Source organism: Excalfactoria chinensis, chromosome 6, assembly GCF_039878825.1.
Source record: "Excalfactoria chinensis isolate bCotChi1 chromosome 6, bCotChi1.hap2, whole genome shotgun sequence".
NCBI lineage: Eukaryota > Metazoa > Chordata > Aves > Galliformes > Phasianidae > Excalfactoria > Excalfactoria chinensis.
In genome coordinates, this window is record NC_092830.1 from 37,351,946 (window position 1) to 37,635,114 (window position 283,169).

General features: G+C 47.1%; 5 protein-coding genes and 1 long non-coding RNA gene across 13 annotated transcripts in view; 5 read left to right on the forward strand and 1 right to left on the reverse strand.

Moving 5' to 3' along the window:
* The first annotated feature begins 6,548 nt into the window (after positions 1–6,548).
* Positions 6,549–189,037, forward strand: INPP5A (inositol polyphosphate-5-phosphatase A). 2 transcript variants are annotated; one of them, XM_072340693.1, is made up of 16 exons: positions 6,549–6,680; positions 44,172–44,213; positions 58,404–58,504; positions 59,386–59,473; positions 99,885–99,948; positions 103,464–103,567; positions 111,228–111,280; positions 115,404–115,523; positions 130,709–130,793; positions 154,994–155,089; positions 155,401–155,475; positions 166,885–166,958; positions 181,626–181,737; positions 186,016–186,084; positions 187,289–187,376; positions 187,473–189,037. In XM_072340693.1, exons 1-15 carry the CDS (start codon positions 6,606–6,608, stop codon positions 187,367–187,369), a joined length of 1,239 nt encoding a protein of 412 aa, XP_072196794.1. In that variant the 5' UTR covers positions 6,549–6,605; the 3' UTR covers positions 187,370–187,376; positions 187,473–189,037. The 2 variants fall into 2 exon arrangements, with proteins under 2 accessions (XP_072196794.1, XP_072196793.1); XM_072340692.1 differs by having other exon boundaries at positions 187,289–187,325.
* Positions 189,038–190,887: 1,850 nt separating this feature from the next.
* Positions 190,888–193,146, reverse strand: NKX6-2 (NK6 homeobox 2). 2 transcript variants are annotated; one of them, XM_072340272.1, is made up of 4 exons: positions 192,603–193,146; positions 192,165–192,337; positions 191,385–191,678; positions 190,898–191,266 (listed from the first exon to the last, which is right to left on the reverse strand). In XM_072340272.1, exons 1-3 carry the CDS (start codon positions 193,015–193,017, stop codon positions 191,430–191,432), a joined length of 837 nt encoding a protein of 278 aa, XP_072196373.1. In that variant the 5' UTR covers positions 193,018–193,146; the 3' UTR covers positions 190,898–191,266; positions 191,385–191,429. The 2 variants fall into 2 exon arrangements, with proteins under 2 accessions (XP_072196372.1, XP_072196373.1); XM_072340271.1 differs by having other exon boundaries at positions 190,888–191,678.
* Positions 193,147–209,544: 16,398 nt separating this feature from the next.
* Positions 209,545–222,851, forward strand: LOC140254344 (opsin-VA-like). Its single transcript, XM_072340760.1, has 5 exons — positions 209,545–209,905; positions 211,439–211,649; positions 212,228–212,345; positions 213,800–214,039; positions 217,387–222,851. Exons 1-5 carry the CDS (start codon positions 209,545–209,547, stop codon positions 217,519–217,521), a joined length of 1,065 nt encoding a protein of 354 aa, XP_072196861.1. The 3' UTR covers positions 217,522–222,851.
* A 519-nt stretch (positions 222,852–223,370) lies between these two features.
* TCTN3 (tectonic family member 3) lies at positions 223,371–236,119 on the forward strand. 2 transcript variants are annotated; one of them, XM_072339469.1, is made up of 14 exons: positions 223,371–225,528; positions 226,162–226,280; positions 229,223–229,353; positions 229,674–229,782; positions 229,858–229,976; positions 231,272–231,310; positions 231,696–231,770; positions 231,863–231,988; positions 233,007–233,102; positions 233,363–233,460; positions 234,030–234,192; positions 234,933–235,070; positions 235,554–235,812; positions 235,967–236,118. In XM_072339469.1, exons 1-13 carry the CDS (start codon positions 225,176–225,178, stop codon positions 235,773–235,775), a joined length of 1,788 nt encoding a protein of 595 aa, XP_072195570.1. In that variant the 5' UTR covers positions 223,371–225,175; the 3' UTR covers positions 235,776–235,812; positions 235,967–236,118. The 2 variants fall into 2 exon arrangements, with proteins under 2 accessions (XP_072195570.1, XP_072195569.1); XM_072339468.1 differs by lacking the exon at positions 223,371–225,528 and adding an exon at positions 225,582–225,992 and having other exon boundaries at positions 235,967–236,119.
* A 716-nt stretch (positions 236,120–236,835) lies between these two features.
* ALDH18A1 (aldehyde dehydrogenase 18 family member A1) lies at positions 236,836–274,523 on the forward strand. Of its 5 annotated transcripts, none has more exons than XM_072339464.1 (18): positions 236,836–237,064; positions 245,552–245,675; positions 248,660–248,883; positions 250,420–250,569; positions 250,658–250,762; positions 252,415–252,573; positions 253,103–253,193; positions 254,492–254,616; positions 259,297–259,441; positions 263,112–263,185; positions 263,820–263,919; positions 265,171–265,391; positions 266,514–266,651; positions 266,748–266,943; positions 267,094–267,215; positions 269,954–270,140; positions 271,494–271,589; positions 273,624–274,523. In XM_072339464.1, exons 2-18 carry the CDS (start codon positions 245,582–245,584, stop codon positions 273,803–273,805), a joined length of 2,409 nt encoding a protein of 802 aa, XP_072195565.1. In that variant the 5' UTR covers positions 236,836–237,064; positions 245,552–245,581; the 3' UTR covers positions 273,806–274,523. The 5 variants fall into 5 exon arrangements, with proteins under 5 accessions (XP_072195565.1, XP_072195563.1, XP_072195564.1 ...); XM_072339462.1 differs by lacking the exon at positions 236,836–237,064 and adding an exon at positions 241,317–241,485; XM_072339463.1 differs by lacking the exon at positions 236,836–237,064 and adding an exon at positions 241,317–241,485 and having other exon boundaries at positions 252,415–252,567.
* A 1,762-nt stretch (positions 274,524–276,285) lies between these two features.
* The window catches only part of LOC140254439 (uncharacterized), a 9,047-nt gene continuing 2,163 nt past the window's right edge, over positions 276,286–283,169 (forward strand). Inside the window, exons 1-2 of the long non-coding RNA XR_011904206.1 lie at positions 276,286–276,401; positions 279,318–279,558. This is a non-coding gene — a long non-coding RNA (uncharacterized lncRNA). The remainder of the gene's footprint in view (positions 276,402–279,317; positions 279,559–283,169) is intronic.

Genomic DNA, 283,169 nt, shown 5'->3' on the forward strand with positions numbered 1-283,169 from the left:
CCAGGTTGGATGGGGCCCTGAGCAGCCTGGGCTGGTATTCAATGTGGAGGTTGGTGGCCCTGCCTGTGGTGGGGGGATGGAGCTTCACGATCCTTGAGGTCCCTTCCAACCCAGGCCATTCTGTGATGTGTGATTCTGTGAGTCATGCACACACCCAGATTGCATCACAGTCCTTGCCTGAAAGTTCTGGGGAACACTGTGGCACAAATGACACAGCAGTTGTTTCCTTGTGTAGCCCTGCTGGGATGCTCTCCCCAGGTAATGCAGCAAGCTGTGCCTGCCCAGTGCACAGCAGCACACAACAGCAGCACAGCACAGGTGTGTGCAGCACAGGGCACAGAGGAGCTGAGACACGGAGCAGAAGGGCATGGTGGTACACGGGGACCAGAGGATGGGGAATCCCTCTCAGGCTCAGGATGGCCAGCCTTCTGGGTCAAGGGTGAAACTATTCGTCCCAGTAGGTATAAACTGGCAATAGAACAAACACAGCTTTTCAAAAAGTCTGTGTGATTGCATTCCCTACTTTATGGGTGCTTGCATGCTCAACAAGCCACTCTTATTGCTTTTCTCCATATTAATGCCGTGATGCTGTGGGTTATTTTCCTTTTACTTTGTTACCATCTTATATGGAGTGAAGGATTGATCCCGGAGCCCAGAGCCAGGTGTTTCTTACTGTCCTTTAGGTCACTCATTTTCTCCTGTACAGACTTTCCTCTGTAGAGAGTGAGGTACTGAAGAAATGAGGCAGACATGTCTATGTGTGAAGTGAATTTGTACATATATATTGTGTGTGTTAAAAAAGGAGCAGGAGGAAGCAGCCATTCACAGCTGTCTCCCGTTGTCACTGTGCTGGGAGGTACACCAGAGAGCCACCAGTTGGGGGCTGTTTATATCCTGCTCTGGCCTGTTCCATGTATTTCTAAAAGCTTCCACATCACATCTTCCTGTGCATCTCTAAAGCCATTTAACAACAGAGACCAGCCTTTAGCAATGAGAAAACAAGCCCAGAGGATCACCAGCAGAACAAGAGACACAAATCAAACTGCAGTCATTAACTCTGAGTGATCTCAGCAGACTGAAAATGCAGGAAATGAATGCTGAGCTGCCCTCAGTGTGCGCGGGGTGAGAGCCCGGCACAGCTCCCAGCAGCAGCAGCAGCCATGGCTGCCCTGTGCCCATCTGCTCCAGCACTGTGTGCGCTCTGGCACAGTACGTGTGTGTGCCTCGGCAGAGCCAGGTGTGCTTGCACTTTCCTTACAACGGCCCTTAACTAACTCCTCACTTCACATGTCAGTGGAAAGTCTTAGGGATGGGGACGCTGTTTTCACGCTCTGCCTCACAGCAGAGGCTCCTTTCTGTGTCACAAGGACGGAGTCGGACACGCGGGCACCGCGTGCAGCCGCTCTCAGGTCGTTTCCCTCCGGTGAGCATCCAGCAGTGGATGAGCGCAGTGCTCAGCCTGTGGGAAGCGCGCAGCACAGCTCTGCCTGCAGCCCCAGCCTGCAGCCCCACTGCGTTTCTGCCAACCCGGGCTGCATGGCAGCTGCTGCATTTATTGAAGCAGGGGGAAAAGTTCCACCCGAGTCGCATTCTGGCAGAATAAACAGACGGTGCTGCAGCTCCCAGTGCTCCAGGATAACCTTTCCCAGTTCCTGCCCTTCGGAATGCCGCTTCCTGCCGGAGTGCTGAACAATACTGGGAATGCCCCTCATGATTTCCTGGGGCACTGTCATCCCATCCCACACAGCCTGGAAGGGTTGAGGCCACTCAGCAGGCGGCTGCTCCGTTCATCTCCAGGGGCAGCAGTAGGTGGCTGTCGGGGCGTTTCACCCGGAGACAGAGCACGGAGACACGGAGTTCATACGATGCTTCAGGGCAGGCACGTCCAACCCGCGGCCCAGCACGGCTGGCAATGCGGCCCACCCCCTCCCCATGCCTTAAAGCAGCGGCTCTTCCCTGCGGAGCGGCCCCGGGCTCCGCAGCGCCCAGCCGGCAGTGCGTGATTCAGATTCACGCCGCGTGGGCTGACAGCGGCGTGGGGAGGGCGGTGCTGGGCGGCGCCGGGCTTTCCGTGCTGGGACAGTCCGGAGTTTGAGAGGAGGCTTCAGGATTGCAGATTAAGAAAGGAATCACCCGTTTATGTTTGTGACACCGTTTTCAGCTGATATAAATACATGACCTGCATGTTTTCAGATGGGATGCACAGGGTTGCAGTCAGATCTTCAAGTCAGAAATCTGATCACATCCCTTCACGGGCCTGCTGTAAGACCCCTCTGAGCAGAGAGAAATACCCTTTGCTTCACAATCACACCTTATTCACATCAGTGCTTTTTGGCTCTACGTGCATTTGGAACAATTATTGCCGAGGATGAGGTCCAGGAAGAGCAGAATTCCATCACGACTCTCTGATGAGCATCTTGAGAGTTCTGAGGGGGGAGCATCTGTTATATCTGTGTTACGTTTACCAAGAAAAAGGGAAGCAGGGCGTCACTCCGTCACCCCACCCCTTAGCAGCTCCTGCTTGCTGCCAGCATCACAGAATGGTGCTGGGGGTGCCTCAACACCAGTCATGGCAGTAGCAGCACTGACGGACACTGGGAAGCATTCCTTTAAGCACAGCTTCCTGCCAAGCAGTGCACAGCAGTGAGTGCTGCCCTACTGCATCGGAGTGCAGTCAGACTCAGACACGGATCATGTGGCACAATGGGTGAATAAAATAATTGCAGGTATCAAATGCCAGAGTGTTACTGACAGCTTTTCTGCAGTGCTGTAGGCCGAATGCTCGTGCTGCTCATTGGGCACACATCCCCAACGCCTCGGTGCAGCAGGACAATGAACGGCAGTAACTGCATCATCTCGGGCACCTTCAGACAGGGAAAGAGACGATGCAGACTCTGTTGCGTATCACGTGAAGCTCTGGGAGCTGAAGGTGTTCGTACACGTGGGGTCATGGACTGTCCAAGCTGGAAGGGACCAGAACATGACCTGGAAGCTGAGCAGCCTTGTGGGGGAGTGGAGGAAGGCGCCGCTGCGCCGTGTTGTGCTGCCTCTGCCGAGCCGAGCCGAGCCGAGCCGAGCCGAGCCGCGCGTCCAGCACCGAGCCCCGGGATAGCGGCGGGCAGCTGCTGCGGGAAATGTCATTTTGGTGGAGGGAAGAATTGATCCCAGCGACAAAGCGCTGGAACCCGCTGGGTCAGCCTCGGGTCAGCCGATGGTCTGCAGACACCGCACAGCCTGGCGCTCGGCAAGGGACAGCCGTGCCGTAACCTGCAGCGACTTTCACCTGTGTGTTGCTTTAACAGCGCTCCGTCGCTGCTGAGGAGCAGCCGACCCTGCAGGAGGTGTCAGCCCGGCTGAATGGGGACCAAAGCAACATCACATCACAGCCATCGTGTGCGGCAGCTGCCCCAGGCGCCATACAAACTCCAGATGTAACACCTGCATCCCCGCAGGTGATTTAATGTCGGCACTGCACCCCCAGCCAGTCCTGGCCCAGGGGCATTGCAGTGCATGTAATCCTGGTTCCCACGGCCCCGAGTGGGCACTTCTCCCTGTGCCACCCAGGGACAGGACAGGGAACATCCTTGCTGAACCATGAACAGCCTCAGTGTCTGTCAGCTGCAATTTCAGTACTAAAACTTTGCAGCTGTGCAGAGTCACAGCCCAGTGCTTTAAATACAAATTATGGCCTAGCTGTGGGAATGTTACAGCCGAGATCTCGCCTCACCCAGAGGCAGCATCAAGGCAACTCCCAGGGCTAGGCCTGGGAAGTGCTGGGACATGTTTCAGCCCTGCCACTGCCCAGAAGCCTCTGAGGAGTCACTGCCCCCTGCGAGGTGAAAACCAAACAGCTACAAAGGGCACTTGGAGATGTGTGGGGACCTGAGCGCTGCTGGAACGCAGGTACTGAGGAACACCCTGATGTGCTGACATCATTGATGCCCTGCGGGAAGGCACTGCACCCTTAACAGCAATGGTGGCCTCAGCACCAATGCGATTTTTTGCAAGTAAAATGTGAAGAATGTTTCCATACCTGCACTTTCCTCCTCATTTCTGCTAAGGGACTCAGAGTGTTTTCCTCTGTTTCATTGCACTTTTCAAACTTAGCAATGCAATTGTTCTCTGCTTCCTCAGCTGGGAATACTTATGGATTGCACCACTGTGCCTCGGTAGGGCAGTGTGTGTGCAGTGAGGTGCTGTGTCTGAGGAGTGCACAGTGTGCTCAGGAGCCATGGAGGTGCCTTACTGAGGGACACGGTACAGAGGACGTGGTGGGGACGGGTTGAGCTTGATTATCCTAGAGGTCTTTTCCAACCTTAATTGTTCTACGAGTCCCTGCAGTGGATGGGGTCTGTCAGGAGCTCACAGGCACTATGATTAGTGTGCAGTTACTTGTTGTTTTGTTTTCTTTTGTTTTCCTTGTAGAGCTCCTTGCATTTCAAAACTGTCTTCCCACAGACGTGGCCATATAATGGATCTAGGTATGCACGTAAAGCCACAACGTATTTTAAGAACATTTATGAAGTTTGGATTTTGAGGCTTCTTTCCTTAGAGTCCAAGCTCACATAGTGTAAAGCAATATAAAATGGAGTGATAAGAGTAAGAATGGTAAGAAACTGGCCCTCGTATTTGGAGAGCTTATTGTGTGCTCCATAACCTTGGTAGCAGTGCTGCTCAGCCACATGACTCACCTGCACTGATTTCGAACACTGCAGCTCTTGTGCTTCGTGCAGAACTGCTCCAGGCAGTGACTGCAGCAGCAGATGCTACGGATCTCTAAGTCATGCACCAAACATCCCACCATGGATACCAGTCCATTTCATTTGTGAGATGTAACCGGGCCTGCACTCTGCTTCAGAAGTATGGCAGAACAACTTCAGGTGAGTTAAAAGCAGAGTCTGTGTGCTGGGCACGGCGCTCCGAAACCTGCACGCTGCAGACTGATGCCCTTTCACTGGAGATCTGCAGTGTGTGGCCTGAAGTGGGTCAGATCCCCGCGCACCAGGTGTGTGTTTCCAGCCTTGTTTCCAAGTGTGAGCTAAGGGTAGCAGTGACCATTCGGAGTCAGTTCCGTTTAAGCCGTGCTTTGTGCAGTCTAGCAATTACAAAGTGCGCCATTTAAAACCACTGAGATCAATCTGCGAACCCAGCCGGTCCCTCGGGGCTACAAGGGAGCTTTCAGGCAGCAAAACATTAGTTACATTTAAGGATTTTAATGTGATGGAGGGGTTTTGTGCTTTGTTTTTGTTTTGTTTCTCCTTTGCTAAAAGCTCTTCACGAGGATCTTCCTAATAGAAGCGAAAGCCCATTAGCAGAGCCGTAAAGCAGCGGTGAACGTGGGCGAGCTGTGATCACAGCGGAGCCGCATGTCGGCCCCCTTCCTCTCCCATCGCACACGCCGGGCGCTGCTGGGGCCGAGGGAGCAGCAGAAGCGGCTCTGCTCGCAGCTGGGGGCCGTGCAGCAGCGCGGCGTGCCGGTACCAACATCTGGCAACGTCCGCTTTAAAAGACAAACGAGCTGCGCTGCTTTCCATGGATTCTTTTATTCAAGGCTGAGCTGCGTTGCTGAGCGCCTTGTAGCCTTTTGTTCACCAAGGACGTCGCTGTTAATATCCCGCACAGCGCTTCGAGGGGCGAGCTTAGCAAAGTTTAAGGAGTTCGTGATTATCAGCTCAGTTCAATGCGCTGTTCCGACCGCCGCGTCCCCAGCGCTGGAGCTGCCGGAGCGCATTGCTAATGGGAGGCAAGACACAGCCGGTGTCAGCTGCGCGCTGCCCCGCACGGCTCCGCGCTAAGCCGAACCCTCGTTTCTCGGGCAGCTGCAGAGCAGTTCCTCGCCCAGAGATCCCCGTGAGGTCACACGGCCGGGCCGCCCGCACCCCGCTCCTCCCGGCCTCAACTCAGCGGCCGTACGACGCCCCGCGGGGCCCCGCGCTGCTGCTACGCGGCTCTGCGCGGCCGCCGATGTAACGCGGCTCGGCTCGGCCCGATCGGACGTTGTGTTGCGGTCACTATCACGGTCACTATTACTGTCACTGTCACGGACGTTGTGTCACGGTCACGACCCCGCACCCCGCTCCGGGCCCAGCCGCGCCCCACGCAGGTGATCGCCGTCCGGTCCCGCAGGGCGGCTCTCCCGGGGCCGCCGTTGCCCTTTTAAGAGCCACGCGGGTCCGCCGTGACGTCGCGGCGCGCAGCCCCGGCCCCGCCCTTCCCCGTCCGCCCCCCCCTCCCTCCGCCCGCTCTCCTCCCGTCCCAGCCCGGCTCGGCCCGTCCCGCCGCGGCCGCCCCGCCCCTCCCGCCCCGCCCCGCCGACCTGCCATGCGCCGCGGCCCGGCGCCAGCCTCCGCCGGCGGGAGCGGTCCCGGCAGCAGCGCGGCGGCGGCGGCGGGCGAGCGCTGAGCGCGGAGCTTTGCGGCCCGCTCGGCTCGCACAGCCCGCACAGCCCGCACAGCCCGCAGGGCGCTCCGGCCCGGCCCCGCCGCGGCGCGGATGTCCGCGAGCTGCCCGCGGCTCCCCCCGCCGCCCGCGCCCCGCAGCGCCCCGCGCCCGCCCCCGGGCTCCCCGCAGCGCCGCTCCGCGCTTCCGCCCGCCCGCCCGGCGCCATGGCGGTGAAGGGGGCCGCGGCCGGCGCCGGGGTGCTGCTGGTGACGGCCAACGTCGGGTCCCTCTTTGACGACGTAAGTACCGGGGGGGGGTCGGGCTGTTCCGCTCCTCGCACCGCCGGCGGCCCGGCACGGGCGTGCGGGCGGAGCGAAGCTCGCGGCGGGCGGGGGCGGTGCGGGATCGGTGCGAGATCGGTGCGAGATCGGCGCCGCTCCGGGGCCGGGACGCGGCCGCTCCTGGCCGGGCGCCGTTTGCGGCGCTGCGGAGCGATCCCTGGAGCCGCCAGTGAGATGGTTGCGGCGGGGAGCGCCGTGCTGCGGGATGAGGCGGCGTGCGGGGCTCTCGGAGCGCTGTGCGGGCTGCCCGGCCTGCCGGTGCCGCGGGGCGCATTGGGGCGCAGCGGGGCGCAGTGGGGCGCATTGGAGCGCCGGCTGCCCGCCGTGTCCCGCCGTGTCCGGCCGCGAGGGCGGCCCGCAGCGCTCCGAGCTGTGTCAGCCCGTCCCCGTGGAGCCGTTGTCGCTCCGCCACGCGCCGGTTCCCGGAGAACGAGCGCCCAAACGTTTCCTCGTGCTCGCGGTGGCCGCAAGGCCGCATCCCGGCCGCACGGCGCTGCTGCCCCGCCGGGTACCGACATGGGCCCGACCCGCAGCGCTGTCATTAAAGCTCACGGTGCGGCACGGCGGGTTCCGGGCTGCCCTTCGTTAGAAGCACAAGAGGCCGTGCTGCTGCCTGAGGGGAAGTGCAGCAGATATGGCCATAGGGGGCCGCTTCTGCTCTGGGGGTCTACTGCTGGTGCCCTACAGTGTGTCTGTGTGCTCGGTGCAGCCTGGGCTGTGGCTCCGAGGGCCCTGGGCAGTCCTGCCCCCATTCTCCCATCTCCCTTTCTCCTGACGGTCCCTTCCCATCGCAGAGCCCTGTTTGGTCTGCAGCAGGCTGCGTGCTGCTGCGTGCTTCATGCTCGGGATGTGTGCTGTGCAGGTGCCCCTCAGCTGGGACTGGCGTTTATAGCAGAACAAAGTACTCCTGGCAGACTGGCTGCCTGGGGTGGATGCTGCCTTGCACGCCTGGCCTGGCCATGCACTTACAGAGCCTGGGGGTTTCTGGCTCACGATGTGTGCATGGTGGAGCGGTGCAGCCCTAGGACAGCTTCAAGCAGCGGGAGGCACCACTACTCCCCTACTGTGAAAGCATTAGTGGCATTTCTTGGTTCTGTAGAGCTCTTCAGAGCAGTGTGTGTCACTGCTAACAGGACCTGGAGTGTCAGCTGTGCTGGAGCAGTCGCTGCTTGTCCTGTCGCAGGATGCTTCCTGCTTGTTAGCAGAAATGCTGTGCTGGGAGCAGGTGATTAGTTCAGGTTACCTGTGGGTTGCTGCTGCTGCCTTCCTCCCTTCTCCTCCCCTCCCCTTTTATATTTTTCCTTTATGTTTTTCCTTCTCTCCTTGTTCTCTTTGCTTCCTCCATCTGTGCTGCCCAGATGTCACATTAACCCTTACGTGTGGCTGGTGGCCACAGAACAGACCTGTCTGGCACCTTCCTGTATGGGCTGTTCCTTGGTGTGCCATTATTAGCTCCTTTATCCTCTGTCTCTGCTCTCCCCAGCTGAGGCAGGAGGAGCCCTGGGCTGAGTGCAGGTGGATCCATGCCCTGCCTGCTGCGCCGTGCGGGTGCACCCAGCCATCTATGGGGCTGCACGTGCTGGAGCAGCTCTCCTTACTGCTTGTTTAGTGATCACGTTTAGTTATTGGCGCGCTTGTGACTGTATGTTCTGATGTAATAAAGGCCTGGTTGTTGCTGTTGGTTGGAGGCAGGTGGTGATCCTCAGAGTTGAGTTTCTCTTGTCTCAGAAGCACGGTTTGCTCCGCTGAGCACAGCGAGGGCACCAAACAGGCAGGAGCACCTGGCAGCAGGGGCTGCTCAAATAGATGCACCTTGGTAGCGTGGTAGTTCAGGTTTACGTGACTTCATTAATCCAAGTCATTTTAAAGCTTTGGGTGTAGCTTTCTATGGTAAAGGTTTCAAATAATCCAGCAGGCTTAGCTTTATAAGCGCCACAGTTTCTGCTTGGGCTGGAAAGCATTGCATTCAGACTGGAGTCTATGAGCCCGTGTCAGTCAGGCTTCTAAACAAGTGCCATTGCTTCTTCATACCTTCAGTATGTGCAGGTCTCCTCCTGGGTGCAGTTATGGGGTTCCCAGGACGATCTTAGGCAAGAAGTGCCACGATGACAAGGAAGGGTGAAAGCTCCAGCCCAGCTGTTGGTGTGGTTTTATTCATTGGATTAAAGGAGAGGGGGAAGCAGCTTGGGGAACTGCTGTTTGCTGGCAGCGGGCTGACTGAAGTCTCCATCTGATGCCCTGGATTAACCCAGGTTGCCTTGACTGGAGCGAGACCAAGTGGTTGTGCTGAGCCCCTCGTCTCTAATGCAGGGCACTGGGTGACCCACACAGCTGGGAGTGCTGCGATCCCTGCTGCTCCATGGCTGTGCACAGGCTGCCCTGTCCTTCCTGCGGCTCCTGCAGCGCTCTGAGCTCAGGCTGTGCTGTGGGGGGTCCCGCCTGGCTTCCCACCCCAGCCCTGTGGAGTGTGGTTGTTGTTAGGAGTGCAACTCCTGCTCTGATCCTGAGTGTGAACCCAGAGCATCCTTTGCTGCTGGTAGGACCAGAACTCTGGTTGAATTTGACGTAGAAATACTTCCTCTAATCACTTCTGAAAGCAGCCTGCTCTTCCAATGGGCAGTGACCCCAGCACGGAGATCTGTCCTTATTGCATCTGGACTCAGCTTGCTGATTGTGAAATGGGGGTGCAGTTCTGTTATGCTGTTAGGTACCTGTGGATGTAACTGGTACTAAGTGATAAAGGTGGTGGTTCTGTTGTTTTCTTGTTGTATTTTATCTGTTGTTTGCTGTGCTTGTCCCTCCAGGAAGACTTTTCTGAGTTTTGTGGAATATTTCAGATGCGTTCGGATGGAAAATGCATGATTCAGGTTTGGATTTCCAAGCAGGGATCAGTACTAGAGCGCTGCAAGTTAAAGCGCCTTCTTCACTTCAAGTCTAAGCTCCTCTATTGAGCAGAAGACCACACGTGATTCACTGTGATTGTTGGTTTTATTGCTATCAGTTTTGTGTGCACACCACTGTTCCCTTCTTCAGTTTGTTTGCCTTTCTATGGCAGAATCTCAGATAAATGTTTTCCTTAGTTTCTGCTGCTCTTACGCTGGCAGTGTTTGGGGAGTCTTTGTTTTACTGAATCCCAAATGCCCTTTGCAGAAGGTGAAACTTCTCCCAGCTCACGGCTTCCAGCTGCCTGGCTGTGGGGCTGCCTGGCTGTGGGGCTGCCTGGCTGTGGGGCTGCCTGGCTGTGGGGCTGCCTGGCTGTGGGGCTGCCTGGCTGTGGGGCTGCCTGGCTGCCCCTCGCTGGCTGCGGGTGGGCCTATAGGTATCGCCCGGCAGCTGGAGTGTCTGAGGGCATGGTGTTAGAGCAGGGTAGTGTCCATGTGGAGAAGATTATTCCAGATGTGCGACAGTATCGTGAAACTGCTTCTGCCCCTGCTCTGGGAAAGCAGAAATAGAGCTGTGGCACCAGTTTGTAGCTTGCAGCTCACACGGTCTGTAGGTGGTAGTGACACACACAAGAGATGCATGCTCTGGTGCTGGTGTCCAGGCGTGCAGCACGTGGTGGCTCCGGCTCACGGTGCTGTGCAGGAGGTCGCTGCGCTGCTGCTCTGCAATGTGCCGCAGCCGGGGGCACAGCAGGCAGGTGAGGTGTGGAGCAGGACGGGTTCTACTTCAGGTGTAAGGGAGCTGCTGGAACCCATGCAGCAAAGTGATGTGTCAGTGTGCATTCACATATATCTGACACTTAAAAGTTGTTTGTAATTTGCTGAAGAAGGTTGGAGCAATGCAGGTCCAGCAGAGGGATTCTTTTTCTCTCCCCCACACAGCTGTATGTCCAAAGTAACATTTTTCTCGTCTGCTAAGAAGATGTTATTGCGTATTCTTTATACAGCCCTCCAAGCAAGAGGGTTTTCATTAGGACTCTGCAAAGTGTTCACCTCCCTTAAGCAGGAAATTCAGAGATTATCTTGCGGACCATCGTTCCTTTCATCACGATTGAGTGCTGATGAGCAGCAAGAACACTTGTTTGCAGGAGGCATTAATGTAACGTGCGTTATGTGACTGTAGCTTTCTGCTGCTGTGGCTTTGCAGCAGGTGCAGTGTGGTGGGCAGCCCGCTGCTCACTGGGTTTCCATGCTCTGCTGACATGTCGGGATGGTAGACGTAGCTTCCAGAGCACTTACCTGCAGAGCTACATGGCAGGAGTGGGATACCGCAGCAGGGCTGCTTTCTGTGTGCTGTTAGTGTATGGGTTTGTACTCTCATGCTCATGAAGGTGATATTCCAAGGGTTCTGTTGCTTTTTTCAAAGTCCTCATCGTTATTACCGCAGAATTTGACTTCAAAGGCGCTTTCACACAGAACACCAGCCAAGCCCTCAGATCTTGTGTTTTTCTAAAGGGCTGATTTGCCGTTTATTCACTTTTTTCTCCTTTTCTGTCATTTGTTTCATCATACTGCTCACATCTCCCACCTCCTGCAAATGTATTCTCTTGTCACCTCCGGTGGCTTTTCCCCCTGTGTACACTTGCCTCCCATATAGCTCTCACCTTGCTGCTCATTTAAGTGTGTCTCTGAGAAGCTGCCTGTTCTCCGCAGTGATTCCACCCGGCAAGCAAAGCTGCTTGCACTGGATGTGTCGGTTGTTACCCCTGAGGACAGGTGCCGTACCATGCAGCAGGGATGAACGTGGCCACAGCGACCTGAGTTACTGATGCGTGTTGCTGGCTCTGGAGACAGTGGATCTGTCCCCTTGCATGATCCCCATGCAGATCTCCTTTCTGTGATGTAGGAGTGTGTTGTGCTAACTGGTGCTGGATTTTGGCTGTTCAGGCATCTGTGTAGCATGGACTGTGAGGCATTGAACAAAGCACAAACTGGGAACCAGGAGAGCAGTGAATGGCAGAACCTGTTGCTGTGGATCATATGGGGACGCTGGTGATTGACAGAATTCAAAGAAGGACTCGTGTGTGTGCTCCAGAGGAGCAGTTCTGGAATTGCCCAGATCTCATTGGTTCTTCAGAAGCCCTTGAAGCAGGGCTTCCACTTTTTCTCCAGGCAGGAAGTGTTTTGCAGCTGCTGTTGGGCAGTGGGTCTGCAGGAGTCAGGGCTCTCTTTGCATTCAGCCACGAGCACCCGCATAGCGCCAGCTGCATGCGCAGCACCCAGCCCCTGGCTATGAGCTGGGGGGCTGTGATTTCCTCTCTGAAGGCTGGGCTCCAGTCTGGCTCCGTGGGAGCAGGGTAACACGTGGCTCCTGGACAAGACCCAGGGCGAAGATTCTTTCCCACTTATTTGAAGGAAGTCAGGGAAGCATCACATGTTGATTTCAACACAGCTTGTATGGGCATGCATCGCGTTGTATTGCTGCACAAGTTCTTGGCTAAACAAAGGATCAGTTAACACAAGCTGTATGAACCTCCTGTTTAGTAAGAGGTTTCTGTGGCTTATGCAAGCGCAAATGAAGTCAAAGTTAGCTCTTCAAATAGGCTTAAAAATAAATAAATCTGAAGAGCCACAGGAGTAAGTAAAAGCTGGGAAGGATGTTCTGCCTCAGTCTGAGGTTGCAGAGACTGCTGATCGAACAGTGAGTAATGTTGCCTTTTTCTTGAAGGTTCAGGCATTCTTAGGAGTCTTTGCTAACACCTCAGGGGAGGCTGGTCACGGGGAACATGCTGTATCCTAACATCGTCTGTACGGTGTGTGAGGTAGAGCTGTCTCTGCTTGTTCTCTGCTTGCTTTTTTCACTTTCCATTACATTCTTGAAAAGAAATTTGTATTGCCTTTGAATATTGGCAAGCCAGTGTTGAGTGCTGCCGAGCCGTGCTGTTAGCACTCTTAGAGCCGCAGGAGATGCAGTGGGCAGTGGGCAGGCTTTGGGAGCGCCAGCTATTCTGAATTCTTTCAGTCAAGTCTCCCAAGTGAGGCTGTGGGAGAGCGCTGTTGGGTTTTCTGCACCGGTGATGTGGCAGACTCTAATTTTAGAGGCTTTACCAGTCCCAGTGGGAAAAGCAAAACTCCTTTTCCCATAGGAACATCTCAGCAATGCACGATGAACTTCTTCTGGCAGCGTTTATTTATGTGTTGACCAAACATTAAGAGAAATAGTTCAAAAGTGACCTGGGGGAATTCTGTATTCATGGAGTATCACCACCCAGCATCAGACTATACTTTAATTACTTCAGTGTTGTTTGTTTAGGGAAAGAATTGCAACTTTTCATAGTGCTGATAGGGCAGCGGAGGCCTCTGTGTGTAATGCTGGGAATGCGGCTCTCATTGTACGTGGCTGCGGGGATTTGCACAAGCAGGGTTCTTTCTGATGAGCACATGGGCTGTTTGTGTCCATCCCTTCACCATTCAAAGTCTTTTTTGAAGAGATGTCCATAGGAAAAGCTGTCTGTCTAGAATTACTGTCACTTCTTTTAACTGGAGGAAGAAATGGAAGAACTTGTTTGTTTGTTTTGTTTTAAACTTCAAATGTTGCCAGACACGCGGACTAGTGAAGAGCTGCGTGAGGCTGTATATGACAAACCCGCTTGCTTGGGAGGATTGGATGTGACCCAAAATCTACTGGACACCTACAGCAAGCCTGTTTGCACAGACTGGCAGTGTTGTTTTTCTGGGCTGAAACAACAGACTTTATCCAGGCTTGGCTGACTGCGAGGCTCTGGAGCCGATTCTCATTTGTTTCGTGAGATAACAGTTTTTAGGAAGAAAAATGCAGCAGAGCCATTCTGTGGCTTTCCCTACTAAGTACTACATTATTTGCAGTTTGTGACTGCTGCACCGTTCCCTTGATTTCAACAAAGATCTTGCATGTAATTTGGGAAAAAATAGGAACCAGTGCTGTGAAGGTCCGTTTGTTCCTATGGGCTGCCAACACCGCTGTCATCTTCAGTTCTGCAGTTCTTGTATGGAAACTAGGCTCAGTGTGTCACACAACGGCAGGGCCTGGTAAGCCAGGGGAAGGGATGTCCTTGACTGAATACTGAGTTCTGGTGCAAGACTCACTTGTGTGGGTTGCTCCCAGGGCGGATCTTTTGCCAAGCAAATTACATATATGTACTTTTAACTTGTGTTTGAAAACCATTACGGAGGTTAAAAAAAACCAACAACCCCATAAACCTTTTTTTTATTGTTTTGTTTTTGAATATTTGGAGCAGTAAGGAAATGTCTTCCTGCTATGCAAATTGTCTTCCTCCTTGGAGGTCTTCAAAAGCCATCTGAACATGGTGGAACAAGAACCTGCCCTGGAAGGGCCTTGGGCAGTGGGTCCCTGCGGGTCCCTCCCAAATCAACCAGACTGAACCAGTCTGTGACTCCACGCCATGGGAGCTCACTTTTTTTAATTCCCTTTTTCCCCTCTTGTTTTTCTGCTGTCAGAGCCGCCCGCTGTTGCTTTCCATCACTTGTGGAAGACCTCCTGCTTCTTAGTTCATCTTCTTGTGGCAAATCGTCATTGCCTTTTTATCTGCTTGTCTGTGATGGCTGTACCAGTTTCCTGGTTCTCCATCTCCTTTCCTGCAGGGCTGTTCTTTTTTGTCACGCCTCCATGGCTTGGCTGGGCTTCACGTGTCTCCAGTTACGCTTTTCTAGAAAGCATGGATTCTCGTGCTTAGATCAGCTCCCGTCCCTCTCCTCAGTGAGCGAAACAGGTTCCTGTGCACAGGAGAACTTGTCTCTAGTGGGAGAGTAGTGCAAGTCATTAACTTTGGCTTGTTCTGTATTTCTGGTGCAGTCTGGGATGTGCTTCAGTCCTTGCTTGCCGGCTGTCTGGTTGGGTGCGTTGTTTTAGTGGCTGCTGAGCAGTGATGCAGCTTCATCTGTAATGGTTTCTTTGCAAACCTATCTTGTATTCCACCCACACAATTGGCAAGATGTGGCAACTGAAAAAATCCTTGTATATTTATGCTTGTTGTTAAGGCTCAACTGAAGTAACACGCATCCAGATTTAAATTTTTGCTCACTGTGTTCATTTGGTTTGCAGTGGGGAAAGCAAAGGGATGAAAAATGGGGTCACATTCCTCCTGGAGTTTTCCTTGATAGATTTGTTTTTTCTTTCCCTCTCTATAATTTCCAAAATCCCTACACAGAATGTTTCTATCCCGTTTTCTCCCTCCCATTCTGGGATGTGAGACTTGTATCCCTATAGAAGTGTGGAAGTCTTTTCTCTCCCAACTCTACCCAGCCTGCAGCCAGAGTAGGGGCCCGGCAGGGCTGCCTTCGCCTGAATGTTAATGGAGTTTGGCATTCCAAGCAGCCAAACGTCTGGGCTGTTTAAATCATGCTCTCCACAAACGTCTGGAGTCTAGTGATGGTGGTGTGCTTCCCTTGCTAAATGTCTGCCCAGCGTGGTTCTCAGAAGTGCAGCTGATGGAGCCCATAGACCATATCCAGATGCTTTGCAGGATGACGTTAGTCTGAAAGCTGGAATCCATGTACTTGAAAACAAAGGCTGCCCTACTTCCCTGGGAACTTCAGGAAGAACACACTGGTTGGTCAGCTTAGAATTTCTTTTAAGGCTTCGTATGCTTTGAGTGTGCTAAACCTGAACCCTCTGAGCCCAGCTTCCAGTTCTGATTTGGTTTTTGTTTGCTTGAAAAGGTGACAAAAGCACTGCGGCCAGAATGTAGTTATAGGTGACTGACAGGGTAAGAGCAGTGGATGTGCAGGGCTGACTGACAGCTGGTGAGCACGGATCTCTTCCCAAGAACAAGGTGTGTGATGGGAAGGGATCAGGTAGCAGAGTGGCTCTCACTGGTATGCTTCTCAGTGTAACTGTCACTTAAAGCACGACTGGATCAGAGTCGAACTAAGTTGAGAATCTGGAGATGTTGTCACAGTGTGAAAAAATACTTAAAAATGAATATTCGTCCTCTGTGTCTTCTCAGTTGTTTCATAATGCAAACTAGCCAGCTGTTATTTGTATTTACAGTCATTATGCAGTATAGTTGGAATGTACAGCCTGTGTGAGGACCGGCAGCTGGGTCTGCTCTGACCCGGGCCTTCCTGGGAAGGTGGGAGACGAGCTGAATGAATACGTGATGAAATCATATCTATGCTTTTTAACTCTGGTACCAGGCTAACTTTATCAGTCCAAAACAACTGTCTTCTAGATGTGCACAAACCAAGTGATCTGCAGGGAAACTGCTGAAATATATGGAACCAAGTAAGACCTGGGAAGTCATAAAGATGAGCTACAGAGCCTGTATGGTTTGTCTCCTCAGACAGTGGGATGGAGCTGTTGAAACAATGCTTGAAGCTACACCCTTGCTGCAGTTTAGAAAGCTTTCTCTGAGCTGCATCTTTCTGTTACTTTCCTGTCAGTGTGGGGGTGTTAATAGCGGGTGTATGATGGGATGGTCTGAAAGAGACCTGCAGAAATAGTTCTGAAGCTGGTGCTGCTCTGTGCACTTACATCCACCTTCAGTCTTGTATTGCATGTTGGTAGTGGAAGGTCTTGCATTGGCAGCGTTGCACGTGTGCTGAGCTTCACCAAAGGGCTGGGCAGCAGAATTTCGTGCTTCCTGTCGTGTCCATCAGCGACCAGGGCAGTGTTGGTTATTTCTGGAGTTCAGAAACATGGCTCTGTGTTCTGGTTGCTAAATGTTTTGGTAGGAGCTGACTGCTGGAAAGGTACTGCTGTACACTGCAGTGCGAGCAGGTGGTGATGGTGAACTAATCCTCGTGCACCTTGTCTCTTCTTTGAGATTGGCTCACGTGCAGCTGTGTTATGTGACTGCTTCTGAGGGTTGCTGTAAGACCTCTTGGCCATTTAGAAACCTAAGGTGGGAGCAGCACTTAGTGTTTGTGATTATTGAAGCTCACGGTGACCCCTGCAAGCTTGGTGGTAAGTCCAGTTTGCAGCACTACGTGGTGGTGTCTCCTGCGAGGACACAGTTTCACTGCGGGGAAAACAGTGTGCTGATAAAGTGGGCATAAAATTTGTTGCCTGATCCAGATCCTGGAGCACAGCTAACTGTTTGTTTCTGGAAAAATGCAAAGCAAATGCCAGCAAATGTGGCATTAACAAAGTTCATTTGGATTTCCTCTGCACCTGACAAGTGAGTAATTGCTGTGTGCTGAGTTAGCAGAGCCATGGCTGTCTTGTCCTTGGAATACTTGTTTTGTAGAATCTGTTCTACAATTTTGGCCGTGTTTGGTTTTTAGTAACCGGATGTTTTGCTTCCATAATAGAACTGAGAAGATACACGAAGTTTCTTCAGTGAATGGCTGCACGTCAGTGAGGTGCCCCCCAGCTGCACCAGCACCACAAACCCCGGTTACCTTCTGTGCTGCTTTGGTGGGCTTCTCCAACATGATGCCTCCCACCTCCTGTGCTGCAGCGTTAGGGATGTCCACGTTAAAGATGCCTAATGCTGGTTTGCAGGAAGCCAGTGCTGTATGTAGGAGCATGGAAATGGCCATGTGGGTGTTTGTAGTTAATAGCATTAAATACTGTAATACTTGTTAAGTAATTCCGCAGCTCAGCAGGCGCGCTCATACAGATGTAAACGCAGCTGTCTGAAATGGCCTCTGTCTTGACTGCCTTATTTGGGAGAGATCTGCTGATCACTGTGATAAATTGCAGGCACAAAAAAAGGCCAGCTTTCATTTTACAGTGCTTCAGACTTTCACTGGAATTTATTGCAGCATCTTGTTTGTTCCTCTGCGTGTTCTGCATACATGGCGCTAGCAGCAGATTTAGCCTTAGAAAGCAGCAAAAGATTATTTTTTTAACTATTTCTGCTCTACCTGGGCTTCGCTGTTTTGTTTAGCTGGAAGTTTTTTGGGAGGTGTTCTCCATCCTCCGGACGGTCCATCTGTCAGCAGCAGGTGCTGGTGTGGAGCACTGGAGGTGACGTGAAAATGAAAACAGGCTTGTGGAATCGAACCAAGTGACTGCCAACCTCACGAGTGACACAGTATTTCTGAGTAGCAGATCTGGGAATCGGTTCCCCCCCAGGCTTTTAAAACAGAATGGGATATTTTAAGACATTCTTTAAACTAGTGTTAACATTCTCCTACTTTTTGAACTTTGCAAATAGCTGAAGAGCACAAATTCCACATGTGATTGCTGTTGGTTTTCTTCCTTTCTTTTATCTGACTTGTATTATTTATGTTGGTGCAATACGAATAGCATCTATATTGAACTCAATCCTTCCTGCCAGGGCAGAAAGTGAACTTGATCACATCCTTTCATTTAGCGAGTAAAAAGCTTAAAGAGTGTTTGGTTCCTCCATTTGTACATCTTCATCGTGCCTCGACGCTATTCTTCAGTGTTCTAAAGGTACCAAATCTTACCATATTCGACATGGATCTATCCAAAGGTCAGGAAAGAGATGTGTACATTTGTCACAGTTCCTGCAGAGTTTCTGAAATGCAGGTGGAAGGATCCTTGGATGTAACGACTTGGGCAAATTCTGTGCGACTACGTGTGTGTTTGTGTAGTCTTTAGGTCTAGGTCATCCCTAAATCTTAACCGGCTCAGCCCAGCTCCGTGGCTTGCTGGTATGACATGACTATGCAGGGATACTTTTCTGTGGAACAGCTGCAAAGGATGAATGCAGTTGCTTCCATTTCTTACACGATTTACTGGGTATCTTTAAATACCACAGGTGCTGTGGGACAGTGTACAATGTAAGGCTGTCATAGCAGGGTATAAGCTTATGGTTTTGTAACCTGTCTGGTTACTGCGTAAGCCATTACCTGCAACAGTAGTTTGTCAATTAATTTGTTTGTTCTGATGGGAGATTTTGTAAGCTAAAGGCACGTAACTTCAGCAAACCCGCCGTGTTTTCTGCCTGAGTGAAACAAAAAGCATTTTCCACAAATCTAAATAGTGAACCAAAAATAGTTATTTTCAGAGACAGCTCAGAACTGGGATGAAGAATGAGAATGTATGTATTATTCTGGAAGGGAATGTCGGTGTTTGAGAGCATCTTTGTGTGAGCTTTTCCCCTCCTTAGTAGGGATAGCCCTCACAGGTGATGTGCTCCTATATCTGCAAATATTTATTGGATGACATGACTGCATATTTTAAACAAAGTGAAGCTCTTGATGCAACTCAGTGTAAGTTTCCATATGGAAACTATGTCAAACATAATCAAAGCAGACATGCAAAGTATTAACAGTTATGCTCAGTAAATCCTTTATAGTTTTGACTTTTATTTGTTAGCCATTAATATGCCTTTTGTCAGATACTCCCTGAAGGATGACTTCTTCATCTGGAAGCTTATTAGTCACTGGAAGGAGACCTGTGAAAAGAATCGTGATGTGATTTCTGGTTGTAAGGGACTTGCCATGCGTGTTCAGAACATTGCCGTTCCTTTCCTACACTCCATGTGAGCTTCTTTGAAGGTATAATGAAATTTGGATACCATTCATCATGCTTTTACAAATAAGATGGCTCTTCAGTCGGTCATACAGGTAAAGATGTGACTGGCTGGCAACCCTGCACGTAGCAGGGGGTTGGAACTGGGTAGTCACTGTGGTCCTTTTCAACCCAGGCCATTCTGTGATTCTATGACTTCAGCTTAATAGTGAACACAAGCTTTAGTGGACTTCTTTGTTTCCTGAGCCATCTTCTGGGACAGCTGGTGAAGAACTGCTGCACCAATGTAAAGTTAGTGGTGCCGTATCCTTATTGTATTTTGTTTGTCTTCATCAAGTGCTGTGGCGTGGCATGAGGAAATGGCCCGAGGTCACACCACAGGATTTTCAGATGTCTGAATATTGTCATGTACAGGTGGATGTGCACTGAGCTGTGCTGCCCAGGGCAGCAGCGGAGCCCACATTGAGCTGCATGGAAGTGGTGCTTGGAGACATGGTTTAGTTGATATAAATACGTGACCTGCATATTTTCAGATGGGGTGCATAGAGTTGCAGTCAGATCTTCAAGTCAGAAATCTGATCACATCCCTTCACGGGCCTGCTGTAAGACCCCTCTGAGCAGAGAGAAATACAGAATCACAGCGGTTGGAAGGGACCTCCAGAGAGCACTGAGTCCAACCTGCTGCAAAAGCAGGTTCCCTACAGCACGTCGCACAGCTCAGCGTCCAGGCGGGTCTTGAATATCTGCAGAGAAGGAGACTCCACAACAATAGGAGGCATTACTTTTGGATCGACCTGTGCAGCCCAGGACAACTCCTCTTTACTCACTGTGGGCTGGGCAAGCCATAAGGTTGGACACCCATGCAATTGATCCTTGCGTCTCTGAACTTGTATAATGTGACTGATGTATTTTCAGTGCAGGTGGGACACAATGTGGGAGAGCAACACAGCTGGGTGGCCTCTGCTGTCATGCTTTCTTCCTTTCTTGCTGAGAATGGGGAATAAGAGGCCTAAAGAGAGAGGGCATCAGTTTGTAGTCACCCCCATCCTCTCCTGCCCTGTGTTATGCGTTTTCCTGCTCGTAAAAAATATGGATTATGAGAGGAGATGTATTAACGTTACTGAAAATTAACATCTCTGCTAATTTTGAAGTCTTAGGGCTATTAGCTTAAAGGTGATGTGGTAAATGAAAGATGAGATTTCCTTACAAGCACTTCATGGGGATATAAACTTCTTGCAGTCCCCTGACAGGCACTCGTGCCATCTTCAGCCCGCACCTGTTGGAAGGTACCTTACAGCCCCCCAGCCGCCCTTGGCACTCTGCAAGGGATATAGGTGGGTATGTGGCATGTTTCTGAGGCCTGCTTGTACAATTCTTATGGGTAGGACACACCTTTTTCAGCCGAAGGTCATTTCCTCTTCCCAGCAATTTGGAAATGATGTCCCGTCTGTTCCTTTTATCATTCTTCTTTCCCACTTTCTGTCTTCCTTTCCAGGTATGAGGAAGCCTTAATTTGTAGAGACCTTTTTTTTCCTTCTTGGAATAGTCAAAATGGTGGATCAGAGCAGGTCTGGTGGGCTGCGCAGGGCTGTACTTCCAGTTCACCCTAAGACACAGCTCTCTGTGATAGGAAGTACCAGGGACTGCAGAGGAGGTGGGTCAGAGCATTCCCAAGAATACCCGAGAGGCCAATAGATCAGTAGCTCGATGGCTCTTTACAAGCTCACAGCACCAAGAAGCCTTCCTTCTTGCTGACAAAGAGTGGGTTGGACTTGTCCTACGAGACATTCCTGACACTGGAGACATACCGGTTTCTCAGATGCCTAGCCAGCATGTTTTATTCACAAGTTCTGGGTTAAACTCGTGTTCACATTTGGCAGCAGATAGCCTTTGTGAAGCTCTTCAGCGTTGTTTCCCCTTTTTCTGTAGCAAAGCACGTGGATTTCTTTGTTTGATCGTCTTAGTTCTTATCGCATGTGATTAATTTCCAGACATTGCAAGAGCCCAGGATGGTGGTGATACCTCCAGCTCCCTTAGTGTCTGTTTCTTCTCAGCAATCTAATCTGCTGTGAATAGAAATATTTAATTTATTAACACTTCTACAGCCAGTACGTAAGGATGTGGCTGAAATGTAGCATAGCCTGGCTGTTCCCTTTGAACCTGTGGAAGCTGTCGCAGAAGTTTTGTGTGTAGTGAGGAGAATGAGAATTGCTAAAAATAAGAGTTTAAATTATTGAAGATTGAGAATCTTAACTGAAACAGCTGCTGGGTTTTTAGAGTCTGCAGGAATATGGAACCTGTTAAACTCCGCACTGCATCATATTCTGACTATTCATAGATGAAACCAAATGATGGGTTAACTTGAAGATTTATGTTAAGAATGCATTTAAATGAATGGTTCTAGAGCTCAATTTAAGGAACCTTGGCTTTTGCCGGTCGGGATAAATGATGTTGTTGCTGTGGGTAGCATGCAAACCATTTGGAAACTCAGTAAAGAGAGAATACTTGATAAGGTGCCCTGTGTGATCATATTGGCTGTTCTTCCATGCAAAGCAGACGTGTTGCAATAAATGCACAAGCAGGTGTGACCTGCCTTGAAAATATCAGTTGTGCTTCCCACTCCTGTATTCAGTGTTTGTTACCATTAGCTTTTTACATGCAAGAGAAAAGCTCCTCTTTTTGCTATGCGCAGGATATGCAGTTATATTATCTGTACACCTATCAGGAATTCATAAAATTGTTTCTGTATTAATATTATTTTGCTTAGGCAAGAAAATGTAAACTGTGCTTTTCATGCTAGGGGAATTTATTAAAATGATGACCTCTGTTATTGATTGCCTCCTTAAAACTTTGCTAATTAAAAGTCTTTTGAATTTAGGGCTGTTGAAAACTAGGCCCGGTAAATGGAGATAATGTTTTTCTTTCTCTGAAGCTCAGAGCTCAGATGAAGGCTGTCATAGTGGAAATGCAAATCCATGGCCTGAAGCAGTGATGGAGCAGCTGGTGGAAGGCAGGGCCAGCCCAGGGGAGCTCAGGTGTAAGCAGCTGAGTGACAGGAAGGGCTGGAACCAGGGTCCTCCCCTTCCAGACCTCACTTAAGGGCTGGCAGTGGAGATGAGGGCATCTTATTGGAGGTCCCTGCGTACCTGCAGCCTTCCAGAGGTAAGCAGCTTCTTTCTTTCTGTGCCCACAGCTGCTGCATTTGAGTAAATCATCACTCACTGCAGCATAGACCCTTGCTGCTCTGCTGGTTTTGCTGTGCTTTCTGTCACATTGCACGTGCCTCTGAGGAGTGCAGAGAGGTGTGATGTTAGATCCACATGCTTAGCTGTCCGGGGTCCCAGAGTGGAGGAGAGGGCATTTGACTCTATATTCATCTGCTTGTTATACTGATCATGTGCTTTGAAAATCAGATTTTGTTATTTCAAAACCATTGTCACCTGCTTCTGATGTGGTGTTTTGATATCAGTTCTGAGAGCTGAACTGCAAGTCTTTCTGTTAAAGCTGTTCAGGAAATACGTTAATCACAAATGTTTTGTGGGGCTTTTTTTCAGTGATTTGTTTGTTTATTTTTGTTTTGCTTAAGTATCCTCTTATTTTGAATGTCCAAGTTGTTACACTGTTCCAGTTTTCTTAGTGTTCTCTGCTGTTTGCTTATCATTAGGGAATAGGACTGTAGTTTCCAAACCCTGTGCTGAAACAGGACAGCTCTTTCAGAAATGTACCAGTGATGTTTTCTGCTTTGAACTCTGGAGCAGTTCTGTACAGGTCATAGTGTTCAGGGAACAGAGCCTGTTGCATTGGTTCTGCATTTGTTGTTCCCATCTGTCAGCAGCAGTATTGCTGCCTTTTGGAAACGTGGACGTTGTGTTGAGGGACGTGGTTTAGTGAGAGCTATGAGTGATAGTGGGTGGTTGGTCTGGGTGATCCTATGGGTCTCTTCCAACCTTGGTGCTTCTATGAAACTGCTGTGCTTTAACAGTGGGGTGGGAAATCAAATGGGTTCTGTAATAGTGGGCTTGTCCCTCAGGATTAGCTGCTTGTAAGCAAGGTCAGGTATTAAAGCATTATTAGTGCTGGTATGTTATGAAGCATTATGAAGTAAACTGTGCTGAGGTTGGAGCAGGGAGGAAGGTGCTCCTGGAGGAGCTGTGGGGTAGGAGGGAAGGGCTGGGGGCTGTGAGCAGTGGGGTGGTCTCCACGTCCCTGCATGGATGAGCCCTGAGGCATCACCTGGCAGTGATGGGCATTGGTGCAGCTTCATGCAGCCCCAGAAGTACGAGGGGCAGGAGGTCTGTGGTGAAGGCCCCATCCTCATGATGCGATCCCTTCCAGCGCCTCTCTGCTCGTCCCAGTTACTCAGACCGGTTTCCCTCCCAGGGGAGCTGCGTGGTAATGTCTCTGTGGTAACCGCAGCTCTTCCGTAGATGGCAAAGTCATTTTTAGAAAATGAAGTATTATTAGCTTTCCCTAACTGAGTCTTAGCAGCTGGAAAAGCGGAGGAGCCAAAAGCAGATTCACTGGGAATCCTTCTGTGAGCTGTCTGCAGGTGTTCTGAGAAAGCTGATTCCCAGCCTGGCCACAGAGCTGCTCTGCAACCTCAGGGCACTGTGCTGATGTGGCCTTGGGACGCAGGGACAGGAGGGGCCAGCAGCCCCTTCCCTCCTTGGTGAGGCTGGTTTGGGTTCAGCCCCCTGTGGCCCGGCTCTGAGCACAGGGTCTGTGCGTCCCTTCTGGTGCTGGGCTGGTGCCACAGCCTGGCAAGACTCTGCAGGGGAACATGCTTACTGTAGGGTGATGATGGCATCAGCTGCTTTGCAGAAAGCTGGATCCTTTACCCCTGGCTTTGGGGTAAGAGGTGAAGGTACATGAGTGTATGGGAAGCTGTTACTCACCGCCTGAACCTCTGATTAACCACCTGAGGCAAGTGAGGTCAGCTGTGGGAGCACAGGTGAAGGTAATTCAGCTGTGCCCCCTGAAGGGGTGGAGCTTGACTCCAGCTCTCCTAGACCCCATTCAAGGGCTGACCACCGCTAAGGCAGCATCTCTTTATGGAGGTTGCTCCTTGGTGGAGTTTTTGTGGCGAGCCTCAACATTGGTGAGCATCCATCTCGACTGTGGGCCTCAGCACTGGCAAGTCTTTCCTTAGATACCTTCTGGCTATCTGTTTCCTCTATAATTACAACTATACCCTTGTGTTACTCCAACTATACGGCAAGTCATAGGTTGTCATAGAAGCATGTCTGGAAAGGGTCCGCAGACTTTGTGTTCGGATCAGTTCTCAGGGACTGAACACCCATTGAAGGCTGGAGAGCGTCTTGCTGTGGGAGTTTGTTCAGAGAAAACGGAGAAGCTCCTTCCAGTGTCGAGTGGAAACAATCAGCATCCTTTCATAAACAAAGAATGTGTAGGAAGGGATGTATTTTTTGTGTTTGAGAGCCTTTTGAAAGTGAAATATAGTGGCATGTTTCCCTAGCTCCAGCAGGCGCAGTCAGTGACTTCATTGCGCTTGTGTTGTTAGGTATTAGCCGGTATATTCACAGTATGGTTGAGATTTGGTCAGTGTAGGAACAATGCTGCTTTTCTTCTTTGGAGCTCCTTTCTGTGGACAGCTGTGTTTAACAGTACCCTTCTGTTCTGCAACTGCAGGACTTCCAGGATCACCTGGATCCCACTGCTGGGATCAGAGTCTGCCCTAACACAGCTGGCAGTGCTGGAGTTCATTGCTGTTACAGCCATGTGCTTCTGTCAGAGCTCAGTCAGGGCCTGCACTGAGCCTCAACAACTTCAGTTCTTTGTGGACTTTTTTCTATGTATACAGGCATGCCTCTCCTTTTGTGAGGGTGAATTTGCAGTTGATAATTGGAATTCAGGTTGGTTAGATCAGGTTGCTCCTTGAGGACCGTTTCTATCAGTCCTTAGCTAAGCACTCATGACTAATTCTATGTACGTGCTAGGAATCTGTCCATATTTAGGTTAGGAGAATCTGCTTGTGTGCACTCCTCCCATCATGTTGTAACAGATTGCTTGAGAAACAGAACTGAACTGTAGAATAAAGCTGAGGTTGTATGAGCTAGGCTGCACTGCTTATTCCTCTATGTCAGTCATCTCATCTGCACAGTAAATTAAGGGGAGTTGGACTAGATGGCCCTCAGAGATTCCTTCCAGCTCTTGAGGATTCTCTGAAAGCCAGCAAGAAAAACAAAGAATGAAGGTGAAATTTTTAGTTAAACATTAACAGCGAGATATAAGAAGCTGTTATACATTGTCTACATACTCAATTCCAAGGAATGCAAGCATTTAAAGGCTGTGCTTAGCACTGTTCTAGCACTGCAAGGCAGATAAGCTGCTCCTCCCTCTGTGAAAGCGAGATGACTGTGCTGAAACTCAGTGGAGCCGCAGCAGCTCTTCCTATGGGCCTTGGAGCATCCTGGTTTTGCAGCTTAGTGCCTTGACTGCTGAGGAAGGCGCTGCCATCTGGGAGCCAATTAGCTGCATCTTTGCCTTTTTGAGCAGGTCAGCACAAGGCAGAGCAGAGGGAAGGGATGGTGCTAATGGGAAGTCATCTCTGGGCAGTCAGGGAGCCTGGGCTGGGATTTGGCTCTGTGTTGGTCACTCGCATTCTTTTTCTGGCTGTAAAGCTGAGCTCAGAGGATGTGTGTGAAGGAAGCTATGGGAGTGGTGTTGTGTTGGCTCAGGGGGAGCCCTTGGAATAAACGAGCCCCAGGTGCAGGAGCTGCAGTGACCCAGAGCACGGTTCTGCACCCTGGCACAGCACCAATGGTCAGCAGGCAGCGAAGATGTGAGATGGATCCTGAAGGACTCCTTGAAGCCTGCTTTAATGAAGAAGCTAGAAATAACCAAGCTACTTCTCTAAGGGGAAATTAATTGCTTTATAATGATATCCTAATTTTCCTGAGCCTGCTGCGGCTTTCTTGTCATCACGTTCTGATTTCTAGTGTGGGGCTGCTGCTGTTGGCTCTGACGTTTTATTCTGCAGCTTTCCATGCTGATAATGACAGAGGGCTGATCAAGAAGGGCTGCAGTTCCCATAACCTTCAGCCTTCAGGAGTGGTCTCAGCTGCATCCTTTCCATTCTTTGCACTTTACTCAGTATAAATACAACCATTCCACAGAATAAAGTTCTTCTAGTAATTGAAGACTGGAGAATTGGATGAAAACTTGTGTGTTTCAGTATGATCCAACAGCCCGAGGTATCTTTTGAGGTTCTTTGGTAGGTTATAGTTAAAAATGAAGTTAGGTGTCCTCTGATCCATTGAAGCATGCCCTGCCATTGGCACTGCCTGCCTAAAGAGGGAAAGGAGATGTGCTGGGGCCAGCGCTGTCCTGGTGCGTGCGGTGGGACAGGGATCTCCTCAGCCCTAAAGAAAGCAGTTTAAGAAAACTGCTGTATTGCTATGGAGTCTGGGAGACAGCTCCAGATTTCTGCTTCAATGCCAAGGTGGTGATCTCTGAGATCAGAAGGCAGACCTGGATGGCATAGCCAGCCAGTCCTGGTGTGCCTGAGTGTTCATAAGTAACTGTTAGTTGGAAGTGGAGGCATCAAGTAGGTGTCTAATAGCCTGTGTACCCTGGATGCTAACTAGGAGTCCGGTTAGTTAATAAATAACTTATTCTACTTGGTTTTATTAACCCCTAGCTGTGTTGTGTAACTATGGGAAATACTTTGTATGAAAATCTAAAGGGGAAGGAGGACTGTTAAATATGTAACAGGACTGCAAAAACTGGGAAAATGAAATTCTTTTGGATGACTTTTGAGATACAGGCTCCTTGCGGTGCCTTCAGTTCAGCTCAGTAGGCTAGAGAAGAAAGATCTGGCAATCAAACGCAGAGGAGTTGCACGTCTCGTTAGGGTTTATGTTCCCACTTCATACCCAGCTCAGGGTTCCAGCCCACATCCTGGGGCTGTGCTGTGCTCACCACGCTGTGTCCCCTGGCTGCTGTGCTGCTGGAGTGTCAGCACCTGGCCTCATCCAGGACTGAGCTGGGGAGAGGCTGTGCTTGCTCTGCAAACTGGAATCTGTGTCAAAGACGGAACAGATTATAGTTGTTGTCCTCTAAACTCAATTAATAACACTTGTGAATTATTTGCTATAGGATTTGACTGCAAAAAAATATGTATTTTTCCCTGTGGAACAGTCTGCACGTTGGTACCTGGTATTTGAAGTGCTTTTTCTCCTGCTGCAGCAGGCCGGTTCTGTTCCTGACCGCAGGAAGCCGTGCAGGAGGAGCGCAGGCAGGGCTGTGCTGTGTCTGTGTGCCCACTCTGTGCCTGGGGGAGGCTGTGATGGTGCTGTGCCGTGGCTGTGCTGCCCTATGGGCTTGGCTGTCCCCAGCTGCCTCCTGTGCCATCTGTGTGTCTGTGGGGTGGTGATGCTTGGCCTGCTGGTGTGAGTGGGCAGAGCGGAGCTGTGGCGTGGCTGGGTGCTTTGCAGGTGCTGCAGCAGGTCGGGCCTGCCTGAGTGTGTTCTGTAGGGGAAGATGCGGCTTGCTCGCTGATATGTGACCTTTGTGTGTTCATTGAGCTCTCTGTGGCTTTACTTAGTCCCAGTGGTTAACTTGGTTTGTGCCGGCTGGTTAGGATTTGTCTTGCTTGAAAACGCCGTCTCAGCACTTCTCAGTGGTATCATGGAGCCTTCCCTCCCACTCAGTGCTGGCTTCTGCTTTTTTCTGCCTCCCAGTAAAGGAATCCCTGCTTGTTGGAGGCTCCCTGGGGAGCCCAGGAAGCTCCGTGCTGTCCCAGGAGTGTCCTGGGTGTGGGCCTGGGGCTGTGATGGGGCCATTCTGTTCTGATGGCAGTGCCATGCTGTGGTTGTGTGCATCCTTAGTGTAGCAGCTGGGATGGCAGGGGCTTTGCTGTGGCTGCCTGCTGCTGCTTGGGATGCAGTGAGGTTTTTTATTCTATGAGGCAGAAAAATCAAGCCAGTATCTGTCTGCTTGGTTCTAGCGAGGGGCTCGTCTTTCAGTCTGTAGCTGTTATGAGAGTTAGAAGAACATGCTTTAAATACTGAACATTATAGCGTGGTGGTAGTTTTCTTGCGTATCTGACTTCCAGCTCTTCTTTCATGATGGATATATAACTCTGAGTTGATCATGCTGGTTTGTACCTTTACTGAGGTTGCTGTGTTCTGCAGTGTTCCTTTGCTCTTCTGATAGCAGTTCACCTGTCACAGTGTAAGTGGGTGTTCCCAGGGCTGCTGAGAGGCGCATCAAAGCGTGCTTACAGCTCTCCTTTGAAGTGCATCCTTGTTCTTGCAGTGTCTCTTAAGGCGTATCTTCATGCACTGGTACCCAAAGGGCAGGGCTTGGAGTGGCTCTTCCACTGACACCTATGGCACATCCAGAGTGCTGAAAGATGTGAAAAGTGTCGGGAATGAGTCAATAGAAGCGATCTTTGCTTTTTGACGGTTCTCCTTGTGTTGGAAGCAGAGTTTCCTAAACAGGAAAAGAGCAATTCCAGCTCGGTTCAGAAATGTTGATACTAGGTGAAGTGCACTTCCTTGTGACAGAGAAAAACAGAAGTGTTACCTCATTGCAAACAGGATATCTCTTAATAGTTAGGTTTAAATATACAACATTTTCCATAGTGGCTTTGAATTTCTGGAGCCGCAAACACAGAATAGGGTTTTGGCTCTATCAGTGTTATTTCTGGCTGGCTGTCAGGACAGCTCTACTGATACCTCCTGATATCGCTGGTTCAGGTTTTAGTGTTGAATCAAGCCTACCGCTGTGTTAGATGTGTCTGCAAAATGTTTGTGGAAGTTGACCTTTGTGTTTGTTTTTGTTCCTTCATGCACACGGGGTAGGACTGTGCACTGCTGGCAGGCCCTGGCTGTGCCCGAGGATGAGCAGGGCTCTGGAGAGAGCTTTTACTTGCAGTGCTTAGTTCTCATTTTGTTTAATCGTCAAGTGTGCGCTTATTTGGGTCTGGTATGCTGAGTGCTGTATGTACTGTAAGGCAGGATACAGAACTCTGCTCTCTTAATAAAAGCCCCTGAGTTTTCATCGGGCTCAATTAGTTCTGTTTTATGAACAGAATTAGTTCTGTTTTATGAACAGAAGTGGTTCTGCTGCCCCTGTCCCCCAGCTTTAAGGTGAGGACCCAGAAGTTGAGCAGAGCTGTGCCTGCATTTTTGAGGGGCAGTGGGGAGGTGGGAGAGGGCCTGCGTATGCCCTGCAGTGCAGGGAGCAGCCTCAGGCTGGCTCAGAAGGTGCCGTCCTTACAGCGTTGTTCAGGGGTGAGCCCTTGGGCCTGGGAGCAGACAACAGGATTTTGCAGAAACGGGCAAGAAATGGTGGAGCTGGAAGTCGCTGAAGCTGGTGTCTCTTCTGACACCGACTCTCGTGACTGATGCGCTGTGCGGGAGGGTCTGGCAACGAACTGTACTGAAATGAGATGCTATTTTTGTGACTTGGAGAACATTTCTAATTACACATTTATGTTTTAAATCCATCTATCTGTGCCTTTATGATACAGCTAACTCCAGCCGTTTTTATTTTCCTTTGCATCTCTATGAAGCTTTCTACCAATAGCATTGTCGTCCCCCATGAGCTTATGAGTTGTTCCTGGAGCTCAGCACGAGAAGCATCTCTGCACTGATTCGGGCAGTGCTTTCTGGCTTCTGAGGTTCAGACCGTGCCATGATCTTGCTCACACTGGTGTGCAACTGTCATTGCAGTGGTCATTCCTGCTGGGAACTCCTGCTCAGACCGTTGTGCATCCTGGCAGCAGTAAAATGCTTTTTCCTGCTGGTGATGAATGAGGCCTTGTCTTGGATATCATCTGCTCAGACTACACTTGCACACAGTCTCTTCTCTTTGTGAGAATAGCTGCTTGACTTTGCTACTGAATTCCCCTGTTTTCTGCAGCCATCCTTGGATTTTTTTTGCCAAATAGCATTGGGAGGTTTTGTTGTTGTTTTCCCCTCATCTTGTGGCTGTTTCTAACTTTGGTTGCTCACTTGGTGGGCTTGTCAGGAGGAGTGTGTTTGATCGCAGGGTGCCTCTTTATGCTTGGGAATTTGTAAAAACACAGAAGGCTTTTGTAAAACCTTCCAGGGGTACAGTAAGAAAGGGAGTTGAATGGCTGATATATTGAAATCAGCAGGTGCTGGTGATGACTTACAGCTGACAGATCTCCCCGTGCTGTTAGGTCTTTAACTCTTGCTGTTTAAGCAAATATGTATTTAAATTTCCATGTCTGAGTTTGGTGTGCAGGCTGTCTCCCTCAGGTGTGTGTGCAGTGCTTGGCATGCTGGCACTAACAGCTGCAGCTCAGGGTTCTGGGCAGGGGGAGAGCTGGGAATGTTGCTGGGTGGAACAGAGGATGGGAGGTGAAAACAGGAGCTGTGTTTGCTGCTTGTTTGACTGGGAAGTGTGACACGAGAAAGTGCTCTGAGCCCAAGGTGGGGAATGCAGTCAGATGGGAAACGGATCACAGAAGCCATGAAGGGAAGTTGTATGGAACAGAAGTTGGGGAGCAAAACTTGCTCACCTTCTGCTTTGATAGCTGAGCTGTTTGTTGTCTCACCCCGCTGCTTCTTCACATCTCTGTCATTAGTCATGTAGCTTTATTCCATATCCTGATTACTGTCCTGTTCTACCCTTTATGATTTCATCTACATGAAATCAGTGCTATTTCATATGAAACATGCCAAAAACCGTTTCCATAAAATGTGGATGAGCTGTTCTTCACTTCTTCCAAAGTGTAATTTTGAAAAATGACTTTGCAGAAGTAACATTGCTGAGCAGCAAAGAGCTCATCACAGCTGTGCAGCCCGTCAGCTCCCTGCTCGTGCTGCTAGAGTAGTTCCATTGCCATGCCTGGCACTGGAGTTGGATCTGTCCTTGTTGTATAGTGAGGGAAGTGGTGCAGCATGGAGGGGTCAGCAGCCCTCAGCACAGCGCTGTAATGCTGCACCTTGCTGTCAGCCACCAGATTTGGAGGGTTTATTCATTTGCTTCCTGTGCTTTAGAGAACATTCACCAAGTGTTCTCAAGTTTCCTTCTGTATAAACAGTGAGAAATTACTTCTCTATCATAGGAATAATGTCTGAGGTACTCATCCGGCCTTTGGAGTTTGAAAGAAGAGGAATAGAATATGGAAGTGGCAAACCCAGAGCAGAACGTAGTGATGCTGTGTGGCATTTGGTCTGGCTGCAGGGGCTGAGACCATCCGTATGGTGGTGGGAGCTCCCAGCACGGGCTGTACCTGATGCCCACTTGATGCCTAGAAGCTTTGTGCCCATGCTGTGTGGTGTGGGCTGAATGTCAGTGACCTCAGCTCCTCGGATAAAGTGCTGCTTTGGGCAGTCAGTTAATTCAGTGGGTGCTCTGAAAGCTTGTTTGGCTTTCTGTGTGTTTTGCCTGCTGGTTACTGAGTTTCTTCACTTCAACTTTGCAAAAGCCCGCAGAAAGATCCTCTGGGGCTTAATTCTGTAAAGAAAAAGAGTAAGTTATTGCTCCTTATTGCTAGGGAAGAATTCAGTGGGAACTTGAGGCAGAAAGCCGTGGGGGATGTGATGGAGCTGGTGAGGTTTGCTTGCGTGGGATTCTGTTTGAAAGGCCAGTTTGTCCTCTGGCAGTTCTCTCCAAGCATGTCTTTCACTAGCAGAGCAGTGTTAATGCCTTTGACACCGCTACCCACTGGGTGTACTTGTTTGGGAACAGCTTAGTCCATTGGTTATTCTGTCACACCTGCAAGCACATAGTCAGCACGGTAGTTTGATTTTTAAGGTAGGTGGACAGTGTATTCATGTTAAACCTTTATTCGGGTTGTGCTGAGAATGTTGATTCTCCCGTGTGATGGAAGCTTTGATGCTTCCCTCTGCTGGTGGTCGCAATAACCTGATCTGTATCTATAGTGACATGGTGGGAAAAGGGCTATTAGTGGGATCTGACCTGTCCTGCAAAATTCTAATCTAATGTAGCAGCTGTTGAGGTTTTTGTGATGTGAAGGCAAACGGAAATGGGATAAATGTCTCAGCATTTTAATATTTAGAAAGGAGAGGAAAATGAAGTCTATGAAGACAAAGACTGGGTTGTGGGGTTCAGGGTCGCACCAGAGCTGAAGGATTGGCTGTGAGCTCTGACTGTACTTCAGTGTCATACTTGGGTGATTTCTGCTGGGCCTTTTTTGGGTGAAAGTAACGATTTCTGCACCGGATCTTCACTATGGATTTAAGCAGACCTTTAGGTCGTGCAAGAAAGGAGCTCTTCTCTCTGTGTTTTCCTGCTGGAAGTCTCAGAGCGTGTCCGAAAGCTGTGAGCTGGGGAAGGCAGCAGAGCAGCAGTGGGCTCAGGAGCTCCCATGGGGACGCGTTGCTGGGCTGGCAGGTAGCAAGCAGCTCTGGGGGAGCCGTGGTGATGTGGTGTGGAGCATCAGCTAGGCTGTCAGCATCAGTGGGGACCTGCAGGCGCTCAGCGCGGGCTGCACGGGGTGGAAGAACCATGAGAGTGAAAGCAGCTGCCTGTTTGGCTCCTTCTGCTTGTTTGTACTTTGTAACGTGAAAGACTGGCACAGGGCAAAGATGGCGTAAATTACCTGATGCAGTTTGTGTTGTGAGTTATCAGAACTTGCTTGGGTTGTGCAACAAAGCTAGACAGAAGGTTTCACTTTCACAAGTGAAACTGCCTGTGTGCACACATTTAGCTGAGGAGCCACGGAGCTGGGGCTGTGAGGAGGCTTGCAGAGCAGGGCACGCTGCTCATGTCGTGCTGGACGTTTGCTTTCTGCAGCGTGGGTGACTTCAGAGGTAAAACCCAGCCAGGTATGGGCAGGTGTGCGGCAGCTGCTGCAGGGCTCTGTCATGTGCTGGGTCAGCTGGAAGCAGTGAGACCTTGGCCATGGAAAAGTGGATACTTCACTGGATGTAGCACTGTACATGTAAATAGGGGGCTGACTGCAGGGAGTGATGTGCAGCTTATACAAGTTAATTTTCCATGCTTGGGGACAGAAACGGCCTAAGTCTGCTTAAGTAAAATAAAATGTAACAAGTTTGTGACCATTAACACAGGGGGACAGTCAGACTAATAGTGTGAGCCCAGGCGCTAATAAAGCATCTTTCTGACCTGTGAGTGGGATCTTGGTCTTATTTTAAGCAGCCATTAATTCTTAACCTGGAGGGGTGTTGATAATTGGCTGTTCAGTATCTGCAGCTTTTCGTTCGTCAGTTCATGTGTTGTGGAATCCACTGCTTTGGTTCAGAGCGAGCACCGTCTGACACAGCTCGCTAACGGTCCTGGCTTTTGTTGCCTGCTTAGTATTTCCTTCCTTGAGAATCTATATTTAGTGCTGAGAAGTATTTGCCGTGGCATAGGACTAAACACAGTTGCCTTTCAAACAAAAGGAAATGGTTCTCTTTAGGGATAAGCATTGAACGAAGGGCAGGATTTCCTGTGGAAACTCGTGTGCATGAGAGTGGACTTTTACTTTGCATGTAATGGCAAAAAGTGCTAAACAAGAAACCCGGGCAATTTACGCTAACAGAAGAGGTTCCCTCTCGCCTTAATTATTCCCCTGCTTTTTGATGTATGTTTTCTGTAGCTTGAATTTGGCCTTTTTATGGAGATGGTGAACAACACCACTGTAAAACGTGAAGGCCGCAGCTGTCCAGCACTGACAGACTGATGGTGCTGCGTGGCTTTTGCGATCAATTGTGGGCTTTTGGTACCAACATGGAGGGCAGCTGCTCTCTGTGCCCACATGACATCTCTGTAATGCAGCTTTGTGCCGCGTAAGATGGGGGAGATGCTGTGGAGTCCCACCTCTGAGGATGAGGAGTCAGCTTTTACAGTCCAGAATAGCAGTGGCAGGCTGGACAGGCTTTGAGAGAAGCGGGTTTGTTTGCTGGTAGGTACTGCTGTATGTGCCAGCAGACACTGAGTGTGGTGTTTCCTCATCCTTACTAGTAGCTCTAAAAATGGTCCTTCAGGGTAAAACTACCGAAATGTCAGCTCTGTCCCAGCGGTGAGAAGGGACAAAACCCGGAGCTGGGCAGTTTCAGCAGGGGATGAGAAGTTCTCATTTCTGTTTGTGTAGTTGCAGCAATGCCATGTGGTTGCAAGTCCCCCATTGCAATCTCTTTCAGTGTATGTGCTGGCTGATTTGCCTAAAGTGTAGGAACTTGGAAAGCTTTGCATACTGCTTTAGCCCATCCAATGGCTGTGTGCTTCCACCTGCAGTGGGGTGGCACAGGCAGCTCAGCTCTCCAGGCTGGGGCAGTCACACCCTGGGTCAGGATGACAGGACTTGGGCTAACAGTGACATCCCTGTGCCTGGGGCTGTGAAATGGAGCTGAGGAGATGGAGGTGGAGAAGCTGAAGGTTACTCTAGTCTCCTATAAAGCAGAGGTGTAGAATGGAGCTCCCTGCGCTGGTGGCTGATGTAAAGACCATCATCTCCATCAGCAGCCACAGGGTGGGCTCTCAAAGCCCCCAGCTCCACCCTCTGCCATGGGCAGGGACCCCTACATCGTTCCAGCCAGCTGGGGCCTCTCCAGCCTGGCCATGGGCAGCTCTGGCAGCCAGTTCCTCCTGGAAAGGTGCTGTGGAGCAGGACAGCAAGTAGGTCATGGCAGCCACTATTGACCACATGGAGGCAGTGAAGCAGCCAAGAATATGGGATAGCAAAGTTCTTCATAAATTCACATCCCCCCATTTCTTCTTTAAAGGATTTTTTAAAACCCTCATTGCAAGATTCCTGATGGTTCTTGTATTAGTTTGTTATGGAGGCTGTAGGATTGGAGAATCACAGACTGGTCTGAGTTGGAAGGGACCCTAAAGGTCACATAGTTCCAACCCCCTGCTGTAGGCAGGGACACCTCCCATAGCCCAGGGTGCTCACAGCCCCATCCAGCCTGGCCCTGAATGCTTCCAGGGAGGGGCATCCACAGCCTCACTGGGCAACCTGTGCCAGTGTCTCACCACCTCCCAGCACTGAATCTCTTCCTGATACCTGGTTTAATAAATCTACCCTCTTCCAGTTTAAAGCCATTTCCCCTTGTCCTGTCACTACCTGCCCTTATGAAAAGTCCATCCCCAGCTTTCCTGTAGGCCCCTTCAGGTACTGGAAAGCTGCTGTAAGGTCTGCCTGCTGCCTTCTCTTCTCCGGGCTGAAGATCCCCAGCTCTCTCAGCCTGTCCTTGTAGTGGAGGTGCTGCAGCCTTCTGATCCTCTTTGTAGGCCTCCTCTGGACCCGCTCCAACAGCTCCATCCCTTCTTGTGTTGGATGCTCCAAACCTGGTCGCAGTGCTCCAGGTGGGGTCTCACAAGAGCAGAGGGGCAGAATCAGCTCCGTCGCCCTGCTGGTCGCACTCCTGTGGATGCAGCCCAAGATACAGTTGGCCTTCTGGGCTGTGAGAGCACATTGCTGGCTCATGTTGCATCTTTTAGTTGACATTCCCAAGTCCTTCTCTGCAGGGCTTCTTTCAAGCCATTCTCCACCCAACCTTTATTTGTTCTTGGAGCTGCAAGGGTGCATCCCCTTTATCTGTCTGATTGAGCGCAATGTGGGTTGTCATTATTTTTGTTTTTCTTTTAGAGTGAATTGAAGCTTTCCTTTCTGAAGGAAGCCCAGTTTTTGCCAGCATTCCCCTGCTAAGCAGTGAATGAGCAGAAGCAAGATTGCTTGGTGGTGTCCAGCAAGAGGCAGTGGGCACAGAGTGAAACACAGCAAACTGCTTAGGGACGAAGGCTTGTTGTGTTCTGAGGCTGCCCAGCGAGGCTGTGCTGCTCAGTCCCTGGAGGCGCATTTAATGCATGTGGATGTGAGCTGCCTGCCACAGTGTCCTGCCAGCAGTGGGGTGGGACGGAGCCCTTTGCTCCTGCCAGCTCTATAGGCTCAGATCCAATGCCAGTGTAACAGACGTGAGCTACTGTATTACAGCTGCTGTGTTTGCGTTGCCCTTAGTCCTCATCCAAACCTGTGGTCAGCACAGCAGATCTTGTGAGTCGGTAGCCCTGAGCTCAGTGGGTGTGAGGGGCACAGGAACATGGCTGCATCAAATGCCTGTTGTGACAGCAGACTTTGAAAGCAGACAGGAAATGGGGAGCATTGATAAGTGTTAGGATATTTTGTTTAAGCAGTGGGTGGCTTTTTTCTCTATTCAGGCAGGAAGGCCAGGAAAAAAACAAAACAAAACAAAAAACCAACACTTGTGACAGCAGTAAATTTCACTTCTGCCTTTCCCCAACAACAGGAAGAGTGCTTGAATGGAAAAGCTATCTGTGAATACTGAACCATCCCCAGAATCCCCCAGGACCCTCCGAGGCCCTCAGCCTACCCCTGTGCCAGCAGGGCCACCCAGAGCCGTGCCCAGCCCCACATCCAGATGGGACAGGAGCTTCCCAAGGAGGACATCCCACATCCTCTGGGTCCCTGTGCCAGGCTTGGCCAGCCACCCAGCACAGCAGAGCTGCCTGTGGGCAGAGGAGCTTCTGGGCTGCAGCTTGTACTCATGGCCTCTGGGCCTGGGCATGTCTTCTTTGCACCTCCCCTTGGGTATCTGTACCATCCCTGTGGTGCTTCTGAACCACCTTTGCAAATCATAAGGCCACTGACTGAGGATGCGTGCAGTAAGGACCGCATCGGTTAGAAAAAATAAATAGAAAACTCACTACCTCAAATTGAAAGCAATTTCTAAGCATCTCCCTCGGTGCTTTGTTTCTGATGTAAGCAGCTTTCATGTTGTCTCCTGCTGTTGCATATTTCTGTTAGGTTACTCTGTGTATGTTGGTGTGATGAGCTGCGTTTTGGCACGTCCCCCTGCTTTGCTTTGCAGAGAATTGATGGCTGCCCTTAGGACTGTGCCTGTTTGATGTGAAAGTGCGTGGTGCTGCTGTGTTAGTCATGGAACTGGTGCCGTAACCACCCTGGGAAAGTCTTGGACTTTCATCTCTGATCAGAAAGCAGTTATCTTGTAAGTGTGGGTATCAAGAAGGGATCAGGTATCGCTCGGAGCAGTTGATAAGCACTGCTGTACCTCACTGTGTGGAGCTCATGAACTTTAAGCCTTTATCTCCTGGAATTTCCTTCCTAAAAACTGAGAACTGTGTAATACTGCATCCCCACCCCACGAACACATTCGAACTTCTTAATCAGCCAGAATATTCAGAAAGAAGGGTAATTTTTATAAGTGGATAAGTAGGAATTCATGTACAGAAATGTGATGGCTTGGCCCAGTCTTTCTTGTATGTATGACTATTTGGTCCATATTTAGGCTTTGGTCTGCTCCCAGTTTTGTAACATCAGACAGCAACAGTGCTTCTTTTTCTTCCATATGATCAAATAAGATCTGCCGCAGTTGGCAAACTCGTGTAATTGTGGCCTCAGTGCAGTATCTGCTTGCTTTGTTTGGCCCAGAGCAGAGGAGGCTGAGTGCAGCTCCCGTGTGTTGGCTCTACAGCTTCCCAAAGGGGAGAGCTGCACAGAACTGCAGAGCTCAGCAAGCGCTGCTGCACTGCTCTGCTGTGTGGGGCTGGGCTGGAAGGGACCCACAAGGATCATCACATATTCAGGGATTCCGTGTTTGATTCTGTTAGTTCAGCTTGAATCAAGATGACAGCAAGGACTTTGACATGCTTGTTGCTGGGGGCTGCGCAGTCTTGTTTTTTGTGTCTTTTTGTGTGTGTTTTTGTTTCCTTGCTTTGCTTCCAGTTTGCTGGGTTTCAGGTTTTAGTTTGCATTAATGAGGTGTTTGTGTCTTCTCAGACTGTGTACTTTCAAGTCACTAATAAAGTTGCTTTGAGTTGGAAGTGTCCTACAGCATGCATGGAGGAAACAAATTTGGGAACTGGCTTTAGTGTCTGTTGTGGTTCAGTATGGATGTTAGAGGCCAGTGTGCTAGTATAGGCTGCTGTAGGATGGCTTTTCTCTGCTGTTCCACCTGGGATGGCTTTTAGGCAGTATTTTGCACTCGCCTGCTATTCTGTGGTTACTGCTGGGGCAGTTTGGCCCAAGAGATCAGGGTTGAGCCATGTCGTACATACATAAAAACTTATTGAATTAGAGAGCCTGCAGTAATTGTCTCCAAAGCATTCGTTTTTTGCTTGAAAGGCTCTTGGAGTCCACGCGTTGCTTTGAGGCAGCACTGCACTGTGAGGAGGTGTCCTGCAGTCAGAGCCCGCAGGCTTGGCACAGCGCGGGGCATTTCCAGGCCTGCAGGAAGAGCCTTCCTGTCCCGGCTCCACTGCTGGACTCCCTGCCCGGCAGGAGCACTGGAGACAGCAATGTGCTGTGTGTTGAACTCTGTCCCTGTTACAACTTGCATGCATGAAATTTGAATGGCAGGCTGAGCGGCTGCAGGCTGGGTGCTTGGCTCTCAGTGCATCGCTGACCTGCTGGCCTTGATCAGGCTGTTTCCAGCTGCTGGCCACAATTCTCGTTTTCGTTATTGCTCGGGTTCCTTTTTAATGGGCTCCTTTCGAACTTGTGCCGTCTGTCTGGTTGGGATGGGTGGGCAGAGCCCTGCAGGAGGGCGGTAAGTGCTGGGTTTGTTGGTGTGCGTGGGGTTCTGTTTTGTTTTACTGCGCTTCTCAAAGTTCACAGGCTCAGCAGTTTTTCATGTGGGATTTGAAAGGGAGGGGAACTTAATTATGCAGCAGATTTAACTTCTGAAACTGGATCCTAAAAAAGACTGTTTTCTTACTGTGTGCGCTTTAAAAACAGTTGTTCTAGATAATGAGCAATTATCTCTGTTTAGCCTGGGGAAGTTTTTAAAGATCTAATTTAAAGAAAGTGAAACAGACCATCCTGTGTAGGCGAGATAGAGTCGTGGCAGTGACTGAATATTGCCAGACCTCGGTTTTATCTATCGATATGCAAGAGCAGATTAATGTTAGTTGCTGTTGTTTGCAGTATAGGGTCTGGTTTCTCCAGTCCATTCCAAAATCAGGATATGAGGTAATTGAACGCTTAGGTCTATTAATGCAGTTAATCCCTGCTCCCTGCAAACTGTTTGGGCTGATAAATACATGGCGTTGGATTAGCTGTTATTGTTAATACTCTTAATGTGCTGCTTATTGAAATATCCAGGAGCCTTTAATCTTTCTGTAAGAAGTTGGTAATAAAAGTTAAATTTAAACGTGTTAGGAGTTTACTAGGGTAAGGTTTTAGTTGAGATCCGTGCCTTCATTCAGATCCTGGCAGTTACAAAGCCCTGTATGTCAATAAGTACCGTGCCAGGACATGCATTTTCCTATGTGTGGGATGAAGGTGAGGGCAAGACAGCTGGGGCTGGGGTTGGGGCTTGGTTTGTGTCTCAGATGTGCTCGGGGAAGGTGTGCGTGCAGGAGCACGGTGCTGCTGTGGCCGTGGTATGAGTGTGCTCACAGGAGTGGCAGTGAATAAACACTGTCCTAAACGAGTTACTGAACTTCAGTTCTTTCAAGTGTGTATGCGTGTCCTAGAGCTGCATAAACCAGGTCAGCAGTGTCAGAGGCCTGCGTGCTCACGCTTGTTTCAAGGTGCTGCCACAAGCCCATGTATTCCAAGGCTTTGGCAGGAGAAGCCTCTGACTGCCTGGGGGTGCTGGGGGGCAGCATCAGCCCTGTAACCCATGGGGGAGGCTGTGCAGCTGGGCTGTGAGCTGCCTGCTCCGGGAATCAGAGCGGTGGTGTCAGGGATCCCTTAGTCCGCATAGGGAATGCTTAGTTCAAGCCCTGAAGTGTAGATTGTACCCTTTGTTCTACTCGTTATGCAGGGTCCAGTTGGCTGGTTCTCCTGTGTGTTCATGCTGAAGCTCAGGGAGTTTGCACAAAGTGAAAAAAATGGAGGCTATAATTGACTAAAAATAAGTTTTACCAAAGAAAAAGAGCGTGCTTTCTATAATTCATACCCTTCCATTTTCCACAGAGTGAATCCAGTATGATTCTGTAGGAAATGGGAACGCTGGGCAAAAGACTGACTGGCGGTATGTTTGTTTTGAAAAGCTGCTTGTTTTCGGGGCACTGGCAGCTCTCGAGGTGAGGGTGAGTGCTGGGAGATGAGCTCAGGTGTGTGGATGGGAGGATCTGGCACTGGGGGGACAAGGGAGGGATTGCTTTCATTTACGTTACAAAAAGAATGAGAGTTTAATGAAGGGCAAAAACTGTGGGGATGGGAAGAAGGCCAAAGAGTCTGGAAGACACAAAATGTGCTGTATCTACTTTTAGACAGAAAAATAAGAGGGAGATAAATGATCTTTCCACTTGACTGTTATCTCCAGTCTTCGAGAACTTAATTTACACAGAGGTGACTGGGAAGCAGCTGGAGCAGAGGGCTGGCTTACAGAGCTTCGCCACAAGAGTGGTAAGAGCAAAGCAAGGATGTTGCTGTGCCCGAGGCTGCAGGAGAAGCGTGGCGGTGGAGGCCAGGGCTGGGCTGGTGTTGGGCTGGGCCTTGCACAGCTGGAGGTGTCTGGGCCAGGAGCCATCCTGTCCTATCTCTGCTTTTTGTAAAGGAGTCCTCGTTAGCTACCCTGGTAGTCTAACTAGGTGTAACTGCAGGACGTGGGGCTAACAGACATCACTAGCGTGTTCCAGTGCTGCTCCTCCTGTGGAATGGCCGCAAGTTGTACCAGAGGAGATTGAGATCAGACATAAGCAAAAACTTCTTCTCTCAGTGAGCAGTCAGGCACTGGAATGGCTGCCCAGGGAGGTGCTGGAGCTGCTGTCCCTGGCAGTGTTCAAGAGGTATCTGGATGAGGAGCTATGCGATGAGGTTTAGTTGCTTGTGGTAGCAACCGTAATGAGAGGACGGTCTGGTTCCTGTCACAGGATGCTTGCAGCTGATTTCACCCTTGTGAGAAGTGCTGTAGTCAGAGCAGTGCCTCAGTCCCCCTCTGTCCCCTTTGGGCACCTGCAGATGCAGGCACACGTCTGTGCCTGTGTGTTGAAGTCTGGTTTTGCTCAAGTATTCTCATGACTGCAGCCCCTCCAGTAAGCTTTGGGATTAAGCCATAGAACTGAAGAGGGAAAAGCGGCTTCAAAAGGGAAAGCACAAATCAAGAGCAAATTTTAGATAGAGAGTAGAGATTGGATCAGCAGGATATGCAAATGTGTTGGGTTCTGCTGACGAGAGGTTGGATGTAGTTGGATGGATATGGTGCAATGGGGCTGTTTCTTCGTTGGGCGACCTGATCTCATGTAGCCCTGCACACAGCAGGGACATGGAAGGAGAGGATCCTTAAAGGTCCCTTCTGGCCTTAAACCATTCTTATTCCTGAGCTGAAGTCCTGGAGATGCACGGTGAAAGGTCATGGTGGCTTCGTAGGGCGTTCCTGTTGTGGCTTATGAGGCTTATAAGTAGTGTCTGCTGTAGCTAAAAATAAGAGGGAAAGAAAACCTTTTAAAAGAGGGTGGTAATAACCGTGCAGTTTTCTTCCGCGTGTCTGCAGGCTGCTCCTGCTGCTTCACTTGCAGCTGTCTGCTGCAGGCATCTCCAGCAGCCGCTCATCCACCTTTAGGATGTAGCTGCTGTAGGTTTGTTACACGTTGTTTTGAGGCCTTGAATTTGTTTGGAAACTGATTTTTCTGTATCTGTTGGCAGCTTGTCCAGTCAGACGTGGACAGAGGTGGTGATGCTCTCCGTCTGTAACACCTGTCCTTCATGTTAAATGGTGTTTGGTGGTATCTGATAGCTGGGGGTGTACACTGTGCTGCTGTGGCACCTGCTGCAGCAGTGTCCCTAAGCACTGCAGGGCTGGAAGCCTGGGAGGAAGCCAGGAACCCATCCTTTCTCAGGTAGGGCTCAGTGTATTCACTTACTGGGGGAGATTCAAGAACAACGTGGGCATACATAATTCAGCTGTGCTGTAGACAGCAGTCTTTTGGGGGCTGTCTTAGGACACCGTGCGTCACCTGCTTCCCCCCCCGTGAAATACTGGAGCAGTGCAAGCTGTGCATTGCCTTGCACTGTGATGAGCCTCTGCAGGAGAGATCGCGCTGACTGCCTGGGACCCAGTTTGCCGCACGGGGTTGTCAGTGCACACTCTGGTCTTGCTGTGTTGTCGTTGATGTGTGAGGGGAACTCCTACCACTTCCAGCTATGCTTAAAAGCAAAGTGATGTGCTTAGTTGTTCTCCTTTGGGATTCTTGTGGGATGAATGCTTCCAATACTCCTGATTGGGAGCAGTTCTTTTCCTCAAGTAAAAACAAGCACAGTTACTCTAAATTAACATGTATGGCCATGTGCCAGTACCTACAGATGTGCATGCTGATTTAGCTGGATTTCCAGATGTGCTAAATAAAATCTTAGCTGTATTCCTGATGTAGAAGGTCTGTGTCTGAATGCAGGGAGGGTCTTGGTGGGGACCATCACACTCTGTAGTGCATTGCCTTGAGTTTGGGCATGGAGCCTTGGGGTTGCTCTGACCCTGCCAGGCAGCTGCTTGCTGTAAGTTCAGGCTGTAGGTAAAAGTAGGGCTCTTTCATATGTGTATTTTCACAAATGGCTGATCTCTGTCCACTTGGGGTTATTTTTTCAGAATAAATCGGTCCCTGGGGCATCTGGGGGCTGATGTAAATTAGGTTTAAGAAAAGTAGGAGTGTGAGGCCTTTTGCTTTTAGGTGAAAGTTGTCTGTCACCCACTAATAACACTGTGCTTTCAGTTCTGAAAACAAACAGGGCATTGCTGAAGTCTGCCTGCAGTCCAGAGCAGGACTCGCTCATCTAGGCTTCTAACAGCCGGAAATGTTTCATCAGGAGTTTTGCAGTTCTGAGATCTTGCCTTCTGGTTGGATTAAATTTGGCCTTCTGCTTGAAATCCCACAGAAATCACATGCAACTTGTGTGAGCGTGTTCCCCATCTATGTCTGTTCTGATTACAACCAGTACATCCTGTGCTGCTGTCATAACTTATGGCTAAGAGCTGTCTTGAAATCACAGCAGCTCCTGGTTTGTTTGTTTTCTCATTATCGTTTTATGAAAGTTGGTTCTTTCTTATCATTACTCATGGAGTTGTTTCATTAAGTTCAAAAGGAGTGGAAAAGGGGTTAAGGTTCCAAGAACAAGTAGTTACAGAGACAGTGTTCGACTGAAGGGAGTATTTTATCCTTTGCTTCACTGCCTGCAGTTTTTGTGTCTTCAGCTTCCTTGCTGTGGCTCTGCAGTGTTGTTTGGTGGAGCAGGAGGGCATGAATGGGAGACGTGCATGTTTTGCTCTGTGTGTTTAGTGAAGACAGCCCTGAAGGCAGTCGATAACAGGGAGGGGACAGCAGGGGACAGAAGTGACAATGTTTTCCTCTTTCAGAAAATGCTGTTTTAAATTTTTGGGGCAATGTGGATGGAAGTTACAAGTTCCTTCCATAAAGAACTGAGTAAGTTTAGAGTTGTGTTCATGTGGTAGGAAATAAAGCTCTGCTCCGTTTTCCTATCAAAATGTGTTGATTTTGTGCTGGTGTCGGCCTCTGACCAACCACTGCCTGAACGGTTGCTGGTGGAGCATGGGGCACCTCTGCTTTCCAGTTCCATACGTTACGCTGTGCCCCAAAGATGCTGCATTCCTACTGCTCCTGTAGAAGAGTGATTTGGGTCTGTGTTTCCCCCTACAATGCAGGAGTTAGCAAACCTTGCTGACGATGCAAGTTGGTAAACGCTGTAGCTGTTCCCACATTTGAAGTGTGGAAACCATCCGTCTACCTCTAGTTGTATCTGCTGTGCTTCACAGAAGGCAGTTTTGTACTCGGCGTTTTTTGCTGCTTTGTTTTTCATAACTTCTGTAATGATTTTGAGCAGTTCTCCCGCTTTGTTCTTGACGAGCTCCAGCATCCTGCAGCAGCACAGCCGTCCCTCCGAGCCCATTTGTTAGAACCCACTCCATGTCATTTGAAACTGTGCTCAGGCTGCACAAACCGGGTGTCAGCACTTCATGTAAAGGCTTTGAATCCAGGCAGTGAGTGCGTACTTCAGGAGCAGGGTTTGATAGGTATCAGGTCTGTGGATTTAATTACTGGATCGTCTTGTAGGAACAGGGATGTAGAGAAGTTGTAGACGTAACGTGTCTCCTTTAATTGTAGATAAAACCGCCCGCTCAAAAGCCCCAAGAAAAGGGATGAATGTTGTGATATTGTTGTAAAAATGTATTGCTTTTAATCCTAACCTTCTTGTGTTTTGTTTTTCAGCCTGAAAACCTGCAGAAGAATTGGCTGCGGGAGTTTTATCAGGTGAGGTGAAACTTCCTTGCTTATTGATAAGAGACCTTTCGCTTCTGTGAAACTGAAGTTCCTGTATTATATCCCAAAGCAGTCTTTGCAACATGTGCCCTTGGGATTGGTAGGTGCTGATCAGTGTGCAGCCATCATTTCTTCTCACTGACAGATCTTCTGGGTGAGAAAGTTTGGGCACTTTGAACAAAAAAGAGTGTTCATGTTTTATTAAAATCTTCACAGCTTCTGATGGTGGCGTGCAGTGAATCAGCCCTCGAGTCTGAATCCCTTGAGGTTGTCCCTGTATTTCACAGCTACTGGAGAATATTCTTAAACATGCTATAAGCTAAACTGTGTGTTCTTTAAGTCCAAAAGCTGCTCTAAAACATTCTGGTTTTGCAGTGGAAGTTTAGAAACCTTTCATCCTTTGTGTGCAGCTTTAGTGCTGTTTTACTTTGATAGTTTGTATCACATCTACCAGAACTGATAGGTTCTGAAGTTCCTTTATTTCTAATTAAATCTCTTATGGGAAATGGTTACACAGCAACATTCTGCTGGAATTGTAACCTCAGGACTGGAAGGTCAAGGTTCCAGTGCCATCTGTGACCATCCTTGCATTGCATTACAATTACTGTTCAACACTGCAGTTTCTGGCAGGTTTAATGCAGTTGCAATGAAATGAATGTCCTGCTATTCCATGCTATCTGTCAGCTCTGCGAAGGATGAAAGTATTTTCTTTTCTTCTGTCTTGATTGAGCAGTGGTGTTTAAGTGGTGTTTAAACTGTGCAGGTTTCCTCAGCTAATTCAGGTTTATAAACCTTTTCGTGTTTTAAGAAAATGCTTCCTATGAAGAAAATCCATATTTCAGTAGATAGAAGCCTTTAGATCACTGAATATTTCATACCATCGTGTTACTTCTGCGTATTGATCAACAAGACTGCTCATGCTCAGTAGTTCCCGAGGTGGGGTGTGCAGTGTGGAAATGTCTCCAAATACTTTGTGGAAAGCAGGAAAAGGAGGGGAGAAAAGAGCTGCTAGTATCCTGTATCCTGGAGCAGGGACCACTGATGTGGAACTGCCTTTGGCCCACTGAATACTGAGCACACCAGGTCCAAATAGGGAGAAATGGTTCTTCAATGCTCCCACGTGGCAGGTCGAGTCCAGGTGCGGACCGGCTGAAGTGTAACTGCAGCAGCCCTGGCCCCATTCCTCAGCTGTAGCAGTTCTTCTGCCTCCTTCTTTCCCTCTCTTTCTGCCCTCCTTATCTGCTGTCCGAGGAAGCTGTGTTTAAAGAAACCAAACAAGGATGTTGCTGGTTTTGCTCATCACCAGCAGTGAATGACGGAAACAGCCCTCAGCCTGGGGAAGAAAGGAGGAGCCCTGACTCCTTCCTCCTCACGTCATTGCTTTGGGTAGGATTGCTGCTTGCACTGTTTGCTAGTGTGGTAGGAAGTGGAATAAAGCCTTAAGGAAGAGACTAGCGTGCTGCACTAAAAGAAGCACAGCGCAGTCCTGATGTCAGGCTGTGTAGCAACCTGGTACAGGTAGGACTTCACAAACTTTTTTATTCAAGTTCTGCATGCTTGGAGTCCTCTGCAAATTGAGATTCATCGGAAGTGCTGAAAGCTGGCTTTTAAGAAGGCTGCTCGTGCTTCTTAAACTCAAAACCCAGGTAAACCACAGACCACAACTTTTTTCCATTCTTCTGAGGAATTCAATTTGCATATGCGGTTGTGTCACTGCAGTTTGCATAACTTCTGAGAGCGGGGTCCTTGTGCAAGCTGTCAGAGTAATCTCCACAGAAATAAAACAAGTACTCGCTTTGAAATGCTTCCAGAAATGAAGCCCATAATGGAAAGATGTCTTCACATTTGAGTAATGGAGTTTAATCCAGCTGGCAACTGGACAGAGGTGATGTTCACTGGGCATCTGCATTGGGCCTGTCCTCTTCAGTGTCGTTATTGGTGACCTGGATGAGGGCACTGAGTGCACCCTCAGCAAGTTTGCAGGTGACACCAGGCTGGCCGGAAGTGTCCATCTGTGTGGGGGTAGCAAAGCCCTACAGAGAGATTTGGGATGAGGTTCAACAAGACCAAGCGTCGGGTCCTGCACTTTGGCCTCAGCAGCACAGCAGCCTTGGGGCTGGATGACTGCGTAGAGGAAGCAAACCTGGGGGTGTTGGTTGATGCTCGGCTGAACGTGAGCCAGCAGTGTGCCCAGGTGGCCGAGAAGGCCAACGGCATCCTGGACTGCATCAGAAATAGCAGCTAGCAGGAGCAGGGCAGTGATTGTCCCCCTGTACTCAGCTCTGGTGAGGCTGCACCGAGAGTGCTGTGTCCAGTTTTGGGCCCCTCACTGCAAGAAAAACATCGAGGTCCTGGAGCGTGTTCAGAGGAGGGCAAGAAAGCTGGTGAGGGGTCTGGAGCACAGGGTTATGAGGAGAGGCTGAAGGAGCTGGGATTGTTCAGCCTGGAGAAGAGGAGGCTCAGGGCAGACCTCATTGCTCTCTATAACTTCCTGAAGGGAGGTTGTGGTGAGCTGGGGGTCGGCCTCTTCTCTCATGTAACTGGTGATAGGACCAGGGGGAATGGCTTCAAGCTGTGCCAGGGGAGGCTCAGGCTGGATGTTGGGAAATATTACTGCTCTGAAGGAGTGGTCAGGCAGTGCAATGGGCTGCACAGGGAGGTGGTGGAGTCACCAACCCTGGGGGTGTTGAAGGAAGGTTTGGATGTTGTGTTGAGGGACATGGATTGGTGAGAACTATGGGTGATGGGTGGCTGGTTGGACTGGGTGATCCTGAGGGTCTTTCCTAACCTTGGTGATTCTATGAACGTCAAATAACACATTAAGGAACATTTCTGTGGCTTTTTGTTAAGTTCCAACAGCTTTAAATCAGGGGTTTTAGTTATTGCGATACAGCCGCACAGGTCACTTAATTCATGCTTTATCGTGGGTTACTGCTATATGCATTTCCCAGAATGCAGCCTGTGGAAGACTTCAGCACTTAAATGGCACGTGCTAACATTTTTGTGCCATCGCTCCATGGGCAGTCTGATCTGGTACTTGATTTAGCATCCTGTGTGTGGCGAGGGGCTGCTGAACACGGTGGTCCTTGATGTCCCTTCCAACCCCAGCCATTCTATGATTCTGTGATGCGATTCGACAAATAACATACAATCACAGAATCTTTTATGTTGGAAGGGACCTCTGAGGGCCACCCGGTGCCACCCCCTGCAATGCACAGGGACACCCACAGCTCTATCAGAGCCTAGAGCCCATCCCCTGCCCTGGGCTGCCTGCAGGGACCACCCCCACCTCCCTGGGCAGCCCACGCAGTGCCTCACTGTAACGCACTTCTTCCTTATGCCCAGTCTAAACCTTCCCTCTTAGTTTGAAACCATTTTCTCTTGTCCTACATTAAATCTTGTACACGTTTGTGTTAAATTACGCAATTTATCCAAGACATGCAGATGAAAAAACCATAAATTTCAGTGTGTAATGCCATCTTACAGCACAGCAGCCCCTGAAGTAGCTCGCTGCTTTATGACGTTGCTGAGCACTGTTGATAGAGCTGATAAATGCTTTGTCTGGTCTGTTTTACTTGGATGTATCAGTGCCTTGTAAATTTGCAGTCTGTGTTTTGGATGACAGCTGACTTTGTGTTTTAGAACTGGTCTGTCATCAAACGCAGGGTGGCTTTTTGCCAGTTCACAGCAGTTGCTGTTTTTCCCCTAAGGAGAAAAGTGAAGCCCAGTGACAGGGCAGCCCGGCAGAGCTCGGCCCCGCTGTTTATGGGCCCTGGCTCCTGGCACAGTCCCCATGGTGCAATGGAGCTGCTCCTATGAGAGCTGCCTGGGCACACAGCTGGGGCTGCCTGCTGGAGTGGCCCCGGCCTCAGCCTCACTGCTGCTCTGGTTTCCCATTGCTGGATTTGTAATCAGGTTTTTCCTTCTCATTGCTGTGTTCTTTCATTTGGTTCCATTGGTCAATACATGCTGATAACGTTGTTGTTTTGTAACACTTTTCCTTGTGATGTAAGCTGAAGGTATTTATTCTGATCTGTGTATACGTAAGAGGGCTTAAAGGTGGGGGCAAGGTCAGCGTCTCAAGTAGTGACATCTTAGGAACAAGAGGAGGGTTCTGGGAAGACTGCCTTTCCATTGATGCTTAACAGACGGGTTTAAAGGTTAAAGCACATCATGCAGGTAGAACACTGTGTCATCAGAATCGTTCCCTCAGTGCCTGGGGAACAGTGTTCCTTCTCTTCTGTGGATCAGAATATGAACCTTAAAGTTAGCATGTTTTATGTTACCTGTAAAGCAACTGTCGCCTCTCCTTCCTTCCTCCTTGTCTACCCGTAGAAGTGCATGAAGAACTGGATATGCTGGTGTGGTGGCAGCTTAGAGAGATGTGTTCTTCCCAGGCCTTCTGCCTGTCCGTACATTGGGTGGTAGATTTCTGGATACGTGGATTGCTCTGTATTCAAGTCGTGCTTTTCAGACAGCGTGGGGTGTCCAAGCTTGGGTTTTGCTGCTTCTGCCGCTGTGACCGAGCTTGTTTTTGGATTTCCTCTGCAGAGCCAGAGTAATACTTCTCCTTTAGGAAAACTTTTCTTTAGTTCACTTCCAGAGCCTTAATTTCAGAAAGTTGCTCTCTTGGAACGTGGAAATTTGAGAAACAGTCCAGCATTTTTCTTCTGCTGCAGCTGTCATCATGTTTTGTGTCTTACTGCATTCTGGCTTAGCACGACTGACTAATCTTAATCTGTCAGCAAGCGCTGCACAGCCAGGAGAACTTCCTCAGCCCCTGGCATTCTGGAGGCAGGCTCACTGCAGATGGCTGCAGGTTGGGGGGAGCTCCGTGCTGTGCCTGCTCAGTGTGTTGGGGCCCTGCTGGCCCTCGCTTGGTGTGACGCATGAGGCTGGAACCGGGAATTTGGCAGCAACTTTGTGACTTAATTTAGGCCTGGGAAGCGTATGTGGTCTGGCCTTGGAAATTCAAGGCCCTCCTCTAAGCAAAAATACCCCACCCTTCTTGGAGGAGAACGGAAAATGCTTTTAAGGAGCCTGTTGAAGCCCACACAGTGATTTTTATGTAGGTTTTTTGTTTGTGACTCCCTTGGTACTGAAGTGCAGGAGGTTCACGCCATGCTTTACTTCTTAGATTAAGAGAAGGAAAAAGTGCACAGAATAAGCTCCCAGCTGAGTTTGTTTTATTTTCACTTGTGAAGCTCAGGGTTGGAAAGGAATGTGAGTGTCTGTGCGTTGCTGCTATTTAAAACATGCTTTGAGTTAGGGCTGTGGACACGGGGTTCAGAGCTGCCTGGGTTACACTGCAGTACTTCTTTGTTCTTGGATGCATCCTCCTCCTCCTGCAGAGAAGCCGTTGGGATTAAGAAAGGGACAGAATGCACAGCAGTAGCCATAAACAGGACAGAAATGTGCATGATCTCAGTGTGTGTTGCTGCTGTCACAGATGGGCATAAAGCCATTCTTAGTATGTCTGTGTTTAAAACAGGCTATGCTTTTTCTGCAGAAACCAGAGCGTTGGCAAAGCTTGCATTTTGAGCTTTTTTTAGCTGAGGTGAGGACAGTGAAGATGGTTGCAGTTCCTGCAGTCCTTTCTTGTGGCTGCAGTAAGGAACAAACCTGAACCAAAATGAGAATGAAGTCAGTTTCTGAGAACTCGCTGTGCTTGCCTGGAGAGGTTCAGCTGATGCAGGGGCTGGGCAGTGGTCACAGCCAGGGCTGCCACCCAGCGCCCGGTGAATCACGTCAGACAGAGGTGTGTTGGCAGGGCCTGAAAGGACTGGGTGCAGCCTTGGCAAAGGAGACACGGGGTGTTGGTGTGTCAGCCAGCACCGTGCCCTCACAGCCCAGAAAGACAACTGTATTCTGGGCTGCATTTGAAGCAGCACGGCCAGCAGGGTGAGGGGGGCGATCCTGCCCCTCTGCCCTGCACTGATGAGGCCTCACCTGGAGCGCTGCATCCAGATGTGGAGCCCTCAGAACAGGAGAGACATGGAGCTGCTGGGCTGTGTCTGGAGGAGGGACACAGAAATGGACCAGGGATGGAACAGCTCTCCTGCAGGGCAGGCTGAGAGAGCTGTGCAGCCTGGGGAAGGCTGTGACGTGAGCTGAGTGTGGCCTGTCAGTATCTAGAGGAGAGCTACAGGAAAGCAGGGGATGGACTCTGGTGATAGAATGAGGGGAAATGGCTTCGAGCTTCAAGAGGGGAGATTTAGGTTAGATATGAAGAAAAAGCGTTGTACAGTGAGGGTGGTGAAGCACTGCAGCAGGTAGCACAGCCATGTGGTGGATGTGATGTCTCTGGAGACTTCAAGGCCAGGCTGGATCAACCTCTGAGCAGCCTGATCCAGCTGTGGTGTCCCTGTTCAGTGCAATGAAGTGGCTCTGGGTGGCCCTCAAGGCCCCTTCCAACTCAAAGGATTCTGTGACTGTGCACATGGGCGTCCATAAAGCATAGGGTTGGGCCGTGCCAGCTGTCTGACAGGTGGATTTCAGCTCTGTTTGTTCCAGGTTGCATGATTTTCTCAGAATCCCTTTCTTTCAGAATCCCTTTCTTTCAGTTTCTGGCCACAGCTAACTTTGTTAGAAGTGTCTTTGCCTGAACAAAGATGTGCTGGGTTGCAATGGGCAGGCTCACATGTCCTACCAGAACACTGGGCATTGTCAGACTAATTAGCAGCTCCAACACTTCGCTTTGAATGTAGTCATATGAAAAAAATGATTTAGAACAACTTTCAGTGTTTGTTATGGGTAGAACTGACACTAAAACAGGCAGTGTGCTTTTCTGAGGCTTACTGAACTCACAGACTTGTTTTTTCAGCATCCGTGCCCTTATGGCCGTTAATCTGAGAACTGCAGCCTGTACAAATGACTCTTGTGAATAGCATGCAAAGACAGTATGTGCTAAGCACATACATAGTCTGTATGCTGAAATTATGGTCAGTTTCATTGTTTTTCTTGGGTGTGGAAGCTGCAGTAACTTGCTCATTATGTACAGCCCAAGTTGACAGTTAGAACTGTTATCACTTGTATAACTGACTTTGTTTTTCTTTTCTGATCACTGAGTAATTCATTCTTTCCCTTCTCTAGTACTATTCCCATCACGGATGCTCGTGAAATCTTTGAATTTGCTCTGTTAAGAATCTAGACATTCTCACTGGCAGCGTAGCCGTTTATTTTAAATGCTAGGTTTGCATTGCAGATCTGCAGCCTGTGTTTTGTTGGGTTTAACTTTAGACTGTAATAATAAGAAATCGTGTTTTGCAGTTACGTAGTGTATGAAGCTGGCAGCACTTTTCTGCTGACCACTTCTGGTAGCTGTGTCACTGTCCGCCTGAAATAGGCTACCACAGGTGTTGGAAGGTAGGGATGTTACATCTAAGGGTGTAATATGGGTGGGGGAGGGAAAGCTGAACAGAAACTATACTTGGAAGGAAATCTCCTTTTAGGGAATAGCATAATGTGATAAAATCTGTGAAGAACGACTTCCAGCCTGTTGGGCATCGTGTTTGGTGAAGGGGGAGAACAAACGGGCTGTTGTTCTGCTGGCTGCCACCTGGATGTTGCGCAGAGCAGGTGAGGAGGTGAGGAGTGCTGTGTGCCTGTGCTGGGTGCAGTTCCTCCTGTTGCGCAGTGTGTGGCTCTGAAGGCAGCTGCTCAGGCTGGCTCACAGTGGCAGCTGCTGTGAGCTGGGCTCACACTCGTTGCACTGGAGCAGGCTGGGCAGCACAGGGTTGTTCATGTCTTCTGTGACAGCTTAGTGTGTAGCGCACACTGGTTTGTTTGTTTGAACTGGACTTTTGTGGGCATTTTGTAAAGGTGATGCTGCCAGGTGTGCTCTGAATGGATTTCAGAGGCAGCTGTGCCAGCCCACCACTGATAAGGCAGTGCTGGATGGCTGCTGTGTGCAGCAAAACCTGTCCATGGCTGGGAAACCCCTCTGCTCTGTATGGGGTAATAATCCCTGTTTGTCAGCCCTGGTCCTGCAGAAGGAAACAGACAGGTTTGCGATGTGCTTTGTGTAGTGTGTTGTGCTGCAGGGTGTTGTCCTCACACAGTGCTGTGCAAATTCAGTAGTGATCTGTTGACTTGTCAAAAAGAAGGGGAGGCAGGCAGGCACTATGGAGGAAAGGTGCTGCAGAATCTCAGGGTGCAGTTTGCTGTAATTTCTAATGTCTCGTGCAGAAAGTAATATTTACAGTTTAAAAGGTCCTACTTGAATCGAGACGGGTGAGAAAATCTTGGAAGTATGTCATAGAGTGCATGTCATAGTCGGAAATTACAGTGAAGGAGGAAGAAACCTCTCATGTAGAGACAGAGTTCGGTGAAGTCCCGATGCTGGTTATCACATTTCAGTTCTTAACATGAGCTGGTAACTTGGATCTTAGCTCCTGTGGCTTAGATTCCCATCTACTGTTCAGTAAGGCTGAGGTGTGGTCATTTTCAACCCAGGCCATTCTATGATTCTATGAAAAGCATCCCTTGGAAACAAGGGGGAAAAGGGGTTGTTTGGAGAGAAGTGAGATTTATGTGAAGTGTCTAATGTGCAGTTTTTATCATGGAATGGCTTGGGTTGGAAGGGACCTCAGAGATTTCACATGGTCCCACCTTCTGAGTTTGTCAGGGTCCCTCTGAGCATCATTCCTTCCTTCTCATGTGTCAACACAATGTAGCTTAGCTTGGTGTCATTAGCAGATTTGCTGAGGGTGCACTCGAGCCCATCATTAATGTCGCTGATGATGCTGAAAAGCACTGGTCCCAAGGCAGACCCCCTGGGGACACCGCTTGTCGCTGGCCTCCACCTGGACGCAGTACTATTCAACACAACCTGCTGTAAGGCCTAACCAATTCCTTACCTGCCCAATAGTCCACCCCTGAAATCCTTATCTCTCTGATTTAGTGATAAGGATGTGGTGGGGGACCACGTCTTGCCCAAGTCCAGGTAGATGACATTGGTCTCCTTCCCTTTGTCCACCGATGTTGTCCCTCCATCATAAAGGCCATCAGACTGGTCAGGCATGACCAGCCATGCTGGCTGTCTCTAATCACCTGCTCGTCACTTGTGTGCCTCAACATTTCATGTAGGAGAATCTGTTCCACAATCATCCCAGGCACAGAAGTGAGCCTTACCATCCTGTAGTTCCCTGGGCCTCCCTTCCTTCCTTCCTTCCTTCCTTGTAAATGAGAGGGACGTTTTCTTTTTTCCAGTCCACAGGGACTTTGCCTGACAGTCACTTCTCAAATACTATGGAGGCTGGCTCAACAACCACACCAGCCCAGCTCCTTTAGGTCCCTGAGATACATATCATTCAACCCCATAGACTTGCATGCATTCAGTTTCATGAGCTGGTCTCAGACTTGCCCTGCTCTTATAGTGGGGGGGTGGGAAAGAATTACTCCCCCAGTTCCCACCTAGAGGCCCAGGGATGTGAGCTTCAGGGATGTGAAAAATACAAGAATGCTGGCTGACAGCAAAGGCCAAGGCAGAGAACTCATTTAGTGCCTCAGCATTCTCCATATCTGTCATAGCCCGTTTTCCTCTCTTGTTTTCCAAAGGAGGTACGCTCTCTTTGGCCTGCCTTTTCTGGCCAGCATACCTATAGAAACCATTCCTGTTGCTTTTAACATCCCTTGCCAAGTTCAGTTTCATATGTGCCTTGCCTTTCCTAATCCCCACTCTGCAAGTCCTGACAGCACCCCTGTACTCTCCCCAGGTGACGCACCCTTATTTCTGCAGCCATACAGCCCCTTTTCCCTCAGCCTGACCAGCAGGTCCTTGCCGAGCCATGTCAGTTTCCTGCCTGTCCTGCGTATTTCCTTATTCTGAGGGGTGGGGAGCTCTTGCGCTCTCAGAAAGGCATCCTTGAAGAGCAGACAGCTCTTCATTTTCTTTTCCTCATGCAGTTTGTGTTGATTGAGAGCATTCAGAGGTGTAATGTGCAGCAATACAAGCACAAAAATTCACCTAAAAGTGAGGTATGATCTTGCTGTTGTTTAGAAATGTTTGTGCTGTGCTGCATGGTGTGTACGTTTCCCTTTTTTGTGGGGAAACAAAGGAGAGGCTCAGAGTTAGCTGCTTACTTATTTTAGGGAGTTAATCCTTTTCAACTAGACTGAATTGCTCTTGTGAGTTTAGCTCTTCTGCCTCATTCAGATGGGGCTGTGGATTTTGCTTCATTCTGTGCCATGAAATCCGTGCAGTAGCACTCATCCCAGCTGCACAGCACACATGGATTGCAGCGTGTTTCTCCTTGTTGAATCCTCGCCGTGGAGGTGTTGGTTCAGCGATTCCTTCTCAGCTGGAAAGCCGTGAGCACAGCCCGGCTGCCGGGCGGTCAGGAGCTGCGGTTGGTGCCAGGCAGCAGCGCCCTGCTGTGACATCACGGAAACTTGCTGCGCTGCGTCTCCTGGGGCCGCGCCGTGCTGCTGCTGCTGCAGCGCCTGCTGTGGCCGGCAGCGGGCAAAGGGAGCAGCCTTCTGCTGCCTCGGGGTGGGGATCCGTGCCCCTGCTTTGGCCACAGCTCTGAGGACCGTGGAGGCAGGGGCAGCAGTAGGAAGCAGGCTGCGGTGTGGGATGGGTGTGCAGGGTGTCCTGGGGCCAAGGGCGCCCACCTGTGGGGCACTGGGTGAGGAGCTGTCTGTGGGGACCCTCCTCTTGTGCTTGGGTTTCTGAGGCATAGTGGGAGGTGTGAAGCTGCTTGTCTGCTGGTGGCAGCGTGCTGCTGTGTTGTTTTGTAAAGTTTAATTAAAAATCCTTCAGGAATTACTTAAGAATGGCACTGAAGTATTGTTAAATGGAAATAGCTCCATGGATGGTAACTTGAGTCATGGCCTGAAGGCACTGATTGATTGCACACCTGGGGGAGAACAGGGTCAGCCCTGGCCACACAGGTGAAGGCAATTCAGTGGTGAGACTGGACGGGCTGGAGCCCAACTGCACCGTTCTCAGACCCCATTTAAGGGCTGGCTGCCACTGGGGAAGGGTCCTTTCTGCAGATCACTCCCTGCGGGAGCTTGGGATCTTCTGATATGGGTAAGCAGTCTTCTTCCATTCCCTTACTGCACTTTCTACTGTTGGGGTCCTTCCAGCGTTACACTTCTTGTTAAACACCTTTTCCCATCATATTGATCTGTCCAATCACTATGATCCACAACAGGATTTTTGAGTTTCCTGCTGTGTGTGTGTGTGTTGAGTAACTACTGTGAGTAGTTTTTTCTTCCTGTCCCTGTCTTACTGCATACTATTAAGTGGCATTAAAAATTCAGTAGTAATTGCTAGGTAGTGACTTCCTCTGCTGTGGTTGCAATGCAGTGTAATGATACACCAGGTCGTGCTCAGCCATGTGCATTCAGATGTGCACTGTGCTCGTGCAGCAGTAGCCCCTTCATACAGTGAGCTTTGCTCAGGGCTCACCTCTCTGAGTCAGGCCCAGGCATTACCTCCCATGGCAAATGAAGAGCATGGAGGTACAGATGAGGTGAATGGGATGAGGTTCAACAAGGCCAAGTACTGAGTGCTGTGCTTTGGCCACAGTAACCCCATGCAGTGCTGTAAGCCTGGGGCTGAGTGGCTGGATGGCTGTGAAGAGGCCTGCCCAGAGAGGTGGTGGAGTCACCATCCCTGGCGCTGTTCAAGAGATTTCTGGATGAGGAGCTACGAGAGATGGTTTAGTGGCTTGTGGTAGCAATGGTGATGGGAGGACGGCTGGACTGGGTGATGTCATAGGTCCTTTCCAACCTTCTGATTCTATGATTCTACTATCCCCAGCCTGCCTGCACCCAGCTGACCTGCTGCAGGAGAGACCCTGGCAGAGCTGGGCCCTGCACTGCTCCCCTCAGCTCCACTGCACCATGCTGAGCTTCTCAGCAGGTGACACAGAGCAGGTGCTGCCAGATCTCTCGCAGCCGAACCTTTGAGCACCTTGGGCACCACAACGTAGGCAGGACATTAAACCATTAGAGGTGGGCAGCAAAGACAGCAAGAAGTCAAGAGGTGTGAGGAGCAGCTGAGGTCCCTTGGTTTATTCTGCTCAGAGGATGAGGTGAGGCCTCCTGGTGGCCCTACAGATCCTTACAGGAGAGTGGAGGCACGGCTCTGAGCTCTGCTGACATCAGCAGGACTGCAGGGAGCTGTGCAGAGCTGCGCTGGGGGTCAGGAGGGGGCTGTGTCCCAGAGGGTGGTGGGCACAGCCTGTGCTGCTGGAGCTCGGCAGCACTGCACTCGGGATGTTGTGTGGTTGTGTTTTTGTGCATCCGGGAATCAAGAGTAATGCCCAGCTTTGAAAAATAATGAATGTGCGTCTACAACAGAACAACATTTACGTGACTTGGTATCTGATCCTTAACCTCCGGCAGACGTGAACTTAGAACTCTGAAGCATTCATTATTCACTATTATGTAATGGCTGTTCTTTTATTGTAGTTGAAAACTAGTAAAGGGTAATGCAGCAGGGCCAACTTGCTCATAGTTTGAAGGTATTCATGATATGAAGGATGTAACCAGTATTTGGGCATGTTTTTGTGCTTTAACCTCCAAGGAGTGCCACTGAAGCCTCTCGCTGCTGTAAAGCTCGTGCTATTTCCTCATTTCAAATACTGCTGTTCGGTTCTTTGTTGTTACACCGGCTGTGATTTCAGACTGTCAGATATTTGAATGCACACCAAAATATGTGTCCTGTGTACATCTAAGTTCAGCTTCCAGGAATGTCTTCTGTTGCTGCTGTAGCACAGCAAAGTATTTCTCCAGTGTTTTCTTTGCAGGATCCCACGTTCAGGGCTCCCTGTTACTCATCCCTAATGCATGTGATGAGGTAGCTGGTGCCTACACCCCCTAAACTACTCATTTTACTTTGAGCAATTAGTTACATTGGCTATGTAAGAAGAGATCCCAACTATTGTTGGATCAAAAAAGAGTAATGTCACATGCTGATACTTTTATTTTACATGATTTAAGTGTCTGGTAGATGTCATAGAATCACAAGGTTGGAAAGGACCCTCCAGATCGTCTGCTCCATCCGTCGTCCCATTACCATTGCTGCCACTGTTGCTTTGAAACAGAATGTGTTTGCTTTACAACATTAAATAGTTACAATTGTTTTCTAATTATGGTAATTTCAAAGAGCTATCCATATAGATAAGATCTGTAGTTGGAAGCCAAACCTGATTTGGAGCAATAAAGCCCATAGAACGTTGGGACTGTGCATTGTTTAGGGACCACAAATGAGCTCTGTCACGGAGCCCAGCTTCACAAGTTGGGTTTGGTTCATATTCGTCTCCAAGATGATAAAGAAAACCAGCCAACAACCGAACTTGATGAAGACTCTTGATGACTGCTCGGCTGTTGGGCTCCGTGGCAGTGGGCTGCTGGCTGGCACTTCCTGATGCAGCGCTGCTCTCGTGTGTTTTATGTCCTGCCTTCTGTTGTGAATGAGGACGTGTGGTTTTCTGGAGGGTGCTGTACTTTTTATAGTGACTGTAAATTGGACACGTAACTTTGCAAGGTAATTAGCACAGCAGAAGTATCCATCTTTGCAGGGAGTGAGGGTGCAGCAGCTGGAACAGGAGCCCCATGACCTTGCCTTGCAGCTGTGATGCAGCTTGCTGCCTGCCCTGTGGTTGGTGGTGCTGTGTTACCCGTATGGAGGGGTTAGATAAGTGTGTATGCACGACAGTGCACATATAATGATGTTGAAATAATTTTGAAGATGAGGTGTTCTGTAAATCAGCGCATCACATGAGATGACTAGTCAACATCTTGTCCTGCAATAGTTTGAGATGCTTGAGATGCTTTAGCATAAGTGAGAAAAATCAAGTGTTGGGATTCTTCCAGCTCCTGGGCAAGGAGACACTCTGACCCTGCTAGTGCTGCAAGTCCTTCTCAAGGTGAGCTGGAAGAGGTTATAATAATATTATTATTATGTATTTGCTTCAAGTGCTTGGTAACAAATTCTCGGCTCACGAACAAAAATACTGTTTTGAGATGATTAGTATGTATTAAAAGACGTTTGCATGCACCAACAAGTGGCGCTTCTCTGATTGCTGTTCTGTCGGTTACTTCTCTGGCTGATGGTTCTACTTTCAAAAGGGACATGTCTGCATTTACATCATTTACTGTGTATATCCTGTGTGTTGTTAGCTCTGGATACGATGTTTTACTTACTTGTTTTTCTGTTTGTTTCAGGTTGTTCATGCACACAAGCCCCACTTCATGGCTTTACACTGTCAAGAATTTGGAGGAAAAAACTATGAAGCTTCCATGTCTCATGTGGACAAATTTGTTAAGTAAGTAACTAGAAAGTACTGGTAGGGTGTTCTAGGCAGAAAGTCAAAAGGCTGCTTTCAGCCTGCAGACAATAGATTGCAAGAAAGTAAAGCTCTAAAGTTGAGGCCGTGGGGCCTTTGGCATTAATTGCCCAATTATATCTAATGTTCAGATGTTCAAAGTCATAAGTCCTTCACAACTGTATCCAATAGGCAATAAGAAGCATTGAGAATTAAGTTGGAAGTGATGCTGATGTTGTCAGCTCTGAGGCTTGTAGGTAGATGGCTTTGCCACAGGAAACTTTCTTCCCTGAAACTTGTTCCAAAATGAGGTAAAAGCCAATGGTTCCTCTGTATACAGAATCATAGAATGATAGACTGGTTTGAGCTGCAAAAGGGACCTTTAAGATCATCTACTTCCAACCCCCTGCTGTAGGCAGGGACGCCTCCCATAGCCCAGGGTGCTCACAGCCCCATCCAGCCTGGCCCTGAATGCTTCCATGGAGGGGCATCCACAGCCTCACTGGGCAACCTGTGCCAGTGTCTCACCACCTCCCAGCACTGAATCTCTTCCTGATACCTGGTTTAATAAATCTACCCTCTTCCAGTTTAAAGTCATTTCCCCTTGTCCTGTCGCTACCTGCCCTTATGAAAAGTCCATCCCCAGCTTTCCTTCTGGTACTGGAAGGCTGCTTTAAGGTCTGTGTGCTGCCTTCTCTTCTCCAGGCTGAAGAGCTCCAGCTTTCTCAGCCTGTCCTTGTAGTGGAGGTGCTGCAGCCTTCTGATCCTCTTTGTAGGCCTCCTCTGGTTAGTGATGACATTTCAGTACAGAGAATGAGGCAGTAGCAACTTGGAATGTTTGCATGCCCCTTCATATTTTCAATCTCTTTTTTGTCTTGTAGGGAGTTATTATCAAGTGATGCAATGAAAGACTACAACAGGGCTCGAGTTTACCTGGATGAGAACTATAAATCACAGGAACATTTTACGGTAAAGTTCTCAATTACGTAATTTCAGTTCAACAGAAGATTAATTTGTGTTAAACTGTTCAGGTTCTTTTGGTGTGTGTATGTGAGCTGTTCCCAACATGATGAGGATTAAATCTTTACGGAGTTGTTTTTGCTAAGACATTACTTTGTAAAATACAAAATGCTGGTTTCACAGAGGTGCATCCATTGAGAAGTAAGTCAGACACTGGAATTCACAAAGCCTTTTGTTTAAAGCGTTCTTGTTTTCTCTAACAGCCTTCTTGGTGAATCAGAATTACCTTCTATTTAAGACTCTGTTTGACTGTCTGACAGCCTGGGGTGGTGCCAGGTCTGACCAGCTGGGAGTGGGGCTGCCAGCAGTCAGGGTTTCTGTTAGGAGTCCTTAGTGCCTGTTGGCAGACAGTCCTGGTGGGGGTTTGTGAGAAGAGCTGTAGCAGGAGTTTCCACTGGTACATGAATGACGTCTACGTCACTCCTCTTATAAAGAGCAAACATGGTTGTAAAGGTCATTGCCAGGGCTGTCCAGCATGTGGATAGATCTACTGTTCTATTTAGGTAATTACTGATAGATAGTACAAGGATGAGCAGTCCTTTCGTGGCGATCTGGTGACATCTTCCTTCTGTCCAGGACTGCAGCTTCCTTTTCCTCAGAACATTTTCAGCCAACGTTTGTCAGGCTCAGCTCAACATCCTGAGCCACAGCAAGTGACAAAAGGGCGACAGACAAAAGCAGCAGCGTGGGCACAGAGCTCAGTCGAGCTGATGTCCCCCACATGCACACAAATCCCAGCACAGCAGCATGTGGCTTAGGTGAATAGGAGCCTGGGAAGGTTTATATGTATTCATTTTTGAGTGACTGTGGCCCAGGGAAGCTGGAACAGGAGGAGGAATGTTAAGGTTTTTTTTGTTTTCTTTATCAAAGAGGAGGAAAAACAGCACTACTGGCTTTAGTGAATCTTAAAGGGACAAATGCTGTGTCAGGAGCACTGACATTTAGTGCGGGAAGCGCTGGTGGGAGCAGAGCAGTCGGACAAAATTGTGCTGTAGTTGTAGCTGCTCAGAGCTGTGGCAGGAAAGCCCCCTGAAACTGCAGTCACTCCCAGCAGGGCACCACGGCCTTGTGGGGCTCCTTCTAACCTCAGCTGTTCTGTGGTTGTGAGGAAGGAGACCATCAGTATCCTGAGCTGGGAAGCAGTTCTTGCAAGTGTAACTAGTAGAGGTGGAGCATAATTTAGTTGGTGATTTTTGCCTCTCTTGACGGGCATGGTGAGGCAGTGTTGGGTATTTTGACTTCTGGTTCCTAAGCAGAGTTTTTTAAAGCATATTAAAAAAGACAGAGGTGATCCCTAGAAAGAGATTGCTGGCTTATTTTTTTTTCCAGGTCATCCTTTGTAACCTTTAAAGAAACTTTTAGAGCTGAATCAGCTCAGTGTGGAAGAAAGAAGAAAACAAGGGATTGAGAGATGATTTGTATTGTGTCAATACTGCCACCATTGAAAATACTTCATGATAGAGCAGTATTTTGTACTTTCCTTACTGGATTTCCAGTAGCAATGGCTTGGAGTCAAAGCCAGGAAAGACAGAAAAGAAGGGACAGGGATGTACCTTCATACCTCATAGCCTTTAGTCTTCTTGTTGGCACCTGATGTTGATGAATCCCACGCATAGTTCTCAAGTCTGCTGTCACAGCTCAGAAATGATTTTCACACACGTGACTGAACAGCAGTGCTGCCACTTGGCTGCACAGTAGCTGTGCATGGAACTCACTGTCTGGAGGACTGTATGAATGGGGATCTCACCATTGTGTTGTGTCTATGTAGGGTAAAGTTTCAGTCTTATCTCCAGTGCGGCTTGGCTCACTGTGTTGTGCATCTTCCTGCTTCCTCCTTAGTTCTGTTTGACTGCAGAGGTCCTTCACTTCTGTGGGCTCTTTTTCCATCCCTTCTATGGCACGGGATTGGCAGCATATGCTAACTTTTATAATTGATTATTATCCCTCTCCCTCTGAAATATAAGCACTTATTGCATACGTTGTTGTGTAATGCCGTTTTCTTTAGGAAGGGGAGAAGCCCGAGTTCCTGCAGTTTGGGTGACCTTCACCCCATGGCTCTAGTATTCCCTTTTTCTAGCAGTTTTGGCAGTGTTTCTTCCGTGAGGCTTTCCTTGGCTTGGCTCCTGCAAGGCTCCATCTGGTTTTGCTGCTTACAGTTCCGTAGCTTGGTTGCACTGGGACTGATGGTGAGAAAATGTTTTTCCACGGTCTGTCCCTCTGACAAGCAGCCTCTCCTGCAGCCGAGGGGAAGCAGGGTGTGTTATACAGAGCTCTGTGAAGTAAAGAATAGAATGTGCTCTCCAAGTGTCAATCGCTGAGTGATTTGATTTTAAAGGCTAATAACTGATTGTGTAGGGATCCAAACGATTCACCCAGATGCAGAAAGAACCTGGTAGCAGGCTCTTGTCACAGTGGTCCTGTACACTGAGTCCAGTGTAAAATAGACTGGGGGTGGGTGGCTGTTGTGATGGGGAGTGCACAGCTATGTGGTTGGGTTGGATTTCCCATGGTGATGGATTGAAGCTGCTGGGGAATTTTTTCTTCCCAGAGCTTGCTTAGTGCACATCAAAACACATAAAGCACCCAGGGATGTGCAGGGGTGATGCTGCCAGAGCCTGGCAGGAATAAGTGGGGCTGGCAGCAGGGCTGGTGGCAGCTGCCCTGCACTGGAGCTTTGGGGCCACGCTGAGCAAAGCTGTCTGTTGGGAGTGGGCAGCATGTGTGTGCAGAGCAGTGTGTCACACCGTGCTGCAGCAGCGTGTGGTTGTTTGAAATTCTAATGTGAGCCAAAGATTGATCTCCTGGCAGAAAGCTGCTGCATTAGAGCTAATGCGTCTGGGCTCTGGGAACACGGAGAGGCAGAGCTAAGAGCTCCCGACAGTTATGAATGAGCTCTGGGTGACAGCCGCTGCCTGTGTAAGGATCGCTTCCCAGAAGCTCCCACTTATCCATGTGTGCAGCTCCGGTGTCACTCCTGTTGTGACTGAAGTACTGAACACAAACCAGCATGGACGGAGCTGCCTCATGTACCAGCCAGAGACGTTCAGGTACCCAAACAACTTCACAGTGCAATTATGGCTTTTTGTGAACCTGTCACTCACAGCCCTGGTACTTCTCTGTCTGATTAATTACATGGATACTTTCTCTTGGCCCATGTAAGTACGTATGCGCGTATTTACAAATAGTGCCTAGAATGTGGCTGTGAATATTCCCGTGGTGTTTTTGACTCCATGCACTACCAGCTTGTTTAGGGATAAAATAACTTCAGCTACAATAAAGCGTTGGGTGTCCTCAGGCAGCATCTGAAGAGGGAGCTCTGCTGAAATCCTTCACCATAATGATAGTGATAACCTGATGTGGTGCAGCTCGGCTCTGTTGGCAAGCAGTGCTCCTAGAAATTAAGGTGGACAACGCCTTATTAAAATGCACGATTTTATCTTGAAATCATGTCACCTCATTACTAAGAGAATAGTAAAGTTAATTTTTGTTAGATTAATGATACTTGAGTAATATTTTTGGTTGAGCTGAGTTCGAATAATTGGCCATTAATTGAAAAAGGAAATTGAATTGAATTTATCTTGTACATAAATCCTGTCATAGTTATTAATGGGTCTTAGAAAATATCGGCCTGTTCCCAGAAATGAATAGTGTTCGCTGATTCTTCTGAGCTTATTAGCTGTGGCAGTTTCGAGTTTTGTTAAATAAAAAATGATGATTTAGGAAGAGAGACGTATTCAATTCAATTACGGGGGGAATTCACATGCCTCATTAGTTCTCAGGCCGTTTTTCCATTAACAGTTTTTGAGGAACTTGGTGTTTGCAGAGAGGCAGGTTCTCTCCAGGAGGTGGTGCTGGAGGTCTGCTCGGCCTTGTTAACCCCTGCCTTGCCGCTGCAGGAGCTGCGAGGAGGTTCAGTTTCTAAGCAGCAGCATTTGAAGGGCGGCGCTTTGCCTTGAGAGCGCGTTGAGAACGCATGGAGCACACGCTGTGTCCTCTGCAAGAAGAATGCAGCTTTCAGGGCTATGGGAGAGCAGGCAGTCCTGGGCTGCTGTGATGCTGTGGCGCTTCTGCCAGACGGAGGGGTTTAGAGAGCGCTTTCAACTGGTGTTTGCCTGTGATTGCAGTTACGGTTTGAATGTTCTTGTATTTACATCAGCCTCCTCCCGCCTTCTTTTTTTCTCCTTTCACCCTTTGAATGTTACTTGGGTTTTGAGTCTGGCTTTTATAATGCTATTTCTGAAAAGATGCCAGGCTAAAGAGGTGGGAGTTCATTCCAGATGTAACCAATAGCACCGTGATCCCCTTGGCCCTGGATGCACATCTCCGTGTTGTACAGTCAGCCTTGCGGGTACGCAGCCACGCTCCTTGCTCATCTCAGTGCTTTGAAGGGAGCTGGGACGCTCCTCTCAGCGTGCCAGGCCTTGCCATGCGGTTCTTCTGAAGGCCTGGGCTTGTTTGCTTTCACAGTTTGAATATTCCAGCAGAGGCTGCTTGTCCTGCAGTGCCTGCCTGCACCGTGTGCAGCACCAAGAGACAAGCAGCGCGGTGTAGCGGCTGTGCATGGAGGGAGAGGCTCACAAGTGGGGCTGTGAGGGGACGTGGTGCTGCATGAGGAGCTGGGTGGGCCGCTGGCAGCTGCTTGAGCTGCATCCCACAATTAACCTGATGAGGAGGTTAGTCCTGAAAACAACCTTCTGAATTGCAGAAAAATCCAGATTGCTTCTTAAAAAGCACATACAAAAAGCAGCGGGTGTTCTTGGCCCTGCCTCATTTTTAATCAGGTGTTTCTCTCTGCTGCCTCCTGTTGTTGCTCTGGTGCAGAGTCAGTATCCAGCTTTATTTTTCAAGGCCAGCTGTGTATAACAAGTGGCCTTCGGCAAGTTCTTCGGGGTGTTGTTCTGGGTAGTGCAGCTCATAAGGTGTGTACGGTGAGCTGATGCTGGGGATGCTGCAGGTGATCCAGGAGGTGCACGCAGTGCAGTGGGTGTCTGGGAATGAAAGTGCGATAGTCATCGTGGTGCTGTTGTGTGGCACGCAGCTATTTGTTACTCTCTACTCGTTCTGCTCTCAGGTGAGAATAAAAGGAATAAAACGGTCTAAAGATGTTAAAGATGTTAAAGATGTGAGCCGGCGGGGCGCCTTGTGCTGCGGGGCGCCTTGTGCTGCGGGGCGCCTTGTGCTGCGGGGCGCCTTGTGCTGCGGGGCGCCTTGTGCTGCAGTGCCCGGCTCGGCCGCGCGGTGGCGCTGTGTGAGCGCTCCGTTCCCGCTGCGCTCGTGGCGGTATCGCGGTGCGGCCTTTCGGGGCTGTGAGTGAGGGCTGGCGGTGACATACGGCGCCGGGAGGCTTTTAAACCCGCGTCACAAACGTTGGCCTTTTTATTTGCTTTTTCTTTTTTTTAATTGGGAAAAAAAAAAGGAGTTGGTGAATCGCTGCACGTAGAATCGATCTCGGCGCTTCTGACCAAGGGGCCGCGGGCCGGAGCTGCGCTCACAGCGCCGGGACTGCAGGCGGCCGCCCGGTGTCCGTGCCTCCCGGGGGGCTGCGGCACGAGGGGCGCTCCTGCTGCAGCGCCGCTTCCCCCCAGTGCTGCTTCCTTTTCCTGTGCTTTTTAAAAGACAATAATGGCATTTTTGGCAGCCGAGCTGCCGGTACCTACAGAGCGCTTGTGAGGAATGGCACGGGGTCCTTTTTATCCCCCTCTGTTTTCTGATGCTTCTGTGCTCTTGAAAGGGGTGAAATAGTGGCAAACAAAGGAAGACTTGACAGATCAGGAGCCGAATGATGCCGTCTGGGGTCAGTTTCAGTTGTTTGCACACGTGGTGGTGCTGAGAACACAGGTTACGGTGCTCTATATGCAGAACCATTAGTGCTGTTATGTGGCTGTGGTTCCGTAGTTGATGGAATCCCATTCCTGTGCCTTGAGGGGCTGCATGGTCAGTGTTGGCAGCGCAGCTGTGCCACAGCCTGTGTGTGTTTTAGAGAACGCGGGACTGCAGCTGTCTGCAAGTAATAAACCGAGGGTAGAAACCCCAACGTATAAAAAGAAACGCTGAAATGCTTACGGGCTGCAGGACCTGAGCGTGAGGGGAAACCGCCCACCTTTAGGGGTTCAATAGGAAAGGAATTGAGGAATTACTGCAGTTGAGAGGGGGAGGATAAAGGAACATTTCTAAGAACCATGTCTGCCGTGCAGGTGCCTCCCCAGTGCTGCGCTGCCAGGCTGTGCTCGCTGCTGCTGCTGTCCCGCTCTGTGGAGGGCTGCAGGCACGGGGAGCAGGGTGGGCACGGTGCCTGGCCCTGTGTGTAGCTCCGCGTGGCTCACTGGAAGCTGAGGCTTATCCGGAGTGCCTGCGTGCCACTGAGCGGCTACATGCTGCAACGCGCTGGGGCCCGGGCCCTGCCGGGGTCGGGGGGACGCCTATTGCCCAGAGGGGCTCCCGTCCATGGCCTGCTCCTGCCAATGGTGCCCTGTCCTCCTGCCAGTCTTGTTTCAGGTGTGCAGGGTGGGGTGGGGATTCCTGTCCTGCATCGGCAGTGCTCGTCCTCGCTGTTCTGCAGGAAAACAGGAACATCTGGGGACTGTGCAGGGGGAGCAGTGCGGGTGATGTGGGGTATAAAAAGCTGCGGCCCCTCGCTGCCCTCGTGCTCTGCAGGAGATCCGCAATGCACTCTGCTCATGCGGTCCCCTGCAGTGCTTCTGGGCCGGCAGAGCCGCCCTGCTTGGTGCAGGAGTGCTGTGCTGCTTTGTCTCTGGCTTGCTGCACGTTTACCTGTTGTGTTTCCTTGGAGTGATTCGTGTGGGCAGTTACAGAAGGAGCTGTTGATGGGCATAGGGCATGCATGAGAACAGTACCCCTCTGCACCTGCATTCCTTTCAGTTGCTGCCTGTGCTGTCGGCAGCGGTGCAGTTCTGTTGGTGTCTATTTCTTTCCGTTTGTTGTACTACATGTTGTGTGGGATTTACTCTCTTCAATATCGGGTCTCTGCGAGTGAATATAGTTGTCTGACGCACCGTTTTGTTGAATGCAAACGGTGAGGACTTGGGAAGAAAGCGCAGCTGCTGGGGCCGTTGGCGCGCTGCTGGGCGCTGCTGGGCGCTGCTGGGCGCTGCTGGGCGCTGCTGGGCGCTGCTGGGCGCTGCTGGGCGCTGCTGGGCGCTGCTGGGCGCTGCTGGGCGCTGCTGGGCGCTGCTGGGCGCTGCTGGGCGCTGCTGGGCGCTGCTGGGCGCTGCTGGGCGCCGGGGGAGGCCAGCTGAAACCGGGGCCGGCGGCGGCCGAGAGTTTCGGGGGGCGGTCGGAGCCGCGGCCGTACCCGTCGTTATCCGCCCGTCGTTATCCGCCCGTCCGCGGGCGCCGGGGCTGCGGAGTGCGGCCGGGGCTGCAGGCGGGGCCGGGCGGGGAAGTGCCGCGCTTCGGGCAGCGGCGGGGCGAGCGCGTCGGGAGCGGCCTGATTGTGGAGCGTGTGAGTCCCGGGACGAGCCCTTAGGGGTGTCAGGACGCGGCCGTTGGGTTCGTCGTCGTTGCCAGAGAGCGGAGCGTGTGCATCGGCGGGGGCCGGACAGCAGCGCGGCCGCCGCTCCGGTTCGGCGCTGCCGAGGGGAGCCAGCCGGTCTGTGCGGGGCCGGGAACGGCCCGAGCGGCAGGAAGGAGGGGAGGTCGGAAAACGCGAAAACGACGACACAAGGAATTATAAAATGCTGCTTAAGGATCTCGCTGATGCGTTTGTTTGAGTCATGGAATTAATTCTTAAATGAGATCAGCGAGACTCGAGAAAAATACTGTAAATGCGATCTACTGATAGAAGGAATGGGTTTATTAATGTTTGGAATGGCCTCATAATGCCGCATTCATTGCTGCAAAGAAAGCGCTCCGTGTGCCCGCTCACTGCTTTGGCGCGGCGGTTCGGTTTCAGTGCAGAGCTTCCCGATTTACACTTCAGAAACGCTTGGAAATGCGCCTTAGGTTTTGCAATTTAAAAACACGTGGGTAGAAGAAAAAGCTCCTCGTTGCATTATACTGTCATCGCCTTAAATTACTGCTGCTGACGTGGGAAGGCAGAAAGCAGCCCGACTAACAGGGGAAAACGCAAGCTAAATACAAGCGCGGCTCTCGAGTTGGGCTGGGCTGAACTCACGGCTGCTGCGGGCGGGGGCTGGGCTGGGCGGGGGGCGATGCTCCGGTGCGAGCAGCCGCCCTGCAGCCACCCGGCGCCCACGGCGGTGGCGTCTCCTGCCGTATCGATGGTGGCAGATGCAAACCCAACGCGGCACGGCTCTGTGAGGGGAGATTGACTTCCCGCTGGTGTTGACGCTGGTGTTAAAATGCCTCAGCCGCACGCTTACTGCTCTGTTAAACTTAACAATGTTTGCAGTGTACAAACCCAAACTAGAACCCTTTGACACTGAGGAAGCGTTTCCACTTAGTTTTAGAGGGCTTTCCAAGTGTCTATTGATCAGTGTTCTCTAACAGCACAGAAATAATGTGTCTAATTTAACTGGCCACATGGAGGAGTATAGAAAAAGCATTAGTTATTCCCTGAAAGGCTTGGAACATCGATAGAGGACATAACATTAATGACTTTTCTATACAGGAGCCTCAAAAATGGCTAAATGAGGAAGAAATTACAAACTTATTTTCCTATAATTTCAGCAGTTGTCTTGTTTGACCGCCCCAGTGAAGTGCTCAGCAGTGAAATGTCACACTCGGACTATTTCTGGTTAATCTGCCCCACATGCAAATCATACAAGAGGAAAAGATGGAAACGGGGGTTTGTTCGTTCTGACAGACGTGTGTTTTGCTCCTGCAGTTTGGCTGAGAGTCTGCTGCCTCCGGCCGGTTTCAGATCCTGCTGTTCTGAGTGACTCGCTGCATCAGCAGCGTCTGTTTGTTTCAGTTCTCCTTCCCTGAACGTGGGTCAGTAATTCGGTCCCAAGTTATTGATGAATAAATGAATGGTAAATACCTCGAACTGATGAATGCCGGATTTCCAGAGGCGAGCGGTGTCAGTCTGAGCTGGGAAGAGACCTATCGTTGTCAGCTCCTTTCTTGTTTATACAGTACTGAATTAAGAAGGAGTTTGGGGTTGGCTTCATTTTCTTCTTCCCACTCCCCCACCCCCTTTGGTTAAACGGGAGGTTTCTTAGGGTAGAAAAGTGCGTATTCTCTTTTGTGAATGAAGCTCAGCATAGCCCTGATCGTTGGAGCTGGAGCTGACTGGTTGACTCCCAGGTTGTCCACAAATCCTTTGTTAAACCAGAGATTCCCGTACAGGACTCTCTTCCTATTGCTGAGAGTAGATTTGCACGTGGCGTTCAGAAATGCACGTGGAACGGATGGTCGTTTTTGTTGTTCTTCCAGTTTGGCTCTTGTTGGTTTGCGTGTTTTTCGCATTTTAGGATGTTCTGAGCATTTTTGTATCAGTGTGTGTGTACAAACAGCCCTGCAAAGAGCCAGGTGTGGCCTTTGTGTGCTGAGGGCTGGCAGAGCAGTGCTGCACGTGCAGGGAGATGGGGAAGTGGGACTGCCCAGAGTCAGCCAGGAGGTTGGGTAGTATTCCTGTTAAAGCTTCATAGCTGGGGTTGGAGCACTTAGACTGGGACAGTCAGGGGATTGAGAGCACAAAGACTCCACAGGCTTCTTTTATGTAGATTTTTCTTTTAAATAAGTTAATTTAATGATAGATCCCTTTAAAGCTGCCTGTCTCCTTGATGCTTATTGCCAGGTTAGAAAGTGAAAACCAGTTGCTAGTAAGCGGTGAGTGAGCAAAGTGAAGTAAGCGGATGTGCCAGCTCCAGATCCTGCTCTGGGTGATGTGTCTCTGCCACAAAAGAGAAGAAACACCTCGGTTGCATCCTAACCTTTTCTATCTCTAACACGCAGTGCCTGGTGGTTTCACTTCTGTTCTTAATGTTGGCACTGAGTGGTATCAGTACCCCCAAATCCCCCACTGAGATGCACATGCACGGATACAAGTGCTATCAGGTTGTATTAATGTCTTCTTTTGACATGCCACTTCTCAACAAAGGCTGCAGTCTAATCCCATAGTTAATATGGCACGTGCAAACAGATAATACGTTGATAGTTTGTGTTTGGGGGGAGGATTTAAGGTGTGATGAAAGCAAGGCGCTGATTAACTTCTACAAGGTATTACGGTATTCTGGGTGGCTAATGGGTATTTCTTACATTATAATTTTACTTTTAGAACTGGAAAACTATTTCCTCCAAATACAGAACGGAAATGTTAACATCATGCAGAAATAAAAGCTAAAACTGGAGGGAAATGAAAAGTACTACAGTTATTGCCTTACCAGTAAGGGAATTTATAATATAGAAGCTTCTCTCGGTTGCTTTCCATAGTGACGGTGGAAAGCCCTTGCACTTGTGCTCTGCTTTGAGCTGCTGTATATCTGCTGAGTTTAGTTTAGGCCTGTGCCCAAGGTGTGCATTTGCCCTCGACTCACTGCTGGGCAGAGGAGCAAGGAGCACTTCCTGGTGGTACATCTGCTCACCTTCTGGTCGGTGAGAGGACACTGTGTGCATGCCTGATATCTGAGCTGTGCCTGGCAGGAAGAAAGATTCAGCTTACGAGTTCCGGCAGCTGTGGTCTGTCTGGGGTTGGTTCTGACACTGAGAGTGAGACCCTCACCCAGGAGAGAGATGTGACTGGGATTACAGCTGTCCGTAACTATGGGGTTCTAACTGTTCATTTCTCCTTCGAGTTTGAAGGCAAGAGAGGTGTTAAATAGCAACTTCTGTAAGCAGCTTTGAGAACCGTTGCTCACTCAGAGCAGTCATCTTCTATGACTGTGATATCCTTTAGGTCAGAGCCAGGCAGTAACTCTTCATGGGTAGACGTCATCTTTATTTCATCGAAGTTTTTCTGAGTCTGAGAAACTCCTGCGTATCACCTGGTGCACTTGTTGGCCTCTCATAATGTATCTTTGGCTGGATGTCCTGTTTGTTGGGTGTCTGGAAGAGTTTTTATTTGTTACTTTGGGCAGTCACAGCAGGCTTGAACCTGCAAAAGGGAATGACGTGATGCAGGTTTTCATCTGTGTGTTGGTTCCTCTGCTGGCTGATGTCCTCAGTCTGGAATGATTTCTGCCTACTTCCAGGTTACGTTTTAGGAAGTGCAGGAGGAGCCCAAGCCAGCAGAAGAACGTGTGCTGCACCTCAGTCTTTGCAGCAGTGATGGTTGTGGTTGGCATCGAGGAGGTTCAGACTTGCAGCAAGAAATCTGTGGCTGAGAATTCTCAGTCACTTACACAAAAGCAAACAGAGTGTCGAGGAAGAAACATGGGGTATCTACCTTGTAAACTGTACTTCAGGGCTCTGCATTGTTTCAGCCTGGAGTAAATCCAGTTCTCTAGGATTTTATAGTTATGCTACGAGTTCAAAGTTATGTTTAAATATCTTCAGGTTGTAGCATGCTCATGTTTGGACAGCTGGTGTGATCGGATCGGACAGTGAATCTAAGTCCTGAACCAGGTTGTTGATTCGCAGACAATATCACTTGGAGAATTTGCCTGTAGTTATGACTGCAGTAGGGGTTTACTTATTCCTTTTGGCCATTCATTGTGAACCAATGCAATATTGCTTATAAGGTGTCCATTAAATTACTTCAGTGCAGTGGGTGTTGAGGATTTCATTTTTACAGGCATACCATGGAGGCCCGTAAAGTGGGCATTATGATGTTCTAATGCAGCTTGGTGTAGGTAATGGAGTGGTGAACTACAGAGTTGCTGTCTCTCTTGAATCGGATCCAGAGCAATGGCCATTTTCAAGGAAGGGGACCTGGGACGTGTCCTCAGTCATTAGTCCTCAGGCAGGTGAGAAGTTTCAAGTTGTATACTGGTTATGTAATCCTTCTGCAGGACTTCCCAAAAAATCCGTGACGAAACTGGGATACTGTGGCTGGTCTCATCCAGGCCTTGAAGCATTTATTTTCTCATCTCTTTCTATTAATGTAGAAGTTGAAATTTTCGTTCTGTGACCTGGATCCAAAGCGGTTTTTTCATAATTGGTGCTTTGTTCTGTGATTGGCAGCCATCAGCAAACAGTGATGTGTGATGGAGTTGCAGGGATTTAATTGTGAATAGGGTGCTTTCCAGTGAAATGCAGGAGCAGGTGTGTTGGTGTGTTGAGGCCATTGGCTGTCAGCTGTGGCTCTGCTGTTGCTCCTGCAGGCCAGGTGTGCTGGGCAGGCTGCACACCCCATTGCTGTGCATGTCCCCCATGGGCACACTGAGTCTCCTTACCCTGACTTTGCTGCTGTCAGTAAGCCAGGAGCAGCTTGGCTTTCAGTTAACATCATTATATAATGCTGCTCCTTTCACGTGACCTTTGCCTCTGATACATGGTTTGGAGAAATAGTCCTGCATTCACTTCTCAGTATTCTGGAACGTACCCCTGGAGGATGACTATCATTTATTACTTCTCCAGGCATTGGACTCCCTGAAGGCTAGTTTTTGTTTGTTTGTTTGTTTGTTTTATAGCATGATGTATTAGTTATTCCCTTAAAAGAACATGTTACTTGGAGCAGCCCGTCCACAGAGTCTCTTCTCCTCGTCTTTTTCTTCAGTCAAGAAAAGCTCGTGGAATTTCTCAAGAAATGCTTTTCAGTTGTAGATAGTTTCCTCACCTTGACATCTACCTACTGCCACGTGGGCTTTCTTCTGTGAAGAACTAAATGGCCAACAGCACTTGTCTGTGGAATCACCAATGACCCCCTGGGGACAGATGCTGCCGTTTGTTGAGTGGTGGCTCAGAGGTGTGCCGTTCTGTTCTTGGTTTGGAAGCTGCTCTCTGGCTGTGCTCTGTCTGTCATTGCACCCAAAGCAGCTGCTGGGCCATGTCCACGTGCTGCAGGCCTCTGGTCTCAGCCTCTGGTGTTGCTGAATTGGGGACAGCAAAACCTGCAGCTTGTGTCCCTTTGGCTGTTTAGAAAGAGTCGCCTTTTTTCCTTGGTTTTAAGTTAGTATTTGCATAGGATCTCGCTTGTCCTTGCCTAGAAGGTTGCAGTTGTGAAAGGGGATTTTAAAGCTCTAAGATGGTTGGCAAGGGTGACTTTGAAGTCAGCACGTAGTAGCTGAGAAGGGAACTGAATTCAACCTGTGTCAAGGTGAGCAGAAAGCTCCATTCTGCATTGCCCTGGGCAGGTCACCCAGCCCTCAGCTGCCCACCTCCTTCACCCCATTGGTGGCAATCAGCGGAGCCCGGCACCTGCGGGCACTGCCAGAGATTCTGCTGCTCTGCCCCCTCAGCTGCCAGAACAACGTTTGGAAAGTTATGGGAGATTAATTATTGATTACAGATGTGCCTCTGTTCAAGGAAGGTAAAAATGAATGGATGCACTGACGTTGAGGGACGTAATCCACTCTACGAAACTGATTGTCTTTTGCTTTGCTCCTTCCCTCCTGCTGTTTCTGCTCTTCTCTTGCCCCCTCCCCCTTCCCGCGTGCCGGATAAAAGACAGGCCTGATAAAGTGGGAGAAACAAGATTGGTTTTCTAAGGGCACCAGGCCCTTCACGATCAGCTAAATCACGGGCTGTCTGGCTCTGGGGCTGGGTGATGACCTGCTCCCCGCGCCGTGGCACTCGCACCCCCCGGCGGGATGTTATGATGTGCACCCAGGCGGCTGCAGGGGGCTGCAGTGAAGGTGAAACTGTCATATCGATCTTTTTAGCACTAAAATATGAGCCACTTTACTCCACTCCCCGATGCTGTGATGTGAAAAATAATAACTCGGATCCAAATTAAAAATATTGATCTCTGGAAGGTGTTGAAAGTAAATAAACACCTTCCGAAGTTTTCAGGTCAGCCAAGAAATGGTATTCAGCAATAAATGTGTCGGCGTGTCAGAATCCAGGGTTCTTGATCTGTTTTTCCTTTTGAATTGATTTTTCATTACTTACTTCCTAAAAGTGTTGGAATTTGGTCCTCTACTGTTAAATCCCAGTGTTTGGGCAAATTATTTCGTTGGGGCTTATGAGGTGCTCCTAATCCACTCGCTCATTGATTGATTGATTTTTGACTCAATAAACTTGCATTACCCTTCCTTTATTTAAGGCTTTCATCATAATTTTTTGTACATTTAGGCTTGACTTTTTTATTTCCGTCTAACAGATGAGCTGACATTGGTCTATCAAACATGTGGGAAAACAATTGCCACAAGGTTAATTTTATTGCTAGCTCCATGCATTTTAAGTAGGTGCCAGGTATTTTCCACTACAGGCTGATAAATTGCCATCGAACCACTAAAGCATAAGAATGAAGAGAAGCGCTGTAACAACAACAGAAACCCCGATATAAATGCATCACATTGCATAAGCATTAAATGGATTATTTTTGCTTCATTGGTTTAACTCCATTTTATATCTAACCAGAAATGGGCACACAGTAATGTAATGAGCTCCTTCAGCGTTACCCTGCTCGCATGCTGATGCTGCGGTGTTACGAATTGGCTCTGGGGGTATTTCTGCATAGCAGGAGCAGTGAAGTACCGCCATGTACGTTCCCAAAAAGCAGTTTTCCTTTACGATCCCGTCTGTTGTATTTTTAGATGGCAAAACTTTCTCCGGGAGCAGAGATTTTGGTGTTGCTCTTCTCCGGCAACTTTTACAAAGCTGCTTTTCAGTGCTGTCCGAGGTGGCAGAGCGCCACGCTGCCATTGAGGAGTTCTGATGGGAATGAGAGCAGCTTCTTCCATCAATACAAAGAGAAGCTCAGTCAGTGCGAAGTGTGCCTTAAAAAACAAACAAACAAAAGCAACCAAACGATCCCTTGAGCAATTGTTCTCTTACGGTGAAGTCTTCAACCTGTTCTGTTTCTTGCTGGGCTGGTGCTTGTGCTTCTGCAACTTGAGGTGGGTAAATCCGCATCACGTTCTTCCTGTTCCAGAGTTACTAACACCTGCCTTACGGTTCGCATGCACTTTGGCTCTTGTGTTTGTGTTTAATTCATGGAGATGTGATCCGTTAAGAGGAAAAAAGCAAGAGCTCCATAAATTACTTTACAGGGCTGATGGCATTTTAGTCATTGTCTGCCTCTCTGCGTAACTGCATTTCATCAGCCGGTCTCTGCTTTTGTTCACGCGTGTCTTGGTGCCGTACAGGGGCTCCCTGGAAGCGGCCGGCGGATGCTCTCAGCTGTATCCAGGCACAGGGGCTGATTAAAATCCCCGGGATTCGTGCTGTTCTTGTAAAGCGTGAGTTGCTGTCGTGCTCGTGTAGAAAAGCTGCTGCTCAGCTCCCAGGTTTCAAACACGTCAACGTAAAGGCATGTGCGTATTTTCCTCTGTTCAGTGAATACTGATGTAAGGCAATTCCTGTAAGTTTTAAAGATTTAATGGTTTTGGTGTTTTTTTTTTTTCTGTAATAGTATCATAATTAAAATGTTAGTGGTGAATACTGTAACAGTTTGTTTGATTGGTGACTGCCAAAGCAGTTCTTGGGTTCCACTAGAAGCAAGCCTCAGATCCACGCTGCCCCAAAGCCGCCATGCCCACAGGCATCCCCATCTCTGGAAGCCGGTGTTGGGCCGTGGTTGCAGGCTGGGCTGGCAGCAGGCAGGGCCCCGGGCCTGCACTGTGCTGGGCTGAGCGCCTGGGGCTTGCAGCAGTGCCGGAGGCCCTCAGGGGTGGTGGGCTGTGGCAGTGGTCAGGCAGTAGCTTGCAGAGGTGACATCAGTGAAATAACCATGTGCAGTCCTGCTTTCTGAGTACCCTTCTGTGTTCCGTGCTCAGAGCTTCTGACTCTCCAGACTTAATTTCGTATTACAGAGATGAGTATTTTTAAGGAATTTTGGGCACAGTGCAACTTAATCTCATGCACCACAGCTCCATGGTGTGAGCAGTGCTCTTCTTCCTGAGGCAAGGAAGAGTAAGGATGAGGCAGGAAGCCTTCAGTACTGCTTTCCTGAGCTGTACTTTCTGTGAGCCTTTGGCGTTTGAAGGGTTGTGTATTTCACTTTGCATGCATGTGCCTCTGCAGCTGTAGCAGCTGACCTGGGGCTGGAGCTGTGTGGTCCCTGCTGACCCTGAGAGCGGAGCCGAGGTAAATGACGTATGGTGAAGTGCAGAGAAATGGTGTGTTTTTTGTGGTAGGTGAGTTCCTAACAGGAGCAGGATTTATCTGCTTTTCTTTATGTTTAGCTGCTGGCTTTGTGGATTGCACTCATCTGACAGCACCTCAAGGCAGCACTGAAGTGGTGCTTCTGGGCCTGTTGTTCCTGTGGGTTGTGTTGGACCAGCAGGGCCGTGATGGGTTAGAATTGAGAAGGACAGAGCACTGTATTCACCTCCCTATTCAAAAATCGTGTATTTTACTGGAGATCTTTGAGTTTGATCAATTCAGGCAGTTCTGAGACCCGATGCTACCAATGTGCTGCTTCAGAGAAGCTGTAGTATGAGAGCATAGCAGCTCTGTTGTTACCCTGATCACCTCGTGCTATCCCAGGCTCACAGCAAGCTAAAGTAGAGGTATCAATAGCAGTTCAGGTGTTACTAGCTATGGTCAGTTTGTCCTTTTAAGTTAAAATCACTTTTGGTCAGAAGGTCTTTTAATTCAGTCCCTGTCTCTAGGTTTCCTCAGAGTGGTTTTGTTTTGTTTTTAAAGTAAAAAAATAAAAAATAAGTTAACAAAAATATAAAGGTAACTGATAGTTGGCAGAGGTTAGAGCAGGGTGTGCTGCGGTTGAACCATTTATCAAGGGGAAAGAGATGCAACTGAATGCTGTGTGGTAACACCACGCGTGGGAACAAATACTCTGCAAAAGATCTGTTGGTGAGCAAACTGAAAACCTGTTGGGCTCCTGAAGAGCTGCGAGTCTTGTTAGCACTTCTTGGTGGGGAACCACTGAAGCAGCGAATGCAGAGCAAATAAGATTTAATGGCTGGTTTGGAATTTGGATTTGTGGTCTGTTCGTTCAGCTCATTTTCTCCATGAGGGTGCTGTCTCCTCCTGCTAGAATTGTTGACACCTGTGAGCCCTCTGACTCCTTACCGCTCCTGTGCTCAGTTTTCAGTTGCTACAAGAGATTTATCAAGTTATCTTTTGTCAGGGCTGTAGGACAGATCGTGAGGTGAGACACGGGGCTTCTTAGAAACTACCTTTTGGTTTGGCTCTTTGGTTGGGTTGACTTAAGGGGCAGAACCCAGAGCATTGAGTCCATGTAGGCCCTAACCCAAACGCATGGTTTGTCTGTCCCGGGGGGGCATCTGATATGAAAAGCATTTTGTGTGTCCAGCTTAGGATGAATCTCATGAGGAGGAAGCTCTCCTTACTGCATGTTGGCTATGAAGCAAGTGCACATAGCGGGTCCAAAGATTACTAAACTAGTAAATGCCCTTTGGTTTTGGGTTTATCCTCACAGCCTGATAAAGCCTGGTAGGAATAAAGACGTGATACTGAAGGAAGCGTAAGAAAGGAAACTGATTTTCAAATAGAACATTCTAACAAGTGTAAGCAAGTAGGAATCGACTGCCAACATTATCTCTTAAAAAGCTTTTGAAATGAAGTGTGAAAAGTAAAATGTTGATCACTTATCCTGCCTCCAACAGTAAAAATGTTTTAATTATTCTGAACGAGTTTGTCAGTTAGGTAAGTTTTACTGATGCTTTCTTTATTCTTGAAACACTTAAGATCACTGATAATTAACAGGCTTTGTTAAGCTAACGCAGGTCAACATGCATGATAAATGGAGCTATTACTGAACATAGGGAAACAATTAATTTGTTGCTCCATATGGCCTGATGTCCATTAACATGCCCTATTAATATTGCAAAACAGAAAGGCTGTAATTGAGTGTACACAGGTTTTAGATAATATGCAAAGGAAAGTGTTCTCGTCGTCTATTCAGACGCTAATTTGTGTGAAGCATTTTTCTTTCTTCCCAGCTGAGCAGTGATGACTTTGCCCTGCCGGGTTGGGCTGGGCGGCTGCTGACGTCCATACAGCCGCAGCATCGCCTCCTCAGCTCCGCCTGCACCAGGGGCACCTTTCTCTTTTGTTTATTGTGAATGCAGGAAAACTTGGGGGAAAACATCTTTGTCTTGTTAAATTCTCATACCGTATTGCTTTTAGTGCATCTACGTGCAATTACTTGTTGGTTGTGGAATACAGCATCGTTGTAGAATGTGGTGTTAAATGGTTGGCACCTGTGTCTGAGTTAGATTCTGGTGCTGCTGAGTAGAGAAGTATTTTAGGATGTTAGTGCACATACTGTACAAAGTTGTGCTAATTTTGCTGTGGTGTGAGATTGCATTCCTCATATTCCTCAACTTAATGTGACAATCCCATCCCAATGTCTGATTTCCTTCTTACAGTTTCGTTCAGCAAAGTGATCTCTGGTTAACACAGAGGTGCTTATTGCTCACAGTGACAGTAGCCAAGTCCTCGTGCTTGCCATTAAAACAGGCAGAGAAGGAGAATATCGTTTTATGTTTGGTGTTTTTATAGGTACTGCAATATTTGATTCTGTTTTCAGCACTTAAAAAGTCTCACCTTCATCTCCCGTGGTTTTCTGAGCTGGGGATCTGTTGGTGTCCTCTGGGGAGGAAGCGCTCTTTCGTTAACGATAGGGAGGATTCAGGACTGGAATTGGACTTCCGCAGTGCCATCAGCTTTCATGTGTGAGGAACTGGGGACGAAATGCTGGGCCTGTGGCGCATGGAAGGGTAGCTTTCCCTGCTTCCCGTTCAAAAATTGGGTTGGCGCCAAAGTTAGTTAATATGTTGTAAAAGTTAAACTTTACAAGGAAATAACTGAACTTGTATTTTTTTTTCCACTGTTGTGACATTTTTAACAGTCCTTGGCTACCTCTTTGGGTTTCTTATTTTGTCAGTTCATCTAAGGAAAGCTGTGATCTGACTGATTTAATGATGGAGCACGTGTGAGACGGTAGAGATTTTAATTGTCCTGAGATATATTTTTTCCTGAGTCTGTGGCCATCTGCAGCCTGCTTTTTAGAACCGCTGATTGATGAATTCTGCTGTAATTTAAACCAAAAGTTAATAGGACAGGCCTACTCGGATCTCATACAAGTTATTAGACCTGCAGGGCACTTTGAAATATGCCATTTATTACTCAAAGAAGTGCAAGCCAAAAATGTTTCATATGCGCTCATAAAAATTCCATATAATTATTTCAGGGAACTTCAGGAAATGCAGCCGCTCGGATGAGCTGAATTTATGAAAACAATGCCCCATGGCAGTGCTGAGTGACACTCGGTGCTGCGCTCTGAGCTGCTCGGCCCTCGTCCAGCAGCACTCTGTTACTCCTCCAGCTTCCTTGGCAGAAGTTTCTTTGCTGCCTTTTATCATTGAATTAGATCTGCGACATTCAGTGCTTTGGTTTTGCCGTATGCTCCGAAATGTCCAATATTGATTTGTTCCCTTGATGTTTTGCCTAAATTGTCGTGTATTTTTGTATCCCGGAGTCGTGCCGATGAGCTGGAATGAAGATAGCGTGGCTGCATTTCCAGCTAGTCAGACCAGAAATACAAACTGAATCCTTTGGCTGTCGCATAAAGTTTAAGGTTTTCTTTTATGAAAATCTTCCTCTGAAATAATAAATGACTGCAGGTTGTCATGGCAGGGTCTAGAAAGGCCAGCACATGGAGCGGGCTGAGATGTCATCTCAGCATAGTTGAGTTTTATAGATCTATTTATGAGATCCAATACTGTAATGATGTAATTTTGCTTGTCTAATAAATGTAACCGTACAAGGAAAGGATGGCAAATATTTCCATTGTGACCAAAATCCTTTAAACTGCAGCTACTTTGATCTTAGAGCTCATGCTATTTAATAAATGCTGGCTATTCTTCTAACAATCACAATTGTTTAAAGGGTTTTCAAAAGGGGTAGAGCAAATCAAATAAAACAATTACTGTTCTATCTCATTCTGAAGTTAAGTGTATTTTTAATGTGGGTCTTGTTTAGTGTCTCCTCCCAGTTTTCATCCATTATCACAATAATTGAGTTTGTAGCTGGAATTAAATTTATCAAATTGTGTTATCCTCTTTTGAAATTGGATAGGTATCCTGGCAGTGGGAGCTAGAAGTTAATCTGCTTTGCTAAAGCCTCCAGTGGCACAGCGGCAACAGGATTGAGAAGGCTCAAACATTTTCCTGTCACCCTGGACACGATGTAATTTCTCCTCAATCCCTTGTGCAAATAATGACATTTGAATCGAGCATTAACAGGCTTAATTACTTTAAAATTGTCATTTTAATTTACACTGATACAGTATTGATCATACAAGCAGAGATTAAGCTGTTCACTGGAGCAGATGATGGGGAATTAAACATTAAAGGGTCCTCGTGGGGCTGAGAGGCCGCCCAGAGAGTGCCAGAAGAGGAATGATATTTCTCCGTAATGAACTGGCGGCATGCAGGGACATGAATCTTTGGCCTACTGGAAAAAGGGAAATAATGGGGTTTGGGAAGCATTTGCAGGTTATTCATTCGCTGCCATGCACCAATTCTCCAGTGATTCATCCACCTCACCAACATTTATTTATCTAGCAAATTCAGGAGCGCTGACCTTTCTGCTAAGTACATTTAACATAAGGCAGAGCGAAATATTTTAGGTGCAACTTTTGTAAAAATTGGTTATTGTTTCTTATTTCTGACTATTATTAAACAGTTCTTCAATGTGCCGTGCGTACCTGCAGCCATTTCCTCTGCTCGTGGCAGTTGTGTGACTTCATGGAAGGATCCGAGCGTTGTGGGATTGGAGGTGGTCTTCCAGAGCCCTCCTTCTCCTTTAGTTACAGTATGATTTCCTTTTTTGGCAAACCTGAATTCAGGTTAATTAATTAAGGCAAGCTGACGCAAGTGTGCATGGCAGATGATTATTGCCTATGGAAGATTACACCCCATGTGACAATAAAAGTGACGGCTAGTCCTTGTGAAACCTCCGACCCAAAGCTGTTGCTGAAGGGGAAGGATGCCTCGAAAGGCCAAGGAGATACACTCAGTAGTTTAAGACCAACGTTTTTATTTAGGATTTTGCCGAACAATTTGTTTGAGATGTGGCAAGGAAACAGGACCACTATTGTGAGAATTAACTGCTTACAAATTCACAATGAAATATGGATGTTAAGTGATGAAAGAAAGTGTGTTCATACGCAGCAGCCAAGTGTTCTTTCTCTCCTGTACTGAGCTGGCAGGTTACTTTTCACTGTGTGCCTTTGTGGTTCTATCGGGGAAGGCCGAGCAGGATGCCAGAGCAGTCGCGTTACTCCCGGTCATCCAGTTTAAAATCTCCTCTCTGAAAATGGCCACTTTGCTACTGAAAGCCATTGGGGCCACATGGCAGCCTGCTGAGCTCAGGTGTGAAGTTCTGTTGTTTTGGTAAGTACGAGAATCCTTGAGGAAATCCATTGGAGCTGATATCATCTGTGGATTCCTTAGGACTTCCATAGAATGTTATTGCTCCTGCATATAACAAAGCAGTTCCTGAGCAGTGAGGAAATGGCCGAGGGTGGCCATGGTGGAAGTCGGTGGGAGAGTAGAAGGAAAAAAGGAGAGAGGGAGGTGCTTATTAATTTGACCACAGTGTCCTTGTGCTGGCATTGCGGGGTGAGGTCAGGGCTGACTGAGCCCGACCCTCTGCAGAGGAAACCACAGCGCGTTTCTGTTCTTTTTGGGATATTTTTACATTTGCAGTTTGAATTGTCTGGGCAGGGCAACAAAAATGGTACCTCTAGGAGAAAAATGAATCACATTGAGTCACGATTCCAGCTGTGGGTATTTAATTACAACTATCTCTATTCAATATAAAGATGGTCTGACTGATCTGTCTCATGAGCGTTAGCTTAGGCCATCGCATAGCTTCCAATAGCAGGCGAGGTTACAGCACGGCAAGGTTTGCTGCGTTGCAGAGCAGGTCTCATGCCTTCAGTCAGTGCACTCATGCCACTCATGCACCCGCTGGGAGCATCCTTGCTTCCCTTGGGAGTGCCCAGGAGGAGCAGTTCCCCACAGCTCTCCTGTCTTCTTTTCCCACTCGCTCTCTGTGTTTGCTCTGCATGTACGTTTCTGCCTGTTGCCCCCTGCTCAGTTGTGTGGAGTGCCTGTAAGCAGTTTGGGGAAGTAGCTCATGCTTTTTTTTTTTTTTTTTTCCTTTTTTTTCCTCCTATAATAATTCTATGTCTTCTTTTTGTCTGGAAAACTGACTGTTTGGGATTCTGTTGTATTCCTGCAGGGGGATGTTTCCCCTCTGAAGATGTGCTCAGAGCTGAGGTGCCCACTGGTCCAGCTGCAGCCGCTGTGAGGCTGTCTGTCATTGATAACCCCAGTTACATCTAGGGGGGAATGTAGGTTCCTGTGTAACGAGGTAACAGTCTATATCCAGTTCTTCGTCTGCTAATGTATCATTGTAGACACTGATACTGACATCTGAAATATAATTAAATGGCAGGAATGCTCTATTCGTCTCAGCAAGACAAAGCATGGAATAGGTTCATTTGACTTGGAACATGTAATTAGCATAACCCTTCTGGATGCTTGTTTTATCATTTGCAATATAGTAAAAGATTGATTATAGTACTGTACCTTTTGAATTTCATTAATAGAATTGTTTTGTCCACTTGATTAATATGTTGCCTCGACCCCAGACTAATCAGATTAAGCGAGGTTACCCTGCTCCTTCTGACTCGCAGCTCTTATTTCTGCACAGTAACTTTTCACTGAGCCCCACTGTAAATTGGTCATCAGTGCAAGGCGGGGTCCTAAATGCACTGCAGCGTACTGGACTCCTCCAGTGCTTGAGGGTGGATGCTTCACTGTACACACGTGCTTTGCAAGCTGATGAACCCTGTTTTAATTTCAAGTGGAGGCTGGAGGCTGGGTGTCCTCACAGCACTTTCTTTGATGAACTGAGTGCCTGGTTCTCATGTATATACAAGTCCTTCAAGTGTGTTAGGTATTATTTCAGGTCTTCCCGTTGTGGATGGACCCCCCATTTTGACTTTAAGCAATTCATAAGACATTAAGAGCTTTGTTGTTTAATTTGTGTTTTTTTTCTTGTGTAGTTTTATTAAATAAGGCCTAGATCTTCAAGTGTTGTTGAGGTTAGAGCTTATGGGTTCTGTAATGTTTACTGTTCACCACTGTGGGATGGTGCTGCTTTATTTCCTGAGCTGTCCAGGGAGGAACACAAGCAGTTCCTTTGAGGAGAGCCTTGTGGACATCGCTTGCAGGAATCCTTTTGTTGAAAATCGCATTTCGGTTCTGAGGAGCATATGTGCAGGTTTCACTTGCAGCTGCCGTCATCCCCCTGATGTAATAAAGCGCCCTTCAAATTTGAAAGCTATTTTCTTACCTTACTTTACTTGCATTAATTTCCTTTTGCTTGAGAGGAGCATTTTCTGCTTGATTAGGTAGAAGGTAGATTTAGTAACAAACCACTACGACAGTGGAAATGAGTAAGAGACCCACGTACGTTGTCTGTTCCTGTGACTTTTGCAAAGCATTTGCAATTAAATGCTGCAAATTCTGTTGAAATCTACAGGTTTCATGATGACAGGAAAAGCAAATGCTGCCTGAATGAAAACCGGTTCAGTAGTGCATTTTACAGACTTCAGAAAAGACAAGAAGGCTCAGTGCTTTGGTTCTGCTCGGTACCTGGTGGCTTTGCTTCAGTCCTGCGAACATGGGTTTTGCCATTTTCTCTGTCCTTCAGAATCCTGCAGCTTTGCTCTCTGATGCAATATCAAGACATTAACGTTTCATTTTCTGTCCTCTCTTTGGACTTAGCATGCATTACAGCCAGCTCCCGGCCAGGAGCTGCAGCCCAGCCCATTTTCTTGCACCTCTTTTAATCACAGAACTCTTCACTCAGGTTCTGCTCATGTGCAGGTGCTGTTGCTCTATCAGCTTTAGTGAAAGCGTCCCCTCCACATTTGGCAGCATCAGTATTTCCTTCCCAGACCTCTTCCTTGCTCCCAGTGCTCTGTAACCACAGCTGTATTTCCTGGGGGATCTGCTCCATGGTCTTCCCAGGCACAGAGGTTCCCCAGATCTTCCTTTCTCTCTTTCTTCAGAATCGCTGGGGACTTCACGTGTCAGCCGTGACTGTTCTAATATGATGGAGAGATTACCATCTTAGAATCTTCCTGTTGTTTGGGTGTGAATACAGGGGAATTATTTGCCAAAAGAAGGGAAGTTCCTTCTGTATTGGCAAAGGTGAGGGATACTTAGGGGATATGGAAGCAGAGTGCAGGAGTGGGAACATTTACAGAGCCCGACTGGGATTCTGTGGCAAAGAATTTAAGTTTCAGCGCATTCTTGAATTTCTTATTGCCAAGAAATCTGAAGATGGGAAAAGAAACACGCGTTAGGTGTGGTTTAGCATCTCCATTTCTGATCATGAGCTCTGAGAGGCATGGCACTTTGTGGTGTAAGTTGTTCACTTTGCATCTTCCCCCAGGGGCATTCTGCTACACGCAAAGTGTACTATGCATAGGGATTGTATATATGAATATATATGGTTTTTTTTAAAAAAAAATTAAATATATATATATAAATAAGTATATATATATATATATGAAAATTCAAAGTATCTTAATAACAAAATGTGAATGAAGCTTAACCTTTATTCTGAGATGAAGATTTAAGTTTCTGTGTACCTGGGTCAATGTTTGAGGTCACTGCAGCGTTTGAGTCACTGAACTTTAAGACTGCATTCATCACAGCTTCCTTGACTAATACAAATTCCTTCACATTAAGTCAATAAGCGTGGTTACATCAGACAGCAGTTCTGTCTGGAAAATAAGATTAATGTCTGTCATAAAAGTGACATGAAGAGACAGCTTGTTTGATTTACACAGACTATTTTAAAACTGAGAAGAACAAAAAATCAGGTTACTACTTTTACCAATAGAGAATGTTTGGTTTTTTTTCCTCTCATTCCTACTGTGGTTAAAGAATTATTTTCAAGTGGTGGTTCCTCTGATTCAAGTATGAGGTTACAGGAAGAGCAGCTCTGCTCTGTGGGCAGACTAGCAGTTCAGGGTTGCTTTCTTCATTTCTTTGAAAAATAACATTTTCTGGGTTTTCTGATTCATCTTGTGTGGCTTTCTGTGAGAAAATGTATTCCTGTTTAGAAATGGAAATGGTTTTTGAGTTCTTAGGAATCAGAAGTTGAATATCATATGTTGAATATGAATTGAACGTCATAGAATATGAGATAAGAATTATGGCATTTATGAACATTTTCAAATACAGACATTTAAAATACAGTTTGCGGTACTGGAGCAGCAAAGCATGACTTGTGAGCCTTTCTGTAACTTAGTTATAGGAGGGCCGCAATGTCACCTGACTTAAAAACATGTTACAGAGCCATGCTCTTGGTCTCTGTGTTGGTAATTTTCTTATTAAAGGATCAGCTTTGCAAAGTGTCACACGATGCTGTATGTATTGTGTCACACGGTGCTGTATGTATTGTGTCACACGATGCTGTATGTATTGTGTCACACGGTGCTGTATGTATTGTGTCACGCGATGCTGTATGTATTGTGTCACACGGTGCTGTATGTATTGTGTCACACGGTGCTGTATGTATTGTGTCACACGGTGCTGTATGTATTGTGTCACGCGATGCTGTATGTATTGTGTCACACGGTGCTGTATGTATTGTGTCACACGATGCTGTATGTATTGTGTCACACGGTGCTGTATGTATTGTGTCACACGATGCTGTATGTATTTCTGGCAGTTTCTACCCAAACTCCTTCTGTTGTTTTTCTTTGTGAGTTGAACTTTTTCAGCAGTGAGAATGGCATCCCTCCAAGTTCCTTCCTTTGTGAAGCTGGAGTCCAGCTTCACGATAAATCAAGACCTGGCGTGCATAGGTTGCGGCTGGGAGAAGGCACATCCAAATGTCCTGTTCATCGCAGTGCTCTCCCCAGTATGTTGGAAGGTGTGAGCAAGCGTTTACTTTTTTCTGACTGCATATGTGCTGTCTATCTGAGTTGACAGTAGTCTCATGAAATGCATTACCCGGTGAGGGATGAAACACCAGCAGTCATAGAATCACCACGGTTGGCAAAGGCCTCCAAGATCATCTAGTCCAACCGTCCACGTACCTCCAGTGTTTTCCCACTAAGCCGTGTCCTGTAGTACCGTATCTGAATGTTTCTTGGACAGCTGCATCAGGGACTCCACCGTTCCGTGGGCTGCCCGTTCCAGTGCCTCACCGTTCTTTCAGAGAAGTTGTTCCTAATATCCTGAACCTCCCCTGGCACAACGTGAGGCCGTTCCCTCTCATCCTATCACTTGTTACGCATCGTCTTACCTAGTCAAGCAGCTTTGTTTTTTGTTTTTTTGTTATAATTCCATCTTTAAAAGCCAGAAATCAGCTGGACAGGCCATACTAAAACCCTTCATACTCTGACTTTTTAGGATGTTGAGTGAGGAGCACTGCAGTAATTTCCCTCATTTGTTGTCTGTGTCACCTGCAGATCAGAGGGTGCCTGTTTTCTCTTAAGTAATTCAGTTTCCCTTGTGGCTTGCTGGAACATGAGAAGAAAAACGTTCTTGTCTGTTATCAGTATCATAGATACCACAGTGGTCCATACAGATATCATAGTACCATAGTGGTCAGGCACTGGAATGGCTGCCCAGGGAGGTTGTGGAGTCGCCATCACTGGCAGTGTTCAAGAGGAGTCTGGATAGGGAGCTAGGAGAGATGGCTTAGGGGTTGTCTGTAGGTATGGTAGAGGGAGGATGGCTGGACTAGATGATCTTATAGGTCCTTTCCAACCTTGTGATTCTATGATTCTGTAGGACAGCTGCACCCAGACATTGCGCGTCATTCTTGGGAATTCAGGCTCACACCCACGTTACTGGTCTGTAAAACAGTTACATCCCATCTCTTTCAACTGCAGTCCTCATTGTGGCTCACAAACAAGTGTGAGGAGATTCCGTGTTTCTCTCGACTTCAAGAATAAGCTCTGTACCGTGTCTGCATTGATGCTCTCAACAGCTACTTCAGCTCTGAAACTCTGAGTGGCTGAGCGCAGGTTGGGCACAGAGTACAAAGTATATCACTGAAATTTTAAAAATCAATTAAAGCTTTTCAGTAATTGTCCGCAGGCACTGAATGCCGCAGATGAGTGACATGGGGTAATTTGTAAACTGCTTAGGTTCATTGTTGGCCATCTCCTAGAATTGATTGTACTTTAATTAACTTATATCTATCATGCATGTAATGTGATTCCAGATAAAAATTACGGAATTTTAATTGAAATTGAAAAGTTCTGAAAGGAGAAATATAAATAGAACGTATTATATATGCATATACTTCAGCTTATATAGATGTCCTGGAGGGATTTTAATAACAAGGCAGGTTTTCTACGTGATTAATTTTCAAGAGACCATGCGGAGTATTTAGATTAGAAGAATATAATTCCTTCTGTTCCATAAATAAAAGCTTTGCGTCTTTCTGCCCTTATTGATTTGCCAATGCCGTTTAATTAATTTCAATTCACAAAAGCTACATTCGTCAAACTATATCTTTTAAGTTGATAAATGTAGCTGTATTTTGTTAATAAGGCCACTTGGGGGGAATTCTGAACATATTTTATAATGAATAATCACAAAGTATTGCTCCTAAACGTATGCAGTGAGATTTAAACAGTGCAGCAGGCTTTTTGATATTTTTACATTCAATCATTGTAGATAATTCCAAGAAAACAATTTTCTTTCTGGTGGTTCTGACATTTTCTTATGTCTGCTGAACCGAATGTACTAGAAATGTCTTTTTGTTATTTCAGTTTGTGTACACCGTTATTTCTGTAGGATTCTTCCTAGCTCAATTTTTATTATTTTTAATGAATTTACAGAGGTAACCTTAAATGAGTGCATTATTGCTGCTCTGTTTGGTGTTATTACATCTTTATGGGATTGGTGCAGCAACATGTACAGCGGGTACAAGGACGTATGGCATCGAATCACGTAAATTATACTGCGCCTCTTGACTTCAAGGAAATGAATCCTCTTAGGTAGGAAGGCCCAGGTTTGGCCCCTTGTTAGCAGTAATGATTTACAAACTTATCATACGCTGCTTTGTCTCTTGCAGAAGTGGCGGTGCACGAGCAAAGACAGCGAGCAGGCATTGCACTGAATCATATTTGTCTGCTCATTGTGTCAGTGAAGTAACACTTCTGTTTTCTTAGCAACTCTCTGTATTAACAGCGTTGGATGAAAGATAAAAGATGAGGGAGAACCTTTTATTTTTAAGTAGAATGTGTTGTGTAAAGTCAGGTAAAAGTCAGAATTGTTTTTCAAATGTGGGAACATTTGGTTACGTTTGTTGCTCAGTACATAATACATCAGTATAAGTAAGCAATGTAGATCTTCTTTGGGTAGTAGTTTCAGAGATTTCTGACCTTCTCTACACAGTGCAGTGAAGCCTGAGATTACAGGCTGAGGTAGGAAGACATTTATGAGCACATGCTACTCGGTGTGAGTACCAATGTTATCATGATGCGTGTTTCAAAGTGCTACTTTGCATCCCATGCTTGAGTTTCTGATACTGCATTGAATGTAGAGCACAGTGGTACACACCTTGTAATAGCAGAAATGTCTGTGGTGCCATTTGGACAGTGGTGGAAGCAGTTTGCAGAGGCACTGGCTGAGTCTGTGTCCATCTATGAGGAGTCCTTTGTGTGCTGTGTGCACGCTGGAGCACTTTAACAGCGCGTGGATGCAGCGCCATGCTGCCTGCACACATCTGCCAGCACAGCAGGGCTGTGCAGGGGCTGCTGCTGTGCCGCATGTGCCCAGCTGCCCCGGTAGCCGAGAGGTGAGTTCAGCTGGACCACGAGTCCCACAGCCTCAGCAAGTCACAACTTTGTAGCGTGCATTAGTGCTCAGGACTGTGACTCCAGTGGGTTAAGGCCTGGGAGGTGGCTACTGGCCCTTGCTTTGCAACTGCAGTACTCATCTGCCTCAAACAATGCAGCTCAGGTACAGCATCTTTGTATCTGGGCCAGAAGCACAAAAGTATCATTCAAATTGCCAGCCATTGCTCCTCATCCGGCTCTGACAAATTGCTCTCTCATTACGTTTTCCTTCTTCATCTCATGCAAGAAGGAGAATCTGGTGCCTTCGATGTCCTCAAGGTTGATGCGCTTGCAGGGAGCGCATCTCCTCCTCAAACCTTTTTTAGGGCTGTCTTGTTACGCTGCAGTTCATCTTTGTTATGGTAATTTTAAAACTTAACAGGTTTATTAATCCTGCAGAATTTATTATAGTCAAACATGAGATATTATTAAGTTGCTGTAGCACATAGCATTTACCCTCGCTGTTGGAATGACTTGTCCTCTGCATTGGCAGACGCAGAAACATTCATTTTGTTTCCTAATTAGGAGAGCTGCAATCAGGAGCCATGACAGAGTTCAGCTCCTCAGTGTACAGCATGCCAGGTTCCATAGTGCAGGCTTTATAAAATTCTCTTTAATTCAGGAACAGAATATCATTAACTTTGTAAGTGGATGAATACAATGGACAAGCAATTTAATTAACTTCTAACATTGGATGTTGGACAGGAGACAAAATGAAATTATGCACATATTTCTTATGCAGGCAGTCAACCTTGAAAGGGGCTTGATTGTGATGGGTCAGACAGGGGGACAGCTTTGTCCAATTATTTGATGTTTAGTCCTGGAATATGAAATTTGAAATTTGGTACTTTGTAAATCAATCATCTCTTATTTTGAGGCAGTTACAAAGGTTCTTTGAGATAGAAAACAACCACTGGAGGCTGTGACATGCTAAATACAACCTTTTACCACATCTACCTCTCCTGTTCGGAGGTGACCTGTGTAATGCTAAATGAAATGGGCACTATTGCCTTCTCATCAAATTGAATTTGCCATCCTGAGCGTGTTGTGTAAGAATATATCTACAAGATATTAAACTGATTTAAACTTTTTAAATACAGCTATCTAGAGGCAGGTAAATGTGGTAAGAGTCATCCAGCTTACCAGCTTCATACAGAATGACCGATCTTTTAGAGGCAGAAGAAAAATACAGCAAAATCTTAAATGTCCAGCAGTCTCTTCCCATCTCACCAGGAGCCATCTGGGTTGCATCCCAGTTTTAGGGGTACTGCCAAAGCCAAGGCTTATCTCAGGTGAGAAAGTCGGGAGAGATGGAGTGCTGGTTATGAAGGCACCTCCCCAGCTGCATGAGCAGCGACAGACAGCTGCAGAGCAATTGTTTTTCTGCCTCCTGGCCTGGAAGAACACTGGTCTCCCTGAGCTCTGTGGGGAGCTCTCCTGTGTGTGCCGGCATTTGTTGACCTGAGGGCCGTGCAGGGACTGGCTGCTTGCAGAGGAGCTGCTGGTTGGTAGGAGCAGAACAGCTGAAGAGTCAGAGGGTTTCTTGCTGGGCTCAAATAAACCTGCTAGGGTTTTTGTTCTCGTGGCTTAAAAGGTTCTTTCCTTTCCCCAGTGCCATCATTTGTGGCTTGTTTGCAACTTTCTTTTGCTGAGAGTGAAACTCTTTCCATCTCTCCTTGTGTGATGGGACCTTGTTCTCTCACCATAAGGCTTCTTTTCAATATGGTCAGACTTTCTACATGGGAGATGGAATTGTTCCTGTGGCTCCAGGTGAAGCGTCATCATCACAGTAATAGCTGCATTGTTTTCCTGTATGGCTGCATCTCATCTGCTGCATGCTGCACTGCTGCCTTCTGCATGGCCTTTGGTCAGTTGTGCAGTGGTCGTTCACGTAGTCTAGGACAAAAGTACTCACATATGGGAATAAAGAAGGAATTTCTGGAAGAGGAGGAGTGCTGCTTTGGTCTCTGTTGTTATTAGTTGCATACCTGAAATGATGATGAAAATAGAATATGGAATGCAGCTTGCATTCTGAAAAATAATGCTTATGCATGTGCATTCTCTTCTGCATTCTGAGGCTCAAACTGAGTTTCTCTCAGTTCATGAACTGTCACCAATAAATCTGCTGTTCAGGCTTATTGTACGTTATTTTGAGCTGTGTTTATTGAGAGCTTAAAACCACCTGGGGAATACCTTTGGCTCTGTGTGGGCTTTAACTGTGAAATAAGTTTAGTATTTTAAGTACGTAAGTGTGTGCCCCTACACTTGGGTTTATTGTGCTTACAGGTAGAAATCACTTCATTTTTCTGTTTCTCTCATGTTGAGGAGCCAGTTCATGTTCAGAGCAGTGCAGTGTACTTCACTATGGATTTGAATCCGTCAGCAGAGTCCTTAGCAGAAATTGTCACTACTTGATCACATGCACTTGTTCAAATGACACCCATTAGGAAGCTGTAGGGCAGAATTCAGCGTGGTCCTGAATGAGTTTTGAATCCAGTATTCAGACAGCCTTCTTTGTGTTGATGTGGAGCCAAGCTGGGTGCCTCTTATCCTGATTGGGGGCTGCTAAAGTGCTCGAGTAGTAGAAACATTAAATAACAGCGTGATTAATGACTTTGTGAAGGTTCTGCTTTGAGTTCAGGAATATTGATAGTTGGCTTTTTGGGTTGTTTTTTTTAGCTGTTCAGCATATACTTCTTAACTCATGAAAATGTTTGTTTTTTTTGTGGTTGGTTTCTTTCTGTTGGCTCCTTGTTCTATTTTAAGGAAAAGAAACTCTGCAAAGTTGCTTAATTGAATTAATTTGTAATTAAAATGTTAGATCTCTTTGTGAAAGGCATCAGTATCAGAAGCAGTGCTAAATGTTCTTTGTCAGCGTTGCGAGTCAGGTAAAGGTTTTTCAATTACTTACACATACATTTTTACAGCACCAATTTTCTATTTGTTAATTATTTCTATTGTTTACCCTTAAACTTTGTAATTCCAAAGAATCTTTTAAAATTGGGGTTTTTGATTTCCTCTCTTGATGCATTAAGCAAAAAGAGCTGGTAATAAATGTGAGTCATGTTAGCGTAACGTTGCTCACTTCTTAAGTCTTCAAAGCCAGAAACTGAGAGCTCCTGGAGGTTCTTTTTGTCCAGAGATGGTGCTGTGAATGATTGCTGTTAGCAGAGAGATACTATGAAGTATATGAAAAAATGTCTTTTCAAACAAGTTATTTTTTGTCATCTGGCCTCTTGATAAAGCATCTGAATGACCAGAGTTAGGCATCTTGGAATGGGAAATGAGCCGGTGCGTCACATGGGCATATTGTGTAGTCTTTTTAGAAACCTGTACGTTAAAGCCAAACTGAAAACATCTGAATCTTGGCAGTCAGTCTAGAAATAAGCAGTAGAAGCCGTAAAACTGTACACAAACGCTCAGCTCAGTAATTGTTTCCTGGGCTACCTACCTTTAAGTTGAGCATTATAAAAAAAACAACCCACAGAACTCGGTATCCAGGTCTGAATGGTTAAGGTTTCTTTCACAGTGAATCTGTAGTGACTGTCCACCTTCATGGCTCAGTGTTGGTTTCACACCTTGCTGAAGAAATACACCAAAGGAAGTGAGGAGGCGCTGCAGCAATGTCGGTGTGGGGAGGGAAGGCCTGCGTGTGGTTGGTGTGTCCTGCCGCAGGTCCCCCTGCAGCCCTGTGTTGGGATGGGGGCTGCTCCCCTCAGCCAGCTTCGGCGTGCAGAGTCCTGAGCGCCCCGGGGCAGAGACCTGTGGGCAGCAGGGCCCGGCTGTGCTGCACTGCTGCTCATGGGCTGCTCCCACCACGGGCACCAGGAGCCTGCTGCGTTCTGTGCTTGGTGAAGGGGTGAGTTGCTCCAAGGCTGCTGGGTTAAGCTGGCACCTGACTTTGAGATACCGAGCTGCAAAAGCACTGCGTGAGCGCTGAGAGCAGCCCGGCACAGTGGGAGCAGTTGTGTGCGCCTGGGCAGGACGGATGAGGCCTGCAGGGGAAGCTCGGCTGCCGCTTAGTTCTGTGTGCTCCAGCTGATAAGTCTCATTCAAGAAATGATAAATTGCCGGGCATCTAATTTGTTTGCAAATAAAAAGTGATAGATGATTTTGTAATGAGTTGATTTGTGTACCCAGCCGGGGTTGTTTTTTTTTAAACCCTGGATGAATAATAGACATTTAGCGCTAATTTGCTGTAGTGGATCGAGCAGGCTCTGAGCAGAGTTGACGAGCGCGTGCTTTCACCTCGCTCATGGCTTCCGGTGACTTTGCCACCCATGTGCACCAGCTGCATCCTGTCCTTGTGCTGTGCTGCTTCTTCGTTTCTGGGCAGGTGAACGTGGTTAGAAATCTGCAGAGTTCCTGCAGGTTCAGGCCTGCTGCAGGGCGCACAACCCGTTGGCTCCGGGCCTGCTGGCCGGCTTTCCAGCTGAGTCTCTTGGAGCTCAGCGCAGTGTAAGTGAACCGAGATACTGTGGCTCCGTCCAGCACCCGATAACAGCGCCTTATGTTCGAATCATTGTCTTCCTGTCTGGAGCTGCTGCGACTTCCCCTTTGCTGTGTTTCCCCCGACTGAAATGTGACAGCTAATAGACTCCATTTTACTAATGGAAAATTAATACATGCTCTTGATGTTCAGGTTTATAAATATGTAAAATATTTTTTAATTGTTGTTAGCAAAACAGGCAGGTAATCAATAATATCAGGCATGACAAACACACTGTTGACATGCAGCGTAACCAAAAGCACTGATAGGAGATAAGGGCTTCCTGTCAGCAGAGCCCTGCACCAATTAATATTCAGACGTTGTCATGTTCGATGATAAATGAATTCCTTGAACTGTATTGATAGAGTAGGTTAAACATTGAAAAAGTTGGGTTGAACTTTGACTTTAAATATTCATTAAAGCTAATTATGGATTTTATGACTACATGAATTACAGTTTCTGTGTCATCATTGGCAATTTATTTTAAATTTATTTAAAGCAATCTTTATATATTAGCTTTATCACATTTAGTGAGGTAATGCAGTAAATGTTTACTCCGTATAGTAATTAAACTTTTATTCAGGTATTTCCTTTGTGCATTAAATTTCCAGTTGAGATGACGCACTTTAAAGAAGAAATTATGCCGATTAGCTGTTCAAACAGTGCTGGTTATTTAAGTCTGAAGACTTCTGTGGAAAGATTTCTGTATAATAATAGGAATAGTGTTGTTAATGCCAGATGCGTAACGTGGTCCAGCCATAAAGTTTACGTTGCTGTCACTAGTAGTTTTGGCGATGAATCTTTTGGCATGGAATAATGAAAGAAACTTCCTATAGAGTACCAAATCATTAACTTCAATTCACTAACGGATGGGAGATGCCTAGTGTTTTCTCAGCAATATTATTTTGGGAGTCATAAAGCTTTTCTGACTAATGCACGCTACCTGTGAGTTAAATTCTGCTCTGTTTCTATAGTTGGTACGGCATGGCGTGGTCAACATGCCTGAGGGGATGGGGTTCTATTCAGAAAAACTTGGACACGCTTAAGCAATGGGCCCAGGGGAACCAAGGAGGTTCAGAAAATCCAAGGGCCAGGCCTTGCACCTGGATGGAGGCAACCTGCACTACCCATACAGCCTGGGGGTGTAAAGATAGAGCACAGAGCTGCCAAAAAGGACCTGGGGGTACTGGTGGATGGCAAGCCGGACACGAGCCAGAAATGTGCCCTCGCAGCCATAAAGCCAACCGTATCCTGGGCTGCATCCACAGCAGTGCAGCCAGCAGGGTGAGGAGGGTGATCCTGCCCCTCTGCTCTGTACTGGGGAGGCCACACCTGGAGCACAGTGTCCAGATGTGGAGCCCTCAGTACAGGAGAGAGGTAGACCCGGAGGAGTGTGTCCAGAGGAGGGCTGCAAATATGATGCCAGGGATGGAACACCTCTCATGTGAGGGCAGGCTGTGGGCTCAGGCTGTGCCCTTTCCAACTAAAATGGTTCTGTGCTTCAGTGATACTGTAGGAACAAGCAGTAAGAACAGTCAGGTACTTCTGTCATTCCTTATGAGGGCGTTCTATTAGCAGCACTGCTACCACTAGCTAATCACCTGGCCTTTTCGCTGCGTGCTTCTGTAAGTGCCATTCTCACAAAAGCTTTCAAAAGCTATAACATATTTGTCTGTGTTCAGTATAATTAATGGCTGCAGTATTCAAAGAGTTTCTAGGAGTCCACAAAGGAAATGTTTTTGTGCTAGGAACATGATACAGCAAGCACTGCTTGCTGAGAGCAGAGCACAAGCCCAGCGTGTGGGGGAGGCTGCATTTCCAGCACTGTGCTCCTGCCCGTGTCCCCACAGTGCTGGGGGCTCCAGCAGCCAGACCCTGCAGTGCAGCTCTGCCAGACGGGGGCTGTCCTGTAGGTGATGCTTGCTGGAGCCCAGTGCTCTCCTTTCTGTTCCTTTCACTTGGTTTCTCTCAATTGCTTTATAACAACTTGTGTTCTGTTTACCCTCGCCTGCCTACGGGATTTTTCTGTGCAGATCAGAGTATTTAATTGTAGAGTGCTACAACAGCTTAGATATAAAGGGGAAGGAGGTAGAAGAAAAATCAGTGATCAGTTTTAAATTACTTTGCATTTCTAAGTACTCGTCTCTCCTAAAAACTACCATCATTCGTGACTGTCCTGACTTTTCACTTTTATTCCTGCTTTTACATTTATTAGTGCATGTGTGCTTGTATTCATGCCTATGTGGGATACTAAAACTTCTTTCTAAAGCAAAGTGTGAGTATATTTTACATGTAAAACCACCTATTATAACTCTGTAGCATTTCCTCAGGGCCATGGCTATTGCCTTGAACTGTGTATATGTTTATGGAAGTGACTGGCTGACTCCAAGTCCGACAGAGCCCTCTCCTTCTGTTCTCAGCTCCTGTCCATACTAGTAGGGGTAGAAAACCACCCAGTAATCAACCCAGACAACTACACAGACTGTCTCTGTGGCCATGTGAGGTCAGCAGACTGTGCTGATCTTCCTGAGCATTTGGGAACTTCTGTTACTATCAAATGATTATGGTTTTGGATGCCCCGTCCCTGCAGGCATTCAAGGCCAGGCTGGATGTGGCTCTGGGCAGCCTGGTCTGGTGGTTGGCGACCCTGCACACAGCAGGGGGTTGGAACTGGATGAGCACTGTGGGCCTTTGCAACCCAGGCTGTTCTATGGTTCTATGATTTTGATAGCTTTGAATTCAAGGGCTAGCAAGTTGGCATAACCAACTAAGAGCTCCGTGATCTGAACACACTTGTGAGCTTCCCGTTTGCTTGTCACTGCATTCATGAAGTGCGGTTTCTGAGTCTGCTCAGTGTTGGAAGAGGCAGGGTATGTACCAGCTCCCAGATCAGGTCTTTCCTGGCACAGCACTAGAATCTGGGTCCGTAGTGGCTGGCAGTGTCTGCAGTGTCTGAGCCTTACTTGCAGAAATGAGGTTCCCCTGAATGCTTGAAGCAGAAGCTGAGAGATCTGTCTGGTCAGAGACTGCTGCAGGGCAGTTGGGGGGAGCTGGGTTCTATAATGTACATCACCTTCCGCTCAGCAAAAGTCACCTTCAGGGCATATTATTCTTTGGGCTTCTTCTCTAGAAAGACATTTAGAAAGGGGAGTTACATCTCTGAAGTTCAGGGTTAGGGTCGGGGATTCGTTGTCCTGCAGCAGCCACCATAGGTAAGGCAGAAGCTGGGAGAGCTGCAATATGTAAAGCATTTCTGGGATTGTGTTGTGGTAAAAATCCGTGCTTACAAACTGTATGCAATTAGTGCTTACAGCAGAAATAATACACCTAAGCTGTCCCTGAGATGGAACAAATAAGGGGCTTTCTTCCTTGAGCTAAAAATTGTCATCATTTGGGGCATTTCATCATTTGTAAAGCGTTTCTGTGTATTACTTAGATACCGCACGCACCAGTGCTATTATAGGTACTAATATTGCTTTTTACAAGTAGCATTAAAAATATGAGTAACAAAGTAAAGCCAAGTTGTGGACTTTGAATTAATGTCATTTAACTTCACTGTTGATATGCCCGCTGGTTATATGTGAAATAAATAGAGTTGACATAATCTTCTCAAGAAAAGGGCCCGGGCTTCGGCCCCATCAGAACATTTCTCTTTACTTTTGTTTCATGGCGTTACAGCAGCGGGTTATATCTGCACTCCATCGTGTTCCGAGTTAACATTTATTTACAGAAACCTGATTAAGTCTGTAACAATGCGGAAGATAGTGATAGCTGTAATTTCCATTCCATTAGGGCTTTACTTCTTTTCAATTGCATGTTTCCAGTTATGCTGTCAAAGTCTATCTTTAATGTTAATACTAACCGTTCCTGAAGCCGTACAGGCACTAATTTCAAAATCAGTTAAAAAAAAAAAAAGAGTTTGAAACTGTAGAAAGTCAAGCAGTGAGAAATCAGGGTGCCCGGAAATAGATCTGTAGCTTGAGTACAAGTAGCAGTACTATTTTTAATAGAATTATGCGTCTATAGAAAGTTTTTAGAGCATCTTGAGCCTTGTTGTTTTAGTGACTGACACATTACATACAAAAGCTTCAGGATTCTTAGCTAAAGAATCGTGGAATCACACAATGGTTTGAGTTGGAAGGGGCCTGTAAGGGCCGCCCGGTGCCACCCCCTGCAATGCACAGGGACAACAGCAGCTCCATCAGTGCTCAGAGCCCAGCCCCAGCCCTGGGCTGCCTGCAGGGACCACCCCCACCTCCCTGGGCAGCCCACGCAGTGCCTCACTGCCCCCACTGGGACGCACTTCTTCCTCTTCTAGTTCAAAGCAGTTTCTCCTTGTCCTATCATGACACCCTGCTCCAGAGCCTGTCCCCTTCTTTCTTACAACCCCTCTTAGATATTGAAACTGTGCCAGACTTTGTAACTGACAGCTCATGTAGCCATCATATACCTACCATATACCTCATATACCTCTATCAACCCGTATAGCTGCTTATATTTTCCTGTTTTGGTAGTATGTATATCCAATTAAATAATTAAAATTTGATGTAATAATTGTGCTGTAAGCTTTTGTTTAAGGCCAGCTCTCCATGCAGGTAATAGGAATCTTCTCTTTGTGGCATGTTAATATTTCAAAGTATTTTAAAGTGCTCTCTTAAGTTTTTTAATAGCCAAAGGACTTAGTTTGATTCGGCATTGTATTAGTCACTAATAATTCTGTAGTTGGTTAGGAATTAATTGGCAGGTTGTAATGTTTCTGTCTAGTGTCAGGATTGTTGTTTTCTGGTGGTGTGTCCTTGTTGCAGGGCAGTTAACCTTGAGTCCTTGGCAGGAGTGACCGCTGCCTTCTCTTCTTTTCCTCCTCCATGCTAAAAGAAAGCAAACCAAGAACCAAAAGCAAGCTGCCTGGGTCACGGGGAGGTGTACCCATCAATTAAACGTGTGACAGTGTTTTCTGTTGGATGGACTAATGTGTCAAGGAGATGGGCAGGACCTCATGTTTGTGCTTTTGACAAATCAGCAAATGTTTAATCTCTGGATGTGCAGAATCTCATAAATAATGCAGCAGTCACTGAACCGGAGCAGAACTGTGCCAGGAGGGTCTCTGCTGTTAGAGAAGCAGAAAGACAAAATGAAATGGCGTTATCCTTTCTCACTTCTTAAGACTGTGTGTAGTCACGGGCGGTGGCTGCTGGGCAGCTTGGGGCATCTCATGGCCTGTCCAAGAGCCAGCTCTGCTCTCCTGCACTTTGGGCCTGGGTTTCGAGACACTGCATTAAGGATTGTTGGCACTCGCTGTCAGTTTGGAGCACGGTGCCACTGGTGCCAATTGCAGCAGATTTAGTAAGCTGTTCTGTAATCAGACTGCAGCTGTCTGAGGAACATGGCATGGGAGGCACTGAGCGTCTCCCAGGAGCTCTGTGGCAGGGAAAAGTGTCCTGAAATCAGTGTGTACAAATACTGGAAGAATGGATGCAGTGCAGCTGGAGCCATGCTCTTCTCAGGGGTGCCCCTGCCCTGCAGGCTCCTGGCTGAGTCCTGGCAGAGACCTGGGCACTGTGGGGTGTCCTCCTTGGGGATCTTCAGCCCCACCTGGATGTGGGGCTGGACGCAGCTCTGGGTCGCCCTGCTGAGGCAGGAGGGACCAGAGGGACGCAGAGGGCTCTGCCAGCCTCGGCCCTTCCAGGATTGTGGAATTCTGTGCATGCGCAGGAAGCTGCCTTTTTCACAGGCTGAACAACACTCTGCGTTGCCATCATTCTCAAGGTATCGTTTCAGCTCTTGTCTGTGTTGGGACACAAGTGCTTGTGCCTGTGAAGTCAGGGGTAAGCTTAAGTGGCACCCTGCACAAAGATGCTTTCTTTAATGATGAACTTAATAATAGTCCTTGAATAAAGGCTTACGATCTCAGAAATCCTCAGACCCATGGAAAATAACTCATTGTTTGTAAGGAAGGATACTAATATTTTGCTAAATATGGATGGCTTTATTATGCATTTAAAATAAATTTGCTGAGATGAGAGTTTATATATATGGTAGAGACTATTCCTTTGTCTGCATGCTTTAATTGATTGTAGATGAATCATTAAAGCCATGACATAATTCCTTATTAGAATTGAGTCAACGTTTGAGAGGCAGGTTCTCAGGACTCAATCAGCAGAAGGAGTTACGATTATGCATCCTATCCAAATCATGAATGTGTAATATTTTATTTTCTATGCTAACTCGTTTTTCATGTTTGTTTTTTTGTGGGCAATAAACTCTGTTTCTGCATATACTTACAGCAGTCACGCCAGCATCAAGAAACTTCACGTGTATTCAAGCATCTTAACCCTCTGCTAAATACTTCTGTTTTTTTCTGCTAAGATCCGTTTGCTGTGTGACAGCACTGGTTCCTGTGTGCTTTGCACCAATGCTGGTAGTAGCACTTGCACTCCAGGTGTGCGTTGCAGAGGTGGTCGTACTGTGCTGTTCAGTCATTATCGTTATAGTCACATCACTTACCAGCAGGAAAGCTGTACACGCACGTACAAATATTCCCAGCACTTTGTCACATGTTTAGTTTTATGCCTGCTCTGCAGCTGGCAGTCATTTGCTATGCACCCATCATTCTGAAGATGGAGATCCTGGGCTGTTGAATATCTCAACTCTTCTCTTGTTCTGCAGCATGCAGTCTCCAAAAGCATTTGTTTTGTGCAATGGGAATTATCAGACTGTTGTGAAAGAGCCGTGGGACTGTGTTCTGTGTTCAGAAAGGCCATGTTGCAAACTGCTTCCATCAGTTTGGTGTTTCTGAAAGTATGCCTGATTATTGTCCTTACCGCGCTTAGCTGTTAGCGACCTTCTTTATAGTTGTGTATTAAGCATCAGAGAATTAGCTAAGAAAGTATTTTTATAGGCATTATGAAATGCAAAAAGATAAATATTTATTATTTGATTATTTTTGTTGTTGGAAAGCACGTTGCTTTGGTTTCAGTAAGCTGGAGCAGATGCTTTATACTTTCCTGTGTTGTGTTTTGCAGGCTCTGGGAAGTTTTTACTTTCTTCATGAATCTTTGAAAAACATCTACCAGTTTGATTTTAAAGGTAAGCAAAGGAATTATGTGCTATTAATTGTCGGCTGGCTTTACGTACGGATGCAGTGCTGTCATCTGCTCCTAAAAGCGGCGTCCAGCAGTTTTTCTATGATATGCAAATTTCTGTATAATTCGTACAAGTCCATTGATGATAGGCGTCCCTTTTTTTACCTTTTATAGAAGAAGTCAATGGACTGGCTGCAGGTTGAAAACTGGTGCATTAATCATTCCTGTGCAAAAGGGACCTTTGGATCCATAGAGATCCCTGATGATTTCAGAAGAATTCTGAATGACCACAGGGTTCTTCCACGTAGAGCAGATATAGGACTGAGACCTTAAGTGTCCAGCGGTGATGGCCATTTTGCAATGCAGCTGAGGTAGATTTATGGCTCAAATTACTTCAGAGCAGTGCAGGTCGGTAGGAAGGTTGTCACTGTTTCTAACCCACATTGATCCATCAGGTTAGAAGTCTTGCTAAATCTCAGAAGTTTAAAAGTAATGTTAGGCAAGTTACATTATGTATTAGAAATATTGCAGGCAATTATTGAATGCTTCCCAAAGGCGTATATAGCAAAGATTATGTAAAATTTATGTTATTTCAGTTGAGAACAGAAATGTTGTGAGCTTCATTTAGCCTCTTGAGCTGAATCACATTAATACTACATCTAGCCTCCCATTAATTTGAGACACTGCTTAAAATCTTGATAGCTATGGAGTGAACTAGTTTTCTTGAATATATGGATACATTATTTTTGTTCTCAGTGGAGACAAATGGTCTCTGCTCGTATAATGGTGGCAGCAGAATCTTTCTTTCTTGAAATATTTTAGTGGTAGTCTCACATATATAACAATTAAAGATTTAGCCGGCAGAAGTCCATCCGTCATTGCTGATGTCAATGCTTAAGGAAAATTTTAGATCTAATATTACAGTCAGTTCAAAGCATCTCGAGAGCGTGTTGGAGAATTCAGCAGTGATGCAGGGACTTCTAACGAGAGGTCAGCCTCAGTGTCTAGAGCAGTTTAGCAGACACTGGGTAATGATAGAGGTGCTCTTTAGTGGGTGAACTGCGTGCAGGGTTGGAAAACTGGAGGGAATTGGCGTTTCATGTGAAGCTGGGTGTCTAAGAAGTTGCTTCCGTCCCAGAACTGAACAGTCTGTTGGCCCACTGTGCTGACAGGTGCCGCTACAGTTGTGTCACACCAGTGCTGGAGAACCAGCAGTTTCTCTCTGAATTCCACCTGAAGCTCCCTCCTTCTGGCCATGGATAGCTGCGTCACAGGTGGCTGTGTCACTCATGACAGTTGTGTAAGGAGAGGAAAGGCTTTCTGGCTCTATTCATCATTATTCAACAGCTTATTTGCCACTGTAGAGTGTTGGAAAGTATAAGAATTAAAAAAATGAGAAACATGAAGGCAAAGCTGCAGGGAAAAGTAATCAGTATATGAGAAATAAGCAAAAAAGCAAGTACTTGTTTCAGAATATAAGCATTTTTAATGTTTCATTCTTCTCATCAGAATGTATAATTACTCTTTAGCAAAGCCTGGTGAGGTGTGAACCATGCACAGAAAGATATGCTTGGGCCAGTTATACCTTGGAAAGAAAAAGCCCTAAGAAAAATCTAAGGAATGCCGTGTGGCACTGAAATGGTGTTGGAAGTCACCTGCTGATCCTTGATGTGGAACAGGATCAGTCTCCCAGTGTGGTGTTGGTAAATGTCACCCTGAAGGATTCCATTGGAATGTGTCTCCCATGACCACTGAGATTTTCGTGGTGCAATAAGGGCTTAAATCAGAGATAAAATCCAAATGGATTCATTCTCTGGGCCCAAATCATTCTGTAATTCCAGTTCTACTCAAAAGCCGGCAGAAAATCTGTGTTTATGTACAGTTTATATCTGTGATTCTGTGGTTTATATACAGTTCGATATTCCCATAACAGGACTCTGTTTTTTCAGAATTCTCTTCATAGCTGAACATGGCTGAATGCAGCCTTTGGAAGAGAAGATTGTTTCTTGTTTTGAGTTCTTAAGAGGAGATACTTGAGTTCTAAAGGGAGAATTTTCTCGTGCATGATGGCTACAGCAATAGGAGGTGTTGGACCGTTTCTGCAGTTGTCAGACACCTCGGAGGTTACTTACAGTTTGACTGCTGCAAAGATGCTTGCTCTGAAGGGCCATTGTCCAGCAGAGAGTTTTGCTGACTGTGGTGATCAGCCGATTATGGTCTGCCTCTTATCCGTGGAGCAGTGCTGCAACTTTGACTAACAGAACAGATCTAGTTTTCCCTGGAGCTGTTTTACTTGGAGGTACTCGGGAGGCATGCTGCTGTTCTGCTGGATTGGTGTGTCAGCAGTCGTGTAGATGAATCACTGGTTCATAGTTAGCATTGATGGTAACGTAAGTTGATGGTAAAATGCCTCCTTCCTGCCAAGTGCTACCTTTTACTTAGGTACTCACAGCACAAATCTTCAGTCCTTACAGCTCTGCCTCATGTGTTCTGTATCCTGAGTGACACCAGGATCTTTTTGCTGGTAATGGTGAACTTAGTGAAAGCGGTACCTCTATCTGTGATCTACTTAGAGTGATGTTGTGTTAGTTGATCAGGATGTTTGTTTAGGCTTCCTAATGGAGCCAGATCTCAATTTGATTGCCACATAAGGAACGGTGCTTAATTTTCTTTCCCCTGAAGATAAACTCATGCATTACAATTAATGTTTCCTCTGATTATATCAGCTACTTTATTTAGACAGCTTAAAGTGACAAGTTTTGGTGTTGATCTGTGTTTTCACCAGATACCCAGTAGAACCAGTATCTTTTATTTTACCTTTTCTAACAAATTCATCTCAGATCAGTTCTACAGGAGGAATAGGCTGATCACCCCATGGGCAGCTTGTATCCTGTTAGGAGCCCACAGGCACTGCTGGGTCTGTTCCCACTGCCACAGCCAGCCAGCAGAAGGTTTAGGTGCAGCCACAGAATACATGGAGGGCATCTGTCAGTGTGGTTAATTCAAAGCAAAGGTGTTCCGAATGACTGCATAGTGATTTGCTGTGTAAAAGTTGTGATTACTAAAGTGTTAGAGTCATCAGGTGATGTTCAGCTAGGTCAGCTTCAAATCTGAGGAGAGCTGCGAGATAAACCAAGCAAATAGTCATTACTCATAACAGAATTTGTGTTTTCCACCTTTATGTGTGTTGTATTGTTTTTCCTGTTAATTACGCAGTGTGAATGGCTGGATGCTAGCTCAGGGTGTAAAAATGCATCTCTTGGAACAGCCGTGTGAGGAATTGACAGTGCTAGAGGATATGGAGACTGATCTCCAACACTGCACAGTGCTGTGAGTGGTAAAAATAGTTGTGCCACTAACTGTATAGCTGGAGAGTGCCAGGTGTAAACAGCTGGGTGTGAGTGCTTCGCTGCTCTGTTTTTTTCCTAAGGGAAACTCAGTGTTTGTGTTTGTTTGCTAAGACCCTGCATGTTCCATAGATGCCACTGCTCTTCAAGTTTGCTTTATGTCTTCTCCTAGCTAAGAAGTATAAGAAGGTTACTGGGAAGGAAATCTACTCAGACACTTTAGAAAGCACACCCATGCTGGAAAAGGAGAAGTTTCCACAGGATTATTTCCCTGAGGTATGTACAATCCCATGGTGATTTGTTCTGATCACTGTAGCAGCTGTTCTCAGGAATGTAAATATTAAAGTCAGAATTGAATTAAGTCTTGATTTTTTTTCTATTCTGGTTTTTTCTTTTGTTGTTTTTTTTTGTCAGTAACCTATAACATATTTGCAGTCATTGTGTGAATTTAGAGTTCAAATGGAGTTCTTTGTGTAGTAGGAAATGCTTGTGAAGGATGGAGACAGTGATGAAAAGTCTTGTTTGTACATTTAAAACCAAAGGAACATCAAACCATGCCAAATGCAGATCTGTTTCAGGGAGACTTGCTCCCTGACAGGGTGAGACATGACTCTGAATGGATCCCATTTGTATTCAGCTCTGTAATGGTGGCTGCAGTGCTGCTGGTTTCTCTTCAGCCCTGCTAGATACTCTGTAGTCACTGCAAGTCTGTGGGGATAGTTTCTGACCAGCACGAGAGTATGTGAAACTTTCAGACGTATTTGTGTGTTCCTCTCACACTGCCCGGGCATTCCCTTCTCTTGCTGTTCTCCTAACGGCTGGGGAGTGCTGCGTGTCTGAAGTGGAAGACAGAGGTTTTTCCCAACTCAGAAACACAAGATAAGCTCTCAGCTTTCTCCCATTGCACCTGCAAGTGCAGTTCTAAGTGCAACTGTTGTCCTTGCCTGCAGCTCTTTTCTTTGAGGTTGACTTCAATTTGTTCGTTCTCAGATTTGTGCCGTGGCTGTGCATCACGGTTGTTGTTGACTGCAAACTGGGCGAACATGTTTGTTGAATTCCTCTAACAGCTGTGGATTCCTCTAAAGCTGCCACTTTAGTATCGGAAAGAGCTGAATAGACTTTAAGAATTAATTTAGGATTTATACATGTCCACCCTTAGAGGCACTGAAGTAGTACAAGTGTGCTTGGAATGAGACTGCAGAAAGTTTCAACCTGGTGGGATGTTGGTTATTCTTTTTTTTTCTCAACTTTGATATTAACTTCATTTATTTTCCTCTCTTCTGGAAGGGAAAGTGTCTTTAGTGTAGTTGAATACGCTTTTCCTTCCTCTGATAAACACCTCAAGTACTCTTTTGAAGTTAGGATTGTGTCATTTTGGGGGAGCTTCAGGTGGTTACTGAGATATTTCTTCTGCTCCTCCATCAGCAATAAGCAGTACAGGTGATTGAGAGTGTAAGCAGGATGCAGGCAGTGCTGCAGAGTGATTGCCTTGTAGTGCTGGGAGCACCAAAAAGCGGCACGAGTGCTTTCACCGCACTTAACAGCAAGAGGCCAAATTATGGGTTGTTCTTCAATACCTGGGAAGAGTTATTCTGACCGTTACTTCATGGCTGTTCTTCCACCCAAGACTGACATATATGTAACTAACCCAGCAGTTCTTATCGCTGCCTTTTATATGAACTGAAGGGCAACAAAGCTGGTGAGGGGTCTGGAGCACAGGGCTCATGAGGAGCAGCTGAGGGAACTGGGAATGTTCAGCCTGGAGAAGAGGAGGCTCAGGGGAGACCTCATTGCTCTCTATAACTTCCTGAAGGGAGGTTGTAGTGAGCTGGGGGTCGGCCTCTTCTCTTGTGTAACTGGTGATAGGACCAGGGGGAATGGATTCAAGCTGTGCCAGGGTAGGTTAAGGTAGAGGGACATGGCTTGGTGAGAATTATGGGTGATGGGTGGCTGGTTGGACTGGGTGATCCTGAGGGTCTTTTCCAACCTTGGGGATTCTGCAGTTCTGTCATAATGTTCCTAATTGCTGCATTGCCATCCCATTTTGCACCATGCTCAGCAGCAAAAGCTGTAGGGAGAGGGACAGGCTCTTTGAGACAGCTTCTGCCTGCCCCAAAAGTGCTCTGCATAGCAAGGTGCTGCTTCTCCCAGTATGGCTAAACATCACTGTTTATGGGAAGGGGTGTCACTGTCTTCAAGAGTTTCCTCACAGCCTTTGCCTTTAGTTTGCATTGCGCTGGCTGTACCTCAAACCCTTCTTCCACCACCTCATTTTCTTCCCCATCCTGCTGAGTAGTGGGGGAGCAGCTGCACGGTGCCTGGCTGCCATCATTGTCCAGCCGCAGTTGCTCCCCACCGATACATCAGCACATCCCTGAAGCCCCTGAGCTCTGCTCCTGCACTGCAGTGCTGTCGGGCTCGTGGAGCAGCACAGGACCTTCATCTCCTTTATTGCAGAACTTCACACAGTGGGAAAGTGCCACGGGCTCCCCAGGGCCGCAGGCATGTGGGCAGGAGCAGCACTGATATTTGCACTTCTGTGGCTTTCTGTGCTTGTTGAAGCCAGCACAGTTTTTGTTTGATTTGAAAGATTAGAAAACAACTGTGCTAGTTTTTACATGAGGCTGTTTTTCTTTTTTGGATGGACGAGCAGGGAGTGTCTCAAGCAAACGTAGCACAGCAACAGCGAACAAACAGCTGACATGGTTTTGCTTCTCTGACACACGTTGCATAGTATTTCTAAAAGCAAAATTGGACCCCTCTGATTGCCTGTTACTGGCAGCCAAATGCCGCTAGGAATGGAAATACTACTAGTGCTACTAATTAAAAGACCAGAAAACAATGTGTGCTTTGAAAACAGGAGCTGACACAGCAGAATGCACGCGCGGGTATCACATCTACATGCTCTTGTATGTTCTTAGCCAGGTTGCTCATATTGCATTTACAATGTTTTTGTATGAGAAATGGTTTAAGACCGATTTCTTTTCTCTTTATTACTGCCGCTTAAGGATGATCTAAAAGTAATTACAATGATTGAGGCATAATGCAATTCAAAATAATTACAGCCCACTGCCTATAAAACTAACAAAACTTTCTGTCCTGATTTATGGGTCCTCTTGGCTACGCATGAGACTCAAATGATGCCTTTGGGAGCAACACTCCAGATAATGTTAGGCCATTTAAAAAAAAAGCAGATTTGTGTAGTCTATCAGGCCTGAGTAATTTTTTTTTTCCCATAGTGAGAAATTGGTTGTTATCATAGATCACAGATACTGCTCAAAGCTCTTATGAAAGATGAATTAATTTCACTAATGCTTTAATGCAAACCTTTCATGGGGAAGGCTGTATGGTGATAACCTTACTGCAAGCTCTCCTTTCTCAGTGATGATTTATGTTGTCTTTTAGTAGATGAAACTGCCTGTATTCACAATCCATCTGCTGGCTAAAGGAATCCTATTAACAGAGGATCTGGGAAGAGACTTAATATTGTGAGGTGAAAGATGTGGTATCCCCTGTCTGGGACATGAAGTTGGAGGGCTTTTTTCTGTTTTAAAATGTTGATACATCTCTGAGGAAGCGCAGATGATCTATGTCATCTCTGCCTGTTTTTGTACTGGTTTACAGATGGTGGGTCTGCTAGTGAGTATTTGTTAAAGTCAGTGTAAAGAGCCTTTCTTTAAAATCTGTAGTGCGAAGCAATTTTCCCTTTCCTGCTTCCTGGGATATAGTTCTTCTATAGACTGTTTCCAAGATTTCCTTTCCAAACAGTCTACTTGAGAATATTAAAGCACATCAATGACCCAGAATGTCTGAGGCTGTTGTTCAGATGCAGTATGTATATGAGGCGAAGGACCACATCTTTATACTTAAGAAGCTAAACTATGTCAGCTTCTGGGTTGTGTTAGGTTCAGTGCTTACTAACTTTACCTTTCTTAATGTTAAATAAATGAATTATTAACGTTAAGAAAGTGAATAATTCATTGAAGCTAAAGTAATTAATTGTTTTCAAGCTATTAACATCTAACGGTAGTTTACAGATTAGAATGGGGAATATATGAATTACACATTAACACAAGTGCTGAGATCCAGTGCTGAGCTAGCCCTATCCTGACAATAACAGCAAATACAGTGCGGGATCAGAGCTCTGATCTTGTTGTTTGGGACAAGTCATGTAGCACTGCTGTGCCTGTTAGTTCCATGTGCGGCTGTCATGTTATCACCTTGCTGCTCTTGCCTTAATGATATGGAGTTTATTGCTACCCCCAACGACTGTGGCACTTTCAGAAAGCTTTAGTTAAAATGAGCTACAAAACTATTGTATTATGGTTTGGGAGTCTTATAATTTAATGCCATTGAATATGCTCCTCTTGACCCCATATTTTCTGCTTGAAAGAAAAGAACTCTTATACATTTAAATGTGTTTTGGATAGCTTAGAAAAGAACTCTCACACAGGAAAAAAAAAAGACCTTGAGGATCCTCTAGTTCCAATCCCCAGCCATAGGAGGGTTGTCAGCCACTGCACCAGGCTGCCCAGGCTCCCATGCAACATGCAATCATTAGATTCTCACGTGTCCAGGTTCCTCTGGATGGGTGTTTCCCTTCTACTGCGACAACTGCACCACTCAGTGTGGTGTGGTCAGCAGAACTGCTGGGAGTACACCCAGTCCCATTGCCTGTGTCACTGATAAAGATGGTCCCAAGACATACCCTTGGGGGACACCACATGTTACTGGCCGCCACCTGCCTCATTTCTTATAGTGGGGGATGGAGAGCTCTTGTACTCTCAGTGAGGCCATCCTTAAAGTGCTGCCAACTCAGTTCTGTTCCTTTGTTCTTGTCAAGGAGTTTCCCAGGGGATTTCATCCAACAGTTCCTTAGTGCAGGACGTTGTACGTTGGGTGTTCTTGCTGTTTGCTATTCAGCCATGTCAGATACAAGATTTGCCATCTTCTCTGTGAACTACAGCATTCCTTTAAGAAGCTGCAGTTACACCACAGTCACTGCCGCTTTAGTATGTCTTTCCCTCATGCCCCTGCTTTGTATGGTTGAATAAACTCTTGCTGGGTCACTCTTTAATTTGATATGGTCCCTCTCAGTAAAATGATGGAGAAAAGATGAATTAAGGCTCTGTGCTGGTTGTTATCAATCATGGTTTGTGTGCATTACTTATTGCTAACAGTGCTTTTTGACGTTAGCCCTCCATAACCTCTCTCTTCATGTTAATGTTGTCTGGAGGTCCTTTTACCCAATGTAGCAGAGGTTATTTATGTAGGTGGTGCTTCTGGGGGGTTTCAAAAGGTCAGTGCGATCTCCTGAGAGACTCTGCTCACAAAGAGAAGACTGACGGAATGTAACTGCAACTTTCTACTTGTCATTTTTTTTTGAGAGCTTCTAATAGGGAGGTGTCAGAATTTCAGTGAGGGTTACTAAAGCAGCAGAGTCGAGAAGTAGCATCTAAGATATGCTGCTGTTCTTAGAGCCACTGTTGGCAGCATGTGCACGAGGAAATGCCAATCAAAAGTAAGAAATTCCTTTTTTATTGTGTCAGAAAACAAACTGTGTTGCACATAGCTTTTAATTGGCTCGTATGAATGAAAACTTGCCTGAAACAGAGTAAGGCAGCAGAGCCTAAGGCTGGGCACACCTTAATCTGAAATGCCTTGTGTTGAAGCAGTAGCCGGTGACAGTCGTAGCAAAGGCCTGCAGCAGGCCTGCCAAAGAAGGGGGAGATGATTGATGGCTGGACTCTTGGTCTCATATGCTTTATGTGAGTGTATGGCGGCAGGCAGGGCACATCTAAGTGAGAAAGAGATCTGACTGATGTCATGGTGAGGCCTCCGCTGTCATCTGAAAAGGGGGAGGTTCTGGAGGGCTGTGGAACCTGAATATCGCAGCTCTTTTCAAGGAAGGCTGCAGGGAGGGTCCCAGGTAGCCATCCCTGTCCTTGTCTGTGGGAAGGGGACAGAGAAGGGCTTCCTAGATGGGAGCTGGTGATGGCTTGCAGGGTGGTGTTCTGGGGTGCAAAGTGTAGCTGGTGGTGGTCCTCCAGACCATGCTGGGGTCATTAGTGTTCAGCATCTGTTTAACAGCTTAGACAACAGAATGGAGCACATGCTCAGCTTTGCAGATGATGTCAAGTCACAGTAGCAGAAAATATGGTATAGGACAGGGCTGCTGTTGAGAGGAACCTCAACAGGCTGTAGAAGCAGCTTGGTAGAAATGATTGGTGAAGGTTAGTGCTAAGTATTCCCGTACTGGGATGGGACAACTTGTAAAGGACGGGCTCACACGTCTGCAGAAAGGCCATTCTGAAATGAGCACCAGAAGCAACTAAGACTAACATCAGCATCTGTAGTGCATAAATGTGCATGGAGTTATGCTGTCAGATTCTGTAGACAGCTTTTACTTCTTGGTTTTGTAGCACGCAGGGAGCACGCTCTACAAGGTGACAAGCACTGTAGTTGTGTGGCCTGTGAAATAAGCTGTCGCCAGTCATTTTGCACTTGTTTCTGGGTTTGGGCAGAAGAACTGCATGTAAGTAGGTAGTTCTCATATTCAGGGTTTCAAGAATAAAACATTATGAGTTCAGCAAAGTAAATATTCTTAAATGTTCTAAAGCATATTTAGAATGCGATGGTAATCCTGGTGTGGATGGAGTGCTGGTGAAGGGAGCAGGTTTGTCTTAAGCCCATCCCAAGCACTGCTGTAGAAACAAAGGTGGTTTTTTGTTGTTACTGTGTTTGTGCATAAGGAGATGAAGAGATGGGAGGTGAGTAACTGTTGTTATGTGATGGTGGTTGTGGAACGAACCGTTTGGGTTCTGTGATGGAGCTGGCTGTCTCAGCAGGATTTTGGACCTGAAAATTCCATAAAGACTGTCTGTTCACATGAGTTGGCTGGATAGAACTGGGCTGTCTTTTCTGAATGCTATCGGCAGTGCCTTAGGAGAAGTCTTTTTGCCCAAGGAGGCTGTGGATGCCCCATCCCTGCAGGCGTTCAAGGTCAGGCTGGATGTGGCTCTGGGCAGCCTGGGCTGCTGGGGGGTTGGAACTGGATGAGTGTTGTGGGCCTTTTCAACTCAGGCCATTCTATGAAGGCAAAGTGAGTGGTACCCTGTCTCTGAGGAGTGCTGTGCTACGGTTATGCCTTGTAGGTTGTAAGTACTTGTGGTCTCTTGCTACAGAATCATTGGCATCGTTACTTAGGCCTGTCTGGTGCAATATTCATTACTGGAGAACATTCACCTGGGCCCACATCCATTGTTAGCGGTGAATAAATAGGATGCAGAATCATGTCTTTCTGTGGGAGGCTGTAATTTATGGTCGTGGCTCAGGAGTGGTGCTGAGGAAATCCTTTTACTGTTCCAGAAGTACACTGGCAGGTGCCCTGGCAGGAGCTGATTTGTGGCTTTCTTGCGGATGTTTCAGTGTTGATAAATGTAATATTTTACCATTATTTAATCTCCCTTTAACTTTTATAGAAATATTAGGTGGGTTGGCTAAGCAGGAGAAATAACTTTCTAGCACATCTCATTCATTCCAATTTGATGTAGATCTGTGATTTTATAGTTCAAGTAAAATTACAAAGAAGCAAAAGCATTTGTGTTTCTTTGTGTAAGAATTCATTTGTTTAGGGTGAATGTCAGCATAGTTGTAAAGCTTTATTACTGGGTTATCTTTCATCTGTAAACAACTACCTAGGTCTGTGTTCATTTTGCACATACATTTGTAACTGCAGAACCAGAAATATAAATAATTCCAGGATGTGTGAGAAACCAGATATGTTTTCAAGCTTCCTTGGTCAGCGTGTAGTGCTTTTTGGATTCATTGTGGGGATTAATTTTGTTTTTATTTGCTTCTCTGTGTAAATACATTTTGCTTTCATCACAGTAATCCTTTGCTTAAGGTAACCGATTCTTATTTGCTTATTTTTCAGTGCAAGTGGTCCAGAAAGGGTTTCATTCGAACGAGGTGGTGTATTACTGATTGGTACGTTGCCTCTTTAACTTATTTCTGACTGTATGTATTGTATGCATTTGTATCAGCAGCTTTCTCAAATAAGATATTCATATACATGAAGAATAAGATATTCATATACTTGAAGAATAAATTAGTTTCAAAGCAGTTACTTGAATTCATTATTTACTGAGCACATAACGCTCTGTAAGTTGTGGTGAGACACGTCAAAATGTGATGTTAATATTGACACATATGTGCAGTTAGCATGGGATAATTCACTTCATAAACAGCCTTTTGACTAGGCATGATCAAGACCTTTCAGAGTCTGTGACCAAGTCCAGGGTGTGCAGTCACAGTGCAGAGCTGAAGGCATCCCCAGCCCTCCCCATAAGGCCCAATGTTTCCCACAGTCTGCAGTGTCCTGCCCAGTTCTGACACTGGTTGTAGGCAGGCACAGCTCTACCCTCTGGGGTTTGTCAGGGAAACTGCTGTTCTTCATGAGCTCTTTAAGCCAGCCATTTAAGGCCCCATCCAGTTTCCACTGAAGCCAGCGGAAGGACTCTATTTTTACTGAATGTAGCTTTTTTGACACCAGTTACTCTGTGATTTTTAATGGAACAGAACTTCTATTTGTCATATTTAGATCAGGAATCCCATTTTAAACCCTGTTCTGTATGAGCTTGCTTATTCTCATCCCAGAGTAAAATAAAGCACCTGGCAGCCCACCACTCACTGACCAGATGTGATGAAGGGGCAGCAGAGGGCAGGTCGCACACTTCTCATCTTTGTGCTTTCTCATCATGGACTGCCTCGGAAATAACCCATCAAGCAAGTTTGATACAGCCTGCCTGAAAACTGCCCCACATAAGGTGTGCTGTGAAAATCTGAGGAAGAAAAAAACATGTATACGCTTTGGACTATCCAACAGCCTAAATAAACCTTAAGGAGGTGAGGGCTGAGGGCAGCAGATAACTGTATAAATACAGAAGTTGAACGTCCTTGTGCTGTTGTATGTTAGCAGACTTTCTTTAGAAGATGTACCAGCTTGTATTGACAGGAGGTGTATTTCGTAACTGAAGCTCTTTACTGTCTTTGTTTGCAAATATATCTTTAATAACAGTAATATTTGTATTAGTGTGTGTAGGAGAGAGCAGCTGATTGTGCAAAAACTGTATCTGAGAGAATGTGAATATTCTCCCTGTCTTCATACAAGGAGAGTTCAATGAACCCACGGATAGTTCAAATTTCTCTTGTCCTGCCTGGAAATCTGCCCATACTTTTTCACCATTCAGTCACTGTTCTGGTCTTTACTGCTTATTTTTGTTACCTTATCAGACATGACCGTACAGTGCTTTGCCATTCCCCCTGTAGTCATTTCGTGTCTTAAAATCACAGGTTGGATCTTAAAGTCTTGAGTGCTCTTGCTTGTTTGTGTGTGTTTATTAGACTAAGCAAATATAGTTTCAGTTCTTGTTAATTTTTCTGTATCCATATAACATGACACGTGACTCCACCAGTGGAAACCTTCTGATGTGGGAGGCACCAGTTGTTAATCTGGCCTTTTCTCTTACATTACAAGAGTTTTCTCTATTTGCAGGGAAAAAAAAATTCTAGGCATTTACGAGAACTAAAATAAAGCCTTGTTTGATTGGAAAGAAATGTTTTGTTGCAGGTTGGTAGTAAAAAAAAGAGTACTTTGTGGAAGGAGGAGTCGATAGGCAGATGTTCAGATCAGTTAATTTACCGTGCTTACTTTTCACAAGGGTGTGTTGGGAAGTAAGGGTGAGTAGATGCACAGCCTTTTCTGATCTGTAATGAGGTGAGATATGGACGTAGATTCCTGTTTGGAACAGTCTATGAATGTGATCCGTGTGATCAAGCAAAGGCTTCTAAGGTCAGGTTTAAGAGGCAGGTTTTGTGTGAATTCTTGAAGGGAACTATTAATTTTGTCTGCCTGGGAAAACATCATTATAGGATGTACCTCCTGCCAAAAACAGTTTCCAAAACAACAAGGAAGTTATCTCATTTTAGGAAACTATCCTCTTCTTCCTCCTCCATTACTTGGTGAGCTGCCCTGGTTGAGTTCCGCTCTGATTTTTCATATCCGTTATTCTTCATGAGTTTATTGTTAATATAAATGAGGAATTAAGAAATTCTTCAAAAGGAATTTTTGGGGACACTCTTGAGATTTCATTTTAAGAAATGAAAAGCATTTAAGAAAGCTTTCTGTTTGGATGGAACGCTGTGCATGAGCCAGCAATGTAGCTACGTTTGGGCACAGTAATGCAGGTGAGACCTCACCGGTGCCGAGTAGAGGGGCGGATTCATCTCTGACCTGCTGGCCACGCTTCTTTTAATGCAGCCCCAGGCACAGCTGGCTTTAGGGCTGACTCATGTCCAGCTTGCAGTTTGCATGTAGGATCTGATGGAGCATGCCATGTTCTCATTTTTTGGGGGGAGGATCTTGCAGTTAGGGAGGGCTGTTGTTTATCTACATCTGTGGGCCAAGAGTATTCCAGGTTTTCTGCTTTCATTGTGACTTAGCGTGGCCAAAAGAGCTTAATCGCAAAACAGATGGTGTCATTGATGGCGTCATTTTTGAAATCACACGGCAGGTCTGAGGGATACAAAAGGTCACAAGCAAAGAAAATGTAAACCGGAATGTCAGCGTGAATGTAACGGTTGCACAGATTTGTTTTTGCTGCTCAAGTGGGTTATTTCTGTGAGCAGTTGAAAACTAGAGCTCGGTAGGACAGCTTGCCTTCCAAGTGGCTCTCAGCCCACCCTACGTGATACCTACCGTGTGGTTAACGTGATGAGAATAGTACATTTCTCCGTGTGAGCATGATTATAACAGGAAGTTCCTTCTGCGTGAAGATTTCCTGCCTCAGTAAAAAGTGGGAGTGTGTGAAGCAATGTAAAGCACAAGAATCCAGTTGCATACAGGCATGTTGTCTGTCTGGTGGTAGTCCTCATACAAATGCCATTATCAGCCAAAATCAGCCGAATCTTGTGCGGTTTTGTAGCAGATTCCAGTCTCTGTGTCAAAGAATGTACGCTTTAATACTGATTGTGTTATAAGCAGCCCTCACAGCAAGAGGATGGGAAAACAGGGTGGACACAGTGATCACAGGAAGCAACTCAGCTTTTATGCAGGAGGGTAAAGGAAGGATTTCTTTTTCACGGGGGCCTAAAGTTGGTTTCGCTGATTAGGAACTTCCAGCATATCCCTGTTTCTTCCCCTACCCAAGTCCATATCCGTCGAACTTCCATAGCAGCAGTGCACTCTGTTCCAGGGCTCCCTGTCAGTCCCTGGCTGGCCTGCAGGGCAGCACTCAGCTCCTGCTGGCTGCTCCCGAGGCTGAGGTGGTGCTTCCCAGCCGCAGCGCTGCCAGCAGCAGTGTGTGCAGCTGTGGGCTGTGGCTGAGCCAGCAGGCAGCCAGGCCGAGGGCCCGCTGCCCACTGCCTGCCCCGTGCCAAGTAGCGAGGGCTGGGTCGGTGCTCCTGGCTTTCAGGGTAGAATGCAAAGCGGTGACGTTTTACACGCTGTGCTTCTTTCCTGAGACAGCTCCTCATCACGCCAGCACAGCTGGAGCTGAACTCCTCGTGTCCTTTTCCATGCTGGAAGTACCGTGCAGATTGACCGCTGCATCTGGGAATCTTCTGTGCAGGGACTGAGGAGGAGTTACACAATTCAGCCTTTAATGTCAGCTAAAGTCTGTATCAGTAGCTTTTCCTTTTGTTCCCTTCACGGCTCTGAAAGGTGTTTAACCGCAATGTATAAACTTGAAGTTGTAATTTTACACACTCAATTTTGGCTTTTAATCATTTTAGCGAGAGAGTGCTGCTCAATTTCCATGCATTATAACAGATGAAAAGCTTTTCATTTTCATATTATGCATATTTTATGCAGAGCCCTACGTGCATTTTTATCTGGGAGTGACTTAGCGTAAGTTTTATGGTACTTACTGACAGTTGTCTGATGGCGATAGCTTAATTTGCACAGTCTATGTGAGTCAATCTTAAGGTAGCGTGAGAGAAAATACTGTGTTGAATGCTTTGCTGAATGCAAAAATTGTTCTTTTATCCTGAGTCATTTTATTTTTTTCCTTTTTTTTTTCTTTTTTTTTTTTTTTTTTTTTTTTTGTCATAGTGCCTTTGACTTGGTAAACATTCATCTTTTCCATGATGCTTCCAATTTAATTGCTTGGGAAACAAGCCCATCGGTTTACTCAGGAATACGGCATAAGGCTCTTGGCTATGTGCTTGATAGGTACGTATTGGCCTCTCTATATCATCTTCTGTGTTCATAAGCAGTTTATAAAGCATGTTCCAGAAGGCATATTTAGAAATGTAGAGATTTGTATTCTGTGAACTGAAAATAGACAGTCTGCATAAGAGTTTTCTACACGGTGTCAATTGCAGATCAGTTTATAACAATTATTCTTCTAAGATAGATAAGTAAGCTTGAAGAATCTCCCTGAGGTCACCAGGACTTGTAAAGCAGAAAGTAGATGTGTTTTTATAATACGTTAGTTAGCTTAACTTATTTATAGTCTGCATGGATAATACAGCTGATTTTCATGTTTCAGTTAAAGCATAATAGAATAAGACTGGAAACCGGTAAAAGGCTCTGCCCCAGAGGGCAGTGGGCGCAGCCCCGAGCTGCTGGGGCTGAAGGAGCGCTGGGACACTGCTCTCAGATCCGGGGTCTGGGTGGTGCTGTGGGGACGGCTGAGCTCAGTGATCACTGTGAGTCCCTGCCAGCTCAGGATGATCCGTTACTCTTTGATTTTAGGGGTTCTGGTTGGAGGAGACCTTTGGGCATCTCTTGTCCATCCTCCTGCTCAGGGCAGCACTGTCTTTAACCTCAGGTCAGGTTGTGCGAGGCTTGCCCAGCTGAGTTTGAATAGTTCCACATGCAGTGATTTACAGCCTCTGTGGGGCACCTGTTAATGTGTTCAACCATCCTTGTGACTTTGTTTTCCCTAATATCCACTCAGAATTTCCCTCAATGCAATTTGTATCCATTGCCACTCATCTTTTAGTTTGCGGTGCTGAGGAGTCCGACTGTGGCTCTTCTGTAACCACACAGGAGATGGAGCCTCCCTTGGCTGCCTTTCCTGTAAATGAACACGTCCAGCCCTCCAAGCATCTCCTCGTACAGCACGAGCTCCAGCCCCCTCAGCATTGAGCCCTGTGGTGCTTCAGTCTCAATACTAGCTGAGCACAGCAGGTGCCTAATCTTTCTAAAGTGGCAGCAGCGTTTGTATGCAGTCATCCCTGTTATTACTGTCATCGTGGTGTGTAACAGTGTTAAAATTGATTCATCTGATGGTGGTACTGCACTGAGGATGGTGTGTTCAGCAACCCCAAAAATACCCCCAGAATTTGCAGCTGCCCTATTTAGCAGTTAGAAAGTTAGAAAAAAGACCTCTTGTCTTGGGTGAGACCAGATGATTTCTGTGTGGGCAGACGTGTACTGGTAATGTAAGCAGGTACTGCTCTGATGAGGCACTGCTTGACCTCGTGTTTGCCCAAGAGCTTTAAAGAAAGCATGGTCTGCACCTGGCACACAGTGCTTTCCACGGCATAAGGTGGTGCTTAGACCGGGAAGAATAAAAGCAGGGCGCTTTGTGGTTTTTCTGCTCAGTGTGTTCCTCCGCCCGAATGTCTGATGGGCTTTGAGTCACAAAGTCTGCAGGTGGCACCTTTGGAAGTTGTGTTCCCTGGCAGCACAGCTGTTGCCCTTCTCAAGATTTCATGTCGTTATTCTGTGTGTATCTCTTTCCCTTTGGAGATGAGTTTAGATGAGGAAAAGTGTTGTTTTTTAACATGGGATTTAAGAACGCTGCATACTTCAGTAATAATGGAGCAAGCAGTAGATTCCAGCACATGCTGATTTGCTGACTGAACTGAGCACAGGGACTTGGATCTTTACAGCAAAAAACTGATGAATGCTTGTTGACCTGCACTTGGGTGTCAGGTCTCACTAGTCAGTGTGTGGATCTTGTGCTCTGGCAGCACAGCGTTGTGTCCCATTCCCTGCTGACCCAGCAGCACACCCAGCCTGGGGACTGCAGAGACCTGGTCTGAGCAGAGCCAGCACGGCTGCCGTGACACCGCATTGCACTCTGGGCTGCCACTTCCCTGTGATTTTTATGGGAACTTCCCTGAGCCCAGGGAGCCCCGGGGCGTGCAGTGCTGCAGGGCCACACAAGCAGGGGAGTCACAGGTGCCTGCCGACCTTTGAGAGATCCCCACAGCCAGGCTTGGGCCAGCAGTGGGGCTTTGCTGCCCTTTCCTGTGCAAGGGGAGTTGGGCTCTGGGGCAGACGCCGAGTCCTGCCCACCTCCCAGTCCTCTGTGCCTTGAGCTGCTGAGGGAAGGAGTAGCCCTGGGACTGGGGAAGGTCGCTGCTCAGCCAGCATTAGGTACTGGCTAGGAGGGCTGAGGTGACAGGCGTGTTCCACATGTCCCTTCCTTCTCACCTTTGCAGGCAGCCTTTCCTGCATTCAGTACCCGCAGCAACACTTCAGGGGTGTTCCCCACCACAGATTACTGTTTACTTTCCTGGCTGTCTGCTGCAGGAGCCTGGAAGGTAGCGCTGCCTCTGAACCAAACTTAGACATTGTAAAATACCTGTGAGCGTAATGCTGTTGTTTTTTGGTTTGCAGAAAGGGAGGCTCAGGATATCTAATTGGTGTGCATAGATACCTGAGGGGAGGTGCAAAGAGGATGGAGCCAGGCTCTGCCCAGCGGTGCCCAGGCTCAGAGACCATGAGTGCAAGCTGTAGTCCAGGAGCTCCTCTGCCCACAGGCAGCACTGCTGTGCTGGGTGGCTGGCTGAGCCCTGGCACAGAGACCCAGAGGGTGTGGGATGTCCTCCTTGGGGATCTCCTGTCCCATCTGGATGTGGGGCTGGGCACGGCTCTGGGTGGCCCTGCTGGCACAGGGCTGGGCAAAGGGACAAAGAAGGTCCTGTCGTTCTGGGATCCTGTGATTCTCTATCTAAATTTCCATTTTAAAACGTTCTAAAATGTGGAATATAGTGTAAGTACCTTTTCAGTTGCTTTCTATCTGAAGTGTAAGTTCTTTCTGGAAGTTCTGCTTAGTTAGGCAGGCAGATAGTTGAACAGAAGATGTTTTTTCCCACTGTATACTAGTGAGTGCTTTTCCTGTGCGCTCCAGCAGAGGGCTAAGTAGGAATTTCTCCAAAACAGGCATTTATTTTCACTTTTGGGGTATGATGATACAAGGATGAACAGGAATTGTTCAGTCTGTGTGCTCCTGTGTCCGAGGTGCTGTGATACCACTGTTGCTTCTCAGATCATCAGAGAACACAGCAGGCACTCAGACAGTTTGTAAATAGGTATCAAGGAGAGGTTTATAGCGAAAGAACGGTTACGTAACTAACAGAGCCACAGTTAGACTACAGAGCAGAACCTGATCTGAGACGCAGGTTTGTGTGTTCGGTAACATATAACATGTATCAGCATGATAAAGACCCGTTTTTACTTTTTTCCCCCCTCCATTTGGTCTCTCTTTTTCTTACTCTTTGCACTAGCGAACTTCAGTAAACCCGTATAAAACTTATGTGTTATCCACTGCGTGCTTGTTTACAGCCTACAGTGTGCTTCATTAGCTAATTTTGGCTTTGGACCTCCCACGATGCCCTGGCAGCAGTAAGGTAATACGACTGTAGTATTAGTGTCAGCCGTGGGTCAAAAATGTCATGACGGTATGTCATTAAAATGTGACACTGCCAAAATCTGCCCCTACTCCCCTGTCCTTAGAAAAGAAAACCTTCAATTTTAGGTTGCACGCTACTACTGTGAGTTTGCATTCAGATGAATTGTTCATTTTGAGAGAGCAGCCAGCCGCAGATCCGGACCTCCGTAGTGAAATGATGGGCTGTCTCGCACAAAAGGGGAGTTCTGTAAGAGCAGTGAATAATGGGAAACCCCTTTCATCGGCATTGCTAACCTTTTGGCAGCCACCAGCAAACTCTATTCTGATCTGCTGATTGGGGAGGACAATACACTGAAGCTCACTTTAAATGAATGCTACCACCAACAGTGTCCCCATTCAGAGGGTTTTGGGAACCATCTTTGACCATTGTCTGCCATCACTCCTTCAGACAGTAGGAAAAGGGAAAGTGAGAACGTCTATAGGGGGAAAAGTACTTCTTTTCTTGGCTTTAATCTCTCTTTAAAGCTTCATAGATCTACATTTCCAGCTGAGCTACTGGAGCTATGCAGTGTCAGATAAATACTGAAGGGAGAGGTTTCAAGCTGAGCTTTTAAATCCCCTTATCTGCATGAACTAATAATGCAGATTTAGTGCTGTTAAAAACAGAGACTGGTAAGTCTTTTCCTTCAAAGCCTTTAAACTGCTAAGGAGCATTTAACAGCGATGCAGTTCAAACCCAGAGAACAATACTGAGAAGGAAAACAGTTTAATGAGCTAAACCTTCACTGAATGAAGCAGAAACACCTTCTCACAGTTGATTTAGGTCACTGTGGGAGTAAGTGAAAGCACAGCTCTGTTCACTCGGCATCTTCATAAACACGAATTAAGTACAGCCCTTTCATGTAAGGTAAAAGCTATCACAGTTTGATACACAGAAAACAAGAGAGTTTGCAAATACAGCTCGAGTGAATGACTTCAGCTGCTAAAATCATCAGATAAGTTGGTTTCTCAGAATTATGAATTATGAACGCATACTGTAAGACAAGCTTTTAATGCGTCAGCACCCAGCTTCTCAATGTCTCTAAATTACTGAGGAGAGGGGTTAAAGGAAAAGGGAAATTAAAAGTAAATTAAAAAGAGAAACAGTGCCGAGCGAGTGCCTTAAAGTTGTCCTTAAGGGCTCCTTCCAAGTGAATCTATTAATAATGTGGTAATGTATTTTGACAGTAAAAAGGTTAAATCTGTCAGCGTTGTTATGAATTTTTAGCTTTAATAAAATTAGAAAATAAATGATATAGCTAAGAGAATGCTTTGGAGTCAGCGAGCTGGGATGTGCTGAGCCAGACTGATTGCAACGAAAGTGTGTGAAAAATTGACTCTTTATTTACGAACGTAGATGTGAGGTACTTGAGTAGTATTGGTCTCCAAGACGAGTTTGTCAGCACTAATGTAAACCCAAACTAAGCTCTCTGGAGTCAGTTACGTTGTTCCAGATAGATGCAAATGCAGTCAGAACTGAGCATGCTTTATACATCAGAATAAGAACACTTGCCGTATATTTAGTATGGCAAAAACCAAACAACAACAACAGGAAAACAACAAAAACACCCCACAGTTATTCCAGGCCCATTTTCAGTTCTTCGTGCCCCTGCTTAATTAATTAACGTTCACGTTGCTGTATTAGTAATGTCGTCCTTTCCTAGGGAAAAGTGTCTGCCGAATTTAGTAGTCTGGTTAGGGATTAAATAGAGACCGTTGGAGAGGGTTCTTTAAAAGCATTGGGAAAGCTTGTTAAGAACGGGGATGCTGAGATGTCCGCCTGATGTGACGTTCCTTGGAGTGCCGGCCATATAAACTTCCTGAAATTATCTGCAGCGTTCAGATCCATAAAACGATTTCTTTTTTTAGAGAAAGTGACAGTGCTCTTCTGTTTTCCTATTGAAATGTTCCCTGGCCTAGTTCAACAGAAACATTTTTACATTACAACTGTGAAATCTTGGCATAAAGCTCCCCTTTGTGCCCTTCATTATTTTCTCACAAATATAGTCCATTGTCACATAGCTGAAGTTAATTTGATCAACATTGGGACATTTAACTTTTATGTCCGGTCAAAGGAGCTGTTTCATGCTCATTTTGGGTATTCAAAAGAAATGATTGCCAGAAAAATAATGTTACTATTAACAATTCAGAGCAATTAGTTTCCCAGGGAGAGGCAATGTGATGCACCGGCTCCACACAACTATTCTTTGTCATTTTATGGATGCTCATCAGTCAACTGTCACATCTTCTCAAAGACCCCTCCAATCTAAATGTTTCTCTTTGGGCTTTTCCCAGAACTAGCAGCTGAATGAGCAAAAGAAAAGCCACTTCGTTTCTAGGCAAAGGAAAAATTCACTCTAAAGATCTGGGTCGTCTGAGAAGATTCTTAAGAGTACAGGAGTAGCCCCTTCTTTTACTTTTTTCTTTTTTTTTTTTTCCCGTCGTTGTTTTTAATGTCAAGTGAGAAGTCTCTGTAATCATGTAGCTTCAAACATTTAGAGAATATCTTATGTGTTCAGAAAGAATGCACTCTGAGGGCAAATAAACCTCCTATCCAAATGTCACCTAACAAAGGTTTTAAACCCCGGATCGCATTCAGCAGGACAGCTTTTCATGAAGCACCCTGTGGCTCATCTCATTAATATTCAGTCATTCCCCCCCTTAAACTAAGGTTAAGTACCCTCAAAATTAGCGTGTTTGTATAATATGCTCTTTAAGGAGTAAATCCAGCAAAATTACGTTGTTACTTTCGACCTGTCAAATACAGTCAAAGATGCTTTTTCTTGCTTATTTTTCTATTGGCTTGAGTTTTCCACACAACTGTCAGAAATGTAACCAACGTCCTCCTGTTTATACAAACACGCTTTCAATTCGATTTAGATTATGTATTTAACAGAAAAATCATTTTGTTTTGTGTTCGGGGCTTTTTTTCTTTTTTCTTTTTTCTTTTTTCTTTTTTTACTTTTTTTTCCTATTAATAACAGGGGGGGTGGGGATGGATGGAGCTTAGAGCAGCCTGGGCTAGAGAAGATGTCCCTGCCTATAGCAGAGGGTTGGAACTAGGTGGTCTGAAAGGTCCCTTCCAACCCAAACCTTTCTGTGGTTCTACTGTGGCAAACCTTTGTGGTGTTTCTTAGTCAAATCGTAAATTAAAGACATGGTTTTTTGCTCTCATGTCAAAAATAAGTCTGTACGAAACTGGTTTGCAAGGAAATATATACCTGGAGAATCGGCAGCCCAAGGTCCAGAATGCTCAAGAAATGTCAGTGCTCAGGGAGGTGTAACAAAAATATATGATAATATGTGAAGTCACACTTTGCCTTGCCTTCTAATGTGAACAGAATTGTAGCTTTCAAAAGAAGTGTTGAAAATAAGAAGCTATGTGGTTTCTTGGAGGACTTTTCAACAGCAGTTTTCACACGTACAAACTTACTGCCTTTCTGTCAGATTGCACGGTTGCCAAAAAGGCCTGTGAGCTCGGGCCACCTTGGGTGGGAATGTAAGCCTTCACCTCAGCTTTTAGAAGGATTTTGTTCCCTTTTACCTGTTACTCATTAACAGGTTCTTAGCTGGCTACCATGCCTCCCTGCTAGAATGCGACTGTTGTAAGGACAGGCTAGATATGGTATGACAGGATACTGCCCCCGTGATAATTTGTGTCACTTAACAGACAATTGAAGAAAAGAGGAAAAACCTCTGAAAGAAATCGGAGGCAGCGGCTGAAAATGACTTCTTGCTGGTTAGATTTTTCTCTGCAGATGCCTTTGGATAAGGATGTGCAGGGTGTGTCACGTGCTTATTGAGTTATATTTCTCTTTATACTGCATTTTTTTTCCTTAGAGATTTGGGGGCTACATAAAGAGCAGTCATTAGTGTCTAGCTAAAGGTGACACGCATCAACATTCATTGTGGTTTGTGCCTTTTGAAATATTCCATTGTATAGCCATATGATCTTACAGGATAGCTGTGATTCAATTAGAAAGAATCTATATGGGCTGTTGATCCAATTTTTATTCATTTGCAGAGAAATGAAAATAAATTGCTATTGTGATTTTATTTACAAGCCACTGAATGCTCACTGCAAAATGATGCAATGAGCTGATAGTTATAAAATGGAGAAATGGTTGAAAGAGCTCCATTCTGCTTCCATTTCATTCTACGGACACTAAGTGAATAACCGTCTTTCATCATTTCTGCTCCCATAGGAAGGCTGGATCGCTCTTAGAGTGTGGTTGTTGTCTCCTTGTTTTGTATTCTGTGAAGAGACAGATTCTCCCTAACGGGTGGATAACCATTCGCAAGTTACAGCATTTTTAGCCACTTGTCTGTGTGCCTGTGTAGCAGCTGAAGTATCTGTAGATGGGTTTTGCGGTAGTTCTTCATGCATTTGTAGTAGCTGTAGCTGTTTCACATTTAATTAAAACTTCTTTATGTTTCCATCAGTGTGTGGTTTAAGTTGCATCTAAGATGGTTCAGTTTCTCACTGCAACAAAAGAATCCATTCTGTGAGAAGAACCGATCCTGCTGTCCACCAGATTTTTCTTAGATCAAACGATAGCAGCACTGATTGTTTTTTAGTCATTTGAAAGGTAATTTTCCCTCCACTTTAGCAGTTCTGATAGTTCTGTTGTCACCCTTGGTTTCCTCTGCTTAGCCCACTAGGGTATGATTTTCAAGGGGTTAAATGCCCAGGCTATCAAATATGTCAGGTTTGTTACTGGTTAGCTTCTCTTTAGTTGGAGCATTTCCGAGTCCTTTTCAAGTGAGGTCTTTCTGTGTTTCTCACAATTTACGTTACCCTTGTCTAGAATTGAGTTGTTTTCATTACTGATTCAGAGCCCATCTGAGTCCAGTTGGCTCCCCAGGCGAGCAGACGAAGGGTGCTGGTTTCCGCCACGAGCAGCAGGCAGCGGCATGGCGTGGCTGACATCCCGTCCCCTTCCACTGCCCCCCACGAGGTTAGGCTGGGAAAGGTGCCTGCTGCAAGTCAGGTGAGATTCCCAGCAAGATACAATGATGGCAAAATCCCGTACTCATTCTGCTCGTTCTGCGACTGCTCCCGCTGGTGAACCCTGTGGGACATGCAGTGTCTCGGGCCTGAATTTTTCTAGAACTGTTATGAAAAATGCTTTTCCCGGCTTCAGTGAGGTACAGGGTCAGAATAGCATTGCCACGAACCCCTGTTGTTTTGAGGCTTGCTGTTAGCACTTTTGATGCCAAGCGAACACAGGGTTTTTGTTTTACTCCACCACATCCAAGCCTTGTAGATCAGTAGAGAATAATTGCTGTGTGTCACTCTTCATGCAAATGAAGGCAGTTATCTGCTGTCTGCTGATGAACGAGAGTTACAGTCATTGAGGAGATTCAGAGCTTGTCTGAAAGGATCGAAGTCTTCCATGGTAAAGTAAAAGAAGATTCAAAAAGAAATGTAGTTTCTGTTTTCTTCTTTTCGTTTTCTTTCACATCAGTCAAAGAACAAGAAAATGTCTTTGTGATGCAGGGGCAGCACCATAATATTGTATTCTCCTGTAGTGAAATTGATAAGTACTTACATCATTATACATGGCTGCTATTTCATTAGGCGAATGTCAGTGTCGGGTAAGATCATGGTTTTATCAATATAATGAAAATACCAGTCAAGTAAGGAAAAAGTCACAATTTTCCAGCTCTAAAAATTGATTTTTATTGCTCTTCTTGTAATCCTTTCTTTGGATTAACTATTTATTATTGATGCGGTTTTTCTTTTAATCTTAATAGCTGCTGACATTGTAATTAATTAAAAAACGCCACATTTTTGCCCAAATGGCACTATATTGAAATTAAAAGTGAACATCACATATTAGTTAAACAACCCTGGCAAATGCCTTGAGTGCTAAGATGATTGCCTAAGCTTTTTGACAATTCCCTTCCATCTTGCTGTATGCTGCTTGACCTTTTGAGATGTTTGGTGTTATTAATAGGTTTGAGCTATTATATCAGAAAGAACAGGGCACAAAAATATTCTAAAGTTTATCTTTGTAATGACAGGGCTGCTACACTCAAGGTGTGCCAATGAAGGCACTTACGTCTTTTGGGACGTACTTGGGCAGTCACCGTGTAACTTCTGTTCAGGAGCTGGTGGTGTTTTCTGGAGTTTGTTTCTCAGTATGTGCCTGGGAATGCAAAGAGCTGCAAACCAACCACTGGCTGCACTGCGGAAGGGAATGCGCAGGGGAGACACGGTCCTGTCTTGGAAAGCCTCTATAAAACCTCGAGCAGAGGGATCTCCATTGCTTGCTGAGGATCCACTTAGGCCACTTCTCGAGGTGTAGGTGTGCAAGATCTTTTTAAGTAAATTTTGTAATGGGAAAAGTAACGAGGATGGGACTGACATAGATCTTACAGGCCGTGCTGCAACCCATGTCTGCTTCCACATAAGCCAAAACCTGACATTTCAGTGTCTAGATCTCCAGTGTCCCAACACAGCTGTGGTTGTAGAAGACAGACTTTGCTGTCATTGTTCCTGGCCTTTTCCACAAAATTTTCACTGCAGGACTTGTTATTACCTCTGGCATTGTGGATCTACAGAAAAGAAAGTGCATATGACCTTTCTATCCATCGTTCTGCTGTTTTCTTACCAGCCCTTAGCTCCCACCAGTGGGATGGTCAGGTCATTCTCTGCTTTTATTCTTCTTTTGAGATACTCCTCTCTGGCGTAAGAACCTCCCCAAGCAAAAGTAAGCTGTTGTGTGCCCACACAGGCCACGCTGCCTGTGGCAGGTCTCTGGGTGTGCCAGGCTGCCCAGCAGTCCCAGAGCCTGGAAAGGCCTTGCTCTTTTGGGCAAAGAAGTCGGTCAGTGTTGGTTTTAGTGAGCTTGGAGCAAAAGAACTTTTGGTCCAGAGCGGTGCTTAGTTTTACAGGAGCCAAGAGGAGCGGTTTATCTTGAGAAACGATTGCTGCGCTCCGACTGAGATGTCACCTGTTCTCTGTGTGGCCGTTCACGATTTTCTTTTACTTATGAAAGGACACTGTATGTCGGCAGTCACATTTTATGGTGAAAGCAGCCTTCGTCTTTAATTCTTCTGCGTGAATAATGTAATGAAATCTACATTACGTTATCTAGTGACATATCAAATCTAGTGATTGTGGAAATGTATTTCTTACCCCAGAGGTTGTATGGGAAATACGGATATTCTCATACTTGCTTAAAACATTTCCTTATGACAAAAATGTGCTCACTGAATAAGATATGGTTTGGCATTTGGATTGTTTCTTCCCAAGCATGTGACGGTGCCTCTCCTTCTCTGCCATTCATCCTGCGTGGCAGAGCTGCCACTTTTTGTTTTGTTATGTTATTGTGCTGTTTAAAAAAACAAAACAAAACCCTCAAGTCCCTCTTTTCAGCAGTGTCAAGTCAGGATGAATTGGCCAGGAAAGCGTGTTTATAGACTGTGTGAAGAACTTTGTCTTTGTGTGGGAATGTTGGTGACACTGGTATGGCTTGCCTGAATGAACTGCGATGACGCGGCTAATAAGGTGTCCTGCTGAGTGCCGCCGCAGCCTTTCTCAGACCTCCCACTTAATGCCATTCAGCTCCAGCTCAGTGTAGCTAATTTTTCCCATTCCCTCAATTCTTTAGGCCCCCCTTACAAACAGAAAAGTCAACGTTCACACCGAGGGGAAGATAAGTGCTTTAGGAAATAATCGTGTAAACAGAATGTTACCTTCTGACCTGATGCTGATACCTTGATCTGGGACAAAACCCAGCTGGCTATTGCATTAGACATGGCTATTAAAGGAATAATGCTGCTGATCCTCCTTACAAAGTGCCCTGAGAAATGGTTTAGCCAAATCACAGTGCCTCTTGTCACACTGAATCATGTTTAGCTGTTCTCTTCCATGACCAAACTGCTGATATTTAGATGCTCCCTTGTCTTCTTTCTAACAAGTGAAAGTTGGGGCTACTTCTGCTAGCCCTTTATTTCTCGACCAATTTCAATGCTTTGAAACATATGTACGATATTTTAAGGAGAACAGTTTGTGAAATGTCCTCAGTTGTAAAGGCTGAGTACTTTAAAATGGGAAAAGGAAACGACAAAAGGATTTCAGTGATTCCAGTAACATGGAACTGTTTGTTTTAAGATCTGATTAACCTATTCCTTTTGATACTCAACAGTTCAGACCAAAATGATTTGCTAGATCAGACCTCCAGGAGTATCCGGGAGAAGAATCTCTGCCTTTTAGTCATTTGGGTCTTGACAGGGATTTGGCATCCAGATCTCCCAAAGGGCTTTGAAAAGACTTAACTTTCGCAATCCTTTTAGCAAATATTACCACTCCACTCAGACTTTGAGGTCCACCATTCCATAGAAGTTATTTGACTGTCCTGGATGCCAAAACCAGAAAAGTAAGTTCTGCACTTACTTTTACTGTGGCATTTTTAAACGTTGTCTTTAGGTTTGGCAATTGCACAGGTCCATGCTCTGAGCTGGGTAATTGGGTCATTGCCCGCAGGCCAGTTGGCTCAGTCTGAAGCTGTTCAGCTTCATAGCTCAAAGGATTTCAGCGTTTTCTTGTAATTCTCCTGTTACATCCAGAATAACAGACAGGTTTTGTCAGAGGTCTTCGGGAGAAAGTGTTGGGGGACTGCCGTGCTAAAAACTGCTGAACTGCAGCAGGCCATTTTCCTAGAAGTCCTGTTGACAAGGGAGCAGGAGCATTTCCAGGGCAGACCAAATGACTTCTTTTCTGGCTTTGTAATACAGTTGCTGACAGCTAGTGTGAGGCAGCCATCTGTTCTTAGACCAAAATAAGAGTTAAACATATTGCAGCAAACAAACTGCATTAGTAATTTATCGTCAATTTGTACCCTTACCAATGAAATTCAGCACTTAAAAATATTGTGAACCATGGATCTGACACACTAAAACATGTAAGTATGTGACTTTAATAGTAGACCTTACTTGAAAGTTACTGTTCTTTGGATGATATATCCATGTGCTGTTGTGTCATTCATAAAAAGCTACAGCCTGTGATCTCTTGGTGGCCCTGTATGGTCACAACCAACAGCACAGTTTGCTGGGGCACTGAGAGTTTCCTTTGCTTTTAATGTAGACTTCTGAAAGTTTAGTGCTTGTGGTTTCTCACAAATCATGGCATTTTGACCCAAGAGCTACCGACTTTGTGACAAGATTTTTAGAAGAGTTGTACAGGAATCTATCAAAGTCTGTTGGAGTCCTTCAGGAAAATCTGGTGGACATCAAGGACAGGTTAAAAGAAGTAGCACTAGGTCCTACCATTCAAAGCATTAATTGAATGCTGGTGAGATTGGTTGGCTGCCTTTTTTTTTAATATACAAGTCAGATTTGTTGCTCCACAAACTCTTAAACTAATACTAGGTCCCTGTGCCGGGATACTACATTACAAATGTATCCATTTACCTGAGTCATTAAAGGCAGGTTTTTTTTGTGAGGTATCCCTGATCATTTAATATGTACAGATATGTGTATGTGCCTTGTACCACTGATGTTACTTTTATTGTAGGCCTGATTTTTTGACTTGTGAGAAGGAAATATGTCAGAAGGCGCTTAAAGCAGCATTCTTGAGAAGTAGCACTTGGACTACTTCACTTTAATCTGCCTGAGACACTTCTGCAAGAGAAACTGCAAGGGGAGCAACTGATAAAAATTACCCATTTGAAAGCTGGTGTTGATTTATATGCAAATCATGTTTAAATCAAGTAATGTGCAAGGCTGTGGCAGTTTTAATTAATTGATCAGAGGCAGACTAATGGGCTGTTTTGTTCATCAGTAAGTGAGTCTTTTCAGTTAATTTGGTTAGGAGGTATTTTAGCTGCCTGTTTTTGGAGCAGACTGTTGATTTGGAAAGTGCACCTTCTGCATAACAGAATCACAGACATCATCCTTACAATATCACTTTGATTCAAGAGGACATCTCTGGGCCTTGGGGTCATTCCTGCAGTATCTCTCTTTTCTTTTTTTTCCTTCTTTTTTTTTGTGAACAATACATGGCAGTGGGCAAAGCCAAAACTAAGATATGAACCAGGAGAGCTGGCAAAGCAAAGTCAGTTTTTCTTATGCGTAAGCTGAGTATCTGATCCAGCAGTGATAGTGCTAGAAAACTGTGGTAATGTGAACAGTTTAAATTTTAAGGGAACTAATCAAAGTAATATCACATACAAGTCAAGAGTGGCAGGTTTTTCTTGGTGCTGGCTGGGAGCTGACAGTAGGCAGTATGTATTAGCAGTACCTGCTCTAATTTGCCAGCTGAATGGAGGATGTGGAGATTTTCCTACCAGAGAAGCCTATGCAAGAGCTTTTGCTTCAGATGGCCTCTACCTTAGTTCCAATGCACATCAGTTTTTCAACAAGGTATCTATCATTCCTTATGTAACAGGTTATTGTGGACTAAAAATGTGAGGTTTTTTATAAGTCAAAAAGTAGTATCTCGTTGTAAATCTAATGTTGTATCTTTCTTAATAGCTGTAAAATATCAGAGTGAATGTAATGCATTAAAACGTCTTAAGCCTTTAAAAACAAAGCTCTCTTTGCTGGGCCATGTTGTTCTAGAAGGTGTTTTTGCTGTGCATTATTTTACCCTTATTCACCTGTCTATATGGGCTCCTTCCTCTTGCTCAGCTGAGGCTTCTGTCACCATAGTGCTTACCTATTTATAAATATCAAGGATGTACACAACGTATTGCGTACATCTGTTCCCTTTATCTTCTATATCATGCATCTAGCACATCATTTGGTTTTTTGTGGGTTTTGCCTGTGTAATTTATTTGTAGCTGTAACATTTACTTTTCATTTATTTTATACCGTCCTCAGTTGACAGAACACTGAGGGTTTTAATTCCTGTTTTGAAATTAACTGTGAGTCCGTGGATTTCTGAATTTCAGGATCTCTGGAACTGTGTAAAATTGCAGTGTTAGGAGTACTGAGCAATTGTCGTTAATGATAGATAAGCTAACAAGGCAGTAACAACTTCTAATAATGCAAGATGAACTGTAATGCCTTACCTCCTTACTTAGTCCTGAGCAAAGGTTTCAGAAAAGAGTTGATCTCTTTTCTGCATCTGGAAAGATCACCTTTTGGGTGTTCGTTATAATCTCAGGACAAATCTGCTTTCGGCGTAGAAGAGAGCTGTATTGCAGAGAACTGTAGCCGGGAAAGCCTTGTCGTTCAGTCCTTATCAACTGTGATAAATAGTAGTTAGCACTAATACCTCACTTCTCACACAGTCCGCAGAGTGCTAACCAACACTGGTAAACATTGTGATCACAGTCTTATGGATGTGTAAACACAGAATGGAGCGTAGGTGTATTCTGAGCTTGTCGCTAATTTGGGCTTCCTCAATCTTAGTTCCCACACCCAAAGCACATATTCTTAACTTTTCAAAGCTGTAGAGGACCTCGGGATGCCCTCTGATGCCCAAGTGCTCTTCTTGTGCTGTTTGTACTTACTGCCACAAACTTGCTCTCCTCCAGATTGCTTTCAGCTGGGCAGGGGAAGTCAAATGCATTATTTCACTGGGGTTGAAGACAGAATTGCCTGAGCAAGGATGAGCGGTCCAGAAACATGGTTAATGTATTGAGAAGATTGTTCCAATATAAACTGATAGTTCTGATCATTCCAGTAATCATTTCTGAAATAGTGCTTAGAAGATATCATGTATCTGTACGTGTTCACATACGTGTAAGTTAATGAGAGTTTTGTTTTCTTCCAGAATTATAGATCAGCGGTTTGAGAAAGTTTCATATTTCGTCTTTGGAGATTTCAACTTTAGACTGGATGCCAAAGCAGTAGTAGAGGTAGGACTTTGATTTTACTTCTGTTGCAGACCCAACCTGGTTTTTATTTCTCAGACATTTTTTTCCTATGGAGAAACTAAAAGTGACTTAATGAGCTAATCTCAAAGTTGAAATTGATCTTGGCTAAGAATATTTTCAGCAAGATCATCTGACAGGTAAATAAAAATTACTGTGCTGAGAATTTGCTGGAGAAGTTAAGAAAAGCACAACTGACAGGCAGAGTTTTTTCTAAGTAGTGGTGTGTAGAGAGATTGTTATGTGCAGAGGGAGCTGTAAATGTGAATGGACTGGGAATGCACGCTACCTGCTTGTGATCCTGTGTAAAGAAAGGGGAAAACGTGAGTACCAACCTATGCTGGGACTTCAAGTCTTGACAGTGCATAGAGGAGTACCTTCCTTTGGGAGGCATGTTGGAGCTTCAGCTGCAGATACCACATTTCTGTAGTATGTTGGTGACTTCTATCATATGTTGTATCTCACAGTGAATTTCACAGTTTTCTTACTATAATTGGCAGGGAAAAATAAGAGAAATTTCCTATATTTCTGTGATAGCATTCTACTTGAAAAACCCATGGAGACATTCATGTAAACCTTTGTGCCAGTAACATCTGAGTGTGGAAGGGCGACTGGAAGGTTTGTTTAAAGCCAAAGAAAATGGAGTAAGCCTTTTTCATCATGAGTTGAGACTAACTTGGCTTCACTGCCAGAGCACGGCTCCAGGTAGCATGGGGTCAGGAATAATATCGAGGTTGGACACCATTTAATCTCATGGCTTTCTCACTTCTAATTTTCAGAGATGCTGTAGTGTCTTTTTTTGTGTCCTTGGGGTTAGGCATGTATCTTCTAAACCAGAAGCTTTTATTTTGTAAATCAAGCAGCAGTAGGTAAGTAAGCAGCCTGCGTGTCAAAGGCTGGATGCTTCTTGTACAGGTGCAATACAGTTCTATACATGATGGATGACTAGTCCTTCATCTGTTGAAAAATATGAGCTTGACATTATAGCACAGAGTATGTAGCCAGTAACTTCCTTCTCAGAATCCTTTATACATTGTAGTCATTTAACCGAGGAACTTGAAGTATAATAGAACTGGATTTCCAGTCAGTGATTCAGGCTGCTCAGGTTCAGATGGTAAGCACGTGATAAGAACTAAATCCTCTTTCTCACACTGCTGTTACTATAGTTGTCCATGTTACAGGTAGTTTGTTTTTTAAATGTCTGTTTCTTGCTTCGCTAGTAGTGCAGTAATGTTACTGAGAATGTGTCTGAGAGAACACCTCTATTGACATGATCCAGCAGAAATCTCGAACACCCCATACCAACAAAGAGCACTGCAAGGTTTTCCTAACTTACTGCCTCGCGGTTTGTGGGATTGAAGCTGCAGGAAATACTTCCTTCATTACTACTAGGTTAGGACTGCTACATTTATACCTGTGAGTTTCAAAGGAATCTGCTCCTAACAAATAGCACCAGTAACCACCAGTGATGGATACTGAGTAAATTGTGCAGCTGGTGCTGAGAGTTCAGGTTTAGAACCCTGACAGCACTTTTCACCTTACGAGTGTTGTGCCAGTGTCAGTTGAAGACAGACAAGCATACAAAGTTATGTAGAAGGTGTAATTTGAAAATGAATCAAACTTACCCATCCTTCCTAGATAAAGTTCATGCATGTGTGAGTTTATAAAGTGTGAGAACAACACATATTTTCTGTTGCTTTATTTGATAAGTAGTATATGTTAAACAGAACTTGACTCAGATCACAGAGTGCTGAACCCCTGGGCACTGTAAGATGCTGCAAGCGATAAATGTGTTGTGGAAATGCAGACTTAAACCAAACACGAAGAATGAAATATATTTTTAAAGGATTTCTCCCTTGAGCCACTGTGAGGGAGTCTGAGAACTGTGGAGTCCTGGCATAGTGTGCTAAACCATATGCTAAAAGTGTTACACTTATTAATTCACAATTAATAGATAATAAATCATTAAAATATATTATTTATTTATTTATTTATTTATTTTTTAAATGGGAACCTTAATCTAAAGACATATTGATTTCTTTGCTAGGAAAATCTGCTTTAATGTTGTTGGGGTAATCCAAGAAAGATCAATAAAACAGGTAAAGGCTTTTGGCAATTCTGAGATCTATATATGCATTAACAAGTATGTTGTCCAGGGGGATAAACTGGCAAGAGGGAAATAGGACATCAGTAGCATAATGGGCACAGCAAATACAATTGTTTTACAGATGATTTGAATTATAGCTTAAGCATAATTTGTAGCTTGGTGTAATGGTGTTCAGAGAAATACCTCCAGCTCAGCCTATTAAGGCATTTCATTCTGAAGCAGGTCAATGATAAGGTTCCATTTTAATCATGTTTTGTAGGGACAGTGTATGATTAGAAGTAAAGGCAGTGTGAAAGGACCCAGAATCACAAAGGATTTTTTGACCCTGAAGGCTCAGGTGCTTTGAGTGCTTTGTGTGCTTTGAGTGTCTGCCAGCCGTTGGTAGCACTGGAGTTTCTCCACCAGGTCTCACTGAGTAATGTGCCACGATGAGGGAGACTGGTAGAACAGCCTCCTTCCATTTGATGGCATCACAATTCTTGTGGATCAGCTGAGTCCATTGAATCTGATGGGATTCATCCCAGAGTACTGAAGAATTTTGCAGGTGTTACAGCTGAGCCTTTCTCAACAGTTTATCAGAGGTCTTGTGAATTTGGAAATCTCCTAAGGCACATTCGATGCCGTCCACTCCTCAGGCAGGCTAAGGCCTATAGCTGCTGCTTCCATGACAGTAAACATAAGAGAGCAGAAGTGCTACAGAAGTTTAGTTGGAGAGGTTCCACGTAGCTGTTGTAATGTGAAAAGCCTTAGTAGTTTTTCTTGTAGCTAAATCCTTGTCAAATCACTACTGTGGCTCACTGCATTAAGAGACTGAAGAACAACGATCACCTCATTGCTGCGTTACCCAGCACACCTCATCAATGGCTCGATCCGCTGGTTTCCTCTCAGTTTCTCTCTGCTTTGTCACAGTCCAAGCATGCAGAAATAGGTTCCCTCTCACTGCCTGCCTCTCCGCACCGGAGCACTTCTCTGAACAGTTGTGTTTACAACATATACAAAATTACTGTCGCCGTTCATATCTGACCAAATCCTAGTATTGGCCTCTGTGCAGTGTCTCTAACAGAGGGATTGTCGCAGCATTTCCCAGAAACATTAATTTGTTCCGTGTCTGTGTGTAGAAGATGGTTCCCCTGTGTTTGTTCTGGAAATGGTGCTCTCTGTATTACAGGTAGGTCACAGTAAGCCTCATGGTTATCAGAAACACATTGCAAATTGACATAGTAGTGTGTGTGACAAAGGTAGTTTTTCTATTGTTGGAAAATTATCTTTTCTAATTAAAAGATTTGATGAGGCTTGATGGAAATCGGTAGCAGCACAAGGTGTGCTGGAGGCTGGAGTTGAATAATAGTCTAGAAATGTAGAAGTCATTATAAGTTAGTGTTTTGGCTCTTCAAAGAGTAATACAGTAACTGCTGGACGTTTCTGAAATCAATCAAGATTATTTGGCTATCCGATTAATAAAATTAGAATACTACAATCTCAGAAGCAGTGGAAGGATAAGAAGGGAACTTAATGTTTGTGGAGAGATAACTGAGGGATTTTATTACAGAGAAATGAAGAGAATAGATTCTATTTGTTTGATAGGAGAAATAAAAAGAAATTAAGTTAGTATGACAGAATGAAATGTCTCACTAAAGGCAGCAACTTAATTCTCTTCCATCAGTCTCTGAGACCAAGCAGCAGCTCATCACCTGCTGTGGGCACTGCAGGCAGCAGCGCATCCTGCTGCAGTGGGTGCCAGGACACTCAAATCTCTGCTTTTAGCATTGTCATATATATGCGTATTTTTTGAATTGGAGCATCTAGTATTTTCTGTCAGCTCTAGAAACACTTACTAGTCTTAGTGTGAAGGCAGAGTTAGTCCCACACATCTCTCCTTGTCTCTTAATTCACATGGAATCTATAGAAGTGCAAGTGGGAAGGTTGTGACCTCAGCGGTAAATCTGTAGGGCTGCCTTACACGCTGGCAGCCCGTGCAGGCTGTCACTTTCTGTCTTTGGCATGCAGGGTTGTCCTTTACCCTTTGTGTGTTAGAGCAGATGTTTATAAAGGAGGGAGTTTCGTTCTTACCAGCCTGGCCACTTTGCTGGAACTTGGTGGTTTGAGCAGAACATCAGGGAAAGGAGCTGTTTCCTTTGGGGCAAATCGGCCAAGAGCATCGCAGTGCACAGCCTCAGTCAGGGCTGTTAGTGGGGACAGCAATTCCTTCTGCTCTGTAATGCGTGGTGAGAGGCTGCTTACCAGTGTTGCTTCACTGAAATCACCCGTCGAGTATTAGATGGGTCTCCTCCTAGCAGAGGTATTTTTTGCTGTCCGCTGGCCACAGGAACAGTCTGTATTAATCTTTCAAAATTACTCTATTTCCATATTTCTGAGATCTGTGTCTTTTGGCTGATTCTTGCATTGAAGAATCTTTAATTGTGGTGAGAAAATACAAAGCCTCTTCCTGTAGCTTTTACAGCAGTACAAAATAAAGAGGCACAGGTATGCAATCTGAAGTAGACTATGACAAGTACATCCCTGTTTATGAAAGCAACAGATCAGTGAAAGCTTGACAAAATGTGACCAAATCAAGACTATCCAAACTTCATTATGTCCTATTGAATCTTCGGAAAGCTAAGAAAGGCTTCTAATAGGGTGCTACAAATCATGCAAAGGAGCCCTTTTATTCCTATGAAAGGAATTGTTTCTTGTATTCTTTAATCAGTGTGTGCTTTGCTCCGTAGTGGATGTCCATTTAACCTGTGACAGGATTCCCTTCTTCCTTTAGTGAAGTGATTCTGAGCCTCCCTTGCAAAAAGAAAAATGGCGTTGCTTTAACTTGTATTTCACGAAATAAATTATTCTTAGTAGCCTCCAAAATTCAGATCCTGGTTTTATTCCAGTTAGAAATCTTCCTAACACGCTGCATTCTTTTTATCTCCTTGCGTAGGCCATTGTAGATTACGTTGTCTCATAAAGAGTTTAACTTTCATTACAAGCTAACTGATTCTAGAACACGGGGAGACAATATTGTGTAGAATGAAAAAGTAATAAAGATTTATTAAATTAAAATGCATAAAACTCAGGGTCTAATAAGGACAGTTTTATTAATGAATGTAAATTGCAGCAACCCATCTGAGGCACCTGCTAAATGTTCATTATAAATTACTCTCATAGACATTGTGATGAGTTTCATATTGTAGCCAGACTTATAAAAGCATGCAGATTGCTTCCCCAAGGGACTGTATATTTACTTAACAGTGTAGTTAATTGCAATTATTTATTTTCCAGTGATCGCAAATGGCTTCTGCATTAAAGATGTATGTGGCTATTAGGAATTATTCAATTACCTCTCTTTTTCTCAGTAATCTAAGTCAAACCTGAGCTCGGATTCCCAGAGGTAGGTCAGCAGTGTATTAACTCAGTATGTTCCTTAGCTTTCTGCTGGGGCCATAACATTGTAGTCTTAAGTCCTCTCAGCAGACCTAGCTTGAGAAATACTGATTACGCGTCGCTCCAGCTGATTTTTTGACATCTCCAGTTCCGTACTGATGCTGCCACACTTACTGGCAAGATTCATAGGAGGTTAATTAAATCCATCTTCAAAACAACAAGGGGCCAATGAGCCATATCCTCATTGCAATAGTAAATTAAATGATGCAATTGTTTCTACTTCCATCACGGATAAGGGGAGTGATGAGTGAATGAATTGTTCTCTGGCTGCCTCCTCTGGGGCCCTAGAGGGTCTAGTAGCATGTGGTCGTAAACCTGCTTTTAATTTGTGGCTACAGGAAAAGATGACACTGTTATCAGCAGACAGAGGTCTTGCACAGCATCACAATGTGAAAGATGGCAGTGTTTAAAAACTAAAAGGAACTCTATTCCCAGTAGGGCCTAGCAGCTCCTCCTGTTTCACATGCAAATTAATACAAACATGGTTACAGAGCAGAACAGAAAAGATGATTCGTTGATCAAATTTGGCACTGCTTGGGCCATAATTAAAATGTACACAAATTAAATACAATTATCTTGTGCTTTCTAATAGGGCTGAGCGTCATTAAACTAATTAATAATGCAGTCTATGAGCTCGGCTCCGCTGCTGTGATTGTTCAGAGTGTATGTTTTATGCCTTGCGTGGCAGCAACTGGCAGCTGGGAGACTCAGCTGGCACCGACTGACAGCGAGTGACAGCAGTACCAGCAGCGCCCGTCTCCACGCAGCCCGGGACGGAGCTGGCTGCTGCCACACCTGCCATTCATCACCTAGCTGACAGTGATGGTGATGGATGGCATTTTGGGGGCCTGAAACCCTCTTATTTTTCACTGGTTGCTGGTTACTGCCTGGAATGTACCTGCCAACCCCTGGGGACAGTTTTTGGGAAGTGGGCGTTGAATGCAAGATCCCAGGTGCCCATTCCAAGTTTCCAAGGTTTTACAGTGCTCATCTGTCTAATGTGAATGCTGTTTAATTTCTTCTTGATAACTTGCTAATTAAGAAATGGGCCCTGAGATTCATTTTCCAAAGATTCTGGCAGTGCATCTGTAACATGTGAAGCAATTGGATCAGAATACAGGGAGCACTGACAGGCATGCTCGCCTTTAAGTGTGCTGGCACACAGTTGTTCCTTTCAGACAGGACAGGAGGCTTATCTTGTTGCAGGGACTGAACCTGGAGATACATACAGCTCATCGTTAAAAATTTCCTGACTTGAAAATTGTTTCTATAAAAGCAGCTGTAATTTAAGCAATTAAATGGGGAAGTAAATGTTTAACTAAAGCCATGTATTATTTTTTCCTGCTTATAGTCAATATGAAAGCTCATCAACTGAGTTGAGGCTAAACATCATCTGGGCAGAGGCCATGTTTTTTCATATCTGAAAATGATGTGATTGCAGAAGAAACTTTGTGTAGCTGGGACAAATGTGTTCCTTTTAAACGTGAATTTGGTTCTGGTTGTTACTCAGATACAAAGTGCAAAAGTCTGTGGACAAATCAGTGCTGAGAGGCACCCATTCCTAGTTTTGTTTTGTTCAAGAAAAAAGCTTTCACTCAGTTTGTAGCACTGCGTAAGGCAGAGCACATGCATGTATTTTTGTCATGAGGTCATTAAGGTAAAGGTGTTGAGTACGCCGTATGTTGGCTTGCAACCTTACAGCATAGGTCTGCGTGTAATGCCCTTTGTCAGACTTCCTCCAACTTCTTGGATGCTGTCTGCATTAAGACTTCCTTACAGGCATCTGGTTTGAAAGTCCACGTGTTATTTCAGATTAACACTGATTAATACTAATTTTAAGAGGGTCTGTCGGCACTCCTTGTGGCTCTGAGGCCTGGGGAGGGTGGGCAACAGCAGCTCCACCCACACAGAAACATCATTGTGCATCATGATCACAAAATGCTGCTCCAGGGCCTGCACTCCAGTGGTCATTTGCCTGACATGCTCTGTAGAGCAGGGAAGCCCCTGTCTGTGGGGTGAGTGTGAGCAGGGGCTCTTCTCCCTGCTGCGGGACCCCACAGCCCACACCCGGCCCTCCTCTTTCTTACTGGGGCCTCTTTTAACAGAACTTTTCAACAGAAGTTGAAAGAAAGTGCATTTGTGAAGTGACATCCTGGTAAGAGCAAACTCTCTGTGTTTGGTCTCCCCACTCACTGCATTTCCTTCTGGGCTCGTTCGAACATCTGCACAGCATAAAGAGGATGGAGTGATGCAGGGATGATGTTGTTCAGGCAAGTAATAGTTTGGCCCCTACTAGTAGCAGTCGCATCTCTCCAATGAGGAGCAAAGTTTGATCTGGAGAGCACAGCCTCGTTAGCAGGGATTGTGGATTGTGCTGTGGAGTGCTGCTGAAAGGCGGGCGCTTTGGAGGTGGGTGTTCTCTGTGCATCTTTTCCTCTTTTCTGACTCCATAAACATGCCCTGTGTCATCAGTTCAGTTCATCAGTTGGTTCAGGTAACCAGTGTGCAGTAAATTGCTTTATTTTAAACTTTGAGGCTCAGGAGATGAGATCAACTGCAGTTTGAAATGCTCCACTCACTCAAAAACCATTTGCTTTGGCTACCTGCAAAAAAGGCGGAGGGGCAGAGGCGATACTGGGGCCATGCCCATTTCCCACATGTCCCGCCTGAAGATTGAAGGAACACTAAAAGTATATCTTGTATGAGCTGCGGCTCTGACATAACATTACCTTCATCTTGGTAGCAGTACTGCAGTGGTTCTGTACACCCTGCACTGTGTGAAACTTCTGTTAAATTCACAGCCATGGAAATCGAATCCGTTCCTTCCTCTGCCAAGCCCTGCAAACAAGCTTTCCAGGGGGAGCGGAGGGAAGGGCAGAGGCAGTTCCAAATTACGGGCAGTGACATTCTTGTGAAAAATTTAGCATCTAATCTCTATGTTATTTAAAATCGAATCGTGATTTTTTGCTTTACTGCTTACATAAGAGCTCTGTTAGGACAGTATATAGAGCAACGAAAGGCTTTCACAAAACTCAAAGACATTATAGTTTAATATGCAGAGCTGTTAAGGGGTTAAAGTGAATTTTATGAAAAGAGATTATAGGATCTTTATCACATGTTGTTTATCTGATCAACAGTTAACAATTTAAGACAGCATTATTCTAGTAAAAAGAAGATTTGTTTCAGATACTGACATAAACATCCCCTCATAATAGTGGCTTTTCATTTACTGCATTGAAACGTACCATAAGCTTAAAGGCACAACAGCTTCTTTGTGTGTCTCAATAATGCCTGTCCAGAGTGATGTCAGTCAATTTTTGACCTATACAGTCTGATGTTATTCTCAGCGCTCATATAATAGATTTTTTTTTAATTTAAATGAGCAAGGAATACACCAACAAGAGCTGTCATGTTCCTTTGTGGTGTCTTCCCCTGGAAGAACAAGGTAGATGACCTGCATGGGCATTTTGGGAAGGATGTTAAGATATTTCCTCTGGGTTCTACTAGCTCTTGCTGGTTTGGGGTTTTGTTTGCTTGTTTATTTTTTGCATGTCACTGGGTAGTTAGAGGATCACTTCTCTGCCGCTGACTTTCCAAATGCTTTTGTGATTTTCTGTTGCAATGAAATAAATAAATATGAACACTTAGACCAAAAGTTTTAACAGAAGTTAAAGAAAGTACATTTGCAAAGTGGCATCCTGGTAAGAGGAAGTTCTGAGTTAAGTCTCCATTATAGCACTTTGGAGCCCCATAGAATAGCACTCAGAAAGCAGATGAAGGCATTGTCTGCCTGTTTGTGCTCCCTGGAAATTACTCCTCCAGTGTAGAAAGGGCCAGGCTGACCAGGAAGCACCCAGGGCCGCAAGTGAAGGGACACCATGACGCCCTGCGGGTGCAGAGTGGTGGCAGTCCCTCCCTGTTCTGTGTTTTTTGGGTGATGTAGTCCTGCTGGCACTGCCATGAGCTCCCCTTAGAGACACGTCTCCTGATGTAGCTTCCACTGCTGTTCTGTGTCCTTCAGTGTGAGCCGTACACCTACCACAGAAAATAGCATTGTGCAACTCAGTCAGTACTGGCTCAGATGAAGTCAAGTAACGTACTAAATATTTGAGTGGCAGCAATTGACCTTAAGTAAGATGAAGTTCCAATATATACCAGACATTTAAATTAGAGATTGCTAAGGTGGGATGGAAATTTGTTTTTTCTTTCCGTTTATGGGGTGTTTTACGTTATCTAAAGTGAATACAGATGGTAATTGTTGATCTGGTGGCTTTTACTGATTTAATTCAAGAGGCAGCTTCACTTCCACCCCCTGCACACACCTTAAAATATATGCATTATGAAGATTGCAATACAACATCTTCGGCAAATCAATATCAGGACAGAGTTCTGTTGTGCAAATACTGACTGCAGAGTAATTCTAGAAAACAATGACAAATCATAGGAGCTGGGGTAGACAAAATCCTGGCTGCAATTCTGTCGTAGTTAGTCTCTACAGAAGTCTCAAAGTTACCTGATACTGCGTATTGCATTCGCTTCAGCAAATAGTTTGAATTGACCCACTTGCCGTCAGAACACGTTAAAAACCTGTGACCACTGGAATAAAAAGGCTATTTTTGCCAATTATTTCTATGCAGTTGACCATTTGGCTTGATTTTTTGCCAGTAACTGCTACCATTATCTTTGTTCCGGCTTCTGATAACTTCCTTAGAGCTAAAATAAAATTTGCATTGAAGCCTGTAATGTTTCGGTATTTAAACGGAGCGGCTCTGTGCCTAATTTATTGTGGTTTTGTAATGGTAATTTTAAAATCCGTTAATACTGGCAGCTGAATTTCCTGCACATTGATTATCTTTCCAAGAAGTTAAAGGATGTCTTTCAGGAAGTAAAACATGTTACAGTTCAAATCATACTTGCTGCCTCGTTGATCCTGTTCTGAAATCAAATTGTTAGAGATAGTTCACTACCACGGTGTACAACCGGTGCTACATCTTTAACATTCATCAAGAAAAGACCTTTTAAATGCTGTTCAAAACCCTGATGTTTTTATTTTGTTGCTTTGATACGTACGAGGATAGCCCAAAAGCCTGGAATAACGTGAGTATCCTCTATGCAAATGTGACCATTTCTTATTTGGTGGTGGAGGTTTATCACCTGTCATTCTCTTTCCTTTAGTTGGGAGATGCATTTTCCATGACTTTTGGAGCACTAATTTACTATGTTTAACCAGTTCCATTTAGAAAGTAGAATTAAGAAACAATTTGAGAGTTCTGTTACCTATGCTTGATAAAACTGAAAGCAGTGTTTCAGAAATACAGGTGTTTTCTGTATATATTTTTGCTCAACATGCTTAAAGAAACAGTAGAAAGTGCTGAGCACATGAAGATAATGAAGCATGATCAGACCTTAGCTAGTAGAGTCTCTAGCCTACGGACTGTAATTCTGACTTGGAATAAATTGGAGTTCCAACAACTTTGCAGAACGCTATGAGAGGAATAGACTCATACTTGTAGTTAAGGGTACAAGAAGAAAGGAGGGAAGCATTGAGTAAGGGTCTCATTAACTTGAAAGCTTATTAGACAGACATGAATTTCAGGCAAACTAACTGAAGAGATGCTAGCAATCAAAGAATTGAAAGATATAATGTAGTCAGAAATAATGCCTGACCAAGAAAGTTTGTAATGCAGTTAACAAGTTGGGTGAAAATGATAATGGAGCGATCGCATGGCAAAGCAAGTTTGTTGAAAACATTATTTAACTATGTGTTTGGCTCTGTTTGCATGCATTGGAGCACTGAAGAGACAACAGTAGTAAGAACGGTATAGACAGACTTACTGAAGGCAGACACCTCCTCTGACAGTACCATCTTTAAGAAAAAATAAAGCACTAACTGTGAATTTGATTTCACATGTGGTTGCAGAGCTGGTATAATGAATCTCATATCTTCAATCCAGGTGTTTAAAAAACATGACTTGTCATGAGGTGAGAGTAAGGGACTCTGCCCTGGGCCAGGCCTGGATGCCAAAGAGGAACTATTTTTGCAGGTAGCATAAAGTTATTGTGCAAACCTTAGACTTGTATTACATTAACCAGAACTGCCCCGGCTGTTGGACCAGAGATGGTTTCCCAGGAGTTTGTTGTTAGAAAGCTGTAGTCTCCGTAGTCTTCTGTATTTATAACAATGCTCCTAATCCTGTCCTAGATACCATTTAGAAAGTGGTGGCAGGAAGTTTCAAATGAAAAATCATGCATGAGAAATCAGCCACGAGTGATTAACGGGAGGTTCCTTTCTTAAGTGACTGAGGAATTGATGGATACTCCGTGTCCTACAAAGAGCTAACGTCTTTCTGAAGATTTGTTTTGATCAAAGAGATGCAGTTTGCTTCAGATCAGGAAGAAATCGGTCAGTGTAGTGGTCTGTGATTTGTACAATTAGACAAGAGAAAAGCACAGTCGCTTTTGGCTGGAGATTTGCCTAACAATTTCTTCAGACTTGCTGAGAAGACTTTAGGTACCTTCTGTCTCAGACATCCTTTTCATTAGAATTATTTCTACTGGTTTTTACATTGATGACATGAGATACCATTTGTTTATTTCTTTATCGTGTATCTGATTGGTGCTAATAACTAAGAAGTTAAATCTGCACCTGACCCCAGACAGCTGATGGGGCATTTATTTCAGTTATCCACTATAGTCTTGTTGCAGACAATTAATAGGTAAAATCTATGCAAATGTGCAGAGTTCAAGTGAGGGCTATCCTGAACAGGACTTAAGCTATGCACCCGCCTTTGTGCCAATTTTTTCACAGTTTTTTTCTCCTGTAATGAATACATGTATTTTGTGCATTGGAGCATGGCACCAGCCCTTTTGGATGGCAGACTCTTCAAGAAAGAGGAAGAGAGTTTCAATCACAAAAGCAGAAACTTCAGTCAGAGAAGTGATTCTGCACTTTGTTTCGTTTGTAAATGGTGTATATTGGCTTTTGTGAAACAGAACCCGAGTCCGATTCAGGACAGCGCTTCATAGATTCTTTACGTGGGTCTTTTTGAGTCTGAAATAGTGCACATGAAAAGAGGAGGTTGAACATAATTTGTCCGAAGAGGTAGTCTAAGACTTTTTCCTATCAAGGTTCTTTCAGCATATTCCTCTTTGTTGAGCTATAAGCAGCTTTTAAAATAATGGCATTAGCCTATATTTTAGGACTTCACTGGGTGTTTTCAGCTAAGATGATTAGTTGCAAGAAACAAAAATACGTGCTTTGTAGTCTTTTAATGAATATGGGAGACTTGTAAACTAAGATGAGATTTGAGCAATTTGTAGATCTCAAAACGAGCTGTGGAGTTCATTGAAAGGAGAAAAATGCGTCATTGAAATTCATGGTGCCACTTTTTCTTTGCCAAGATTTATCATTGAAAGCCATATTGCCTTCCCTTTGCCTTTATTTAAAGCTCTTCAATACATTGTTTTTGAGGACCATTTCTTTTACAAGCTTTTCCTTTCAGCTTGTTCAGGGTATCAGGTCCTACGAACATCTGTTTGTAGCTAAAATCAGCCAGGACCCGGACTGTATCCTGCCTCCCCACTCCCTTTTGTTCCCAAAGGCTATTGTTTCCGATTTCATGCTATCAGAGGGGCTGCATGTTTTCCTGTGTGAAGTTGTCAGAGAGATAAAAGCGCAGGAGCAGGGTCACATTTCGAGGGATGGGCATGAAAAATTGGTAAAATGTATCTTGAAGGCCACCCACAGGACGTGCATGAAGAAATTCAGAAATGGAGAGCAGAATTTGAAGTTTAAAACTATGCAAGTTGCAGAGCGGTAGAAATAGTGGTGAAATAAGCATTAAACTGGCAGAGTGCGCTTGGTCACATTTATGCCTAACTTAACTCTTGAGCTAACTCTTGACTCTTGGGTCTCCAACTCAGCTTTCCTAAACAGAAAATAGCGTCATCTTCAGTACCGTGCTTGCTTGTGTCTTGTCAGGATTGAAGTGAAATGCTAGAAGATTGAAAATAAGCGTTACACGATTGATCACCATTATAAATGTACCGGGGAAAATAGAAACATTTCTGAAGGTGTCTACCTGCCCAAAATTATCAAGATGCTACCAGGCCTGCAAAGGTTAAAATAAGGATGATGATGATGGATGGGCAACTAGGAATAGTGAGCTTCATTAGCTTAATGGAATACATTGTGGGGAAAGAAAGCGCAGTACTATGCTTATAACTGTGGCTGTGGATTGTGGTGCTGTGCACCCTGGTTCGCTCGTGAATTCCAGAAGTGGCACCCCAGGCTTAACCGTTGCAGAAGTGATTCAGTCAGTGCTAGGAGTTAGGCAGTTAAGCGTGAGGCTGGTTTAGAGGTTTAATCAAGCATCCTCTCACAGTTGGCCATTAACACATCAGTAAGAGCTGAGATGCATCTCTCTGAAAGCAGTGAGAAGCCAAGAGGTAGTTCTGATCAGCCTTAACATAGTATCAGTAAAACTAAGGTCTTGCTGGTTCATGTATCACATGGTTGTGATTGCTTTCATCTAGATATTGACTAGACATAAATAAAGGAAATGGTTTTAATAGTATTGTTCCAGGTCAGTGATTTAATAAAATGGTTGCTTTTATTTTAGGTACTCGTAATGACCATTTTGTTAAAGTGTGCAGCAAGAAAACAGATGAGATATGTAAGCCATATTTTGCCCATCCCTTATCTATCATTTTTCCCAAACGATGGATAATGGATACCACCCAAGGCATTACTTACTGCCAGAAGGCTTCAGTGTAGTGAATGACGTACAGTATGCAAGTCGGTGTTCTGCTGGAATTTTAGGGGAATTTATTTTTTTCCTGTAGCTTTTATCAATGATACAGTCAGATTTTTTTCTTAAATGCAGAAATGATTTGCAGTTTCATGTAAGACGTTAAATGGATTTGTGTTGAATTTAGCAACACTGGCTTTGGAAATTCAGGGGGGATAGTAATACAGATACAAATCTTTTGTATTTCAGTATATTGCAGGGGGAAAAAAAGAACTAAGTATGTTTTAAAGGTGCAGTAGCAACTAAATTTATATCTTTTCGGTAGTGATTTTGGAGGTGAATGTGTTAATAAATAGAAAAAGAAGAAAGCAACAGGTTACGAAAACTCTGCCAAGTGTTTAACAGTTCTGTAGGTGGACATAATGAAGAGAGCGCCGCATGTATCTAGCTGTGGGTATCACTGATCATTCACCCCTTGTGTTAGCTGCTGGCGGCTCAGGCTGGGCTCCTGGTCCTGCTGCAGGAGCCACTGCTGGGCCGGGTTCTGTGCGTGTGTCCTGGCGCTGAGTGCTCTCCCTGGGGCTGTAGGGCTGCGTCCCACCTGCCAGGCTGCTGCTGGGTTAGCAAGGGCTGCCGAGGGCTGTGCAGCCCAGCCTGGGCAGTGCATGTCAGGAGGCAGCTCTGCAGAAGCCACACAGGCACCATTTTGGTTTTAGGGGGAAGAGTGATTCTACTGCTATTATTTGTCAGCATGCTGACAAACATACTGCTGTGTCTCGCATTGCATCGGGGGTTCGGAGAGGAATTTCAGTGTTTGTTGTGAGCACTGCTGGTAGTGTCCCTTTCTGGCCCGATGAGTTTGAGTGCTGTCTGAAATTGTAGTATTCTGATACCAGCAGTCTTTACCTGCCTGATTTGGGATGGGTAATGATAAGAATGGACGTCATTTCAAAAGGAAGAAGAGTAAAAATTAATAGCACATCTTAACATCCAGTGCAATATCTCCTCTTTTTCTGACCAAAGCGAGTGAGAAAGGCCTCTCAAAGAAGAAGTTATTACAGCTCCCACTTTTTGTGGCGTATGAAAAAGCTTTCTGTATGTTAAACAGTCTTGTGGACATCTGGCATGATTGGTTTTAATCTGCTGACTAAAAAGTCAGGATTAAATCTTGCTTTACACCTCTTTGTATTGCAGTCAGTAAAGTGACAGAGCTGCACTGAAACAATGGCACTACTTATTCCACCCAATATGCCATGTGGTAGATCGCCCCTTTTTCAGCACCACTTCTCTGCAAAGACAATGCAGCATCTGGTGGGGTTTTCCTGTGTCCAAGATATTTTTTGTCAGTAATTTCACTCAGCCGGCCTGCTTAGCTCTCCCCTGGTGCTACTTTTTGAGATGGGGTTTGCCAAACTCAGTGGCAAGAGGTCAGGAGGCCAAAGTGATGAATTTTTATGTGCCTGTTCCTTGTGTTTCTGCTCAGTCATGATTCTTTGCGCGCTGTACTGCCTCTGAAAGGGAGCCACAGCCAGCAATTTGTCCTCCTGGGCCACAGAGAATGGGGCGGCAGATGAGTTAAAGCAGCATGTATAACTCGGGACAGAGACGCACACAAATGTTGTCTTATGGCAGAACAGAACACTCCTGTCACCATTCAGTGCAAGAGGTGCTGGAGAGATTTGTGGCCTGTTGGCTTTCGATCAAGTGACAAATGAATTTAACAGCACTTAAAGACACAGGGAAAAGAATAGCGCTTTTCCAACCCACACACAGCTGTTAGCCTCAAAATTATGTCACGTTAACACTTTTGAACCTGCGTTATTCCTTCTGTCTGCATAACTGAGATTTTTGCATATTTCTCCTGTGCTGCTTTAAGGGAAAGCATTCTACGTGTGTTTCAGAAGTTCTATACGTTACGCTACCTGATCACTTGCCCAGTTGGGTCCCATCTCCTCCCAACGGAGCTATGACCCACAGAACAGGACCGAGGAAGCTACACTTCAGGCAGAGCATTCTGTGCTCTGTCAGTGAACCAGGACCTGCATTTGCTGCTGCTTTAAATTCCTCTGCAGCCCCAGCCAGTGGCGTGAAGTTGCTCTTCCTCCACTTCCTTCTCTCTCTCTGACCAGCTGTGTCCCTCCTCTTGGTCTGGGGCTGCGCTGCAGTTTGCTCTTGGTCAGCAGCTGAGGTTGGACCTATTTGGTGAGGAGATTGTCCCTGAGAGAATTCTGAACACTGTTGCAATGCATGAACCTTCGTTTGTACAACAGCAGAAATGACACCAAAGAGGTTGCAAAGCTGCCGCGCAGTGAAGGAGCACAACACAGCCATCCTCACTCATGTGCTCCAAGCTGCTTGAACATGACTGGCTAAAAAGGGTCACTGGAATTTAGTCTGCTGGATTCATCTTCCATTTCTAAAGTGAAGAAAGGAGTAAATGGTGTGGAACCAGGCAGGGAGTGGATCCAGTGGGAAGGGAAGGAAGGGAACGAGATACGGTGAGGTGAGAGAGAGTCAAGTCAGGGAGGCTCAGTAGAGGAGAAACAGTGTCATGAGGCAGCAGTACCTGTGTCACATCAACAAGGCGCCACCTGATCAGCCAGGTCCTTGTCTCACGGTAACACTGAGCAGCACATCCCAGTTATTAGCAGTGAAGATCAATTTCCATTTGAAAAACTTGTTCAGGTGTCCATCTCAGTCGTGCTGAGGTGCAGGCAGCCCAGGGCACGCTCCAGCCCCGCGCTGCCACTGTCCTTTCCCAGGACTCCGAACCAGTCTTTGTTAAGGGCCGGGCTGTTTTTGGTGCTGTGGATTGTAGGGAGAAAAAAAGTTGCTTTGTGCTTCTCTGTGTCTCTCCCTTTGTGTTGGCTAATAGCGTATGGACTTCAGGCAGGTTTCTAATTTGATTTCAGAATCACACGGCACTTCACGTTTTAAAAGTCCGCTCCAGGTCCTGATTCTGAGAATAAGCTCAGCAGAACTCAAGCACAAAGGTATCATTGAATAGTGGAGTGCGTGTATGTCATAGGTTGCATAGATGGTAGCTGCTGTGTACGTGTACTTTTTGGAAGCCAAATATTTTCTCTTCAGTGGCTAAGCCTCGATCTGGAGCCATGTCACACTACTGATTATGCCCAAAATACCCCATTAACTTAAAGGGCAAATTTGCTCCAGAAATTGCTTTTTTTTAAGCAGTGTTTATTGGTGAAACAGGGTGCTGTGTGGGAGTTTCTGAGATGTGCTGTTTGTTCCAAATGAGACAGCATGGAATGCTCTGCTGTGCAAACGTGGTGCAGCAGCTGCAGCCCAGCAGCATGCTCTCGTCCATCCGCAGCAGACTGTGACAGTGAGCATGCTTCTTGCTAGGCTGGGAAGAATAAAGCTGGCAGCCTCCCGTTACTTGGAACTCAGCAGTGGCCAGGTTTCCTTCAAGTGAGTCAGGAAACCCCTTAGGATTTTGCCACTTCAATTCTTGATACTTTGTTTCTTACTGTTATAGGAAACAATTAAATATGGAAACAGCAGAAACTATAATGCCATCATCAAAAGGCAAATGTTAGCATGGAGGCGAATGCGAGGCAGAAGAGCAGATGGGGTTTGCAGGCTATTTTGCTTTTAAACTGAAAAGAAATAGAAAGCTCTTCGTTTCAGTGTTAGATAAAAGCAAGCTTAGCTACAAGGAGAGAATCTGTTTCTTCCCTCATTTCTCCCCAGTTCAAGGGAAGAGGGGATCTTACATTCCCTACAGAAACAGATTTACATCACGGAATCTATGGGCTTCATCAAAGCCTTTGCTCAGTGGAAGCAACGCGTGCAATCCTCTGCCTGGTCAGTGGTGTATAAAGAGGTAAGAACTGAGGGGTTGTCTGACATGGAATGTGTTGGGGTGGAGCTCCTGCTCAGCCAAAAATGGCTGAAGTAGAAGGACAGAAGTGATAGAGCAATGTGTGATTAAACTCCATGAAGCTGATGGATTATGGGACAGGACAACATACTTGCAGATTTCCGTCAGAACAGTTGACTGTCCCTGTTCCTGGAAAAAGTGAATTATTGTCTTAGAGAACTCCCCCAGGACAGGTCTCAGTGTGATGTAATGGTGCTGCATAACCAGGGAATGAACAGGAGGAGGAAATAGGCTTCACTGGTAGATGGCTGCAGAGTTCCAAGTTTTCATTGAATTTGCAACTTCTTGTCTGTGTCAACAAGTGAATTTAAACTGAAAGCCCAGCAGGCAGGGAAGGTTGGGCAGGGAAGGTGCGTTTCACTATTGCTTGCAGAGTACCTGCAGAGATTCGTATTCCTGAAGCACGCAGGTGACAAAGAACTCAGAATGGATGGTGTATGAACTGATGTGTAGATGCTTAGCTGAACCCAGATACTGAGAGCACAGCCAGGAAAATGAAATGAGAATCAAGAAAGAGGGAATCTGGACAGAAGGAGTTGGGTAGAGAAAACCAGAGGCTGACCACCATAACAGAGAATGTGTGTGGTGGAAAGGAGTGCTCTCCTGATTTTTGAATTGTTAGAGATACACCTGGCTGAAAACAGAAAGTAGAAAGGACGGAAAAAAGGAATGTGGTTAATGTGAAAAAATAATGATAACAAAACAAAAGATGTATGAGCACAGAGCAGAGCTGTGGGAAGCAGGGCACAGCCAGGGCAGTAAGCATGGGGCACAGAGCTGGCGGTGCTGGTGATGGGTGCAGGACATGAGGCTGGCAGTGGACACGGGGCAGTCACCTGCTGAACACACAGCCACATGCACAGCCAGGTAGAGGCTGTGCGGTTAAGCTGAGGCCTCTCAGTCTGTCCAGTGCAGTATCTTGAAACTAATGGAAATGGGTTTGTGTTGCCTCCTGCTACGCTTTGATATCGTTGTCATGAATTATCTAAAGTTTTGGACAAGAAAATGCGTGTAATTATGAACTCAGGACAGCTAGTTTGAAATGGAGCCCAAAGAAGTGCCGGTCATTCCCAGCAGGGATCATATGTTTTGAGGACACAGGAAGTTTTGGAGGCATTAAGATAGTAGGGTCTTAGTGCTGAGCCCTTTTTTGTCACACATTTTGTCACTACACAGAGTATCTATGTAAAAAGCATAGGAACTTGGAGACGCTATTGATATTTCCATATAGTTCGTATTAACGCAAGTGAAACTACAGTCGAAGGGATATTTTTTCTCATAAAAACAACTGTCAGTTCTCTTAAATGGGATTTTATCACTGTGCACCGGCGAATTTAGCTGTGTAATTGCCCTTCTGCTTACTGCAGTGTGTGGGAAAGGGCCTCTGTGTGCTTCTGGAACATCAGCTGCAATAGATCTCCAATGGCGTTGTTTAAGGAATGCAGTGATAACTGTCCTGCGGCAGAGCCCACGTCTTTCATTGGCTGAGGAAGGTGTGTTTAACACTGGGCAGTTTCAGTTCTCTTACCCCACATGACCCGATGAATTTACTTTGCGAATTTTCTGGGGTATGTTTCCAGTACCCCAGAAATCACATCCACCCTCCCAAGGGGAGGAGGAGCCCAGACAGGCAGATGTTCCTGTTGTTACGAAAGTAGCACATCTTTTACCTCAGTGTCCGTTTCAAATACAGTTTGCATCCAGATTAGAATAATAAAAAAAGCATTTGATGACTCCAATTTAGTAAGTACCAGGTTGATTGCACTTTGTGAGCAGATGATACATTTTCTTCTGTCTTCTCCATCTTGCCCGAGTGCCCAGGGTATTTTAAATGTTCTGGATTTGGTTCTCACGCCTTCAAGACTTGACTTAAATGGCTCAGGCTGTCCTTCAGACCGCTCTTCTCTCTTCCTTTTTATCCAGAAAGACGTTTTGATCCCTGTAGCTCACTAGGAATTGCGATTGTGACAATTGCTGAACTTGTTTGTTGCAAGGAAAGATGTATGTTCTGCCTTTTAAGAGTTTGAAGCAATAAGTGCTACGAGAGTATTCAAGTCATCAGTAGAAGTAACACATCTTTCGACTCTGTAGACAAAGGCAGTTGTGAGGTTGGGGTCGGGATGTGCTTGGATGCCTCCTCTGGTTTTGCACAGCAGTTCTGCTGCTGCAGATAGAGGCGTGCGGTGCCAAGAGGTGGCCGTGGCAAAGCGGGGCCGTGGGGTGGGATGTCAGCTGCTGTTCTCAGCCTGGTGCAGCTCACAGAGAGCAGTAGTGTGGCTCACAGCTGTTCAGTGTCCCGTATGTATGCAATATAAAACGCAATTATGTAATATGCAACGAATTACATAATTATGTGTGTGTATATGTAATGTATTTAATTGTGTTTTAATGTCTTTATTGCTTGGAAATGTAAATATACAGAAATACAGCCTCAAGCATTTTCACACGTGGTGTGTATACAGCAGTAGGTGTTGAGGGTTTGTACTGTAAAACAAAGGGCTTCCGGTTTCTGAGGGGTGCAGAATTTAGATGCAACTGTAGGTTTGTCACTGTCAGTACTAAAAACTTTCCTTCCTAATGGGACGTGTTTGTGATGCTCTCAGGCTGTGCTCCAGCGGTTACTAGAAATGGCATTGCTGCGCTTTGCAGCTGGAAGCGTGCAAACTATTGCAAAGGATGGTTTTAAAAATGCTGAGACCTCGACCTGCACGGGCTGTGCATGTGAGAGCTGCGGGCAGACCCGGCTGTGCCTGCAAAGCACAGCTGAGTGCAGGGATCTCTCAGCTCTGAGCTGAGCTCAGTGATAAACTTCTTGCCAAAGTTTGTTTAAAAAGTAATAATTATTATTAAAACAAAACCAAAAAAAAAAACCGCCAAAGGCAACTCGTGCAGAGGGGTTTTCATGTCTGCTTTCCCATAGTCTAACTTTGCAAACGAGCACCTTTGAAGGAATACCCAAAAAAGAAGCTGCGTGTTTCCATCGCATTTTGGTTTTCTTTACCGGCAACAAAACGTCCCTTCATAAGTAGCCCGGTCTCAAAAGGCGCATGTTCCCCCAAGTTTTCTGCTTGGGTGACTACGACTTTGTAGAAGCTGAAAGGAGGAGGAAAAAAGGAATGCTCCGGCTTGTATAAGAAATGAACCTTTGCCCAATCACTTTTTGTCCGTGAATAAGGTAACTTTTTGTGCATGTGAAATTTGAAAGCAATGAGATATGTGGGTCCTTTCTCTTTATTGGTTCTCAAGAGTCGATCGCGGTTTTCTTTTTTTCTTCTTTTCGAGCAAGCCTGAAGTTGCGAGATAAAGCAGCTCAGAAAGAAAATGTTCTCAAGCAGATGCCTTTAAGAGACAGAAATCATGAATTTCTTGAATTGCAACCACTCCGGGGGTGGCTACAATGACTTTTTGACAGTGACAGTAACTCTGCCTTGTCTTTTCGAGCCCTTCTTTGGCCCATTCACTCTGGAAAGCTGCTTAAGGGCACTTAAGCGCATTAGCATTTGGATGCTCGGGGACCGTATTGACCCTCATTTGGAAAGTTTAAATGAGTGAAAGATGGAGCGATTTGTTAGGGCTTTAGAAACCAGCTTTAGAGAGCGGCGGGTTTTCCGCTTTGGTTTGTTCGGGTGCTTGTTCTAATCTGGTGCGCTGTTTAAAGGCGACCAGACTGATTTGTGACACATGAGCCCAAAGCGCTATTTTTTTAGTCTTGACCCGATTAGCTCATCTGTGCTCTGAATTTCAATGGCGGTATCGAAGGGCCCGCGCGTTGGGAATGGCTCGCTGCTGGATTACCTCATCGGGAGCCGCCTGCGGACGCAGATGGCGGAACATTAATTACGTGTAGAAACGGAGAGAGCGGGGCCGGAGGTGAACGGCGGCGGTGCGAAGGAGGAGCGCGGCGGTCCGTCCCGGAGCAGCGCGGCCGGTCGCAGCGCCCGCAGTGATCGCAGTGATCGCAGTGATTTCTGCTCCGGCTCCGTCCAGGAGCGCCGCGCGTTCCGCTGCTTGGGGCAGCCCGGGCCGCGCTCGGGGGACGCGTGCTGCCCCCAGGGGAAGCCCCGATTTGGGCACGCCGGGTCTGTGTCGATACGACTCGGAGCTGGATGTTCGTAGTCCACAGATCGCCCCTTTGGGAAGGAAACCGTGGTGAACAGCCGCCTAGGCGAGGATGTGCTGCGTTCGGTGAGGTGGGGGCAGCACTCGTTCGGATTGCAGAGCCGAACTGAAAACCTGAGATGTGCATTTCATCGCTGCTGAATCACACTCGGGTTACTGTCCTTCAAACGTGAAATCACTCGGCTTTTCCCTTCCTGTTTGTACCGTGGAAACACATAGGCCCCTTTTCCAGGATCATTTTAATGCCTGTTTTATTTTTTTCCCTCGAATGAGGTTTTCATACAGAGTTTCCACTCTTATTGCTGGAAATCTGAACTGAGATCTGGATTGCTGGGAAGCACATGGGCAGTTTTAAAAATAGGTGCCTGACATCTCTTTCAAATAAATTCTTAATGGGGAACTGGGAAGTAAACTGCTGTTGTAAGCAAGATATCCTGGCTGATGGATACCGTGCTAGGAGTAATGAATCACAATACATGTTTATATCTTTGTAGGAAAGAAATGTGCGGTGGGATGTGAACTTTACTATTGACAGAAATCATATTTATTTTCTAAGTGAATATTATGCAAAGTAACAGTCCATTCTCCAACCATTACAAAGAACGGAACAGGCAAAGCAGGGAGGGCACCTGTTTCCCTGTTGACTGAATTCTTGAGCACACCTTTGGTAAGAACTAGCAAAATAATCCTTTATTCAGCAAGATCGTCTTTACCAATATCCTTATCCTGTACGTAGATACTGTGAGCTGCTGGAAGCTAGACTATGGCAAGGGAAGCTGAGCTGCTTCCCACGAGTGAGTGCTCATCTTGGCCATTTTCTCTGTCTTTGAGTAATAATTAGATATACACAACTCCCCTTTTGTCTTCTGCCCTGAGCTTCCCAGCAGCCCAGACAAATGGGTGAGAGTGGCACCACACACCATCTGGTAGCATTGCCCGTGCTGGATAACTTCATGTTAGCCTGCCTTACCCCAGTTATGATATAGTCTCTGCATTTTAAAGCACTTGACATAGTTATAAAAAATGTGGGTTCCATGAGTCTAAAGCGTGTTTTCAAGTAAAATATGTGCCGGACTACTTTGCTGAGGTTCCAGGCTTTCACCTGAGCAAAGCACACCCTGCAGGCAGCCAGCCCTCTGGGTCCTTTTCTTGCCATTACAGATGGGCCACAGCTTGGCCAGTCACATGGGAGCCAGGGCCTGACGCCTCTGGGATTCGTACCTTGAGTCTAAGGGAGTGTTAACTTACCGTACGTGTTAGACACACAGCCCTCACAATGTCTGGAGGGGTGGTGGTGTCTCTTATTTGAAACAATGGTGCACGTGCAGTTTGCTATCCAGAATGAACTACAAAAGTTCCTGTCAGGTTGTTAATGTTCCTGGGATTTTTAAACTGTTCTTGGGGCATTCATCCACAATGCAGACCTTTTGGCCAATGAGTTAAGCTGCAGGATATAGCGCCAAGGTACTAGAATGGAAAAATATGGAACATAAACAAGTAGTACCATAGAGTTGTTGGCTGTAGGAAATGGCTTTTGAGAATGTTGACAAGTCATGTGTGATGCAGCGTCAGACCCGTGGCAGAACCTGTGTGTGCAGCAGTAAGCCAGATGAGTATGTTTTATTCCATTGATACTCTCTTAGATGGTCTGTCTCTCTCCAAACAGTAAACCAGTGTCTTCTTTTAAACCCATCATAAATGAAAATGAGTTGAATTAGCAGTGCTTTGTCTTTTGACTTACAGCAAGTCATACTTCCAGGTGGGCATTGGATCTGCACTTGAAGATACATACATTGATCAAGTTCAGCAAGAAATGGCCTCACCTCTCGTTTAAATGAGCTTCCCTTTCTCCCTTTGTGTTTCCTATTAGACGTTATGTGCGAAGGCTACAATGCAGACTGTGCGGGCAGCTGACACAAATGAAGTAGTCAAGCTAATATTTCGTGAATCCGATAATGACCGAAAGGTAAACAACGTCATGCCCCCTGTGCCTCCCGGGTAAACAGAAACACTGTTGAACGTTCACTTTCTTTTCTGCAGAGCATGAATATAGTTGTTTCAAACTGTTAATTTGAAGGGAGGGGAGGGATCTGTATTGTCACACTTAATGCTCAGTTAATTGGATTTCTCGAACTGATTGCCAGTCAGCTAAATGGGCAAGCTGACAAGCAGCTTTGGACGCCTAGAGGTGCTGTATTAAGGGCTGCGTGTGTCTAAAAGGGTCCCTGAGTTTTTCTCACCTTTCTCCTCTTTCTTTCTTTTTTTTTTTTTTTTTAGGTCATGCTACAATTAGAAAAGAAACTCTTTGACTACTTTAATCAAGATGTTTTTAGAGATAACAATGGCACTGCGGTAAGTTCATTACTGTTAAAGGAATAAGTTGGAAACTCACATAAAAATTGCATTTCTATCACCCCTTACCAACCCTTACCCCTATTAGTCCTCCTGTCTACAGAATGAGAAGAGATAATTCATCCAGCTTGGTCACTGCTCCAACTTCCTTCCACAGTACAGCTTCGTAACTTTGATATCTATTTGTTTTCCTTTTCATTCCTTCTTTTTCATAGAAAGAAAAAATGTAAATGAAGTATGCATGCTGGTTCCCATGTTGTCTCTGTCCTCTTGCATATTTCTTCAGATATACCAGTTCTTGACCGGTTCTTGACTGGTTCTTTACTGTGCACTTCCTGAAAACTTATGAAAAGCCTTTCATGCAAAATGGCACTGAAAATACCTATGTCTTCTGAGTATATGGAATGAGTGAGTATATGAAAGAGTAATGGAATGTGTGAATAAATGGAATAGAAAGCTCAAACCCTGCAGCAGACTGGCACTGTTGAGGCAGTCATATAGGGCTTAATAATGAAAAGCAGACAGGGAGCACTAACCTGTTGGTGTGTAATGAGGACTGCATTCTTTCTGTAGAGAATGGATTTTTGTCATCTTCAAGGTTATTTTACTTGAAAATGGAGCCACTTCACTTTGGAAAGTACCTGTATGGCTGCTTTTAGTATTGTCAATTTCATCAAAGGTTCCTAGGAGTTACGTATCTAAAGGAAAAACATAAAGCATCCAGAATAGAAAAAACAATGTTGAGGGCAGACAGTGTGCTGACCAGGAGCGTACCTGCCACACATTATTGCCTTATTGTGGATTTTGTTGGCCTGACATTCTGCTTGTGCAAACTGGCCCACCTTCACTGATTCCACAACTAAGCTCCTTGTTTCATATCTGCCAACATGAGCAGAAACTAATGGCATTCACATGTTGAATACTGTGAGCTGTACCAGAAGGGCTGGCAATGCCAAACAAGCAAAACCTTCAGAAAACTCAGCGTTTTGTGGAGACTGTGTTTGTCAAAGTAATTTGTGCGAGCTGACGAGTTAGCCAAGATTCTCCATCCTTTCCCAGGGTGCCTGAATTTTATCTTCCTTGCACACACCCAAAATGAAAGACGACACAAGGTTAAGCTGTTGTGTCTCAGCTCCATGGAGGGTCCCCTACCTCTGTTGTTTGTAGGCCTGTACCAGTTCACAGTACGCACACTGGCACGGCATGGTGCTGTGTTTTGTGTAGCAATGGGATATATGCAGCACCCTTGGCTCTCCCATCTCTCTCTTTTTCTACTTGCAGCGTATCTTCTTGCTGCTCATAGAGAAGCAGGTTGTGTGGAGGGCTTTCTGTGGAGATACAGGGCAAGGAAGACAGCTGAAGACATCCTTCTACTCACCCTCTCTGATTACAAGTTTACTTACACCTAGGTAGTTAATTCCTTATGAAAATTAGAGTTCTCGTTCGTATCTTGGAGTCAGAACCGTTAATTGAGATGGACTTACTAAGAAAATGATGTTCCTTATTTAAGCACTTGTTGACATCCATCCTACTCTTAGTGGGACTGCTGTCCCCACGTAAAGCTCATCTTTAAGCTGTGGCATGTAATCACCACAGAAAATAATCTGTATAGGAAAAATATCTTGAAAACGCAGCTACTGTCAGAACAGTTTGTTGGTTTCTCTCTCTCTTTTTTTTTTTCCCCCTTGTAATTTTAGGAGGTGAAAACATCATTGGGAAACACATAACTGTTTTTTTAGTGACAGAGTAGCTTTTAATACAAAGTAGTAACACTAATCCCGGTTTCTGTTTCCATAGATAAATGTATTTTTTTCCTCTATATTTGTTACTGTTACTATCTTTTAGCATTCTTTTAAACAATTCAAAACGTTTGTAATTTTGATTTTTTATTGTATTTTTTGTACCCAGTACATTCTTGAAGCTGACCAAAGCTGTTCATGTTGCTGCCATTTACCACATCCTCAGCGGCATTTCAGATGGTTGCTGGTTGGCTTTACATACACGAATGCAGTGTGGAAAGGCATAAGCAGAATCCCACTTAAGCACATTCTCTTTCTAAATCAGCAGTCATTTCATTCATGCATCAAGAAGGGGGAAATCTTGCAGATCAAACATGGAAGGAAAAGATAAACGATATAATGAGCCATTGGAGATAATCTAATCTTCATGGTCTAGTTAAACACACGGCACCATGATCACTAAAAACAAACTACCTATCTAAAAGGATAAATGTCTCTGTGCCGAATTCAACCCAAAAAATCCATCGCATCCTTCATCAACCGCCGGTCTTGTACCAGCCTGACAGAAATTTAATTCAAGCTGGCTCCTGAAAATAATTATTGTATTTTAAGAGTAGTAATCATTGGTCGGGACATGATTGAATGTGTCCATGCCTATTGACTTTTTCTATGATTTATAGCTTTGTTTAGTCGATATTCCCATCGAAATTGTATAATTAATTATAAGTGGGGCTGTCAGGTCTGCAGGATGGAGTGCCCTGATGAGTATTTGGGAAGATTAAATTTTCCTTAGCTGTACCAATGCAGGGCTTGGGAATTTTCACAGCACTGTGGCTGTTGGATAAAGATGTTTTCTGTGTGTTTAGCAACTGCTTTAGCTCAAAATCCATTGATTTTTCTCTTTTTTTTTTTTAATTTTTTCTATCACTGTGGTGTCTCTTCAGTAACAGAGGAATGTTTAGAGATGTGACAAGAGCTGACTAATATTTATTATCAACAGGCTACTTTATCATTGTCCATACACAGTTATTCCTTCTTTTTTACATTGTAATCGACAATCTTAAGTTGTATTTACGAAAATGAATATTTTTATGAAAAATCTGGTATAGGTACAAATTATCTGCTCAACAGAAATTCCATTCGAAACTCATGCAGTCATCTGTGAGGTCTATTTTTTCCAGACCTGTCTGGAAGCTATCTTAGCAATTATCTCTATTTATTACCTGAAAGCACAATGACTGTTCTGTATCATTTTATTTCAAATATTATTGCCCGTGAGTTGTGGGCAAAGAAGTAAGTCTTACCTGACCTGGGCTGGCTGCTTATGCCTTTCAAGAGGCATCAGATCCCAGCTGGGAGCAGTGCCCATATCCATGCCACAGCTGTTCTGCACTCCCATTCCTCACCCCCAAGGAGCACAAGGAGCTCCCATACATGTGAGGACACGGGGAATGCCCAAGCTTTCTGCATAGGCATCCTTTGTGGTTCTGCAGGGCTCTTCACTATCTCTGGCCTTGTGCTGACCCATCAGTATGTCATTCACACAAGACTTGAGTGTAGCTTTGGATTTGCCTGCTCTCAAGTGAACAAAGTTAACATGATGGTTCCAGAAAAGTAGCAACGTGAAAGGAGTTCTCAAATAAATCTACATTATTACCATGTTTTTTTCAGATTCCTTAATCACTGGCTATAAATCAAGCTATAGCTATTTTTTTCTTCTGTACTTTCTTGTACTTGGGTATTACCTGTTAATTTCAGCAGTGTGTGCAGACAGGACAAGGGAAAACAGCCAGAAACTGGAGCATGGGGAGTTCTGCATGAATGTGTGCAAGAACTTCTTTATGGTGAGGGTGACGGAGCACTGGGACAGGCTGCACAGGGGGTTGTGGAGTCTCCTTCCCTGCAGGCATTCAAGACCCGCCTGGACACTGAGCTGTGCGACGTGCTGTAGGGAACCTGCTTTGACAGCGGGTTGGACTCGATGCTCTCTGGAGGTCCCTTCCAACCCCTGTGATTCTGTGATTTCAGAATATTCTAAGGAAAATCACGGCAGGAGTAATCTTTGAGTGAAAAAAAAAAAAAAAAAAGAATAATTGTGTTACTGTATTGTACAAATAGTTATGAGTTGGATGACTACCGGAGAGGAGCTTTGTGGAGAAGGACCTGGGTGTTTTGGTGGACAACTGGTTGGCCATGAGCCAGCAGTTTGTTCTTGTGGCCAAGAAGGCCAATAGGATTCTGGGCTGGTAAGAAGAGTGTGATCAGCAGGTTGAGAGAAGTGATCCTTCTCTACTCTGCCCTGGTGAAGCCACATCTAGAATACTGTGTCTGGTTCTGGCCAGGCTCTTATCAGGGGTGTGTAGTGGTAGGACAAGGAGCAATGGCCTAAAACTTGAACATAGGAAGTTCCATGCAAACAGATTTATTTTTGGTAAGGGTGACAGAGCACTGAAACTAGTTGCCCAGAGAGCTTGTAGAGTCTCTTTCTATGGAGATATTCAGCTCGATGCCTACCTATGCGACCTGTTGTGGGGTATCTGCTTTAGCAGGGAGCTGTACTCAATGATTTCTTGAGTTCCCTTCCATCCCCTGTGATTCTGTGAGTTAAATGCCTTGTCTTCAGTAGTTAGTTAAATAAATACTGAGTAAGAACTCAAAACCTCATAATGGCTGCAGGAAAACAATTAAATCATTAGGAATCATTTTATAGTGTTTAATCACAATCAGAAATGAGAAATGGGTTTTACATTCATATGTTTCATTATAACATATTAAAGAATCAATCTAGATGGAAACTAACATATTTTCCTTGAGATTTTGATCATTACTTTGTAGTGAAAGTGATCAATTAATTTATTTTCTTAAGACCGGATGTTATTTCCACTAAAGTCACAATCTGCTTTGTCTGTTGATGTTCATGGAACCTTTATACATTGATGGAACCTTAATTACGTAGCTGCGCTTACGCTGATATTCCCTGCTTCCTTCTTGCTCCTGGGCAGGTGGCCTGTTCTCTGCTGATGGCTTCAGCTCTGACAGGGATACCTGCCTTGGCAGTCCGTTTTGCCAGCTGCTTCCCTGCCTCTGCTGCCTGGAGGTGCAAGAGGTCAGTCTGAAGCTGCCCGTGGTCCTGTATCTCCTGAGTAGTCAGGCAGTTCAGGAGACGGTGTTGTTCTTAACACCATTAGTTCCAAAACAGATTAGAATCATAGATCATAGATTCAAGGTAATCGTGCAGGAAAGCACAGTGATCTCCAGACTACATATATAGAAGTGGTTCTATTTCTTACCTTATTTGTTGTTATGATGAGAGGAAAAAAAAAAAAAGCAAAGGGTTTCACATTGTTATTGTTGGTCAGATATCCTTCAGTAATACTGAAGTAAGCCATCTTTATTCAATGTCTGTGCTCTGAGCAACATAATCAGTCTTTGTGGGTAGATTCCTTTTATTCTGTGTGTCTGTTTAGTTTTGACTGATACGATACGATATGGGAAGAAAATTGCAATGTGCTGTGAAAATGGATTGAGTTATAAAGGTCTTGTTCTCCCTATGCCAAGTAATGATTTAAAGTGATCTGTTATTATGCTAATTAGCTTAGGGGTGTTTTTGCAAACATTTGAGGCAAACATACTTTTAGATGATGAGTAATTCCTTTCTGTTTTTTGTTTTAATATTCTTGAGAGATCTGAAAGGATATGGGCCGTGAGAAGAAAAGGTTAGTCCATGAGGGACCTTTATTAAGCTCTTTGTAGGGATACGTGTGCTCATGAAGGTTAAGGATCTGGCATCACTGAAAATGTATTAATCAACAGACAAGATATAGCACAATGCACTCTTCCCAATGGCCTTGGCTCTGACCCTTTTAAAGATAATGGGAATACTGTCCACTAAGAACTAGATTAGGACGATCAAGTGCATTTCATCAGGGTTTGACTTGAACCATGATCCCAGAGGTGAAAAGGCAGAGGTTTATCCACTGAGCCAACCAGCCCCTGTCCAGATAAAATCTTGAATATGATGTATAAGGGCAAATTAGGATAAAGAAAGGAAATTGATTGCTTAGGATCGTTGTTCCCTAGGACTGATCATAAGGAAATCCTATGCATCCTGAAACTGCCTCTTTTATTTAAGTCATCTGAGATGCCCGATTTTCATTAAAATAACGCTCTTCCTTTACTCAAAAAACAGTACTGCTGCACTTGTAATTGCGTTTGCTCAAGGTGGTGCTTAGTTGACGCACGAATTGAATGCACCACAGAGAGACTGGGAATAGCATGTATACATTCTTCTTACTAACAAATATACATGTAAATCCAGACTACAAGTGTGAGTCAGACTAGATGTGCTGGGTTGGCTGGCTGGGGTTCCTGAACCTTCATGTTCATCCTGAAGCCAGTGTGGTTAGATCCAGGGTCTCCATGCAGGTCAGTTAGGAGAATGGAACTATATGCAGAAGACAGGCACACGGTATATCTGCAAGGGTCACAGCCCCACTGGGGAGCTGAAGGTGTACATCACCAGAAAAGCTTGATGGCACTGTCCAGATCAGCGTCACTGCACATGCCCCAGGACCAGCAGGTCACCAACGGTCCTGCAGAGTGAGAAGTACTGCATGGCGTGGGCTGCTTAGACTGCTTGTTCCAGAGCCTTTTCCATTCTCTTCAGCCCCGTGTCCCAGGCACGTCCCTGCAAAGCCCGGTGTGCAGCCCGGCACTGGGCGCCATGTGGAGAAGGCACTGCCAGGCCCTGTAGTTCCCCATCAGGATGGTGCTGGTGCACAGCAGTGTGACAACAGCCACCCCTGCCAGGCCCTGTGGGACCCTGATTTTAAGAGCAGTATAAAATCAGAGCAGAGTTGTGTGTAACATCGTCTGAGATAGGTGAAAGGGATCTGTGTTTCCCAGTCCCTAGTTCATATATCAGTCTATTGCTGAATTGGGCTTTAAGTATTTTTCTCAACAGGAAAGCCAAATTACATTATTGTGTTTCCAAAGTCTTTCAAAAGAAGAGGGCTCTGTATAAGACTGGTGAAGGAGCTTACAGTGACTGGTGCCCATATATTTTAATTCTCTGAGGCCATTTCTGTATGCTTATCTCCTTTCCTTGGTCTGAAACTTCATTTTCCTTTCACAGCTGTGAATTCTCTGGTGAGCCCTGCAGATGGGTTTGATAAATGCTGCTAATATCACCTTCTGATCTAACAATGCTCTGACTTTGGTCTGTAGGTCTTGATGAGTAATTGCTATTGTTCTACTCCAATGACTGAATTAAGATGCCCTGCTTTAAAGGGTTCATACTTGTGTGGTTTTAGCCAAGGTGGCCCGCTGCAGTACACGGATGGACATCAACCTTTCCTGAGCTCTGTGTGGTTTTAAACTGAAGCAAGCAAAATTACTTTGATTTCTACACCAGCTAAACTCTGTTATAATCCTTTTGTTATTGTAAACCAGAATAATGTCCAAATTTAGTGTCGCAGATAAATGTTCTCTTAAGCTAAAACTCACACTGCTTCCCACACACAGCCTCAGCAGTTACAGGGACTGTGGGCTCCAGGGAGTAAGCGAATGTTCCGTGATGGTGCTTGTTGACAAGAAGAAGGGAGGGAAAGAACAAAACTTTTCAGCAGTCCTTACAAGCAGATGGAAAAACAGCACAGTGATAGACGGTGCAGCTGATACAGGCTATAGCTGTCAAGGATGCTAATTCTCTAACAAAATAGCAAATACTCTTTAGTGCAGTTGCAGTCATTCAGTAATTCTGCGCAAAGAACTTCACTGATAGCAAGTCATTTCCCATTTGAGTCAGCAGGAGCTTGCATGTAGAAGCTATCTGAAGAATCTGGCTCATGAAGTGTGCAGAACAGAAGTATATAATTTCAAACTGCAAAATCCTCTCGATAAATTTAATCTGTTTTTTAAACAACATTCTGCCCTGCAATTTTTTTTCTCACAGTCAGAGCCAATGGGTGTGTTCTGTGTGCATTCATAATCCCTCTGCTTGGCTGTATTCACCCAGGTGCATGGTCTCAGTCTCACAGGGTACAAGCTGTTTATAGACTTACTACTTACATGTGTGGATGACATTCTCATTTGGGAGGTGTTAATCTGATTTAACTCACAGGCACAACATTTAACTCATAGGATTGCAGGGGATATGCTTTGCACATTGTAGATCAAGTATATTTGCATATGTAGTGGAAATGCAAAGTCATGACCTGAAGCAGTGATGGAGCACCTGGTGGAAGGCAGGGCCAGCCTAAGGGAGCTCAGGTGTAAGCAGTGCAGCTGAGTGACAGGAAGAGCTGGAGCTGGGATCCTCCCCTTCCAGACCTCACTTAAGGGCTGGCAGTGGAGTTGAGGGCATCTTACTGGAGATTGCTGTGTATCTGAGGGCTTCTAAAGGTACGCACATTTTCTTTCTGGTTTTATGTGTCCGTGGCTGCTGCGCTGGGGCTTTTGCTGCAGCCAGAGACTTTCCTACCCTGATACTACTGCTGTACTTTCCATCACATTATAGCATTACAACATAGTATCAGCAACCTAGTGCTTCAAGCAGCCTCTATGTGATCCTTGTTATTCTTTACATACAAGAACATGGGTGAAATTGCTTTTTGGGGGGCAGAAAAAGTTTTCTGACCTGTCTGTGACACAGACAGACTTCTGGAATTAACTTCCAGCCACAGTGCTTAAAAATTTCTGTGTAGTTGCTCAAATTATCCCAGAATATCGTGTGGTGTGTTCAAGGTTTGCTTCTCAAAGATGATCTTGTAATGAGTAAATTACATGGAACAATATATTGATTTTTGGTTTAAGCTGAATTTCTTTGTCATTTCTAAGTCATTTAGAGTGAACTGACATATTCCTGTTTACTGTTACAGCAATAATATTATTCACAATGCTGAATAATGTACAGTATGTAAAGAAGTGAGAAGTTTGTGCTGTAAATATCCATTAGTAGAATATGCTCAGGGTAATTTCTTAAAAGATGGTGGTGTATGCTTCAAAACTCAAGATGCTGCCTTATGAAATTCTGACTGCTTTTCTGTATCAGGCTGCATGAATTAATTTTCATCAATTGCCTGTAGTGCTAAGGGGCTCCAAACGTCCCTGTAGCTGCCATAAAGCAAATATAACGAGATGGTGCCTGTAACAAGTCCTGCTCTTTCTCTTACTAAGTTGGGCCGGAAAGGAAAGTAGCATCTGTAATTGTGATAAGGCCTAGTTTTTTTCACCAATAATCTTACATTTTGAGATCACGGACTTGAATGAGATCCAAGGTGATTTTAAGGCAAATACCAAAAAAGTGATGGCCAGAGCATGCCCCAGAAATGAATGGGAGTTTTCTTTAAAATGCACAACTCAGATTCCCTGTTTGTGTTCCCCATACATTTGCCTCTGGGCACAGCTGGGTTTAGATACTCAGCTTTGTCATTACTGGTTCAGTTATTTCCTTTTACCTGGGAAGACTTGGGGACCTGATGAGTGCAGCACACAATACGGTCTTGTTCCTTTTATCTGTTTACTCTGTCATCGGTGTCCACATCTCATCTGTGTAGTACAGCACAGCTAAACAAGAAACCACAGCAAATGAACACATCAGGAACTTTCTGGATGGTGATACATGTCTGAACACTTGGTCCTCTGAATGCTGGCCTTCATTTAATTCGCAAATACAAATGTAGCAAAAACAGTATGAATGTTTAAAGCTTTGAAAGTGTGAATTGGCATGAGAGGACAATGCTGGTATTTAACATCTCTAGCCCTTGGAATTCTCGTGAGTTGTTCATACGATTGTGTTCTGTGGATCATTGTTCTTTTATTCAGTTCTTGCCATTTTCACGCTTCAGAAATAGCCTTCATTTTCCTAGTTCTTCCACTTTCCTGCTCTGATTGTTTTACTTGGAAGAAGCAGGAAAAATGTATTGGTATTAACAGCCACATGCTTCTAATAACAGGTTTTAGTGGATGGTAGATTTTTATTTTTCCTCTGCCAGGCTCATGTTGGGCAGATTATTAAACAGGTGGGGAAATGTGGAATAGAAGAAGGACATTAACACTTGTTTTCACTGCCAGCTTGTATGTATATGTAGTGGCTACACATCTATCTGTTTGGACTTAAGTAAAGGATTGCAATCTGGAAGCATGGATGAGGAATCATTTTTTCCTGAAGTGTGCTGAGATTACTTCATAAAGTAGTGGCTGAACCATCCCAGCCTTCTGAAGGTAGAATATATTTCTAGATAGACAGGTACCTAAGGTACAAGTTTCCAGGTACTTTATAGTATTTACCCAAACTCTTAAGAAGCTGGGTTTGACAGGTGTTCAAATATATACAAATGAATTACAGTTATTTGTATTCGAAGCCTTTGCCAGCATTCCATCCCAGGGCCTAGTGTCAGATGCAGTAAAATAGGGGAAGTTTCCCATCATTTTGTACCCACGTGTAGAAGTGTGTATGTGAAACGACACCGCAACTAGAAATGGAAGAAACCGGGTGGGCCATGGCGAGGCAGCTAATCAGCAGTGCAGGTGGTTCAGGTAGCTGCCCTTCACACAGATAATTAATGTGTACAAGTAGCTGCTAATTGCATGTTTCAGGAATGATTTATGAGGTGGCAGAGGGGAAAGAGGGACACAATCTAATTTCTTAGGGAACCTCTGCTATTCATACAACGGTATCAGCACAGCTGTGAGATGGGACGTGATTAATGAACAGTGGGCAAACACGCCCCATCATACAGGATACTGTTTGGATGACATGCTTGTCAAAATAGAAAGTGACACTTGGAACGATGGCCAGTAACGCTGCAGATGATGAGCTTTTTGTTTTTTAACTCTCTTATTCATTTGGACGTCAGACTTCCCACCAGCCATGGCTCTGAAATAAGGTCACTTGTGTTCATCAGAACAGTTAATGGTTTAGCACAGACTGTTATCATTGACTTGTTATGAGTGGGTTCGTGTTTATGAACAAAAGGCTACATTTATTTTCTGTCGTGGTCTAGGGAAAACAGATTTGGCAAAGGACTAATATTTATGCTGGGTCTTAACTCTAGGCTTACGAACATGTCTTAAATATCTGCTTCCAGTTCTGCATCTTGCCTGCTTCCTGAGAACACATTTTACCTGTTGTCACGTTTCCTTTTTTTCTGCTATCTGACTTGCACCACCCAGAATTAGTGTACAAAAATGCTGCTTGTCTTTGCTTAGGAAGAGTGATTTGCACATCCTCGTGTTTGTTGTACCTTCTTATCTGAGCAAAAGATAATATAAAGTAACGTGATACTCTTGCCGGCATTTTTGTGGGCTGATTAGCATATCAGTTTGCTGTACTCTTTTAATGCTAGCCCGGTTTATCTCTGGAAAGATTGCTAATATTTTTTTTCCTAATTTGCCATTTTACACGCTAAGTGCACGTATAAGGCTCTGATGTCAGGAGCCAGCATTATGTGTCTGACTGGGATGAACGTTTGGTATGCTTTTCTCAATTAATTTTCTACATATCAGAATAGAATTCGGTGCTTTGCACTAACTTTTGAGAACTGTTATCTGAGGAACACAGCTCAAGCTGTATTATCAGTCTGTTTATTTTGTTTTATATAATGTCATGATTTTTAGATTGCTTCAGTTCAACATTAAAGAGTGAATGCATTGTTTCTATCTTTCATAGCTTTTAGAATTCGACAGAGAGCTGTCGGTCTTTAAGGACAGATTGTATGAACTGGACATTTCATTTCCTCCCAGGTAAGATTCACATATAATCCATCTGCTTAACTAGTGAGCTGGTGAAAGCATAACTGTTAGCAGCGTTGCAGGTAAAATGTGAGTGTTCCTGTACGTACTGTAGAAATGATAATTAGCTTCATTCCATTTGTAAATGTATACAATCTTCCTGCACCCCCTCAATTACTACATAAACAGTGCTCAGTGGCTGATAGTTTGGATTGAGCTGATATTGTCTTTTACAGCTGCTTTTAACATAAACCTTACTTGATACTGTGCTAAGAGTAACTTCTACAGCCAAATGGCCTGTTGAGGTACTTGGTTGCAGCCACAAGAGTCTTTGCCACCAGTTGTTGAGAACTGGATAGCAAGTGGTGCTCACTGGAAATAGAGTTGAAGAGCTGGAGTTGCATAGCTTACCGCCGTTGCTCATGATGGGCTCCAGGAGTAGCAGGAACTTAGATTCCATTTTTTCAGTTTCAGTAAACAAGTTGTAGAATGATGCAGCCTCTTAGGAGAATTTTGCTTTTTTGATGCTTGTGCATGCATTTTAACCTGGTGTACACCTGATGAATTTTAGCCATGAGTACACATGTATGGCTATCAAACAAAACCAAGACTTCTGCAAATGACAGTTCTCTTTGTGGAGAATGTTTAGGAAAATTGATACCTTTTAAAACACGTGTAGTCCTGGTCTAAGTATGAAGAAGTCAAATCTTACAATCATTTTTTAAGGGAAATAAATACTGTATTCATAAAGAATAAAATCATCTACAAGAAATGGCTGCAAAAGTAGATATATCAACTATATTCTTTCCATATATGTGTATGTTTATGTATTTGTATATGAAATGCGATATTCTTAAATATCTGTTCTGTCCTTTAGAATCAGACTGAAAGCTGTAATGTTTTGGCATACACCAGGAAAAAAATTTGAAAAGATTCCCTTTTTGTTATCATAATCTCATTATTTTTCACCAGCCAGCTGTGATACTGAATTATATTGATCCCATGGGGCAATGAGAGTATGCATGGAGAGGTTACCGCTGCTCTAAATTGTTCATATTGATTGTGATAACAGAAGACCAGCAGTGTGTGTGTTGCTGACTGTATTTCATTCACTGTGTACTCGTTGGGGGTAAAAGGAAGTGAGGGGGGAAAAAAGATGTGCGTTTTTTACCAGGAATACTTTGACTGGATTTCACTAATTTCATCTTTTTCTGTAATGACGATCAATTGCTTTCATTTTCTTTGTTTATTTTAGAACAGTTTCAGTAGTGATGTGTGATGAAGGAAATGTATGATCTCAGTTCATATAAGTGAATGTACGTCTCAAAGTCCAGATGTCATTTCACTCATAGGAAACCCCAACATAAGCTTTTGTCCTCCAAGTGCAAATGACATGGCACCTGTAGGCAAACAGGCCGGGCAAGACTGAGAACACTCTTACTTGTAAAGTTCTCAGTCTTACTAGAGTTCTGTGTTAGTTGTGGCCTGCTTTTGCTGCTTCCTGACTTGCCTTGGGGATGAGAGTTGTGTTTGGCTTTGTTTGGGTTTTTTCTGCCAGTTTATGGCTTTGCCAACATTTGCTTTAGATTTTCTTCCTCAGAGTGAAAACAAAACAAACAAACAAACAGAAAACCAGTACAGTAACATGCAAGCAAAATGCAAATCCAGGCTGATCTCTCAGCTAAAACAAGGACAAGGTTTGTCAAGAAGACATTATTGCATGAATGGTTTGCAGGTTCCTGAGGCCTTTCAGCCAGTATGGTTTGCTGTGGTTCTGCTCTAGAGCACATCAGGAATTTGGTGTCTTTGTATCTAAGTTGTACTCTCGAACTTTCAGTGAGATGATGTGAACATTCAGCCAAACTCTAAATGTTTGAAAAGTTTTTTTTTTCACAAATACGCCCAAATCTCATTAGGGATGTGATCTATTATTCTAGTGCATGCATTTCTTGCAAACTACAGCCAGTCTGTGAAGAGTGCAGGGTTTTCCTTGCAGCTGCTGAGGACCATGCAGTGTGAGCCTGTGGGCAAAGAAACTGAGCCTTCCTCCCCACATCCGATCAGAGCTGAGGCAGGGGAGCTCTCCATGAGCAGTGCAGGGTTACAGCCAGCAGTGCTGCTCAGTGCTTTCCATCTCACGGCAGTAAGGACGTAGGCTCAGGCTCTGCGTAGGCCACAGCTCCTTCACTCAGCTGTTTGCAATCTGTGAGCTCTGAGTACAGGCTGGGAGCCCAAGGAGGGGTGCACCAAACCCTTCCCCGGCTTCCAAAGGCCCGCAGAGAACCAGCCCTGCAGCTGCTGTTCTCAGCTGTGCCAGCAGCATCAGTGAGAGGATAAATGTGCATCTTTGCCCGGTACTCAGTCTGTCTTCAGCATAAAACTCATTATATGAAGCAAAGTGGTACTTGCTTTTTGGCGTGGAAGAGATGTTAACACCGGACTTACAAAATAAGAAATTACTTTGAATCGAAGCAGAGAACTGATAGAAATCTAATATGAGAATGTTGCCAAGAATATAAGATGTAAAACCCCCAGGCTGTCCTTATGCACAGAATGGACCAGCTTTAGGGTGTTTTTTCTCAGCCATCCCTCCTCGTGTTCCAGACCATAAGACAAAGGCATCCTGCTTTCCATTTTGTAATCCGTGCGCAGCCACCAGGGGCAGTGAGAAGTTTTGCCTGAGCAGAGTACTGCAGAGTTGGATTCACTATTGCTATAGAGTTTCTGTAATCAGCATCCTACTTTTGTTCAGGACATAAATCACATTGATTTTTCTAGTAGAAATAATATGATTTATTTTTATTTCTGTTGAAATAATTATCCCTATCTGCTATTGACTGTAAATTCTAATCTTTTAAATGGGCAAAAAGCTGCGTGTTTTTCGTAATAATGTAGAACCCAGAAAGAAAGGAACAATACAGCCTGCATTTTTTTGCTTAGTTTGCCATCTGTTTCCTCTGCATTTTTTCATCACCTTTTCTTCCAAGAAAAAGAAATATCTGTAGCTTCTCATTACTTGCCATTTTATTTACTCTTTGTAAATATAAGCTTCATGAATAGGATATTTGTCATATATCCAGTCATATTGCATTTTATATCTTTAACCAAAGGAGGATATGAAAAGTACTGTATGCTTAGAAACTACTTTAAACTTCCTGGAATTCTTGGCAGCAAGGTGTATGATACATCAGTTTGTTGCATTTGCAGAACAACAAAAAAAGCCTTTTTCACTGAAAGAAGAGACAGAGAAAGAGCTGAAGTCACTTTTTGTGTCAGACCTATGTGCATACTAAGTGAGTATTTGAATGTAGAAGGAAGCTGTGAACTATTGTAATGATGGCCTTAAAGCAGTATTCCAGAATTTGTTTTAGTTTCTAAGTCCATCTTAGCTTTCGTAATAGGAAATGCTGAAATAGAAAAGCTTGGGATTTATGAAGTTGAGCAAAAGCTTAGGAGATGAAAAATTCCATTCTACCATTCTCTTTCTACTTTGTATTTCTCTTAGAATCCAGTGGTTGTTTGCATTTCTTAATATGGATATTAACTGTCTGAACTGTGGTATGTTTGAGTAATCTAAGTTAGAGGAGCTGTTACAATTAACAAATTAGCTATACTGTTTTTTGATACATTATTATCAGTGTTGGAGTTGGGTTCTATTCCTCACAGGTTCCTCTAAAGCATCTTTGAGATTCATTGTACACTTCAGAGAAATGGAGCATGTTGCATTGTTTGGAGTTGCAGCACGCTGAGCTGTAAGCTGTTCTTTCTCTGGGTTTTGTCATGAGGTTGTATTGATGCGCTACTGTTGGCCTGCTGTGGAGAGCTTTAGTCTTGCTGAGTCCGTGCTACTTTTACAGTCAACTTCATCAGGGCCAAAACTTCAGCTTGAGAAGTTTTCCTGGTTTTATGTTCCCTTCATTCCTAGAGCAGCACTACACACCATCCAGATACCTCATGTATAAGCACAGCTGGGTACAAACACGCTGTGTGCGTGCTGACCCCTGTATACTTGTTTCCTTGCGTAACACTGAAGGTGGCATGGTGTCTTGGTTCTGATCTCCAGGCTCATGCTCACTGGAGATCTGATTTGTCCTCTGGTGGACAACCAGTCCCCTTTCTTCATAAGAGGGCCTTACTTTGTCTGAAAACCACCGGTTTTGCAGCATAAAAATTAGCAAAATCCTAATTAAAACAATAAGAAAACTCAATTTCATGGTGCCATGCGGTATGGAGAATGCCTTTCTCACAGAGGAATGCCTTGAGTACAGTTAGCTCTGACCAGTGTTTGTGGTGAGAAGCTCAGGCAGTGGATCCAATCCTGCGTTCTCATACACTAGTCTCATTCCTCCTATCAGCAGCAGCATCAGGCACTGAGCTGTACAGGGTTCTTTTACAGTGAATTTCTCTGCCCCTACTCCTGAGTTTCAGCTGAAGCCACAACAGCTGTGTAGGGATATACTTGATTTCTTTTAAATGGAATCACAGCATTTGGCTCTTTAGGTGTATGAACAAAGAGCACAGAGTGCAGGGCACGGCATGGATGTTCCTGGGGACATGAGTGAGGTGCAGCAAGCCTGGTTTGGGCAGCAGGAACTGTTTTAGGGCCTTAATGTGTTGGCAAACATATTCTGTATTCCTAAATGATAGGGAAACAGCCCTTCCATGAGACTTTACAGGAGTGCAGAGTACAAGTTACTGCTCTCACTCAGTGGCTTTTAGGGGAGATAAGCAGCGAGGATGCGAGTGTTCCCAAGGCTAATGAGATGGAATGTGGATGAGGATTTTCAGAATTGCCATTTCGGGGTTTTTTGTTTGTTTTTGTTTTTTAATAATCCACAGTTTGACTTTTTCTACCTCTTTAAAAAAGTAGCTTGCGTTAAAGTACTAAAGAATATGGAAGTGGAGTTTGTTGAGTTTTTACAAATAGGCCAGTACTTTTAACTATCCAGTAACTTTGATAGTACATGTAATGCATGATTCTAGTAATGCTTTTGAGGGGAATTAGAGTATATAATAACTCTAAACAAAATCTGTAGCTGCCCTATCAGTGCTGTTAAGGCAACACAATACATTCCTGAAAGTTAATATGCAGGTGGGTCTTCACAGGGTCTTGGCAGACCATGTTAGTGAACCTCGGCTCCAGGAGCCTTTTCCCCATCTGCTTGTGTATGGGAAGATTTCCAGTGCAACCTCTGAACTCTCCTACCAGTCACAGAGTCACAAGGTTGGAAAGGACCTACAAGGTCATCTAGTCCAACTGTCCCATTACCATTACTACCACTAAGACACTAAACCATATCTTGCAGCACCCAGATGCGTCTTGGACGCCGCAGGTACGGTGACTCCTCCAGTCACAAATAAAACAGCATTTCTGCAGGTGTGTTTGTGGAACTAAAGAAAAAAAGTTTTCTAGTCCAAAACTAGATTTTAGTTTCGGTGTATATGTCTGCTTGATGTTATGTTAGTTCTTTTTCACACCCTGGGATGTTCAGGCGTTGTCTCCTCAGAAACACCCAGAACTGAGCCCTGAGCGCAGCCCTTACAGCATCTGCTTCACTTGCACGGCTTTCAGTGGCCCCTGATCTGTCCAGCTTGGTGCTCGATAGCTAGGCTTTTTTTTCTTTTTTTTTTTGTTCCTCTTAAATTCGGAGTTGTTCTGAATTCTCTGAGTATGAGCCCACCATCCCACGTGAGCTGTACATCACAAAGAGGCACTCTAGTGATGCAGTGAGTGAAATCCTGAAGAATAAATCTTGACCCGCTGGCTCAACCTGTGTGTGCTGAGGCTGCTGTGCCCCAGGGGATCCCAGCACATTCCTGCATGTCACAGTCAGTATCACCTGCCAAGGGAGCAAGGTCTGTAAGCGTAGCAGTTCCTCCCCACTGTCAGGGAAAGCAACCGCTCAGTTTTTGGCCTCCTAGCCAAGAGATGAGCCTGTTCCAAGCCCATCCCTTTCATCGTTTCTCTGCCCTTGGAGTGAGAATAAGAACAGTAACAAACCACGCTGCCTTCAGCCACGAAAATCCTTTCTCTGTCCCCCTGAAATCTGCCGAGAGCAAAGGTAAGCTGTAGAACGAGTCACAGCTTAATGAGAAATCACAGGCCGCATTTCGTTTGCTGTCTTTACGCAGAACAGGGAGAGTCCTGCTAACAGATAATCTTACAGACGCTATCCATCCACTCCTCCTATATTTTGAGGCCTTTGCTTTAGATGATGAATATTCATGTTTTCATCTCATTGCCTTTTGTAATCTAATGTCACCCATAGCAACCTTAGCTGTCGGAGATGAAATACAATGCCGAATTTTGAACTCAGTGAGTGCTGTCAGTCATTGGTGGAACAGGCTGGCTGTGAGCAAACAGCAAGCCCAGCGTGAGGCTGGAAAAGGGTTTGTAGTTGTCAGCAATCATTACAGAAAGCGGTAGGTGTGAAAAAGGAAGAAACAACATCGTGGTCAGTCCGTATACAGGTGGGCAATTGTTAACTTTATCACTGCTCTCCATTAATTATTATAATTATTCTTGTAGCTGTTGTATAGCAACGATAGGAACTGACTTTAGCAAGGGCTCACACCCACCTACAAGGTTTGCTTTCTGATAAGCCTGCATGCACAATACTCTTAAGTATTAATCATTCTCTTAAAGTGGCTTGTTCTTGTTTGTTGTTGCATTAGGCTGTCATGTAATTTACTGGCCGGACATATGTTTGTGTCTTAGATATCCTCCTTGTGATGTTTTTCTGCAGCAGACCCCCTGCATTGGCAGTATCTTGGCTTTGTCGCCTCTTGCCAGGAGATGGGCTGAACCTCATCTACTCTTGGAATTGTGTTTCTTTCAGAATTCTCTTTGGCTCTTGTATTCCAGATTCCCATTTAGTCAGTAATCTATTTGTTTTTTATCTTTGCGTTTTGTCCCATGACCTTTTTACTCTAGCAGGTTGCACAGTGATATATACGTTTTTCTTGGTCTAGTCTGACAGGAGAACGAGCTGGTCTGTTCTGCAGGAAGCAGAGCGGTTCTTGAAGGCACTTGTTCCTTCCCTTCAGAAGGGAGTCCAAAGAACAGTTCTGCCTTTCGTACTGAGCCCTCTTGGTGCTGTTGTGTGTATTCCAGATGTTGCCCTTTTGTGGGAAATGAGAAGGCAGGATCATGGTTCAGATTTTGATGGGCTCCTTTGCTTACCAGTGTCCTCCCCAGTTGCCTTGTGTGTATTCAAAACACAAGAAAACAACTATGGTCGCAGAACTTGTGTAGCAAACAGGATTCCATTGCACAGAACATGACCTGTGTGATGCTTCTGGGTCCTGTTTCCTCTGAGAAGGGAGCATTAGGCACCCGAGTAGATGAACAGCTGTTAAACTGGTGGATGGTTTTTGTTCTTGCTATATCAGCTACTTTCATAGTGCGTTATTTTTCTGCCAGTTGAGAAGTATTTGTGCATTTTTTGCCAAATAGAAATACTTCATATTCATTCATGAAAAGTAAAACACCTTCCAGGTATCAATCGGTTATCTTAAGTTGTCGGTGGATCCCTTACCCCTGAGGGACAAATTGCCCCAGGACCTTGTGTAGCTGTCTGTGTTCTTCTGCCATATGAGAGCGGAGCACAGGAACTGCTTCCAGCTGGAGGCTGAGAAGACAGCTGTCATTTACTCTAGATCAGTGATCATTTAACCACTATAGCACTTTTCAGACAGCTCTTATCCCCATTTGTCTCTTCAGATGAAACCAGTGCAGCTCTCACTGTTACCCTCACTTAATTTCCAAACTAAAATAGGATTATTATTTTTTTAATTTGTGAGGAGCTGGATTGAGTTGCCAAGTGTGCATTGCTTTGTTTTAAGGAATCATGGCAAAGGAAAAAACAAGAGGGAAATCAGTGATGTCAAGAAGTTTCAAGCGCTGAATATCACTGTGCTGTATTGAGTTGAGGATTGCAGACAGTGCTTCAGTGGAAGCATGGAGTAAGTTCTGAAAAGGTTATGGTCTGTGCTGTTAGCCAGGTCATCAGTTGTAGTCTTTTTACCACTAATGCATCATGCTGAGGTCTGAAAGTACTACTGAAAAGCCTGGTCTTTTGGAACCTGAGCTCCTTCCTACCTATTGCTCAGCGTTGTGTTAATTTTTGTCTGTATTGGAATTTGAATAAGCATTGCACAGAAGCAATACAGCCAAAGTCAGGTGAGTTCCTGGAGAAAACCTTTAGTTCAGTCACAGTCACATATGGTGACATCAGACTGTTCTGCTGGAACGAGCCCACACTGGGTTGTTTCCAACAGGCCAGCATCATTCATCATTACGTGTATCCACTTGTAACAGTAGAGGTAGTACAGACATTCAGCGGAATACAGCTTTGTTGCTATTAAAGCAGTAGAGCACGTCACTCATTGTCCCCTCACTGAGGTATTAATATTGCTGAATGATCCATTTTTGTTAGCCGGGCTTCTCTGTGACGCTCTTCAGTGAGCAGCAGAACTCCACACATTGGTCACAATTAGCAGTGCGTCGGTCTGCCAGCCTTCCACAGGCCGAGTGCCCTACGGAGGGGCACTGAGACAGCAGGTGGAGCGGAACAAGAAGTAGCACGTGTTTGTGTCATTGCTGTGCTTTAGCAGCAGAATGTTTGTAGTCAGCGCAGAGGGATTTCTCTATGGGAGCAGAAGGAGACGTGCCCAGTTGTTTCTCACTGGAAAAGGGGCAAAGGAAGGAACTCTGGGTTTCTTTTTCCTTTTTACTGGAGGAGGTCCAGAGTTGGATGAGCACAACAGAAATATTTGTTGAATCATATTCTTTACATGTATTACAACAGCGTGATTTTCCAAAGCAGCTCGTTATCTGAAAAAAAGCAATGCACTCAACATAAATCCATAAAACAAGATTCAGAGGAAAGCATTGTGTTGTTAACCTTCCTGCTTTGTGTTGAGCCTGGAGTTATGGCTTGGGTCCTGTTTACCCATTTTACCCTTTGCTACTGGATTGCCCCGGTGACCTCCCTTTTTATTGTCACCTTTGACTCTGATTGTTGGTTTCATCACCATGGTGTTAGTGTAGCATTTGCAAGTAGCAGCTGTTTAACACATTGTACTTAAACTACTATGTTTGCAGGACACTGTTTACCCTCCTGATTTGGCTTAAGTGAGATGCGTATCATGGCCAGTTAGCTCAGCAGAGCATCATGAAGGCTTATTAGTATTTTGGTACGTGTGAACAGTTAATTTAATTCAAACGCCGGTGTGCCTCGTGGTTAAGCTTTAACTGTCTGCTCCTACGATGAGCATATGAAGATGAATTACATGGGGTCATTTGTTGGGAAAAGGCCTAGGGAACCCAAACCTCCCTTTCAGATTCAGCGAGATAAGAAGTGGTAATTTGATTTGGGGGTAGAAACCGATGGTCTGGCAGCAGACAAAAATTATCAATGGTATATGCTGATTCTTAGATGTCTGTCATACTTTGGTCAGATGACATTTTATTGAGATCTTGCCTTTGTACCAACACACATTAATGCTGAGATGGGACCTTGCCAGTTAAAAAAGTATATTTTCTATTTATATATATATTTGGCCTTACAACTTCAAAAGTACTCAAAGCTTGAACTGGCAGTCGTACACAGTCCTTGTTCCTTGTAAAATCACCTCAGGGACCCTGAAAGTACAGCAGAACTAAATGTAAATAAAGTAATAAACTGTTTCCTGATGAAAAGTGTTTGGTGTTCTTCACCTTTTGAAGTTCTCTCCCAATATCACATGTAAATAGACTGAAAGTTGAGAGTAGATTGAGCAAATGCAAGGACTCATCTCTGAATTCAGAAATAAACTGGACCAAATTAAAACTGTATCCCAGCTCTTCTCATAAAGAGCTCCATTCTCATTAGCATGCTGTGATTCCATCCCATCTCAATTTTTTTTCATTTTGTATTAGAAACAATTCAGAGGACAGTTGGTCTTTGAGGAGGAGCTATTCTCCACTCCCTGAAACACAATAACATCTGGCTAAATGTCTGCACGTAAATCTTGATGTAGCATGCCTATCTTCTCAGGATGACCTTTATTATACTATAGGAGAATGCATCACTGTGTGGTTTCTTCCCATTGCTTCCTAGTGGATGTTATCACACTTTCTACAGCACTACCAAAATTTTCTTTTCCGTAGAAGACAGGATGCCTAAAGTGGCACCAAAATGCACTGCCAGCATCAGGGCACACCCACAGTGTCGTGTTTGTGACAGACAGCTCTGATAGGTGGTAATGCTCCAGAGCGAGTTGTTTCCTGTTGGAAAATGCTCTTCACCCATCTCAGCAATGTTTTATCCTTTCCTGAACGAGAGCAGAGTTCACTAGAAGCACTTTTCCTGACTGGAAGTGCCATTGAAGGAGGCGTTTATAAACATGGTATTGTTGGCTTGTGTTTTGAGGTAAGGCACTGTTGACAGGATGGTTTATGATGTCAGAAGACTTTTCACCCTGCAGTAAGTATTTTTGTAAAGGTATCCAATCATCTTTGACAGTACCTGCCAACAGCAACGGTGAAGTAATACTACTGACACTCTTCATGTTTTATTTGCACAAACGTGTGCCAAGTAGCTCTCATCCTTATTAAGTGTAATGTCAGTAGCTTATTTGACACCCTGTTCCTAATCATCAAAGTTAGTTTACAAATCCTTGAAGTGTACAGTTAGGTTTTGACAACGTTCAGTATTCTATTAATGATGCTGTTTTAATTAGTGCATAAATGTTTGTGAAATAAGGTGGAAAAGTGGCCGGGAGTATCTGGAGAAAAAGCAAATCCTGGGGATTGGAGACTGATTATCTAAGCCATGTGCATGGATGGTCCAGCTCCAGAACTGCCCGTCTGTCCATCACCCAGAACATAAACAGTCAAAGGATACTTTGCGTAACTCTCTGCTGGCTGGCATATATGGACAACGAGAAGCTAATTGGGTTACTTGCTATTCAATTAATGTCAGTGGGCAGTGTCATAAATTTCAATTTAGCCACTGTTTTAAACAGGGCAGAAAAATTGCTCCAAATGGGATTCCTCATTTGTCCACTTGTATATATAATGTACTGCGTGCATAACCACCAGGTAACTATATTGAATGCTCGGATGAGGAAGTGTGTCCACTCATATGTAGCATGCACAAGTGTTAGCATTGTATCTAGTTATCATCTGTACTTCAGTGATACCCATAGGCCTTTTGCTGTTATGCCATCATTTTTGCATGAACAGTCGCTATTACCCAAATCACCGTGCTTTGGATGTAGCACAAGATAGATGGTTGTCATGGTTTTGTGCTGTTGCTGAGGCAAAAGGCTGGAGAAAGGAAAAAAGGGAATTTCTTCATACAGCCACGGGGCTGAATCAGCTGGTTCTTCCTTTTTCCTGCCGCAGCTTTGATGGTGAAGACTGACAGCACTCAGTCCCAGCAAGATGCTCTCAATTTTTGGTTATTTGATGTGGAGGCTTTAAAGTTATTTTTATCAATTTATTATGTTATTCTTTATACAATTTATAGATCAGAAAATCTGCTTAATTATTAAATGAGTTTTTAACCCAAGAACTGTGAGCTCCTTACCAGCCTGGAATGGTTGTGTGAAAAGGAGCTGGAGATATCAGAAAGCAAAGCTGTAAGAATGTACTTGGTAATAGACAGTCCCACACTGGGTATCTTTTGGCAGTTGTGTATTGAAAGATTAGTTCTGCTTTTTTTTCTTTTTTTCTTTTTTTTTGTTTTTTTTTTTTATTTTATTTTTTATTCTTGCATGCACATAAGTTTAAATGTAACTATTTATACTCTTTTTTAAAGAAGCAGGTAAGAAAATAGGGCTGAAAAAAAAAAGGACAAGAGGAGATCAATTGTGAATCCACCCTAAAGAAAACAAAAAGTTAATAATCAAACAGAAGTCTATTAGCACAGTCAGCCTAATGAAGCCATTAGAAATATTTTCCAGTTTTTTGAGTGCCATCCTGAATCTGTATTTACTGAGTAGTTGCTGTATTAGATGAAGCAGTGCGAGTGCTGTGATTTATATCCTGCTTTTGCTGAAACACATGCGCCTTTGTTACTTCTCCGTTATTGTGTTGTTCAGTCTGCAGCCTTCACGGTTGTGGGCTCAAGCCTGCCAACCTGAGAAGACTTGTCTTTGCAGGAGGTGCCAGGAGCACAGCCAAGGGCTGCATTCTAGTGACAGATGTGCACAAGACTGAGTCAGTGCTGTTGTGCGTGGCAGCGTTGAGGGTTTGGGTAGTTTGCTTTCTCTTGTATCTTTGTATTTTGCAATATCTGTCTTTTAGGGCAGCACAGAATCATTAGCTGAGTTTCCTGAGATTCTTGTGCATCTGTCTGTCTCCTCCTCTGATTGCTTTTATTGACTGGTTTTAAATCACATCAGCTAGGGAGAAAGCTAAAATGATGTAAAACAGCACAGTATCCATAGAAAAGAATACCCTTAGAAGTGCCCTGAGCAAGTGAATAGCTTCAGAGCTCTCAAGAAAAAGACTGAATTTGGGAAGCAGTCAAAAGCAGTTGCAGTGTTCTAATTCCACTGCTCGTTTAACCATGGAATGGGATGATGGAGACGTGTACTGGAATGTATGCTACTGGGAAAGTTTTATTCTGGAATGCTGCACGTTCAGTGATACGTTTCTGTAATATTTCTCCAATGGCAGCTGACTCCAAAAAGATCTGACTGAGTGTTTATTTGGGGAAGAAAAAAAAAGAAAAAGCTATCCAAGATAAATGCATGTAATGAACTGAGCAGCCCTGTCCACAGAACCTGCCGAGCTGCAAAATGAATTGCTCCCGACAAGTTCACTGATCATATTTAGGTCACTTTTTGAGCCAGTCTACAAAAAGAAAAGAATCTGCTTGCTCCAAAACACACACAGCCCTTCTAGAGCATGAAGGGGAGAGCAAAGAATCTTCCTTATTTGCTAGGGGTGTATTTAGATAACTGTTGTTGTTGTCTCTGTCAGCATTTCACAGGAGTGAGACTGGCGCAAGACAAAGATAAGGCAACAGAGGGAGAGAAAAGCCTTTGTCACCAGAGTGTGTCAAGATAGAAAGTTGTAATGCTTCTAGCCTGAGGGATAGGTGCTGGCTTATGAAAAGATCTTGCCTCATTTTAACATATTAAATGATTTCCTACAGATGATTTTGTCTGGATAGCTTTTGCAGCATTTATCTTTGTTTCTGCCCCAGCCATTGGAATGCTGATGGGTCGAATATACTTGTAAGTGACCGTATCTTCTAGACTGGGTGATCGGCACTAAAGACCTTGAAAAACTGGCAGGAGTTTTCAGCCTTTGAAAACATGAAGATGAATAAAGCAAACTGATAAACGCCGTTTTACAGAATTTAGGCTTTTGAATGAAGTGCTGTAACATAGCCATAATGCATTGTGCCAAGTACAGAGCATCTTATTTTAAAAGCTGTATAGTTAATGCTATGAAAGGAAGGATTGTATGAAATGTGATTGATTCTTAAACCTTCTGTCATAAAAAGCAGCTACAGTTGCATGGGATTCTTGAGTAACTAAAAAAGGGGTACCAGAAAAAGCGAACCCTTAAATTACAGACAAAGAGCTTCTGCTACCGATAGTGTTACATCATCAAAATATCTCACAGGCACTCAGAAATAAGCTGTACTTCTGTATGTCAGTGAAGCAGCAAATTGAATTCTCATAATATGTTTTGAAAATGAGTCTTGTTAGGTTTGATGAGGTGGAAAAGGTACTGAGATCACTGGTTTGTTCCAATACATTCAGTGCGCTTTTCTTGGATGTTTGCCATGGCTAATCTTTTTAATGGCAGAGTAGCTTGTAAACTTATTTGGTAGAAGGCAAAACGCCTCAGTTTCAGAGCATCACACCAAGTAGGGTGGGAAATAAGTTTCTCTTCAAGCATGCCAGCCCTCTGGTTACATCCCAGCAATTGTATTTCAACACACGTGTCTTGAAAACGTCAGTATTTCCATTATGAATTCAACCACGAGCAGGATAGAAGATAGATACCTTTGTTTTAAATACACGTGTGCACGTATCTGTAGGCAATATGCACCAGCTTAATGTTTTTGCTTAAATGCGTTTATTTGGAGTTCAGCTAATCCAGGTCCAGTATGCAAGAAATTGAGCCTTTCACAGCCCCTTTGGACTTCCTCCAAGCCCCTTTGGCTACTTACCCATGCCCATGTCATCCTGGAAATGGTCTGGGAAAATAGTGGTCCTTACAGCATAATCAGTGAGCATCAAATTCAAAAGTCTGTCGTATTAAAGTAGTGAGAACGCTTGGATAAGATCCATCACAAAGAAAGCTTTGGACTCGGCCTCCTGACAGTTGAACCAGAGGCTGCCAGTACCATTGCTTTCAATGATTTCAGCTTAGGTTCACCGAGGCACGTAATCTGGAGATAAACAGAGCGAGGTTTTAGGGTGTTCTGTAGGTCAAAATAAACGCTTTATTGCATTTTAAGTCTAAGACAGAACCTGCAGGTGGCCCCATGGTACGTTCGTAGTGATCCAATGACAAAACTTCTGTTATATCAGCTTCTTTGTATGAGAGATGTTCAAAGGAGCTTCTTTTTGCCAATTAATTTTCTTAATTAGCGTTGTTGTTTGAGACTGAGGTTTCAGGATGTTCGCAGGAAGCTGCTGACTGTTGTGATGGCAATGTGTTCACAGCTATCCGTACAGCGAGGACTCCAGCCAGGGAAAGCAGTACATGAATACACGATGTCCAGCCTGGTGTGACAGGATCCTGATGTCCCACTCAGCCAAAGAGCTCATTCTGAAAGTAAGTATGGATCTGCAGCCTCACTGCTTCCCTCACGTTGTGTTTTCCCTCATCAGGGTTAGGTAGGGCTGATACCTTTCTGCTTGGCCCTGAGCAAATCCTCAATAAGCTGGTGGCAGCATGCACAGCAGTATTAAACTCCAGTGCTTCCCATAGGAGAATCTGGATTTGTCCCAGTTAACCCTTGGATGGTTACCAAAGCACGAGCTTTCACAGTGCTTCGTTTGGTGTCTGAGTTCCAATGCTGACTGACAATTTGCTTTCCTACACAGCTTCAGTGCTTGTCAGGGCTGCATTTGTCAGTACCCTGTTGTGGCATTTCTGAACCACACTGGGAAACCACGCCTGGTTTAAAAAAGAATAAAAATGAATCAGTAACCTCCATCAGTCCCCTTGTCGAGCCCCCTGTGCACTAACGTAGGGAATAGGGCAATAGCAGGACTGTCACAAGGACTCAACACAAGCAGACAGAAGCAGCCAGGAGCAGCTCTCACTGAGGAAGAATGTTACTGAAGGGAGAGTCTGTGAAGGAGCAGCTTAAGGCTCCTGAGTTAAAGTGTAATAGATACAGATTCCTTCTGGTGTTGATAATGAGAACTGCATTTCCCAAGAATATGACAGGCCCTACGTGGGTCGAATCTATCGCTGTCTGCTGAAGAAAGGCAGCCTACAGCAGACAGACTTCTGGCCGTGGCATGCCAATTAAAGTTTTAGAAATACTATTTTGCATCATGTTTAGGGTGTACGATTCCTCTTAGGATTTCAGTGCCTAGAGGTTGGATAAGCTTAGTGATGCTCTATTCAAGGTTAAATGACCTAACTGTAGTTCAAAGGCCTTCCAGTTCTCTTGTTTTGCCTTTCTTCTTTACTTTGCTCTGCTCTCCCGTTTTACACAGACACACTGAACCAGATGAGCTAGTTACATGTACCAACATGCACTGCTTCTGTTTCTTCTTGTGTGCTTGGTCGTGGCAAGAACATGGAGATCTGTTCAGTTGTGCTGTCAGTTCCTAAAAGACCCCAAATCCATCAGTAAATCAGTGCACGAGATCTCAGCCATGCCTTTCAGCTGTGCGAGACGTTTCCTGCTGTGCCAGCAGTGGCCATAGCTGCTGTGCAGAAAGGAACGTGCTGTGACTTTTCAGCCCTGCTGCACTGAGGTTGCCTTGCTGACCAGTTTGTTTGACTGTCACATACATAACAGTCTTACAAACACCCAGTCGTCCAAAGTTGTCTGCCTATCTGCATTCTTCTTTGTAACCAGTGAGGTTTAACAGGAAGTAATCTTTGCATATACGTCTTTTTTCTTCCATTTAAAGTAATGAAACCCTTGAAACTTGGTTCCCTGAAGTTTATAACCTTCCTGTTCTCTCTCCCATCAGGGCTATTTACCTCATGATTAGACTGTTTGCTTTGCAGTATATAATTCACTGAAAGGCTGAGAACATTTTTATGTAGCTACTCACATCTCAGTCCAGCATACTTCCTCACACATTTTAATGCATGTGTCTGCATGATATCTCAAAGTTTCACGTAAAATTTTAGACAATGTGTGCGTTACAGAGCTTAACGAAAAACCACGATAAAGCCAAGAGGAATATAGGCTTTCTAGTAAGAACAGTACTGTCAAAATCAATGTCAAATCATCTTCTTCTGCAGAACTAGGATAGGAAAAATGGAGGCTGTGCCCAAAATCTTACAGATAGCGCTTGGCACCCCTGGAATTCCTCAAGAACAAAGGATTAAACCCATGGAAAGAGTGGCCAATGGGGGAAGATTTTTTTTTTTTAAACTATGAATAAGGAGATAGAAGTGTACACAAAGGCTTGAAGAGTGTAAACAGTACAGAGGGAAAGGAATTCTTTCAGATTATCTGGGGGGTATAACTTGGATATAATGGGAGAAAATTAAACAAAAGAAAACAAAGGTAGAGCGTTAAAGAAATTAGTAGCTGTGAGGTCAGTTACCCAGCCCTTGGTCTCAGTGGAACAGAAACGCAGCCAGCTGGATCATTCAGAGCTTACGTTTTAAAACTGCACGCTGGTTTTTCACTGCAGTTTTGTACTTTCAAATCAGGAGCTTGCAGCCTGGGACATTTCCAGAAACGTGTGTGCAAAACTGCAAGTATGGAGGGAGTCAGACTGGCCCGGGTGTGTGACTCTGTGAGCCGATACCAAGGAAGGAGTTAGCTTATCTGGCTCAAAAATAAACTGTAATCGTGGCTCATAAAATGTATTGAATATATTAAATGGAAAAGAACCAATAGAGGAAGGAGCGTAATGGCGGTGCTTGTTTCTGTGGTTTTACGCAGCCGTCAGTATTTGCTTTGCCACCAAGGATGCATTTCACTGCAGAACCTTAGGCATTGAAGTTTAGAAAGGAACTTAGGAAACGAAAAACAAATTTTAATTAACTAATTACAGTGTACTAAATCCTTAAAATTTAAATATGTCTCCATTGTGAAATATTTAGTGTGTGTGTGTAATTAGCTATTGGAGATTCTTATGAGGGTAACTGTTTTGCTGTATTAATTCTTAAAGGCAGGTAAAGAGTTTGTTTTTCTGCCTATCTGCAGATCTATATTTTATTTCAACCAGAAATTGTAAAGCTGCCTCTTAATCCTACGTAAAGAAAGGACGGCGTGCACAAAGTGCCACACTGTACAGCGGGCTGTGCTACACAGTAGGCATTACAGATTGTACAGACATGGGGCTGTGAACAGCTTTCATGCAACATCATCTATCATGCCATGGTCGGTTACCTCACCATCATGTTATTTTATGCCTCCTGAGCCCTAAAACACCAAAGGTTGCCCACTGCTAGGGAGCTGCGTTGATGCTTGATAGCATGAAGTAATGAATGCTCAGCCGAGTGTATATTGTTTCTGCTTGTGCACCGCTGTAATTTGTTTATCTGTCTAAAGATTATGCAGTTGAAAATCCACAATTTTATGCTGCCTTTGTAAATTATCAAGTCGCTTTTGATGAATGTATCCGCACTTCCGATGCTGGTGGCATTATGATCTTGAAATATTGGAAAGGGCTCATGCATATAATGCAGAAGGTTATCTTTTTATATTTTTGGCAGACAACCGTGCTATAAAGTAAATCTGACCTTAAGCTTCCTTACTGCATTAAAGATAATTCAGTTTTAACTTTGTAGTCCAAAATGCTGGTGTTTATAGAATGTTACTGCCCAGTCAGAACCGACTGATTGCAGATGAGAAAGTCTTGACCGTTTCGTACAAAATAAATTAGTATTGCCAGCTAGTTTAAAGAACGTCGTCTGTGATTGCGTGAGAGACTTCAGGGTGTGCGGATCGCAGGCTTAATTAGCTGGTAAAAACTGTTAGGCGCGATAAGAAATCACCTTGTATGGCGATGTCTTTGTATGTATTCCTGAAGGATTGTGCCAGAGGAACGAAACGTTCTGCAAACTGTGGTGTTTTGTGAATGGCTGGAAGGTGAACGCGTTTTATAAGCCACGAAAGTACAAATGCTAAAGAAGCCAGTGTGTGAGTGTGCAAGGATTAGCACGGAACAAAGTGAAAGCAATTCATAGTGCGGATTGGAGGAATGTCATATTCCATTTACTGCTGATTTTCTCAGAATCACTTAATGCTTTTTTCAAAGGAAGGAATGTGTACTGTGGGACTGACAGGTTTAAATTACTACAGTGTAAATAACTCATTTGTATCTCTGAACATTTAAAATCAGCTGTATGAGGAAATAAACTAATTCCACGAGGCAGCGTGGAATTCAAAGAGCAACAGCTAGAGATCCTACCCAACTCCACACAGCTGTGTGCTGCTCTGAAAAGGAACCGGGCGGTGGGGTGGGCTGCCTTCCGCAGGCACGGGGTTTGAACGCAAACCTGAGGAAAGATTAATTTAATCTGTTCAAATGTTACTCACTAACATTTCTTATGGCCCCAGAAGTGAGGAACAGGCACCGGGATTTCATGAGTTAATTGCTGTGTACAAATTGCACACGTTGCTGCAGTCAGTACTGGGCATAAAGATACGTTCTGCACAGTCTATCTCTGGAAAAGCCAAGCAGAGATGTGTTACTGTGTGGACATTGCCTGTGCTGTGACTCTGCCCCCTCATCGTGTGGTTCCATACAGCCTCCTCATTCAGAAGCCGTTCTGAATTATTTGTAGGACCCCTTCCCCGTATTTCTGTTTCTATGAACCGCAGGGCAGCTGAACTGACGGCTCTTGTTTGTTCTTGTTGGTGGCTTTGTTGTTGTTTGTTTGTTTGTTTGTTTGTCAAACTAGTCAGAAAATGATGAGAAGATTGTAATATATGACCACATCGGGCCAAACGTCTGCATGGGGGATCACAAGGTAAATACATGAAACTTGTTATTGCTCTGTTTTCTTTTTTATTACGGAGGGGAATGTGTGCAGTAGTTTCTTTTAATTTTACATGTAAGTCAGTAATTCCTCAACGTCATAATTTGAATTGGAAGCTGTGGAGTTGTTTTAAAGTTGAATTCAGCTAAAATGAGCAAATAGAGCACATACTTGTATGAAACCAAGTAAGGAGGAGGATGGTGTATGCTGGAAAGAAAATGCGATAGTATACAAAAGGAACAGATGTGTGCACGCTTACAGCTATCCACGTAAAACATAATCTTTTTCATTGGGTTATCCAAAATGCTTCTGAAACATCATTTAAATTAATGTGGAGCCCAGCCAGCTATCCATAAAGTAGCATATTGGCAGATCCATACTTAAGCAACGTGTAAGAAAAAGAATGCTGAATTTTATATCAGATAGCAGTTGTTTCAGTGAAGAAAAAGAAAGGGTTTTTACAGCCAGCTCTGCTGTCCTATCCGATGAAAAGCTGAGGCAGAAATGCAGAAGAGTGGAGTGTTTGCTCTCCTTGAAGTGCTGGTCAGGCAGTGGGAGGGACTCGGGGTGGCAGCTGCAGAATTTCGTGATGGAGTGCTCTCAGAAAAAGCCAGCTAGGGAGTTGCACAGCTGTGTGAGCTGCACAGCAGCAATGGCGTGTCCGTCCGAGGGGTGGTGTGCCAGCTCCTGAACGCCCACTCTTGATGGGTAATGGGAAAATGCATGCGTGTGTGCATGTATACAGGCTAGGCCAAATTGATACCTGTGTACTTCTATTTGCTGCCGTGCTCAGTGTTCTGCTGAGACAGAGCACTTCTTTCCTAAGACCGCAGTTAAGGAACGTGTGGTCCCGATTTAAGATGCAGAGCTGTACTACTTGTGCAGCAAATTAAAGTTTGCTGTGTTGGTGGCTGGCAGGCGCTGCAGAAACTATCGGGTTTGTTTCTTCTGTCACCGGTGCACTGAACATGGATTCTCATTGAGCTGATTCTGTGATAGAAGGGAGGCGCAGGGAAAGCTCTTCCTGCAGGGATCCGTGGGAAACAGTCCCTTGGATCTCAGTTGTAGCTGGGTTAATCCAAGAAGTCATTGCACCGTTTTGGTACCGGTTGTAGGGTTGTTCTTGTGTGTTTATTGCTGTTTGACAAAGAAACATTTCCAATGTGTAACTCCTGTTTCTCCTGACTTGCTGCAGCCTGTGTTCCTGTCCTTTCGAATAGCTGCTGGGGCAGGTAAACCTATTGCAAATGTGCACAAGTGTTGTGTCGTGCAGTGATGTGGTGGTAAATATCATTTTTTTTCCCTTTACGTTTATATTTTCTACATCATTGCCCCTGTGTTTATTTTTCTTTTTTAAAAAAATGCCAATTCTGCAACAGGAAAAAGATGCCTTCGGAACGAGAAGATCTTCCACGAAACAACACTGTAGCGAGGAGGGGAGGAATGGCAGCATCCCGAAATACACAGTCGTAACAGCCGTATGAGATGTCCCCAGTGCCACATTCTTAGGCTGCTGATCGTACACTATGCTTCAGCATCTGGACTCTGTTTGAGAAAAGCCTCACATACCTCACTGTCTTGTATGTTCATGTGACATCAAGTAGAAACGTGGAATTTTTTTTATATATATATGTCACGGTTCTGTTGCCAAAACTCTAAATAGACAGCAGAGATGTTGCGTATTTTAGACTTCACAACCTTCAACTTTTACTAAGTGTTCGTCGATGATGTGGAGAAGTTATTTCAGCATACTACAAACTTCTAAAGGTGTCGCGCCTGACGTTATATATCTTTACCACTTTGGGGTTTTGTACATTGGATTGTATAGATGGAGATATCGATGGTTTTAAATGGTATTTTCTCTGCCGACCAAGGCTTTTGGTTTGTGTTTTATAGTTTTAGTGTTTCGTTTTTCATTTTTATTGTTTTTTTTTCTCAAGTTATTTACTATACTGCCATGTTACATGGTTTTTGAATCACACAGCAGCTGCTTTCTATACATACATATGTGTGTGTATATATATGTATGTATGTGTATATATACACAGATATATAAATAATTTATAAACCTGACCAAAACTTATGCTAAATATACTTTCCGATATGAATGCTTGAGAGTGCCATATCAGCAGTAGTGTTGGAGCCGTAGCAGGTTTAGTTAGCGTACATCAACAACCAACATTTATGTAACAAATAATAGATAGCAGTGCCATCCTCGAGACAGGTATATAGCATACTATATAGTACATATATTAGCAGTTTCACTTTGTTGCTCCTATAATCCCTTCTTTCTATGTACTATTAAGGATTGAATGTGAAGTTCTTAGCTAGGTTTGGGTGTAAGTTTCCAGAATTTTGTAAACTGTTTTTGTCTGTCCTTTGTTACTGTTTGATGGTGCCAAGTATTCTGTATTAAAACAACAACAATATGGGAGAATGACGGACTGCTTCAGGCTGCAGCTCCGCTGGGCGCCGACTGCAGGCGTGCAGTGCTGAAGGAGGACCGTACCTTGCCCTGGTTGGTAGCTCAGTGCATCCTATCATCCTGTTAGTAACATTTTTCTCCCGCCGCTAAATACAACATTAAAAGGTGATTAGGGAGTCTGTTGATGAAACACAAATGTATGTTTTATTGATTTAATTTAGAACACTACAGAGTTCATGGACTGTGTGATGGCATTAGATTTATGCTGGATTTTGGTATAAATCACTACCGCTGAAATGATTTGGTGTCTGCTTGCAGAATGTTTTCTCAACAGTTCAATCCGTACTGTTTCTACTGAGTACTGCTGCCCGAAGGGCGTCTGCAGCTCTGTATTGTTACTGTGCCATGTTGCATTATAACCACGCCGTAATTCTATTTAAGCAAAGTCAACTCATGGTAACTTTGAAGGCCTTTAGAAATGAGTACTCTGGTTCTCAAGCAATAAAACTGATCATGGTGAACATTCGTGTCTCTGTCCCTTCAATGTTGGCACGGCGGATTGCAGGGAAATTATGGAATTGTCAGATTTCACGCTAATGAGTTACCTTTTAATCTCCTGCCAATTAACGGGGTCGTTTCTTGAGTGAAAACCCATATAAGAGAACGTACTTCTGGTGTTAATCAAAACATAATGCAAACTGAGAAAAAGGCATTGAGGGCTCTGTATTAGAGTGTTCACATACGGAGATGTACAGCTTTATGAGCTATTGATGAGATGCCAGTCTCCATAGCTCAATAAATATGCCACCGTAAAGTGCTTCAAAGTGCTTCGTGATTATCTCTGGGTTTGGGGGGGTGGAAAAAAAGAAGAGACTGCCTTCAAACTCAGACTGAAGCCTCGCTGATAGATAAATTCAGCAGAGCTATAAACTGCGGGGCCATAAATAGTCCCAACCCATCCGCAGCAGTCAGTAACACGGTGACCCGGCGCGGTAACCTGTGGAGTTGAAAGAGTCTCGAATTTAACGCGCGTAAATTCATAAAATGCAAACAACACACAAAAAAAGAAGAAAGACATTTCTTTTAAAGGCGCGGTCTGCGGGGCCGGCGGGGCTCCGTCCCGGAGCGCGTCCCACCCTGAGCGGGGCTCTCAGCTCTCGGACCGCTCCACCGCCGCTCCCTGCGCAGAGCACCGACCGGCCCCGAAGCGGTTCGGTCCCATCGCGGCCCGCCGGGGCGTCCCGGGACGGAGCGCCGCGGTTCCGCATTCCCCGTTCCGCGAAAGGCGCGCACCGCCGATACGGACCGTCTCGTCCATGTCGGGACGGGTGTTAGTTACCGTGCCGTTCTCCGCCGACAGTCCGGCAGCTGCGGCGCCGCGCCGCGCCTCGGGGATCGGGACGGAAGCGGAGATTCATTTCTCACTCCGATTAACTGCGGCTGCAGGGCGGCGCGGCTCCGCGGAGCCCGGCGTTGGCAGGATGCGGGATGCGCTCCGCCCGGCCCCGAGAAGCGCCGCACGGCGGGCAGCGCGGGGCGGCTCGGCGGGGCGGCTGTGCGGGAGGCGGCCCGCAGCTCGGACACCGCGCCGGGCTGCCACGCGGCAACTAAGAGGCAGAAATCGCGTCTCGTTCGTTTAAGAGTAGTGGAACCGAAAGCAGCCCGACCGCGAAGCTGCCCCGCGCCCACCCGGCCATCAATACTCCGGAGAACGGCGGAGCGCCCGGCGGCTGCGAGGCCTCCGAACTACGTCGGGCTGACGGCGCGGTCCCGAGCCGCGGATGCGGGCGCTGCGGGCCGAGGCTCGCGGTGGAGCAGACGGCTCCGGCGGTCCCCGCCGCGCTCGAGGCGGTTTTGCCCGAAGGGTCCGTTCTGCGGCCGCCGTCCGGGCTCCGCCTTCCGCTCCCTGCGGCAAAAGGCCGCGGCTGCCGCTGCCGTCCGACGGCTTCTCCGTCCCGGCGGCCGGTGCGCGACCCCAACCCCGAGCGTGGCGGTGCGCGCTTAGACCCGCGCGTCCCTCGTACGTTCCCGCCGAGGAGACGGCGCGGCCACAGCGCGCGGGAATCCCACCCGGTACCGAACGCCGCTCCCGCCGCCGCTGTCGGACTCGGCCGTCCCGGCTCAGTCCCGGCCCCGCCGCGCCCCCCCCGCCCCGCGGAGCGCTGCTGCCCGAAGGCCGCCCGCGGAGCGCCGCGGGAACGGAGCGGGGCAGGGTCTCCCCGGCGATGGTCCTGCGGCGCTACGGCCCGGCAGCGGCGGGGCGGCCCCGAGCTGTTCCCCCCGCGTCCGGCTCCGAGTCCCGCAGCGCGGAGGTGCGGCGCCTCCGGCCCGAGCTGAGCAAAAAGCGGCACCACGGGCGAAAACGCGCTGAAGGCAAAGCGTGTTAAATAATTTATTGATTTATACGGAGTCTTTCCCAACCCGCGTGGAGACGACAGCATGAATCCAATTTTAAATCAAGTGTCCTTCTTTTCTCTCGCGTTTTTGCGGTTTTTGTTTTTTTTTTTGTTTTCCCTCTTTTGATATTATTAAGCATAAAATCCGGAGGCAGAAGAAATCAAACGGCCAAACCCCTGAGCAGAGGGAGGGAGCGAAAGAAAACGCCGTTTTTACACTAGAAATATACAGCACAAAATCTGCAGTTCACTATGTACAACGTGGCCGCGCTGGGGGTTTGTGCTCCGTACAAAACGGTGACAAACGCGGACTGTTAGGAGCAGGAATTGGCTGCAAGAGAGAGGAGCGAACCTGGAAGGGACACGAAAGGAAAACCGAGAAGTCGGAAAGATTCCTCTGAAATTTACATCGATGAGAAAGAAAATAATTTCATAACTTATTCTGTAAAAAATATATACATTTCACATACATCTCGGGCTGTACAAGACACCAACTCAACATCCGGGCGCACGGCTCACAACGTGTCCGAGCTGGTGCTGCAGGGGCTGACGAGGGCCAGGTTCGTGGATTTGTGCTTTTTCAATAGCCTCGTGATTTTCTCGTCGTCCGAGTTGGGGTCCAGGGGCTTGTTGTACTCGTCATCGTCCTCATTGTCCGAGCTCTCCTTCAGCTTCTCCGTCTCGGAGTCGTGCTTCTTCTTCGCCGAGGCCATCTCCGCCGCGTGCCGCTTCCGCCACTTGGTCCGTCTGTTCTGGAACCACACCTGGCCCCGAGAGGAGCGCTCAGCTCGGCCGGCCTCTCCCCGCGCCTCTCCCGCCCCTCCCCGGGACCGCGAGGCTTCGCGGCGACAAGCGGGGGTCGCTCGCCCCGGCAAACGAAGCGGCGCGGCGCCGGCAGCGGCACGGCCACGGGCACAGCTCGGCCGCGCCTCGGGGCTCCCGGCGCCGAAACACCGCGCGGCTCTGAGCTGAGAGGTGCCGGACAGGGCCCACCGGAGCGGCCCACCGCCAGCAGCGCCCGCGGGGCCGTTGAGCGGCGCATTCCCACAGGGAATTGGTTTTAATCGTTTGCCGCATAACGGGCTTTAAGCGCGAAGCGAGCGACGTGGAAACTAACCTAAAAGCATCTCCTCGGTCCCCAGATGGTGCGATTTAAGTTACCAGCGACTTCGGAGAGAAACCGAATCGAAAATGCCCCGCGCGGCAGCGGCGCGGCTCCGGGTGCGACAGCAGCGCACGGCGGGACCTACCTTCACCTGGCTCTCCGTCATCCCCAGCGAATAGGCGAGCCGCGCCCGCTCGGGCCCCGCCAGGTACTTGGTCTGCTCGAAGGTTTTCTCCAAAGCAAAAATCTGCTGCCCCGAGAAGGTCGGGCGCGAGTGCTTCTTCTTCCCGTCCTTGTCCAGCACCATTCCCGTCTGAGCTGCAGGCGGAGGGAAACAGCTCCGTCAGGACGGGGTTCCCGTTCGCCGCGAGTCGCGCCCGACGCGGGGTGGGGAGGGCAGAGAAGGGCCGGGGAGGGCAGGGGAGCGGGAGCGGGTCCGTCCCGCGGCTCCGCCGCTCCGGAACGGATCACGGTGCGGAGACGCCTCCACGACCGCGGGGTTCCGGCCGTCCGCGCCGCCCTCCCCCGTCGTCCCCCCGAGGCCCGGGGTTGGGGGACGGGCGCCCCGCGGCGCCGCACTTACCGGGACAGGCGAGGCGCGGGTCCCGCCACGGAGAGCCCTGCACCACTCCCGGCCAGAAGATGGGCGGCCGCCCCGGCAGCTCCGCCAGCGGCTTCGGGTACCGGGAGACGGCGGCGGGGCCGAAGTACACCCCGGCCGAGGCGGCCAGGCCGTTGATGCGGGGCAGCCCGCCCAGCAGGTTGCCGGCGGCGCCCACGGGCCGTCCCAGGATGTCGCTGATGCCGTGCGGCGTCCCCAAGGGCAGCTGCGCGTTGAGGCCGCCCAGGGCCGGCGCTTTGAAGCCGGAGGGGTTCTGCAGGGCGTAGGGGAACAGAGAACTCTTCATCTCGGCCATGTTGTGCAGCGCGGCCAGCGGCGTGCTGCCCAGCACGAACGCGCTCTGCCGGTTAGCATCCATCTGCCCCACCGCTAACATTGGCGGTCATCCGCGGACGCCGGTCCCGCTCCGAGCGGGGCGAAGCTGGCGGTGCGCGGTACGCGGTGCGGCCCCGCGGCGAGGAGCGCCTGCCCGGTCCTCTGTGCGCTCGCGGGTCGCGGCCGTCGGTAAAGTCCGCTCGGAGCGGAAGAGCCTCGGGGGAGAACGCCGGGTCGGCAGCACTCCGTTATCGGCACCGCGTTCCGACGGCGCGGCGGGGAGAGAGAAACGGCACCACCGGAGCGCAGCGCGTCCGGTGACACGGAGCGGCGACACGGAGCGCGGCACGTCCGGCTGCGGGCGGCCCTACACCCGGCGGTTCCGTTGCGCGCCGCACCGCCGGCTCCGCACCTTCGCCCGCGCGATCCGGGGCCGCTCCGCGCCGCGCCCGGGGCGCAGATAACCGCGCGGGCACCTGCGAGCCGCGCGCCTATTGGGCGGCCGCCACCCCGCGCCGCCGCCGCGGCCCAATGGGAGGGCGGGGAGCTCCCTCATCTCGACACGTCACGGCGCGCCGTCCGGGCGGGTCCTGGCGCTGTCCGGGCGGGTCCTGGCGCCGTCCGAGTCCGCTCCGCCCAACGGCCGGTGCCGCCCGCGGGGATCCGCCTCGGAGCGAGTCGGGCCGCGGGGCGCTGCTGCGTGGCGGGCGGGACGGAGCGGGGCCGGCGGCGGCGCCCATCTCCCATCTGCCGCCCGGCCGGTGCTCGGCTCCACCTTCGGACGCTTGGCTGGCCGCTCCGCCGCGCTGGTTCGGAGCCCGAAAGGACCGGCACCGCTCCGGGAACGGCGGCACCTCCTGAGTGGGACCGCGCGGCGGAGGAACCGCCCCGGACCGAACCGCCCCGGACCGAACCGCGCGGCCCGTCCGAGAGCGAAGACCTGAAAAGCTGCAGGACGCGACACCGTGAGCAGCAGGTCGGTATCCGCGCCGTGCCGGTAACCGAGGGGTGGGCGGGCACCGAGCGTTGGTCCGAGCGCTCGCACTGACCGGGACGGCTCCGCCGGCGCCGCTGGGCCGCGTCCGTGCTCGGAGCTCCCGGCGGGTGTCGGCGTGGAGCCGCCGCGTTCGTGAGAAGCGCTTCGGGCACGGGACGGCCCCAGCTCCGTTTGCAGGCGCTCGGCTGAGGAACGGAGCGCTCCGTCGCCGCTTCCCGTTTCCCGCTGTAAACGCCACCGGAGAGCGGCGGGGGCTGTGCCGGGCTGTACCCGCAGCGTTCCGGGCGCGCTGCGGTTGTCCCGGCGGGGCTGCGGGACGCGGCACGGCGCGTTTCCTCCCCCGCGTGCCGGCCCAGCCGGGGTCGCGTCCCGCCGGGACTCCGCGTCTGCGTGCGGGACCGAAGGCCGAACGGCAGCGGCCGGGCAGCCCCCGCTCGGCGCTGCGGAGACCCCGGCCGGGCGGGCCGCGGTTGTTTCCCAGCCGGCCCGCCGCTTTCCCGGCCCGCGTCCGCTCCCGGCCGCCTCCCCTCCGCACAACCCCTGCACGTTTCCGCGCGGGTCGCACCGCGTGCAGCCCGGCCTCTGCGCGTCCCGCGGGCGGCCTCGAGGCTCTTCTCCCGCGGGGTGGCCCGGCGGTTCGTGCCCTCGATGGCGGCCGTTACACATTAACTGCGCTTTTGTGCTTTTGTTGCCGCTCCGCGGCTTGCCCGCAACGTTAGACACCATCTTTTTCCACACGTAAGCCCGTGCGGTTCTTATCTCCGCAGCAGCCCCCCGGACTCGTTCGCTGTCTTTCCTTTCGCCGGGGCGAGGCGCAGCAGGAGCCTCCCGTTGACCCCCGCGGGACTGTAAGCGGCACCTCCGGCCCCGCCGCTCCCCCCCGCCCCGACGGCGGCACCGGCCGCTTCCATCCATCCCGCTCCCAAGCGCGCCGTGCGTTTCCAAGCAGAACCTCGCGCGCTGCCGGGGCCGCCTGGTGCTGGTGTTGGTTGGTGCTGGTGCTGGTGTTGGTGCTGGTGCTGTTTCTGGCGGCATCGCCGCGGTGCTGGTTTCGGCAGAGGGGTTCCGAAGTGCAAAGCAGGCGGCCCGTTTCTTTCAGGACTCCGATGCGGTGCCGGTAAGGTCCCGAGCTGTGTTAACGTGGACACGCCGCCGCCGCCCGCGCTGTGGCTCCGCCGCAGAGTCGTGCGCGTTGACGCGTGGCCGCGGTCCGGAGGGCACCACGCGTGGGCCGGGGGGCCGCCTTGGCTCCTCGTCCCGCCGCCCTCGGCGCGTGCTGGCGGCGCCCCCTGGCGGCTCCCGCTGTGGTGGCGTGGCGGGCCCGGCGCTGCGGCTCCGCGTGTTCCTCCGGGGCGGCTCGGAGGGCGGCGGGACTCGGGCGCCCCGTTCGAGCAGCTCTGGCCTCTCGTCGGCCCTTCTCGGTAAGGAAGTCAGCAGCTCGTGCTCGCGTGTGGGTGTCGCTCCGTGCTGGAGCTGCGAGTGCCCTTCAGTGCGGTGGGACACGTGGCAAAACTCTGTGGTAATGTCAAGTTTGTCAGACTTACACATCCCCGTGTGCTGGGAACGGAATACTGTTACATGCCGCAGCACAGATACATTAAGACAAGCTCTGTTTAACCCTTCCGCGCTCCCATTTGCTACGCGTGCACTGCAGTGCCTTTTCTTGTAGCTTTCGTGCAGTTGGAAATGTCTGAAAGTGTGTGACGGCGCTGCTGATGTACTGCTGTGAGCAGGATGACCCTGTGTTACACTACTCGGTGCAAACGCTTGTTCTCTCACTCACACTGTGGACCACAACTTGTCATGGAAGTGCATGGAAGCATTCCCTACTCTGCTGCTTGTTATTCCAAAGTGCAGATGGGAACGTCCACGTTGGAGCAGAGCAGTCAGGGAAGGGGGCCTGAGGGCAGCACTCCACACAGATGTACTTTGCTGAATTATGCTACTGGTTGTGGCAGGTGTAGGAGTGGGGCAGAACGGCTCTTGGTTCATGTAGCTATTTGGAGAACTGCTGGCAGAGAGCAGAAAGCCCACTCTGAGGCTCTGTAACGGTGGCGCATGCCCGCATTCCTCATGCCATGGTACTGCTTCATTGCAGCATCCCTGTGCAAGCTCCCTGTGTTTAGAAGTGGGAGGTGCTGGGGGCTGGTAATGCAGTCACTAACAACAGCCATTTTGAGGTGACTGGTGGTAAGCAACGTGGCTGCAACAAGGGCAAATCGTGCCTGAGAAACTTGGTGCCCTTTTATGATGATTTACAGCCTCAGTAGATAAAGGAAGAGTAGCTGACGTCATTTACCTGGACTGGAGCAAAGCATTTGACACTGCCCTGCATGACATCCTGGTCACCAAACTGGAGAAAAAATGGCTTTGATGGATGGATCACGTGCTGGGTAAGGAATTGGCCGGATGGTCGCACTCGGAGAGTTGTGGCCAGCAGCTCAGTATCCAAGTGGAGACCGGTGATGAGTGGCATTCCTCAGGATCGGTGTTACTGAACATCTTTGTAGGTGAGATGGACAGTGGGATCGAGTGCACCCTCAGCAGGTTTGCAGACAGGCCAAGCTGAATGGTGCAGCTGACACACTGAAGGGAAGGGATGCCATCCAGAGGGACCTGGGCAGGTTTGAGAGGTGGGCCCGTGCCAACCTCATAAAGTTCAACAAGGCCAAGTGCAAGGTCCTGCACCTGGGCAAGGGCAAACCCAAGCACAGATACAGGTTGGGTGGAGAATGACTTGAGAGCAGCCCTGTGGAGTAGGATTTGGGAGTGTTGATTGATGAAAGATTTAACATGAGCCAGCTATGTGCTCTCACAGCCCAGAAGGCCAACTGTATCTTGGGCTGCATCAAGAGGAGTGCGACCAGCAGGGCGATGGAGCTGATTCTGCCCCTCTGCTCTTGTGAGACCCCACCTGGAGCACTGCGACCAGGTTTGGAGCATCCAACACAAGAAGGGATGGAGCTGTTGATGAATACAGAGCTGGGGCTCTTCAGCCTGGAGAAGAGAAGGCTCTGAGGAGATGTGGGGTGGGACTTTTCATAAGGGCAGGTAGAGACAGGATAAGGGAAATGGCTTTAAACTGGAAGAGGGTAGATTTATTAAACCAGGTATCAGGAAGAGATTCAGTGCTGGGAGGTGGTGAGACACTGGCACAGGTTGCCCAGTGAGGCTGTGGATGCCCCTCCCTGGAAGCATTCAGGGCCAGGCTGGATGGGGCTGTGAGCACCCTGGGCTATGGGAGGTGTCCCTGCCTACAGCAGGGGGTTGTACTTAGGTGATCTTGAAGGTTTCTTCCAACCCAAACCATTCTATGAGTTTATGATTCTATGGGTTTAGACTAGGTGGTGTCTGTGCTGTAGTCTCTTTCCATTTCATTTTAATGCACTGTTCTTACCTATATACTCTAAGTGGAGTATGTATACTCTTATATACTCCTATATACTCTTAGTGTGCCCCCAGTGGCGCAGTGGTTTAAGCTGCTGCCTGCGGCACTGGAGGGCCCGGGTTCGAATCCCCCCCTGTGGCGCAGGGGTAGAAGTGCTGCTTCGCTACACAGGGGGCTCGAAACCCGGGAGTTGGACTCGATGATCTCTAAGGTCCCTTCCAACTCGCATGATACTATGATACTATGATGATACTATGAATGTTGCGTTACAGGGTTCTGTAAGTTAAGCCAAGAAAGCACTCATTTATACTTAGACTTGAGCTTGCTCTAATGTCCTTTTTTTTTTTTCCCTAAGGTTGGGAGGATTCTTTTCCTGTGTGTGGTGTTGTGCCTCTGCTTCATTGTGAGTCATTACCGAGTTTCAGTGCCAAAGGCTGTCTGTCCTTCCAGGAGTTTAACTTGAAATTCCCAGCTGGAAATGGTGTCCTCTCGTCTCCTTTATCAGTAACACTGAAGATTTAATTGCTGCGCATCCAGAAACAAATTCGACCTCTTGTCCCATGCGATGCACTCCTAACCGTGGCAAGGTGAGCAGCTTTGCTGTGGTTTAATATCTTCTGGTTGCTGTGGTTTAATATCTTCTTCAAAATGAAGGGCTCATTGGCAGCTCCGCTGCCTTTCCCTCTCCTGTGCTCAGAGCCATGCGCTGCAGTTTGTGACTGGCTGAAATCCAGTGCTGCTTTCAGCAGCTCACTGCTGTTAAAGCTCGCAGCTCCTTGATACGCCTGCTTAGTTTTTGTCTGGAAGCCATCTCTTGCCTGTCACTTTAATTCTAACAGTGGTTTAGTTTACTAAGAAGCTTGCCTTCTTGGGCAAGTCAGGCTTGATTGCCTACTAGACCTCATTCCAGCAATGTAGGGTTTGGGGTTTTTTTTCCCTTGCCCCCTCCCTCTTGTCTCTATTCTAATAGTTTATCCTTTTAATGAGAGAAGGCTACAAGTTACTCTTTTTAAGTGAGATAGGCCCTCATGAGCTCTATTTTATGTAACCAAGGCTGGGAAATCGTTTGCCCTTATTTGTATTAAATGGATGTCTATACTTTACCGCAAGTCATTAGTTCCATAAAGAGATTGCCTTTCTATTGATAGCCTAGATGGGGGAAATCAGGAGTAAATTGCCAATAAATAGTGTACTTGTAAACACTATCGATTCTCTCTGAGCCACAGAGAAATGAATGTTCAAGTGAGATACTTTAAAAGGGAGGGAAAGAAAAGTAGTAATTAGAGATTGTTGAAAGCTTGTGGGGGTGCCTCCAGGTGAGATGCTTGCAGCAGTTTTGTTGTTTCGGTTTTGGTTGCTGTTTTGTTTTGTTTTGTATTTGCTGTTGTTGAAGGATATGGTTTGTTAAGATAAGTGCTATGGATATAACAGCAATTCTTTTGGCCACCCTCAGAAATCCTGGTGTCAGTTGTTAGAAAACTGTAGAATCAACACAACGTTTCCTGTAAATCATAGTTTTTGAGTGGCAGGGGGAGTTTCCTAAGCTGCCACGTGGAATCATAGAATCACTCAGGCTGGAAAAGACCTTAAAGATCATCGAGTCCAACAACAACCTAAGCGTGCTACCCTAACTCTAACAACCCTCTAAATCATGGCCCTGAGCACCACATCCAAACGGCTCTTAAACACATCCAGGGATGGTGACTCATCCACCTCCCTAGTGAGCCCATTCCAGTGCTTAACAGCCCTTTCTGTAAAGAAGTTTTTCCTGATATCCAATCTAAGCCTCCTCTGGCACAACTTGAGAGGCCATTTCCCCTCGTCCTGTAACCAGTAAGAAGAGACCAGCCCTGCTCTCACTGTAAACACCTTTCAGGTATTGGAAGAGAGCAATAAGGTCTCCCGTCAGCCTCCCTTTCCCCAGACTGGACAGCCCCAGGGATTGAGGTGCACTCAGTCCCCTCAGTAAGTTTGCAGATGACACCAAGTTGGGAGGGTAATGGCATGAGTTTCAACAGGGCCAAGTGTCAAGTCACATTTTGGTCACAACAACCCCAGGCAGCCCTACAGGCTTGGGGAGGTGTGGCTGGAAAGCTGCCTGATGGGAAGGGACCTTGGTGTGCTGGTGGACAGTTGGCTGAGTATGAGCCAGCAGTGTGCCCAGGTGGCCAAGAGGGCCAATGGCATCCTGGCTTGTACCAGGAATGGTGTGGTGAGCAGGACTAAGGAAGTCATCCTGCCCCTGTACTCAGCATTGGTGAGGCCTCACCTCGAGTGCCGTGTTCAGTTTGGGGCACCTCAGTACAGAAGGGGTATTGAGGTGCTGGAGCAGGTCCAAAGAAAGGCAACGAGGCTTGTGAAGGGCTTGGAGAATGCCGTGGAGTGGCCACTGTTGATGTCTTTAAATTGGTTGAACAAGTCTGAAGAGGCTCTGGCTGGTGAAAATCCTTATAACCCAAACGTGTTGAAACTGAGGGCTGGGATGTCTCCCGCCCCAGCAGTGCAGGGTGTCTGTTACCCCAGTTCCAGATTATGTATTAGAAACAGATGTTCTGTGGGGTCTGATTCTCCAGAGCAGTGTGGGAGAGTTCAGGCTAAGGCAAAGATCTATAAGCATCTGGGTGGTGCAGGTAACTTTAAGGCAAAAGCTGAGCCCATTTGTTTGCTGTAAGTGTGCTGCATTACAAATGTAAAGCAATGTGGACTCCCTGGCGGGCAAGAAGAAATTGCTGAGACTGCTGTAGGAGCTGGAGAGAGCAGGGATTGTAAGACCTCCGTACAGCCCACATCACTCCCTCGTGTGGCCAGTCGGGAAGTCAGATGCTGCGTGGTGAATGACGGTAGCCTACGAAGAACTAAATGAAGTCACACCACCAACCTGTGCAGCCGTACCCAATATCACCTTGCTCGTGGATGTGTAAAGTGGAGAAATAGAAACACATCACTGCGGTCTGGGCCTGGCAGATGTATTTTTCAGAGTTCTAGTTGCTAAGAAATCCCAAGAGCAGTTTGCATTCCTAGGGCAGGCAGTGGACTTCTCAAGTCCTGTCTCAGGGGTACGCGCCTTTGCCTAGCTTTTGTCATAATCTGGTGGCACGTGACTTGGCAACTTGGAACAGTCTGCTGTCAAAACATACCACTGCACTGGTGGTCTGATGTCAACATCTGACTCAGCGGAGGCATTAGAGCAGTCAGTAACTTCACTAACTGCCTGTTTACAGGAGAAAGGGTAGGCTATAAACCCATGGAAAGTACAAAAGCCAGAGCTATCAGTTAAATTCTGGCCTGTTGTCTGGTTGGGTAAGACCTTAGTACAGTGCAATTGTAGGTAAGGTCCAAGTGTTCCTGGTTCCCACGACCCAGAGCCTTAAGAATGTAGCAGACAACTCGGGCCTCCTCACTAAGGATACAAATTACAGGCAAGGATGCCTTGCTCAAACCACAAGTTGGCACCATGAATAACACCAAAATGGTGTGGGGAAATTGTTAGAGGTTGGGGGATCAGTAAACCCTCCAGTAGTTGTACCCTGAGTTTCATTGCAAAGGGGACGCTAATCCTGTCCAAGTGCCACCCCCACCTCCTTTTGGTACTTGATACGGCATTCCAGCCAAAGATACCAGGCCCAAGGGTGTGGTAACAAAGGGCAGAACGTGCTCCCGTACAAGCAGAGCTGTTGAATTAAGACCAGAAAACGGCCTGTATCCTACCGTGGGGACAGTCCTACTCCTCCTCGTACCTATTAAACACCTGTACGACTCCCCTGAGGTTGTGGAGTTTACAGGACCACCGGTAGGAGCAGCGCCATTCCAGCACGCTCCGGTGTCCGAGGATGTGGACACAGTAACCTTGTGACACCCAGTGGTGGATGGCTGAACTTCTGGGAAATGGTGAGTGTGATCCTGAAGTGCTGCTGGTCCTTGGAAAAGATGCCTTCAGAAGGTACATCAAGTAGTGGCCCGGCAGAACTGCTAGAAAGGCTGTCAGCAATTGCCTCCAGTGCCTTAACATCCTATATCGCGCTGGGTATTGTGCGAGTATTACAATGTACGTTGCATTTCTGGGTCACCAAAACAGCAGGAGCTCACCCGACCTGCCTGCTCTGTGGTGGGTTCACACTATGAAGGAGGGCAGTGCAGTGGAACTGCCAAGTCACAGCCTGAACCAATGGCTGAGCACCAGGTTGAGCAGTGCACCTGAGTGACTGGACGAGGGCGAGGATAGAGCTGTCCCTCCTCTCTCATGGAAGAGTTAGGAGCTGTGGGTGCTGCATCCCTTGAGGTCGCACTCCTTTTGAGCTGCTGGTGCTCACTGGGAGGGGTGAGTCAGTTCTTTTGTTCTTCTGTTCCGTAGCACCTGTATCCCAGGAAAAGGCTCTGCCCTTGCCTTTGTTTACCCCATGGTAAGCCTATATAAAAATGATAGCAGGAATCTAGTGCGCTTTGAGACACGGCAAATCTATCATGTGCTGTTGTATTTGCACTTTTTCACTATTGAGCAATGTCACATGTATTTAAGAGATGACACCGTCTGGTTGTTGTTTATTTGCTTTTCATACACCTCTCGTCTTTTGTTCTGGCAAGCTCTCACTGAATTCATTGCCTTTTCTTGCTTTTTTTCTTTTCTAGATCTTTACTTGTAGCAAACTTTGTTCCCGCAGCCGGTGATGATGTGTAGGTTCTCTTTGGGATGTTTGTTGGACTTCTTTCCAGGTACTTTTTAAAAATCAGAAGCTGGCAAAGCACTGAAGAAGAGCCTGCCTGGAAGCAGCGCTAATTGTTCCGTGCTTTGCCTTTCTGTGCATCTTTCTTCCATATTCATTCCATTTTCTGAAAGCCGGTGTTATTTATAGAGCTAACTTTCTAGAACAGACAACAGGGCAGAACTGAGGTTAGACCACCTGAGGGCACTGTAATACTGTTTCACTTTGTTACAACGACCGGTGCCAAGGGGTAGTGTTTTAAACCATCCCCGTTTCTCTGCCTCTTTGGATTACTATCAGATGTCAAAGTAACATGCTGCTGAAGGAAATGAAGGCCATTTCAAGGAGTGGTCGCGATCGGGTCTCCTGGAAACCCGGTCATTCTTCTCTCATTCACCAATATTGTTTCGTTCATTGTGCTTCCTGAGGGAATACTGTGATTTTAAATGCAGTGCTATCTTCAGTGAGCTGTTACCTGTGTGGCAGTGCTTGCAGAGTGCTCGGTCGTGCTGTAGGTCTACATCCATTTGCTGCTTCTTGCCAGTGTTCAAAGAAGTGCAGGGCTGATGTAAATGCATCAAATGACGCATTCCTCTGCGCGTGTTGCTTTACTGGTGTTTGACAGTGAGAAACAGGAGCAATAAACTGCTCCCCTATGTGGACACTATCTTGCTTACTTACTCAGTCTTGCTAGGCTTACCTTCTGTCTCTTCCTAAGCAATTTTCTCTTTATTTTATCTTTATCTCTGAGTCCTCTCTAGTCATGTGATATCAACCGCCTTACTGTTATTTTCCCTACTCTAGTGCATGGAGCAAGTTATCAAACATAGTTCAAATAAGAAGGGCAAGCATTTCTATGCCAGAAAGCAGATGGGTTTCCATACTGTGTGGTTGGTCAGTGTGTTCCCCTCCTTCAGTAAGATTGAGACAGAGCTCCTCTCATGTGCATCCTTTTGAAAGTACGCAGCAGTGCCTTTTTGCTCTGCTTGCAGCACAAAAAACAATTGAGTCTCCACATCAGAAACTGTGTAGCACTTGTAATTTTGTTAGAATAGCCAAATGTGCTCTTGCTAGGGAAAAAAATACTAAGATGATTTGCTAAACTAAGGTGGGAGGCTCCTGTAGCTCTGAAATGAGGGAAAAGGCCATTAAAACTGCCTTTGACCAAAGTGGCTTTCTGAAGCATTCGTGCAGTTCCATTATAGAAATTACTGGATTAAGTTTGTGCATTCAAATTGTGTTGCTGCTCCAAGTGTTTAAGAGCAAGTTGTCAGTGCAAGTGTTCAAAGGGCCTGTGACAAGCAGTTAGCACAGCGCTGAGTCATAAGCAATCACTACTTCATTAAGCAGTTGCTTTAATAGTCCATGAGTACGTTCAGAAATGGTGAGGGCTGGGCTCTGCTCCCAGCTCAGCAATAGGATGGTGAGTGGTGGCCTCGCTTTGTGCCAGGGGAGCTTCAGATTGGGTGTCTGGGAAAATTTCTTCCAGGCGCTGGCACAGCTGCCCGGGAGGTAGTGGAGTCCCCGTCCCTAAGGGCTCAAGAACAGTGGAGATGTGGTGCTGAGGGACGTGGTTAGTGGGCATGGTGGGATGGGTTGGGGTTGGACTGGGTGATCTTAGAGGTCTTTTCCAACTGCAGTGATGTGATGATCCTATAAATATATCTGTGCTATCTAGAAGTTTGTGCATCCCATCTCAGGTGCATGAGTTGAGACTGACTCATAAGAATGCCCACTGCATAAGGTTTGCCAGTGCTTCGATAGCTTCAGTAGTAGTAATTGTTTAATCAGCTTTGAATTTCTGTTTCTTCGGTGTAATTGGAAATCAGATTATGTAATCAGTTATGGGGTTATGTTTAAAAAAATAATTAAACTATAAACCTCAAATGTACTTACAGGTAAAAATACTATAGAAAACCTGGAGAGAATATAATCACAAAAGCAAGGCAGGAAACTCAGATCTAAGTCCTCCTAACAGGAAGACAATGGGCAAAGGCGTATTTTCATGCTTCCTAGTAGCAAAACCTTAGCTTTTATTCTGATGTTTGTTGACTTAATGGCAGATATTGGTACAAATGAGAGATCCAAATGCTTTCACAAAACTGTAGAGAACAGCAGCTGAGAGTAGGAAACATGGAGGTAAAGATGCAGCAGTATAGGAGTCCCATATACTTCCATTTTATTTCTCAGCTCCCAAAAAGGCTTTGAAGCAAAGAAAATTGTTCCATAGAAAGACTATCGAATGAAGTAAATGTTAATGCAACTTTTCCTAGTGAATTTTTTGATACGGAATGTGAGCAAGCTTTAGTCCCGCGGTGTCCTGTCAGCCTGGAACGTTAGGCTCTAACTGCATTTTAATGTAGGCTCAGCACTGCAGTAGTCTGGAAGTTGAACTCAGGAATCTCTGTGAGTCCTTTCCCACTGCAAAACTTCCTATTTGAAAAGCAGCCTTTTTAACAGCCCTCCCCATACATAAAATCATGAGACTTACATTTGCTGAGATACAACCTAGTTTGCACTTTCTACCTTCTCAAGTGACCGATACCTTCTTTTCCCTGCTGGCACTCATTTCTCACCCGATATTCCATTTGTCAGATGAGTGATGACAGTAATCCCCGCTTTTGTACCATTTTCTTCACCTTTCCAAATCATGTGTTCTGGTTTGGTTTTCTTTTTGGAGGTTAATCTCCCACTGGTTCTTTGCTTTGTGTTCTATAAAGATGGAAGATTGGGTTTACTTCTACTTATTAGAATGTTTCTGAACCATTTTACACTCAATTAAGTTCAGATAAGCTGAACTCTAAGTACTGCATGTATCTTGTGAAGCTGAACTCTAAGTACTGCATGTATCTTGTGCATTCTCACATGGGATATAAGGTCTGTTTAACTGTTGATGGTGTAAAAGAAATCTTTGCTGGAGTTTGCAAGGAACAAAGTTCTAGCTACCAAAATCTGTCATTAAAGCAGATGTTAGGTCTAAGGCTCAGTAGTTATAAGAAGATATGGAAAGAGTTCAAAAGGACTTTCTCAAAGGAAAAAATCAGCACAACAAATCAGAGGAAAAAAAGCCTGCTTTACCTACACTTGAAATATGTGAAATTATATCCTAACTTAGCCACAGAGCAGTGTAGAGAGGAGGGTGACAGTGAACTGCTATTTAGTGTGTGCCTAAATTGTGTGAAAAATGAGATGTTTTATAGGTGTGTGCTTACCCACTGTCATGCAGGAGGAACTTATGTACAAGCATGCCAGTGTCTGCAGGCCACTTCCAGACTAGAAGCCACAATATGTTAGTGCTAAATCAGGTTAGTGTAATCTGCTTACAAGTCATGTATCAAGTTGCATAACGTGGGGAGCTTTTTCATGAGTTAAGGAGCTTACATTGTGTTGGATTTCAGCCTGCCTGTTCTTAGTGGACATTTACCTCTGCTCATGGCAGCTTCTGCTTTTTGTATCTCCCTGTGATCCTGTATGGAAATGATGTGGTGGGATACAACACTTGCAGAAGAGTCAAGATAAGGCAGTGCTTTGTCATGTTGCCTTTTGCTATGGCAAGTTCACATCCCTGCATAAGAAGGCTTCATCTGTCAGTCCACCCTTTGCTTTTCTTCCCAAAGCAATCATTAAAACGGCCGTGATGGGATCTCATGCTTCGAGTGTGCCAGACGATTTGTTTTGATTTAGAAATAACCCAGGTCTTTCTGCAAGCTTTTTACATGCATTCTGAAGCTCTGCACAACTTCTGCTAGTTTGGATCTGAAAGATGGCTTAGCGAACCTCAATCCACTATTCAATATATGCAAAAATCTGCCACCCACGTCTGAGGGGAAAAGGCAAAGCCACCCTTAGTCTCATGGATTGAGTAGGAATTTTGCTTGTATTTTGATATAATATGTAAATGAGAGACAAAACAGCGAACGCTCTAAGTTTCTTCTAGACTGAAAACTGATCTCTGTGAGGAATTTGTGGATTTTCAGTATATTGCAGAACTGTGTTCTAGTAGAGTCTACGTCCAACTTGCACACTGATTTGCATCTAAAGAAAACAAGATTATGAAGGTATGTAAACAATGAATTATGGCAAGGAAAAAAGAAGTACATCATTGACAAGTAAGACTTGTTAGGTAAGTGCTAGCTAGCCACTCTAAACTGTAAGAAGTCTTAATATCAAGATATGCACCAATATTTACTTGCACTTGTGCTCAAGTAGGTAGACCTGAAAGAGCTGGCAAAAGCATGTGAATTGTGCCACACCTTGGGAATATTCATAAAGGGAACGCTCAGTTTTAAAGTCAACAGCAAAGGGTATAAACAACTTTTGTTCCATCCCTTCCTTCTCAGAATTAATGAGCTTTGTTTTCATAGGGCCACTGAAAGGTTAATGTTGGAAGGGACCTCTGAAGATCATCTGGTCCAACCTCCTGCTCAAGCAGGGTCTCCTAGAGAAAGGGCCCCAGAATTCTGAGCTTGCAGCCTGAAGCTTCTGGTTGTGAAGGGCAATGGCACATGGCTCTGATTGTGAAAATGATTACAGGAAGTGGAACGTTTGGTAAATGAGCTGGCCTCGTGTTACAGAGTTTAGGATGTCCAAGGGTGTTTCTGAAGGTGTACGTGCAAGGTGGCAATTTGTTAGAACTAAACTGTCAGCACTGGTCAGGACTTTTTAATGTAAATGTAAGCACACGGCGTTCAAGAACCAGAAGGTGGATATTTGTGTAGCTTTATCTGGCTTGCGAGATCTGTTTGCAGCAGTATGCGTAACATTTAGTGTTCCAGAAGTCATCAGATAAAACCAGACAAGCAGAACACCTCCTTCCACGTGGTTGGCTTCCCCTTTGATAATCCCATCATAAATACTTGAAGGAGTCTGTAATAAATTCACCCAGCATGAAAAGAACATTTTTCTCATAATGCGGGGCTGTTCTCAGGGGTGGACACAGGACTCTAATGAGCTCCTCAGTCAAACTCCTGCTGAAGGTGTAAAGAATGGAAAGCACAGCACCTTCAGAGATCCCATCAGCATTACTTTTATGCAGACCGCTGTGATTCTGTCCAGCCACCTTGTGGACCCGACAGATGCAGCTTTATGTTTTTTCTCATCAGTTTTGCAATTATTGACATGGGAAAGTAATGACTAAATTTAAACCATACACTGGGTAGATTGCAAGAGATAGAGTTGCTCGTGAAAAGAAGGCAGTGGATGTAAGCTTTCTGGATTTTAGTGAGGCTTTGGATGCCATTTCTCACAGCACCCTTCTGGTTAAACGATGCAGCCAAGATAAGCAGGTTTGTGCTACGCTGGGTGACAAGCTGGCTCAGCAGCAGGCCTTACAGTCTGTAGTAAGTGGGGCTGTGTCAGTAATGGTGTCCCTCAGGGCTCAACTCTACATTTTTATCATCATTCCGGGGGGGGGGGGGGGGGGGGGGGGGGGAGGTGTTGAATGCATCTGTCTCAAGTTTACTGATAATTCTAATCCAGGAGGCGTTGGGAGTATTGGGCGATCCTCAGTGTCAGACATTCCGTTTTCTGTTAGGCTTCAGGCCATTGTGTTTTGTATGGATTGCTGAAGCGACATGCAGGTTTTTTATGGCAGTCATCAGAGGTGTTTCTGAATGAACAGGCTGCATGTTTGGAGCGCTTGTTTTTTGCTTCTGGATCATCTGATGTACTTCCTTATCAGAGCGGTTTGACCTCCTGTATCTATGAGAGAAAAATCTGCCAGTCTGGTCTTTGCTCCCCGCTGGTTCCGTGTATGTTGGTCTGCTGCCCAACTTGCAGAGCTGTGTCCACACACAGAGCTGTCACTGAATGCAGAGCCCACTGCCTACATATGAGCTTCTGAAAGAAGAGGGGCTTGTATTGATAGTAGATGAATGAGATTAATCAAAGCAGTTCTGATTGAATACAGCTATGAAGTCTGCCATGCAGTTTTGCAGGTGCTCTCCTTCACTTGTGTGATCTGATCCTTAAGGTTTTTAGGTTTATAATGTATAGTAATTCCTACACAAAGATTAGTTTTTGCTGAATTACTGATTTAAAATAAGTGCTCGTGCATTGCCTTCCACTTCTGTTTGCGTTTAAGCAGGAGGCTGGAAACTCCTGTACTGAAGACAGAAAAACATGTGGCTTACTGTGTTTGTAGAACAACTTTAGTGTGTGCGTGTGCTGAATTCTTATATTGCCATTGGAGATGTGCAGTTGGAACAGCCTTATGAAATACAGCATACTGAAAAATTAATATAAAGACAAGTAATACCAGAGGTCGTGCTCTCTTGCTGCTGTTTGGTTGGTTAGTGGTGGTGGTTGTTTTTGTTACATGCTGTTTTAAAAGCACCCAACAACTCTGAACTGGAAGGACTGATTTATGTTGGATATGTTTTAAATTTTACTCTCCTTTGAAGAGACCCCTCCAGCTTCTTATGGACCCTTTCCTTCCTTTGTGCTCCCCTCCCCCCAGCCCAAGGTGCATTTGCTCCCCAGCTTCTCTCCAAGCCACACAGCCTGCCCTGCCCCAGGAGAGCCTGGCTTTTCCTTGCCATCTCCTACTGGCTTATCAGCTGGCAGTTCCACGGCAGCTGCGGTGAGCTGTGCCAGCCATCAGCTCTCGTAGGTGTGCAGCATTCCTACCGCTGGGGCCTGGGGCAGCTCTCATGCTACGTGTGGAGCTGCCTGCAGGAAAGCTCACCCATCCCAGGTTCCAAGGCAGTTCAAGAAAATCTGCTGCCCCAGCTGGGCGTTAATGTTTATTAACAAAAGCAGGAAAGAAATAGCGTACACTCTGTTCAATTCAAGCTTAAGATTGTTTCTCTCTACCCAGCTTACCTCCTGGCTACGCTCCTGGTTACAAACAGCATTGATACGTACGTCTATGCTGTCTCTGATAGTAGAATTTCTCTTTGCTTCTAAGTACCTCAGAGTGCTAATTTGAAGCTTCGTTGCTGAGGCATGAACGGGGGTAGAATGCAGCCTCCCTGCCAAGTGTGCAGCTATGGTAGTACAGCGTTAATCTTTTCAGGGCAGCCCTCCGTCAGTCATACTGGAGCTTCCTGCTCTGCTCTGCTCCCAGCAGTGTGAGGTGTGGGGGGGATCACTCCACCCTGACTGCTGACAGAAGGAGAGCTTTGTTTTTGCTGTGCTGGAGGTCAGGAAGCGATCAAGCAAACGTTCTGTTTTTCTCCCACAGAATAGAAATGATCTGATTTCAGCTCTGCTGTTAGCTGCTACTGACGGAGGGAACCTGCGTCTTCCATAGCTGGCTCTTATGACAGAGGATCAGCTCCAGCTGGGGAGGGGCAGGAGCCTGCCAGCAGAGAAGGGCAGAAGGCACTCCAAGAGAGATTCCCTTGCGTTCCCCTCTTAGCACATTGTTTCCTGGACTATTACCAGAAAGCAGAAGCATGAAGAGTTTGTTTATATTTGATTTCTCCTTTAAATCTTGAATATTCTTGACAGATTAAAAACTTTGTTATTATCCAATTTAATTTCACTAGCGAGGGGGAAAAAATGGATGTACTGAGAGCCCTTGGAAATGAGTCGCTGTTGTCCAACTCGTCTGGTCCTGCTGGATGGGATCCCTTCCGCCACCCCCTGGGCTCCGTCCAGCCCTGGCACTTCAGACTTCTGGCAGCAGTCGTGTTTGTGGTGACCTCCTTGTCTCTTGCTGAGAACCTGGCTGTGATCCTGGTCACTGCCAAGTTCAAGCAGCTGAGACAACCTGTCAATTATGTTATAGTGAATTTATCTGTGGCTGATTTTCTGGTCTCTTTGACTGGTGGCACCATCAGCTTTCTAGCCAATCTAAAAGGCTATTTCTATATGGGGCACTGGGCTTGCGTACTGGAAGGATTTGCCGTCACGTTTTTTGGTAAGCTAGATTTTGTTTGTAGTTGTATCTTGTTTTCCTTCAGCTTCCTTCAGCGTGTTTCACTCTCCTGCAGCTTCCTCAGCTGCTGACCTTGCATGCCTGTGAGCACACGGGATCTTTTCCAGGTGTGCGCGTTCCGTGCACGATCTCATATTAGTGGATAATGTGTACCGCTGTTGCTGTCAGCCTCTCGCTGCTTCTGTACTGTTCTCTGAATACAGTTGATATAATGACAAAAAGAACCCAACCACAACATTGCTAATAGAATAGCAATAGTCGCAGGGAAAGCAACATGATTTAAAAGCAACAAAAAACCCTTCACTGTGTACATGTTTTCCAGGTTTGTCTCTCGGTGTTTGAGTATATGGCTAAATGAGAGAGAGTGCAAATGGCTGTTCCTAAACTATGCACAATATTGTATCACCAAACCATCTTATGTCGTCTGTCCCGCAGCAGCTCTGGGGAGCCGTGCTGGGCATGTGGCTGCCACCCCTCTACTGTGCTTCTTCCTGTCATTCTTTCTCTTGGCTTTGCAAGTATGCAAAGCATATTGAAGTACTCTAAAAGAGAAAATCAATCATCACCAGGTAGTGCACTTTGTAAATGCACCTCTACAGGGTAAATAGAAAACTAGTTTAAAATGGAACATCTAATTACATCGACAGAGAAGTTCATTGTTTCCTCCCACGGGGCTTTCGTGTTGCTGCCAGCTGACATTGGGGTGCTGTTTCAGAAGCTGCACGGTAAGGCCGTGCTTCTATCTGTGCCATCTCTCTGAGTCAAACCCATTGCTGATCCTCAGCTGAATTGGGATCCCACTTTTGCTCCCAGGCTGATAAAGCCGCCCAGAGGAGTGATGTGTGGAAGATGATGCCGTGTCAGTTTGTGGCACGGAAGGCATGTCCTGTGGAGTGGGATCAGACTATTCCAAGGTTCTGGTGACCAACCAGGCAACCTGTCCTGAATAAACTGATACTTTGACGTTGTGGGCAGCTGTGTGCAGGTTAGAGCTCGTGACAGTCTGAAATAGGACATTTTTTGCAGAGATAAAGTTTTGAAGCTGTACCTTCATTTGTTAGCTTGGAAGCTACGCACAATGTACAGCTTTTCAAAGTAAAACCTAGTGGAAAAAGGCGCTGTGAGCTAAGAGGTGCAGTTAGATGCTTGGTTTTGTAGTCATTATACTGACAAACTGGACAAGTATGAACATCTTGTAGTCTTAATAAAACGTTACGGCAACACACACCATTTGCCTATCTTTTTAAAAACTGTGTTGCTGAAAAAGGTTCCTGATGCAGTAAGCAGTCAAATGTGGCCATATATTGCCCAAAGAAGTTCAGATGGAAACATCAAATGACAAAGTTAAGACCCAAATTGGATGCAGTCCTGAGCGCCTCCTGCCTGAGCCATGTTAGACAGGACCAGGTGACCCCCAGAGATGCCTTCTAACCTGAGTGGTTCTGTAACTGCGCTGTGGGATGAGGTTTGCTTCCAGTAAATCTCTGATTGTGTTGCTGTGGTTTTTTACTGTAGGCATTGTGGCTCTCTGGTCTCTCGCTCTTTTGGCTTTTGAGCGGTACGTTGTGATCTGCCGCCCACTGGGAAATATGCGCTTGAGAGGGAAGCATGCAGCCCAAGGCATTGCCTTTGTGTGGACCTTTTCCTTCATTTGGACCATTCCACCAACCATGGGTTGGAGCAGCTACACCACCAGTAAGATTGGAACTACTTGTGAGCCTAATTGGTAAGGCCATCCTTGCAGAGTATGGTAGAATTCGAACTTGTAGCTCATGTCTTCTTAAGGGCACAGTTTCAAAGAAAAGGGTTAAGGATGATGGTCCTCTCTGCATAAAAAAGAGGTAGACAAAGACATAACAATCAAGAAGAATTTCCAGTTTTTAAAAATGCTTTCGTCTCTAATGAAAGTAACTGTTCCATATGTTGGGGTTGTTGGTTGGGTTTTTTAGTCAGGATTCCAAGAGGACAAATAGGCTTTCAGAAGACTGGACAAAGCCCTGCACAATTTGCTGTAGCAGCACAGCTGAGCGCTCTTGGAGCCGGAGCTCAGACTGCATGTTTCTTCCCACCGAGCCCATCCCACCAGCCTTTGGTTCTGTGCCTATGATCTTACAGAGTAAACCTTTCCTAGCCCGGAGGAAGGGAGATGGCCTAGGGCTCTCTCTGGTGATTTGACTAAAGCTGTACATGGGTATTTTGATTAAAAACAGTTGCTGAAAATATCAGCGACACCTCTGAACGCTTTGAGAAAATAACCAGAATGCGTTAGTAACAGATACAGCAAGTATTCTGTGTTTTATACAGGTATTCGGGAGCTCAGAATGATCGTTCCTACATTATTGCATTCTTCACCACCTGCTTTATAGTGCCTTTATTGGTCATTTTGGTATCCTATGGGAAGCTGCTGCAGAAGCTAACAAAGGTAAGGAGCGCTTTCAAGGCACGTTTTTGAAATGGGTACGTACGCAGTCATTTGCAATTTTCATGCTCAGGTTTCCGTAAGGATCAGACATAAGCAAACCTGCTTCCAGCAGCAACTACACTCACTTATGTCTTGTTAAATAATTATTTTTGCACTCAGTTTTACTTCTTAGTTTGAAAAATGAAAAGTAGATCCTGGAAGCAGTGCAAAGAGCAGCTTAATGTGAGGACTGAATCCCAGCCTCCTGTGGGAAGCATTGTGCGTGTTTGTAGATACCTTCACCCCAAGAAAGGGGGAAAAACAAACAGGAGCTGTGTGTTTGTTTTTGTTAAGGATTTCTCTTTTTCCAGTTTAAAACTGAGAAAATCAAGCAATGCAATGTTGATGACAGCGGTTCAACGTTCAATTAAAATCAATCAGGCTGGGGGAAGAAAAAAACAAAAAAAGAGCAAACAAGAAGTAGTAAGGGATCATCTGGGCCTGGGTGTGATGCTGCAGGTGGTACCTTCTCTTGTGCTGTATGTTAGTTACATCTCAGTCGCTGTGCACTTGAAGCCCATGTCCACCCAGGGCAGGCTGCAGACCGCTGAGGTTGCCTGGCAGAGCTGTGTGCTGTGCCTGCCAGGGCTGCACCCGGCTGTTGGAATGCTGACTGTGAGCTGCCCAGGTGTTGGAATGCTGACTGTGAGCTGCCCAGCTGTTGGAATGCTGGTTGTGAGCTGCCCAGCTGTTGGAATGCTGGTTGTGAGCTGCCCGACTGTTGGAATGCTGGTTGTGAGCTGCCCGGCTGTTGGAATGCTGGTTGTGAGCTGCTCGGCTGTTGGAATGCTGGTTGTGAGCTGCCCAGGTGTTACACCAGCAGTGGTGCCGTGTGACACTGCTGAGCAAGACTTGTGACCTGTGAACACAGAGCTGGCTAGTTGTGGAAATCTACGTAGCGCTACTGAAACACAGAAGAAGCAGGAAAACAAATTAGTTCAAATAAAAGCATGAAGACTGATGGAAGACTAAAATAAGCAGGAAAGAATCAAACTTGCCCCTTCTTCCTTTCCATCTTGCCTGGAAGATCAATGCAGTGCAGAACCAGTGGTAATTCTTTCTACTCTTTCCATGGTCTTTATGCACCATTTTGAAATGTTCCTTTATTCGGGACTCTCGTTTAGTATTACTGGTAGATAAGCAGCTGCTCTGTTCCTTTCCAAAGCTGACAGCACTTCTGCTGAGAAGGAGGCTGGGTTGCCCTCTGCTTTGGTAGCCTGTTTATGAAGTGTTATGAAGCTACTGAAGCGTTACATAGTTTTGGGGTTGGGAATATCTTCTATTTTCTCAGAACCTAATGCAGCCTTTGCTGATGCCTGACAATGTGACATCTTATCTCATCATTACTGATTTCCACTGTATTCACTCTTTGAAGGCCTTGTTTGTCTTACGGAACTCTCTGTCTTTTCTTGCAGGTGTCAGATACTCAAGGCAGGCGGAGAACTGCCAGGAAACCTGAGAGACAAGTGACTAGAATGGTGGTGGTTATGATCATTGCCTTTCTAATCTGCTGGATGCCATATGCCACCTTTTCTATCCTAGCCACTGCGTACCCTTCTGTGGAACTGGATCCTCATCTGGCAGCGATTCCAGCTTTCTTTTCCAAAACGGCTACTGTTTATAATCCAGTTATTTATGTCTTTATGAACAAACAGGTACTGCATGCTCTCAAAGTGACTCTAAAACCCACGTTTTCAGTATTTGGTATTGTTTTGTAGTGAATGATTTCTCTCCACCTTGTCAGTTAACTAGCATTCCATACCGACCACTTAGAATTATTTTTAATCACAGTATATCTGATTAATGCATAGAGTTTTGTGCTGTGTTTCAGTATTAAAACATGAATATTAATAACCATTAGATTTAGGTATTGGAAAAGAAAATCAACTTTTAGTAAACATCAACTATTCTACTTTTCTGTGAGAAAATTCTGTTTCCAAGACTGTCTCATTATGTCTCCATAGTTATCTTGGAACGCAGTGACAGTGAGTTGCTTCTGAGGTTTATCAGGGTAAATGCTACATCTGTGGGTGTGTGTACGCAGAGAGTTGCAGCACTGCTTGCCTGTGTGTGACAGGGATGGAATGGGGGCAGAGGTATGCTCGTCTCAACCTGCTCAAGGATGTGAATGTGATCACAGAATCACAGGGGTTGGAAGGGACCTCCAGAGAGCATCGAGTCCAACCCCCTGCCAAAGCAGGTTCCCTACAGCAGGTTGCATAGCTCGGGTCTTGAATATCTGCAGGGAAGGAGACTCCACAACCCCCTGTGCAGCCTGTCCCAGTGCTTCGTCACCCTCACCGTAAAGAAGTTCTTGTGCACATTCATGCAGAACTTCCTATGCTCCAGTTTCTGGCTGTTTCCCCTTGTCCTGTCTGCACACACTGCTGAAAGGAGTGAAAGAAGTCTGTCCTCGCTACTTTGCCTCCCACCCCTCAGGTATTCATAGACCTGGATCAAGTCCCCTCTCAGCCTTCTTTTCTCCAGGCTAAACAGACCCAGCTCACTCAGCCTTTCTTCATAGGGGAGATGCTCCAGGCCCTTCACCATCTTGGTGGTGCTCTGCTGGACTCTTTCCAAGAGATCCTTGTCCTCTTTGTACTGGGGAGCCCAGAACTGGACACAGTATTCCAGATGAGGCCTCAGCAGGGCAGAGTAGAGGGGGAAGATCACCTCCCTCAACCTGCTGGTCACGCTCTTTTTAATGCACCCCAGAATGCCATTGGCCTTTTTGGCTACAAGGGCACACTGCTGGCTCATGGCCAACCTGTCGTCCACCAGGACGCCCAGGTCCCTCTCTGCAGAGCTCCTCTCCAGCAGCTCATCCCCCAACCTGTCCTGGTGCATGCAATTCTTCCTCCCTAGATGTAAGACTCTACACTTGCTTTTGTTAAACCTCATCTGGTTTCTTGCTGCCCAGCTCTCCAGCCTGTCCAGGTATTGCTGAATGGCAGAACAGCCCTCAGGTGTGTCAGCCAATCCTCCCAACTTCATATCATGAGTAAGCTTGCTGGGGGTGGCTGTTATCCCCTCGTCAAGGTCATTGATGAAGATGCTGAGCAAGACCGGACCCAGCACCATCCCCTGGGGGACACCACTGGTTACAGGTCACCACCTGGACTCTGCACCGCCAACTATGACCTCTGTGCTCTGCCAGTCAGTCAGTTCTCAGCCCACCTCACTGTCCACTCATCTGTCTCACATTTCCTCAGCTTTGTTGTAAGGATGTTGTGGGAGACAGTATCAAATGCCTTGCTGAAATCAAGGTATTTCATCCACTACATCCACCACCTTCCCCCCATCTGCCTAGCCAGTGACAACGTCATAGAAGACTACCAGGTTGGTTGAGCTTGACCTCCCCTTGGTGAACCCATGCTGAGTACTCCTGATAACCTCCTTTTCTTCCAGTTGCCTGGAGATGGCATCCAGCACAAACTGTTCCATCACCTTTTCGGGGACAGAGGTGAGGCTGACTGGCCTGTAATTACTTGGATCTTCCTTCTTGCCCTTTTTGAAGACCGGAGTGACATTGGCTATTCTCTAGTCTTCAGGCACCTCCCCCATTCTCCAAGACCTCTCAAAGATGATGGAGAGCGGTTCAGCAATCACCTCTGCCAGCTCCCTCAGCACCTGTGGATGCACCCCATCGGGTCCCATGGATTTATGAACACTGGTGTTGCCTGGGCACTCCCGGACCACCTCTTCCTTGACTGAAGGGCAGTCTTCCATTCCCCAGCCCTTCTCACTAAGCTCCAGGGTCTCTGATTCCTAAGGGAGAGCTTTTCCCCTGAGGGCAGAAGCAAAGAAGGCGTTCAGTATCCCTGCCTTCAGAGCATCCCCCGTTACCAGAACACCCCCCTCACTTAGTAGGAGGCCCCACATTCTCCCTAGTCTTCCTTTTGCAGTTAACATACTTAAAAAATACTTTTTTATTATCCTTTATCACTTTTGCCAGATTCAATTGCAGGTGGGCTTTAGCCTTCCTTGTCACCTCCCTGCAGGCCCTGACAACGTTTCTGTATTCTTCCCAAGTGGTCAGACCCTTTTTCCACATTTCATGGACCTTCTTCTTCCCTTTGAGTTTGTGTATGAGCTCCTTGCTCATCCACACAGGTCACCTGCCACCCTTTCCTGATGTCTTGCTCACAGGGATGCACTGATCCGGAGCTTGGAAGAAGAGCTGTTAAATGCTGACCAGCTCTCACAGGCCCCCTTGCCTTCTAACACCCTGGCCCACAGGATGGCTCCAAGTAGGTCCTGGAAGAGATCAAAGTTGATTCTCCTGAAGTCCAGGGTAGCAATCCTACTTTTTGCTTTGCTTTTTCCACTCAGGATGTTGAACTCCACCATCTCGTGGTCACTACAACCCAAGCTGCTTCCTACCTTTACTTCCTTAACAAGTCCTTCCTTGTTGGTGAGAATAAGATCCAGTAACACCCCTCCCCTTGTCAGTTCCTCCACCCTCTGCATCAGAAAGCCGTCTTCATCAGACTGCAAGAACTGTCTGGACCACGCGTGCCTGGCCATGTTGCTCATCCAGCAAATATCTGGATAACTGAAGTCCCCCATAAGCACCAGTGGGTGGGATTGTGACGCTACTTCCAATTGCTTATGGAAGGCCTCATCAACCTCCTCCTCCTGATCAGGGGGCCTAATGATGGGTCTAGTGACGGAAACAAACCATCTTTGAATATCCAGGTATTAGCATATGAATGCAACTCGTGAGCCCTAGGAAATTAGCAGTTCTGTTTGGTTAGATGTGGCTAGCAACAAGCATAACAGGAAGACAATTTTTTAGACGAAGCATTCTAGCAGTTTGTGTCTTTTTAGATTCTCAGTTCTTTGTGGTGCCATGGGTAAATACATTTTATGGGGCTATTTCTGGATATGACCCATGGACATAGAAAATTTCCACGTCTTTTAGTGAAAACAAAAAGAAATTAAGAAAATATTTTAAAATTCCTCACAAGTTTTGTTTTTCCTTTGTTGTTTCAACTTTCAGTTCAGGAAGTGTCTGATGCAGATGTCCAGGTGCGGTGCCATAGAGACTGCAGAGTCCAGTGTGAAACCAGCTTCGGTGCGAGCAATGCTCACCCAGGACAGAAGAGGCAGCCAGTTGTCCATGATGGCAGTATGAGGCACCATTTCTGGGAGGAAAAATGGAGATGAACACAGAAACTGCAATTCTTTTGCCCAGTTGACAGCTTCAGGAAACAAAATCTGTCTCCTGTAGGAGGGAGACATGATCATTAATGCAGTATGGCAGCGTGTTTCCTCATTGCCCATCATGCTAAAGATGTCATTGGGGCTGTTGTGTTCTCTCTCCTAGACACTAACTTTCAGATTCTGAGCTCCCGAGTGCATAGAGTGCACTGGCTGTGCAGTTGCAGTCACAGACCATCCAGAAAGTGAGTCCCTTTCCCTATGTTTGTCTCTTCAATCCACAGCGTGCTTGCCCTCTATGTAAAACAGATATATAAAGGTGTAAAACAGTGGAAGCCCAACGTTACTGCGCTGACATGTAACACAGCAAGGAGTTCCACACGGGTGGCTGCTCCTTATTCTGCAGGGTAAAAACATGAAGGGACTCACGGCTTCAATGCGCTGGTGGAAAGTGAGTGTGGAAAGCGAGTAATGTTTAGCACCCCGCTGACTCAGATTCAACCAGGTGGAGATTCACAGAGAGACAGGCTTGCAGGCCTTTTCACTTGTTTGGAAATGTTCACTAACAAAGCTGAGGTAAGTGTAAGGTTGCTGTACTTATGTCTGTCCCTGATGAGAACCTCATTCAAGCCACTGAATTCTCTAACAGCGTGGATGAGCCATCTGTACTTTCGAGAACTTTGTTATGAAGAACCACTCATATTCTTCTTTATTTCCTCTGTGCCAAGAAATCCGTACTAGTGGCAACTTTGGAAATCAGTCAACTCATGCCATCCTTTAGTGACAGTCTTGTACCTGTCTGTCATTCTCTTTATGAGAGGAACTTAGTTGCAAGGTATAACAGGGTTGTCTGTAACACTTAAAATAACTGATGTGTTTAATTTTATATAGATGATGCTCTTCATCTTAATACCGGATTGGGAAAAAAAGACAAAGTTCAGATTCTTATCTTAGGAGAAAGGTTGTTCAGAGTCCCTGATTTCATTTAGAAGGGTTAGATCTAACGGTGGGAGTTATTCTATGTGAGCTGCATGTGTGAGAATTGATTGCAGCCACCCGTGGGTCTGGTACTCATCAGATGTTGTCGGGTAATTGTCTTTTACAGTGTAATTTTAGCCTCTGTGAACTTGAACTTTCACAGTGCTCAATATTGAACCCAAACTGTACACCTCATTATGAGAGCTACAGTTCCTGTTCTTTACCACTAATTCCATGTTAGCCAGGTTAGAAGTCAGTACTTGTAGAAGGCTCTTAATTTATTTTTTTTAATATTATGAGACAGGAGGGGTAACACACTCAGTTATTATTTGCATTCACACCTCTGTGTTCATTAGTTTGTTTTAGAAATAGAGTCTTTGCAGTTAAGACTCACACATATTTATGGTGATCTCTTCCATAATGCTCTGTATTATAAATTGTGCTATTTTTTCTGCTTTTATATTGAAGCCTCATTTTTGTCACAAAGAGTTAAAACCTGTAAGAGATTTAAGAGCCTTGAAGTAACTTGGCACATCAGTTTTAGCTCAGCTCTTTTCTAGCTGCAGTGAGATATTAATGCAGTAATCTCTCTTTAGTCTCAATGAATTGCAATAAAGATGTCAAACAATTAGATTATGTTGGCCAACATAACCCTGTTTGATGGAGTACAGGAGTAGGGCATGTCCCTCGAATCCCACCAACAAAGAAATAGAAAGGCTTATAGTACTCCAGTGTCAATTTATTCCAGTTCACTGTTTAGGTCTCTGATGTCACTGCTTACAATACCAAAAACCCCAAAGTGTGAAATAAGTATTTTCAGATGGAATAATAACAAGTGTCATTTAGGATGAATATAAATGGCCTCTATTAGAGAGAAAAGAATAACCTGTAAAATCAGCACAGAGGCCGGCGTACTGGTACAACCATCAACATCGTCCTGTTGCATGGCTGTGACTGCAAGGAAGAGGCAAACTGAGGGTTTCCCTTGTGGAAATGGCACTGCTTTGCATTCGGTCTCTGACTGGAGCAGAGAATGGGACATATGTGTTTCTTTCAGCAAGGCACCCACTTTATAAACACCTGATACAGACATCCCAGTAGCTGCTGTACGTTTTACTTCCTGGGGAGGCAGTGCAATGCTGGAGTTGCCTTTTTCTGCATGAATGTGTGTGTACCTGGGATGTGTGCCCCACCCTTGAATGCACAGGGATGTAGAAGTACTTACAGGTGAAATTCCTCCAAAGAATCCAGTGTCCGCGCAGTCCATGTGCAATGAAGGCCTAAAGCTAAGCTGTTGTAGCTGAAAAGCTGAGAACTCTGTCCTCTATATAACAAAGGTACAGAACATGCTGCAGCTGTTTGTGTTTTGCTCGGACAGGCACTCCCCAGGCTAAAGGTCCTGGCAGTGTATTTCCATGATTTACCTCCCCAGCTGAAGAGGTTCTCCAGTCTGCCCTGTAAGTCCTTGTCCTTGTGTCTCTGAGCCAGAGCCAAGCCTTCAGCAGCAGTGCAGGAGAAAGCAGGCATTTGTGCGGGGAAGTGACATTTATCATCACAGACAAAGGACTGATGGGGCTCAGATGAACAGTGACACAAAAGGAGTTCTAGTCAGGCAGGCAGTGCCAGGAGCCAAGCGCCGCGCTGCTCCTCGGGCTATCAGAGGAAGACAATGGGGGATGAAATTGAGTGAGTATTGCTGTGCTCCTAAGATCCAACCTCCACCTCCCCGTCTCACTTTAAGACCATTCCCCCTTGTCCTGTCACTTCCCATCCTCACAAACAGCCTTTCCCCCTCCTGTTCAAACACTCCCTTCGGGAGCTGGAAGGCCTCAATGAGGTCTCCCTGCAGCCTTCCCTTCTCCAAGCTGAACCTGCCCAGTTCCCTCATCCTTTCCTCATGGGAGAGCTGCTCCAGCCCTCTGCCCATCTCAGTGGCCTCCTCTGGACTCGTTCCAAGAGCTCTGCACCTTTCTTGTGTGCCCTTGAGGCTGGTGAGGCACTGGAGTGGGCTGACCAGTGATGTGGTTGATGCCCCCATGAGACTCTCAAGGCAAAGCTGGGTAAGTCCCTGGGTGACCTGCTGTAGCTGTGGTGTTCCTGTTTGCTGTCAGGAGGTTGCATTAGATGACCTTCAAAGGTCGCTTCCAACTCTTAAGGACTGCATGGTTCTATTATGTTTTATAGCATTCCCAAACCTATTTCAATCTCCCTGGTTAGAAAACCCCCCAGCCACGAGCTACTACATTTTGGCATCTATTCTACCACATCCCTCTGCAAAGAGAGGAGAGCACCGGCCACAGCAGCTTTGGAGGGAGCAGCACGTGTAGCGAGAGTTCTTTGGTTCCTGCTTCAGGCAGTTTGATTTTAAAACACAAACACTGTGGTCCAATGTCAGAACTTGTTGTTTCTCAGTTTCTGGTAAGCCTGTTGCTGCTGTTCTCTGCAGGTCGTTTAGAGCTCCGTATCCTGTTATTCTTCTCGGACGGCCACCTACCACCTGAATTATGTTCCTGTGCTGAAATATCAATAAATTTAACATGATTTTTTTCTCCTCACATTTCTTTAGATTACATAAATTTTAGCTAAGTAATTCTTTTCACGCTGAAATATATTAAAGAATGTCATTGCTGTTATAGGAGCTAATTGATAATGTGATTTGTTATGTTGCGGAGACATAATTCAGAGCGTTACTTGAAAGCCACTGACACACGGGATGGCACTGTTCCTCTTAACATTTCTGGTGTGAATGGATGGATGCTGCACGAGGGAATGACGTGGTGCCGTGCAGATGAAATATTTTCAGAAGCTTTTATTCTTGTTGTTTGGGCTTGTGCCAGTGTCTTTCTTGTCAAAAGCTCACGCTCCATGAGCTGTGTCTCCTGTAATTTATGTTTTGTTCATTAGGTGGCAGGAATTCTTCCTCCTCGTTGTGGGAAAATGTATTTTAATTTTTAAAAGCTCACGGTCAAGTGATGTGTAAGCAATCTCTGGGATGCTCCTTCCAAAAGCTGAGAAGTATTTTTCTCAGGATTGTTCATACGCTGTTAATACTAGGGCTTGTCTTTTTGGACGTGCTATTTGTACAAATGGTTTAACGGAATCGAGTCAGCTTTTCATCGTGGCTGTTTCCACTACAGTGGTCAGGGATTACTCTTTCTATCCAGTATCGGATGGAATCAGCAGTCTCCATGCAGGTTTTGTACCTGCAGGTGGGACTTTGGGTCCATTTATTGCATATTCAGCATTGAGGAACGATAACCTTCAGAATGGCACCTTTTATGCTTTTATGAATGTGCTACCATTTAGTTTTCCGAATCAACTGAAGGCAAAGAGCCTCTTGGGAGTCCAAATCGTCGGTCTCCACAACACAAACACACCTCTCTTGGCAACTATTGAGCCCCGTGCTCAAATTTCTTTGGCTTTCATTGCCACCATCTGCAGACTCACTCTATGGGGGGACAACAAAACATGTGCTGTTGTTGGTGTAGTTGGTTTGCTATGAGAGGGCCTCACAGTTCTTTCAGTCTTGAATCTTTGCTTCAACAAAGATGACGTTTGCCCAGAGCTGCGCAGTGTTTGAGGTACGGCACAGCTGCCACTCCACGAGCACAGAACGTACCTGACAATCGCTCTGTTTTTTCTTTTTCCTCTCCCAGTCTATCCCCTGATTTGAGAATCCACTTGAATAGTGGCTGGCTTAGAATTCTCACCTGATGGTCAAATAACTGCACTATAGGTGAAAGTGTTTCCAGCTGCTCTTGTGAAAACTAAGCTGTCTGCCATGTGCTGTTTCTTGGGGCTGGTAGGCTGGCTTTAATATTCTGGAGTAAAAACTGCTGCATTTCAGCAAATGTTTTGGAACTGCTGAAAACATCTTTGTGTGTGATCACAAAGGAATATTCAAGACCTGTTTAGCTTCACATATGCTGAGGCTCTTTAGACATCTTGCAGTAAATTCTAAGTGGCTTCTTTTAATGTTTACTACTTTAAACTCATTTTCATTCTCAAACTTTCTGTCTTGGTTTGAAAAGCACCACAAGTATTAAGCTATTAGTGGCAGACTAAAATGAGGATTTGAAATACAAATTCTTTCTCAGCCCTGTTGTGGTTGGCTGTCTGGTTGCTTGCTTAGCTCCATTCACATCTGCTGCCTTGAAGAGCACTCTGAGCTCCAGTTTTATTACTCAGGCTTCTAAACCCTTTGCCTATGCAAGATGCAGTTTCTAATCCTCCTCAGTTAATCCGCTGTTGTAAATTTACAAAGATATATAATTACATTAATTTGTCTCTGCTCTTCTTTTTTCATTCCTAATTCTACTATTTATCTTTTCTGAGGTGACTCTTTACTTCCGTACCATCAGGAAATGTAATGCAAACTGCTAGAAACGCGTAAAGGAAGAGACGCTGTCGTTTCCAATTCCTGGAGCGATGGACTGGACGTCCTTTGGTGTTACTGCATGAAGACCTGCGGGATAAAGGAAGTCGTTATATTGCTGAAGGGGAAAAAAGCTCAGCAGTAACTTGAGCCAGACGTAAGCAAAGGCAAGGTGCCCAGCTCGTACATGTTGTTGTGTGAGCATAAGAGGCTGTAAGCACCTACGATCCTTCCTCCTTCCTTCTGCACCAGCAAGGAAGCCTGTGCCTGCCATGTGGGCAGGGGAACTCGGAGCCCTCCTGCCTCAAGTATCTGCTGTCACTGGTGGAAGGTATGGTGCATCACTTCATGTCCTTAGCTCTGCTACTGTGAAGGACTGTGCTGACTGTTATTTAGCAAAGGAATAGGAAAACATTCTCCTGATACTCCAGGCAATCTCCTTACGGCTACACTGTAGCCCTAAGTTAATTATTTTTCTAGTTGTTCAGGAATGCCAGTGGGATATTACGTATCTATGTACGACATCCAGCTCTATTTACTTGACCAGGATACATTACATGTTTGTAGAGGTTCCATCGCAGATTCTGATTAGCATTTCCAAACAAGGGAAGCTTGCAGATCTGATGTTTGGGGAATAAGGCCATTACTTTTTATCAGGGCTTTCTGATGAAGTGCTGCTGTCAAACTGCAAGGAAGTTTTTGGTCGTGCTCATTCATCTTCCTGACAGGGGCTGTTGCAATGCAGTTAGGGATTAAGTATCAAATATCAATGGAAATATTTTTGGAGAGAAACACTTTTACATGTTATTTCCATCAGTTTAGTACCTAAAAACACAGTAGTAAGCTACTGAATGTGCCCATTGTACCAGGATAGCAGTGTTCTTTCTAACCTTTGCCATTTTGTCTTTCTTACACCTGATTATCGTGAAAGAACGGTCATTTTTGAAGCACAGAAAGATGTGTGGACTTCACTGTCCGGGGTTCTGGTTGATGGCAAATAGATGAGACAGCAGCGTGCCCTCTGAGCCAGAAGGGCCAGCAGTACCCGGGGTGCCCCAGGCCCAGCACTGCCAGCCAGGCAAGTGAAGAGATTGTCCTGCTGTGTTCTGCATGGCGCAGTCTCACCTTGAGCACCACGTCCAGTTTTGGGCACCACAATACAGACAGGCCATGAAGCTGCTAGAATGTGTGCCAAGGAAAGCTATGAGGATGGCGAAGAGTCTAGAGGGCAATATGTATGACGAACAGCTGAGGTCCATTTGTTCGGCCTGAAGGAGGATGAAAAGAGGCTTCGGGACGGCCTGCAGCTCCTGCACGGAGGGCTGGAGGGGCTGGCAGTGAGCTGGTGACAGCAGGGCCCCAGGGAACAGCACTGGGGAGGGTCGGGTGAGCGTCAGGGAAAGGTTCTGCTGCACAGAACTTCTGGCAGAGGTGAAGAGTAAAAGATGGTCACAGAAACCAAGAGTAAAGGTAGTTTACAGAAGAAAATATGCAGAGGCTGCTGAAAGAATGGGGGTGGCAACGAGCTGGGATTAGTACAATGTGTGTGTGGGGGGGTGTGAAGGACATAAAGATAAGAGTTCTGAGAACAGCTCAAGGACGTTCAGTGAGTGATCAATGTGCACAAGGCACATCGGAACTGGTTTGGGGGCCACCCCTCCCACAGGGTCAGAGTTCACAGCGGTGAAGAGGAGCCGCCATCCCAGCACCAGCAGGAGCCCCCCAGCTGCTCACGGGGCGCTCGAGGGGGAGGTGCCGTACGGGAAGGGATCGTCGTTAACAGCCCATCTGACGAGCAGCAGCTCCGGGAGGGTGCCCGGCTGCGTTGGCTCCGCCCGTATCCCTGCCGAGCTTCGCCCCGCCGTCACAGTTCGGGGCAGCGATCCCGCCCCGCACCCGGCCCGAGCGCCGCGCCGCAACCAACGGGCCGCTGCAACGCAACCGGCCTGCCCGGATCCCGGCATGCTGCCCGCTCCCGGGGCGGCGGGATCAGCCCTCACGGAGCTCTGACGCAGGGATCGGGATCGGGGGCGCCCCAGTTCGGGATGCTGTCCGTCCCCGTTTTAATGCTGTCCGTCCCCGTTTTGATGCTGTCCGCTGCCGTGATCCCGCCGCAGCCTCGCTCCGTGCTCCGCCTTCCCGCTACACTACCCGGACCGGAGCCGGCCGCTGCCGCGGGGCACGCCGGGACTCGGCGGACCGGAAGCTGGAGCAGACGGCGGTCGCGCCGGGCCGGAAGCGGGGGGTGGCGCGGGGTTCGTTTCTTAGCGCCGACATGAGCGGGGCGGCGGCGCTGCTTGCGGGGCTGCTGCTGGGGCTGCCGCTCTGGGGGCTGCCGGCTCTGCTGCTGCCGCGTGCGGCCGCGGCTGTGCCCGACTCCGCGCCCCGGGCCGCGGCTGAGCTCCCCGCCGGGGGAACGCGCGATGCGGCTGATGATGCGGCTGACGAGGCGGATAACGAGGCGGATAACGAGGCGGATAACGAGGCGGCTGAGGATGCGGCTGACCGCAGCGATGCTCCGTTCCCATTCCCCTCCGCCGGAGGTTTGCCCGCCCGCGACCGCCCGCCCGGCACCTGCGCTCCGTGTCGGCCCGGAGCCGGCAGCTCGGCCTGCCCCGCCCGCTGCAGGTGGGTGACGGGACCGCGGCTGGACGGACGGGAGGCGGGGCCGCTCCGGAGCTCCTGGACGCGGCAGGAGCTGCTCTGGAGGGACCGATGTTGGCGGGGCCGATGTTGGCGGGGCCGATGTTGGCGGGGCCGATGCGAAGCGGCGGGGAGCGGCTCGGTTCCCCGTCGGACGGCGGAGCTTTTGCCGGCCGGCATCGCGGCGGGCTGGGCGGCTGGCGCTGCGGCTTCCTTCCGGCGGGAAGCGGGCGGTCCGGACGCAGAAAGAAGCGCCGGTTCTCGGCTGGAGCTGCAAGGCGGGGATGGCGAGGAGCTCAGCGGAGGAACGATGTGTCGGTCGGCGGACCCGGAGAGCTGCGGGCAGCTCCGGCACCGCGGGCTGCAGCCGGGGAGGAACGCGCGGGAGCTGCGGGCGCCGAACCGAACCGGTCCTTGTCGGCAGCGCGGGGCGGTTCCGATCCGTGCAGGTAGAGCTCGTCCGCAGTTAGCGGCGCGGGGAGCTGCCTTCCGGGATCGGCGGCCGCTGCAAACCGTCCCGCGAATCCCGTAACGCTGCTGGTATTTAGTAAGGGGAAAGTGAAATACTGCAAGAAAATACTGTCAGCTGACCTGTGTACGGGGGGGGTCTGTCTGCAGGTCTGCGAATCAAGTGTGTGTGCAGAAATCACTGATATTCAGAGCCAACGTTCCTTATCCGACTTATAGCATCGCTGTCCCGGATGGGCCCGATGTGTTCTGTGTTCAGCTGCATAACCGTAAGTCACTTCTCTTCCTGTTCTAATACACAATAATTCTAATATGGCCTCTGGGTAGGGGATCTCTTCTGAAACTGGTGTCAGAGCTGTTGGTAGTTCTTTTGGCTGCTGGAGTTCCTGTAGGAAAGAATAGTTCTGCTCTGTTTAAGGGTGAAGGTCTGTTAAGGTCTCTGACTAAATGTAAAAGAGCCCGCATCAATCACTTCTGGGTCTGAGATACCTGAATTTGCTGCTCTTGGGGCAGTGAATAGATGCTGACATTCAGAATACACTCCTGTTACACTTCTCGGAAGATGATTTCTGGTCACGTCTTGCATTACTTTTCCTCGTGCTTATTTCTGTGCTTTCTTTGCTGGGACCCACCTTCCTCACTGCAGCAGTTCTGCTCAGCGCTGCCTTTTGGCTGTCTGAAGGTGAAGTTTCACCTTTGCCTTAATGCGGCTGGTGGTAGAAGAGGACGCTGTGACTGCTCAGCTCGTGCCCCATGGTTCCCGAGGGCTTTGTCCCTTGTGTCTAACGCTCCTGTGCCTGGCTGAGTTGAGCTGTCAGGCTTGATCCGGCTGTTTAGAAGAGGAGACCAGTACTGTCTTGTTTTCAGCTGGGATACGGCTCGGTTTCTTCCCAGTGGCTGGTAGGGTGCTGTGTTTGGTTATGAAGTGAAAATAACGTTAATAGCACTCTAATATTGTAGTTGTTGCTGAACTGTGTTTGAGTCTTGGCTTTTTATGCTGCCTTTACCCAGCACTGGGAGGCTGAGAGTGCACTAGAAACTGAAGAGAGCTACTTGAGAGTAAGAAGACCCTACAGAGGAGTCTGGAAAGGCTGGACTGATGGGCTGAGTCCGATTACATGAGCTTTAACGAGACCAAGTGCCAGATCCTGCACTTTGGTCACAACGTGCATCGCTGCGGGCCTGGACAGAGTGGCTGGGAAGCTGTGTGGAGGAAAAGGATCTCGGGGTGTTAGCTGACAGCAAGCTGAACGTGAGCCAGTGGTGTGCCCAGGAGCCAAGCAGGCCGATGGAATCCTGGCTCACATCAGGACTAGTGCAGCCAGCAGGAGCAGGGAGGGGATCGTCCCTCTGTGCTGGGGAGGCAACATCTTGAGCGCAGCATTCAGCTCTTGGCACCCCTCACTAGAAAAAGGCATCGAGGCCCTGGGGTGTGTCCAGAGAAGGGCAACAAAACTGTGAAGGGTCTGGCGCACAGATCTTGTGGGGAACTGTGGTCCTGTGGGGAACTGTGGTCCTGTGGGGAACTGTGGTCCTGTGGGGAACTGTGGTCCTGTGGGGAACTGTGGTCCTGTGGGGAACTGTGGTCCTGTGGGGAACTGTGGTCCTGTGGGGAATGGCTGAGGGAACCGGGATCGTGCCAGTCTAGGGAAGAGGAGGCTCACCTCATCACTCTCTGTAGCTCCCTGGGAGGAGGCGGAGAGGTGACGGTCAGCCTCTTGTCCCAGGTCACAGCAGTAGGATGGTGGGTGATGGCTTCAAGTTGTGCTGGGGAGGTTTGAGTTGGATGTGAGAAAAACTTCCTTCTCTGAAAAGAACGGCGATGCGTTGGAACAGGCTGCTGGGGGGTGATGGAGTCAGTGTCCCTGGCTTTTGAGGACAGGGTGGATGTCTCACTGAGTTACATTGTCTGCTGTAGTCGCAAGCATGTGTTTATGGTAGATAATTTTTGTGGTCTTTCCAGCCTTGATAGTTCTGTGATAGTTTATGTCGTCCTCCTCCCCCCAAAACAAAGCAGTTGTTTGACTAATGCTTTTTGTCAGATGTAAGAAAGCTTTTATTTCTGTTTGAACTTTATCTGTTTAAGGACCATCTGCCTGCCTCTTGAACAGCAGAACCGCACAGAGAGCTTAATTTCCTTTAATTGCTTTGTTCTTAAATCAGATGGAATAGCGAAGTCCTTTTTAGTACTAAGCTACCTGCTGTTGGTATGACTTGGAATCTTCAGCACTTATGGAAGGTGCTTTATTTGCCTGCATTAAGAAGCTTGCTGTTTGAACAGGTCTGTGTTACATTATCAGTCGTTTGCCATCGAAGGACTGTTTTAGCACTGTTTTAGCAGTGATAATACAGCATTGTAACAGTTATGAATACTGATGGGAAAGGAAGGCATTGCTGAGGTACAACTGGGAGCTTGTCTTTTAAGGATGCCTCTTTGCAGTTCATATTTACTTTGAAGTTTCTTCAACGTTAATTATTGTTAATCAATCTAGTGTTGTTTTTGCTGGTTTCACATACTAGTAGTGTTTTGGCATAAAAATGTCAGATGAGTGTAACGTGGACACTTCACAAAATGGAGAGCACATATGAAGACAGTCACCTTAAATCATTTTCATGATGTCACAAGATCACATTTGTATATGAGGAAGTTTTCTCATGACATTACAACTTCCTACTCATTAGGTCGTCTTGTTCATGGCTGGTATTACCTGTGCAGGGGAGCTGTGAGGTGGCAGCTCTGGTTGGTGACTGAGTGCCTGAAGGGCCTTGGGAGCGCAGGCAAATTGTTTGTAGCTGTGCTCCCCAAGAGGCCAGAAGGGGTGGGCTCGGGCTGGAGCCCCCTTGGTTCGTGTAATGGCTGGCTACTGAAGGAAGAACGTCCCTTGGGCCTAGGCTGCTTGCTGAGGAGGGGTGCTCCATAGCCCTCCATAGCGAGCTCCTTCACCGCTGGGTGAATTCACCTCTTCTTTCTGTGTGTGGCTCCTGGCCCACCTGTGGGAACTTTGCCTGATGTCACCAAGAACCTCTCAGAAGCAATTTTTCTTCTTCACGAGTAGAACATGCTGTTAGCAATGAATTAATATATGTTACTATGTAGCTTATGATTACTGACATTGTCAGTGTGAAGATATTGGCCCGTGTACTTTTCCTTAGAATTGTTTTCCAGAACGTTGAATGTGGCGGATGATGATGATTATTTTCCAACCCGTAGCGAAGCTGAACTATTTCCAGCGGCCGAAGCGCCTCCAGGGGTCTGATTTTCCGAAGCTTTTGCAGAAGTTTGGCAGGCGCTCCTTCTCAGCACAGCCACAAGGCTGGCCGGCATCCTCCGCCTTTTACCGGGTGAGTTGAAAGGAAATACCAGCCGGCAGCAGGCCTGCCTTTGCCTGAGCTGTCTGCAGTCAGGCCTCACGAGAACAAACTCAAAGATCCTTTCCATTTTTCCACCCTTTAAACCATCCTATTTCTCAGTTCCTTTCCTTACTGTGTAAGATGTTTCTGGTTGGTTTTCTTGTATTTGAAAGCTCGTATGACCCTTAAAACAAAAGTGACTGTGTGCAGAGGAAGAGCTAAAGTTTGCCTCTTTGCCCCACTGCCATCACTGTGAGCTTGGTCTCACTATTCCACATGCTGTCTCCAAGTTTTGCAAATTGTCTTTTCAGGCTGGAGATCCAATCCTGACCTACTTTGATTCGTTGTCTGTGCTGAGTGTGCTCAGACAGCCGGTGCAAATGGGAGTCAATGGACTTTGTGTAGATGGAAACCCAGCCGGTTAGTAAAAGGAAAGGCATTTCTGAGCTTTATGTGCCTCTGTTTTCTCTTATTTGATGTCACCTTTTAACCCAGGCTTTCTGGAAAGTAAAAGCACGAGCTGTGCTCGCATTTTGACGGACGTGAGCAGGAGCTGCACCACCGACCCTGCCCTGAATGCTGCCTCCTACTACCAGGACCTCGCCGTGCTCAAGGTGCCTACCTTATTTTCTACTGTGGCTCAATGCCGCATTTACGTGACTGAGCATTTCAACCTCATGTAACTCGGAGGTTATTTGGTATGTGCTGTCCCTAGATATCCTTAGCGTGCCCTTCTTGTTAGAAATCCTGCTGGAAATGTCCCTGATCAGTGACAACCCATCCCTTCAATGTGCTTTCCAGTCAACTTCAGTTCTTAGCAAGCCCTTAGTGCGTATAACAGCTGTTTAATTAATATTTCATATTACAGTTTAAGTACAACCCTTACATTTTAAATAGGCTATTTATCAAAAATATTTTCCCATCAACTTGATCAACTGGAACCTCTCGCATTCCAGTTGGTGCTCGCTGCCTCTTGCCCTGGCACTGAACACCTCTGAAAAGAGCCTGTCTGCATCCTCTCTGCACCCTCCTTTCATGTATCTGGACACACTGTTCACAAAATATATGTGTATATATGTTGTTCAGCTTCTCCTCACAGGAGAGGAGCTCCAGTTCCTTGGCTGTCTTGGTGCCCTTCCATTGGCCTCTTTTCAGTATATCCAGATCTCTCTCGTGATGTAGGTGCAACCTCTCTTTACCTGCTGGCGACACTTTGCTTAATGCTGCTGTGAATACCCTTAGAGTTGTTAGGAAAGGGCGCGTTGCTGACTCATGTTGTACTCGGTGTCTGCTAAGGGCTGCTATATCCTTTTCTGTGGTGCTGATTTCATATATTCTGTGACTGAATTCCATATCAGTTTCTTCTTTATTAATTCTGAAAATAATGTCAAATTTCTCCTTTGTTTTTGTGTTCATCGTGCTAGTTTTACTGAGGGGTAGCTTAACATTTCATTACTTTTCTTACCAGTTTCTCTGTTATTCTGAGATGATATGCCAATATCATGTGTTAGTATTAGCACCGTAGTAAAGTTAAAGGCTCTGCTTACCCTTTAACTGGATGGAAATACTCCTCTAAACCTACATACGTGTAGTTATTGAGTATTCTGCTGACCAAACATGTTTGTATTTGTGTGCTTCATTCCACAAGGGGAGCTCCAGGAGCAGCTCAAAGATGCTGGTAATAGCTTCAGTTTGTTGACAGGGATAAATGCTGTCTTCTGTTCTTCTAAAAATACATTTCTAGTGGTATGCCTGTAATTCTTATCTGTGGACCACAAGTTTTACACATCTTAAATAAGCCGAGGGACTTTTGTCACTGAAATACCTGGGATGTGTTTTATTTGTCTGGTGATTTTTACTTGCAAACTCAGGAAATCACTTTGTTTTGGTGCTTGTCTATTTTCCCCAGGTTCCGGTTAATGACAGCATCACTGCAGAGTCCGTCAAGGTCAGTCTCTGTTGCCAGTGAAAGTAACTTCTGCTTCTGAAATGAAGTACTGGGAGTAGTTGCCATTGGTAGTGATACTCTCGGGTTGAGAACATGGAAGAGCGGGAACATTGGGTGTCTGAAATAAGAGTCCTTGTAAGGAAGAGCCATGTTACAGACAGAAGTGCAGGGGTGTAAGGCAGCGTGTGCTTTTAAATGGTTGAGCACAGATGGCATCGGAGACAGGGAGAAACAGAAACAGTCCAAAGGGGATCTGAAACAGAGGGATGTGTCCCCAGATCACAGTCCCAGCAGGAAGGTAAATATTAATTTGGAAAAGCAGTGGAAAAGAGTGAGATGTGCTCTTTGTAAACAACTGCTATTCAGTAATATGTTTACCTTCCAGGTAAGGATCAGCCCAATAGGACCACCTGGAACTCCCTACATGAAAGATAATGTGTGTAACAATGCCGTTTCTGAGGTATCTTGACCTGTTTTTCTTAGGCTCGATGCTAACTTCAAGTGGTTACCCTGTTACCGTGTCTCTGATTCTTCTCTGGGTTGGACTTTCAGGTGATGTATGAGATAGAATTTAATGGCACCCACGGGATCCAGAGTGTGTCTGTCCGGTTCAAAGTGACGAGCATCGCTGGGAGCTCTGCAGTCTCCCTGCAGCAGCGCTTCACTGTGCACTTCTGGGTCAGTGTCCCTGTCCTTCCTGGGCTGATGTCAAGCTTGTGTTCTGTGACTTTTGACCCAGATCTGTACAGGTGAGCTGCAAATAGAGCAGCGCCGTAACACTGTGGTCACACCAGCTTTCAAATGAAGTAGGAGATGCAGCTCTGCTCTTAAGTAAATCGTGCTAGAACAAACTTGGTTTAAGTAAGTGACTTTGAAGGGACTGGTTGATTTGATCTGGCTGGGTTGGATTAGTTTGGTTTTGGTTGGTTTGTATGAAGTTATTTGCACTGGTTGTTTTTGGTGGGCAGAAGGGGAGAGGGTCGGGGTCATCAGCACAGTATTGGGGAGGAAGAGGTTGGAGCTGATACTGTGTCTGAGGTGTTCAGTGCTTGTGAACAAAGCTTTATTCCAGGTACTGTACTGTGTGCCGTGGGAATGAGGTTTACCTTGGAGAGGGTGGACGGCTGGGAGACACTGATGTGTTTTGAAGCTGATATAAAGTCTATCCTATAGAGACGCTGCAAAGTTGGGTACGCGGTGACCCATGGGAGCTGGAAGGTGTGCAGGGCAGCCTTGCTGAGTTTATCCTCCCAGTCTGTCTCCAAAGAGCAGTTTAGAGGCGGCGTCTCTCAGAATCAAGTCTTGTTCTGCAGATTGTGTTTAAAATTGCCCAGACTCATTTATTTGCTTCCTTAGACAGAAATGCTGAGCAGCTGTCTTATAAACTGTCCCAGTAGAGCCCGCCCTTCAGGATGACACCTGCTCTGGTTTTGTTGTTCGTCTGGGTTTGGTTTGTTTTTGTGGTTGTTTGGTTTTCTCTACCTCCTGTACTACATACTAATTTGTCAGATAAAAGAGTCCGTTTAGAATCAAAAGGTGGAGGTTTTCGTGACATATAATATTAAGTCATTCAAAAAATGGGTCAAGTCTACTTTTCTGAGAACGTGAGATGAACGGATCTCATGAACGCTGATTTTCTTCTCTTTGTTTTGTAACGTTCATTCTTGCTTTGTCTCTTTTCTGTGCCTCTTTGTAGACCAGGATGCTTTCTCATACGCTGCCTAGAAGCGGAAACCCTGGTTATATCACTGGCGCACCGCTGCTGATTGCAAACAGTAGTGCAGTGCAGCACGTATCCTTTCTGCTGCCCTGTTTTGTATGTCGCTGGGTTTCTTGCCTTCTGTTACTATGCTGCTTGGACTTGGACTCCTGAGGTTGTACCTTTGCCTATGAGGGCTTACTTCAGTGTAACTTTGCAGCCAGCAGGGCGCCGTTTGGTCAGGGCTGAATTGTAGACCTGTGAGAGTGCAGAGGAGGAGCATGCAGTAAGGAGGCAGTTCAATACAAGTCCAGTGTCCTTTGTGATCTGCTTCTTGACGTGACGATTGTTAGATGAGCGTTCTGCGGAGCGAGGGTGATGGAAGTTGCTCGCAGTTTCTGAGACATACAGTACGATTTGGAAGTCATATGAGGACTGGCTGCAAACTCAGGTAAGAACGCTCCCTGTGGTCGCCCCTCCTGAAAGATCTGGGAGGTACGGAGTCGCTTAACACCTTTTTCTGGAGCTTTTCACTCATTTCTGTAGAGCCGAGACCCCTCTTTAAGGTCAGCCATGGTTTTAATAAGAGATGTGTCATGTTGACCCTAAGAGAAGTAGACTGTCGGAGGGGTGGTGAACCTCTAGAACAGTTTGAACTTCAGAGATGATCCTCTAGGAAGTCTTCAGGCTTTGGTCTGGCGGCGTGTCACAGACAAGAGTAAAGTTTACATTAGAAAAGTTAATTGTAATAGAGCCGTAAAGAATGATTATTCTAATTTCGGTGATTACTTTGTTGGTGAAAGGTCAGGTGTACCATCGCTGTGCTGGTAAGATGGCTAAAAAGCTGTCCGTGTTCTTCATTGTGTTATCCTGCCGTATTCTGCACCCTTCTCCTTGCAGAAAGGATTGCAAGTTGACTCAGAAGAACAAATGCTTGTTGCTGAGGGAGGATGTTGATGCCATCTGCTTGTCTTGGGGGATCCCTTAAGATAAAGCTGTTTCTTTTTTCCTCATTTGTAGGCTAACTCAAATGGAAGAAAGTAACTGTAGTTACATCCAGCTGAAGCTGTACGAGACTTTTCAGGGGATGGACCCAGCAGAGGCCCTCGCTAGGATTGGTAGTGCTCGTTCAGCCCAGGAAGAAGAGTGGGTGACCATTCTGATCCAGAACTGCAGCGTGCAGGTAATACAAATGCAAAAAGACAATCTGAGTATCTTTTTCATATCTTTGTTTTAGTTTGAGAAGTGTCAATAATGTAAAAAATGAACCAGATTGTTCATCAGGGATAGTTTTATTTGTGTGATAATCCACTGGCTTTCGGGAGTCTTAATACTCATAAACAGTCATATTTATTAGTGTTCATATTGTTAGGGTATTTACTGAAAAACAGCAAACTCACAAATTTGATCTCTTTTGATTCCTTGTTATGGTGTTTAAATGGCCAAGAAGAGTTTAATGCTTAATTTAGTGCTGTACTACCTAGTTTTCTGACTGAGTTCTAAGATTAATACAGACTGTTTACTCCTATTAATTTGATACTTCCTTATTATCTTTTCTGCTTGTTTTGGGTTCTGGTGATATATAAATATCTCCTAACTAAGGCTAGGAGCTTGCAATCCAAGTACTTGCTGGGGAGCCAAATTCTGTTTTAATAATTATTCATCCATTAGAGGGCGTCCTCATAGAAAGCAAAATCCAGGTGATAGAGGTGAGATGAATTCTGCCTGGAAATGAGATGGCAGTGACATGGATACAGCTCTAAAATGGGCAGCTGACCTGACAGAAGTTGTGGGGTTAGTCCTGAAGTAAGTGATGGAGGTTCTGAGAGCTTTGCTACCCGAAGTGTTGGGCTTTGACCGTAGCGGTCCTATTCGACGTTTAAATGACTGTCTTGAGATGTTTGGGCTACATTTTATTTTCAGGCCAAGAATTTCAGTTCCCGTTGTATGATTCCTGTGACCCTGGATATACAGATTTTGTGGAGTAAGATGGGTCTCCTGTCCAACCCACAAGCTCAGATACTGGGTGTACGGTACTTCTATCGGTGTCAGCCCCTAAAGGTATGGGACCTGAAATCCTTCTCTCACACACAGCAGTAATGAAATGGGATTCACGCGTTATTTGAGAACCAAGGAAGTTTTAGAAGTGGTCTGGCTACAATAGCAAGAGTTTGTATTTAACTGATCTGTAGAGGAAGCTAGTTTTATGGCTTTGCTGGTTACTGTCCTCAGTCAGTTGTACTTCCTTTTCAGTCACAAACCACTTCACCTTAAGGAGTCAAAGCTTTAAGTTCACTGTGAAGTAGTGGTTACAAAAGTTCAGTAGCTGTGTATGTCTTGTCCCTTCAAGCCTTGTGGGGCGCACAGGCTGTTTCAAGAGACGGAAAAGAACCATGATGATCATCTAGTTCCGACCCCTCTAATATGTGCAGGGTCACCAACCACCACACCAGGCTGCCCAGAGCCACATCCTGCCTGGCCTGGATGACACGCAGCTTTCACGTAAGGCATGCTGAATTCTTTCTACTTTCCATCTTCCTGCAGTCCCTAAGCACAAGCTGGGTGCCTTTGATGACTGTTGTTACCTTCACTGAGATGACGGAATGGCCAGAACCTCCACGTGGCCTGCCCAAAGTACACTGGAAGCTCCCCTTTGACTTCTTTTTCCCATTCAAGATGGTACTGAATACTGAAAGGAGCTACAGAGACTATTTGACTGCCTACTTGGTTGTGATTCTGATCCTGTCTAGTATTCTCTGCTTTTGAAGAGAGTGGAATAGATGGGAACTGGTCTTAAAGTTCGGTAAGTGAATTTATATGTTCATGGTGTGACCCAGATCATAAACTTTTTTCCTCGGATTCTTACGTTGTCTGTGATATCTTGTGTGCCTTCTGTTGATGGATTCATTCACCTGACCAGTTTGTCCCGTGTCCCCTCCTTCTCCTGTTCTCTACAGACACAATCTTGAAACCTCCTAGAAGTGAAATTATTGGGGACGGTGACAGCTGAGATGCTGCAAGAATGAGGAGCAGGAGGGAGCAGATTGGAATTAACTTGTTCCCAAAAACAGAGTGCTTTCTAAACCAGGGAGCGTAAAGAGAGGACTGGAGTTAAGAGTTGTATGTAGTCATAGAATGGTTTGGGTTGGAAAGGAACCTTTGAGATTATGTAGTTCCAGCCCCTGCTGTAGGCAGGGACACCTCCCATAGCCCAGGGTGCTCACAGCCCCATCCAGCCTGGCCCTGAATGCTTCCAGGGAGGGGCATCCACAGCCTCACTGGGCAACCTGTGCCAGTGTCTCACCACCTCCCAGCACTGAATCTCTTCCTGATACCTGGTTTAATAAATCTACCCTCTTCCAGTTTAAAGCCATTTCCCCTTGTCCTGTCGCTACCTGCCCTTATGAAAAGTCCATCCCCAGCTTTCCTGTAGGCCCCTTCAGGTACTGGAAAGCTGCTGTAAGGTCTGCCTGCTGCCTTCTCCGGGCTGAAGAGCTCTCTCAGCCTGTCCTTGTAGTGGAGGTGCTGCAGCCTTCTGATCATCATCATCACGTCATTACAGTTGGAAAAGACTCAGTGGCAGCCCGTCTCTCAGTGGCAGCCCGTCTCTCAGTGGCAGCCCGCCGCTCAGCGGCAGCCCCGCGCTCGGCTCCTGCCGGCGGCAGCTTTCCGTGTCGGTTGTCGCACCACATCACATCCCGCACGGAGCGGCGGCTCCTTCCGCCCGTGGGCGATGGCGGCACACGGCGCCTGCGCGCGGCCGCCCGTTCCGTCCAATGGTGGCGCGGGATTCTAGTCGCTCCGTTCCGCCCCGGTAGGCGGGTCCGCCGGCCGCGCGCAGCCGTCGCGTTCGGAAGCGGTTCCGCCGCCGTGCGCTGCGACCGCGGGTCGGCTCGGCCAGCAGCCGCAGCGATTCCGGAGGCCGCGGGAGGTGGGGCGGGTCCGGCTCGGCCGCCGTCGTGCCGCCGGGGCCGCTCTCGGCCGGACCGGAGCGCTCCTCCCGCCACCGGGCTCCTCCTCTCCTGCCGGAGCGTCGCCGGGGGAGCGCGGCCGAGGTGGGCGCGGAGGGCCGGGCCGGGTTGGGGCCGGGCCGGAGCCCGCGTGGGCCGGAGCCCGCGTGACCCGGAGCTCTGCGGCGAGGGTTGGGGGCTGCCGAGCGGGCCGGGAAAGCGCGGCCGGGCGGGGTGCGCGTCTGGGAGCCGGGGCTGCACGGAGCTGCACGGGGCTGCACGGAGCTGCACGGAGCTGCACAGGGCTGCACGGAGCTGCACGGGGCTGCACGGGGCTGCACGGAGCTGCACGGGGCTGCACGGGGCTGCACGGAGCTGCACGGGGCTGCACGGAGCTGCACGGAGCTGCACGGGGCTGCACGGAGCTGCACGGGGCTGCACGGGGCTGCACGGGGCTGCACGGGGCTGCACGGGGCTGCACGGAGCTGCACGGGGCTGCACGGGGCTGCACGGGGCTGCACGGGGTTGCACGGGGCTGCACGGGGCTGCACGGGGCTGCACGGAGCTGCACGGGGCTGCACGGGGCTGCACGGAGCTGCACGGGGCTGCACGGGGCTGCACGGGGTTGCACGGGGCTGCACGCCTGGGAGCCGGAGCTGCAGCCGGGCGGGACGCGGCGGAGACGCGCGAAGTTTGTGCGCGGGCCGTTTGTGCGCGTGTGCCCGGGGTCGCGCTGTCTGGCGGGGGTCGCGCTGTCTCCCCTTGTCGGCGCTGCGTTCCGCTGCCCGGCCGCCCTCACTCGCGGGTCCTGCCGGCCGCCGTCCGGTTCGCCTCCTGTGAGCCGGTCGGGCCGCGGCCGTTGCAGCTGCGGACGAAGCTGACCTCGGAAGCTGCGCCAGCGATGCGCCCGCAGCGCGGAAGGCAAACGGTAACCCGGGATCCGCCAGCAGAGGGGCGGCCGGCAGGGACGGGGAGGTGATCGTCCCTCTTTGCTCCTGCGAGGCCCCACCTGCAGTGCTGTGTCCAGGTGTGGAGCCCTCAGTACAAGAAGGACACGGAGCTGTTGGAGAGGGTCCACAGGAGGCCACGAGGATGGTCAGGGGGCTGCAGCACCTCCCCTATGAGGACAGGCTGAGGGAGCTGGGCTTGTTCAGCATGGAGAAGAGAAGGCTGCGGGGTGACCTCATTGCAGCCTTTCAGTACTTGAAGGGAGCCTATAAACAGGAGAGGAGTAAACTCTTTGAAAGGGTTGATAACAGCAGGACAAGGGAAAATGGATTTAAGTTGAAAGAGGGAAGATTTAGGTTGGATATCAGGGGGAAGTTCTTTACTAGGAAAGTGGTTAGGCCCTGGAACAGGCTGCCCAGGGAGGTTGTGGATGCCCCGACCTTGGAGGTGTTCAAGGCCAGGTTGGACGGGGCCCTGGGCAACCTGATCTCATAAATGTGGAAGTTTGGCAGGGGTGGTGGAACTTCATGATCCTTGATGTCCCTTCCAACCCGGGTCATTCTGTCATCCTGTGGGTCTGTGAAACGGGCTGGGTAAGCCTTGGGCCGACAGAGGCGCTGTAGTCACAGTGTGTGCCACGCTGCAGGCATCTGGCGCTCATCCTTCCGGCCCTCTCAGGTTGTGTTGAGTCACAGAGGCTTTATTTCAGGCTTTTTTGGTGGTCATAGAGCATCACTGTTATACAGGGCACTTGGGCTCCTTGGGCCTTTGGCAGCAGCGGGCACAGAGCCGTCAGTTACAGGCTTCCTTTGGGAGCTGTGGAGGAGCGAGGCTGCTGCACGCCTTCCACCCCCCTTGGTCCCAGCGTGTCTCTTGGGCCTGCCGTGAGCACTGCTCCTCCTTGGCCTGCTGTGAGCACTGCTCCTCCTTGGCCTGCCGTGAGCACTGCTCCTCCTTGGCCTGCCGTGAGCACTGCTCCTCCTTGGCCTGCTGTGAGCACTGCTCCTCCTTGGCCTGCTGTGAGCACTGCTCCCAGCCCAGAGGAAACATGTAAACCCTCCTGAGAGCTGCGTGAGACATACAGGCTATTTCCCAGGCCTTTGCTGTGCTCCTGCTGGTAAGCCTGTGTCTGTTGCATGCTGGTCCTTCCTGGACCATGCTGGTCTGCTGTGTTGTTCTGCTGTGGGAAGGAAGCCGATGGCTCCGTAAGAGCAGTAATGGGGCTACAGACAGAGAAGTCTTGGCGACCAGAACTGACGCAGGTTTCTGACACAGGAGGCAGGAGGTAGGGGTGGCAGAACTGGCACTTTTGATGCTTTTGATGCTGGCGGTGTTCAGGTGCAGTTTGAGCTCTGCAGCCCCAGGGGGGCAACGAGGCGGTGTTTGCAGCGGGAGCCTGCAGCCTTGCAGGTGCTGCAGAGGCACTCAGCAGGGCAGTGGCACAAAGGTGCAGTGCAGGGCAGTGCACAGGGAGCTCTTGCTGCTTTTTTAGTGCACCCACGCCTTGTGTTTGGGGATCACAGACACAAACTGCGCCCTTACTAACTCTTATTGGAAAAGGCATCAGCTTGACCTTGATGGGAACAGAATGCCTTCGGTGATCTGAGCAGTGGAAGAAGAGACAAACACACCTTTCTGAGGACAGGATGCCGAAGGAGAGGCAGGTAAAGGGAAGCGCTTCAACAACAGGGGGCTGGAGTGGAGTGCAGAGCCAAGTGCCCTGTGGAGCCGAGCAGATCAGAAGAGCAGATCAGAAGAGCAGTTCTGAGCAGATCAGAAGAGCAGTACTGAGCAGTGCCTCCTGTCTGGGCTGACAGGGCACAAGGAGGCGTTACTGACGACCAGCTTCCTGTCTTCCTTTGCAAGAGGCTGGCGGTGCCCCGGTTCCTTTGAGGCAGTAGGAGAGGCTGCGGGGCGCGGATATGGAGGGGCTGAGGAAGTAATTTGTAAGGGTGACAAAGTGCATCTTAAGCTTTGGGCAGACGTACCGGAGGAGCTGTGTGGGACGGGCATGCAGGGACTGACCACGGCTGTTCGTCTGGCTTCTGCAGTGCTGAACCAAACTGCTGCCTGCAGCTTGCAGTCCTCAAGCTTCTCTTCCTATCCTTATGTTTCTCTGGCTGTTTCCTCCTGGCCGTGAGCATGAGCCTGGCCCTTCAGCTGCTCCTCACCTCTCAGTGGTGCTGCTGTCGCTCCTTTAGCCAGAGCTATTAGATTAAAAAGCTATTAGAGCTTTTTAGATCAGAGCTATTAGAAGAATTCTGTTCAGCCTCCCCTGAATGACTCGCAATGCTGATACAACCATAGCAAAACTGATATGGAACTGGAACGCTTCCTGTCGCCTCTTTGTCCCTAATAGCAGATGGATGCTGTACTGCTTGGTGAAGGTCTTAGAGCAAATTACTTGATCCAGCTTTGATGCAGGCCAGAAAAGAGAGCGATGATTTTTGGAAGAAGGGAATGCTGGAAAAATGCAGCTCAACCACTGATGGCTGTGCTTAAATTAAACTGCATCCTCACATTCCTTGCTCAGTAATCTTGTTTCTAGAATAGCTTAGGTTGGGGGGGACCTTGAGGATCCTCTAGTTCCAGTTCCCCAGCCATAGGAGGGTTGTCAGCCACTGCACCAGGCTGTCCGGGCTCCCATGCAACCTGGCCTTGATTGCCCCCAGGGATGGGGCACCCACAACTTCTCTGGACAACCTGTTCCAGTGCCTCACCACCCTCCGAGTAAAAACCTTCTTCCTAACATCTAACCTAGAGTAGTGCCCTGTCCCTATCAGACCATGTGAACGGTCGATCCCTGTCCTACCTCCATCATATTTGAAAAGCCGTGGCTGTCAGGTGAGGTCTTGGATGACTGAAGGAAGGGTCACATTGCTCCCATTTATAAGGGAGCAAGGAGGACCCATGGAACCACAGGACGGCGAGTCCCTCCTCTGTACCTGAGATCATGGGACAGATCCTCCTGGATGAGGTGCTTTATCATATGAGGAATGAGCGAGTGACCTGAGAGCTGCGGGGTGGCTCCTCCATGAATTACTGGGATGCGGAGGCCTCTGTGAGTCCCTCCACCCCCTGCATGTTGTTTTTGCTCTGAATTCCCTCCGTGGGTTTGGGACTTCCCAACGAGGTGAGTTCCTGATCTCACCTGGTGAAGCATCTGCCTTTGAACACTGCTTCCCACCCCCCAACTGCTGTCCTTCAGCAAGGGGAGGATGAGTGCTGGTGGCTGCAGTACAGAAAGGAGGGAACAGGAAGGTGACTGCCGAGAGGAGACACTGCCATCCGCGTTTGGGTCTGCGTGGGGGACTGTGCTTGGTGTGGAACGCGTGTGGAGGTGCAGAGCTCTCGTGCCTGCTTGGTCTGTACCCAGCGCAGCAACGGGTGCTTTCCCTTTAATTCAGAGCCGGCAGCACGCGGTGCACGGCGGGCACGGGAGCATCTGCGCGGGTAGAGGTTTGGGATGGCACGGAGGGAACAAGGGAGTCGGGAGGCTGAGGGAGATGGAGGTGCTCTCAAAAGCTGGGCTGCACGGAGCCTTCCTGGGGCTCCTGCGCGCTCCTTGCAGCAAACATGTGAGAAGGGGGAAATGGCAGGTCGGGGGAAGCTGGCGTGAGGCACGGCCGTGCGGGCGGGGCTGTCTGGGGCTGTCCGGGGCTAGACAGCAAACAGTCGTTCAGGCTGGATTTTGTGCTGCAACGTGGAGCGGAGTTACATCATCCGCTGCGTGTCGGCGGGGCCGGGCCGGGCTGCCCCGCTGCAGTTACATCAGCCGCCGGTCGGACCGGCCCCGCCGCGCTGCTGCGGCTCGTGCTGCCGGGACGGCGGATTGGCTGCCGCCGGTCAGCTGCGTCCGTCGGTTGGTCTGTCGGTCTGTCTGCCGCGCGGCTCACCTGGCTCGGGCGGTCGGTCTGTCTGCTGCGGGGCGGCTGCGTCGGTGGGTCTGCTGCCGCCGGTGGGCTGTGTGTGCGCCTGCCGTGCGTGTGTGCCGCCGTTGGGCTGTGCGTGCCGCGGGTGAGCTGTGCGTGCGGTGGCGGCTCCCTGCAAGTTGCCGTTTGTCTTCAGAGCTCTGTGAGGTTCCACGCGCAGGGCTCAGTTCGGGACTTCGGGCGGGTCGAGGCTCCGAGCGGGGCGGAGACGTGCGAATATCGCCGGCAGCGCGAGCGGTTCGGCCGCCCGTGCAAGTCCTGCTGCCGGCCGCCAGCACGGAACGCTCGGCTCCTCGCCGGGCGCTTCTCAGGGCGGTTCCGGCTGTGCTCCACGGCTCTGCCCCGCGCTGCGCCCCCGCTTCGTGTGCCAGACGCAACAGGGGATGGATGCTGAGCTCTCCTGCATGTCGTCTGTGGAGCGGGTGAGGTTGGGAGTGTTTGAGCGGGGCTGGGAGCTCAGTGCGTGGGTGGGCTCCATTCGGATGTGCGTGGTGCTGTGATTCGGTGATTCTGTGATTCTATGCTGGGCCTCTGGGCAGGTTTTGGCAGAAAGGAGCTGTGCGCTGTGAGCTGTGCGCTGTGTGCTGTGCGCTGCTCTGAGCTGCTGGCTGTGTGTGTGTGAATGTTGTGCAGCCTCGGCACGGGGCTGTAGATGGGCTGTTGTAAAGGCAGTTTGTGTGAAGCCTCCCTTCATTTCTGTCCCTGTGGATTCCCGCTGGGAAGGCGCCCGCTCGGCTTTGGGCTACGCTGACAACTGCCTTAGGAAGTTTCTTTTCTCAAAGGAGTTTTAAGCAGGTTTGTTAACCTACAAACTCAATAATGCCAAGCCTTGAATGGTACAGGGGGGTTTCTTTCTTTGTCATGTGTTGTATGAAGTCTTGCTTCATTGAAATCGTGTGTTTGTGGGGAGCTCGTTCTACCTCTGATTTGTTGCCTATGAGTAGCACTGTGTAGCTCTTTCTATGGGAGGTCAGTTCTTTGGGAGGAAAATATACATAGCAGTTTCATTGGTTGTTGTGCAGGACAGCAGGTTGAGGGTTTGAGCCCTCCTTGCACCTCAGACTGCGTGGGGAAGCCAGCTGAGTTCTGGACGTGGATCAGAGGCACAGCTGGCTGCAGTGGGCTGCACAGTGACTCTCTTGGAAGCTGTGGCTCCATGGAAGCTGGCCAGGAGGGAGGCGTTCTGCAGGAGAGCAGAAGGGAGCCTCGGCCCTGCCTGAAGCTGCCATGTGAGGGTGGCGTTCCTTACAGGCACTTTGGAGATGGCTTTGCTGGAGGCTTTCTTAGTAATGACAAGATTTGGGACCAGACTCTTGGCTCTAAATAAGGCATTTTGCATTTGTTGTTCTTGGTGTCAGCCTGTTGTCTTCCCCCTCCCCCTAATGAGGCAGAAGTTTGTTTTTTTTAGTCATTCCCAATATCTTTTGGGCTGTGTGGTTTGTTACTGAAGAGCAGAGCCCTTACAGGCATGGAAGTTCTAGAGAGGAGGGTAGGCTGGAAAGCGAGGGTTAAGTGAGCTCTGAATCCCTGACTCAGCAAGGGGGGGAACCGATCTGATCTGCCGGTCTGCAGAAGAGGGGGCTCAAGGGGGACTCTGTCACTCTGCAGAGCTGCCCGAAGGAGGTTTGCAGTGAGGAAACGCCTGGTTGTGCTGTGGGAGGTTCAGGGTGAGCACCGGGAGGAACTCTGACAGGAGGAATGGGCAGGAGAGGGTGGAGCGGCCGGCCCAGGTGCTGGAGGAGTCGCCATTGCTGGAGGTGCGAGAGCTGAGGGATGTGCTGCTCAGGGCCATGGCCTAATGGCGGACCTGGTGCTGTTAGATCCAGGTTGGACTTGATCTTCAGGGTCCTTCTCAGTCCAAACGATTCTATGAGCGTCCTGCGGTCCGGCTGGAGATTCTGGCAGCATCGTTCCTACGTCGCATACCTCCTTTTTGATACCTGGTTCTGTCCTTTGCCAGACTCTTGTTCTGTAAGCATCCCCTGGAGACAAAATAAAGAGCCTGAGGGAAGGTGATGTCTGACAGTGGGCAGCAGGTGGGTTTGGGGTGGGAGTCAAGTGGTGGGACGCGCGGGCAATGGGAAATGTGTCCCCCACCCAAGGTGTACACCTGAAACGCCAAAGTGACAGAGGGCATCTGAAGTCCTCAGGCAGTAACTGCTGGGCTGGTGGCCTTCACCAGCTCCTTTAAACCCCTTCATCAGAAGCAGACTTTGGCTACTTGTTCAGCTCCATCGTCAGCCCTGAATCCTTTTCCTGCTTTGTCCTTGTGATGATCAGGGCTGCTTTTTCAGGTGAAATACAGAACTGGAGGGGCTGGGTAGGTTAACGTTGTTTAAATGCCAAGCTATGTGATCTTTACCAGCCAGAATAGGAGAGTCATCTGCAGGTGCCTGATCTGTTCTGTGTAATTTGGTAAGGATTGTAAGGAAGCACAACGACGATACACTGATGGGGGTAATTAAGCAACTTCAGATGTTCATAGTGGTAATATACATGTTGGCCAGAACTGCCAGGCATTGTATCTGTCAAGGTGTGTGTGAGAGTTCCCATATGCTTACTGTGAGCTGTTTTCTGCCCTTCAAAGCTCTTGGTGCAACTTTTGGAATGCTATTCAGTTGAAAGCAAGGAGAGGAAGCAAAACTTTCTAGAAGGGGAAAGAGGTGTTTAATTGTGTGAGCACCATCCAGGAGAACTGCGCTCCTGTTCGTCTGCTTTGTTTTCTTTGCAGTGCTGCAGCTGCGGTAGGTACTTCAGGAATGCTGGTTATAGGAAATGGCCAGTCCTGTACCCCTCGTTTGCTGGGTAGCTGCTCAGGTGGCTTTAGGGCTACAAGAGCTCGGAGTGCTTTTAAGTTCAGTCAAGGGAAACTAAAGCCCAAGATCTTGGAACTGCTGTCCTTACTCACAGTCAGGGTTAATATCTCGCCGTCCGGGAGCTCTCAGAAATGCAGTCTGTGTTTCGGGAAGCCCTGTGCGCAGCTGGGCTCGATCCGCAGTCTGGAGCGGTGCCGCCTCCTGGCGGTCCCCGTGGAAACTGCAGCAGCTGCGCATAGCGCGCGGTGCTGTCTGACGGCGTTTTGTGGCCGGGAACGCGCAGTTTCTCAGCGGAGCCTCCGCCAGCAGCGGCGCGTTTTACACAGCATGAGGAGGATCCCGAGCGCGGCGCCTGAACGGCCTGCCGTGCGGGGCTGCCCGCTCTGGGGCTGCAGCAGCGCTGCCTCTGCCTGCGCCCTACTCGGGCTGTGCTCCACGGGCTGTGCTGGCGTTGCTCTCCCAGCAGCCCTGATAGGTTGGATGGGGCCGTGGTCCGTGGAGAAGCGCGACTGATGTTTTGCTGTGGTTTGTACGGGTGATCCAACCTGCTTCAGCTTTCTCCTCCAAGCTTCTCCAGGGACGAAGTTACAGCTCGTCTCTATTGTGTGTGGTTCACCCAGAGCCCTTTATGTTCTTGGCTATTCTGGGGAACTCTGCTTTGTTCTTCATCTTTAATAATAATCTTCTGCCAGCAGGGATGGAAGAGGAGCCCTCAGGCTCCCTAAGCCGCGGTATGAGTGAGGAGGGTGGGCTGATTCTTGCATGGGGAAATGGCATTAAGGTTGTACAGGAAAAAGAAGGCCTCTGTCTGGATGAGTGGGCTGGGGAGGAGGGAAACGCAGGTGGAAATGGCCGATGTTTAACCTGTTTCCCCACACCTTCCTCTTCACTTACAGATAGCTGTGACTTGCAGAAGGTGTCTCCCGATGTCGTGCCAGGCTGCCCTGCGCCCTCTGCTCCGCGCCGCCGGCTGCTGCTTTGTGTTTGCGCCTCGCGCTGTCGCAGCCACTTCCCGCTTCTGTACGTATGAGGAAAACGCGCCTTCCTGATGGCGGAGCTCAGCGGGTGTCTGTTGTGTCTCATGCTAAAGGGAAATCCCCTCAGTAACGCCACTCGAAGCTCACCCACTGCAGTGAGCAGCAATCCAGGCTGTGACTTTCTTCCTTAACTCGGCAGTACTCAGCAGAGTGCCTTAGAAGGGCTGCTTTTCATTCTCTCCTTCCAAGCAAAGAATGCCAGTAAAAGCGCTTTCCTTTTGAAGTTCTTTATGTTTCTACCCCATGCCTTCTTGGGAAGTATGGTCTAATGATGTCCACAGATTTCTTGGATAAGGCACACGCTGCAGGGTCTGAAGCTAACATTTATTTGGGTTATTGAAAAGTAAAAGGGTATTTGCAGGAAATAGCATTGTCATTTCCTATTCTGTTACAGAAACCCAACTTGAGAGAGCCACTCAATCTCTATTTGATTAGGGTTTGATAGAGAGAAGGCAGGGCTAGATTGGCTACTGGATCAAGAAAGATTCTGTGGGGTAAAAATGCTGACATTTGTGACCTGTGCGTGAAGGGTTTCCGTTTCCCATTGCTCTGGGGGCATTTATAAGGATTACTGAATCATGAAATCAAGGCTTTCTTAAGCCTATGGCTCTGTTGGCTTCTGCACTTGTTGTTTGATGAAATGCCCCACGTTTCTCCAAGTCAGTAAAATGGTCGTGGTTCACACTGGGAAAACTCTTGCTTAGTAATGGAGCAGCTTTAGCGACTTCATCACCTCTGTTCTGAGGAAGGATGGGGATTCTCCTTAATGATTTTCCTTTCTGCACTCTCACCGCGATGGTCCCGTTTGGCTCCTGTGTATTTAGAGCTCTTCCTTTCTGGGAAGGAAGCCTCGTGCGGATTGCCTGAAAGGTTTTGCGGTGCCACGGGCTTTGCTTTCCTTTCTTAGTAAAGAGATGGGACTGTTGGCAGGGGCTGCTGGGCGCAAAAACTGGAGTGCCTGGAAGCTGCTTGTCCCAGATGTGGGCTGGGTGGCCATACTGATTTCACGTGGAGCAAAGTAATGGATTTGCTTCTTTAGAAACAACAAAGTAACCAAAAAAGATGGGTTAGTGTAGTAATAGAGCTAGGGTAGCAATGAGAACTCAATTAAATGCAGGCCAAACTCCCAGTTTGCTCTTGATCTACTGTCCTTTTCCTTCCTTTTCTGTGTGCTGTTCTTGGATCCTGGTTGTCCCTGAGCAACGGCCTTCATGGGAGTCTTTAAGCCTTGAGAGACCTGAGAGCACTCAAATTGTTTCTGCTTCCTGTTGGCACCGTGTGTGATAGGCAGGTGCTGCACAGCCATGTGTGAGGCTGGAGGAACAGCTGCACTTTTGTTCCCCACGTGCTGCAGGCTTATTTACATTTGCAAGCATTCCTTCATGAAAGTGAGAAACAAACAACAGTAATCTCTAAATTCTGTTTTCTGCTTTGTATGAAAGAGTGGAGAGGTGGTATCGTTTTTTGTAACATAACAGTCAGTTCAGATCAATCATTTAAGCTTTCATATGTGAACCAAACAAAATAGGTTCATTACGTAAGACATTAAACGCCAGGTTTCTCTTTTCTGCAGTGCTATGTAAATTCCTGCCTTGCAGCAGCAGGAGGAATGTCCACATCACTCTTTAGGTTATAAAGGAATCTGATACGCTATCACAGAACACTAAAACTAAGAGACTGAATAAATTAAATAAGATAAGATGAGATCTGCCCATGGCATAAGATCGAGTTTTCTGTTTACTTAGAGAAGTGTCTGCATCTTAAGATGAGATTTTGGTTGAGGCTGTTTGTGCCATCTTGGCTTAGATGCACTTTTGTTCCCGGGGCGTGGGGTCCGCAGCCGTTTCTCTCTGTAGTAACGTCAGAGTTGTTCTCCCCCTTCTTTACTGCAGCGCTGCTTGCCTAAAAGCTGACCTGGTTTGATGCGTTTCTTGAATCATGATGTGCGAAAAACTGGGTGGTCAACAAGGCAATGTGGGTTCAAAAACTACTCTTAGTGACGTTGCTTACTGGGCTCCTTCTGCCTCTGTGCACACTTTGACTGCAGAGAAGAGCATCTCCACCATTGCTTCTTCAGTCGCAATTAAGTATGGCTCTGCACAACCCTGTATGAAGTGTACTGGAAGTGCTTGTCATCTGCCTTTATGCCCTGTTTGGTTTGGGACTCGTTTTTACCTGTTTGGATCAACATCTTTGTCAATTAGAAAGGATCTAGACTATCGCTTGCCATGTGTACCTTAATAGATCCTATTCCATTTCATCTGCTGTGCTGATAATGGGCTGACTGGCTTTATGATCCTTTGTAAGCTTTTCATAAACAAAGCTCTTGCTGAGGAATATTCCCTTGTTCATTGTCTGAAATGAGATGCAAGCCTTTTACGTGTTCTGCCTTACCTGAGCAATGCTGTGACTGTCTCTGCTCCTTGCAATACCTGTTCATTCTGGAGGCGGGTGGCTTGCAGGCTGTGTGTTCATCATCCCCCTTCTGCTGCCTCCAGCTTGGCAACTCGACAGAGTACCTCACCTCTCTTACAGCGCTGGTAAAAGCTGTGTTTCTTTTCTTTCCTAGCAGTCCAGTTTTCTGCTGTACTGTAGGCAGGAAAGCTCTTTAGCTGTATCTAATGAGTCAAGGCAAAGGAGAGTGTTCTTAGAGCTAGCACCTGTACTTCTGCTCTGAGTTGGATGGGCTGTTTAATGCTGTCATTCAGTCCTGGTTTTACTGTTCCCAGAGTCAAGGCTCCGACACGTCAGATATTGCTTCGTATACCTTAGGGATAGTTAGTGCTGCTGGAAAACCGTTCCTTCACTCTTTATTTCAATGTCTTCAAAGCTGGCTGCTTATTCCCTGTCATTGAGGGTTCTGCATTGTAAGCCTCGGGAAGGGAAGAAATATTACAAGGCTTAAGGGACTTGGAAGTCCAAGATAAACATTTAAAAGCGGATCTTGTTTTCTTTCTTTAACCACAGATCTCCCTCACCATTCTCAGAGTCTGAGGAATGAATCCATCCGCTGTTGGAGCAACATCCCATTTATCACCGTGCCCCTCAGCCGCACGCATGGCAAATCGTTTGCGCACCGCAGTGAGCTGAAGCACGCGAAGCGGATCGTGGTGAAGCTGGGCAGTGCTGTTGTGACGAGAGGCGATGAGTGTGGCTTGGCCCTTGGGAGGCTGGCATCCATTGTGGAGCAGGTAGTTTTGTGGCTGAAGTGGAACAGTTGTTTTAACTTGAGCTATTTGGTCATTGTGGGGTTGCAGAGGAGAATGCAGGAAAAAATCGCAGAGCAGGTTCCCCTGCGCTCTGGTGGCATAGAAGGTACCCATGGTATAACTCGGCATGATGAGTTGATGCTAGCCGGTAACTGAGCAGCTGCACGGATGCTTCCTGTCTCCCTCTTCAAGCACCCAGCACTGTTGGGACTGGTAAGAAAGTACTGAAGGCAGAAGCAAGGAAACACGTGGGTTGAAGTAAAGGTAACTTAATAAGTGAAGGAAAGAGGAAGGAAATACGCGATGCAAAGGAAGTTGCTCACTGCCTCCCACGGGCAGGCCAACTCCAAACCAGTCTGTAGATGTGGCCACCTGCGAAGACAACTTCCTTCCTCCCCTGCTCCTGCTCCTCCCTCTTTGGTTCGCCTGGTTTTAGTGCGAGCGCGATGTGAGGCGAGTCGGGAGATCTCCTGGACCCAGTGGTGTTGGCTCTGAATTTCTCCATCACCACAAGGCTCCCCGCTGGCATGGAGCAGAGCAGGGAAGAGCAGAGCCTTGATTTTGTGCAGGCACTGTTCAGCAATAGTAAACGCTCGGTGTGTTATCAGCGCTTCCAGTCCCTGAATCCCTAACAGCTCCATATGGGTTTTTATGAGGAGAGTTAACTCCATTCCGTCAGGCTCAGCACAGAAGAAACTTCTTGCGCAGTTGTGTATGCAGTAAATAAAACATGACTCGGGCACTGCGTGGGTCTTGTGGGAAGACAACACGAAAGTACATGAAGTTTGTAGGAGGAGCAGCCCCTTCCCAAGTACCCGAGCACTCGCAGATTCCCTCCAAGAGAAGCTCCTGACCTCACCGCTTGTAGGAAAAGCTGGAGGGCTCACCTAATGGATGGGTTCTGCAACACCAGATGGGGACTGTGGGGGCATTTAGGTGTGTCTTCTCTGTGAAGTGCAGTTCACATAATAGGTTATGTTCGTGCAAGTCCTGTGGCTGCAGAGCTGTGGAAGCAGCCAGGTGCTTTTCTTCATGAAGCGGTAACAAGCCGTGATCTCAGGAGTTAACAGTTTTGTTCTTTGAATATGAAATCACTGTATAATAACAACCGTGAGGGTGGATGGTGGTAAGTAAGTTGGTGGAAGGAACAGTTGATACCTCATGACTTTTCTGTATCTTGTCTTTTGCTATCAGTAGCAATGGAATTAGAGGTCCAGAAGTTGTGTAAACCACGTGGTACGTACTGTGAGGCATCAGTCCTGAGTCTGTCATTACAACTGGCACTGTGTGGGGGGGGGAAGAGTAGCAGAAGTGATGGATTGCATGCGGTCTTTTACCCGGCTCCTAGGTGGTCGGGAAAATGAGCAGGAGTGTCTTTGAGGACGGCTGCCTTGCTTTGTACGTCTGTCGATAAGCAGCTTACATCAGCAAGGAGTGAGCGTGGGATGTCAGCTGAGCCCCAGAGCCAGGCCAGCAGCCATCTTCCTCTGCATCCCAGTTCTTGTTCTCTACTGACAGGTGTCCGTGCTGCAGAACCAGGGCCGGGAGATGATGATTGTCACCAGTGGTGCTGTAGCGTTTGGGAAGCAGCGGTTGCGTCATGAGATCCTGCTTTCCCAGAGCGTGAGGCAAGCGCTTCATTCAGGCCAGAGTCAGCTGAAAGATATGGTGAGTGACTGCCAACATCCTGCTCTTCTCTGGGTGCTGGTTGGAACCTTCGTGAGCTGCTGCCTGACAGCTGTCCTCCTTCTTGTAGGCTATTCCAGTCTTGGAGGCCCGAGCCTGTGCTGCAGCTGGCCAGAGCGGCCTGATGGCACTGTACGAAGCCATGTTCACGCAGTACAGCATCTGTGCAGCTCAGGTAAGGGACGCCTTCTCTCCCAGCCTTACCTGCTACTTCACTCAGCGACAGAATTGTTCTTGGCAGTGGCTGGTCACAGTCGGTTTGGGTTCATGAGGCAGAAGTTATGTTCATCAAATGTAACTTTCTTTTATGACAAGGTTACCTACTTGGTCGACCAAGCTCAGACAGTGTGGGGTTTCACCAAAGGTTTTGATATTGTTTCTCACAGTGCCTTTCTGGACAAAATGTTCAGCGTGCAGCTAAGCAAGTATGTAGCACAGTCGGTGAGCAGTTGACTGACAGGTAGGACTTAAAGAACTACAGTAAAAGGAATTAGTTTGGGCTGGTGGCCAGTCAGCTGTGATGTTCCGCAGGGCTTTGTTTCAGGGCCAGTTCTCTGCACTGCTGTTGGGAATGCTCTGGGTGCGGGACTCAAATGCGTACGCAGTAAATTAGCAGATGGCACTGAGTTAGGAAGGGATAGAGGGGCCTTGCAGAGAGATACGAACAAAGCAGAAGTCTGGGCTGTCACCATCTGCCCAAACTGAACAAGAGCTACAGCTAAATTCTGCACCTGGGACGGGACAGCCCTCGATTCATCTACAGACCTGGGGATGAGAGGCTGGAGAGCAGCCCTGCAGAAGGGGATTGGGTGGGTTCTGGTTGGCAGAAAGCTGAGTTAGTCAGAAGTGTGCCCTCGGCTCAAGTGTCATGTTGCTAGCTGGCCAAGGGGAGGGATTGTGCTGCCCTGCCCTCCTGGTCTGTGATCTCCCCTTAAGCACTGTGTGCAGTTCTGGGCACCACAGTTTAAGGAGGATGTAAAACTATCAGCCCCCAAGGGAAGGTCGTGAGGTTGGTGCAGGCCTAGAGGGCAAGAATATTTCTCACTGGCATTTTTTATCCTTTAAATGTGGCTTGTGTTATCATTTGGTGACTCAAAGGGCTTGGCTGATCTGTTATGGTGTTCACAGAATCACATGGTGTTGGTTGTATGTAGGTTGCTCCAAGAATAATGCTTCTTATTTATTTCCATGGAAACTACAACAGATACAATGAGCACAAAGCCAGTATTTGATAGGGCACAAAACCAATATTTGATAGAGCAGATTCTCAGCTGCAAAATGCATTTTTTTCCACGTAGTCTCCACCATTAGCTGTGCATTTTTACCAGCGGTGAAGGAGAGCCTGCATGCCGTGCATGTAAACATCTGCACCAGTGGAGGTGACAGCTGTGCATGGCCATGCACAGCGCTGCTCGTCCTTCACGCCGGTGTCACCGCTGCTGAAACGCAGCTCCTGCTGCCCCGCTGCACTGACATCTTCTCTCTGGTTCCCATAAACATTAAGCAAGAGTCAGTGAGTGTTGATAGATGCCGTTTTGTCTGCATGGAGGAATTCAGCCCCACGTCTTTGTTTCATGTGCGCTTCTGTGTTGGATGCCACTTTGTCAGACTGCCTTCCTGCTACCATCTGTGGCATGGCAACAAAACTGAATGGGATATTAATGGGAAAGTTCAGCCTCTACTGCTGTCTCGCCAACATCTACCTCTGACTTTGTGGGCCACCGGAATAAAATAAGAGGCATTACTTCCGGAGCAGCCCCTGTATGTTTTATGTTTTTGCCAGAAGAAGTGATGGGCCAAATATGTGAGTCTTTCTCTCGCTCTTAGATTTTAGTCACCAATCTGGATTTCCACGATGACCAGAAGCGTCGGAACTTAAATGGAACGCTACATGAGCTTTTAAGAATGAACATTGTCCCTATAATTAACACTAACGACGCTGTTGTTCCACCTCCAGAACCGAACAGTGATCTGCAGGGGGTAAATGTGGGTAAAGTATTGCAGGGGGTGGACCTTTTTGTGGATGGGAGAGCACTAACAGCATTGATTACTAACACTGTAATCGCGAACACCTGGAGCAGAGAAACATAGCAAGTTAGAAATGTGGACAGCGGGGGCAGAGAACTGTGCCAACCTGTGTGTGACCCTGTGGAGCTGTGGGAGATGAGCATGCCCTGTTGGGCTTACACAGAGTAGCTGAGGCTGGAGTTCCCTGTTACAGCTCATCTAATTAAGCGCTGTGCTTAAAGAAGGGCCTGTTAGTACTGCTTGTCCTTTTGCTGCGTGTCAGTGTGGAGAATGTGTGTCGTGATCCAAGCGCCGGTCATCTCAATGCTGCTTTCCTGCTTTCCAGAAGGCTGCTTGCTTTCGTGCACAAAGTCAGCTTCCGAGAGGTTGCACTGCATGTGAGCAGAGCAGCCGTAAGGACTGAGATTGTGCTGAGGCGGCTCGTGTTGGTGTGCTGGAGCCAGGTGTTACACAGCTCAGTGTCCCTGTTCCTGCCTGTCCGTTGCAGGTGATTAGCGTGAAGGATAACGACAGTTTGGCGGCGCGTCTGGCTGTTGAGATGAAGACTGATCTCCTTATTGTCCTCTCAGATGTAGAAGGTTTGTGAGCAGTTCCTTTATGTTACTGTTTAAGTCTGCCGACAGCGATCACTAGACAAACCCGTGCCCTCTGCTCCTGTTCTTCTGACGTCCAGCAGGACGAGCACAGCCACCCAGCGTTTGGTCCGTAGGGGCTGCCCGGGGCTGCCCTTTCCAACCAAGACAGGTGATAGCAGGCTGCCTGTGGGAGGCTGGCGCAGCCGAATGGACTGCTTGCCCGGTAGCTGAGCTCCACGGGTAACTGTAGAGACAGAAGCGTCTGGGAGTTCAAGGAGGTGCGCCCTCTCTGGTGCGCAGATGGTAACTTAAAACAGCCACCACCGAGTTAGAGCTGGTGTCTCCTCTGCATCAGCCAGCATAAGGGCAGCAACTTGAGGGATACTGGAAAATGACACCAGGTTACTTCGAGGAGCCACGAGGAGCCGTTGCTTGCTTGAAAGCCTCCAGAGGAGGGCAGCGGAGATGGTAGAAGGACTGTAAGGCATGCTGCGTAAAGGGAGGCTGAGGACACTTCGTTTACCTGGCTTGGAGGAAAGAAGGCAAAGAGGTGACCTCGTTGCTCTCTACTGCTTCCTAATCATGGAAAATGGGGAAGGGGGTTCTGATCTCTCCTGGTTTCCCAGAGGTAGAGCATGTGGTGCATCTCTGTGTCGTTCTCACATCAGGCTCTGACTTGAAAGCTGGGACAATTTCCTTCCTGTGGCGATGGTTAAGCACTGGAAGAGGATTACTGGAAAGGTGGCTGATGCCTCCCTAAGGGTCTCATCTAAGGATAATGACCTTTAACAAGCTTAAACTCAAGGTCCTGGTATGGTCAGGCAGATGCACTCTGATCTTCCTCGGTCCCTTCCAATCGAACTTTCCAAATTTGTTAAAGCAGGCAAAGCAACTTAAGCTCGGGTTTTTCTGATATCCTCAGTTCCTGCCTTTTACAGCCAGGTTGTCCTGTGCCTACTCAGCTGTGTGCTGATGTTTGTAAGCCCCGATACTGAACGTAAACAGCTGTAAAACGTCCCTCTCGCTTTCTCTCTGACCTCACTGGAACATCTGCCTCAAATCTTGTATGCTGCTATTTGGCAGCTGGGTTTTTCAGTTTCCCTTATTAGCTACAATTTTGGTAAAACTGTTTCTTGGTTCTATATGTTGTGTTTCATGCTTTAATTTCCATGCAGAGGAGGGTTCAGGGGAAGTTTTAAATCACGTTAAGTGCTACACAGCTTTTCAGTCTCAACAATGTATTTCAAGGTGTATTTTTTTCTCTTTTTTTTAAAATTCTTTTCTTTAAATGTTTACTTCAGGACTCTTTGACAGCCCTCCAGGATCTGACGATGCGAAGCTCATTGACATATTCTACCCAGGAGACCAACAGTCTGTGACGTTTGGAACCAAATCTCGAGTGGGAATGGGAGGCATGGAAGCCAAGGTAGAAACTTGGAATGTTTTCTTATTGAGGGGGAAAGTGTGAAAAGGGAAGCAGCTAATATGAGACTGGGACGGGTGGCTGGTAGACTAGATAATTTCAGTGCCGTTCAGAGGAACCGCAACAGGCTGTAATTAGGGGCAGACAGGAACATCTTGAAATGCAGCAGAAGGCAATGTGAAGCCCTTTGCTGATGGAGGAGCAGCTTCAGTGGTGGTGGCCAGATGGCTACGTCAAAGCAGTGCTTGTGAAGAGAGGTCAGTCCAGTTGTTGGCCAGTCAGCAGCAGCGCTCCCCAGGGCTCAGTACTGGGGCAAGTTTTGTTCAGTGCTTTTGTGGAACATTTTGATGAGGGGATGGATGCACCCTCAGAAGGTTTGCAGATCTCACTGAGGTGGGTGGGGGTGTTCGTCGTAGCCTTGTGGAACAGCGGCTGTAAGGTGGTCTGTCAGCAAAAGGTCCCGAGGGCGCTGATCAGCAGAGAACTGACATTCAGCCAGAAGCACATCCGTGTGGTCGGAGTGCCGAGGAGGCCGGCAGCTTCAGTCTGCTCCCAGAAATAGCGCGTCCAGCAGGGCTGCGGCTGCAGCTGCCGCTCAGAATGTGGCACTGGCAAAGCCGCTCCTGGAGTGCTGCTTTCTGACCTCAGTCCTTAGCTACAAGAAAGATGCGGCATTGCTGGAAATGCTTTGGAGAGGAGCAACGGGGCTGCTGAAAGAGTCTAGGAAAAAAAAGGTACAGCAGGGAGTGGCTGAGGGAGCCGGGGTTGCTCATAGTGAGGAAAAGCCATAAGAGCTCACAATGCCCTTCAGGCCAATGGCACCTGGGGTTGCATTGGAAGAATGCAAGCAGCGGGTCGGAGGAGGTGGCTGTTCTTCCCTGCGTAGCACTGGTGAGGCTGACAGGAAATCTGTGTCCTGTTCTGAGTGCCCCAGTACGGGGAGATGTGATGTACCACAGCGAACCCACTGGAGAGTCAGGAGTGCACTTAGAGAATTGGAGGGTCTGTCACCCAAGGAGAGGCTGAGGAAGCTCCCACTATTTACACCAAACAGAAGAAGGCCCGGGATATCCTATTGGTGTGTTTAAATACCTGAAGGGAAGGTGTAGAGAGGACCAAGTCCAGCTTTTCTCAGTGATATCCAGGGAACGGACAAGAGGCGATGGGCTCTGACTTGAAATACAGTAAATCCATCCTAAATGTAGGTGCAGTGACACAGGTTGCCCAGAGAGTTTGTGGACTCTCTGTGCTTTAAGGTGTTCAAAGCCTGACTGGGCAGCATCCTAAGCAATGCAGTCTGGTTGGCTCTGCTTTAAGCGAGGGTTGGAGAGGGCAATCTCCAGAGATCCTTTCAGCCTCTGCTGTTCTGTGAGCGCCCTCCCATGGCTGGGCCTCTGTGGGACCCACGTGAATTGAGAAGAGCAACTCAACAGATGCACCGAACGAGTTGGTAAAATGTGACATTTGGAACAATGTCAAGTTGGTGTTTTGAATTAAGAGTCAGCCCTCGCTGCTTTCTTACATGATAATCCAGAGACTTTTGGGATCCCCATCACTTGAATCTCGCATGGTACTTCTGCCATCATTCTGTGTTTGTCTGCTTCTGGAAGGTATAGTGGTGAAGATGGAGGATCTTCAATTCTGGAATGGAAGATTTGAAGGAGTTAGAGTCGATGATTTATGGTGCTGCGCAGGGTCAAACGCCTTCACTGTCCAATGCTGTGGATGAACGTGAATGTATCGTGAGACTTAAGAATATGTTACTGGAGGGAGAGTCTGACTCCCCGAGGGGCCATGTTGCTTTCCAGAGGGGCCCTGACAAGCTGCAGAGTTGATCTGACAGGAATCCCACGAAGATCAACAAGCATGGAGTCCTGCATCTGCAAGGAAATAAAGCCAGGCATCAATGTGTGCTGAGGACCATCCAGCTTGAAAGCGACCCTGCCGAAAAGGACCTCACAGTCCTGCTAGAACTGGAACGTGAATCAGCAACGCACCCTTCCCTAAGAACTCTAAGGGTATTCACAGCAGCATTAAGCAAAGTGTCGCCAGCAGGTAAAGAGAGGTTGCACCTACATCACGAGAGAGATCTGGATATACTGAAAAGAGGCCAATGGAAGGGCACCAAGACAGCCAAGGAACTGGAGCTCCTCTCCTGCGAGCAGAAGCTGAACAATATATATACACATATATTTTGTGAACAGTGTGTCCAGATACATGAAAGGAGGGTGCGGAGAGGATGCAGACAGGCTCTTTCCAGAGGTGTTCAGTGCCAGGGCAAGAGGCAGTGAGCACCAACTGGAACACGAGAGGTTCCATCTGATCATGAGGAAGCGCTTCCCTGCCATGCTGGCGATGGAGCACTGGCAGAGGTTGCCTGGAGAGGTCGGGGACTCTCCGTGTCAGTGATCTTCAGAAGCCCCAGGACACGGCCCTGGGCACCCTGCTCTGGGTGTCTCTGCTGGAGCATGAGGTTGGAGCAGATGGAACAGAGGTCCCTTCCAGCCTCAACCTTTCTGTTATTCTTTCTAATGTTTCTCACGATGCTGAGCTGTGAACTGCCTTAGGAAATCTGCACCTATCAATACTAAGTTGACTTTTAGAAAGCTGTCTGTGAACAGAGAAATACATTTTGATAAAGCACAGAAAGACCAAAGTCAAGATGTAGATATAGGTGATATAGAGCAGGCTTCTGTATCAAGCTAAGACTGGAGGACGGCAGGAGGAGGAGATATCTGAGTGTTTTATTTGGGAACTATGGGATGTATAGAGCCTGATTAGAAGTGAATTACATTTGGCTTATGTATGGTTTATGTATGTATGGTTTATGTGAATCGCATTTGGTGTATGTAATAGTTCAAACAGTGCTGTGGATTGGTGAGAGAGCTGCCAAGGTGAGGGAATACTTCTCTGAAAGTGGTGATCTGTTAGAGATATTGGTGTCTACAAGTTTGAGTCACGTAAAAGGGAATCCAAATGCTACCGTCTTAACAAGAATATGGTAGAACTGAGAACCAGTTGATACTTTTCAAAACTGAAGTGTCCACAATGGAGCAAACGGTGTGGTTCAAGTATTGATGATTAGCATGAAATCTGAGCAAACAAAAGTGGAGCACTTGATGGTCTTGTGGTAGTCCAGAGCTCGCTATGATGGCCATGTAGGACAGAGGGTGTCTGCTAGTGGGTGTGGGCTGTAGTATTGATGTACACAAATGTGTATCAAAGCATAGAAGTGACCAAGCAGTGTTGTCACTGGAAACTTCTGCAATGACGTGAATGACACAATGCGGTATCACAGTGGGATGATGATGTCAGTATCTTAATCGGGGAAAGTAATGAAGGAGACCAAAGGCAGTTTGCCTTCAGTGGGGAACATCAGGGATTTGTTTTTGCGGGTTTGTATATTTACTTAATTAGAGGAAAGCTTTACAGAAATACTTCTTGTGATGCTTTAACCAACGGTTTAGGTACAAAAAGGGAAACCTGAGGAATCAGGACATAGGTCCCTTCCAACTCGCACGATACTATGATACTATGATATGATACTATGATATAGCGATTTCAGAGCACCCTCACGAATCAGCTTGTTTGCTGAGGCTCAGAAGGGGAACTCAGCTTGTCTTCCACGTTCAAGCAGTGCCCGATTAATTACTGCCGCTAAATTTCCTGGAGTTCTTATTGACCGCGATGTTTGCTTGCCCCTGCTCCATGTGGCAGCCCAGAGCACACAGACATTCTGGTAGCAGCACAGGTTGCAGTTCTCATCTGCCTGCAGCCCCTGGGGAATTCCCGTTTGCTTGATGCTTGCCCGAAGTTCCTTTCTTGCGTTGCGTAGCACAGCAGTGGTTGTAGTTGACTGATAGTTACGTTGCGGTGTAGAACCCATCTCCAAGACTACAACAGTAGGAAGAATGCCAAAAAAAACCAAAACCCACCACAAAAAAAACCCATAGGGTTAAAGAACGAAGAAATGCAATTTTCCAACAGAACCTACAGAAAGAGCCAACTACGAAGACAACAGGAGTACTCTGATGGAAAAAAGGAAGCAGCAAATAGATTAAAGAAAAGGTGTAAAAGCATTAACAGGGAATGCTGCAGTTTAAAACTGTGTGGGAGTGCGGCGAACTCCTCAGAATGCTGCATGTTTGTCACCAGAAGGTCCTACACAATGAGAGTGATCCGTGCAGTCCAGCTGCCAGCGCAGCCCTTTGGGATGGTGAAAACAATGAATAATAATGTGCTAATGATGCGTGCCAGGCTTGGAGCTGTGTGAGCGGTGCGGTGGAGGCGCTCCGCGTGGGTCACTGACCAGCAGCAAAGCAGTGTTAGGGACGTTGGCAGCAAGCTTTTCAAGAGGGGAAATGGTGTTTTCTCAGAGTAGGAAGAAGTTGCCACGTGGGAGGGTGCTGAAGCAGAGCTTGCGGGCAAAGTGCCCTGCTGGGGGGCTGGGGAAGGACGGGCTGCCGGGAGGGCTGCGGTGTGTCTCCAAAGCAGCACCTGCTTAAGAAGGGGAAGTGGAGGTCAGAGTACGCCATCTGGCTTCATGCCAGCTTGTGGGAATCCCTGAAGCGCGATGGGTGCCTTGAAAGCCTTAATCCAGAGATCAAAGTGGAACAAGAATTCTTGTTGACAGCGGGGATCCAGGTAACAAGTGAATGTTCTGGCACCGGCTCTGTCCTGTAGGTGAAAGCAGCTCTGTGGGCCCTCCAAGGAGGCACTTCTGTAGTGATCGCAAACGGAACCCACCCAAAGATCTCTGGTCACGTCATCACCGATATTGTGGAAGGGAAGAAAGTCGGGACTTTCTTCTCGGAGGTAAAGCCTGCAGGTGAGTGTGGAGGTACAGAGAGCTAACTGGAGTGTGGAGGTACAGAGAGCTAACTGGAGTATGAAGTTAGAGAGATCTCCCACAAGCTTACAGTTCAACCTGGGCTACATCTGTGCAACAAATAGGAGAGTACCTCCTGCTTGACAGATGGTTCCTGGAAGGCATTTTCCAAGGTTGGCATAGAAAATGTTGAATCCTCTGCTCAGCAGAGAAGGACCTGGGGGTCCTGATGGATGAGAAACTTAGCATGAGCCAGCACTGTGCTCCTGCATCTCAGAAAGCAAATGGCATCTTGGGCTCCATCAGGAGAGGGGTGGCCAGTAGGGATAGGGAGGTGATTGTTCCTCTCTACTCTGCTCCTGTGAGGCCCCATCTGGAGTACTGTGTCCAGGTGTGGAGCCCTCAGTACAATTAAGACATAGAGCTGTTAGAGAGGGTCCACAGGAGGCCACGAGGATGGTCAGGGGGCTGCAGCACCTCCCCTATGAGGACAGGCTGAGGGAGCTGGGCTTGTTCAGGATGGAGAAAAGAAGGCTGCGGGGTGACCTCATTGCAGCCTTTCAGTACCTGAAAAGAACCTATAAACAGGAGGGGAGTAAACTCTTCGAAAGGGCCAATAATAGCAGGACAAGGGAAATGGATTTCTGTTGAAAGAGGGTAGATTTAGGTTGGATGTTAGGGGGAAGTTCTTTACTAGGAGAGTGGTTAGGTCCTGGAACAGGCTGCCCAGGGAGGCTGTGGATGCCCTGACCTTGGAGGTGTTCAAGGCCAGGTTGGATGGGGCCCTGGGCAACCTGATCTAGTAAATGTGGAAGTTTGGTGGCCCTGCCAGGCAGGGGTGGTGGAGTTTCATGATCCTTGATGTCCCTTCCAACCCGGGTCATTCTGTGATTCTGCTAAGGTTCCCTTCAGCTTGTAACTCGATGCACCAGATGCACGTTTAAAGAAGTGAGTGCAATTCTTGTCTCTGTGTTGTCATGTGTAGTTGAATGTTTTGGAGTGAAAGAAGGAGTGCTTTGCAGCATGCTGCCAAACTCAAACAGTGGTTAGTTTTACTTTCCATCATAAATTCATCTGACTTTCTACCTTCTGGTGTTACAGGTTGGGAATGTTTTACTGCCTCTCTGTTGCTCTGACAGTGCTTTTCCTACAGTGGCTGTAGGAAGAGCAAACATCCATGATCTTAGCAGGGTAGAGCAAGTGGAGGGTGGTACCCATGACTTGTGCTGTAAGGCAGCTGTGTATAATAATGCTCAGCACCTTTCTCCTCTGAGTTTGTCAGGTCACCATTAGGACCTCTGTAGGTGCTTGGTGTCCCTGAGGCTGAGTCACAGCAAGCCAGAGCCTTAACTGAATATTCTGCAAACTCCAGAGCTGGCAGCGTATGAAGAACTGCCTGCTTTGCTTTGTGCGTGTCTGTGAACAGGAGAGCTGTTCAGGTTTGCTTTCTGTTAGCTTCTGGTTCCCTTGCTGTCTGTTTGGAGATGGAGGGTGGTCAACTCTGATCAACTTCTACAATGAGAGATATCATCTTTTCCCTCGTTGTCCTTCATCTTAGTCTTTCTGTCCAGAAGTTCCTCCAGAAGTGCGGTCATCCTCGCATCTCATCTGAAGCGTTTTTGTTCTGCTGTGACCTTTTTGAAGGTGTTGTTGGAACAGCCGAGATGTAAATGCACTCTCAGTTTACAAGACGGCAGAACCGACTTTGCGTTTTGATCAGATTAATGATGTTTCTGTTATCTCCCCTAGGCCTTGTCTGAAAGCCTGAACACTGAAGTTCCTGTTGGATGCTCCTGAGCACCGGTGGGATGTTAGCCCGTGCTCAGGCACTCTTGTGGTGAAAAAGTGTTCTGTGACATTCAGGAGACCTCGGAAGGGAGGAGGGAGCTTCCTGCTTTTCAGTCTCTGCCTGTCGCCTCTTGTCTTCTCCTTGGATGCCACTGGAACAGTCTGGCTCTGATCTCTATATGCTCTTCCTTCAGGCTTTTACAGACATTGATGAGATCCATCCCCCCCCCCCAGCTCCGAGGCTTCCCTTCTCCCAGCTGAACAGCCCCAGCCCTCAGCTCTCCGACTCCTCTGCCAGGGGAGTTGCTCCAGTCCTTTGACCGCCTTGGTAGCCTTACTTACACTGGTCTGTTTTCGGTATGTACCAGTCTCTTTTGTGCTGGGGGTCCTGGAAACAGACCCAGGGCTGCAGGTGCAGCTTCACCAATGCTCAGATGAGGAAAAGGATCTCTGCTCTTCACCTGCTGGCGGTGCTTCACCTAATGCCACCCAGGATTCCACTGGCTTTCTTGGTGGTAAGGGCACAATGCTGGCTCACGTTCAAGTCAGTGTCCACCAGAGCACTGAGCTCCTTTACTGGAAAGATGCTTTGCAGGACAAACTGTGATACTGACACTTTCCATTGGCCACACTGCAGTACATTTGTATCAACCATAAAGGCTTTGTCACGTTACCTCTGTTTCCTTTTCAAAACTTGTCCTATGCCATTTCATTTTGACATGGATTCTTTGATTTACTACCAGGAAAAAAAACTTTCTCCTATGGGAACCATTCCAAAATAGACCAGATATCGGGAAGAAATTCTTCCCTGCACGGGTGATGAGACTCTGGCACAGGCTGCCCAGTGAGGCTGTGGATGTGCCCTGCCTGGAAGCACTCAAGGACAGGCTGGATGGGGCTGCGAGCAACCTGGGCTAGAGGGTAGAGGGGGGTGTCCGTGCCTGCAGCAGCGGGTTGGAATGAGATCTTAAGGGTCCCTTCCAACCCAGATCACACGGAGAGACAAAGGGAAAGAAGCTTTTCTGCAAGGTGTTACTCAGGTTGGTTTGGCCTTCCGTTATTCTTTCTGTGTTTCCGTGCTGTTTTGCAGTACTTTCTGTTCTTTTAGATACTTAAATGCTTCCCTGTTTTCAGTAGAATCCCATACCTTGAGAATTATCCATCTTGGTATTCTTTTGCTCTTCCTCATTAGAGAGAGTCCAGAGGAGGGCCATGAAGATGATCAGAGGGCCAGAGCGCCTTCCTTAGGAAGACAGCATGAGGGAGCTGGGCTTGGTTGACCTGCAGAAGAAAAGGCTGCAAGGAGACCTCACTGCAGCATGCCAGTATTTAAAGGGGGGTTATAAACTGGAGGGGAACCCGCTTTATACTACAACAGTAGACAGTGATAGGACAAGGGGGAGTGGTTTTAAGCTCAAGGAGGGAAGGTTCAGGTTGGATGTCAGGGGGAAGTTCTTTACCCAGAGAGCGGTGAGGTGCTGGAACAGCTGCCCAGTGAGGCTGTGGATGCCCCGTCCATCCCTGGAGGTGTTCAAGGCCAGGTTGGATGGGGCCCTGCGCAGCCTGGGCTGGTATTCATTGTGGAGGTTGGTGGCCTTGCCTGTTGGCAGGGAGTTGGAAGTTGATGGTCCTTGGGGTCTCGTCCAGCCCAAGCACCCAAGCCATTCTATGATTTTTATGTCTTTTTGATGTGAGCTGTTTGGCCATGCAGTAAATCTCTTTGATATGTCTGTTATGGAAGGACTTATTTTCCTGCTTTGAGTAAAGAGCTGGGAGATGAAAGGGCTGGTGTTCATTTCCACATGTCTGCTACTCTGTCCACGCGTGTCGTGGGCTCTTGTTGTCGCCTTGACAGTGTGTTTGTTTTGTTGCCCTGACGCAGGCCCCACGGTAGAGCAGCAAGGTGAAATGTCTCGAGCTGGTGGCCGGACCCTGGCAGCTCTGCAGCCTGAGCAGGTGAGAGAATGCGGCTTTACTTGCTCAGCTTGTGAATGAACGTGTGGCAAGCTTTAGGAAAGAGGTTTCTAACGCAGACTGACCTCCTGGGACAAGAATCTGTTCATAGTGTGCCGGATCCACCGTTCAGGTTGTACCGTATTTGTGGTGCAACAAGTGCTCGCATGTGGGGCTTAGAAAAATTCCAAGAGCAACCCACCATTTAGAAGTTGATTTTTCAGAGCTTCTGAAGAATTAACAGGAATAGTTTGGCCTCTTCGCTTCTGTGTGTGCGGATGCGAAAGAGAAGTTCTCAACTGTCCATTACTGCCATCTGCTGCTTTACAGCTGCCTGGCCAGAATACATCATCTGCAGTAGAGACCACAGAGCGGCCTTCAGACTCTGTGGGCTGAGTGAGACCATTGGGCACGGGAAGCAAAATATTGAAAACCAAAACCAAAGCAGCCAACCAAGCAACGTGCAGGTCTCTCCAGCCCTGTTTTTCAATGTAATGTGGTCTGGAAAAATCAGCTGGCCGCGAGTATTCAGGGAGTTCAGACAGTGAGAAGGTACGGTCAGTGGAGGGAGGTGGGCCAGATATCCAATACAATGCATTTTATATAAGAATGCAGGTCAGAAACATTTGTCTTTCAGAGGGCAGAGATCATTTATCGGCTCGCTGACTTACTGACCGATCAAAGAGAAGAAATTCTCTTGGCAAACAAGAAGGACTTGGAAGAAGCAGAAAATAAAGGTAACGTTACCATTTGTTCCATCCTCCTCCTGTGGCCGTGAGACTGGGTCTCAAAGGAAGCAGGCAGAGCTGGAGATGTCTGTCACCTGAGACGGGAAGGATCGCTGTTGGTGAATCCAGCACCTGGGGAATCGCTCAGTGTCAGCAGCAGCAGCTGGCAGGATTCCGTCAAACAGATTCCTTCATCAGGGAAGGCTGCAAGGCCTTGCAGAGCACCAGGAAGAGCTCTGTGAGAATAAAGAAAGGGTAGCGCTCTCTTTTGCCAAGGCAACCTTGCTGTTACTGCGGTGCTAAAAGCACATCTTTCCTGGGCCGGTGAATGTAACGCTTGGCTGCTGTGGGGGTTGTTGCCATCTGTATACTTAAACTGAGACTCCCCAAGAAGAACCATTGTGTGGGGACCGCTGAGTCACGGCCTGAACCACGGCTTGAGCGGCTGGGGAAGGACCCGGCCAGCCTTGGGAGTGCAGGTGAAGGCAATGCAGTTGAATGCTGACTGCTGTTGGGGAAGGGTCTGTGGTTGGAGACCCCTCCCTCGTGGAGTTCTCCCTGTGAGCTTGGTTGTTCAGGGATAGGTGAGCACGTCTCCTTTGTAACACCGTTCCGGCTGCGTCAGTCCCATTGCTGCTACACGCCTGTATTGCCCTTCCAGCGCCTTGACCTTTCTGGTTGCAACAAACAGTCATTTTCTGGAAGGGTGTGGAATTGATGCATTATAAATTGTACTGTTGGGTGGTTTTACTGTTGTTTTACTGACCAGAGCATGTGGAGGGGCATTTCTGGGTAAACATTCTGTCTGAATGCATTCAGAGCAGAGAACTCGGACAGTCCTTCTCTGTCTGAAACGTGCCTTTGTCTGCGCTGGGATTTGTGGCTGTGGAGCAGAAGGACGCAGTTATTGCCCGGGCTCTCCTGAACTACCGCGAGGGTAGAAACTTGTAAGAGGCTGAACACGGCGCTGCGTGATGCCGCGTGGAACTGGAAGAACCTGGTCTGTACGGACGCGGATGTTGATTTGGGCGCAGATCAGTTGTGCTGTGTTAGATTCAACGATGGCATTTGCGAAAACATTCCCACACAGTGGCAGTTTTGTCATGGCTGTCAGCCTCAGAGTATGGCCTGAATCCTGGGCCGGTTTGCTGCTTGGGAGCGGGAAGTAGCTGAATTTTCTACAGGTTCGCCCTTCAGGTTGCCTTTGCTGGAGTCTAAGCGGACGAATCAGCCTGAGCCCTATTTCTTGCTTTCCTCTAGGGAGGCTGGCGCTTCCTTTGTTGAAACGGCTCAGCCTGTCTGCATCAAAGCTGAACAGCCTGGCCATCGGACTGCGCCAGATTGCAGCCTCCTCCCAGGACAGCGTTGGCCGCATCATTCGGAGAACACGAATAGCGAAAGACCTGGAACTGGAGCAGGTGACGGTGCCTATTGGGGTCCTGCTCGTCATCTTTGAGTCCCGTCCTGACTGTCTCCCCCAGGTACGTAAGGAGGGCAGGCTGTGCCAGCAGCTCTCTGATGACAGGGGGAGCGTATTTATGAGCAGTTTATGGGAGGCTGCAGGAGGGCTTACCTCGGGAGACTTTGCGGTTCTTCTACCACGGGTTTTGTTAGCATCCTTCTTTTTTCTGCAGATGAGTTCCCGTGTTTCTGCAGTGCTCAGAGTTACTCGGGGCTGTTTTTCTGTAACCCAGTAGAGAGAAGGAGTTGGCTTGCATTCAGATGATGCAGTTCCTGCACGTACCTTACAAACATCAGAAGCTCCTTGCTTAACTTGCAACTTAGAAGGTTCCTACCAATGAACGCTTGTCTGTCCGTGCTGAGTGCAGCTGAGTGGGCTTGCAGGGTAGGCTTCAACATCAGATGTTTAATGAAGGTTGTTAATAATAAAGTATGACTGCTAGGAACAGGTGTTGAAAAACGCAGCACAGAACCCAGCTCATTCTGTGATTCTGTGTGATTCTCTGCCCAGCTCAGCAGTCTGTTCAGGTCCAGTTGTATTGCTGAATGCAGACGTTCAGTTGTCCTGTTGTGTTGCTGGACTCAAAATACATGAAATTTGGTGCCATAAACAGGCGGACAACAAGGTCAATAAGTTCCTTCAGATTGTAAATGTGAGAGCAATATGGTAACGTTGGTCTCTCATTTGCTTACCGTCTCGAGTTGTTTTTCTTCCCTCTGCACTAATCTCAAGTGTTGTCAGTGGTGTTTGGGTTTTAGACAGCACCATGAAAAGTTCCTCAGAGAAGGAGCTGTGTAGCTGCTTCCATTCAGAATGAGCAGAAGGAAGGATTCTGGTGTCTGAAGTTATTTTATGCAGCTGTGCAGCTCCTGCTAGAGCCACTGCCCGGGGTTAAGTCTCACTTGGCACAGTCTCCCTCCGCCAGCAGTGCTCCAAGGACTCTAGTTTGTGCCTGAGACATTGAGATGGTTCATTTTTGGAGTCAGGTTCTGTTGGTTGGTGCTTTAGATCGGTACCAACCAACAGCAGAACCCAGAACTCTGTTCTGACCCTGTTTGGTGGGCGCTGCTCTCAGAGAAGAGGCTTTGTCTCATCCCGATTCTCCTGTTTGTCTGTCTGTCCTCGTGTTCCTTTCTGACAGGTGTCTGCTTTGGCCATCGCTAGTGGAAATGGTTTGCTACTTAAAGGAGGAAAAGAGGCAGCTTATAGCAATCAAATCCTTCATCATCTGACTCAGGAAGCGCTTTCAATTCATGGAGTCAAGGACGCAGTGCAACTGGTAAGAGCCTAGAGCCAAATGGGCGCCATTCTGCTGTGTGTAGGAGGAACGCGTAGAGCTTCAGGCTACGGACCACTTGTGTCACAACTTCCACAGGTTAATACAAGAGAGGAAGTAGAAGATCTGTGCCGCTTGGATAAGCTGATAGATCTTATCATCCCGCGTGGTTCATCCCAGCTGGTCAGGAACATACAGAAGGCTGCAAAGGGAATCCCTGTGATGGGGCACAGCGAAGGAATCTGCCACGTGTATGTGGATGCGGATGCCAGCGTTGAAAAGGTCACGCGAATAAGTAAGCAGTTTGGGGGTGACTCGAGTTGTGGGTGTAACGGGGCTTCATGCTTGGAGTGTGTGATGAGCTTTTGATAACTGCTAATCTGTGTGCTGTGCCAAGGTCTTGTTGCAAATGTTACGTGACCCATTCTCTGCTCTTAAACCTCAGTCAGAGACTCGAAGTGTGAGTATCCTGCTGCCTGCAATGCTCTGGAAACACTCCTAATTCACCGAGACTTGCTGAGGACACCGTTGTTTGATCAGATCATAGACATGCTGAGGGTGGAACAGGTCAGTCATGGCTACTCGTGGTTTTATTTGTCCCGATTTCTTTACTTTTTAACATTTTGAAAGCATTTGGTTAGGCTGATGTAACCCCGCGTCATCCTGTGATGCCGTAATGCTGAAGTTACCCACGTGGCTCTTTGTAGATGCAGAGATGAGCTTAATGGAGAATTCTTTTGGCTTCTTCTCACGGCCCCAGGCTCTCCCAAGGGAATGACCAGAAAGCAGCTCCTTTAGGGCATCTGTGTGCCATTCCTGGGATGCTTCCTTTTATGTAACAAAATAATGGTTCCGTCATGGAGGAGCATATCCGCAACCCTTTCCTGCTCCTCTTCACTCTGACTTCATTGCTTGTTTCTTCCTAGACCTAAGGCCGGTTCTTACTGGATCTGTTTGCTTTCAATTGCCTCCTTACTTCAGCCCGTTGCTGTTTTGTTTTTCTTCTTTTAGAATCTGCTTCTTCTGCTTTTTTTTTTTTAACCTTTCACGTGGCGTACCTTTGTTCCCACCTGTCCTCCTGCCTGTCACGTGAAAGGCCCCTGTATGACCTCAGTGCCTTGACATGAGCAATGCTTTGCCAGTAAAGGTAGCAGAGATGCACCAGGAGGTGAATATATTGGTTAAGTACTTGGAGTTGCACATGAAATGAGGATTTTTCATACAGCAGTGTGCGTTTGACACTGTTCGGGCAGTAGTAAATGCAGGAAAATGGGGTGAAATAGGCCCCGTGTTTCAGTGATGATTAAAAGATTGTGGTCAGGGAAGCTGCCCTTTGTGTAAAGGCAGGAGCAAGTCCTCACCTGCTGCATTGGGTTGTTTTTTTTTTTTTACATATTTTTTGGTTGTGTTCTGGGAAGGGCAGTGCGAAGGCTGTGGCTCTGCGTCTCGGAGGGAAGGAACGCGAGGCTGGTGCGCTCCTAGCAGCACGCAGCTGCCCAGTCGTGATGCTGTGGGGAGGATGTGCTGGTGCTGCTGTCCTCTCCGAGCGGGCAGCATGAGACCCGCTGTGCTGGGCAGGGCTGCACACTCAGCACAGCTGGCAGCTTGGTGAGGAAACCAAGCCCCCGGTGTGCGCAGTGGTATAAAGTGCTGCTTGCAGCACCGGAGGCCTGGGGTTCGAATCCCCCCTTGTGGCACAAGTGATAGAAGTGCTGCTCTGCTACACAGAAAGGCTCGAATCCCGGGAGTGGACTCGATGATCTCTAAGGTCCCTTCCAACTCGCACAATACTGTGATACTGTGAAACACTGCCTTATGGGCACTTCTCTTAACAGTCCTCCTCTGGAAGGGATTTAGTCCTGGATTCCACACTTTGTGCCCCTTGCAGCAGACTCGTGAAACTCAGTTTTTGTTCATGTTTGCCCGGTCACAGTTTCCTTTGTCTCACTTCCGTTGGGATTTCTCTGCCATTCTGGTTCTGAAGTCTCGCAGAGTGATGAAATGGGGTGACTTGTAAGACCCCAAGAATCACGTGTCCGACCTGTGGCTCCACACAGCACCACCCAAAGCCAGTATTTCAGAGCCGTGCCTAGACTCCCCTTGAGCTCCAGCAGTTCGGGGCCATGCCCGCTGCCTTGGTGCAGCTGGGCCGTGCCCGCTCTGTTTCCAAGAGCTTCCCGAGCAGCCCGTCCAACCCTGCCACGGCACAGCCCCACGCTGTTCCTGTGGCTCCTATTGCTGTCCACAGGCAGCTCAGCACTTGCCCCGTGTCACCATTGGGGTATCGGACTGCTGGGGCCGAGCTCGGCGGTCGGTGATGTGTTGGATTTTCCCTGGGAGGTCTGTGCAAACCCGTGTGAGGACTCGTCTCCTTTTGGACGCTCGTTCTTTTTTGTCTGGAACAAACGCTTCAGAGGAATGGTGCTAATTTACAGAGCAAGAGGGTGGACACAGGTAACGACTTATGCGGATGAGACTTGTGAGCAGGAAGGTTTGCTGTAGTGGCCGCTGGTGCTGCACCTGCCCTCTGAACATAGAGGCACACGAGCTGGGTGCAGTCGTGCCATGGTGGCCTCCTGCCAGATGCGTCTCCCTAAGTAGCACAATCACTCTAAATTAGAGGTGAGCCCTGAGCTGAGAGCGTGGCACCATAGACAGTCGGCGTAACGAGTCTGCTGCCGTCCTTATTGATGGCTGTGGCTGCTGAGCCTCTGGAAGCTTTGTGTAATGCAAGCTCAATGTTTTAAGAGCAGTCAGCAGCTGATGGTCTGACTCTTCACTCACTTCCCCCATGTGGAAGAGGAGCAAGAGAAGGAAAATCCACAGGTAACAATGTGGTTCAGATGGCAAAGAGAGAGAAGAAAAGAGGAGAATGGGACAAAGGATGAGATGGCGGCCGCTCGCTACCTGCTGGTTTTGGAGCAGTGCTGGTCAGTCCCTGAGCGAGATCTGCTTTAATCCAAAGGCAGCTCCTGGGTTCTTGTTGCTGCATTTGGTGTTACATGACGTGGGATGCTCCTTTGGTTGGGTTGGGTCAGCTGTTGCGGCCGTGTCCCCTCCCCTCTTTTTGCACACCCCCAACCTCCTCACTGTGGGAAAAGGAGGGAGCCTTGGAACCGGCCAGGCACCGTTTAGCAGCAGGCAGGGCAGTGGTTTATTCTGGGCACAAACCCAGAGCGCGTCGCTGTAGGGTCCGCTATGAAGGAAGCAGCATCCATCCTAGGCAGACCAGGGGTAGCAAACTTGCACATTCATCTGGAAATGGTTGGTGTGGTCAGAATCACAGCATAGTTCTGCTGTCGCAGGTGAAGATTCACGCTGGCCCCAAGTTTGCCTCCTACTTGACGTTCAGCCCCTCGGAAGTGAAATCTCTCCGCACTGAATATGGGGACCTGGAGTGCTGCATTGAGGTCGTGGATGGTGTCCGAGAGGCTGTTGAACATATCCACAAGTATGGGAGTTCTCACACGGATGTTATCATCACAGAAAATGGTTTGTGGGCACTTTGTTTCCTTTCTTTTCTTTTATGCTTTGCTTTCGCTCTCCGTGCTGGTGTAACTGCTTGCATTGCAGCGCTTCCTGTTAGCTTGGTTCTGGAGCAGGCATTGCCTGCTCTTGCCAGGTAAGTTGCTTTGCGCTGCGGGGCTGCGCCGGGCAGTTCTGCAGGAGCATCTCCTGAACTGTGAGCTGTGTTTGGGCCTCCGTGGGGTGAGGGGCTGAGCTGCTGTGGTGGAATGAACTGTGGGGGAATCAGACTGCGGCTGCTTTGTCTTCTCATGCCATTTCTGCATCTCATGAACAAGGAGCACAGAAGCTTTCCCCCATTTCCCCCACCCCTGCCAGTCCTTTATTTCGCAGTTCTGCACCTGTAGTTTACGAGGTGCATTTATCTCAGTTCCCAGTTGAACTTACGTTCCTCTGTGCTGCTCCTGTCCCCAGTCCCTGTTTCACACGCGGTTTGGACGCTGTGCTGGTTGAAAACAGTGTGAGAGCTGCTCCCAGCCCAATGATGAGTCTCGATCCAGGCCTTAGTGCAGATGAGGCTCAGCTGTAGTGAGCTTGTGCCGGTTTGTGGCTCATCCGAGTGAGATTTGGGCTGCTGCTTCTGTACTTCATGTCCTGCAAAGCTTTTAGGAGCGGCACAGAAGGTGTGTGTGCATTTGATACTGTAGGCTGTTACCACCCAGAGCTGGCGCATCAGTGACTCACTGGGGTGCAAACAGGATGCCGGCCTGATTTCACTCTTGGTCTTAATGTGAAGGGAGACTGACCTGCAGCTTACAAAGCGTACAACCTTAGGAGGAGTCGTGTCTTCTGCAGCATGCAGACTTGCACGGGTCTGCCCGGCAGTGCTTCGTTCCTGCCTGTTTTGTGCTAAGCCGGGTTTGGTAGCTGCTCCCATGGGGGGTTCTGCGCTCTGTTTGCCAAGTCTGATTCATGATATAGATGTTATATGGGCTTCTCCGTTATTTGGAGCAGTTGTGTTTGGAATGGGGAGCTGAACACACAGCGTAGCTGTCTGGCAGCAAAATGTTATGTGGAGCTTCTCCGCTTTATCCTGGTCGTACAGCTAACTTGCTTGGTAGCGTCTGGGCTGTAGTTACAATCAGGTGTCTTTCCACTTCTTTCCTTACCATGGCCAGCCTCTTGTAACATCTGCAGCTGTGTCTGCCTGGTGAGAGTACTGGGACATACGTATGGGGTCACTTCCAGCCCAGCTGCTCAGAGACCATCTGCCTGCTCCTTGTGAAAGCTCTGCCCTTGTGCCTGCGGGCCGCGCGTGGCGCTGCTTGTCAGAGAGCACGGCTCTTCCTCAGTGAGCATCTCCTGTTCTGCTTCTTCCAGAGGAAACAGCCGAGTTCTTCCTGCAGCACGTGGACAGCGCGTGTGTCTTCTGGAACGCCAGCACACGCTTCTCTGATGGCTATCGCTTCGGACTCGGTGAGTGCTGCGCTTTGAGCCAGATGGCAGCTCAGTCGGTGCTGCGCTTTGAGCCAGAGGGCAGCTTGGCACCCTTTGGCTGCTCAGCCGCTCCTCTGCTTGTGGCGTTAGAGAGAGAACTGGTGGATAAAAGGCACCTTCCTGGGTTGGGTTGGAGGCAGTTAATAGGAAAGAAGGAGGAGGGGGAAGGAGCGCAGTGGGGCAGGTGGTGCGCAGAGCAGTTCTCAGCATAGCACCCGCTGCCCAGTGCAACATGCTGCTGCTCTGTGAGCGTTGGCAGCCCGTCCGGCTCCCTGGTTCTCGTGGTCAGAGCATGGCATGTGGTGGGAAATCCATCCCTTCCCTTCAGGCCGTTTGGGCCACCTCTCCTGCTTGCGGCCCCTCCCAGGCTCCATGCTGGCAGAACCTCACGAGAAGCTGAGAAGCTGCAGATGCGGTGTGAGTGCAGCACAGCAGCAACTCAGACATGGCTGCGTCAGCCTTAATCCCAGGCAGGACCGTGCCAGCCGCTGTTAAGAAATGGACTCTGTTCCAGCTGAGCACAGGAGTGAGGAGGAGGACACAGCAGAGATGAGGGCAGGGTTTGCTGAGATGTGGGAAGTGTGGCAGATGCCCGCCGTGCTCCTAAAGCCGTGCTCAGGTTCTGATGGCTCTGCGGCAGACAAGGCTTACCAGGAGAAAGTGCAGCACAAACTGGAGCCCAGCCCGTCCGCCCTGGCAGAACACGGAATAGAACCACGGAATCATAGAACTGCTCAGGTTGGGAAAGACCTCAAAGATCGTCGAGTCCAACTGCAGGACAGACAGGAGGTAGAACAAGTAGGTGACAAATGACAGAATAGTTCAGCATCGCCTTCCTGCTGGAGCTGGCAAGCACTGCAGTACTGACGGCTTAGCAGGAGGGAGCAAAAACGTTGTGGGCCAGTTGAGGTTCCGATAAGTCAGAATAAAGCGTGTCATGTGCGTGCAGTGACAGAGCACTTGTAGTGCAGCAACTGATTGTCCCCCTGTACTCAGCTCTGGTGCAGCTGCACCAAGAGTGTTGTGTCCAGTTTTGGGCCCCTCACTGCAAGAAAGACATGGAGACCACATGAAAGTGTGGCCAGGCACTGGAATGGGCTGCCCAGGGAGGTGGTGGAGTCACCAACCCTGGGGGTGTTCAAGGAAAGACTGGGTGTTGTGTTGAGGGATGTGGTTTAGTGGGAGCTATTGGTAATAGGAGAACGGTTGGACTGGATGATCTTTTAGGTCTTTTCCAACCGTGGTGATTCTATGATATGGGATCTGAAATGGGCAAGCACTTCGTGTTCATCTTCCTCTTAGCGCTGTGAATGGTGCCACGCGTGGCTCCTGCTGGAGCTGCCGAGCAGCTGCTGGGTCTGCCCGTGTGGGAAGAAGGAAGGGCTGTGCTCACCTGGATAAAGGTTGTGTTTCCAGCCGGCTGCTGCAGGCCTGAGAGGCCATCTTTCCTGAGGAACAGCTGGAGCCATCAGGAGCTGCTGCTGTGCTGTGCTGGCTGGGATCTGCGGTGCTCTGCGTGCCAACAAGCCGTTCTGAGGAGCTCAGGAATTCAAAGGGGCTCCTCAGTCAGACTTAAAAACGGGTGCTGGTTTGCGGGCCTGACTCAGCGTCACTTTTACTTGTCCAAGGGCAAAGCCTCTGCAAAGGAAGCGTGAGGGGTGCACGAGGCCTGCCTGCTTCTCTAGCTTCTCTCCCCCCAAAAGGGACGCTGTGGCAACCAGCAGTATGAACAAGCCCAACATGTAATGTAGCCGTTAAGGCTGTCTGATGGAGTTCTCCAGCAGAACAGGGAGCACAACTGGTGCCACTGCGGGAGGGATGGAGGGAGGCGGCTCAGTGGGAGGGATGGAGGAAGGCGGCTCAGTGGGAGGGATGGAGGAAGGCGGCTCAGTGGGAGGGATGGAGGAAGGTGGCTCGGCCAGGGGCTTCCTGTGCGCCAGGCCACAAAGCCGCGCAGCACCAAACTGGGCGTCTCCTGCGTGCCGGCTGACTTGTCGTGTGTGCTTCATGCAGGTGCCGAGGTTGGGATCAGCACTTCTCGCATCCACGCGCGCGGGCCGGTAGGAATCGAAGGACTCCTGACTACAAAATGGCTGCTGAGAGGGGACAATCACGTCGTTTCTGACTTCTCGGAGCACGGCAGCATGAAGTACCTTCATGAGAGCCTCCCCGTCCCGCACAGAAATAGCAGCTAAGATGCGTAGGGAGCGGCGTGCCACGGAGGGGCAGAGGCTGGGCGCGCTCCCTGAGGACGGAGCTTTGTCCTGCACCTTCGGGATGGTTGTTCTCAGGCCCTGTGCCGCTCATGCAACGCGGTGCGCTCCGTTTCTTGCTGCCCCTTGCTGCTTCCTTTGACTGTTGGTGCAAACGGGCCTGGTGTTCTCCGGACTGGCTCCCTTGGACCATACACGTGCAGACAGTGAAAGCTTCCAGCTGTGCTGCGTGCTTTCCAGCCCGTTGCTCCCCTGGCAGAGAGGTGCGGTGCTGCAGCGTCCCTTTTGTCCCCAGGCCTTTGTTCAGTGGAAGCCTTGGTTTTGTTGAGCAGACTTGGTGGCCTCCCTTTGGCGGTGTTTGCAGCAGCCCTTGCAAGCTTTGCAGCGGTGATGAAGGTTTCCTTTGCGTGTGATGGCACAGTGCCTGCCGGCTGGGGGGGACGTTCCTCTCACTGATGTTTTGAGCCAGCAACCTTCTGTTTCCAGCCATGTCATACTGTTGCCAGTTGTGGATCAAGAGCAGAACGTTGTGCAGGGTGTCTTGTTACTGCTTTGTACCAGCTGTTCATTTCTCATTGGTTTTATATGGGAGGATCCTGCTAAGCCCGGCACCCAAACCAAATGCAATGCTGCAGCGTAGAAAAAAATGCGCCTTTGAATAAAAGCTTCTCTTTCTGTACTGAAACAAGCAAGTGTGCAATGTGTGCATGGCAGTGGAGGCTCGGTGTGGCACTGCAGGGCTTAGGGCAGTGGCTATAGGATGCTATGGGGCACTGCAGGGGTTGGAGCAATGGCTATGGGGCACTGCAGGGGTTGGAGCAGTGGCTATGGGATGCTATGGGGCACTGCAGTGATTGGGGCAGTGGCTATGGGATGCTATGGGGCACTGCAGGGGTTGGAGCAGTGGCTATGGGGTGCTATGGGGCACTGCAGGGGTTGGAGCAGTTGGAGCACAGTGGCAGAACAAACCTTGCTGCATGACGGGGTCGGGTGGTGGGAGGGCAGGGCAGGTAGCTGAATTTGCCTGGCGCTGCATGGAGTGCGGCCGGGCATGTGGAAAAGCAGTGAAGAGCCCAGCATGGAGCACAGCCAGGAGGGCTGGTGGGGCACTGGAGGACTCACCTGGAGCCTCCTGCAGCTCCCTGTGGCATGCTCGGCAGCTGTGAGGCTAGGCCGGTTGGCCGTGCATTTCACCAGGCAGCCCCGAAGGACTCGCAAGGCACATCAGGCAGCAGAGGGCACTGGGCTCCACCACAACCTTCCGCTGCATCCCACTGTCAGCTGGGGGCCCTTGGAGACCTTTTAGGTATGGTCTCAAGGGTCCTGGAGCAGGGCAGCACGTTGCATTGCGGCTGGTCAGCTCTGGAAGGTTGGCAAGGAAACAGCGCAGTCAGCGCCCATTAAAGCTCTTGTCTTTCCAAGGTAGCGCTGCCATGTTGATGTGCTGCTGTTCTGCCGTGCTGCTGTTCTGCCGTGCTGCTGCTGTGCTGCTGTGCTGCTGTGCTGATGTACTGCTTGCTGCTGCATCTAGCAGAGGCCGGGCATGCTGTCAGTGCCGCTGATGCTCCTGAAGCACTTGGGCCATTTGCAGGCTGCGTGGGGCAGCTGTGAGAGACTCAGCGTCAGCCCGGAGCTGAACAACAGATGCTTGGAAAGGTGAGTTTGCAGATGATGCAGTGCCAGGGCTGCCTTCTGCATGGGATGCTCTGACAGCTGCCTTGCAGCAGGGCGCCGTGCAGGGCGCAGCGATGGGCCATTTCACTGCAAGAGAGCAGCTGTGCTGCCGGAGCACACGGCAATGCGGCAACGCTTCATGCACAGTGGGGATGCGCCACGACTCCATGCGGAACCTCCGGCCTGGGCAGCCCTGCAGGGGGGCTGTGGGGGGAGCACGGCACCCGCAGTTACAGCAGCACACCACACACAGACAGCCAGTCAGCCAACGTGCCAAAGCAGCACAGCGGTGATGGGCTGCAGGGAGTGCTGACAGCACAGCAGTGATGGGCTACAGGGAGTGCCGTAGCTGGAGTTGAGATGCCTGCACAGAATTCAGCTGATGCAGGACCCGCATCAGAACCCCACTCAGTCTGGAAGGACTGCTTGGCTCTCCCTGGGCCACAGCAGGAGCGGCAGATGCTGATGCATGATGGTGCTGTGTGATGGTGCTGCATGAGGCCACCATGCTCAGTGCTGCAGCTGGCTGTATGGCTGCATGGTGTTCCTGGCACTGCAGGTGTTGCGCGGATCCCTTCCATCACAGCTGGCTGGGAGCTGCTGGTGTTCTGGGCACAATGCAGCATGCCGCCCTGCTTGGGGCCGCTGCACTGCTGCAGAGGAAGAAGGGCTGGATCGACTCCATAGCTGTGCTGTCGGGCCCTGCATGGACGCTGTGCTGGACGCTGTGCTGGACGCTGTGCTGGACGCTGTGTGCTCTCCTATCTGTGATGCAGAGCTGGCTGCAGTTGCTCTCCTGTCTGTGGCTGCACCGTGTGCTGTTGCAACGAGCTGAGGATCATCTGCAAAGGGCGCCACAGGAAGCAGCAGGAACAGCACAAGGCGTGCAGGCGCAGCACACACTGTAAGTAGTGCAGGATGCAGCACTCACAGCAGGCAGCAAACATGGCCTGCCTGACCCACAAGTGCCGCCATCATATTCTGCCCCCCGAGTACAGCCTATGCGTCACACCCCCCAAGTCGAGCCATCTTATACTGCCCCCCAAGTACAGCTTCGGTCTTCTGCTCCCCAAGTACAACCTATGTGTTGTGCTCCCCAAGTCCAGCCATCCATTTCTGCCCCCCAAATGCCGCCATCTTTTTCTGCCCCCCAAGTACAGCCTATGCATCGCACCCTCCAAGTCCAGGCATCTCCTTCTGCCCCCCAAGTGCCACCATCATGTTCTGTCCCCCAAGTACAGACTATGCGTTGCGCCCCCCAAGTCCAGCCATTGTATCTGCCCCCCAAGTGCCGCCATCTTTTTCTGCCCCCGAAGTACAGCCTATGCATCGCGCCCCCTAAGTGCTGCCATCATATTCTGATCTCCAAGTACAGCCAATGTGTCTCGCCCCCCAAGTTCACCCGTCATATTCTGCCCCCCAAGTTTGTTTCTGTTCCCCCCATTGATCCATTCAGTTCCTCAGTGCTGGTCGCTGTTGATCAACCATTGTAGTTCTGCACCGTCTCCAGCAGGTGGCGCTGTTGTTTCTTTTCCCGTCTGCTATCGCTGTTGTTCTTTCATTGTCCACCAGGTGGCGATGTCAGTGCTCCTCCCATTGCTGTTAACAGGGTTGCAATGCAAAGGGAGTGTGTGTATACCTGTGTGTGTATATACCTGTGTGTGTGTGTATATACCTGTGTGTGTGTGTATATCTGTGTGTGTGTGTATATCTGTGTGTGTGTGTATCTCTGTGTGTGTGTGTATCTCTGTGTGTGTGTGTATATCTGCGTGTGTGTGTGTATCTGCGTGTGTGTGTGTATATCTGCGTGTGTGTGTGTATATCTGCGTCTGTGTATATCTGTGTGCGTGTATATCTGTGTGTGTATACCTGTGTGTGTGTATACCTGTGTGCGTTTATATCTGTGTGTGTATATATCTGCGCGTGTATATCTGTGTGTGTATATATTTGTGTGTGTATATTTGTGTGTGTGTGTGTATCTGTGTGTGTATAAATCTGTGTGTGTATCTCTTTGTGTACCTGTGTGTGTATCTGTGTGTGTGTATATCTGTGTGTATACCTGTGTGCGTGTATACCTGTGCGTGTGTAAATCTGTCTGTATATATCTGTGTGTGTATCTGTGTGTGTCTATTTCTGTGTGTGTGTACGTCTGTGTGTGTGTATCTCTGTGTGTGTGTAAATATCTGTGTGCGTATATTTCTGTTTGCGTACATTTCTGTTTGTGTACATATCTGTGTGTGTTTGTATCTGTGTGTGTATTTCCGTGTGTGTGTATTTCCGTGTGTGTGCATTTCCGTGTGTGTGCATTTCCGTGTGTGTGTTCATCCATTTGAGTATATATCTCTGTGTGTGTATCTATCTCTGTGTGTGTATCTATCTCTGTGTGTGTATCTATCTCTGTGTGTGTATCTATCTCTGTGTGTGTGTGTGTGTGTGTGTATGTGTGTATGTGTGTGTGTATGTGTGTGTGTATGTGTGTGTGTGTACGTTTCTGTGTGTGTGTACGTATCTGTGTGTGTGTATATCTGTGCGTGTATATATCTGCATTTGTACGTATCTGCATGTGTACATGTGTGTGTGCCTACATCTGTGTGCGTGTATACATCAGTGTTTGTACATATCTGTGTGTGTGTACATATCTGCATGTGTGTACATATCTGTTTTTGTACATATCTGCGTGCATATCTGCATGCGTATATATCTGTGCATGTATCTGCATGTGTGTATATCCACGTGTGTGTATATCTGTGTCTGTATATGTGTGTTTGTGTGCATCTGTGCGTGTGTATACCTGTGCGTGTATATATCTGTCTGTAGATCTGTGTGTGGGTATTTCTGTGTGTACATACCTGTGTGTGTACATACCTGTGTGTGTACATACCTGTGTGTGTACATACCTGTGTGTGTACACATCTGTGTGTGTACACATCTGTGTGTGTGTATATTTGAGTGTGTGTATGTCTGAGTGTGTATGTATCTGTGTGTGTGTATCTCTGCCTGTGTGTGTGTGTATTTGCCTGTGTGTGTGTGTATCTGCCTGTGTGTGTGTGTATCTGCCTGTGTGTATCTGTTTGTGTGTATATCTGTGTCTGTGTATACCTGTGTGTGTACATATCTGCGTGTGTACATATCTGCATGTGTACATATCTGTGGGTGTACATATCTGCGGGTGTAGATATGTACAATCACAGTTATATATGTGTGTACGTATCTGCGTGTGTGTACGTATCTGCGTGTGTGTACGTATCTGCGTGTGTGTACGTATCTGCGTGTGTGTACGTATCTGCGTGTGTGTACGTATCTGCGTGTGTGTACGTATCTGCGTGTGTGTATATCTGCGTGTGTGTATATCTGCGTGTGTGTATATCTGCGTGTGTGTATATCTGCGTGTGTGTATATCTGCGTATATATCTGTGAGTGTATATATCTGTCTGTATATCTGTGTGTGTGTGTATGTCTCTGAGTGTGTACGTATCTCAGTATATCTGCGTGTGTACGTATCTGCGCGCGTACGTATCTGCGCGCGTACGTATCTGCGCGCGTACGTATCTGCGCGCGTACGTATCTGCGCGCGTACGTATCTGCGCGCGTACGTATCTGCGCGCGTACGTATCTGCGCGCGTACGTATCTGCGCGCGTACGTATCTGCGCGCGTACGTATCTGCGCGCGTACGTATCTGCGCGCGTACGTATCTGCGCGCGTACGTATCTGCGCGCGTATATCTATACATCCCTTATACCCCATATCTATCCTGTTGTTCCTATTGCTGTGCTGATGACTTTATTAACCATCCCTCCTTTCCGTCCTCACATGCTGCAGGTTGGATTCCTCTTCTGATTCCATATTGTTTCCGCTCCGCATCCATGCCGTGTGTCAGCTCATCATCTGTGTGCACAATGAAAACTAAGTCACCTATTAGCTGCAGGATCATCTGTTTGGCTGCTGGACCCCATTGTGTACCGCAGGACCCCACTGTGTGCTCTAGGATCATCCCATTGGCTGCAGGACCCCATTGTGTGCTGTAGGATCGTCCCATGCCTGCAGGACACCATTGTGTGCGGTAGGATCATCTATCTCCATCATCATCACCTCCATCATCATCACCTCCATCATCATCACCTCCATCATCATCACCTCCATCATCATCACCTCCATCATCATCACCTCCATCATCATCACCTCCATCATCATCACCTCCATCATCATCACCTCCATCATCATAATAATGGCCTATTGCTAATTAACAATGCTCCATCACTAATAATACTCTATTGCAAAATAATGATATTCCATCACTAACAATTTTCCATTGGCAATTAATCATTCTCCATTGATAATGAATAATAGTCCGTCGATATTAATACTAAGTCAATAGTTAATAATGCTCCGTAGTTCATCAATCAATACATAGTCATACTTAATTGATAGTTAATAATGCTCCATTGCTACTTAATAACACTCTGTTGCTAATTACTAATAGTCCATCGCTAATAATGCTGTAATGCACTAATAATGCTGTAGTGCTTTAATAATGCTCCATCACTCATTAATAATGATCCAACTCTAATTAATAATGCTCCATCGCTCATTAGTAATGCCACATCTCTAATTAATTATGCTACATCACTAATTAATACTGCTCCATCGCTCATTAATAATGCTCCATCAAATACTAATATTGCTCTATAGCTAATAAAGTTCCACTGGTGTTAATAAGACTCCATTCCCAATAAATAAGACTCCATTCCCAATAAATAAGACTCCTTTGCCAATAAGTAAGACTCCTTTGCCAATAAGTAAGACTCCTTTGCCAATAAGTAAGACTCCTTTGCCAATAAGTAAGACTCCTTTGCCAATAAGTAAGACTCCTTTGCCAATAAGTAAGACTCCTTTGCCAATAAGTAAGACTCCTTTGCCAATAAGTAAGACTCCTTTGCCAATAAGTAAGACTCCTTTGCCAATAAGTAAGACTCCTTTGCCAATAAGTAAGACTCCTTTGCCAATAAGTAAGACTCCTTTGCCAATAAGTAAGACTCCTTTGCCAATAAGTAAGACTCCTTTGCTAATTAAGAAACATTCCTAATAAATAAGACTTCATTGCCAATAAATATGAATACACTGATAATTAGTAAGACTATATTGCTAATAAATGAGACTCCATTGCTAATAAATAAAACTCCTTCAATATTTAAGACTCCATTGCCATTAAATAAGACTGCATTGCCAATAAATAAGACTCCATTGCTAATTAGACTCCACCGAAAATAAATAAGACAACATTGCTAATAATTAAGACTCCATTGCCAATAAATATGAATCCATTCCTTATTAATAAGAACTGGTAATAAATAAGACTCTATTGCTGCTAAATAAGACTGCATTGCTGATAAATAAGACACCATTGCTTATAAGTAAGGCTCCATTTCTAATAAATAAGAATCCAGTGCCAATAAATAAAACTCAATTGCCAATAAATAAGCCTCCATTGCCACTAAGTATGACTCTCTTACTAATTAGACTCCATTGCTAATAAATAAGAGTTTATTGCTAATAAATAAGACTCAATTGCTAATTAGTAAGACTGCGTATCCAATGAATAAGACTGCGTATCCAATGAATAAGACTGCGTATCCAATGAATAAGACTGCGTATCCAATGAATAAGACTGCGTATCCAATGAATAAGACTGCGTATCCAATGAATAAGACTGCGTATCCAATGAATAAGACTGCGTATCCAATGAATAAGACTGCGTATCCAATGAATAAGACTGCGTATCCAATGAATAAGACTGCGTATCCAATGAATAAGACTGCGTATCCAATGAATAAGACTGCGTATCCAATGAATAAGACTCCATTGCCTATAATTAAGACTCCATTGCCTATAATTAAGACTCCATTGCCTATAATTAAGACTCCATTGCCTATAATTAAGACTCCAAGGCCAATAAATAGGACTCCATTGGCAATAACTAAGACTCCATTGGCAATAACTAAGACTCCATTGCCTATAAATAAGACTCCATTGCCTATAAATAAGACTCCATTGCCTATAAATAAGACTCCATTGCCAATAAATAAGACTCCATTGCCAATAAATAAGACTCCATTGCCAATAAGTTAGACTCCACTGGTAATAAATAAGACTCCACTGATAATTAGTAAGTCTATATTGATAATATTTGAGACTTGATTGCTAATAAATAAGACTCCATTGCCGTTAAGTCTCCATTGCCATTAAGTACGACTCCATTGCCAATAAATCAGACTCCATTAATAATTAAGACTCAATTGCTAATAAAAAACACTCCATTGCTAATACATAATATTTCATTGCCAGTAATTAAGACTCCATTGCCTATAATTAAATGTCTATAGCCTATAATTAAGACTCCATTGCCAATAAATAGAATTACATTAATAATGAATACTCCGTTGCTAATAAATAAGACTCCATTGCTAGTACATAGGAATCCAATGCTAATTAGTAAGACTCCATTGCCAATAAATAATCATCCATTGCCAGTAAATAAGAATCCACATCCATTAAATAAAACTCCATATCCAGTAAATAAGAATGTATCGCTAATAAATAAGACTCAATTGCTAATAAATATGACTGAATTTCCAGCAAATAAGACTCACTTGCTAATTAGACTCCATTGCCAATAACTAAGACTGTATTACCAATAATAATAGTATATTGCCAATCAATAAGACTCCATTGCTAATAATTAAGACACCACTGTCAATACTTAAGACTCCACTGGCAATATATAGATTAAATTGCCAACAAGCAAGAGTCCATTGCCAGCAATAATAATATATTGCCATTATATTAGACTGCATTGCTAATAAGTAAGACTCCATTGCTAATAAATAAGACTCCATTGCTAATAAATAAGACTCCATTGCTAATAAATAAGACTCCATTGCTAATAAATAAGACTCCATTGCTAATAAATAAGACTCCATTGCTAATAAATAAGACTCCATTGCTAATAAATAAGACTCCATTGCTAATAAATAAGACTCCATTGCTAATAAATAAGACTCCATGCCTAATAAATAAGACTCCATGCCTAATAAATAAGACTCCATGCCTAATAAATAAGACTCCATGCCTAATAAATAAGACTCCATAGCTAATTAGACTCCAATACTAACAATTAAGAAGACATTGGTAATAAATAAGAATCTATTGGTAATAACTAAGAACCAAGTGCTAATTACTAAGACTCCATTGCCAATAAATAAGACTCCATTGCCAATAAATTAGAGTCCATGTGTAATAAATAAGGCTGCATTGCCAATTAATAATAGTCCATTGCTAATTACACTCCATTGCTAATAACTAAGACTCGTTTGCTAATAAATAAGGATCCATTGATAATAACTAAGACTCCATTGACAATCAATCAGACTCTATTGCTTAATAGGCTCCATTGCTACTAAATTAGACTCCATTGCCAATAATTAAGACTCCATTAATAACAAATAAGACTCTATTGAAAATAAATATATTAGACTCCGTCTACAAGAAATAAGTCTCCATTGCCAATAAATAAGACTCCATTGCCAATGAATAAGACTCCATTGCCAATGAATAAGACTCCATTGCCAATGAATAAGACTCCATTGCCAATGAATAAGACTCCATTGCCAATAA

Coding starts and splice junctions, on each gene's coding strand:
- LOC140254344 (XM_072340760.1), top strand. CDS start 209,545: ATGGATGTACTGAGAGCCCTTGGAAATGAGTCGCTGTTGTCCAACTCG. Junction 211,650..212,227: donor ACTACTTGTGAGCCTAATTG/GTAAGGCCATCC, acceptor TGTTTTATACAG/GTATTCGGGAGCTCAGAATG. Junction 214,040..217,386: donor ATGTCTTTATGAACAAACAG/GTACTGCATGCT, acceptor TTCAACTTTCAG/TTCAGGAAGTGTCTGATGCA.
- NKX6-2 (XM_072340271.1), bottom strand. CDS start 193,017: ATGTTAGCGGTGGGGCAGATGGATGCTAACCGGCAGAGCGCGTTCGTG. Junction 192,338..192,602: donor CCCGCGCCTCGCCTGTCCCG/GTAAGTGCGGCG, acceptor CTCCGCCTGCAG/CTCAGACGGGAATGGTGCTG. Junction 191,679..192,164: donor TGACGGAGAGCCAGGTGAAG/GTAGGTCCCGCC, acceptor TCTCGGGGCCAG/GTGTGGTTCCAGAACAGACG.
- ALDH18A1 (XM_072339462.1), top strand. CDS start 241,414: ATGGAGGTGCTCTCAAAAGCTGGGCTGCACGGAGCCTTCCTGGGGCTC. Junction 241,486..245,551: donor GCGCTCCTTGCAGCAAACAT/GTGAGAAGGGGG, acceptor CTTCACTTACAG/ATAGCTGTGACTTGCAGAAG. Junction 259,442..263,111: donor CTCGGAGGTAAAGCCTGCAG/GTGAGTGTGGAG, acceptor GCCCTGACGCAG/GCCCCACGGTAGAGCAGCAA.
- TCTN3 (XM_072339468.1), top strand. CDS start 225,616: ATGTTGGCGGGGCCGATGTTGGCGGGGCCGATGTTGGCGGGGCCGATG. Junction 225,993..226,161: donor GGCGGTTCCGATCCGTGCAG/GTAGAGCTCGTC, acceptor GTCTGTCTGCAG/GTCTGCGAATCAAGTGTGTG. Junction 231,311..231,695: donor TCACTGCAGAGTCCGTCAAG/GTCAGTCTCTGT, acceptor TTTACCTTCCAG/GTAAGGATCAGCCCAATAGG.
- INPP5A (XM_072340692.1), top strand. CDS start 6,606: ATGGCGGTGAAGGGGGCCGCGGCCGGCGCCGGGGTGCTGCTGGTGACG. Junction 111,281..115,403: donor AGGTGGTGTATTACTGATTG/GTACGTTGCCTC, acceptor TTTTTGTCATAG/TGCCTTTGACTTGGTAAACA. Junction 166,959..181,625: donor GACATTTCATTTCCTCCCAG/GTAAGATTCACA, acceptor ATGTGTTCACAG/CTATCCGTACAGCGAGGACT.